The following is a 288,358-nucleotide window of genomic DNA, read 5'->3' on the forward strand; positions in this document are numbered from 1 at the left end:
GTTAGAATAAGACCTACAACAAAGTCAAAAACTGAGTTTAAAAAAAAATCACCAATGTAAATGTCTACAGAGAAATTTACATCAGTGGCATCTCAATGAGGCCTGGCTTATTACTATGAGATGTAAAAAGTTAAAAAGATGACTCCTGTAAAGCCCATCAGGGCTAGAAACAGGGGGGGGGGAGTGGTGTGGCGACCAGAAGCGTCACAAGGCAGGTGTCTTCCCCTATGGGGTTGGGATGTTGGATCAATAAATAAGTAAACAGATTGAATAGTCAGAAGAAAAACTCTATGAATGTATTACATGAACTAATTAAGTTGTGGTAAAACCAGATTACAAAAAGAAGATGCTGCTACCCACTTACATACAACAAAAATAAAATTTTACATCATGTTAACATAATTATAATCATTATAAAGAAAAAAATGTTCATTTCCACATCATTTATTTTTCATTGCCACTTAAAATATTCAGAAAAAAATAATAAGTATAGATTAAAAATAATATTGTTCAAAGAAAAACCTTAAGTCAATAAAATTCTTTTCATTGTAAAATTAATGTATATTTTTGTACTAAACAATGATAATTATAATTACGTCATAAAAAAACAACCCAAAAAAAAATCATACACACTTTGATGGAATCCTAAGAAAAAATGTTGCGACAATCGGTAAATGATCTGATGGACACAATCTATTAGGGATATTTCTTAAGTAATGTTCACACTCAAATACTGTTGGTAAACGTTTTCTACTGATTAGTTGTAGCTGATTGTGCCGATATGTTGGATCTGTTAACGGTCTAGAACATAAGAAAACAACAAAACTAAGAAAAATAAATTAAAATAAAATGAAACAGTTTAGATAACAAAATATTGAGGTTAGATAAATTAATTTTTTAACATTTTAGATGGTAAGATAATGATGGTAACGTGGGCTGATTAGTTTACCAATGTTATATGTAATTTGGAGGTTGTACAAAGAGAGGGCAGTATTGTTTAAATTATGATGAAAGCTTTAGGATTTAGTACCAAAAGGAAACCAGATTCCATCAATCAAAATGAACATTTTACAGAAATATGTCAACAGGGAAAAGTTTTCCCTGAAGGGAAAACTTATCTTGTTGAAATCTGAAAATCTTGTCTGTTAGTATCACTGATAAACATCACATTACTTTGCATCTGTTAATAAGAATATTACAACCCAATAAGATCAATTAAGAACAGGTAGTTATTTTTTGAGATTTAGATGTGCAAAGTAACAGTTTAAACTGTAATTAGCTGGCCTTAAACTGGGCAGCTCATAGGCATAAGAACATGAGAGATTAAGGGGCTTTACAGGATATGTTGCTGGCTTCAATGAGGGAAGATGTGGAGGTGGAGGAGATGGAACCTTTGATGTAAAGGAGCTGCTATGGGTGGGACAAAGGATGAGTCTTCATAAGAGTCCCAAGCCACATGAGATCCCAGTACAAGAGGATAGGGTCCTGGTGGCAGTCCTGCACATCATGAATGCTATTCTGATGAGTGTGTATATCCCTTCCTCATGAAGAAAGCTAGATTGGTGTTGTTGCGGAAGCCAGAAACAGTAGATGGTCCTAGATCATACCACCCAATAAGCCTTATGAATAATTTCTGTAAATTGTTAGAGAGGATAGTGGCAAGCCAAATCCTAGAAGATGTTCAGGCCAATGGAGGATTCCATGAAAATCAATATGGCTTCCAAAAGAAGAGGTCAAGAGGGTGGCTGGACTTTTAAGGCGGGTTTACGCCCATGTAGTGGCCTCCTTGTTACTTTACAGAGAGTCTCAGTATGGTGCAGGGCCATGGAGGATGAGGGGTGCAAGGGGTGCAATGACAAATTGGTCTAGGTGGTGGGGGCTTAAAACTCCATCTCAACTGATGCTATGTTGGCAATCGCTGGTGTGGTTCCTCTGCAGCAACTGGCGGGCCACAGAACAAGAGTATACAACGGGGAGGGGCAAAAAGGCTCTTTTGAAACAATGATGGATGAGTGGCAGATGAGGTGGGAAATATTACCAAAAGTCCAGTGGACTCTCTGATTGACTGGACAAGTTCGGCCATGGTTTGCAAGGAGGTTTGGTGAGCTGAGCTATTGGCTCATCCAATTTTGGACCGGCCACAGTACTTTCAGAATATATCCGTACGGGAAGCGGAGGGCTGATGACAAGGGATGCCCATACTGTGACAAGGTGAACACCCCTGAGCATGTGGTATTTCATTGTGTAAAGTGGACTGATGATCATAAGGGCATGTCAGTTATTGGTGAGTCCACTGAGGTGGGAAATGTCATCAATAAAGATGTTGCGGAGCAAGTGTCACTTCTCTAAGATAGCAACCTACATTACTGGGGTAGTTAAATGGAAGGACCGGAAAGCAAGGGGGGATAGGGGGCAGTCCTTTGTCTGGGCTTGCTCGGGTGGGTAGCAAAAGCAGGGGGGGACTCCCGTATCCCTGAGCTAAGAGACCCGGATCACTAGAAGCAAACTGATCAGGAAGACCAATAAGCTGTAGTAAAGTCCTGAGCTCAGGTGAAGAAACAGACCGGAGAGCTAGGTGGTGATGGACAGTCCCCTGCAGAGCTGTCATGCGTCCATGCTTGCGTGGATGGGCAATAGTGATGATGTACAGGGACTCTGGATCCCCTGAGCTCAACGGCACCTTCCGGGGCAGTGCAATGCTTAATTGCAGATCCGGCCTCAGGAGGGGAGTTGGTGAGATAGGTTTAGTTGGTTGGTAGGGTGCAGGCACACATACACACTTTTAATATCTTGCGAAACCTGTTCCAAATCCAACTCACCAAAAAAAAAAACACAAAAAAACTGTAATTAGCAAACAAACTGTAATTATATATAAAAAAAACTATAATTATCAATTTGATAATGCTACTAAATAATTATACTAAATTTGAATATATTACCCCCTAACTATCATTTGTTTATTATCTACCTTTGAACGTAGCATCAAAGATATTAAAACTTGAATGAAAAGTATTTAGTTATTATTTCTATTTTTTTAAATTTTACATGTGTATTTAAAAATCACATACTTTACTACTAACATACTTTAATATAACTACTACTTGATTGGTAGTTAACAGCTAATGATAGAATTGTGATGATGCTGAGATAGACAAGAAAAAAATATTCACCTATTAACTACAAAAATCTGAAATGGGACATCCGAAATGTCTTAAGAAGTTCACTTTCTGACAGGCCAACATAGTCATCAACTGAAATATATAAGCTGCATCATTTATGATTTAAAAAATATATAAAGTAATTTCAAAATCAAATCAGGGAGATGCTTCCACTGAAGAGAAGAAATCGTTTATTGGAATTTTATAATTGCTCAATAGATATTGCACAATCCTAAAAATATGAACAAATTAAAAAACTTCTACAGTTATATGTTATTTGTTGTTGAGCTTAATTTTACATCTCTTTCATTTTAAAATGGTTGATAATGGGAAAACTGTTTATAGAAATGGGTAAGAGCAATAAGAAAAGAATAGTTAATAGGCATTAATAGGGGATATGTTTAAAGAATATTTTTTGAAAATTTCACACAAGCATAAAACAGAGCAAGCTAACAGTTAAATTAAATCATTTTACTTGAATTTTCTTTCATTTCTCAAGACAAATTCAGTTAACAAAATGAAATTATTTAGGATTATTTAAAACAGTTTAGGAATAAAAAAAGCCCAACCTAAAATTTTAAATATATCATAATTCAGTTATTAAGGATCAAAATCATTGGTAAAATACAATGCAACATGCATGTTTTGTATTTAATGAAATGTTGATAAAACAAAGATAAATAAAAAAATATAAAAATAAAATTAACAACTCATGAAAGAATAGAAAAAGAAAGACTGACTCATGTAAATTACTAGATTTCTATGCTCACGCTTAACTATATTCTTTTATAAAAGAACCCAGAGATTGTAAAATATGAGGACATTTTAGAGAGGAAAAAAAACTAAAATTATGTAGAAAAAATAGCTATAAGTGTATGTTGACTGTTATGACTTGATTACAATCATTGAATATTAACTGAAAAGAATCGTAAGTCACTCATTAAGGTAACAAATCATTTTGAAAAGTAACAAGCATTTCATGCCAAGCCTACTACTAGGGAAGGGTGAATTGATTTCCTGCCTCGCCTTCTTCACAGATGAATACGAAGCTGTATATTGGTGTGCAGCCGCATATTAATCTGAAATACATTTGGCCCTGCGAGTGGAACCTTCATTCTGTTCACCATAGGGACTGGGATATATGAAGGATATTTTTACTCATAGAAAGCGATTCTGACAAGTGACTGTGTATTTAACCTGACGTATGTACAAAAAGAGTTAAATTCCATTTTAAAGAATTCTTCTACTTTGTTTTCAACCATAAAAAAGTAGGCTACTGAATATAAACACAGTCACTCATTCGTTCAGGATGATGAGTACTCAAGATGCCCAAGAACTAACTGAAAAAAATCATCACCAAAATTCGTAATACCGTATTAAATCATCACCAACTGAAGGTAAGTAAGCTTGCTGACATTGCAAACATCTCAACAGACGAAGTCCATTACATTTTACACAAAATTTTAGTTATGAAAAAGATTTCCACTCGGTGGGTGCCATGTTTGTTAACGGTAGACCAAAACTACATTTCACTTAACACTTCTTGGGAAAACGTATTTAATCATGATTCCGCTGAGACTTATTAGTTTTATTGCAATAAATGAAACATGGATTCACTATTACAAGGCAGAGATCAAACAACAGTCCAAACAGTGGGTGGGAACAAGTGAAAATGCATCAAAGAAAGCAAAAAAGTACCATCACAGCAAAAGTCATGGCTACAGTTTTTGGGATTCTTGTGGAGTAGTGCTCATATATCTGAAAAAAGGCAAGACCAACACTGAGGAGTATTATAATTCGCTACTGGACTGATTGGAGGGTACTATTCAGGCTAAACGCCCAGATCTGGCAAATTCTTTCTCTTGCCCAGACCTTTTATTGTGATAACGCTTGCATAACGTCTCAGGTTGTTGCTACAAAACTTCATGACCTACGCTTCAAAGTGCTTCTCCATGTCATATTTAGCTTCTAGTGATCACTTCCTCTTCTTAAACCTGAAGATACAGGTCACTGGATGAAGATACACTTCAAATGTTGACTATGTGGAAAAATAGAAAAAGATTTTCTGAATAATCTAGTGTTTTCTCTGTCAGGCCAAGAACATTTCAAATGGTCCTCGTAGGTCCAACGACCTACATACAACTGTCTAGCACTAGCGAGATTGTATAAAAGGTCTAATGTTCACTAAGTTCTTACTGTTTCATACAATTAATAAAAAAATAATGTAATAAATAATAGTTGATAAAAATAATACATACGTAAAAAACATATAATCAACAGTAATCCATTCATGATGTTTTGTAGTTGCCTCTGACATACTTTTATTATCCTCATGAAAATGCACAGTGTAAAAATCAAAATTGCGATTATAAAGTGTACCAGTTGAAAACCTGTCAAAAGAAAAAAAAAAGAATTATACCCCTGTAATCATATAAAGTTGTATATAACATCAAAAACTTAATTTTCATGATTCATATACACACACATAAAACTTAACACAAGCAGAATAACTCTTTTATATATATATATATATATATATATAAGTAAAAGAAAGAATGAAACACACAGATTTTAATAATGCCAGATAATGCCCTTTTCTGTGCTCAATACATAGCCATGAAAAAATAATTTGCTATTTGTTGGCAAAAAGTGGATGGAACATTGCTAAATACTAATGAACTTATTCTCTTAAAATAAGAGAGAATTTTATATAAATAGAGAAGGTAAGACAATGTAATTATCCATTCGAATGAATTATATTTAGGAAACCTAATAACAATTATTCAAAACTTGGATAATGGTAGTACCAAGCAGTATGAATTAACATATTTTAATTTAAAAAAACTAGTAAAATTTAATTTTCTACTAACAATATTTGTTGCATGCATACTGTCAAACCTGCCAATGTAAACTAATTAAAAATTACAACTAAAAATGTTAATGAAAAATGCATTTTCTAAAGTAAACATTGTGTTGACATGATCTCCCAACAATAAGCCTGGTGAATAAAAAAAGTAATTTCTTGTAAATATTTACTTACCGTGACAATGTTCACTTCTGAGTATTGCATTTGCTTTAAGTATACAGTTGGTTTAGAGACAGTAAACATATTTTAAGATAGAGTTCACTTGGAGAAGCATAATAAACATTTAAGTACTCAAAATGAATGCTCAACTGCATGTTGCCTTCATTTGTTTGTATTTTATTATGATGACTAATAGAATGGTGTAATCAAATGGACATGCATGCAACATATTATTTTAATTACTTAGTAGAGTTATATTACTTTGTTATATTATTTAGTAGAGTTAAGTACTTTTGTCATCTTCTGTGAAAAAAGTCATCGTGGCCAGTGAAGAAGGAAAATTAATCCCTGCAGATCAAATGTGTTTTATTGAAATTTTAAAAGATCATAGAATTTTATTAGATAATTTTATGTTGCCATATTAATTAATGTGAAAAAATTTGACATTCACACTACAGGTATAAACCAATTAAGCTAAATGATTGGAAGAAAGCACTGCTCGACTTGTTAAATGGGGAAATAATCCAATATTTTCAAAGTGGCTGGTGCAATAACAGTTAGCCTAAATAGCAGTGGATGAAGTTGTGAGACTGAATCGGTTGCTGCAGTTGATTATGAAGATCCTATTGATTCTACAAATTCCTTCAACAATGAAGAAATGCAGACAAAAAAGAAGAAAGCAAGAAAACATCATTTTGAGAGCAGAGACTACAAATCAGAATAAACATCAAAATTATCTCATCAGAACTGCAGCGACTAGTGTTAATAAGGCAGCACCAAATTTTTGCTGAACAGCAAAAATTAGTTAAAATGCAAATGGAAAAACAAGAATTTTATGAAAATACTTTTAATGAAAATACTAAATGAAATATATAAGGGAGAAAGAAATAAGATAAACGACATGATAAAATTATCACCGCTCCTAACACTTTCTCAAAATTACAAACTTACTTGAGTTTTGAATAAAATTAGGGAAAGGAAAGATCCTCATAAAATCCATTATCTCTTATTTTAAATCTTACACTTAAACTAGTTGCCTAAATCGCACAACTGTTAAAGTTGATGAATGGGGGTCCTTCAGCAGGTACGTGAAGTTAGCCCCCCTTTCCATGAAGCACTAATGAAACCATAATATAAAATTGTTATTGCTTCAGCTCGACAAGCTATTTGGTTTGGTTGGCTTGGCAAACCTCACGCTTGCTAAAGTCACCTGCTACTTGCCCCCATACTTATGCTATTTTTATGATTTCTTTTGTTTTTTACTTTTTACGTTCAAAAATTAGAACTAAAAAGTTTTACTTTTTAAAAATTAAAAGTTTTGTTTTTCAACATATTTATGAAGAAAGGAAGAAGGAAGGGATATTACAGATTCAAAAATCCTAGATGTCTAAGATATTTTTGTTCTCCCATAGTTATCTTTTATCTATAATTTTCATCAAATAAAATTATTTAGAGTCCACAGCATGGTTGTTATATTTATCTACATTTTTTTTTTTTGTATTTTTAAACTGTCATTTTAATATTTGCCAAATTATGCACAAATAAATATGCTGTGCAGCTTATTATTGTTATTGAGATACCTGTATACTTGTCAATAATGGGAACCTCATTTTTAATTGACCATATTCTTTTTGTAATTTCCTTGGAATGTAAAAATATTTAACTTTTCCTGTTGTCAACAATCAGTGTTGGTAAGTGTGTAAGGAGCCATGAAAATATACTATAATCACTACCATCTAGCAAATATAACCTGCTGTTAAAACACAGACACTTTTCTTTTATTTCACTTCATCCCACAATTCTGCCCTCAAGTACACTGCCATTGCACATCTATGCTAGTGAACCTTTTGTTCATATCACATGTTGCTTTTACATTTATACTAGCACGAAACCCTAAAATATATAAAACTAATACTATAAGTTTTTTTTTTGTAATAACAAGAATATTTTTTATAAAATAAAAATCATATAGATATAAAAGAAAAACTTACAAATCTGACATCTTTTCACATTGTGGGAAATCTTTTGGTACATTATGACGATCAGAATTATAAAGCTGCAAAAAGAGAAGAAAATGAAATAATCTTATAATTATAACTAAAATTAATGAATGAAAATTCTGTACACAAAAATCACACAAATATTTAACTTTATTTCCATTATAATCTCTCACTATTTAATGAAAAATTATATGATCAATTATTTTGTGAAATTATTATTATACATTGGATGCATATATATGTTCCGCTTCCTTTTTTAGATAAAATGTAATATATTCAAGTTTGACAACTAACCCCTTTGACAATAATGTTGATCTGATGTTAATTTTTAACTTAAAATTAAATTATACCAATAATATGTGAAAATTCAAAAGCACTTAATTAGAATAAACAATATCAATTCTAATCTAATTTGGGGTCAAATAAAGTAGACCACATAAAGCTGATTTTATATAACTTTCAAAATATGTACACCAACTTTGAGAATATATTTTCCTGGAGAATGGGCGATGGCTTGCCAGTAATTAATGAACTACATTAATCAGCAATATAATCAGTTAATTTATGTTTTATGAGGTTAAAACAAAAGCATTAAAAAATCTTTCTTTCCTAAGACAAATACACATATTTAGAAAATATACAAATTATATATATTAGTACATTTATATATAACTATATTTATTACATTAATTTTTCTTTCTATGTATGGATCAGATATGCATGACACTAAGTCTATTTAATATGGAATACATTCATAAATTAAAAAAAAATATCAAACATTTCTAAGCAATCATTTTTAATTGTATGTTTTATCTGAAAATGAGCTGTTATGTTTCCTTCAAAATTAGAAATCTGATAAAATACAGATTAAACTGTCACTGTCTTTGTATTCTAGTTCAAATTCTATATTGTTTTAAAGATAAGTTTATTTAGATTATTTCAATTTGAGAAAAGTTTACAACTTTTGTGGAAAATATAGTGCTGAAATTAACTGTCCTGTTGGATAAAAACTACAGCATAACATAATAAAAATAGACTATACATAACTGTTTTTTCTACTTGGGAACATTTCCTGCTAACTGTGAAATTATCATCCATTAGGTTTTGTGAGTATTAATTTGAATTAAATCAAAATATTACAGTGATATTTTTAAATTATTCACAATGAAAAATTGTTAGCTTATTCAGCTATTAAGATTATTGAGATTAAAGAGATGAAACTGAGTCTCTATCACAAAATGGAAAATATAAGATTGATGTATGAAATATCAACAGGGCAAATATGTGAAGACAAAGGTTTCTATCTTGGATTATTCCATGATAATTTTACACTCATTATTTGATATAATTAAAGTTTTAGTTTACATTTAAACTAAATAATAGATCCATTTTAAAAAAGTTATCATTTAAATAAAAGTAATTGCAGATAAATATGAAGACTACAGCATTATTAAACTAATATTTCGCATACTGAAAACACTAGGATAGATTACAGGTGAAGAAAACAAAGAACATCTTAACAGAAGGTTTACCACCTGATAAATTTTATTTCTGAAAAAGCAGGAGTATATGAGAGGCCAAATAAAATTATTCCTTTATTCAAATTGTTACACAATGCCTGCCTTCATCAATTATTTTGTTTCTGACTAGCAAGCAGACAAATAAGGAACTGTTTGGGTAAAGTTTTATTTTCTAAAAATTGTTTTCAGATATGAAATATTGATGTTACTCAAATTCTGTTTGTCTCTATAATTTTTTTTACATTTTATGAAAGATAAATCTGGCATAAGTTTTAAACTTTCCTCAACTGTTATCATTAACAGATTCATAACCTTTTACTTACTCTTCATGGAAGTAGATACACTAATAAGATTACTCTAATCAAATCATAACATGATTACAAATTGCAAAACTGGAATAAAAAGGAAACTTACACACTATAAATACATGAAACTTTGCGCAGATTGTATCACTTATTTTGCGGTATTGCCAAATTATGTAAAACAGTGAAACTGATCTTTATAGAAAATATTAACAAGCTACTTAATGTTTATGATGCCATTCACTCTCTATAAAAAAGGATAGTATGCGGGCTTGTTTGTTTGTTGCATGTGCTCACATTTTTATTTTAGCTGCTATTAGTACAGAGTGGACCAATGGTGGTGTGCCGAGCGACTGAGTGCAATGCACAAACAATTTCATAATTCTCAAAGGATTCATTTGTTTGAACAATTTATACTTACTGATAGAAACGATTTATCTAAAATTATATTTTTGTTTTAGAGATAAAAAAGGATAACACAATGGGTTAGAACTGTATTAAAAAATTGCTAAAAGTGTTCAGGATTTTCAAGCTTTCGTTGTACAGGTTTTTGTTATTATTAGTACACTAAATTCATGAACATTATTTAGTTAAAACTGCAAAAACATTCAACAAAATCATTATGTAATGAAACATAAAACCATGTAACATTTTCGCAGCAGGCTGTAGGCCCACCTTTTTCTAGTATGTTATAAATAACAGTACATAACATTTCTAAATGCAACTGAACTGGAACTAAAATTCAAAATTTTAATATTCATTCAAATTACTGTTTACGTTTAACCTTGATTAACCACTTGGTCTCAGCAAGCTGCTATTTAATCATATTTTATCTAAAAGTGACTTTACATCATCTCTTTATTGACTTACAAATGAACTGTTATTTACCCTATAACAAATATTATATAAAATTTTGTAAATAAAAAGTTAAAATAAAATATACACATATAGAATAGAACTATATAAGGCTACATACAATACTATGTAAAAAAATTAAGCATTATCCTTTTAAAAGTTAATAGCATGAAGAAAAAATAGACAAAAAAAGATGCATCGTTAATCAATAGTAACATTTCATATAATGCACCTATTTAGAAAAAAAGCACTAAAATACTTCAATTGTGGCTGTGTTCATCTCCCTTAATTTTATTTTATTTTTACAATAAGTATATGCTATAAAAAAAGTTAATGGAACAATTGACAAAACACGCCATAAATAGATTTAGCACTTTTGTTAATCTATTCTATTCTAGGAATAATAAAAACTGAGTAATCATAACTATTTTAAATGTTTTTTTCTGTTCTACTTGTTATATGTTGTCAGTCTGGTTAAGTTTGCCCATTAAAATGAAGTGATTATCAAATTAGATATATCTGCTCTAGTTTTAATAACTTACTAAGCGATCTGTAAGTTTTGTTTTATTTTAAATGCTACAGAATAGGTAAATTAATGGTCTTTTTAAAATTATATTTAGTTAGGTCTCAGTTAATAAGATTTTTAATATTACTCTCCGACAGAACATCCTGCTTTTAAATTGAAACTTGTCTGAACAGTGAGTGTAGTAAAACAATGAAAGAAATGGTAATAAGTGTCTAATCATTCACCAAGAAGGTCTAAGGCCTGAGACAGACCTGCCAAGGTATAGCAATTCAATTCAAGAAATATTAAGAACCATCAAAAAATAGCAGCAGTCTATCTTAGAAATGGCCTCTAAAGATCATAATATTGCACCCTTTTTTGATGTTGAACAAAATATGAAGAAGAGTATAACTGGATTTTGATTGAGTGATTTGCATGGCATTTCTCTCGCCACCACCCCATTCGGTCGGCCTAAAGCATAAGACTGAATGTCTGTGCCACAAACGGCTACTGAGCCTCGAATCAGTTTAGCGACCAGTGTCCTGAGCAAACTAAGCATGGTACTACACACCACTTGCTTCGTGTCCCACCGCTCACTTGTCATATTCTAAAATGGGTAGGCTCACCCCATCAACTACTAAAATATATATATAACATTCAATAAATTAAATTTATCTCATCAAGACAGCAATTCGCTGTCACGCCTAGGTCGCTGAATGCCAGCAAGTACCTGTCTGCCAATATTAAAGCGCTTGAAGCTTTGATTGGCTGATGGCCAGCTACAACTCAGGGGTAGCTTCCCACAGCAGCGAGGTAGGAGTCTTTCCCTTAAATAAACTACTGATGCCGGTTAAACAAAGCAACGACATCAAGGAACACCCACACAATCCAACAATGACTCGCCACTTATGAGCAGCCAATTTTCCCCTTGACCACTAAGTTCTAGGGTGGCCTGAGTTCTGGCCTCCCCACCCCCCAAGAGCTGGGCAGTCGAACATCATATGTTTGTTCCACTGGAGCTCCCTGCAGACGCACGGCTCATCATCTGCCAGGCAGAACCGAAACAAATATTGGTTCAAGTTTGCGTGGTTGGAGAACATCTCGGCACCCCGTTGCCCTTAAAAACGAGTGAGAGGCACACCATCCTCCCAAGCCCTGTATAAATCTAAACAAGGACCTTCCCTTAGTCATGGTGTGCCATTCTTGCTGCCATTCATCCATCGTGAGAGTATGACTGGAATCAAAGCTTGGGGAATTTCAAACAATGAGTACAGTATAAATTTCTACTTATAAAGATAAATGTACTGCCTTAGCAAAACTACTGCATTATTTTCTGCAGGATTTTAGAGAATTTTCTGCATGAATTTGATTTTAGATAAGTGAGAACAGTGTTATGAAAGACTAGGGTTCAGGTGGAAAAACTCCAATCAATCTATATTGGTAAAGAACACGATATATGAGAAAAACTGATAATTTATTCGCACAACTTAAAAAATGTAAGGATATAAATTGATTTGCATTTACATACTAACATTGTCATCACATTGTTTGGAAAAAAGGTGGAGAAAAGAAACTCATCCAAAATATGTTAATGAAGTGAAAGATCAACCCGAATACAACAAATTACTCAAATGGACAATTTGATCAAGCAATTATGTGATACGGACAATATAATGTAGCAATTATTTGAAGCGATAACCAAAAAAACTACTTCTCAACCTTGAGCCTAGTTCTGTAACTATTATCCATAATATACTGCACCATAATGTCCAGTCTGAAAAGCTCTCAATTCAAATGATACAAAGATAGAAATTTTACATTGGTTACATAAAAATAAAATTAAAAGTTTGATGTAAAATTACTGAAATCTCAACAGTATTTTTTTAAAAACTAGCAAACTAAAGCGTTTAGATTACATTATAAATGATATTAGAAAGGAGACCAGAAAGGAGAAAGGAAACCATAATTAAAATAAGATAACTGAAATCAAGCTTGCATATGATTTAAATTAAAGCACGGCGTAAAATACAAAAAATTGTATTAATTGCTTCTCAGGCAAACAGAAAATCCTTTTAGATAAACAGTACAGTATTAGGAGGGCAAATGCCATTGAAGTTGTTGGCCACTGTTCTTTGCTGACTAAACAAATTTTTTTATTTTTTTATTTTTACACAAGATAAATCTGATCCCAAATATAGTAGCAGAATATTTACAGTTAATCAGTCATTTTTAGAAAAAGAAAAAAATGCTCTATTATAACATTATGGTACATATTTTAAATTTTTACAAGTATTCATGATAGTAGTCATCAATAAATCAACTACATTTGAAGAAGAGATTGATAATTTTTTAGAAATGATTTTGTGAAGACACTAATTATAAAGGCTCTACTGATTACATTGAAAAAGAAGTTTAAAAAATTAATTTCTAGTGAAATAAAACATGAGAGAGCACAGGAAATTTGCTTATGGAAATGACATTGTAGATATGTAAATTAATCATTTAAGAAACATAATTTTATTAGAATATATCTAGATACTGAACACTGTTGAAACCAATATACACAATTTATAAAACAATCAAAAGACATGGACTGATGGATCCAAAGGTTTGAGAAGGAATGTTTAAAACGTAACATACTGATAACCATTACTAATGGAGGTAAACAAGGGTTTATTCTAGGGACTTGTGTGAGTTAGAAATCCACAACTAAATTGGGAGACTATCATAATGATGGGATCATCCAAAAAGTATATAATGGATAATACCCTTTATTGTAATAAACTATCAAAGAAACATTCAATCTAAATTCAGAAACAGGTTATGAAAGACCAGTTAAAAAACAGGGATATTGTATTGCACAAGACATCATTAAAACCTGACACAGATTTGTAAAACTATCTAAGCCTAAATACAAAAGTAGATCGTGTCATCACAAAATACTGTGCCTACTTAATATTGGTTTGGGCATGTTTAAGATTGTGTTAAAGTATAAATTCTTTTGGTGACAAACTGAACCAGTTAATTTTTATAATATGTAATAATAATAATTATTCATATAAAAATAATAATTTTATTTCAGGCATGTTAATTGATTTGGCTGAAGACAAAGATAGCAGTAATGAAAGTGTAAAATTGCAGTAATATAATTTTGGTTAACACTTACAGTAACCCTCTTTAACAAGTGATTTATTTAAAATTATTGACTACTAGATCTGATTAATAATATCAAAAAACTTAAAAAATACTTAATTCATAAAAACTCTCGAGTTCATTTCAATGTTTGTTTAGTTCAATGGTTGTAGTAATTTTTATAATATGAAATAATACAGACAAGCTCGGATTGAAAAAAGGTTAACTCTGAAAGTATTGTGATAATTTTTTATAATTGAAATTCTTTTGCAGGTGAACATACTTCTTTCTACTATTTATACTATCTCAATCATATATCTACACCTGTACCGAATTTCCTTTACTTGTTCGAAGTATGACCTTCAGCAAAATTCAATCCAACCATGCATGGTAAAATGAAAAAAAAAACAGTTTCTGAAATTCAGGTTTAGTTTAAGGTACCATTAAATTTATAAAATACAAAATGTGATTGAAACTTTTAGCAGCTAAAAACTAATTAAAAAATAATAATAAAGGCATACTATACTAAGAATACATACATGAAGAATACATACCCCAATAAGATAATCCTGTACTGAACTTTTTACTGTAGCAGAATTTAAACGAAGCTCATTTAACCCATAATGCATACAATTGTCAGTTACGCCTAGAGATGGAGGAAGTAAATATTTACCCATTGGTAGTCCGTAAGGAGGATAAGAACAAACCCCTTGATCAACTGTGGACTTCAACATCTTGCGATCTAACTTTTCATAATTAAGTTTCCCTAACAAAATTAACTCGTACACTGATGAATAAGGTTCTAAATTAAAATCACCAGTTAATATTACTGGATGATATCTATAACAGAACACAGAGAAAAAGTAAACATATTAGTATAAAAATATTTAAATGCTAATATTTCAGGTGAAATTAAAAGTATCATTTAAAAAGTTTTAAGTTGCCCTAAAATTGGCACATTTTTTTTTTTTTAAATTACAGTAGTTTACAAAAATATATTAATAAAAAATTTTAATTTTTTATAGCATCATTATTTCTAAACATCTTTCAATGTATGTATCTTTCATTTATATAGTGTAAAATGCACTCAACTACAAAACAGAATGGAACTTTTTACTGAACCAGGTAAATTTATCACTTTTTAACCACTACAGAACAATAGTGAAAAATTTAATTCTTAATCTTAAATAACAACTTAGATCAACTTTTCATAACTCCATTTGTTATAAATTGTTTTCAGTTATTCAATAAGCAATAAATAAAATAATCTTTACTAGTATCAGCGTGTGTTTATATAGTTTGTTATTATTTTATAACTTATTTGACCAACTGTACAGCTATATTTCATTTTTATTATTTTCTTTTTTTGTATTACAATTTATATGAGTGACAATCTATGAATATTATACAAATCTACGATGATAAATAGAGACCGGATTATATGCATTTGCATGTTAAGCCCACTTTCACTGGTTATTGCATATTTTCCTTAAAATCTAGTGATGATGTATATTTTCACTATATTTACTGTTTACGCCATTGGCGTAAAGTCATTTTATTCCAATGAATTCAAGGTTATGGTCGAGTCTTGTTATTTACAGGCTTGGTAATTTATTTTGTTTTTTTGTAAGGCTTATATCTACGTGTATTTTTAAATAGGTTATTTGGATTTATTTTTCGATATCAATTTCTCTCAGGCTCCAGCTTGTCTGACTATTGCATCATCGTATTGGTGTTAGCTTATTTATATCACGCATTATTTCATTGCTGTTTAGTCTTAATGTATATATTAGGCTTAGTGTTGTTTTATTCTCAACCAATTTCAATGTTGTCATAGTTCCTAGAAGTCTATTTCTCTTTGTCTGCCCTGATGTCATTTCTTCAACTTGCGTATTCAGAAATTATTTTTATCAGGCTTACGTAATTCTTTAGTGGACTGCTCGCTTAAAATTATTTTTTGTTATGTCTTCGTTCCCGAATTCCACACCGTTTCTCTAAACGTTCTCATACTAACACTAAGACACTACTCTTGTTGTCAACACACACACACTCTTCTGTCCATTGCTTTGTTCGCTTCCCCTACTTCTCACCACGCCAGCTTTATTCATTCTAATTCGGACTTTCACGTTGTGCAGATCCTAGCCCTCTTGGAGGGCCAGGCTTCGATGTTTTCTTTCTTTCACTTAATGTTAATACTTTCGTCGTCTTCGCACTTATAAACGATGCGGTATTCTTGTGTCGAAAATATTTTCTAATTCGACTCGTCAGTTTTTCGTGATTTTACACGAAGCTGGTAAGAAACGAGGCTGGATGAACACAGCGTTCATCCAGCCTCGTTTCTTCGTTAAGTTATTCTTCAAATTCTACATTACTTCTCTGTGGAAAGTGCTTCAATCATTACAAGCTGTCAATTCTGTCGATGCCGAATTTTCTCCAGCTTCTTATTACAATTTCAGCGAAGCAGAATTTCTTCAAACTCGTTGCTACACATTTCAGACGCCCAGTCTTGCTCAACCTCGAAGCCACATTCTCACCACTGTATTCCTGATACACCACGGCGGACTATGCCCAGGAATTTACTCTATGTATTCGTTTTACCTTCATTCATGAGTTCCTCTCTTACAAATATTTTGTGTGCTACAGGCAAGTTCAGTTTTTCATTACTTATTACATTAAACAGTTACGTTACCATTAAAATTTGTGGAACATTCAGTTCATCATACCTATGCCTTTCAAGTTTCAATTTCACTTAAGTACAGTCACGACAGGTTACTTACATAAGATTGTCATTGTTCAGCTGCAACCTATTTTACATGCTCAATTAATTTCAATGCGATTATATTGTAATTAACTCTTTATTTTTATGTTTACTTATCACAATTTGATTATTGTTATTAACTCTTTTTGTACTAGAATATCATTGTGGCCTTTTTTCTACACTAAACTAGAATTACATGTATTAATTATTTAATGTTAAGTTTGTTGATGTTCTTAATTCAGAAAAGACCAGTGCCAATTAAGATTTATTGTAATTCGTTAATGACATCAGTTAATGACATCAGTTAATGTCAGTAGTACAACTGTTTGCCAGTTACATTTTTCTATTGATATTTTATGTTTTTCTAAATTTACAATTAAAATTAAGGTGTTTCATGTTCCCTTGTTTTTCCGGCTTTGTCAAAAATGTATATTGTCAAAATCTGTATTTAAAAGTGTATATTCATGTATTTTTTTTTTTTTTCATTTAACATCATTGTTCAGATGCTGAATTCAGTTGATATTCTTATGTATCATCAAATTATGTTATTTTCATAATTTTCTTTTTAGTTTTAAGGTTATGACTTTTAACATAAGTTCATTTGTTCTTTCTCATTAAAGTCCAATTTCTTTTGGCAAATACGAGCTGTGTTTTTTGTTAACTTTATCCAACATTTACAATATTTTTCGGTAGGGTACCTACTAAAAGAAATGAAGTCTTACGTTGTAGCCGGCCAAACCTATTAGCCACACGGTTCTTACAGCACACTTAGCAGCTGCGCGTCTATTGTTTTGGTAGGATAATATTATTATGAGGCGAAGTAAAACACAAAATCACGTGAAACAAGGATGGATGATACGGTTCTGCATCTCGCATGCCTACTGCAGCATTCCTCTCACTAGGCATTTATATTACGAATTTTTAGTTGATGCGTTCATTGCATCAGTTTAGTTTTTTATTTTTTTGTGTAAAGTTTAATGTGTACCATGTCTCCCGAAAAAAAACAGTGTCTCTTCGTGGATAGCTGACCATCCTGGAATATTTACATACGACAAAAATGTTTTATATTGCCGAGTTTGTGAGAAAAGTATTTTGTGCACAAAAAAGTTTCAAATAGACCAGCATGTCAAGACAAGTCTTCATATTGTAGGATTGCAAAAGAAAGGCCCATGACAACTTGTAACAGCAGCAAGTAGCAGTGATTTCATTTCCAAAGGTAAACAAAAAAAACCACTTTAGCATGAATTTATTTGAAGCATTGCTTCAAATAAATTCACAAACTCCAAACAAACTCCAACTTCACAAACAAACAAATCCTACCTTTAAAGATTTTTTGCAAAAATAATGATTGAATCGAAATATTCCAGATGAATCAACATTGCGTAAAAATTACATACCAACAATTTACCTGCATGTTCTGGAAGAATACACAATGAACTCAAGAATAGCATTATCTGGATTTCAGCTGATGAAACTACCAACACTTGTGGCCGTTACAAATTGTGCATTTAATTGTTGGTGCATTAAAACTAGAGCCCTCTTCTTCCTATTTGGTGGCCTGCAAACACCTTTTAAAAGACAAATCATTCTACGATCACCAGATTCCTGAATGAGGGTATTAAAAAAATATTTCCTGAATCTTCTACAAATGAAAGACTGACTATTTACATTTCTCTCAGTTGCTGCTCCCTATATGATCAACACAGCCAAAACTCTCAAAGCATTTTATCCGAATTTGATTCACGTGACGTCCTTTGCTCACAGAGTACATCAACTCGTTGAATACATCGACTCGTACGATCCACATTTGGGAATGTAAACTGGTTTCATCAACAAACAATGTGTTTCTTAAGGCACCTGCTTGCAATAAGGCCTATAAAAAAAAAACTGCCAAATGTGCCTTTACCTCCTGAACCAGTGGTAACTCGATGGAAAACATGGATTGAAGCTATGCTGTTTTACAATGAACATTTCGAGGCTATCAAAGGTGTAGTAAACGACTTCGATAGTGCAGAAGCTATGGCAGTTTGTCAGTCCAAGGAAGCATTAAACGATTTTAGTATAAAAAAACGTAGCTGTGATTAGCACTTATTTTTCCCACATACCTGCAAGTATTAAAAAGCTTGAGACTCAAGATTTGGCAATGACTGAATTCAGTTAATGAATAAAATCCACCACATGAACTCTGCATTGCCAGAGGTATTCCTATGTAATCATAAAGAAAAATTTGAAAACATTTTGAACAATAACCCAGACTTTGAACCTTTGTATCAAATTGATAGTTTTATTAATGGGACGCGTGAACTTTTACCAGAAACAATAAGTGCTAACATAGCTCCCAAATTCAAATACTGCCCCGTTTCCTCAGTGGATGTGGAGTGATCCTTTTCCACTTTTAAAAATTTTTTGACTGATCGAAGACACAATCTTACTACCAAACATTTGGAACAATACCTGATTGTTTACGTTTATAAAAGTAACAAAATGTTAAATAATTGTTAGTTATCGAATTTATCGATGTTATTCAACTACTTACTAACTGTATGCTGATTTTGAAATAAAAAAAATAAAAATTACTATTTTTTTTTTTATTGTTAAAGTTGTACATTTTGACACTTTTTCATATTTGACATGCATATTTTAAGCATTTTATGTTGCATATAATCCAGTCTCTAATAATAAACATTAGATTAGCTTCAATACTAAGTTGTAGGATTTGAAGATTTTCAGAATATATTTTAGAACCTTTAGAATCTGTAATAGGTTCTATAATTCTAGTCCAGGATGTTTGTTAGACTAGAGCGTAAATGAAGATTCCTGTGTGCATTCTGATGGTTGTTCACATAAGGTGCAAGTATCAGCTACTACCCCGGATGGCATGCTGGCATGAAGCAACATTAAACAAAAACAAGAACAACAGTTAGTTGTAAAGAACATAGTGTCCAATGTAGAGAATGGATATGTGGTGTTCCACACTTCATAATGAAATTTCTCGTGAATGAACCATAACTGGGTGTAAAACCCAGTGAGATTTATTCGTGACTCCTTGCACAGAATAAAGATGAGACTCTTAGTTGTGTTAAAACATTTGAGTGGAGCAAATATATTAAAGAAGACCATACACATCAGCAATTGACGATTCCAGTTATAGTCTCAGTTTTTGGGGATAAAAATGGCATCATTCATGTCGATTTTCTACCCAATGCAGTTATTAGCAGTCAGTACTACTGCAAAGTTCTTTCGAGCAAACTTCTAGGAGGTTTATGAGGTCGGGAGAAATCCTATTCCATTAACTTTGTATGTAATATATCTTTCAAGTAACAGAGGGCTTCGCGTTTTACTTATTCATGTACATATAGTAATTATGTTAACGGTTTATAGGTCAGCTGGAGCCTTCAACACACTGCACAGTTCAGGATATGAGCAAGATGTTTTCCACAAGAAAATGTGACACTGTTTCTCAGGTGTTTCTTTCTTTGTATAAAGCAGAAGCATCACTTGTAGCATACATGTGAGCTGGTCAAAGCAAAATAATTGATTAGTTATGTGCTAACCTGATCTGAAGAATTGTGAATGGGATTGATGGTTGAAGGGGGAGTTGAACCTTGAAGAATCTTTTTGTTCAACTGGTTTCATTGTCCCTCTATGGATAGATCAATTCTTTTCACTAACAATTCCTTTTCTTTAAAATTTACCACCTTCCACCTCTATAGCATTCTAAGGGTATTAGCTAACGGCCTAATGGAAGACTACAATGCTATAAGAGTTTCTTAATATTAGTGTTAGGAATGTTTCTGCCACAGACCTGTCTAGAACTCCATTTCTATATCTGGTGACTGCATACTTAAACCTACCCTGAGACCGAGGTGTTCAAGTAGTACAACCTAATGCATATATACCTTTGGTCATCGATTCAAAGCCTGGTTTCATCAATCTGATTCTACATCACATGCAAAGTATACACTAAATGTTGTTGATCAAAAGTTAGAAAAAACTTAAATATTGTAATAATACACACATATATTTGAATATGAATATACAACTAAAAGAATGACCTCATTAAATATATTATAATACATAAAATACACTTACTTAAATTTAGAATTTGGGTTTTTAAATGCAAATCTTTCTATTTCAGCCAGTAAAATTTGTGTCTGAGCAAGTTTAATATCATGTCTACGAGGATTGTAAAGCAAATGTGTTGTAGCAACAACAATAGGATTGTTTGGAAATCCGACTGGATGAAACTTAGCAACAATTGCAATGTTATCACGATTTAATACATCTATGTTCGGTTGATAATACTCAACAGTGGCATAATCAACCAACACAAACTTCTCAGTTTTATAATATATTGCACAACCATCTCCTTTATCACCAGTTCTCTTTTTGTAAATGCCTTGGTAACCTAAAATATAAAGACAAGTACATAAATAACGAACAAAACATTTTAAAAAAATCACACAATGCAATTGTACAATGCTATCTTTGACACTAGAAAATAAAACTTAATGGTTTTTATTAATCTGCTCTGTAAGACTTAGTAAATAACATGCATCACAGGTAAAATAATAACAGATCACTTATACCTATGATGCAGAATTTAGTTTCAAATCATGTTAAAAGAACAGCTACTAGTAAAAGAAATAGCCATTTTGTCAATATACATTGTTCATTACGAAATACCAAAGGAATGATGGCCTGAACAAGATCAACTACCAAATTGTTAGTTTGTATTATCTTGAAATACAAACAAACAATAAATTTGTCATCAAAAGGGTAAAATCAGTTTATGCACCTTTCCATTTCTTCTGTACTGTACTATCTTTTAACCTCATCATAATTCCTTTCTGATAAAACTTCATTCATATTCATAAGCATGCTTCATTTTATACAAAAATAAATTATATTTAAAAAAAAAGATAATATAAATGATAAAAAGAAAACATTTACACCAACCTTTTTGTAAAAACTGGTCGAAAAACATCAATTTATGTCTATCTTCAACTTCTTGAAGGCACATAATCTAAAAGCAAAGCAAACAACTTCAAAATTATTACAACAAATTTATTTATAAAATACTAGGAAAAGTCTAATACTGTATGGTTAACTGAAATTCTGACAAATTAACAATAACATAAGAAAAATCATTGAAATAGCTATAAAAAAATATATAAAATTGTAAGGAATTTATAAAATTTATATTGCATGAGAACAGAAAATGAATACACATCTTGAGAGTAAATATGTCAACATACTTCAGCATATACTCCTATAGAGAACAATACAGTTAGTTTTGCTTATTGTGGAAGAGATTACTTTAAAATTTTAAATCATTTTGCGGTCAATAAATTCATTATAAAATGATAAATAATATTTGATGTTTCATTCTAATTATAATAAACTCACCGATTTATCTTTATTTAAAGAAAAATCCTAAACATGTGGTCATTATCACTCAAAAATAAAATAGGAAAAATTAACAATGTGTAAGACAATTTTAAAAAAATTAACTTAAGAAAAGGAAACAAGTGAAGTATAAATCACTTAATCTACTTCCAAAATTATGTTTTAAAACAAAATACATAATAAAAAAAAATTAAAAAGTGGAGTTACAAGGGAATACAATGAAATGGCTAAAAAGGAGGCAAATAAACATAAAATATAATAGTAAATAATAAATTAAAGTATAAGTACACTCTTGCTTGAGGTAACTTAACACTTTCATTAACTTAAACAAAAACAATGGATAAAAAGACCAAAAAAAGCAATGAAAGTTATTGCAAAAACAGGTATAAGAATTCTCTTAAAAAATAATGCAAAAAAAATTTATAGTTAAGTTACCACTTTACAGAATTATATCAGGGTTGCAGATGAAAAGTAGATGTTAAATGGTAAGATAGTAATTATATAATAGACACTGGACATGGAAGTAGAATGTTGATCTTCAAAAGAAAACTATCAGCAATCTATGAATTAAAAGCATATGCCTTATTCTAAGCCTAATTTTAACAATTTGCTCATATCTATTACTTCACATCAGGAAATACCAGAATAACACCACGTTTAACAAAACTGACTTTTTCAAACCGCAGCATACCATCAGAATGGCAGTATTTACTGATGAGCTTCTATGTCACATTTAGGAATCTGAAATAATAACTTTGGTAAAAAGTGGTAAAACTTTTACTGCAGAGGCAGAAATTCTGATCTTACATAAAAGTTTACAAAAATTCAGGGAGAATAACTACTAGAAATTCATTAAATTTTTGGCGAGTTCAAGACATCTTTGCATTCTTTACTTTGCAAGTAAAGAATTTCACAATAATCAAATACATGCATATTAGGAATTATAAAGAACATATTAGGATATAGTTAGAATTGTAGGAACATATTAAGAATTATATGATTGGCTGAACTTATTAGCGCTAACAAATTCTACAGTGTAATCACTTTTTTTGGGGGAAAAAAAAATCAATGTAATACAAAATAATAATTTTGAAATACTTTTAGGTAATATAATTTTGCATTTTCTCCAAATGATCTGAGAGTTAATAAATAGGAAAGGAATAGTCATTCTAGCTGATGGCTTAACCCTCTGGTTAAGTGCACTGCCAAACCAAATATTCATATATAAATCTGGATCCTGTTTGAAACATACGTTCAACTATAACAAGGACAACTGGTTTTTTAAAACAAGAGCTACAACAAGCAACTGGCTGAATTACTCTGGAGTAAATCTGAAGTAAAGTGTTATTCAACTCCTTGGATTTCCCTGGTATTGATGAGCAGTGGATGCTTAAAGAGGCTCTTATTTTCCAGTAATCTACACAGATCATGTCTACCTGGAAAGATATCTTATGTAAAATTTATCATAGTCTCCAGTAATTGTAAAACAGTATTCTTAATGAGTGGCTGTTGGAAGGAAGCACCTCCTTTTACTTGGGCTCTATCTTTCAGGTAATGTGAACTTTTCTAAGTACTTGGAAAGGATCTGACATCATTTGATGTACAGAGTTAGTTGGGCTAGTTCTTCGTAAGTACAGGATAAGCAATTAAAATTAAGCCGCTTAGACGCTTGTTCCTGTTCTCTTCTTATCAAACACGATGGGAATATACACTATAAGAAAAAAGGTAGAATTAGACAATAGCTACATCTCCAAAACAAAAAAATAAACAATGAAAATTTTATTACTTACATCAGCACCAATTTTAGTTAATTCTTTCATGAGTAGTGTACTTCTGTATGCCCAATTCAAATACATTGGATCATGATCTCTGTACAATCTCATGTTATCCTCAAGAAGGGCCTGTGATAATACATTGTAAGAAATAATTGTAAATCTGACTTGTTTCTCTTTTGCATCATATGGTTCTGGAAAAAAAAAACAAAAAAACCAAAATTCACTATGATCAAAAACTATTATAAAAAAATGTTAAGTGATATCAAATAATTTTTAAGATATTCTTAAATATAAAATACAATATGAGAAGATTAATTTTTTTCTTTTTTTTAAGTTAATCAAAGACAAGAATATCCTCTTATGGAAGTCTTGATAATGTTTTATATGAAGAAGATCCAAAAATAACAAGTATTAAAAAAATGTTTATTAGGCTTTGTATAAGATATGACTCTTAGTCTCTTTACAGTACTTTTTTAAACTTTATATACTTTCTCCAATGCTGGAAGCATTCTGGGCCTTCAATATTTGTATATTCTTCCAGTGTTTACTTTCTCACTTTCTTCACATCAGCAAATAATTTACTTGATAATGCCAAGGGGTCATGTAATATTACAAACAAATTGAATACTTTTATGTCTTAGAAAAACGTTTAACATGATGAAGTAATTCAGATAGTAATGAATGTAAAAGTTTGTAATTTCTATCTGAAATACAGTAGTTTTTGTTTACTTCAAAAAATTAAATTTTTTCTTAGCTGAATCTTGAAATGTTTAAAAATTATTACATTTTTTGGAATTTAAAAGTCAAGAGTACATTTATTTTTATTATTTTTAACATGTTTTATTTGTTTCCTATAATCAAATTAATTGATTACTTATTTATAAGAGTCATTTATAAAATATTAATTTTATTATCTATTCTACTCATGGGTATAAGGAAGGGATAGGTTTTTATTACAACAGAAAAATATACTTATAAATGATTAATACATACTGTTTACTTGAGACCCCTGATTTTTCCCTAATAAAATGAATGTGGGGGTTTTACTCAAATCACTAGAATCACATTTTATGTTGAATAAGATAAAAAGTACAATTAAAAAACCAGAGTCCAAAAACAATGAAAAAAAACAGAATGGGCTATAACCTGAAGGTTAGGTTTTTGTATTCTTTTTTTATTTGGTTTCAAGCCTTTAGATTCTACACTATCAAATGCGCATAAGAGACCTGAAAATAGTTTTATCACAAGCAATGAGTTTATAACTTATGTAGCATTATAACCTATCAATCAGTAAAAAAACAAGCTTATCTCAAAAAATCTCAAAGCTATTGTCTTCCTTACAAAACAAAACAGCAGATTTTTTTATTAGGTTATGTGAAACTAAGTTATGTTGTAAATATGTAATATGAATTAAAGCCCAGGTTGATTCCAAATTTGAATTGTTAATAAAAAAAAGAAGCTTAATTATAATGATTAGAACAAGAAAAAAAACAAATGCATATTTATACTTTATTCATAAGTGACAGGAGTTTAATTATCCCTCACCATTTTTAAGTCAATATATGCAATCTAATTTTACTAGTCAAAAAAGGGTGGATGGGTGAAATATTTAAACCTTATTGCTTAAACATGTCTGGATTACATGTATTGGTTGAACACTAATGTTTGGGTCAAAATTATTAAGTAATAATTCTAATTAAGTTATCAATTTAATAGAAATGTGAAATGATATTGTTAGCATTATGTTAATGTTAACATTATTGATGTTATTGTTAAATCATTAATGAAATTAATGATTTTTGCAAAAATGGAATATGACCTCAACCCATTAGAACAAATCAAATAACCAGAACTAATCAAATATCCAGAAGTAAAAAAAATCTACATGGATTAATAATTTCATGTTTATGTCTTCTATCTGATAAATACATTTAAAAAAATGTATAATATCAGATATAATCTGGATGATATTACACTAATTTTACACTGATTTATCTTACTTTTATTACACTGATTTTTACTAAATGCTTTATCAAATATATGGGTATAGTGATCCAATAAAATCCGTCAATTTGATTTTCAGAATTCAAACACATGAACCAAAAGGTTGTAGAGAAACCTTTTAAAAAATATTTTTATCTTATGACATATAAAACTTAAAATTTAACATTTAATTTAAGATTTTCAAACAGGGCACCATTCACAGGGCAAAATATAATTATAAATATTAAAAACAGCTTTTACCAATATAGTATATTATTTGATTTCCTCAAATAATATATTATCACATATATTGTTATATATTATATAATACAGAGTTATCATAAAAGAATGCTGCGGTTTCAGTAATTCATAGGAAGATTGTAGGGAAATTTCTAGATGTTATATTGGTATCCCTGAAAGCATCCAACCCAAAAGTTTGTTTATCAGCAGTTGTAACCACAACGTCAGTTCTTGTATTGTTGTTGCGATGAGTTTAGTGAGTTACTATGTTCTTGGATAAAGACAAAGCAAAGTGTGTTTTATTGATAGCTGAATTAAAATTCGTAATTTTAGTTTAACATGTGTTTCGACGTGAATTCGGAAGAGATCCACCACACAAAAATAACATAACACGTCGGTTCAAACGATTAGAAGAAACCAGATCGGTTAAGAAACAGAAATCAACCGGCAGACCAAGTATACCAGACGAAATGGTTGAACTAATTAGACGATCGGCAATTAGAAGTCCTGGGAAGCCCATCCCCCATCGAAGCGTCGAATTAGGTATTCCAAAATCAACAGTTCACAAAGTTTTACATAAAAAATTGAAATTACACGCTTATAAAATCCAGATACTGCAGGAATTGAACCCCGATGATGGTGTAAAACGTTACAATTTCGCTGTTGAAATGTTGGACAGAATAAGTGAAAACGAATCATTTTTAGACAATATAATTTTTACAGACGAAGCTACATTCCATGTGAATGGATGTGTTAACAGACACAATTCACAAATATGGGGCTCTGAAAACCCACATGGAATTATTGAGAAACAACGCGATTTGCCTAAAGTTAATGTTTGGTGTGGTGTGATGAAAAATCGTATAATAGGACCTTTCTTCTTTGCTGAAAAAACAATTAATGGAGTTGTGTATCTTGACATTATTGCTTTCCTCAGCTGGATGAACTCAAAAACATTCATCAACCTCATTTCCAACAAGATGGTGCTCCCCCGCACTTCAATGCATTGGTCACGGACGCTTTGAACGAAAAATTTGGAGATCGATGGATAGGCCGGCAAGGACCCATACTTTTGCCTCCAAGGAGTCCAGACCTGACACCTTGCGATTTTTTCTTGTGGGGGTACATCAAAAGCGTTACAAAAAATTCACGACCTAAACCACTTAAAAAACAGGATTAATGAAGCAATGACAACCATTAACGAGGAAATGTTAACTAATGTTTGGAGAGAAGTTGAGTATTGCTTGGACATTTGTCGAGTGACTAAGGGCACACATATTGAAATTTATTAATTATGTAAAAAAATGTTTGAGACGACAAATTTGAAAAATAAAAAACATAACTGTAAGTAATTCTGTTTTAATTTAAACCATGTTCAAAACCGCACCATTCTTTTATGATAACCCTGTATTATATTGTTATCACAGATGATTGTTATCTAACAATTGTGACTCTTACAAAATGAAATGAACGTACAACATTTTTATCTTATGACAATTAATTGTTAATTCTCTTATTTATCATGTGAATTTTATATTTTTTATACATTTTAATTCTAAATTATTATAAATTTCTCCTGAAGATGGCAGAATATTCGAAAACGTTAAAATTATTATAAATATAATAATTTAACATTTGTAAAACAAAGAAGCATACTTTTTTAAGGTCTTATTTAAAATTAGAAGCAACATTTATTGATTAAATATTATCTTATTTTTTCACTTCCTTTTATTTTTAACATAATTAATCATTCAAACATTTTAATACAGAAGACACTGCTATTTGTAATTACAGATAACAGTAACAATATGATGTTATATTGTTACTGTTATGTTTTCAAAGATCTGATTAGTGTATGCAAGTAGTCTAAAAATATTCTATTAACTGGAATCGTCATTTCAGCTAAGGTTATTTTGCTCCTAGTATAAACTTAGAAGGCGTAATTGTAGAAGAATGCTTGAAAGAAAATATCTAGCCCACAGACATAACTAAAGGTAGGTAGGTACTAAGACTAGATGGTAATAAGTGATCATGTAACTCTAGTGACTAAACTCAGTGAGGAAGACATTTGTGAAGAAATTAAAACTATGAATATAAGAAAACACCTATGGTATGCAGTAGGTTAACATATATGTTATGCGGTAGGTTAATATGTATGAGTTATACATTTTTGGCCATGTACTTTAATCTTTATTTATGATAAAAATTTTTATATTTATAATCTAGCACAATGATACATTTTAAAATTTTGTAGGTCTAATTTTAAAAATGCAGTGATGAGGCAAAATTAATAGATATCGGCTTCAATTTACAAAATAAAGAAGGAGATAATAGATAAAACTAAAGGAGATAATAGAAGAGTTAACAAATATTTATTAACTAATTCTGCTAACTGGATCAACATTTAATAATGTAAATAAGAAAGTATAAAAAAAAAAAATCAGAAAAAATATTTATTAAATATTTTGTCAGTAAGGATGCTATAAACAAGGTACAAATGATTGATTTGTGTAACTCAAGGCAAAGTATCTTAATATACAAAGTTATATCCTCTACTTCTTATGTTAAGATCTCTTCATTTTTTATCTTATTTTTTTCTATCTTCTTTCAATCTTTAAAAAACCAAATATAATAATTATTAATATATAGATATAAACACTCAATTTTAATGTACTTCAATTATGTAAATTGCTTTATTTATTGTCGACTAGTTAAAGGAAGACATCTGAGGAGCTAGGACAAACTAATAACAGAAAATATGAGTAAACATTTATATTGAGTAAAATGCATATTAAATTTTTATTTTGTATAAATGTATATACATTTACATAAAATCATATATGTATAAAATATTTATATATTATATTGTTTTTTTTTAAATCAGCATTTTTACCTTTGATAAAACCACAACCTTGTAAAGTGTACTCATATTGTCTTATTTCTTCAAATTTTTCATCCTCTAATTTCTCTGAAAAAAATGTAATAATAAAAATATTAAGCAAATTATATGATTTCTTTTAAATAAATTATTGTAAAAGAGAGGTGAATTTGTATTTTGCACTTATTTTGATATTATATTTCACAGACTGTAATCCCAAATACAGAATTTGGTAGTTCAGAACCGACAGACTGTTCTTGAGGTGATGCAATTTACTTTAACTCCAACAATTAAACAAACTTCTTAGAAGGCACTTGATAGGATTTGATTAAACTTAAATGAAGATGTTTAGAATTTATCTGTAATATTTACAAAAGATTCTTCTTTAATGACAATAGATTTATTGTAAGCTTTATTTTCAATATTCCAATGAAAATTACAAAATTATATAAAATAAATCTAAATCTCAGATGGAATTATGGCATAAATAAAAATTAGACAAGAATTACGGCATAAACAAGTAAAACAAACACAAAATTAAAAAAAAATTTTTTTATTGTTTGTGCTTTTTTTAAATGTTAGTCGGTCAAACACAAAGGTATGTACGCATCTCAACCGATGCAATTCCACTCAAGATGACAGTAAAAAGGAATTCAGCATAAGTTGCAGCTAACAAGATCTGAATTGATGAGTCTTGTGCAAAGAGAATAGTCATATTTTTAATGAAATCTTTTAAATTAAACAACATTCATCAAACAAATGAAAAGGAGGAAATATACTAGACAAACTTTCATATGATCACCTCTTTGTGATGAAGGCATAAATTACAAAATGCATCTACAAGGCTTGGCTTACAAATTTTACACATATATGCATAGCAAAGGAATGAAAAGAGATATTGCAATGAAATAAAAAATTAATAAAAGTACAATACCTTAGCTAAAAAATGCAGTATTTATTTTTTAATATAATCCCCATTTACACTGAGACTTTTCCCAACGTGTGACAACTTTTTGCATTCTGTCACTGAAAAATTCTGGCAGTCTTTCTCAGATTCAAGTGGCCATAGCTTCCTTCACCTCGTCATCGCTGGTGTAATGATTGTACATCTTTGAGATCCCTCTAGCGATGAAGGAAGAAGTGGAAGTCACACACAGTCAAATCCGGCAAGTATGGCAAATGTAGAATAGGCTCAAACTTCAGCTTGCGGAGAGCCATCAAAGAGTTTGCATGGTACCCATCATGCACAGATTTTACAGTAACCAACTACTCAATAATACTCGTTCTTTAGATTCGCCGGTCACTTTGAAGCAAATTGTCCTTCTCCTGTCGATGTTTTTCATCAGTCACAGAAACTGGTCATCTGCTGCGAGGTGCGTCCTCATTGTCCCTTACCTTTATTAGTTATGAAATTTCCATGCCCAACTATTACAATAATTCTGTCAACAAGGAACTGTTGACACTTCCTTCCGTTCCTCTAACATGTTTTCTTTTTAGTTACATTAATTTGAAACTGCATGTAAAATGACATACATACTGTACTACACATCAAGTAACTGTCACTACAAGTAACTGGGAGACTTAAAAATTAACTCCTACTTTAAAAATATGACATATATTAATTTGTAATATTTCAAGGAAAATTATAAGAGTAAATACTAGTTAACATGTAATATAATTTGTAGTTAACATGTTTTAATTTCAGTTAACACGAAAGTAAAGTAACGTAAAGTAAAGTAACTTCATACATACACTGTAAACAGGACTCTGAAGCATCACAGAATATGTTATAAGAGCTAATCAATTCCTTTACAGATTGATTATAAATATATAATTTAGGAAGGAACTACTATGGTCATTAGAAAAAAAAAATTAATGTTACCAACATAAAATGAAACTTGCCCAGTGATTTTTAATTTTAATCCAGCCATTATAATAGATTACTACTGTAAATAAAAATTTTTTTACAAGATTGTGTACATCAGCCATAAAAGAAATCTCAGATTATCATTACATAAATGAATAAGGTATGATCGTTATACGTTTTAAATATTAAAAAAAGGATACTCAGAATGCTCCTTTTTTACATTGGATATTTTAATCCAGTCCTATGTTTTAAGTTTAAGAACGTTTATGTTTTAAGAATGCCCAGCTTAAAGTTAATTAAATAAACTATAAGGTAGTTGCATATTACCAGCACCTATTCAGAGCAGTAGTAATAAATTATTTTACAAAAAGCTTAACTAGACTACATATCATACAAAATAAAACTTTATAACTATATTATGTGCAGAAGTGGATCCTGAGTAAAATGTTTTACACTTTTTCTTAGTTTAAATCTTGCTTAAATGGGAAACAGCACAGAATATATGAACAAAGGTTCAGACTATATTTGAAGTTTTTACTAGCAACAAGATATATTTAATATGTTCTTTTTTGTAGTAGTTAATTATTTTCTTTCACTCATTCTAGGCGAATAAAAGTTAAAAAGAGATAATGCTCCTACAACATAAATATTCTTTGTTAAAATATATTTCAATCATGATAAGATTAACCAATGATTTTCTTTTATGCAAGTTTCATTAAATTTAATTTTGATGTTATAAGATGAACACTGAATTAACAATAAAAATTATGTTAATGTCTTGTTTGTAACCACTTTCTATTCTAACCTATGAAAACCCATATTGTAATAAATATGGGCAAAAAATTTCAATTTTATATTCTTAGACTTTTATAAATATTAATCAAAATGTGTATGAGAGATTTTCATTAAGTAAAGTGGGCACTGACCCAAAGAATGCCCAACCTAATTTGACACGAATGAGAGTTTATTTGTACTACAAGTAAAAGCACGCATATGAAAGAATGTGATAATGGATAAGTTATCACAATACTGCAATTTTAATTTGCTAAGAAACATGGGTAGCAAGGGTATGTTTGATACCATAGACATTTTTACCTACCCTTAAAGAATAGGCTTTGCAAAAAAAAAAAAAATGGTTAATGTATAGCAATATATCCACATTTTACCAATATATATTTATTTATTCATTTAAAAAATAAAAATTTGTTAATTTAAGGCTCTAGAATGATTTCAAGCACAAGGGCGGTTTAAAAATTTTTATGACACTTATGTGTTTTTTTATTGGCAGTTGGAAGCAGCATATGTTTTTAAACTGAAGTACTTGAATTTCCTGATATGGGAATATCCAAAAAAAAGAAAGAGAATTATTTTCCATAGGCAGTGGGTTGGCCAGGACTTCCCTCTCCTGTTACGTACGTTTACTACACACTCTCCATGGTCAGTTGGGCCAGGTAGTAGCATTCATGAGAAACCTGTGGACAGAGTGTTTGTTTTCTTAAGCCCCTCCCACCGCTTACTGTGATTTTTCAATGGCAATATTTGCTTAAGGAGCAACATTCCAACATCAAATTCTGTTTCATGTTAAGGAAAACAGCAGCAGAAACAGTTTTAATGCTTCAGGAAGTTAATGGGAAAAAAGCTCTAATCCAGGCAAGCATTTACGAGTGGTTTGCCCAGTTAAGGATGAACCCCATTCAGGTTGCCCCTCAACAGAAGAAAACGTTCAAAAAGTGTGCGATGCCATAATTTTTTATCGTTGCAAAATAATCAATGAATTTAGGAAAATAACTGGAATTTCCTTGCATTCTTGCCAAAGAATCCTAACCGAAGATATCAATATGAGATGTATCACAGCAAAGTTTGTTCCACGACTGCTTTCAGACAACTAGAGGAAAAACCATCTTAAAGTGTGTCAGGAATTGAAAGAACAAGCACAAACTGACTTGAACTTTTATCATAAGTCATAACAGATGATATCTTAATGTTACATCTACGACCCTAAAACAAACCTACGACTGGCCCTAAATGAAACCATTGGAAGATACCTTCATTGCTTGTCCAGACCACAAAATCATGCAAAGTGAAATAATGTGAAGTCCATGATAGTTTGTTTTTTTGACATCAAAGGAGTTATTCATGTTGAATGTGTAACTCAGAACACTACAGTGAACCAACATTACTATCTGTAATTGCTGAAGTAACTGCATGAGACTGTGAGAAAAAATGACCTGGATTGTGGTGATCAGAAAACCAGCTGCTTCATCATGACAAAGCCTGCCTATACTGCGTTGAAAATTAACCAGTTCATGACAAAAAATTGCATGGCAACAGTTTCTTACCACCTTACTTGCCCGACCTAGTCCCCTGTGACTTCTTATTCCCAAGAATGAAGAAAAGCCTAAAAAGAAAACATTTTCAGGACATAGAGAGGAAAAAAACACTAGTCATTAACAGAATTACAGAAGAATATGAAAAATGTTTTTTAACAATGGAAAAATGAAAAACCACTGGGACAATTGCATATCATTTAATAGAAAGTATTTTGAAGAGAACTGATCTTTCAAGATGTTTTCTTAAATAAAAAAAAATTAAATAATTCTCATTCCTTGGGTACCCTGTAGCATATTAACTTTTATTAAATTGAAAAAAAAGTTAGTATGCAAGAGCAATATTGCTCATTAGGCCCAATAATGTGATTTAGCCTAATGAACTTAGTGCCTATGAGATAAGGGCAGGTTTTCTAAATGCTTTTAAAATATAATACAATTAGTCAGTACATAAATGAACACACAATTTACAACCAAAATAGGAAAAACAGTGATATCCCTTCTGCACCTAACAATTTATCTTAAACGTATTGAATTACTTAAGTAGTTTTTCAATAAAACTGTGGTTATTAAAATAACTTTGGTGACACTGATAGAAAACCAGACATCTGCAAGAGTGTTATCATTTTTGCTTTTCATCTAGGTCCTGGGTTTGAATCTCTGTCAAGCTTGACAACACTTTTCAAAACTACTGCACAAGCCATTTCCTGAAGTGAATTATTTATTAAAATAAAAATTAGTTAAGCTAAACAGAAAAAGAAAGATATTTATTATACTAAAAATAAGCAACATAAATATAAATAAATATAACATTTAGAGTATTTAAATATCACACAATTATTATTTTAAACAAAAGTAAACTAATACAGATAAACCACTAATACAGATATACAATTAAAAGACACATCAATGATATAAATGTTTTCTATAACACTACTTTTTTTTTAATGGTTATCAAATGAAAAGAAGTTGTACAAGCTAATGACTGTATGTAGTTTCAATGAAACTACTTCAGAAAAGGTTAGAAATAAATTGTTTACAGATCAAAATAAATTAAGATTAGGCTATAGCCAACAATATAATTTTTTTACAAGTAATTGCTCAAAAATTTGAAAAAGAAAATACTTAGATATTATTTACGTTTTATAATTTCAAGTTAAAGTTCACATTAAGAATCCCCAAGTTCATGTTAAACACCTCCACTAAGGCAAAAAAGAAAGAAAGAGCCTCCAATAACCATAAAAAGCAATATTGAATCATAATTTAAGTGTTACTTGTAACAGTCTGCCAACAATTAATTTAAAAAAATACTGGTAACATTAATAAATAAAAAATGATGTACGAGTATATTATACTCTTAGATTATTGAAACAAACCATTCGACAATTTTATAAGATAGGCTCTCTGTTTCCCAGTTTCTTAATTGTAACCAAACAGGCTACCTATCTGCACGGTACTATAATTATTACTATGTTAATACTTATCTCAATTCAGGTTATCATTTAACTACATGGATCAGTTACATCGCCTCAGTTTTTCTTTATTAGCCGTTTAGTGATCAGTTTGATTTGTGGTTTTAATAACACGGAAATGTTAAAACACTACATATAGATTAAAGAGATTATTTATTACAGATTTAAAATCTTCAATCTGTGAATTCAAACATACAAAATATTACCAAGAAACAGTTAAGACAAAAAAAACTTTAAAAAATGTAGTGTTCGATGTGCATATCTAGATGGAAGCCACAACTAAATTAATAAAGATGAGATTCTTTATTTCTCTATTTATTTATAGTAAATTATTTACAATAGAAAAATTAAGTGGCAATACATTAATAAATTAAATACTCTTAAAAAACTTTGTCTACAGGCTGTACCCAACACACCAGATTTAATCTCGGATCAATTATACATTCATTTAACTTCAGAAATAGATTTCTATGAAATATCCACAACGATAAAATTGTGAGTCATGAAATATCCACAACGATAAAATTTTGTCCTAGTTTACATATTACAGGGCTTAAATCCAAATATTATATTACTTTCAGATCCATATGAAATCATTACACTCAGTAGAAATTCAGATAGAATAGGTCACTAGAAATTTGTTTTTATTTTCAAGGATAAATAACCAAGGATTATTATAAAAAGAATAGATACAATTCCTAAGAAGATAATACAAGTTAATCTCCTAAGAAGACTTTGATTAGGTTATATTACAAAAAAATTAATTAATGAAAAAATACAAAAATAAAATAACTTTTTATTTAATACCAAAGATCAAATAACATTAAAGAAACCGTAAAAAGGCATGTTAAAAATCATATTGCAAATAATAAACTACAAAACATAACTTGAAAATAATACAGTAGGAATACTGCAACATTAATAAAGAATAAGAAATATATTAACAGAGTATCAAAATCCAACAAAAAAAAATTATAAAACAGTTAAAGAAAGATTGCTTACAGGGCATATTTTATGAATAGATATTTAACATGCATTTTTAATAAATATACAGTGTATAATAATACTGGAAAGGTGTTATATCATGTATGAAAATAGCCAATTTCTATCTAACCTTAATGACAAGCAATATTGTAGCGACAAAATTATATTCATAAACTAATTTACTAATTCTAAAACTGCTAGATTTCACGAAATAGTTTGGTAATCATTGGAATTTATGTCGATGCATTTAGGGAACCAATGGATGTTGATGCAGTGCTATTAATTGGAACAGAAGAGCCTATAATTTACAGATCCATCTAGTAAAGATTCTCACAAACAAAGAATGAAAATAAATATTCCTAACAAACTGTATTCATCTCAAAAGTGTAAAAACTGATGTCTTGGAACATCTGAATGTTACTAGTACAGTTCTTTTATCTTCTTGTGACAGGAAAAACAACAGACCTTAACATTATGTCTTTAAATACTCATCAATTTGTAATTTAATTATTTTTTTACACCATTGCTGTTATCAGCAACATGACATAGGCCTATTAATTACAAGTAATATAACTTTAATTATTATATATTTGATACGAAAACGTTTTTACTAAAAAATGAATATTTTGTACATAATGGAATTTTTTCATCATCAATTTACCTAAATAAAGAATAATAACACATATTATTCTTCTTTTTTGTTATTTATACACTTACTATTATTTTACACAACAAACATTAATTTATTGATATAATTTTGGGGATCAAAGATGAATAATGGCCTAGAAGTAAACAAGCGGTAAAAATACGCTCTTCAACAAATTCAAAAAGAAACGTAATCAGATCAGCGCCGACTAATCTGGGCGTTTTTCTGTTCATCAACGTAACATAAACGACAAAAATTGTAACCTAATCTACAATTATCACATAAAAAAAGTCACAAAACTATTTACCACTGCTACAAAATGACAAACTAAAATTACCTTGAAATATTACTAACACGTATTAACCGAACACCTGTTACTACACAATCATTTTAATGAAATGTATACTTTAAAAATAAAACTGTATACATATTTTAATCATAAACTAACCGATATCAATACCACGAACACAATTATAAACATTTTCATTTCTCCAGTACATAATACTACAACATAAACTTAAAATTCTTTTTTAAGTAACATATTTGGTCGTGTGTGTAATAATATTTTGTGTAAAATAGAAACAAAACAAAAAATACTACATGTTGAAGTATTAAATTTAACTACAGAGGAAAACAATCATTGTTAATCATTGGATGGATTGAATTACAATAAATTTAATTTACGATAACATTGTAGGTTAACAATGTTATTAAAGGAATTCAAACAGCTGACCGATACAGTTATACTTGAAATACCTCTCTTCTGATATGCATAAACCTGCAAAACTGATTCGTAAATTTACTTTACATTACCAGTTTTGGGGCGATTATTCCAGTTCGTATTTATTTTAGTAATAACAGGTAATAACCAAGGAATCAAAATTAAAATATTAATCAAAGCCGAATTACAATCCTTTTTCAATATGCAACAAACTACACCAAATCAAGCAGCGATTTTATACAGGCGGACTATAAATCACAGTTGCGTTAAGTTCAAGTTTTGTCAGCGAGAAAATAATCGACGGTAATTATTTATAAAAATAGGGATTTCACTTTATAACTTATAAAAGTTAGGGCCAATATTAATTTTGTAACAGTTATTTTGTTTTTTTGTAACTTGTAATTTGAACAAGTTCTTAGTCATCAACTTGTGGTTGGGGAAACTTAACTTTCAAATAATATTTTAATGAACGCTCAAAACACATTTTTCAATAAAATATGACATTTAAAAAACTAGTTTATACATAAATTTCTGTAAAATGAGTTTTACGTTAAAATTGCCCAATCACGACTATTTCTTATTTAAGTCAGTAATGAATGACAGTTTTTATAAGTAGGATATAAAAGTAATGTTACAGACAAGAAATATTGTAAAAAATTGATACAAATCAAAATTTATAATCGATTTCAAATACAAAATATGGTTATAAAAAGTATGCATATGATTTCGTTAACATCCGAAATCAAATACTTTCGATATTTAAGGCGCTGTCCGCGAGCATATTTTTATGTATTTTTCAATATCCAAGTTCTATTTCAAAATTGGGGTTAGAAAAAAATATTTTTTCTAATACTTAATTACGGAGCATTTACTAAGAAAAGTTCCAACTGAAATAGCTAAAATGGAACACCCAGTCAGCTTTGCGGTAAGTTTGAAGGAGTGAGCATAGTGGCCATGATGAACATAAAGTACCTTAAGAAAAAACTAATTTGATTCTTCGAAATATATACTGATCAAATAAAACGTTATCGATATTTGCACATAGGAAGTTTTCTTTATTAAATTCTAACAGGATAAGGAATCCCAATCTCATAAAAGATTCAGGAGCATATTCCCTTCATACAAATTAGTACCTATAGTCAGCCTATAAGAATATTTCTGCTAAAAAATTAGTAGAGTTTAGACAACATTTCCGCTAACTGGACAAAATAGCGGCCGTTCGAAGGTGGTTCAAAATCGGTTTACCTTGGTTTAGGCCAAGGTAAACTTCCCAGGCGAAAACGTTCTGAATAAAAGTTGAAGGCATTTGTAGTACCTACAAATTTAAGTCTTTAAACGTTCATTTCGTTTATTAGTTACTACCGAAAAACCGTTAAAAATGGCCATTTTTTTCAAAGCCAATATTTATTGCAAAAAACCTTTTTACTACGTTTATTGTTTTAAAAGTTAGCTCTTGGAATTCCGAATTCAATGAGTGGTAATATAAGAAAATTGGTTTATTCGTTGCTGAAATATTGTAATTTCTTTATAAAAAGACTCCTCATCAAACAGCTGTAATTATACTGGTTTTCAAAAACTTTTTCGTGTCCATTTCAAGGGCAATATATTTTTCAAGACTTCTACTTTCAAATGGTGGAAAGTTTAGACTTCAAAATTAATGTAAAACTGGTTTAAACTTCGAAAAATAAAGCGTGCTCCCGCGATAGTCGTGGTGGGGGAAGCGGTTCGCTCGCGAATAAAGCTGAATTCATAACTTCAAATCGGCGGAGTTGCGCGGATCTCCGCAAAAAATCGCTCCACTCCGCGAATTTAGAACGGATCGAGATTATTTCTTTGAACAAATTTTTAAAAAACTACCTTAAATATAATGAACTTTTTGAAAGAAAATTTATGAACGTGTATAATATTTTATTTGTGTATTTTCTTACATTACCACTCATTGAATTCGGTATTCCAAGTGCTAACTTTTAAAACAATAAAAACATTAAAAAGGCTATTTTTGCAATAAATATTGGCTTTGCGAAAAACGGCCATTTTTAACGGGTTTCGACTTTTTTACAGTAACTAATAAACGAAATTCAACGTTTAATTATAGGTACTGCAAATGCTTTCAACTTTTATTCAGAACGTTTTCGCCTAAGAAGTTTACCTTGGCCTACAAAACTGAAAAACCGATTTCACCACCTTCGAACGGCCGTTATTTTGTCTAGTTATCGAAAGTTTTGTACAGTCGCATATAAAACATATCCTAATTTACAACCCCATAGACTCTACTAATTTTCTTCAAAAATCGAACTTTTTTCCACTATTGACTGGACTACTACTGTAACAATAAGTAAGGGCACTACTTATTCATATATCTAGATATAAATTTTTTGGGTTAATTATTTACCTTTTATTCCACTGCTTTCATTTCCTCCGTACTATCTATATAAAAAATAAAGTTAAGGTAAAAATAATAAGCTCATTATCTGTAAATGATAAATGTACGAGGGCAGTTCGGAAGGTAACTTTAGTTTGCTCACTACGCGGGAAGGCCACTCCCGTTTTTGCACAGGCGTGCGCGGGAGGCCAGTCAGCATCCAGCCATGGCAGTAGCAAAGTCGTGTGATCGCTCGTTGATTTTCTGTGGGTTGTTAAAATGTACACTGCAATAGAAAACCCTGCGAAGTGTAAATTACGCGTTGTTATAACAATACTCATTGGAAAGTTTGCGCTGTGTATGAACCAAAGATTATGAGCGAAGGAGTTGTAGCGACTGGGTTCGTTCATTCAAAAGTGGACGAAGAAAGGAGTGGCCGTCCATCTGTGGTCAATCATGAACTGGTTCAAAAGATTGATGCCAAAGTGCGTGAAAATCGACGTTTTACCATCTCGGAGCTTTCCAATGAATTCCCGCAAATTTCCAGGACTGTTTTGTTCGAGGTAGTGACGGAAAAGTTAGACTACCGTAAGTAAGGAACCAAAGAGCGGTTGATTTTTTTGAAGCCGGAATTTCTAAATCAGTGACAAGGTACGATAGATGCCTAAATTTGAACGGTTGTTATGTTGAAAAGTATAGGAACGATGTATATAATAAAATATATTTACCTACAACTGTTTTATTTATAACCAAACTGAGGTTACTTTCCAAACAGCCTCGTATACCAATTACCTTTAATATATGTAACTGGTATTATTAAAAAAAAATATTGCAACTTCAAAATTTTTTAATTGTTAATGTAATAAGTTTCAAATAACTATTAGTTCAAACTAACCCTTTAAAGTTGAGGGTCTGACAGTTTCAAATCTTCAGCTTGTGGCTAGTTGCCTGTCACATTTTTCAACTGTTTCCAGTTAGGTTTTCACTAATTCAATAACACATTTCATCATCTAAAAAATACTTTTTTTAAAGTAGTGTTTTATTACTCTAACTGCAATTAATTTTTAAATATTTTAATTTACATGATCTCATATTATGATTATGTATATGATTACATATTAGATTATGAAAAAGAAATTTAATTAGAGTATTTCTGGTAATGATGATATATTGAAATACTGCTAAATTTACATTTGAATGAGACCTTCTCCCTCTAAGAATCATGAGACCTTGATGATGGTGAGGGGCTTGAGTGATCAGTGATACAGAGTAGCTGCAACCATATCAGAGAAGGTGCAACCATATCGAAGAGGTATCTTGAGAGTCAGACTAAGGAATGATTCTTGAAAGAAGGCAGCAGCTCTTTCAGTAGTTGTTACGGGCATAGGTCAGAAGGACTTGACGGCCATACCAACATCACTCAATCTTCTGAGTACTGCACAGCTGAAAGCAATGGAAAACTACAGCTTCTTTTTTTCCAAGAAAATATAACTCTGCATTTTCATGTAACAAACATAGAAGCATCTTCCTTGGTAAAATATTCCAGAGATAAACTAGTACCCCATTCGGATCTCCGGGTGGGGATTACTAAGGAAGAGGTACCCAGGAAATTAAAAAATAACATTATACAAGTCAAAGCATGGAATGTTAGAGGTGTAGAAAAAGTTGGTAGGTTAGAAAATTTAAAGAGGGAAATGGATAAGTTAAATGCAGATGTAGTAGGAATTAGCAAGGTTCAGTGGGAAGAGGAAACTTTTGATCAGGTGATTTTAGAATCACTCTGCTTAACTCGGCTTTGAATAAAGGGCATGCAGCAGTAGGTTTTGTAATGAACAAGAAAATAGGGAAGAGAGGAGAGTATTTCAAAATGCATAACGATAAAATCATTGTAATAAGGATAAAATCAAAACCTAATCCAACAACGATTGTTAACATCTATATGTCTACAAGTGCCCATGATGATGATGATGAGGTAGAATGTGTAAATGAAGGAATTTACAAAGTAATTAAACACATATTGGAATGCAACCATCAGAAAAGGCATGGAAGGAAACATTGTGGGTGAATGCAGGCTGGGCAAAGGGAATGAAAGAGGGGACCGACTTATAGAGTTTTGCAAAAAGTATAATTTAGAAACTGCTGGCATCCATTTTAGAAATAATAATAGAAGAATATAGACATGGAAAAAGCCAGGTGACACTGCAAGGTATCAGATGGATTATATCATGGTTAAGCAAAGATTTAGAAATCAACTCGTCGGCTGCAAAGCTTATTCTGGAGCAGATACTGATAGCAACCGTAATTTAGTGATAATGAAATGCAGCTTGGTGTTTAAAAACCTGAAGAAAAGGTGTAAGATGAATCAAGGGAATTTAGAGAAGCTTGAGGAAGAGGAGGTAAAGAAAATTTTTTACGAGGACATCGCAAGAGGTCTGAGTAAAAAGGATAGAAAATATAGAAGAATGGGAGAATGTTAAAAAGGAAATTCTTAAATCAGCAGAAGCAAACTTAGGCAGAACAAAGAGAACTGGTAGAAAACTGTGGATATCAGAGGGTATATTGCAGGTGATGGATGAATGTAGAAAATATAAAAATGCTAGTGATGAAGAAAACAAAAGTAACTATCGACAATTAAGAAATACTATAAACAGGATGTGCTGTGCAAATTAACAAAATAAGAATGGATTAAAGAAAAGTGTTCAGAAGTGGAAACAGAAATGATCATTGGTAAAATAGACGGAGCATACAGGAAAGTTAATGAAAATTTTGTGGTACATAGATTAAAATCTAATAATATTTTAAACAAAGATGGTACACAGGTTTATAATACAAAAGGAAAGGTTGATAGGTGGGTGGAATATATTGAAGAGTTATATGGAGGAAATGAATTAGAAACTGTTGTTATAGAGGAAGAAGAGGAACTCGAAGAGGATGAAAAGGGAGAAACAGTTCTAAGATCTGAATTTATGAGAACATTAAAAGATTTGAATGGCAGAAAGGTTCCTGGTCTAGGCAGAATACTTGCAGAACTACTGCACAGTGCAGGTGAGAAAGCGATAGATAGATTATACAAACTGGTGTGCAATATTTATAAAAAAGGGGAAGTTCCGTCAGACTTTAAAGAGTGTTATAGTCATGATACTAAAGAAAGCAGGAGCAGGGAAATATGAAGAAAACAGAAGAATTAGCTTAATTATTTGTGCATCAAAAATCTTAACTAGAATTCTGTACAGAAGAATTGAGAGTGGAAGAAGTGTTCCACTCTCCTCCAGAGTGTTAGCAGAAGACCAATTTGGTTTCAGGAAACATATAGAAGCAAGGGAAGCAATTTTGATGCTCAGATTAATAGTAGAAGGAAGATTAAAGAAAAACAAACCAAATAATTGGCATTTATAGACCTATAAAAAGCATTCGATAATGTAGACTGGAATAAAATCTTCAACATTTTAAAAAAATTAGGGTTCAAGTACAGAAATAAAAGAACAATTGCTAGCATTTACTGGAACCAAATAGCAACAGTATAATTGAAGGACATAAGAAAAAAGTCATAATAAAAAAGGGAGTCCAACAAGGATATTCCCTATACCTGTTACAATTTAATCTTTACATGGAACTAGTTGTGTAAAAACTCATTAATACAGTGATATTGTTAAAATCTGTACAAGAAATCTTAAGAAAATTGATGGAAACTTTTGTACCTCAGGTAATTTGTTTGCAACATAGTAGTCGTATGATCGGTCTTAGACTGAGGATGGTTGGACTACATGTAGGTTTCTTCAATTAGGTAGATTTCATAAGAAAACTACCTAATGCAATGGGTACCATAATTCGACTTCCGGAAAATTTTGACATATCTTCGCGTTTCACATCTCCCATACCCCAAAACCAATGTCAGTTCAAAATTTTATATATTTCACTTTCTTGTGGACACAATAACTACCATAATTTTGCGCCAATCACTTTCAAATTAATACATATTATGTAACGACACCCCAAAATCTCAGTCGAGTCCATCAATGGACAAAATCAAACCATGGGGGTAGAAATGGCGGGGGGGCTTTTTCGAAAAAACAAAATATCACTATAACTTTCTTATTAAGCAAAATATCGATTTCATTTAAGTTCCTACTAATCTTTGGACAAGGGCTTAAAAATTATCTAAATAAAGTTTTTTGATATCACCAACCATTGGCCCAGGGGGTGGAAAAAATGGGGTTTTGAAAAAAAAAAAAAAATCATACCTCCCTAATAATAGGCACAGTATCGAATCGGTTTAAAGTGGTAGTTAGTCCTCTAAACATTAAAACTTTTGTCTGAAATAATTTCTGATATGATAAGAAGATGGAACTTGTCATGCAACCATTGTCGTATTCAGTAAATTTGAAGTTTTTCTTAACTTTAAGATGGAAATCTTTTTTAACGCCTACTTAGCACTGGTGAAATCTACTTCCACCTTCCGATGTGCCAAAAGGGATTTTTTTTATTTACCAGAATGAGCAATATCCTATAAAAAATTACTAAAAATATAAATATCTTCATTAAATATATGTATATGTTCTTTGAGTATTTATATAGCTTTTTTCAAATTTTATTTTTATTTTATTCTGACTTATTTTCACTAAACCATTACTGCTTAATGTTTTTAAAAATTATGTTAAAATACATCATTTTAAAAACTTATGTATACTGATAAAAAAAAAACACCCATATATTTTTATAAGAATGGTTAATTATTACTTACCACATTTATTTTATTGCATACAAAATCAATAAATGGTATTTTATTAAATACAAAAATTTTAATAAGTCATAAATAAATGTTCAAATGATTACCCACTAATGAAATCCTTTCACATTATTTAGTTAGTCTACCAGCCTAATTTTTAACAATGCAGATTACTTGTAATTGCCAAAACCAAGATTCATATAAATTGTGTATATATGTTTTACAGTTAAGATTTCATATCATGAAAAATTTCATTGATGTGCATTCTTTATCTGCATACAAAATTCATACAAATTTTGTATATTTTTTTACAGTAATATTTCATGTCATGAAAAATTTCATCGACATGAATTCTTATGTGCATACACAGAATGTAGAACTGCAGGTGGAACTAAATGGTGCAATAAAAAAAAATACAACATGGTACAGCATGACAGCATGAGGTGAATTATTTGGCACAGTTTATTGGCATAATTCCATAAGAAACATAGATCCACTGGGCATAATTTTGGAATAAAGTTGTGAAGTTCTAATTTCCTAACTGTTCTAGCTAACTGTGACAAATAAATGGTAAATATATTTAAGGTTAGTTGAGAAAAATATAAGTGATTAAAAAAAATATGACAAACAAATAAATATAATTGTAAATAAATTTATTATTATACTAGGTATTCAATAATTTTTATGCTCTGGTGCATGAGGCTGAGATATCTGTTTATACCCTATTATTATTTTATTGGTGAAAAACTTTATATAGAGCTTTATAAGAGCTAATAAACCACACTAAAAGTAATATAATGCAAACTATATTTCACACCAATTTTAGGTGAAAAAAATGAAATAATTGTATAAATTAATTTTCCACTTACCAACAATTTATAAACTGCAAATCCTAGTACTTTTGGAGCTGTTACTCCATCTTCAGGGATTTTCAGGATGTTAATTTAAATTCAAATCAATAATTGATTTTAAATTAAACTGTTGTGTTTATAATAGTCAGTCATCAAAAATAAAATTAATTCATACTTCAATAATACAGTAACTTCATGTTTGTAAGATGTTAGTGACTATAATACAATATTATGTTTGCGATAATAGTCGCAAACATCTTACAAACATGACGTTACTGTACTATTGACATATGAATTAATTTTATTCTTGATAATTGACTATTATAAACATAACGGTTAAATTTAAAAATGATTATTGATCTGAATTTAAATTAACATCCCTGAAGATGGAGTAACAGCTCTGAAATTATTAGGATTTACACTTTTTAAATTGTTGGTAAGTGGAAATTTAATTTATACACTTTTATTAATACCAACAGTGCCAAATGATTAGTAAATTAAATCTAAAAATGAAATAGTTTGAATAAAAATAATTTGAAAGTTTAAAATTTGGTTAATAGTCTAGCCCTATCTGATCAAAAGAAACTTACTTTTATCCATTCTGAAGTAATTTTATCCAAAACACACTTATTTTTAAAGAAAAATAAAAAGGAATTTAATCAAGAAAGAAAATTACTTTGTTTTCTAACAAAAAAATTCAATCTCAAGTGCGTTATAAAGATCAAAAAATATTTGTAAATTTTTACAGAAACATTTTCCAGAATTTTAATCATGCTAGAAACAGACAAGTTTTATCTGGGTTCTACCTGGAGAGATAAAACAATAACTGGGTTGCAAACAGTTGCTAGTCTGATGTAAAAAAAAAAAGAAGTAAATAATATGTTATAATGTTTATTTAACTGTAATTCATTATACCATCACATAATACAAGTAAGGGTATTAACTAACAGAAAAAAAATTATTCTAAATATTAAATTTTAATTAATTTTCAATTATTTCTTTAAATTTCAACTTTTAAAGGTTAACACCAAATTAAAAACAAACTACTTACAAACTTACTAACTTTTAATTTGGGCCTTTTAATTTAATTTTTTAATTTTACAAGTTAAAATTTAAAGAACTAAAAAAGTATTTATTTTTTATTCCTTTTGTTAAAACAATTTTAATATTTATAAACTTTATTTCTTTAATGTTTTATTAAAAATTTGGATCGATCTAAAAAAAAAGCACTGCCTGTCTGAAAAACTACTCAAAGATAGCAAATGCAAGGAACTTAATAAACAAGAAAAGGAAGTTCATTGTCCCCTTCTTCGAACCTTCCTACTTCCATATCCTTTATCCATTCTTTCTTAGATAAATACCATAGTATGTTTCCCACCAAACATGTTTGATCAAGAATCTAGCAGGACAACCAGTTTCGCTGGGCTCAATAGGATGGGATTGTTCATATAGAGATTCAGAGATTAACAAATTACAGATACTCACTAACAATGTAATATGAAATTAATCAATCAACACAATGTTTTTTAACTCTTATGGACTATAACTAAAAGTTCTGGTACCATCTAATTATTAACCATGTAAAATTTCAGTATTCAACAAATTCAATAACAAAAAAGTAATTTAATGTGAGGTGTTGAATCCCAATCTACTAACTAGGGCTTAGAATTCAATTGGTAAACAAAATGGATAAAAATTCTCAAATTCTGCTCAACTGAAGGGGGAGGGAAAGAGAGATCAGTCAGTTCAAACCCCATTTTTACTCTGTAGGTTAAAATTTAAAACAATTTCTTAGGAGATCAGGATAATCAGGGACCACCATGCCAAATTTCCATTTCCAAGGGAAAAAGTTTATAAGAAACTGAATTAAACTTAAATTGCAATTGATTAGCAATTTTTTTCAAATTACAGTAATATTTGGAAAGCAAATGTATAACGTTACTAATAAAATGTAAAGTATTTTTTTTCCAAAATGGAGAGTTTCTGTATCTGATAGGGTCTACATATTATGTACAGTTTATCAATTTTAAGTTATAACAACTTTCTGCTTACAGTAAGTGTAAAATATATATTTGAATTAAAAATAAGAAAAATTGTATCTTAAAATCAATGTGTTATAATAAAAAATATCTAAATCAATATTAAATCTAAATCAATAAAATATACATATTATTATTTACCTTTTTTTAAATGTTTTTTAGCCGACCGACTCTTTAAATTGTTATGATTATCATGTTGTTTCATTAAATCAGAAGAATTAGAATGCAATTCACATCCAGAATTATCACTAATATTTGATTTGTTTACAAATGCGTTTTCTAAATTTAATTCAGATATATTTTTATTAATAGCATTTATAGAAGTATTTTCTTCATCGGTAACTTCATTTGAATTACTTTTTTCTTCTGACTTGTTTATAACTGAAGCATCTAACATAGTACAATCTTCTTCCAATTTAAAGTCATTTTGATTTTTTTTATCTAAATGAGATGGTAAAACAATTTTTTCATTAACTAAACATTCAACCGCATTTTCAATGCTTTCAATTGAAAAACAATTCTTGATTTTTGCAAAATTTAATGTACATTCATTTTTATGGTTATTACCTTCAATACACTTATCATTTTCACTACATACCGTATCATTATTACCATTATTAATATCATCATTACAATCAAAGTTATCACTTTTCATTAATGATTTTAATTCTTTTTTTAACATTTTTCTTTGTTTTTTTAAGATTTTTAGATCATCTGAGGAAATATTATCGTAATTACGAGTATTAATATTTGATAAACTTTTTTGTTTTTTAAATTTTTTTTCAAGATGTTTACTTATTTTATTCTTTTTATTTATAAAATTAGAATTTTCATTATAGTAATATTGTTTATCTTTAGTTTTATTTTTACTGTGCTTCTTTTTTTTTTTATTAACATTAGTATTTTGTTTTTTTAATGTTTTTGACATATTATGATTATCACACAATTCTGTACAACTATTACTCCTATTGGTAGCACATGATGAATACAACGTAACAATTTGATAATTATAATAATGAAATTGTAAATTGTTATTTTTAATATTTATATCAAATAAATGAATATATAATGGATTGTTATATATTTTAATTATATGTGCTGTATATAAACAGCACTTAATTCTTGTATATAATAAGCATTCATATTTTCTACTTTTTTTAAGTAAAGTATTTATTGTAAAATGTCTAAAATATTTTAACATTACAAAATAATACCTTTAAATAAAATGATTACACCATACACTCTTTTCATGGTGGTAAAAAGAGTATTATGTAATTAATATTAATAAAGACCTAATAATTATTTTTACTTTCATTATTTAAATGTAATATTTAAAACCAATAATGATAAATAATATTACTCTTTTGCAATTTATTTGTTTAATATCGTTTTAGAAATCAATACAACAAACGCATACACACACCTGCCTGTGTCAAATTATAATCATCAGGTAATTCTTGAAAATAGCTCAATTTAAAGATGAATGCAAGTAAAATACATAACCTGAAAAAAAATTAATAACAATAATGAGAATTAATTTTCAAAAAGTTAAAACAATTTTTAAATCCTGAAAGATTTGCATATATCATTATTGGATGTATAAGATCGATATGGGTTTTATGCATAATCTTTGTTTTTATCAATTTACAAAAACATTACACTTAAATGTTAAAACAATTCTTTTAAAAACTTATGTACTGCCAATGAAAAGGTACTTGGTATATGATTTATAGTGTAAATTTTACCTTCCCAGCAAAATTCAAAATAGTAACACCCTTAAAAAAAAAAACAAAAAAAAAATTTTAAACACAAGAAGTTTAACAAAGTTTAGAAAATTAGAAATCAACCCCAATAAATAAAAATTTGAATTACATATAAATATAGATTTTCTAAGAGGAATAAATCATTACAACCTCTCTCTTTCTTTTTCTGTTTAGCCTCTGGAACCACTGTAAGGTATTACTTCAGAGGAATATATGTATGAATGTAAATGAAGTGTAGTCTTGTACAGTCTCAGGTTAACCGTTCCTGAGATTGTGGTTAATTGAAACCCAACTACCAAAGAAAACCAGTATCCACAATCTAGTATTCAAATCTGCATAAAAGATAAAAGTAATCGTCATTACAACCTCTGGAATGTAATTAATTATATGAGACTATTTAACAACTATACAGCAATTAACAATGTATAAATTTTATATTTATTATTTAAGTTGTTTAAGAAGAAATACCCCAGGATAATATTATAAATTTTAAGTAAAAAAATGTTTAACACTTGTGATAATTTTCCATTTCTGATAATTATTGATATTAGATGATTGATTGTTGTGTAAGCTAAATCTAGATCAAACCCAAAATTCTTGTTTGCTGACATGTGTCTTATTTTTCCACTGTTTTAATGGCATTAAAATTTGACAAAATTAACAAAAATGTGAAGAGCTGCTCTTATCACAGTTTTTTAATTTTTAATTTTTGACTTTCTGTATAGTAGTTTTAAAAAATTGAACTTTAGTATGATATAATTACTTATAAAGTTATTTAAAATTCTAGTTTTTTAAGTTGATCGGTTTCACAGATTCATATTTTTTTTTTATAACCTTGTTGAATAAAATTACACCAAATCAGACAAATTTATTGAAGAAAATGATCTCTCCATTAAATAAAAATATTTAACCCCCAAAAACAAGAGGGCTGAATATAGCTCCTACTTAAAATATTAATTTTTTAAGATTGAAAACCTGACTAGAAGATATAAGAATTTTAAAAAAAAGGACATGGGACCAACAAATTTGTTTTTTAGTTTTTTTAAATTCTGATACTTCATCTGTTTTTGACGTATTGGTTGTGTTATTAAAAATCTTATATAATATAGCTGTCAAGGAAGGAGCTTAATGGCCCTAAGTTTATCCTAAAAATTTTGATTTTTAGTTTAGCAATTATATTCAAAATTGAGTATATAATTTTTATGATAAAAACACAATTTGTTTCAGAGGTCAACTGAAACCAACATTTTTTACTATGAATTTTCTTTTTTTTTCAATTTGCATATAATTTTTAAGGTAAAAAACCTAAAAAATAAATTGATCTAGAGTAAAATTCAGAACTAAATTTGTTTTATTGCATTTTTTAAAAAAATTACTCTAAATATTGCATAATCAAGTCATTGATATTCAAAAATCCTACAAAGTATTTGAAATAAAAATCATTCAGGGGCAAAGCTGAGAAAGTACACAACCCTTTCCATAACTTTACTTAAGTACGCTTAACTTTACTTTATTAAGTATGCAATACATAATGATATGTTTATATCAATTCAGTACAGCAATTTTATATAATTAAAACAAAATCCATCTGGATGATCTACATGGAAGGATAAACAGTTCCTATCACAATGCAGGAAAAAATTTGATAAACTAAGCTATCTGAATTGATACTAAGGTATCAATTTGGATACCTTAGTGCTACTGATTTAAAATATTAAACAAACTGTTTAATTTGTCACCTAAATACCACAAATAATTCTGAGCTGACTTGAATTTGGACTGTGGTACCATATAATAAACACAACCTATAAGTATGTGTCAAAAGGTTGGTAGCAGTTACCTACCAGAGATACTGGAACACTAGATAATATAAGAAATCTGGGAGAATTTGGTTTGTCCCAATGCAAAAAAGACTGTAAAGACAGTAAAGAATGATGTCCTTGCAGTGAATTTCTTAAAGAATTTTCCACTCTATCTTTAATATTGATTTTTATTGATTTTAGCTTTTTTTTTTTTTTTTTACTGATGATGCTTTTTTCAATCAACTTACCATCTTACACTACTTTCAAGTATAGTTTCATGAAGTATTGAAATATATTTTTTGTGTGAGTAGGATGAATGAAAACTTATTTAACAGCTAATTTGATTTTTTGCCTGGAATCCAGAAAAAATAAATATGTGTATTGTAAATAAAGAGAGCCACGATAGACCAAAGTAATAAGATGAATTGTATACACATTAGAAAGCTTTTTAACTGCGCCAACTGTGCAGAACCAGAGAAACAAGAACTAAAAACTTATCATGAACTCATACACAAATATACAAGCTTGTTTAGATCTATCACTGTATATCAAACCCTCTGGACTTACTCTGAAAGGAAATACGACAACTAGTCAATCAATTCAAGATGGCATTGCACAGTAAAGCTGCCATGGAAGAAACATATAACAGTAAGAAGCATGCACAATGGATTTCTTTATCTCTTTTGTTTTCTTTAAAAAATAAAATAAATATTTACCAACTGCTCTTTATTACATCATCCTTGTTCATTGACAGCTTTTAAATTCATTGTATTCCATTACTTGAAAGTGTGTTTTCATAACAAATATTCGTTCTACTTCATACACAAGTTTCTGCTATGAAATGGTCTTTGGACATTGGTCTCTGCAAGATCTTATTAGTGTAAATCTAGATTCCAGTAATTATTTTTATTAACAGGAGTGTATTGGATGTTCAGATGGTTAAATGAGAGCCTACCTATGCAGGCAGTTTGGAGTCTGGTCAAATCAGTTATATTTTAAACAACGGTTCCTCTACATTGTCTCTGATCATATACTGTTATATTTTTAAACATTTTAAGACACACTTAATAAATGAACAAGAAATGTAACTCCCAACAGCCCTAAACTGCTACATTAAAAATCTGAAAAATTTTGATCATACAAACCACATTCACTAATTATGAAATTTATGTAAAAAACTTAATATTCTTAACTTGTTCATTACAGCAGACTGGCAATCTTTAAATGGAATTTATCTTTCACACATTTGAAAGCTTTATGCACAATATGTTTCCACAACATAGCATTATAAAATGATGATGTAGTGGAAAACAAAGGAACAAGTACCAAAATAACACTAATAATAAGATAATACAGCTGTTTCAAGGCAGCTAACCTTGACATCAGACAAGCAGTAATGAAAAACTTCTCATATGTAAATTACACCCTAATTTTAATGGCTGTATTTATTTTAAAATATCTACTATATGTATATATCTTGCTCCTTAATATATAACTCCTTGAAACAAGATATCTGTCTGTTAATTTACACAGATTTTAGTCTTGATTGTTTTTAATAAATGATATGTCTCTATCAAATAATATGTATATAAAAAACAGAAAATGCTGGGTGATCCTAAAGCTTTATTGGGTACTACACTGGGAGTATGTATTGTTTATATGTATATATCCACTTCTGCAGTAATTCAGTTTAAATGAAGTCCTACCAGCTAAATGTATGAGGGACATTCAACAATTAACAAGACGAAGTTGGGTTGGGAGGTACTGTCACATTCTCCTTACAGCCCAGACCTCGTCATGTCCGATATTCATTTGTTCAGCTTGTTCAAAGACTTTTTACATGGCAAAAAGTTCAACAACAATGAAGCGGTCAAAAAGCTCTGCACAAATGGTTCAAACAGCAAGATAAAAACTTCTGTGATGCGGTAATCAGAAAGCTCACAGAACAGTGGGACAAGTGTTTAAATGATGCTGGCGACTATTTTGAAAAGTAGTGTAAGTTTCATTATTGAATAAATCATTTTTTCTTTAAATCAATTTGTCTCATTTATTGTTGAATGACCCTCATACATTCAAATGAAAAATGAATTTTTTTTTAAATATAATTTTGGAAAAACTAAAGTAAAAAGTGATTACCAACTGTAAGCTCCTGGATAATAACTGAAGTGGCTAATTACACTTAAAAAATAGCAAAGATAAAAAAATTTAGTTTAGCATTTATTTCATAATAATCTAAGCAATTCTACACTTTCCTCAGATTCATAATTAAATATGTTTAAATTTACAGGCTTATTCAACATTTATTCTAACCATTAATACTCCTTCTATATGATGCAAAGCTATTTATGAACTCTATTTCCTTAGGAGGTTGAAGATAAAAAGTTTGGTACTTCCAGATTGATCATTTTTGGAACTTTTGAATTCAGCACTTTGGAAGCGGCTTATATTTACATCCCCATTAGAATAATGATTATGAAACTTTGTTCTTTCGCCATTTCTTTTTGCAAAAATTTACTGACTATGCAAATTTTAAAGCTTACATTAAGAAATTAGAGTTCCTACCAAATCAGAGGCTTAACAAAAACTTGTCATTTTAGGATTCCTCTCATCTGGAGGTCCCCATTAAGTTTAAAGCAATATTTCAATCCTTTAACTCACTAGAAAGTACTAAAACGAAAAAGAAATACTAGAAGCATGAATAGTTGTCTTCCTATTTACATGTATACACTTAGAACAGGTAAAATTTTGTAAATGTAAAGTAAGTGTTTTCATAACAACCAATTAATCAAAACTGAATATAAAAATGTACGTACGAGGGATATCTCTAAAGTAAAGACCCCTGGGAAATTTCTCTCCTTAAGGTTGGCCAACCTGTGTCCTTCACGGCCACGCAAGCAATGTAAACACTGCATTGTTGTCTGTAAGTTGTCGCGTTGTAGTATCTTTGATTATGTGCGAGTTATTACGTTATAAAATGAATAGGAAAATCGATGTTGCCGTCGACTTTGAAATACTTGGAGTCATACGTTTTTTAAACCATCAAAATGGTAAGCCGGCTTAAATTCATATGCAGTTGGTTGCTATGTACGGTGATAATGTAATGAATGAAAGAAACGTCCAAAAATGGTGTGAAAGGTTTAGAAATAACAAAATTAATGTGCTTGAAGAAGAACGTTCGGGGAAGTTGTTGTTCGAGGACTTGTTGAAACGCGTCGACAATGAAATCAGAAAAGAACGTCGCTCAACAATTTCTGACCTGGCCCTTTTTTTCCTGATGTTTCAAGAGCTGTTATCGGTCGCATTATTCACGACTATTTAGGCTTCAGAAAGGTCTGTGCATTTGGGTGCCGCACGTCTTAACGGAATGTCAACAAAAAAAAAATCCGAAAGGGATCAGCTTTGGAATTTTTTATGCGCTACACAGAAAAAGATGATGAGTTCCTTAATTCAATTATTACCGGCGATGAAACATGGATTTCGTATTACACACCAGAGAGAAAACGGCACTCAAGTGAATAGCGTCATCCTCAATCACCAACAAAGGTCAAGCCACAGCCACTTGGACGCAAACTGAAGGACACAGTCTTTTGGGTTAGGTCTGGCATACTGCTGATCGATTTCATACCACGTGGAACGACTATAAATGCAGAAGCCTACTGCGAAACACTACGTAAGTTACAGCGTGCTAAAATCGGCGACGTGGACAGCTGACCGACGACGTCGTCCTGCTGCACGATAATGCAAGTCCACATGTTGCGGTCTGACACGTTATTCACTGAGACCATTTGGATGGGAAATTTACGATCACCCACTATACAGTCCGGATTTAGCTCCTTCTGATTACCATTTGTTTGGGAAATTGAAAGAATTTTTGAGCGGTAAGCAGTTTGCGAGTGACGATGAACTTAAAAATGCTGTAAATCAGTGGCTAAATGGACTGGCGGCAGAAGAATATGACGAGGGTATATTGAAGCTGGTGTACCGCTACGACAAATGTCTTAATTTATGTGGCGATTATATAGAGAAGTAGTATAAGGTATGTAGTTCATAAAGGTTTCAGAATAAACGTTTTTACAATGAAACTGTCTTTACTTTAGAGATAACCCTCTCTTATTTAGGCATAAGTTATGTTAGTCTATTTGAAAAGAATCACTAAGTAATCAATCACGCTCCTTGTATGCTGATGCTTCGCCTAGCTGCTGTCATAAATCACAAAACATATTTTTTATTATATACATGATTATTTTATTTTAATCTTCTAACATGAATTATTTATAAAAGAAATCTATCAGGCTCTGCAGTACAATTTAATGATGGTATTATGATTAGTTATATTTTTATTATATACTTCTACTTATTTTCAAATGTTTAAAACTACAATGATCAATACATATTATGATACTTTTAAACTACAATATTTTATATCTCCGGCTAGGAATATCATAATTGCTTTGAGTGTTATTTTCTGCCCTTCCTATTACTGTCACTAATATTCGTAATTGACGCCTTTCGGAGGGACCTCTATTCTCAAAACTACATTTACAACTGAGTCTTTGTAAGTTGGGATCGTCGAATAAAGAGCGATGTTAAGTCCCCCCCCCCCCCAAACCTGACTGTCATGGCCTCTTCTGCTTTGTAGATAAGACAGGACTAACAGGATAGGTTACTGAGGAAGAATGTGACCTTCAACTGTTGAATGATTGCAAAAGTATTTAGTCTGTGTGTGCATGCATAAGCATGTGTATAAATCAAAATAAATTACATTAAAAAACCAAATACATATTTACAAAGATAAAACCTGATAATGAAGAATTATATAAATAATATTTATGCAACTGTAATTAAAGATAACAGTCCTACTAATGAAATAATTAAAAGATAATGACATAATTGCATAATCAAACAATAAGCATGCACATTTATATTAAATAGTAGAGAAAACAAAAAAAAAAATATATATATATATATATATATACATTTTATATATATTTATATATAAATAAATTTCCTATATTTTTTGTGATGTCTTTAGCAGAACATATTTTTTTTAATTAAAAAAAAAAATCACGAATGATAACTAGTTTTGATACTAGTCCTATCATCAGCTTATGAAATGTATTTTTAAAAATCTGAAATACATTTATACCAATTATTAGTAGGTTTGAATCATTAAAAGATTAAAATTTATTAATTTAACATGTAAAAATCATGATTTTCAGATTAAGTTTATTTTATAAGACAACAGATTTGTTTCAATTTATCATTAATATAACTTAAACATGTGGTTAATAATTTATTCATCTTTTAATACAAAATATTTTTCTCAGCACATACTCCTGGTGCTTTTTATTAAGTAAAATTAGATATTTTACATAAATGTTTTATTTTCCCAAGCTTTGTTTTTTTTAAAATTAATTGTTGGTGTAACATATCTTTATATACCTTTTTATACTACATTTTCCAAGTAAATGGTTCTGTATTTCTTCAAATAGTATACTTGTATATTTTTTTTAAATTGTTAATTTTAAATGGTATGTATTATATCTATTTTTTTAAAAAATACTGTATTATAAATTAATTTGTATCAATAAAATTAAATAGTAAGTACGGTATGTATATTTTGTTTTTTCCCCAATTTTTAAATTTATAGTTACATTACTTTTCTTGTTAAAATCATTTTATTTGTTTTTCAGTTTGTATGAGACCATAACTTCATGTTATATATATAAATTATTTATTAAATTACTTTTAAAGTTTTATCACTTAAAATATACACGTTATTATTTAAAAGTAAAAGACGCAGGATTGCTGTGCGGATTGTTTTCTTCTAATATAAAAATATACCTCAAATTTTCCCTTTAAGCAATCCTTAAATGGGTAAAGCTGAATTAAGGATGGATTTCGTAATCTCCACATTTTTTAATCCAATTAACATAGAAGTTAGTAATTCAACTCTGAAAGATAGTTTTTGAAAAATTTGGCTTCTTTTCATCATCCTCAAAAGAACATCATGATTTCCCTAATTCCAGTAAATACTTTTAAATTGATAAAAACTCAAAATCTTGCAGATATTATACGAAATGGGAATTTTTTTAAAACAAATTTTATAAGGGTAGACTGAATAAAGAAAGTGTTTCATATTTATAATCCAAAGTGCTGGAAACGTTTAAACTGATAGTGGTATTTAGACGAGATACTACAAGCACACTGAAATAAAGCATGATTATTCCTACATGGAAAGGTAAGCAATAATTAGTTTGAATAGCAAGCAATAGGGAATTAAAAATGAATCCCTAACCTTAAAAATTCAGTACTTGCCAGAGGTATAAGAATGATATATAAGTCATTTGTTGCTTTGCAAAGTCTTACCAATATTCAATTTCTGCCCAGAATAGAAATATGCCATATCTATTCACATAAGAACTACTTTTAAGGTTACTAAGAAAGAAACTTTAGAATATATACTCATTTACAACTAGATACCTCAATAAACGAAAGATTTGGTAGTTTTAAAAAATAAACAACACTCAGTTTCACAGATTTATTTATTAATGTTATTATAAATGAATAAATAACTATTTATAATTTTAAAGCTTTCCAGTTAGTCACCTTCTTCTTCACTTTCAAATCCATTATCAGTCTTTGACCACTTCATTTTCTCTGTGGATATCATCTTCCATCCCACCCATATTATTTGGAACTGAAAACTTTTTAAACCTTTTAATCACTAGCTCTGAAAATATATTTTCCCATGCAATTTATACCCACTCACAAGACCAAGGAGAGAGATGGTCATTTAATTCATCCAGTAAATTTAAATGAATATAATTTTTTACCATCCAAAAGAATAAAATTATTTCAATCTGTCTTTAACACTCTTAGCGCCATGTGTATCAATCTGATACATTTTTAGCAATGTCAAAACGGCCACATGTATAATTTTGATGCACACGTAATGGTCTTGTTTGATGATAAAAATGTCTGGCCTGGGGTGAAGTTTTACTGATTTAGGCTAAACCCACCGGGTTGGTCTAGTGGTTAACACGTCTTCCCAAATCAGCTGATTTAGAAGTCGAGAGTTACAGCGTTAAAGTCCTAGTAAAGCCAGATATTTTTACATGGATTTCAATACTACATCGTGGATACCGGTGTTCTTTGGTGGTTGGGTTTCAATTAACCACACATCTCAGGAATGGTCGAACTGAGAATGTACAAGACTACACTATCAAGAACGAGCATAGATTTTACCTTTCACAAGCTTTTGGGTCTGTGAAACCAAACTAATTTCAACCATTTACCCATTTAAAATGGATGGGTGGATGGTATCCAGCCATAAATTTTTATTACATGAAACAATTATCCCTTTTGGAAAATTTTCTTTGGGAAAAATTTTCTGCTTGAAAACAGCAAAAGGTGTAAGTTTTGTTCCGTCTCCTAAAATGGCAAGCATAACTGTACAGCTTCATTTTCCATAACCACCAGTTTGAATAGAAATACTTCTTTCACCGATCAAATTTATAGTTGAATTCTGTAGCACTTCAAAGTATACAGGTATTTCATCAGCGTTACCTATTTATGATAGTTCAAAATTGAATTTTTTGCTCAAGCCAATAACATATCACTGAAATTCTATAAGTTTTTCTTCGTATGCATCTGGCAATCTTTGACAAACAGTGGTCCATCTTAGAGTCAAACCTGATCTACACATAAATTACATATCAATATTACCAGTTAAAGCTATTTTTTTCAACTTTAAAATGCCCACCTCTGTAGAAACTGTAGAATAATTTTCTCTTTTTTCTTTAACAAACAAAGATAGTTTTACACCCAACAGCTACAAGAAGAAGTGAAATACAACAATTTTCTATATAAAAAATAATAATCACTATAAAATGACATGTTGAGAGAAGAGTTACTCAAACCTTTCCTCAACATTCATTTCACCCAAAGGTATATCAATGATGAATTTTTGCAAGAGCATAGGGTGATAAGGTTCCTGATTTACCACTATAAACTGAATTTGATAAAATTAAAAAAAATACCGCTAATTAAAATGATGAAAAACAGGATGGTAATTTAACACCAATATGGATGGTAATTTGTGAATATGTGCTCAAATATTATGTTATCACATCTGAACCTAAATGATTCGATTCAGTGTTGTGATTGATATGGCATACTGAATGTAAGCTGTTAGTTCACATTTTTTCCACAAGTGAAATTTAATCAGTTACACTACAGATAGTTGTCAATCACAATGTTGTGCCAATCAAGTCCAGATAAGTAATTTGATTATGCAATACACCTGAGAGAAAGGATAATGGAGACCGACATTTACTCTTATTACATTAACTTGACCTACATTTACTCAGCCACAGGTTAGTCCTGTCAGGCACTGCACTGTAAATAAAAACCCTGGAAAGGCCCATTGGCAGACACATACTACGTTAACAGTACAAGAACCGATGACAATAATACAAACAGGTTTATAGAATTTCATTATATATCTACTGAGCATTTAGCCAGGAACTACAGAACATCACCAGGGAGGAAGGGTTGTTGCTTTATTCACAATGGAGCCACAAAATTAACCGCACCTAAATGATGCTTCAAAGGCCTTCACCAGGCAATGTACAACCATCCCACATGCAAATCTTCGGAGATTGTTTTATTTTTGCTCAGGATGAGCAGCAACACCATTACTGGGCAATGATTTTGCATTGGCTGATAAAAATATGTAACAAAACAAAATACTTTTACTCCAAATACTAGATAGCAATAGAAAAACAGATCATGTTTTCTTAAGAAAACCCCTCACAATTGTTTGGTATATGGAAGTAAACCTAAATATAATGGTTCCATATGATTTTCATTAAAAAGTAATTTTTCAAATATATTATGACAAATAAATTGTAAATTTATTTTATTTTTTAGTGGACTTATACTGACTCATCAGCAAATACTAGAAAATTGTCTTTATTTGAGACTAATAACTGTTTTAAACTGCTGAGTAAATTACCAAAGGAAAATTTGCTTTTTAAATATTTTTTTGGATCACAACCCACTCACAGATTTGGAAAAGTAATCAGAATTTATTAAGGAAAAAACATAAAATATACTGACTGTGTTATCAATTTAAACAGGTTATTTAGAGGCATCAAATATGATAGTAAGCAAATCTATACTAAACTAGTTAGTTACTGGAGAATACAAATTTCCACTACCAATTTTTAAATAATAATATATTATATGCATCATATCAGAAATGTGAAAGTATGGTACTTTATGGATAAAAAAAATTCCCCAGCAATCATCTGGATGCATAAAGGGAAAATGTGGTAAAACTTGATCAGAACAGCGACATCACAAAACTCACAATCAATTATAAAATAAAAAATGCATGTGATTAAAGTCTATATTGACTATTTAAAATATAAATGCATGAAATGATATAAAGGTAAATGAAGATATTAAGTATAAAAAAATAACATAATAAAAAATCAGAATTCAGAACCAGTTATCGAAAATTATTTAAAGTGCAATAAAAAGATAATGTGGTTAAACACTATCTTTTTATTGTACTTTAAATAAATTAGATTTTAAATGATTCAGTAATCTATTAAATGGGAATAGAAGCTTACTTGTAAGCTGAAGTATTGTTCTGGGTTATATGAAAATAGTTTTGTTAATTGATTTGGCAGAGATAAACATAGTTATTTTGAGAATAAGTGACTTTTCTTTTTATCTAAGATTGCATATTCATAAATATATCACTTGCAGAGTTAAATTTTTTAATTTCTAAATATTAGACTACATGATTCATATTTATGGATACCAATGATCTAACTATGAATTTTTGTTTCTTGAAAACTTGTTCTGACTTTTTGAAGGAGCCTTAAAAGTTGATATACTTCAGATGGGAATATACAAAAGCATACTAAACATTTAATAATAATGACAATCTTAATGTTTTATTAAGATGCTTCAAGCAAAACAAAATGGTTTGGTTTTGCTGTAAATGAAATCATTCTGAGAGAGTTTATCATCAAATAAACAGCCAGAAATGTTTGCTTTATGAGCAACAGAAATACTATTATTAACATCAAAGAGAATTCTATGCAAACAAGTCAGCAATGTTACATCTACTGGAAATGTACAACAAATAATTTTATCAGTTTTAAAGTTAGATGGTTACAATCTATCGTTAACAATTTTTAGAATGCTAGCATAGAATCTTTAGAATTTGAATTATATTCAAATATAGATGTAGTTGGGCCATTTATGGATTTGGTAACAATGAAGAGTTCATAATTTTGAGGCAGATCATTAATAAGGAATTAAGGGACTGAGGACAATTCCCTATGGGACTCAGCATTTTACATCTTTAAATGAGGCTCTACATTTTACAAGTAAAATTCTATGAAAATATGAAATTTAACTACTTGTTTGTAGTGAGGTATAACACTAACCAATTGTAAGAAACTCTTCTGGTACCATAGCTACTAAGTGTTTTACCAGTAAAGAATTGAAACTACATCTTATTTAGTTAGCTTATAGAGTTCAGTAGACAAAACTGCACGTATGAGTGTTAAGGCGGTCGACTCACAAGCATCTCCTGTAAATCGTGATGCATATAAAAAAAACTAAGCGACATTAAAATTCAGTAACCATGCGTATTATATTTTAAATTTAAATAAATTAAATCGTTTTATCTGAATTTTTTAAGAAATATGAAATTGTCGATTGCCCACTAACAGTAATATTTTACTAGTATCTTATATTAAATTTCTATGTTAATAAACAAATAATAAATTAAATTCAGTTTTCATCTTCTGATTGTGAGAAATCCATAGTGCTGTCAGTATTAAGTGATACAACAGGAGGCCCAATTTTGTTTTCTATTATATTATCCAATTCCCAATCATTTGGTTCAATAGTATCCAAATGTACATTTAAATAGTAATATTTCTGTTACATGTTTATATAAAGTTTTTTCATTCCTGCTCGCCTGTTTTATCAATGGCTTTTAAGCATAAATTTTTAACACCAGATATTTTAAAAGCAGTATTTTCTGGCGCTACGTAACTTTCCCAAATTAACTCAATTGGGTTGAGTACACAATGATAGGGAAGTAATTAAAAGCATGGTTTTGCCATTGAATCTTGTTAAATCATCAACTTTATACACAATAAAATTGCTTTTAAGAGGTGAAACCCTTTGCAATAATTTGACCTCAAGTTCATCTCTTCAAAAATCACTCCTTTTGAACTAAGCCATATTTTATATCATTCTTTTTCTAAGACATGGCTGGAATTCTTTCCTTTTTACATAAATAAGGGGCATTGTCTAAGACAATTAAATTATCTTCAAGAGGAGGTAACACATCACCAAACCATTTCTCAATAAATAAAATTCATGTACTTTTTTTTACGAATCGCATTTTTATCAAGATCATCAACTTTTCTTCAACTGATCAGCAGAGTTTTGTGTTTTTTAGGAAACCGTAATTCATTAGTAGATTCATACTTGCAAATCACATTTTACACTGAAGCAGCCCAACTTCCTCTTATGTTAGCAGTTTATTAACAAAATTGAACCCAATGCTGTTGGATTACTCTGTAATTCAGTTTTGTAAGCATTTAAAAGGATGAGTTTTTCCACATGACTTAAGGGTTTTTCCATGGCCTTTTTTTCAGAGGAGGTATTAGTAATCATGGACTATTAGCAGTTGCATTTGTACTTGACATGGTGTCAAAATAACGGTATAACCAAGTCATACAGACACAAATCTAGGAATAAACTATACTCATGTTCCAGTAAACTTAAAAAATTGCATTATATTAACTTTAAATAACATTAGAGTTTATAAATAAGTAACAGAAAGACAAAAATTGAACATGAAAACAAAACAGTGATCATATGAAAAGCTCAAGGGTTTTAGTATAACTGATATGACATAACATTATATAAACTTTTGATTATATTGACTACTGTAAGGCAAATATATATGACTATATGAGTAAAGATTATATATGTTGACTATATATGTCACCATATTTACATGTCATATATGACATATGTAAGATATATATATATATATATATATATATATATATCTTTTAAAAGATTGATTAAAATTATAGTGTTGTATATTGATATGGCTGTTGGCACTGATCTAAGGTACATGACTCAGCAGAAACATGAAATCGCTCACACAAAGGCAACGTTTATTTATTCTTCACTCTATAAGCTATCTGAATACAGTACAGACTGAATTCTTTACAGAGATTGCAAAAAAAAATTAAATATGACTTTTTTGTTATCAATGCTACTTAATATACTTTCTATAAACTGTGGAATGGCTGTATCAGGAGATAATTATTTTCTAAACCCATGTTGAAAGTTTGTAATATGCATTTCAAGAAACTTTACTTTTCATGATTTTTTCAAATACTTTACAAAATACAGACAATAATAAAATTATTTTAAACTTTCATAATAAAGTGCTTAATTTTTTTGGTTTACATGTAACTTTAGCATAAATTCCTTTTTAGTTTCTAAGTTATCAACAAATTATATTTTTTAAATTTCATGAAGATTCCTTTGCATTTTACAATTTCAATAAAATTCTTTTTTTTTTATAATTTAGCATTTTATAATTTCTTTAATAAACCATTTGTTTTATTTTTATGTTTAAACTGTTATTTATTTCTGACAATAAGATTCTGGGATATCTAAACTAATCCTATTAGCATTCTTTTATAAGAATAAAATAAAAGCATCACTGTCTCATTGCATGTTTTCATTAATAAATGATGCTACTGTAATTTAAGTTATGATCTGAAAGAATGTAAACTGCACAAAAGGACTGAAACCTATTATTAGGTAAATTTGTAAAAATATTGCCAATAATACAAGTGGCCAAAGTACTGGTAATTCTAGATGGCCAGAAGATATAAATATTTAGTCCTTCTTACTCAAATTCAAAAGTTCATTCATAAGACTAGCGCTGTCTAGAAACTTAACATTAAAATTTTAACTCACTTAATGACAATGAATTTATTAGAAATTGTAAAAACGTTTCTGATATTTTATTTGAAAGATTTTAAAAGAACCATCTATAAATTACCATGATGTTAGATTTGGACATTGATAGGCACAGAATTCATAATATATTTTTCTGGAAATATACTTTTGCAAACAGCTTTCATTGGCTTCTGTTGAAGATCATGTCAATGTCTTCAATTTGAAAGTTATTAACCTCTAATGATTAATTAATAATACATTACTTCATTGATTAGAATACAGATCTTGCTTTCTAAATTTAAATATATGTAAAACATGTAAAAGAGTAAATGTATGCTATCATGATGAAGTGAAGTACTTCATCATCAATATGAAATGAGTTTACCATTTCACGACTTTAGCAAGTTGTTTTTTAAAAGCAAATTTTCTAATGACAAACACATTTATATTCTGTAACATTACTTTTAATAAATCAGAAATGAAGATAAACTATTAACATTTTTAATAATAAACTGAACCAAATTTATATTTAATGAACTTTTCTACCTGTCTCGGAGTATATTTAAACTCTTGTAATCTTTCTTGGAAAACTTCAAACTTTTTAAATTAAGTATCAAATATGGTTGCAAGGGTGACTGAAAGTACCCTGATGCAAATAAAATGACTATACAGTATAAATTTGTATCGATCTATTGTAAAAAAAAACAGTATATAACTTATAGGAATCTTAAGTAAAATAAAAATGGCAGCTACACAATTTGAGATTTTTTTTAAGATTGATTAGCACTGAATCAAATGATTCGATTCTAATTATAATGATAGATTCTACTTAATTATATACAAAAGTCATTAGAAAAAATATTCAGGATCAAGACCATCCAATAAACCATAATTAACAAACTGATAATAAAATAATGAAACCTTAAGAATTTTTTCAGTCATAGCACAAGCTTTACATTACACTGCTGTAGATGAACCTGATATATGCATATCCTACAGGTACATGAAAAACCATAGTAGAAAGCTATAGAGAAACAAAAGTCTCTAAGCTATTATTTTCTTTATAAATACTAATTAAACATTCTGAATATGGCAGATTCAATTAATGCAAATTTGCTGCCAAGGGAAATAATATTAATAAAACATTGGGTACTGTTATTGTAATAATTATAGTTGAATGAAAATAGCTCAAAAACATTAATTTATTCTAAGATTTTCGTTTTGAGTGAAACTAACCATTTTGTGTTAGCAACATAAATAAAATAAATACAGCATAAAAGTTTAGTCCTATAATATTAAGCAAAATTTGATTAAAATCAACCTAATGGTTCATCATTTTGTGATCTAACTGTCTAAAATTCAACATCTACTGAAATTCTGAATAAGGCAAATTTTTAATATTTACAGTATGAGGAAATAGGCTAAACTGAAATATGCAAAGAATAACTAACTATTCCTTTAACTGTATTCCTATTCACTGAAGTCTTATTTAAAAGCCAGTTAATTGCATACACTTATCTATGTATTACTCTAGTTTCACCCATTTCGTCCAAGCAAATCTGCAATTTTAAAAATGCTTGACACACTATTCTACTATATAAAATAAGAAACCATATGTACAATATATGGTATCTTATAATATATAATCAATTATATTATATAATATAATTAACTGCTTAAGAGATTTTTTATTTAACGCTTCTATTCACTCTTATTACGCAATTATTTAAATATTAAAAATTAACGGGTTCTCGGTCACGAAATGGTCAATGAATTTCGTAAAATCTTCAACGAATTTAATAATATCGTTAATCCAATGTTTATTTTGTAGATACGAACGAAAACATACACAACGTAATAAAGCATGGTTCGACCTGTCTAGCACGATGCAGTACTTCTAACTGGATTCTATTACCCTACATAATAAACTCCACATAAAACTAAAAGAATTTCAACAGAAATTTAAATTAGTTTGATATGATTGATAACTTAACCTGAGGAACAAACATAACCATTCGCGATACTTACAAGAAAAAGGTCATTGATGACAATAATAAAGTTTTTTCGCATTTGTTAAACACTATTATCATATTCTACAACATTTGCCACTTTTAAACTAAACCTACATAGTTCATACTAATTAAATCCACAGACAATAAATGTTTATCAACTTTTTTTTTAATACCAGTTCATAACCTATGTAACCACTACGTAGAAACCAAAAACAGACACATATTCTATAATCAGCTGATCGTGATATTCTGTATCGTTATTAGGCATTTTACGTTGAGCAGCGACGCTATGAACGAAATTATTACGAACGTATTAATTACACAGCGGAAACAAACGAAAATTTATCGTTGTTTGAAGTATATACATTTGAACAAATAGATAAATGTTCCACGTTATGATGTGTAAATTAGTAATATAAAATGTCTAGATAAGAAATCAAACTAATTCTAATAGAGTAATTGTACTACAAGAATGTGTAGAACCATTTTAGTGCCCCGAGAGTAGTCGTCTCGGATCAGGCATGGCATCTTCATACGCCACAAGATTGCCATTTCAGCAAATCCTCTGAAGCAATACCTAACGGTGGTCCCACAGGCCACAAAAAAGAAGAGTACAATTTTTGTTGAGTCAAGACTTATGCTCCAGTTATGTACATGCTGTATTTATAATTAGTGCATTAACCACGGAATATCTCAGTTTTTGGGGTTATTTCGTTACAAACACATACTCTTAGAAGAGCTGTTAACCTTCGGTTATAATCGCAAATTTAAAATTCATATTATAACCAACAACGTATATTTATATTTTTTAAATCGTCGCTTGGCGGGTAAATTGTTCATTTTAGCTGAAACACATAATTTATTTGCTTAAAAATAATTTAAGAAAATTACAAATATTCTATTTAAAACAACACCTTACTAAGAACGTATTCGGCCATCCTCTAGCTATTAATTAATCAGGCAAAATAAAAATACGTAAACAACAAAAAAAAATATTTTTTATCATCTTTCTTCCTGAAGAAATAATGGAATTTCATTCATTTGTTATAAAAGAAAATTAAAATTGTTCATTACATACTGATGTTATATTTACATTTTTAATCTGCAAATAACAAAAACAAATAGTTTTACCATTAAAAACAGATTTCAAAATATCTTAAGAATAAAGTTAAAATAATAATGTTTTTATGTCATTTTTAATACCTCTGTGATATTGTTCTCTCTGTAGTATAAAAATATATTCACTATTGATAACAAATATTTCAAATGAACAATTTTACAAAAGATATGTTGTAACATGTTCAAGAGATGGTTTTGATAATTTATTTTTCAGCATATCCTAATAAGGAATATTAAATTTAACTGAAAGTTCCTGTTGTAGCTTGAATGTTTGCACATCCCTGTTGTTTTATCTCATAAAAAATCCCAAAAATTGATGAGATAAAATGTATTTCCTGTTAATGTAAGTATAATGTATTTTAATAATTAGGCTTGCAATAAAAATTAATTTTTATACCAGAAACAAAAGTTTACCTTTTACTTATTAACAAACATTATTTTATTCTTTTACAAGGAAGAAAATGAAATTGGTTCAAAATCTGACAATCTTATGCTTATTTTTTCTTGGAATATCAATTACAATGAAAAAATCTCTTCTGTAATGTATTTATTTTAATGAATGAGGTGTCACTGTGTTTAAAATAAAGTACTTAAGATTATACCACATAAAACATAAGTTTACTGAAATAATAGTAACCAAAGATTCAAAAATTTAAATTTTAAGTATTTTGAAAATATCAAAACATGATATTGAAGTTGTGTTACTCTGTACATATTTAAAGACCCAGTTGGAAATCTTCTGTATGGCTCATATGACAGAAAAAGGAGCTTCTGAGCACAGTCAACATTCTATATGGCCCATTCACCAAAATTTTAGATCAATGTTATATGGTATATGAAATTTATTTACAGGATACAATCACATCAACAAATTTTTGTTTGTATTATAATAAAAAAATTACTTCCATAAGAGTGGCCTCCCTTTACAAGATACATATGGGCAATACATATAAAGATTGGCAATAATACTATGTCATCAGGTGGTTGTAAAAGTTAATCAGCTGCTTCCATTTACTGAACAAAGTGCAAGGTATGTTAGAAGTTGATGTTATTCTAATGAGTTCAGTTTGAGATTTGATTTATGCAGTGTTAAGTTAAAATTATAAACAAGCAAGCATTCAGTTGAACAAAGACTAGCAGCAAGTGTTTGAATGTATGAGCATTCAACACTAATGAAAGCTATGAAAACATAACAGAAAGATTAGTTCAGCATTTTGGTAAGGAAGCTCCATCAATAGTAACACTGAAAACGGGAGAAAAAAGCCTTTTCCATCAGGGTAGTTCAAGATTTGAAAAGATCTTAACATCTTTCCAGTAGATTGAGTAGCTCTGATATTGTTGAAAATTCTGTTTACAATCCCTAAGTCAACCAGGAAAAGGTCTTCAAAGAAAAATATTCCCCTGTTCAACACTTCAGAAAATAATTAAAAAAGATCTTAGGTGCAAACCTTTTAAGCCTGCACAGCTTTTAAGCTTTCTGATTGGCACAAGGGTTTAAGTAAAACTTGTTGCAAAGTTTTTCCTAATGTTCAATCATGGAAACCAGATTTCTTCTCTAATTGGTTGTCTATCGAGTAGTATAGGTTGAAATGTCCGTTTTTTTATGTAAAGAAAATTCTCACTTTTGTGAAGAAATCACAGACTACCACCATACACAATGATATCTGAAACGCATCTAATAGGACTATATTTTTTGAAGGAAGTGTTTACACATTCTAAACCTTAACATGTTTGAAAATTATTTTATTTCTCAGCTTCGATTGACTGGTATGGAATTAACTACCATTTTACAAGCCAGAGCTCCACCTCGTTTTAGTCAGTTGGTATAATTTTAAACTTTTAAATGAACATTTTGAATAGCTGTGGATTGATAAGTAGGGCTTCAAAATTCAATTGCCACTTAGAAGTCCAAACTTAATAAACTGTTACAACTCCTTTTGGGGTACAATCACAGAAAAAAATATCTCATTGTGAATAAGGAATGTTGAGCTGAAAACTGTTGTCATAAATGTTTTAATATCTTTCTTTGATCCTTCAACAAGAAGACAATGTCTAACGTACTAGGCAAGTGATAAAACTGAGTGTCAACAATGGAGGAGGCACATACAGATACAATTCAAAATAGGTTTTACATGTAAAGGGACTTTTTGGCCACTCTGTACATTATAATTCCAGAAAAATATTCAACTGTACTAAACACTCAGCCAAATTCTACTTGAGGTAAATATTAATGATAAAATTTGTAAACTGCATATTATAATATATAATAATTAGAAACAATAATACATAAATAAAACATTAAAACTTTAATACAAGACTTATACACAATTTTAAAAATAATATAACAGGCAATACAAAGTGTATACATACAAATCATAAATATTTATATGTATATATATTTATAATATAATTGTTCTTAAATATTAATATAATACAATACACACTAAAACAAAAAATTAAAGCTAAATATTTAATGTACTACACAAATAAAATATTAAAAAATATGTATCATTTTTTCTATTTTAAGAATGATACTTTTTCTGATTAATAATAATTAAATATCTTTACACATGTATGTAACTTTATTTTATTTCTTCTGTAAATTACATAAATTAATTATTTAATAAAGTTTTAGGCACATTATATAATAAGTTATAAATATAATAACAGGGTGTTTTTTTTTTCCATTCTATTTGCATTATATGAACAGTACTAATATATAAAATATTCTACAAATTTCAATTTTATTTATAAAAATATTATTTCTTTATTACAAATATTACATTTAACTATTGAAAATTGATATTTTTAAGAAAAATTAAATCAATGTATACAGAACACCAGAAATAGTAAGAATATAAAAATCAATAGATTTTCTGGATAATTTCATTTCATAATCCCACCAGTTGTTCATATTCAGAAAGAGGAACAGTGATAATCCATTCATCATAATATTACATAGAATACAACCTGTTGATCCAGATTTTGTTAATTTGATTCTTTAAAAATTAAAACAAATGACATTTCATAGAATCGACTTTGACCACGAACTCATACTAAGAAATCAGGATTCATATTACTAAGTCCTAATGATTATTATTAGAGATTATATAATTTATTTTTATTTGTAAAATACAAAAATCAAAGCTCCAGTTCTTTTTTGTAACTACGATATACTACACAAAGGTGTTTTGGTTCTTTAATTAAGTAAATGCTAATGTTTATACTGGATGTCATATACAAAATGTTTGATTATTTTTCTAATATAGTTTGTTAATTTGTAAAACTTTAACAACTATAAATATCACTGAATGATGAAACAGATGAAAAACTTATAATTTAGTAATAATATTTTTCAATATATTAATTTACAAATAAATGAACTACAAATATAGTTACTTAAAAATGACACTTTTCAAAATTATTCTACTTTCCAATAATCACAGTTAATATGTTCTTCAAAACATCACAAAAAGGAAAATAAGAATTAAAAATATTTGTATAACTGAAATAATATAATAAATAATAAGTGTATAATAATAATAATAAGTATGCCACATAAAGATTAAACAATATACAGGTTTGCTATTCTTAATGAATAGCAAACCTGTAAGTATCAAATATAAAAATGCAAATTTTTTATTTATTATGAACATACATTTACTTATTATTTTTTATTTATAAAAATGCACATTTTTTATTTAATATTAAATGTCATGAAACAAAATGTAGTAAACCAGCGAAAAATTTACTACTACCAAATTAATATTGAAGACAGTTAAACATAAAGTAATCTCTTGATATGTTAAAATAACAATAAAAGCAAACTTGTTTACAAAATCATATTAACAATTCCTGGAAGATGTGAATTAAGTATCATAACTGTAACAGTTATAACCTGATACGAATCAAGTCATTCCAAAAAATGACAAAATCAAGCATCTACTATTATTATTACCTTCTTCAATAAGCTGATTATACTGTTGTATATCATCATGTCAAATGCCAAGCCTATGAGGCTTGGCATTTGACAATTATTACTACTGAGGTGTAATAATTCAGCCCTATAAGTGACAACTTTACTCTGTTCATCTAAGGGACTGGTGAATCAAAACTTAAGGAAACTCTTCTCAGAGAAAACATCTCTGACTGACTCTTCTTGTATTTCAGGTGCTTTACACAAGTTACAACCATAAAAAGACCTAGACAGAGCAGAGCAACAAATTAATGTAGCTCTTGTATTATGAAACAAAACATTAAGTACACTCAGCACGAAAAATTAGTAAAAAATATGCAAGACAATTAACATAGATTACAAGCTGTAGGCAAGTAATATGTAAAATATGAGTATTATTCAATTTCAGCTGTGTTTGCCTCAAAAAGTCAAATGTTGAAAGATATGACATTAAAGTATTTTTTTTTTTTTTTACATGTAAATTTAAATTCTTTGATATTCTAATATTAGAAGAATGTGATTATATATAATGCTGTTTGTTAGTAAGGTTTCTACGTTGTTGAAAAGTTTTAACTGCATTGTCTACTATAAACAAGAAATTTCTGTAGTGAAGATCTGTTTAAATTAAAACTCTCCATAACAATATTCATTAAACCTCTGCTTGCTATGAACAGTAAGGTATGATTAAGTTATGCCACTGGAATTTTTTTTTTAATCTGTAATTAATAAAAGTATAAATTAGATTATTTACTTTTCTGCATTTTCTTAAATGGTAAATAAATTTATAAGAAAGGTCATATATATCATCCCAAAGCCAAGGAGGAAGAGAAGAATATGGTTTAATGATATTTGTGAACAAGCAATTACGGATAGCAGAAGTAAAAGGTTGGTTTGGCTACAGAGTGTCAATGATGAGGACCGCCTTCAAAGCTATCAAGAGGAAAGGAAAAAAGCAAGAATAATAAGAGAACAAAAATGTATTTACCTCACGAATGTTATGGATGTGGCCGAGGAACATGCTAGACATCACCTTAAGCATTGTTATTGAAATTGAAAACACAAAAAAATTAATTATAAACACATTCTCAAAATCTGAAATTGTGACAGGGTGATGGAATTTCACCTATGATTTTTAACTTAGTATTGGAAAAGGTTTTAAGGGAATTTTGTTTGACAGTCATAGTTTCAGTTATACAGATTATGCTTATTTTATTGTCTAAGGTTGATTAAAATGTCTCTCTTGAGTTCAATGGCATATAATTTATTAAAATACAGATAAATGGCTGCATTCTTTTAGGATTTGAAAAAGTTATAACAAAATTAGTGCGACAAGGAAAACATTAGTGTGACTAAAAATATGTTTTTTGAATACCTTTATTTATTGTCTAAAATGGTTTTGCCAATTTAAAATAACAGATTAATAAACCTACTATGCAATTTATAAGGATAAATTATATAATAACAGTAAGTGATGGGATTTACTGTAAGTTCAACAAATGGTATTTATATACTAAATAATGGGTATCAGACCCATAATGGGTTCAATGGGTATTATATGCCAATCAAAGGAATAAAAGATTCTCTAAATGCTGGTGGTGTTGAATGCCGAACATCTGAACAGGGTATATCTTTTGTTCATTGACTTATAGTTTCATAACATTCATGTAATTATTAATAAGTACTATATAGTACAAATGGTTTGTAATTTACAACAGTGTTATAACCTTGAGTCACCAGCCATCTAGTACAGCACCACAGAATTTCTATTTTAAGTTTCTATTATTCCAGTAACTATAATAATAGTTTTAGTTTTCTATTTAGTCATGGTTGAATATGGTTTTATATAATATTGTTCAGAGAATAATCAAAATTTAAGTTATGTAATTGTGCTGTACCACTATTTTATAATATCAGAGTATTGTATACTGTCATGGCAAGAAAATACAAATAAAATATTAAATATTTTTGTTAAAATGTATCCTAAATGGAGAATAAATATAACATGACTTATTTTTGTAATATAAATAACACAAAAACTGCAAGAAAAATTAGCTTGAAATTTCTATGATAAATAAATGTTAATGTTTAACATAATTCAAGAAACGGAACTAAACATAAAAAATTTCATAAAAAATTGAATATGATTTTTTTTAAATAAATTCAATGCAATGATAAAACAATAACATAGGTTATTATTTAAATAATACAATGGAAGTTTTATTTACATAGGTATGAAGAGGTTGATAATCTTCTATAATTGTATAATGGCTACTATATATTACAGGAGAGTTAGTATATGATTGTACAAACATTCAATTTTTAACACATTTATTAGTTACTATTACTATTGGTAGTCTTTTTTAGGGTGTGTACATTTTTAATTTTACACATATGTTAAGGCCTGCAGGATTTTTGAACAGCATTCTATTTCAAATTGGATGACATAAAAAAATTTTTGAATGTTTTTTATAAAAAAGAAATAACTATAATGGAATAATTTCTTTCCAAAAAAGTTAATGTGTTTCAGTATTGCATCATTCAATCATGTTGACAGAACCAGCTGTTCAATCTGATTGGCAAATATGTAAAGAGTTTGCTACATAAATATTAACATAAACAATGTTCAAAGAATTATTTACAATTTAAATCTAAATGATCATTTTCACTGTTAAACAATAATAATCAGTAAGGTTTACATTTTTTCTTGTGTAAATGGTTTTTTAAGAATCTTTTTATCTTCAAAATTAGTTTTAATTTTCAGCAATGCATTCAGTATTCTGAAATTCAAGTCTTAACAATTCAATGTATCACAAAAATCAAACAGTTCAGTATCACAAAAATGCAAATCTCAAGTACTTTTAATATTAAATGGAAGATCAGCAATAATTTCCAATAAAAACACAAAAAATAATGCTAATTTAATTACACTAAAATTTATTTAAAAAAAATATAAATAAATAAAAATAACTTTATAACAAATCAATAATTATTAATTACTTTCACTAACATTATTGCTTAATAAAAAAAAAGAAAAAACAATTTACAAAAAACTTTATAAAATCATTTTTATAAACAGTTTACAAAAATGATAGAATGTTACAAAAATACAGTTACTAATAGACAAAAAAATTAATAATAGATAAAAAAATCTAATAGATAAAAAAGAAAATTATCACTTAAAAATAATACATGTTTTTTTTTTGGAATGTAAAATAAGTTAACAAAAATATCCAACTGATATAAATTGATTGATATCTTCAAAACATAATTTTAAAAAAATCAGTTTCCTTACAGCAGAGTTGTTACTTAACATAATATATAAAATTAGCAATACCATGGTCAAATTTTTCCAATTTTTCTAATATTTCATTCGTCAATGTTACCATAATTACACAATGTTACCATATCATTCATAAATGTTATCTTGTTGCCATAAATAATGAACAATAGTTTAATTTTGTAGATACAGTGACAAATTTCGAAATTCTACTCTAAATTTATCACGCTGTATAATTTTGTCTTTTTCTTTTTTATTAGTTCAATAAAATGAGATAAATTTAACATTCAATTTCTTTAAAAAGAAGAGAAACCCCTACTTTTTGTAGTTTATGTTTGATAAATTTCAGATGGTAAACATTACGTGGTTAAAATGAACTACCCCAATTTACCTCGATGGACGTTCAATTTCTTTTTAATACCCATTCTTTTGTTTTCTTAATTCCTTCATACCTATTAACAGTTCTGAGAATGCAGATCTAATCCAAGAAGGTATTCATGCTAAGGATGTTAAGACTTAAGAATCAATGGATCCTTGGTTTTAGACTAAGTCAAGGACCAGCTCAGTTTCCTACAGATTAGCGCTGGGTCTTTCAGTAATCAATAACATGGACATATCATGGTATTTCATTCATGTTTGTTAAATTCTAATAGAGATGCCACAGAAGAAATAATAAGATATAAAAGTGGAAGACAACTTTTAGAAAACTGGAAAAGCTACACCGAAGATTAATGTAAAAGAAAGCAGACTTATTAAGTCTAGAGGAACTGCAACGGTTGAAAATTGTAATTACAATTTATTTATTATTTTTTTTAATACAAAGAAAATATAATTCTAACCTAATACAGGAAGAAGCTATTCTTCATGTGTCTTTATTAATGGATCACTGTAAGTCTCCGCATAAATTAAACTTAATAAAATAAATAAAACTACTAAGAAAGTTTCATAATACAATTGTTCTGACCCAATGACAAATTGTTCTGGACAATTTTGAAATTTACTATTTGGCTTGTTCTGTTATCTACTGGTTATGGTTAAATTTACAATTGAAACAAGCATATCAATTTACAATCTTGATGATGACAACCACAACCTAAAAAATATTTTATAAATTTAGTTATTCATCTTTGAACAGATTTACATTCAAGTGGAAAAAATATAAAAATCAAAGTATTGTACAATTTAGTACAATGCACACAATTTAGTTTGCATCATGATAGAAAAAAATGTTATCACTAATTTTCATTAAGAATGGATAAGCTGTTCAGGATTTACACCGAACAAATACAGAGAGAATTAACAGATTTGTTTTTATTAATGAATATCTACAAATAAAACTGCTCAGTAATATTAATATACGGCTGATAAGATATTATCTTCTAGAGAGAGAAAATTACATTTTTATAATGTAATTTCATTTTATTATTCTTTTACACATCTAACAACTTCTGTATGAATCATCCTGAAGGAAAAATTAGTCACAGGTTAAAACATAAATATGAAAACAGATAAATGTTTATCAATTTAAATGTTCATATCTAAACTGACAGTTATAAACAAGCTGTACTATAAAATCTCAGAATGAGTTTGAATGCTATTCCTCATGACACATAGCAATTAGAGACTGAGAAAAAATAGCAAAGGAAAAATAATTTTAATAACAAATCTGGACTTTTTTTCTAGAAAATGTTAACAATGTAATTATTTTTTGGAAATATTCCAGAATAAAATGTTAACAATGTAATTATTTTTTGGAAATATTCCAGAATAAAATGAAAACAAAAATATCACAACAAAATTTTTTAATTGGATTGTAAAAAAATGTTAATGAGTTACCTATACTATATTAAAAATTAAAACAATATTTAACTAACATATACTTAAAATTAACTCAATTAACTCAATAAATATGTATAAAACAAAAAGTACACCATTCATATTAACATTTTACACAAAATAAAAAAAAATAATCTAAAATATAATACAAGTAATTCATATATATATATATATATATATATATATATATATATATATATATATATATATTAATATTTTAAAGCTATATACAAAATTTATATAAACTGTGAATATGTTAAGTATAATAACATGAAAATATTCAACATAATGGAATGTAAACAAAATAAATTAAAAAAATATCATATAACAGTAATATATTAATTATTTATTTAAATTAATTCATATACTACATACATTAAAAAAATAAAACAACAGATGCCTGAGATGTATCTATGTATTTAAATGTGTTTATGAATGTAACTACGATTAGACTTTAAAAAGATATAACAACTGGGCTGATGTGTTTTTTTAGAAATTTTATGAAAATTATAATACAACAGTACAAACTTATTAAGAATAACACAACTGTCCAAATTAACAGACAACTTTTTTTTTGAAAATTCATTACTAAGCTAAGGGAAGCTTTACTAAAATAAAGGTTTCAAATAATATTTAAGCCTTTAAAATCATGGTTCTGCAGTACGACAGCTTCTAAAGTAAATAATAAAATGGATAAGAGAAAAACAAATTTAAAAAAATGAATACATACAAAAAAAATGGAAAAATCTTTCTAATTGATAGCTTATTACTGATCACCTGATAAAGAGTAGTAACAATTCAGTTTTTCATGCAGAAAATTCTGAATCCAAATTTCAGCTGGCTTGACTTTTTCATTTGCTTTAAAATTCATCTTAGTTGATATTTTTTTTTGGAATGAGTTATTGGAACCATTATTTAATAGAAGGATTTAATAAATTACTTTCCACTAAGACAAATGAAAGCAATTTTTTTTTTTAAATCACATTCATAGAAACAAAAGGATCTAACTACTATTCTCAATAGTTTATTCCACAATATTTTAATATATTTTCTATCATTGTCCTAAAAAAACTGGTGACAATATACAAAAGTAAGATATCAACACTATAAATTATTAGTATCTTTTAAAAACATTTAATAAACAACTTTCATAAATGATTAACATAACTATTATGAAGAGGGATTGCATCGTAACTACTAAAAACAAAAATTATAACATTACAAAAAAACAAACTATAAATAAATAAATAAACATGAAATTAGGTTGTTGTTTAGTACCATACCTAACAACATAATACCTAAACTGATAAGACGCAAATCATTTCTGAAGATGGCAGATTTTCAACTTATCCCTATGCAAGATTTACTAGTAATTTGAGGATTAAGTGTCAATCTCCATGGTAAAGTGGTAGCGTCTCAGCTTTTCATTCATAGATCCCAAGTTCAAATCTTGGTCATTTTTCATACGCTAAAAAAAAGTCATGAAAAAAGATAGAAATCTGTTTTAACATCAATATTAAAGTTTTTTTTACTACTGTTTGAATTGAGTTTAAGACTTTGTTGAAGCAAAATGCAAATAATAAAAAATACAGAAAAATTAAAAATACTTAATTTGAAATTATTCTGAAATGAACAAATTTTAAAATAAAATCAAAAATTAGATTATAAGAAAAAAAAAGCTAATTGTAGATTCTCATAGATTCTGGATTAATTAATTTTACACCAGAAGGAAGTAGGATTTAGGATGAAATTCAGATAACCAATGAAAAAACATTTTCAAGTGCATCAAACTACTAAAAACTCAAAGGATAAAATCAATTACCTCTTTAATTACTCAAGTAACTACACCGTCATCAATTTTTTCCCACTGAGATGAGAGGTCAATTTTTTCTGATGTGAATAATTGTCAAGTCAACAGGGATTCAAATTTTCCAGAAGAAAATGGCAAAGAATGGTGAGCTTTCTATTATATTTTTATACAACAATTTGTCCATTAAAGACAGCTTGAAAAAAAATACCAAGTCGATAAATACAAATTTACAATCCACGTAAATATAAGCCTCCACCAAATACAGACTAGCATAATTATGTATAATTCAAGAGAATGATCGTAAGAGAAAGTTAACGGATTTTTATTTATATTTTCTGTTAAGAATCACAAATTCTATGCAGGTGCCTTTACCAAGAGAGTTGCAGGACAGCTATCAAGGAACTTCGAATACTCACAGTAGTATTATACACCAGCAATGTTATACTACGCATCAAATAAACAAAGTTTGAGATACCCATACCACAACACACACAACTCATCAAACTTTATGTGCTGCCATCACACCGCCTGACCCATACCACAACACACACAACTCATCAAACTTTGTGTGCTGCCATCACACCACCTGACCCTCTACTCCAGAAAGCTGATGTACAAAATAGTACTATATTTCAACAACCTGCTAGCTGACTTGAAGAAGGTGCCACTGAAGATATAAGAAGCTTCACTGATGGTTAAAGCAGAAACTCTTCTACACAGAGAGGGAGAATTGTAGAAGTGGCTTTTGAATCTTTTATATGTATTTATAGTTGTACAATTATAACTGTATATCTTTGAAGCCATTTCTGTACGTTATGTTTATAAAAAAAAAGAATCTTGAAATTATGTAATAAAATTATAACAATAAGACAGCGAGAAAGATTTTTTTTTAACTATTCACAAATATTTTTTTATAGGTGGAGAACAAAGGTTAATCAATTTATAAAATATACATACATACATATCTGCTAATTTGGACAATACTGGCCCCATAAATTTGAATAAATAAGGTTGTACTGCATATAAATTACGTATATAAAAATAATTAGGCTATTACATGTACTTCATAAATAAATTACAATAATTAAATATATATAAAATATTATTATAGTATAATTATATAATATATAGTGGAATGTTTCAAGTTAATATATTTCATTACTAACATGTATATAACAAGTTACATATATATATATATATATATTAGGGATGGGGATGACTCTATTGTCATATAATATTTGGTTTTTAAAAGTCAATTTTATTTGTGGTTTATATAAACATACCAATGTCGTGGAAAAATATTACTACTAATCACAATCATTACATTTAATATACTGGAAAATCATCAATGCTTTGAAAAGGTTATGCCTTTACAACTTATAACTGCAATTCCTTGACTCAATTCTAATTTTATTAATCGAATACCAATTTTTTATAAATAAAGAGAAATTATCAAAGGATGTTATTTGATTGATGGTGTATTAGTTACAGAAATGTGCTCGTCTGATGAGACGAGGGTACAAAAAGAATAGCTTTAAAAAATAGCTTCATTAAATTTCTATAGTGTTGGAGTAGTAGTAGGGAATTCTAAGTATACAAGGTTGGCAAAGATTAAAATATTATGGCTTTTCATTTTTCTTATGTACTGCTTACTGAGGTAAGGAGATGATTATTGGAAACATTTCTTGGTCGCTTTTCAAACTTTTGTTGTAATAAATTTCCCTTTGTAACACTCTTAATAGAGCTCCTGTTTGATTAATATCAGTTTTTTGAGTAAAATAATTATCTTCTTTTTTCTTCTCTGCCTTCAATGATTAAGTACCTTTTACTTGAAAGTACTTGAAAGAAGATTTAGCCAGGAATTCTTTATGTAAAAAAGTGACCCTGGACATAAAATAAATAAAAAAAAATTTATAATATTAAAAAGAGTTAACATCTTTTACTTATCACAATAAAAAAGTATTTATTATTTTTATAAAATAATACTCTTAAATATGATTCTAGATGGAGCATACATAGCATATTATTTTGCATCACAATTCAGGCGGTAGGTGTTTTAGTACATTTATATTACTGTTAAATATCTATACAATCGATTTATAATGAATGCTAAAATATATGTCTACACAAAACATAGAGCTTGGAATGTAATTTGGTTTTTACAGTAAGAAAAATTCAGCTACAGAAATGTAGAGGCAAATTTATGATACTTTTGAGCCAAATTTTATGAGTAACATAAACTGACACAATATATTTTGAATAGTCTGATTAAGATGACATAATTTTCTGGTATTATAAAGGATTTCCTTAAGCTTTAAATTACTGTCAGCCTAGATGAATATAGTAAAACTAACAATAGAAAGACACGGAATGACATCCAGGAGGAATGTTTTTGCACAATAATGTTTGATCTAGCAAAATATATAGGATGGTTCCAAGAGTTAAACAAATTTTATTGGCAAATTTTTATTTTCTCGGCCCTCACCCAGAAACAAGTGATTTTTCTGCACCCTAAAAAATGGATTCCTTACATTGTACAGGTGCTATAATTTACACCTATCTTCAAATCAAAGAATACTTTTATAATAAATAAATAAAAACTAACCTTTATTTTAAAACAAAATAGAAATACATAAAAATAACTCGATACTATAAATAAGGAATATTATTTTACATTATCATTATTGTACAAAAATGTGTAAATAATAATGAAGTTAACAAACAAAATCACTGGGAAAAAATAAAATTAAGTCTTATTATCAAAGCCTATAACAAAATGGTAACTTTGAGATTGCCCATGATACAAAACAATCTTAAATTTTTAACAATTAAGCATTGAAGCGAAAAAATAAAGTTTAACAAAAAATCAATTAGCAATTCTGCTTTTAATACCAAACAGGAAAACAACAATAAAAAATTGAGAAAATTTTCTTCTGTAAAACAATATTATTCAGAAAATTTTTTAAATAAAAAAAAACCTTACCCAAAAATTCAATAGAAAGTTTAAACAAATTTAACATACAATTCTATTAATTCAAAAAACTATAATCATTAAAAATAAAGACAAATTTGTTGCTAATTATTTTACTATAACAGAAATTTTCAGTTATTTTAAAGAATAGGAGAGCAAGCATATTTTATAAATAATTTTTGATAATGTGATTTAAATAAGTTGGTATCTGAGATAGTCTAACCGGCATTACAAATAAGGATAATAGTATTTAAAATAATAATTTTAATTGGAAAAAAAATGTATATATATATATATATATATATATATATATATATTAATATTCTAACATATTTAAGTAAAGAGAATCAAGAAAGAAGGCAATGAAAATTAAAGAATCAATTAAAAATGTATAAGTTTTAGAAATTTGAAATCAAGGTTAGTTTTGTGATAAACCAATTTTAATGTGTTGATTATAAACAAATATCATATTATATCCTAAATCTTCTACACTACATCCAAAAGAAAAACATTTCTACAACATTCCTCCTCATTTAAGATTTAATAGTTTGCATTTATTGCTATCACTTAAATCAACAAGAATTAGCTTTAAAAACTAAAGCAGGGTTTAATAATAACCACATTAAAAAACGATTCAACTGCCAAATTGTAAATTGTAATGCACATATTCTATATGCTTTTATAACATTAAGAAATAAAACTCTAAAAATGTTTAAATACATTTTTTTTAAAAATAATTTATATATATATCACTGTTAACATATTGTATAAGATGGACGAGTATAATTCATCTGACCATCTTTGCTTAGTTGAATAGCAGACGAATATATGTCCTTGTGTTTAAAATTCTTTATCTTTTGTTAGGACGACTCCAGTTCATGTTTTGTTAATCTACAATGTTCAGTGTTTCGTACTGAATTCATACGTCAAGCTGTTTTCACTACCTATTAGATAATATTTTTACTGTGTTTTAAGTGTGATGATATTTGTAAGGCACTGCGTAGTTGATATTTGTGAAGCAAGTTTGTTTATTTGATGGTCGTTGATTTATTTTCCAGGTTTATGCTATTGCCATAATTATTTTTGTTATTATTGTTTAAAAATTAGTAAAATGAGTGATATTTATGACCTTAAATTAGTGAAATTGGGGCACAATATCTTGGATAATAACGATGGTGATAATAATGATTCTGACAAAGAAATTGTGTTTACTGAACATGAATAAATTAGTGAATCATATTTTGAGAGTGGTTCTAATGGGGAACTAGATGATGATAGTAGGGATCCAATGTACAAAGATCCGGTACATTCTTCGGATGATGATTATTATGACCACCAATATTCAAAAATAAAAAAAGTTGTTTCTGTAAATGAACTTTCAGTAATTGGTATTGTTTCTAATGATTCTATTTCTAGGCCTACTAATTCTACTGTTACTCCTTTTAATTTTTCTTCTGCAATTCCTAACACTACTGCTGACAATTCTATTTGTATCGAATTAGATTTAAGTCTGCCTTCAACTTTATCAGCTCCTGTTATTGGGAATGTTACACCTAATATTACTGACACTTATGTTGACTACGATTTTCATAAACTGCTATCAAAGAGAAAAAAAATTTTACAAAAAAAACTCAAACCTTAAAATACAGATATAGCCTCCATTTCACCAAATAGGCATAAAATTACAAATCTCTCATCAACAGCTTTTCCTTCTATAAGTCTTTTCGTACAATTCCGATTACTTATACTGTCTGTACCTACTGCAGTGCCTACTCCTACTGGAACTACATCTGATAAAAGGAAAAGGAAGAAAAGAATACCAATGAAGAAGAGGAAGAAAATGAATGTTGAATTAGGTTGGACTTCTGATAATAACCCCACAATTTCCAGTGTTCTGAGAAAGTTGTGGAGTTATTGTACCTGTCGATAAAACATCAACACCATTTAATGTATTTTCTATATTTTTCCCTGAAAACTTTGTAAAACATATAAAAACAGAAACAAATTAGTATGCCAAGTCGATTATTGATAAATTACAAAGATCCAACCAATTAAAAAAAAATAGTGTTTGGGCCAGATGGACTACAGTCAAACTAGATGAAATTTATCTTTTTCTTCCTATCATCATTTCTATGTGCTTGGCCAGAAAGCCAAAGTTATTAGATTAATGGGCCACAGAACTTTTTATAAATACTCCATTTTCACCTTCTATTATGTCACATGATGATTTTATGGCCATATTACCAAATTTTCATATTAGCAACAACACAACTTTTGTTCCAAGAGGACAACCAAACCATGACCCTTTGCACAAACTCAGACCTTTTCTTGAACATCTAATTGCTAAATTTCTTGAATGTTTTTCACCTTTTCAAAACATAACTGTTGATGAGGGCACATATGGGGTTTTACAGGAAGAGTAATTTTCCAAGTATATTTAAAAGACAAGCCAGAAAAATATGGCATCAAACTCTTTCTGTTGTATGATTCTGCATTTGGTTATGTTCTTCGAATTAAAGTTTACTCCGGTAAAGGTTGCCAAGATAATTCTGCCCTTCCCCTTTTTCAAAGGTTATTAGGCTCTTACCTTAATAAAGGGCACACTGTTTATATGGACAGGTTTAATAGCTCCCCTACACTGTTTGTTTTTTTGCGGGAAAATGGGACAATGGTTGTTAGAACTTGTATCTCAAATAGAAAACAGTTGCCATGGGAAAATGAAATTATATTTTTCCTTATATTTGTAATGTAGACCTATTACAAACAATTGTAAATAAAAACAAATAAGTATGGGAGGAAATGGCAAGCTAATAGTACTCCAAACAATATTTTATATAAATGGCAGGACATCACAAGTCAGTGATCTGAAAGGATTATTAATTTCGAATATGGGCCAACATCCCTTACCTGATATAAAGACTATTTTTCTCTGAAGTGAGTCAGCAGAATTCTCTGTTTTTCACCGATGTATTTGGTAGAGACAAATATTTTTTACTGTTCTGAAATCTTCATTTTAGCAGTCAGGAAGGTCGAGATTCAAAAATAAAACCGATAATTGATTACATCAAACAGCGATGTCAATTATTCTATAAACCTAACTCTTATTTTTCCGTGGATGATAGCACTATTTTGTTTAAAGGAAGAGTTACCTTCAGAATTTACAATCCTAATAAACCCATGAAATTTGGTATGAAAAGTTATGTGGTATCTGATAGTTTGAACGGCTATAATTACAATTTCCAACCTTATTACAGTAAACAAGAAGACACTAATGCTAACCAAGAGTTGCTGAAAACCACCAAGGTAGTGACTAATCTTTGCGATTCCTTGATTATAGATGAGGCCAATCCCCCATGTGGCCACCATATATTTGTAGATCGGTATTATAATAGTCCACAGCTTGCAAACAAACTCCTGAAAAAAAAAAGTTCACAGGTACTGCAATGCTGAATAGGGTTGGACTACCAGCTTGATTATGTAAAAGATAGCTTCAAATTAAAAATTTGATGTTTTTGCCAATCTTTTCATATGCGTGATGAATGGCCTGTAGAGTGGGGTGCTATGACATGGGCATCCCACTCATATCATCTTCATCATGCACATGAAAAAATTAGCAAAAACATCACATTTTTAATTTGAAGCTATGACTTTCACATAAATTTACATATCACCATCAAAGCTTTTGTCAAATCCAATCTGAGATACCATCATAAAATTATTTTCTACTATTTACTGCATTAATATAAGACTGGTTTTTAAAAAGTTTTTTTATGTATTTTTTATTTTCTACTTTTTAGTCTTCATAAGTTCATACTTTACAGCTGCATTAGCGCACAGGTTTGAGTGATCTTTTGAAGTTTTCATGCCTCCAATTTCCAAGCTTTAAAGGTTCTTAAAATATCTGTAAATACTCATATAACTTAGACTGGAACAAGAGGAGAAAACATGTTTTTTGCATTTGATTCTTGGCATAATGATAGATATGCACTGAGCAATTTGTTTTTGGCTTCAGCACATCCTACTTGCATACATAGACTATGTCTGATGAATCATCAGATATAAATATCGAATGTAATGATTGTGTGAAGTATGAATTTTTGCCTCAGCCGTAGAAAAAATACCTCTGTTCAGTTTAATCAATTAAAACAACAATATCACATACATAGATAATTCCTGAGGCTTCCATTGGCTGCTCTGTCAGCAGTACCTCCATCTTCTCCAAGGTACTTGGTTTGTCTACCACCTTACTCAATGTGGCCTGAGGGAACAGAGATTCCATCTGTTTCTCTCCCTCAGTAGACACAACTTGCTTTCTTGCTAATTTTGGGTCTCTCTTTGCCTCCATCTTAAAAAGCATGTCAGCACTGCATTCTACATCAAAAAATGCTTCTTTTGGGACTAAAAAAAACAGGGGATAGAGAAAGTTGACATTTGTTTTTCAATGATAAATAAAAAAACTAGGTTAAGGGCTGTAGGATGTTTTTTGGGGATAAGGATCAAACCCCAATTTTTCGAAAAATTGAGAGGTCGGATTTGTGTGGGGTTGCAGTGGGGTGCCAGGTTAGAACAAGGGCCCAAAATGAATACAATACCATACAAATCCAATACTGGTAAAACCGTTCCAGAGATATAGCACGAAATGTATCACAAACAAGGATAATTCTTTAACTAAGAAAATATTAATATAAATACAGTTGCATAAATTCAAGGGGCATTTTTTTTTTACTTAGCAACTTAGGTGGACATCTTAGTGACTTGAAAATGTTGCTAAAATGTGTTGTCATCAGGAGCAAATCTGTATGCAAAATTTCAGAGTGATGGATAACCACTTTTTTGAAGTGCTTCAAAATTTGACTAATAGGTTCCATACCATCATATACATAGTCCAATAGTGAGTTAATATAAGAGTGATAATAAACAAAGAACAAAGTTTTTATAAAAACCTTGATCATTTCATTATTTATAAAGATAAATGAACAAAAATTGGTGTAACAACACCGCCTTTTAAGTTGTATGAATGGATTTATATAGCTAATTTTTTATGTGTTTTCTTCTATTGCAAAGTAAGCAATTTTAAAAAACTTTCGGCAAAAATGTAAGTAAACTTTTTTTTTGTAAATATATTCATTGCATGGTTCTAAAAAAATATTAATGTTATAAAATAGTTTAATGTAGACAAAACTAAAAAAAGATGATTTAATTTGGTTAAAAAAACAAAAAAGTGATGAATTAAAAAAAACCTGTACAAATTAGCTAAGAAAAAGACCTGGCACTTTAGTGTTACATTTCATTATATACCTGGCATTTTTTATGTATACTTGTAGAAAAGTAATGGGCACTTTTTGTGCATCTTCTTAAAAAATAATCTGGCAATGAAAGGGTTAAAGAATGGTTATATTTTATTTTCAAGTTGATTAATTGATATGATTTTCAAATAAATGATTATTTTTCGTTCAAAAAGCTCAGTTTTTTTTATAAATTACAACTGTCCTCCAAGGATCTTTTTAATCAAGAAATGTTTAATCTGCATAAGACAGAATATTTACTGTATCCTCTGAAAACTTATATTAAAGTGAATAATAAACTATGACTGTTAGCGACAGCTAATTAGAAAACTTTCATAGAATAATTTTTAAGTTGATTGTTACTTCAGTATTTTTTTGGACTATAAAATTATAAATTATTAAATAATTTAAAACAATGTAAGTAATTTAACAACGTTCCTTAAAATTAATAACAAAATAAATCTGTAATCTTTACTCACGGTATAAAATTGTAAAATAACAAATTACATTAGATTAAGCACAGCACTCAATAAGTAATGAACCTTATATAAATAAATTTGGTATTTTTATACCAAATTTAAACTAAGAATTAATATTCATCTAAAACTTTACCACAAAATTTTTAACTTTTAAAAATCAAACATGAATACCTTTCTTTAGCCGATTATTTTAACGTACTGTTTACTAAAATTAAGCTATACTACACATGTTTTCCCTAACAGTTGCTATGTCTTGAACCTTTCATTAATGGGACGAGTAAAGCAGGTGGCCCAGCTTGTCTTAAAAACGGATGCTGTAATAATTCTTGAGCACTCGCTCTCTGACCTGGATCTCTGACGAGTAAACGTTCAAGAAAACCTTGAAGTCGTGGAGACACCTGTTAACATACCAAAATAGAGATGTACAATTGTGCATTATTTCAGTTGCATGGATGCACATATTATGAATTAAGAATTATAAACATATCATCCATCATGCTCCTCATATAAAAATTAGATTTCTTACTGTACTATGTCCAAAGGAAAACAAGATAGTTTCCTTTCCCTAACTGTTTGTCATTTTGCAGACTGCAAATGTAGTTCTACCAACTGTTTACGCAGTCTTATTACTGTAGAAATTTGTCTTTATTTTATTTTAATCAAACAACTGGCAACAATAAAAAAAAAATCACAAGAGTATTCTAGACCGATCGAAATAACTTGTTTAGAGGAAAAAAATTGTTATGTGGACTTTTGTAAGTGGAAATGGTAAAGGGGCTTATAATAAATGTAAAAAAAATAAATGCGTGAGCAGTGATGGTGGAGGGTTGATTTGGGGGGTTGAAAACGGATAAAAAAGAATGGTATTATTGCGATTTCCAGCGAAAGTTGATATCAAAAAAAGTTCTGGTTACTTAAAACACAGAAAGGTATACTTTCACCAAGTTTCATAAAAATTAAATTATTTTCGTGAAATGGAAAAAAGATTTTTTTCATTTTCTCAGAAATTTTGAGGTTATGTTAAAAAGTGACCTCTACAAAAGTTGCAGATTTTTACATGATCTACAACATTTGTATTGGAAATGTTTTTTCAATCCCCCAAATCACCACTCCACCACCACCACTCACACATTTATTTTTTTTTTTGCGTTTATTATAAGCCTGTTTTTTACCATTTCCACTTATAAAAGTTCAGGTAACAATTTTTTTTCTCTAAGTGTAATTTGGATGGACTATTCATAACAAATTATGAAGCTGGTTTCTGAAATAAAACTTATTCTTTTCTACAATACTGATGTAAGCTCTAATCTAAAGAAAATTATAGGATATTATGGATAAGACATACCTATCTGTCTGTTTCCCAGTAATATGATTTCAACATTACTTAATTAAATTAAGAAATTAATTAAAAATTCGACGTTTAAATATATTTCATAACAGTAACACATTATTTTTTTTATGGTTGGTTTCAATATACTGACAGTTTGAAGAAAAAATTGAACTTTCATTAAAAGAAGTAAAATTTTTTCATGTTATGTTATGTACAACTGAGTTACATATAATATCAATTAAAATTGACAGAATTATTAGTAATAAATAAATCTTTATTCTGGTTGTCATATAAAAATGCATACATAAATCACATCAAAATAAGATAAAAGATAAATATAAAAACAAATTATAAGACATAGATGGGTATATATTATAAAATATAGAGTTCATATTAATTAATATTTAATACAAACACAAGAAATAATGATAAGGACATTATATAAAAGAAACGTTACTACATATAAATCCAATTAAGATGCTGCTATTGAAAATTATTTTGAACACATATTTATTTATACATTCTACAGGATGCGTGTAATTTTTGTGTAATAAATCATGTATTTTTCTTTTTAATGAGTACTGTTTAAAAAATGAACAGAATAAAATTGTTTCTGTACAATAAAATCTGTATTTTAAATAAACTGGTGGGAAGCTTTTTAAAATGATTTAGCAATTTATTAAAGATGGCAACAATAACATAATAAGTTTCTCTTTCATAAGTCAAAGTACTGTGTTGAGTTATACAGAGTGGCCAGGAAGTCACCATAACCCTAAAGTTAATGAAAAATATGAGTTAGGATATGTGTCTAGAACATATGGTACTTTTGTTGGGGGTCAGTTGGCAGCAGTTTTTTACGTCACGCACTCTGAGTAAAAGACAGTTGTGCTAAAATGGCTGACACAAGTAGTTACAGCATTGAGGAGCAGTTAGTGACAAATGTATGGGTTCATGAATAACAACATACAAATCAAACAATGAAGCTAATTAGTGATATGTTTCGGCAACACTTTAATAAGCTGCCATCACAAAAAGCAACAATGTTGGTTTGGAAAAAATATGCGTTTGAATTAGGCAGTGTAAAAGATAGGCTACGGAGTGGATCAAAGCTAATGTGGTTAGGAACATGTGCTGCTGTTGCAGTTTCCATTGAGAAATCCCCAATGAAATCAACTTGTAAACGATCAGCTGAACTTCATATAGTGGATGATAATGCAAGATTACATGAAAAAGGACTTGAAAGTTAGGCAATTTCATCCCACGGTCATCAATGAACTGTCAGATGTAGACATGGAATGTCACACTGCATCCTGACAGGCTTTATTACAAAACTTCCTTGCTGCAGTGCACCATGGAAAGATGATCATTGCAGCTTTTTTACTGATGAATATGCAATCTGCATACCAGAAATGTGTTATTTTGGGTGAAAGAATACAACCAGCAACATTAAGTTTACCTCTGAAGCACAGTGCAAAGGTTTCACTCATATTTAAAGTTAGATGGTCACAACCCATCCAGTCAATAATAATTTTTTGATCTGTTATCGTAAAATTCTCAATTTCTTTTAAATAATTATCTTAAGAAATAGAGATACAGCTGTGTCATCTGTGAAAAGGGTTACTATGAATAGCTCAAGATTTTTAAGATAGGTTATAATAAGCAATAAAAAAAGGGACCTGAGGCACTCCGTGTTCTACATCTTGAAGTTAGAACTAAACAGTAACAAAAATTTCAACTACTTCTTTAACATAGGTAAAATATGACTTTAACTAACTTTAAGCTTCTCTAATACAATAGCTACAAAGTCTTTTCATCAATAAATATGTGGAATTAAATTTATTGCTTTTTTAAATGAATCTAAAAAAATTGAAAACGAAATCTTTCTGTTATCTATGGAATTTAAAATATTTTCAACAAAAAAAACCAGATAAATTGCTGTTAGTAGATAATTTTTTTCCAAAAAAACATCCTAAAAGTTTGTTGAAATAGTATGTGTTTTAAGAAAAGTTAAAAGTCAGTTTTTCATTATTTTTTCAATTACTTTAGAAAATACAGAAAATAATGAAATCCGAACTTTTCTTAAAGAGGGGGAATAACATTAGAATTCTTAAGGAAGTTAAGGAATATTTTGTTGCTGAAAGATTCATTAGTTAAATTTGTAAAGGAAATTACAATAGTATCTACAGCATTTTTTTAAAAGTACTTGTAGGAATATCATCAATACCCAGAGAATACTTTACTTTTTATACTCAAATATAAGTTTTAACTTCCTGGGCATCAACAGAAGATAAAATAACTGATTAATCAAGAGCAATGCTTTGTGTTTTGCCCTGTTTGAAATGGATCAATATTATTGTTGTTTGAAATAGTAGAAAAGGAATTATTCCTCTGCTACTTGAATAGGGGAGGAAATGGAAGTTAAGTCGTTTTAATTTTTAGTGAAGTTATCTAACATGTTTTACTGCCCATATGGATTTACATTTACTGACTGAATTAGATATAAAATTAATTAATCTCAGTGATCTGTTAGAAAAAGGTACGATCACATCCTAGTGCTGCACAGGCAGCTAAACAAATAAATAAATAGGCACCTAAACAACCTCCACTGTATTCTTATGCTCACATAAAAAAATCACTTATTACTTATATGATAAAGTTCTGAATAAAATAAAATATCACTTATTTTCTCTTTGTTAATAATAAATTAAACAATTTTTTAGCAAAATTACAAAAGTTGCATTAATAGAATAAATCGGTGAAAAACAAGATACTTTTTTAACAACTTCAAAAAAGGTGGTTGCATTCAACCTGTATATATATATTTTTTTTACGTTTGTTCATGCGTAACTTTTTGCTATTAATCCGATTGAAATAAATCTTGTTGCAATCAACACAGTTGCTTTTTATGGTGGTACCATGATGTAGAAAAAAGTTTTTGGACATAAAGAATCAGTCTCAAAGTTATCAAAAAAATGTTTTTGCCATCTGCCAAATAGGTACGGAAAGAGGGAATCCTGATATTCTATGTATGCATCACATTAGCTGATGTTTTATGGTATTCTGTAGGGCAGGTAATATGAGTTTCTGCATAAAGATATGGAGCACCATTAATAAAATCATAAAAAATTGAGATATCTCATCTTAACTCTTTCAGACCCAATATATATTATATAGCATCTATAGGGACTTTGGGAATCTTATGATTCTATATATGTGCATCACATTACATGGTCTTTTGCAGTCTCTTGCAAAGTTAGATAACTAAATTTCTTCATAATACTTGCAACACTGTTGATATGTCATTTTTAATCAATGTATTGATGTCTTGAACAAAGAGTAGCACATTATTGAATATTGGTCAAGGTTTCTCAATCTTTCTGTATCAGCAAGTACTTTTTTACTGTATGGGCTATTCAGTACTTTATGTGGAGCTAAGACACTCGCAGCTAAACCTTATAAGCTGAAAACTAATGCCACAAGTATATTTCTGCTTCACACCAAGTAGGTTGAACAAAACACCAATGGCCTTTGACTGGAGGCAGCTGCATTATATCACCAAAAAGGAGCACATTAACTCCACCGAATAATTTATCGTTATTAATCAGACACAGATTTTTTTATTTAAAAAAAAAAAAATGGAACCAACATCAAAATGTGCTAAAACGTAAAAAATAATATCATTCTGATACATCGTCATTCAGGGAAAATTCAAGATCATTTGTAAACACTACTGATGCAGATGGAAAGATGAAGTTATTGTATGTCAAACAAAACGCAAGCGAACAATGACTAGACAATGATAAATCTAGGCAAGCTTTGACTGATTCTGATGACAGTGATTTTGAAAATGTGTGGAAGAAGTGGAAGGTACCTTCACATTTGACCATAATTTTAGTTTTGATGAAAGATTTTGCCCTAAAAACTGCCCTCCAACAGATGCTAAGCTGATTTCAAAGTTTATACTGATGATTTCAAAGTTTTTTACTGTTCCTTTGGTAAAATTATTGGAAAAAGAAACTAACAAATATGCCAGTAATACGGTAACATCAAAATGAAAGATTATCTCCTCCAATTCTGGTATATTTTTCAAAATATTTATAAATATTTATAATATTTTTATAAAAAGTTCATTAATGAATTGATTAATGAACTGTGAACCTCTATCACTGTGTTAGCTGGGTTTGAAGTGAATGATCCAAATAATCAAATGAATAATATTACAAAAATAATAGAATTAAATTTATGTTAAATAAAATAAAATAATATTAAAAAAAATTATGTTTAATAATGGGCTTCTCACGAGGACTACATGTGAGGCAGAGCGGTGAGATGATACGAGCACCTCATGTGAGGCTAGACCAATCACCATCAGCTGGTAACAAACAAGGTACCCCTGGGGGTGGTGTTTTGGGAGGTGCAATGGGGTGCTCTTATAATGTCTCTGGAAACAATCGTCCAGTTTTCAAAATTCAAACATGGTACTTATTAGGTTAAAGGCTAACTTTTGCACGCATCAGGTACACTCTCGATCTAACAGACCACGGTTAATCGGAAATGTTGTTATACCTTTACAACCAATCTTCTGATTTTTCAAAATTCAAATGGGGTATTTGCTAGTATAATACAAAATCACAATAAAACCAAACCAGAAAAAAATTAACTGGTATGCTCAGAAAGATCAAGTGGTTTGCGCTACACCAAGACCAGCTTGAGCCCAATGAGCTCCCATGAACGATTTTTGTAGAGTTTGATGACAGTATGATTAGAGATAATGCTGTCAGCATTGGATTGGGGATCAAGCTCCCTATTGTGGAATTTGACGCTTTAGGAAAATAAGATAAAGTGGAATGTCATGTGCTGTCACAAATATTGTACTGGACTGTAACAATCATAAACTACAAGGGACTACACTAAATAGAGCTGTCACAGATCTGAGCACTCACATCTTTGCCAAGGATCATAAAGCCTACATAGCATTGGGTCACAAGAGACAATTGGAAAGTTTGGCCATTAGGTGTTTGGATTCCAGAAAATTGCTGAATGATCCGCACAATAAAAAGTCTCTCAAGGAACTCAATCGATTGAAAAATCTATAAGTTTAGATTGGTATTTTTTTTTTGTCTTCAGTCATTTGACTGGTTTGATGCAGCTCTCCAAGATTCCCTATCTAGTGCTAGTCGTTTCATTTCAGTATACCCTCTACATCCTACATCCCTAACAATTTGTTTTACATATTCCAAACGTGGCCTGCCTACACAATTTTTTCCTTCTACCTGTCCTTCCAATATTAAAGCGACTATTCCAGGATGCCTTAGTATGTGGCCTATAAGTCTGTTTCTTCTTTTAACTATAATTTTCCAAATGCTTCTTTCTTCATCTATTTGTCGCAATACCTTTTCATTTGTCACTTTATCCACCCATCTGATTTTTAACATTCTCCTATAGCACCACATTTCAAAAGCTTCTAATTTTTTCTTCTCAGATACTCCGATTGTCCAAGTTTCACTTCCATATAAAGCGACACTCCAAACATATACTTTCAAAAATCTTTTCCTGACATTTAAATTAATTTTTGATGTAAACAAATTATATTTCTTACTGAAGGCTCATTTCGCTTGTGCTATTCAGCATTTTATATTGCTCCTGCTTCGTCCATCTTTAGTAATTCTACTTCCCAAATAACAAAATTCTTCTACCTCCATAATCTTTTCTCCTCCTATTTTCACATTCAGTGGTCCATCTTTGTTATTTCTACTACATTTCATTACTTTTGTTTTCTTCTTGTTTATTTTCATGCGATAGTTCTTGCGTAGGACTTCATCTATGCCGTTCATTGTTTCTTCTAAATCCTTTTTATTCTCGGCTAGAATTACTATATCATCAGCAAATCGTAGCATCTTTATCTTTTCACCTTGTACTGTTACTCCGAATCTAAATTGTTCTTTAACATCATTAGATCCATGTAAAGATTAAAAAGTAACGGAGATAGGGAACATCCTTGTCGGACTCCCTTTCTTATTACGGCTTCTTTCTTATGTTCTTCAATTATTACTGTTGCTGTTATTTGGTTCCTGTACATGTTAGCAATTGTTCTTCTATCTCTGTATCTGAACCCTAACTTTTTTAAAATGCTGAAAATTTTATTCCAGTCTACGTTATCGAATGCCTTTTCTAGGTCTATAAACGCCAAGTATGTTGGTTTGTTTTTCTTTAATCTTCCTTCTACTATTAATCTGAGGCCTAAAATTGCTAGATTGGTATATGCCAATTAAATAAATAAATTGAAATGTTTACAATTTCCTCATTTCGCTCAGTATGTTAAATATGTAATATCCATAAGTATTTGAATTATGAATTTTTCTTGATAGTCACTAAAAGTATTAAATAGTAAAAAAATTACAAAAATTAAAAAACACTACTGCTAAAAAATTTTAAAAAATAAACAACTAGAACTAAAAAAAAAAAAGAAAACCAAGGTATAGAAATGAAGGACTAAACATTGTTATATAGTATTTAATTAAATAAAATGATAGGTGACCAATCAACTTTTAGATAGTTTTAATTTGTTTAAATATATTTATCATGCTGTAGAAATAGCATTTAAAAGGTTTAAAAAACCTTTTCATGGCAAATTTCAAGGCCAAATTGCTATGGAATCGCTAGGGAAATCGCTATGGAGACAATGCTTTGTGTTTGGTGGGATCAGAAGGGTGTGATCTATTATGAGCTGTTAATACCTGGCAAAACCGTTAATACTGAACGCTACTTATCGATTTGAATCCAGCATTACGTGAAAAACAACCAGAATATCAAAAAAGGCAACAGAAAGTGATTTTGCTTCATGATAATACACCATTACACACAGAAAAACCAGTCAAGGAAATGACTGAGGTGTTCAGTTGGGAAATACATTCACATGCAGCTTACTCACCAGATTTGCCTCTATTCGACTGCTATTTATTTGCACTTGCTAAGCAGCGCTTCACTTCTTATAAAAATGTAGGAAAATGGTTTGCCTCAAAAGAGCAACAGTTTTTTTGGCGTGGCATTCATAAATTGTCAGAGAGATAGGAAAAATGTATAGCTATAGTGATGGACAATATTTCAAATAAAATATTTTTTTATAATTTTCATACAATAAACACGTATTTTGTATACAAAAATTCCAGTTTCATATTTGCATACCTGGTATAATAATTACTATCCAGAGAAACAGCAGGCATCTATTTCTACAAAATGAAAAATATATTTAAACAACTTAAAACCATCTGAGAGTTGATTGATCACCCATTATTTTTTTAGCAGTTGTTTTTTCTCTCATATGGTCAATAATAGTTTTACCAAAACCCAATTAAATTGGGTACAAATTGTGCCAAAGAAAATTTTAAATCAATGCAAGATACCAGTTTATTGTATCCATAGTTAAGGAAGTGGCAACATGTTGGTTTCAAGAACAGCAACGTGCAAAGTCTAGTGCAACATGTACTAGGCATATTGGAGGTGATGGTGATAACCATGGAGAAGCAAAATCAATAAGATTACCGGGAAAACAAGAAAAAACCTGTACTGTTTGTTCCAGTAAAGATAAAAGAAGATCAGGAGACTTTGTGCAAGATGTGGTGAAGGCTGCCATGGAGGATGTCACTAGTCAAGCATGTGTGCTAGTAGTAAACTAGAAAATGTGTAATAAATGTACATAAAACATTGACTTTTTTTAAAATAATGTACTAGCTCCCAGTCGCAGCTTTGCTCGCGCTATATGGTTACTTGCGTTTCCCGTGGTAGTCAATCTTTTTATTTTATATTTATTAGTCAAGTAACCGGAGGCAGGTGCAGTCAGTCACACAAATAGTAACGGTGGCATATCGCATTTCCCGTTGCTCAGTTGTTTCAGTCGAGCGGGATTGATCCGTGCGTATTCTGTCACTTTCTAAATGTATTTCCTGTTGCTCAGTTGTTTCAGTCAAACGGGATTGGGCTGTATGTATTCGGTCACTTTCCAATCTTGACTGTCTTTCGTCTTCAGTCTCCACCACACGAACAGTTTTCATCATACGTGCTTTTTTTTGTATTTCTCCCAATTGAAGAATGTCTTTTAGGCATGGTATGATGTTTTGAAAAAAGATCACAGAATTTAAAAGATTGCAGTTAAATACTTTACACACTTTAAATTAGTAACATACACATGATAAACAAAAGCAGCTATTTATTTATGTTTTTAAGCAGCTGTTAAAAATTGTAAATGAATGAATCGTAAAAATTACATATGCATGTGCACTAAATCAATTGAAACTTAGGAATAATTGTACGTTAAAACCTCAGCCCTTTTCAAAATTAATCAATTCAAAAAAATGTTAGCTAAAAATTAAATTTTTCTTGAAAATCAGTCATTTTGAAAATTAAATAAACTTTAAGGAAGAAATAAAGTGTTTTAATTTTGTTGTGAAATTTTGTTATGTCGGATGTCCAAAAAAATTAGCCTATGCTCACCGCAGGGCTTCAAAGTGTAGGTGTGCAAAATTTTAGACAAATCTGTCTGGTAGATCTCGAGTTAAGTTGGAACAGACAGACAAACAAACATTGATTTTTATATATATAGATAAATATAAACTGTTCTTTAACATTTATGCTGCTTTTATGAAAGGTTCTGCTAAAGTGATGAAAGTAGTTAATTTTATTATGCTTAATACTCGAAATTAGTGCAAGCTTCTATTTATAACATATGTAGTTGTCATAGTTATAAGCTACTAGTATAATACTTTAAGTTGATGGTTTCCTACAATTTAAGAAAATGTCTGGTCCTTAAAAGATTAAATAATCTAAAATTAACAACAGTAATGTTGAAAAAAGTTTTTAATTCAGTACAAAAAACTCAACTTTTGCAATTAAGTGATTTAAGATTCAACTTTTCAAAGAAAGATTTTTTTTTTGCGATAGTATAATTTAATATCAAAGAAAAGAATAAGTTTTAATATAAAATTACCTTTCATAAAACTCTATAAAAAGTAAAACAAATAAAATATAAGCTTTATAAAAAAAAAAGGTCAAAGCATCACTTAACTCCAGATTTTCTGAGAAAACTATAGAACTTGGCAGCAAGAACTGCATAAACTTGACCCACTATTTGGGAATAAAATTAAAGTATGTAAGTATGCAAGTACAGAGAATTTAAAATTCTCTACTCCTTTAAATAAAATTTTGGCATATGAGGCCCATAATGACCATATTTCCCCACCGCTCTTGACCAATTATAATCAAACTTAAATGTCATTAATGAATTATATAGAAGACATGTAGAAAATTGTTAAAATCAGTTCATTCAATCTAAAGATATCAAGAAAAACAATAACTGATGAAAGAGAGCCAAAACAATTGATAATTTTCCCCATCCCTGAATGAAACTGCCCAAATACATACTAATTAGGGGCATATAATGTAATTGAATCATCTAAATAGAACAAGAATATAAATTTGAATCCAAAAATCACAAAAAAATAAAAAGGTTTTTGTTGTGCTCCTACCTTTTTATCAGAATAAGACCAAATATTATCGCAAAGTATCTTAACTATCTAAGGGGCATAAAATCATGTGAAAAAATTTACTACCCTTTGAGTAAAATTTTGAAATATGGGATCAATAAAGGTCCGTATCTGCGTGGTCGCTTGCATCAATGCCCTATATCATCAAGGCAATTTTCATCCAAATTGGTCTCTCTGGTATAGACATCAAACAGAAAACAGGTCAACATACACATATATTTACATACATACGAGGTGTGATAAAAAAATAAGGTGAATAATTTTTTATTAAAAAAAGTAATAAGGTTACATAGAATTCGATTTAATCTCCTTCAAAGTACTGTCCTTGGCTAGCAATGCACTTATCCCAACGTTGACTCCATGACTGAAGGCATTTCTGGAAGGCGTCTTTCGGAAGGGCTTTCAGCTGCTCGGTCGTGGCCCTCTCAATGTCAGCAATGGTTTCAAAACGTTTTCCTTTAAGCACAGTTTTAATTTTTGGGGAGAGCCAAAAGTCGCATGGTGCTAAATCCGATGAGGAACACTTTTTTCGGCCAAAGACTCACGAATGAGAAGTATGGTGTGACACGGCGTGTTGTTATGGCGAAGAAGGAAGCCATTGGTCCATTTTTCTGGTCACTTTCTTCGTACGTCATTTTGCAAACGTTGCAATACACCCTTATAAAATTCAGAATTTACAGTTGTTCCCCTTGGAACGAACTCTGATCGCACTATGCCCTCATTATAAAAAAAAACAACGAGCATGACCTTGATGTTGTTGGATTTTTACGGCGTGCCTTTCTAGGGCGAGGAGATGAACTGGTTTTCCATTAGGAACTCTGCATTTTGGTCTCAGGGTCATAACCATAGACCCAACTTTCATCTCTAGTTACAATTTTGGCCATGAAGTCCGGATCTGCATGAAGACGACCCTTCAACTCGGTGCAAATTGACACATGATTTTCAAAATCCATGTTGCGCGACAGACACGATAAACACAATCTCACTCTAGCGGCTCTGGCAGTTGACTGGCAAGCTCGAACGTGTTACAACTTGTCCCTGCCTGTCTCAGTTGATCACGCTATTGGACAAATTACAGCATATGGATGTAGCGTCGGCAGTTGCCGCTATAAAAATTAATTCACCGTATTTTTTTATCACATCTCGTACATCCTTCCACAATTTTCTATGCTACAATTGTGTTTAGCAGTTAAAGGAAGTCATGAAATGTTCAAGACCTGTCAACCCCAACATGCAAAATTTGAACCAATAACAAACCTTCTCTTATACAGTGCAATTGTAGTTTTATATATATAATTATATAGCTAAGAAGTAAAAGGTAACTCTTAAAGGATAAACTTTTTCTTGTCATAAATATAATAGTAAGTATAGTACATAACTTACATTTAAACTTAGGTAAACCTAGCACTGGTGCAAACTAAGTGGAATAAAGATCATTATTATAAATAATTCTTTACTTTTAACATTCATTTTTTTCAACCCAAATTTAACAAGTCATACATCTAACAAGACAAATCATACATACTAGCTATTATATGGGATTTAATATTTTTACACTAAGGCATGGACTGAATATGCTTAACGAGTACAGAAAAAGAAAATGCATTAAGAATCTTTAATCGATATTAGTCAAACGGAATTTTAAATGTTTTTACAGCTTACATCAATATAACGCTAATTGCTAATTTTTTTATTTTAAATCATACCTTGTGAGTGTTCTTTAACTTTGGTGGAGGCATATCTCTTATACGTCTCATAGCTTGAAGTGGTGGTTCATTAAAGAAAGGAGGTTCGCCATCGACCATTTCAATGACCATAATACCTAAAGACCAAATATCAACCTCAGGACCATAAGGAAGACGTGATATAACTTCTGGTGACATCCAATATGGTGTTCCTACAAGTGATTTCCTTTTCGGTAATTCTTGAGAAACTTGAGCACAAAATCCAAAATCAGATAGCTTCACCTGAAAATTAAAATATTTGTTTTTAACAGAATTTAAAAAATAACCACAAGAGCTGATAAAAATGATATTACAATGAAGAAAGTAATAAAGTCCACATACATTGTGTAAAAACTAAATTGACTGAACAATCATGTAAAAAGCAGTATTGGTAATTTATGCCAGACTAAGATATAAGAAGGATTAATAACTGTCCTTACTAAAAACTTCACTGAAGCACACCAAACAGGATTATAATCCATTTAATAAAGATTTATACAAAACCACAGTCCTTAATATACAGTTAAAATGACCAGTAAGCAGCAGCCAGGTGCATCAAACAAATCAACTGAAAGAAAACCAGCAATTTATACTTCTCAATAAACTCTCATGTAAAACATTATTCACCAAATTTTTATAAATTTAATATTTAGATTACAGGTACAGGAGATACAGCTTTAGCATTAGGCACTGTAGACTCCGACACTAATTCACCACATAAGGCTAGGACAAGAGACCTCAAACCAGTGAATATAGAGCTTACGCTCAAGCCACTGACTAAGCTGAACTAAGGATCCAGTTACTCCATGGGTTACTGTTTCCTTGAACAGAAGGAAGAATATCAAGGATAAGAAAAAATAGGAAGGAAATGTTAGCCTATAAAAGAGGGTTTTGCAAACCTTGAAGATTAGTGTAAACTTAATAAGGTGGTTTTCAAAATGGTTTTAACACAATAAGTTGAAAAATAGCAAAATTTGCTAAAGTAACACCTATACAAAGAGGTACCACTATAACAAGGGATATACAAAGATAGACAAAACAGAAAAAGTGGCAGTAGAGCTTCAAACCTGTGATTTAAGAAGAGCAATTTAAGGAAATGGTTTAAAACAGGAGAGAAGAAAAAAATGAATTGCCCAAACACAGAAAACATGAGAAATGGTAATACGTAATGAAAATAATGTGTACTGTGCATGATGAATTTAATTCTAACCTGTATAATTTCATACAGCTACAAATACCAGTTTATTAATATGTACCAAGTATACAAACACAAACATACTATATTAATGGTTTTATTCAGTCCACAACACAAAAAAAAATATGAATTTATATTGCAACATAGAGAGGTTGGCAAAGAGATTTCTGAGTGAATGCCGAAAGTCTGTCAGACATTATATGCAAGTTCACCCATAAATAAAACTTGACAAATAAGAAATTGGTATGGAAAAAAATTTGCTTAGTCAATCGTACAAGGTATGACTGGGAGTTTTCAGGCTTCTAAGCAATACCGGCCTTAACTGACATTCGTTGAATGTTAAAGAACAATTTCAATTTCAAGCAGATCTCAGACATTCTGGAAAAAAATTTTGAATGATCTACAAGCAGCTAGTGAGTTTTGCAAAGCACAGTCAATACTGAATTTCAAACATGTGAGTAAACATATATTTAAAATGATAGAGCATTTAAGGATTATAAGGTTCCTCATGAACTTAATAAAAAAAAGAACAAATAAATAAAAATATATATACAGAAGCTTAATAAAAATAGTCCAAAATAGAAAAAAAAACTATTTGTAACATATTCTGAGAGAAGCTTAATTGCTAGAAGTATCAATAGAAGGTACAAAAGAGGATAGAAAGTGGTAAAAATGATAGTCAATTAAAAGGAAATGGTAGCAGAAACAGAAACTCAAAAGTTTCAAACAGAAATGATAACAGAAACTCAAAAGTTTCATTGAAGACATTTGCTAGGGACCTGCCTCAGGGAATATAATATGATTGATTCTCTACCCATCCCATTTAAAGTAAATTATAACCTAAATTAAAATGAGTCACATCAGATCACTAATAAGTAGGTAAACTTTGAATCTTTATATATATATATGTATTTAAGTACTATAATCCTTGTAAAATAGAACTGAATTTTTATATAAAGAATTAAACTTTTTTTAAAAATACAATATTAGTCTATGTACATGAACAAGAATGATTAATTTCTAAAAAATAAACAAAAATTAATACATACTCTTCCATCAGCAGCCAATAATATTGAATCACTTTTAATATCTCTATGTATAACACCCTGTGAATGCAGATATGCTAATGCTTTCAAACACTGTTTACAGACAGTAGCAATTTGTTCTTCATCCATTCTAGCATGAGTAACAATATCTGTTAATGCACCACCTTCTAAAAATTCCATCACTACCCACAATTCATCACCAACAAGAAAACTTTCATACATTTCAACGATATTTGGATGATGATAATCTCTCATAATGACAACCTGAAAGTATATGTAAAAAAATTAGAAAATATAGTGTTTAGAGTATTGCTAATCACTGCTTGATGAAATATTATTAGCAGGAAAGAACAACATTGTATTAATATATATAAAACATAATTAAAAATTTTACAACTAATTTACCTCATTAAATAACAATTCCCTCCTTTGCTGTTTTTTCAGATCCATTTTTTTAACAGCAACTTTTCTACCGGTTGTTTTCTCATTAGCTGTACATACAGTTCCAGTAGAACCTTCTCCTATTTTCATAAAATGTTCCAAATTCTCTCGAGGATCACCAGGACTTACAACTAATTGCAATGCTGCCCTGAACTGAAACAAAAATAAATAAAAAAAATACTAAGCAGTTTATGTCTTAAATAACTGAACTTTACTTTCATAATTTTACAAACAGTAATTTAATTTTATAAGGATATAGATGTATGGTTGCACATTTTTTTCTAATTTTATGTGGATTTTTCACTGAAGAAATTAAATTTTATTTATGCAGATGTGGCAAATAAGATTATAAAAATTTCCAACCACTTGCAAAACTCAAGAAACAAATTTTTTACTGTAAATTACTATCAATGTACAACTTAAATTAACATCCACCATCTTGATTTCACAGCAAGTCAGATACTTTAATATAGTAAGTTTTCCATGTACCACAATTTTTCCAATTCAGAGTGCAACTGAAATAGAATAAAAGACTATAAATTTTTATCAAATTTTCAACTGGAAACTTGTATTCAATATATTCTAATTTATAAATAATGCAATGTAATTTTTCAATCATTTACTGGCTAATGTAATATATATATATATATTGACAGCAAGCAAACAAAAATAAATCCACCATTTTTCAGTCTACATTTTGGCAGATGGCAAAAGGATTCAGAAATTACTAGCAAATATAGCAAAAAGATATTATGAGAAAACTGTTTAACAAATTATACATATAAATGTAATAGAATATGAATGTAATATAATAATGATAATGAATAATAATTATTTATTAACAAAAGTAACAGTAAAAGTAATTATATTTTTTATGTATTACTGATGAAAGGGAAACACAGAAGAATTACAGCTAAATTACTATCAGCTGGTCAATGATAAGGTAATTTCCAGTTAAATGGAAGTAATAAATTTAAGTTACATCAAAATTATTTTTGTTTCAATTTACTATATTTAAAATTGGGCAGACTAAGCAAAGCAAATGCACTAAAAATTATTACATTATTCCCTATTTATATTCACTTTAATAGACACTTTTTTTACATAAAAATTTATAACAAATAAAAATTTCTGAACAAAACATACTGTGATTACATCTGTTTTAACACATTTTAGAATTTCAAATCACGCGAATTGAAAGTAATCAAAGTGTGAGTATAGTGTAGTAGTGGAGAGTAGAGTGTTGAGTATACGAGGCACAACAATAAAGTAATGAGACTGATTTTTCTTTGCAAAATGTGGCAACCCTGCAGCTTGCGTAGGCACACCATCATTGACCTTGGTCTATAAGCTACTTCTAGTCCAAGCGGCACATTGATGCAACTGCTCAGTCGTGAGTTGTGCTGTAATAAGTGAACACGTGTTTGCGTCTTTCGTCACAGAAATGAAACCGCAAAATATTGCGCAACGGTATGCCATTTCTTTTTGCACTAAATTGGGTGAAAACGCTACAACTTATGGTAAGCTTCAGAAGGCTTTTGGAGAGGAGGTTATGTCAAGAGCTCAAGTTTTTCGGTGGCATAAAATTTTTAGTGAAGGCAGAATAAATGTTGAAGATGAAGACCGCACTGGACGACCATCAACTTCACGGACAGATGTCGACTTAACTAGGGTACGTGAAATCGTACGATCTGATCGAAGATTATCAGTGAAAATGATTGCAGAAGAACTCAACATCAATCGAGAAATGGTTCGTCTAATATTAACTGAAGGTCTTGGTATGAGAAAGATTTGTGCAAAAATGGTCCCCACAAATCTCACACAACAATAGCGAGAAACACGGAAAAATGTGGTAGCCGATCTGTTAGAGCAAACGGAAATCAATCCAGATTTGTTGAACCGTGTTATCACTGGTGATGAAGGTTGGTTTTTTCAATACGATCCAGAGACAAAACGCCACAGTTCGCAATGGTGCTCAAAGGGATCAGCCAGACCAAAAACAGCTCGCATGTCAAAGTCAAAAGTCAAAGTGAAATGCATGCTTGTGTGCTTCTTCGATTCCAAGGGAATTGTTCATAAAGAGTGGGTGCCTCCTGGACAAACAGTTAACAGATTTTAATACAAAGAAATTTTAGAAAGACTTCGTAAATGAGTTCTTCGTGTCCATGCCAACATTGCTGATAATTGGATTCTGCATCACGATAATGCGCCATCCCATACTGCTCTGTCAGTATAGCAATTTTTAACCTCAAAACAAATTTCAGTACTACCACAGCCACCTTATTCACCAGATATCACTCCGTGCGACTTTTTTCTATTTCCAAGAGTCAAAATGGCGGTCAAGGGACACCATTTTGAAACAACACAAGATGTCCAAAAAGCTGTGACGAGGGCCTTGGAGGATATTACAGAAGATGAGTTCCAGAAATGTTACCATCAATGGCAGAAGCGCTGGAATAAGTGTGTGCAATCAGAGGGGAACTACTTTGAAGGAGACAACACTAAACATGACTGAAACGGTAAGCAACATTTTTTTTTCACATCAGTCTCATTACTTTATTGTCGCACCTCGTATGTAGTGTAGTGGTGGAAACTTACTGTTTTTGCCAGGAAAATAGTATTTTCGTCTTTGAAAACAACAGTTTTGTTGTTGATATAATTAGACATTGCTGGAAATGTAAGGAAATCAACTATCTAAAAGTAATATTTATATATTGTATTGACTGTTTTATTAAACTGATCTAAAAACATTGTTTTTTTATTAATATCATATCACCATATACATCACGAAAGTGAACAGCACAATAAATCTAAAAACACTGTGTTTTACCCCTGACAATGCAGTTTTTTTGCATTACATAGGAATCACTTCAGAGCAAGATCTTAAACATGTTTTATATAGTTATAAGCTCCCAGAGAGTGCTGCAGTAGATGTGCATCTCTAAAACAACTGGGCCAATTTTGATACAGTTTTTTTGCATTATCTAGAATAGGTATCACCTCGGAGCAGGTTAACGAGGTTCACCTCAGATTAGTTTAACGGTTGTAAGCCACCACAGGGTGCTGCAGTAGATGTGTTTCTTCAAAATGGCTTTGTGGGTTTTTAAAATTTTTAATTTTATCACTTGTAGTTTAAAGAGTCCAAAAAAAACAATTAATTGTTTGTCCTGAATAACAACAAAAACAGAATGACATAAAAAAATGGTAAAGGTATTCCTCAAACAATCATTTGTTCCAAATCCAAAAAAAAAATTATATACAAAAAAGTGAATGCTATTTGCTACTTTCTAACTTCTCTAAAAAACAATTCTTACCTTCAAACATAGAGAAAAATTATTTAATAAACTAAGTGGTGCAAAAACTTGAAAAATTCACTCGCCATGGGGTTTGTTTTATTCTATGTTCATCTGTCGAAGATTGTCTTTTCTTTTTGTCTTCCATCTTAGCAAACATAATTGTTTTTCTTTCTTGGTTGTAAAAACCAAATACAGGCAATTCTACTTAAGTGTAATTTTTAGGGTCATAAATATCATTGTTGCAAATACTTTTTAAACTATTTTGCTATTTATTATTTAATAATTGAAACAAAATATAATAGAAAGATGGTTTAGAAGAAAAAAAACAAGAAATCTACTGATGAAGCGTTAAGAGCAACATCTATTTAGAGTAACATTATTTTTCTATTTATTATTTTGTAACTGAAACAGCTATGCTGCAAGAGAACTTTTATAATATTTTTCAACTTTTTACACCGTTAATTTATTAAATAATCTTTTCTCTGTGTTTGAAGGAAAGAATTGTGTTTTAGAGAAGTTTGAGTGTAGCAAACACTAAACACTTTCTTTGTATATCAATTTTTTTTAGGATTTGGGGCAAATAATCATTTTTTGAGAGATACCTTCACACTGTGTTTGTCAGAGGTCTGTATTATTCACCATTTTTTTTATTATTCTGTGTTTGTTTGTATTCAGGACAAACAATTGTTTTTTGGGCCTCTTTTCAACTTCAGGGGGTTATAAGGAGATTATAGGACTTACCCTTTTGAAAGATTTTGGCCAATATTTCAGCTTTCTAATAAAAAGAAGCCCTATTATAATTTTTAGGACCCAAATTAAGGAGTGAACTTGGTGGTAGTTTATTATGTAATTTGAGTTGGGAAATAAGATAAAACAGGTCCTAGAACTGTAACTCCAGTAGTTTTTAAGATATCGGATGTAAAACACAAAATTCAGTGTCGAAAACAAGTTTTTTTTAGGCTTATAGTACAATAGCTTTGTTAAATGACTAATAAATGTGGAAGATTTAACAACAAATCTTGTAGAGAATTTAATCCTGAGAAAATTAATGTTGATACAACCAATAAAAAGTAAATGAACACTTTTAAAAATTGTTTTTTATTAAAGCAAAATAGACAAATATACGGAAAAAAAAACAATACACAAAATAAAGCAAAACAATACCCCATACATACCTGCTCGTGTGTAATACGTTGTTGTTCATGATGTTGTTTGGCACCCGCAGCTGCAATCTGTTGTTGATTTTGGTTACTATTGTTACTATTAATATTATTATTACTGTTAACAGCAGTTGCAGCACCATTCATGTTACTACCTTGCTGCGGCTGCTGCTGTAGTTGCTGTTGTTGTTGCGGTGTTTTATTAACATTCTGATTCTGGTCAGGCATTCTAATTGGGGGACCGACACTACCGCCTCCACCATTTTCACCACTGTGATTTAACTAAATGTAACAAAAAGGCAAATAAAAATATGTTTACCTAATGAAGTAATACAAAATCAAAATTACCTAATAAACACAAAAAATTAAATTAAAATCTCATTCGAGTTAAATCTTCTTATATGGAATTGCAAATCTATTTTTACAACTTGTCCCCGAAGAAGCAGATACAAGTGAGCTTCTTTGGCTATAGAGGTAATTAAGAGAGTGCATCTAGCTAGAGAAGAAAGAGTGTACTTAACTGAATTAAAAACGTGCATTAATAAGAATTTTCTGGATTAAATTACCAAAAGGTTCTAACTCTAAAGGTTCTAAGTATTCACTGTGAAGATACTTGGAAAATAATTTATGCTCCCATTTTAATTTTTCACATACCATTGCTGTCGACCAAAAATAGTTCATAACAAAGCATAGGATTATGTAACATTACACAGAAAATTTGTTTTCAGTATTACAATTTAATTATTTTATGTTTATAGACATTTTTTGCTAATCCCACCAAAAGTCTATAAATCTGTAGTTTTTAACAAACAATAAGATATTCCTCTTGGGAAAGGCATATGCAGTATATATAGTAAGTGCAATGTTTCTGTTGTTCTGTGTTCCAAATTTTAACATTAGTCAGTTTACCATCATTAGTACGGAAACTCAATGTAAAATATAACACTTATTATTTGTAGTGTAAGTATGCGAGTCTTGTGTCTTAATTTTGACAAGGAAAATATGTATAAAAAAATTTTTGTATAATATTTCATGATTCTGAACCAATACATTTAACCGGTAATTATGATTATAATAATTTAAATACTTAAAAACAAACAAACTTCAGTCAAATGTTGTTTAATGCTGAAAAACCACTGCAACACAACTGAATTAATTTAAAAATAATAAGGATATACAAATCAGAGAATTAAGTTGTTGCTGTAAATCAACTTTTTTCTGTAAAAAATGTCTGAAAATCTTTTCAAAAACTTAATTCTTTTTTTATCTCACACTAACATGTGTGAGATAAAAAAATACTATGAACTAGAATATTAAAAATAGTCTTAAATTCAAATGAATTGGACAGCACTAGAATAATAAAGAACTTTCACTCCCCAATCTCTCAAACAAGTCATTCTAACAAGGGCAGATGGTCAGTTTGCCATAGTGCTTCTTTGATGTTTGATGTCCTTCGACATCAACACGAACCCAAGACCTCACAATCAAGAATTATTTGGTTCAAACCTCAAAGTCATTTTTTTTCATAATATGCAATAATGCAGTTAATTTTTTATTATATAGTTCTTATAAATAACAATAACAATTTTTTTTAAATCTCCAGATTTAAAAGAATCCGGAGAAAAATTGCATATCTTCACAATTACTATTTATTATTTTACTTGAATATAAAATAATTAATTGACTTCTTTTTTTTGGAAAATAAGAGACTAGGGGTCAAATGGGGAATGAAGGATTAACAAATAGACAACATTGAAAAAAAAATTAAATAAATAAATCTATTTTAATTTTCAGTACATCTGTAACAATTCGTAGGCAACACAGAAATTAAAAAAAAAAAACAAAAAAAAAAAAATTAAAATATAATTATTTTCAGATAGTAAACAGGCAAGCTAAAAATTAAACTAAATATACTTATTTTAATCTTTTTTCAAGTTTTATAAAACAAAATTTGATAATTAATAATTTTTATATTCAAATGAAACAGTAAACAGTAAAAAGAAATACGTGATTTTTTTCATATTCTTATAAATAATATATAATAAAAACTCTGTATAATAAAATAGATAGAAAAAGAAAGAAAAATGGGTGCACAACAATAAAATGAAGGAAATATGGAAAATAAAAAATAATGACATTGCCAAGGTCCCTAAAAGATTTCTTTGAAATAAAACAAAAATCATCTGCATTAGTGTAAATGTAAGAAAAAAGTTAAAAAAAATAATAACATGGAGCCTTGAACCTAAGACTCTATTATGAGACTAGAATCTTCGCTGCTCAATTGCTGTGTATGTAAATATACAAGTAAGCTACTTGACCTTCTATCACTCTTCAAAAGAGCTTCAATAAACTGTTGTAAGCTAACCAATTTTCATTCATTTTACCCTTTTTAATTGTGCTATTCATGCAGATGTTTCAGGTATAAAGTAATCATCAGATTGTAAAGAAATGCATAGTATTTCATTTTATTATATTAATGCATAATATTACTGCCAATCTCTGTGATAGAGCAGTAATGCTTCTGATTTTCAACTGGAAGGTTCTGAGTTAAAATCCAAGTTGGGCTTGGAATTTTTCACAAGCTACAGAATTAATTCATTTTTCATAAAAAAATACTACAGTAATTATAACTGATTATTAGCCTAATATTTCACGAATAAATAAATAAAGTACACTTATTAAAGAGAAAATTATGTAAGTATAATGTATATTGGTTTGTAATAAACAGATTAATACACAAGGAAAATACACATTAAAATATTACCTGCACACAAATTAATGTCCTGGATGCTGTAAAATAAATTTTAAAGTGAATAAAGATTGAACTCTTCTCTTCTAAGAAAAAACCCATACTTAAAAAGACAATCCATGTCTAATTCTGCTGGAATATTTCTAACAGAAAAACTCTTACGTTTTGAATAGTTGAGGATAAACAGGGGACCTTTAATTCCAGGATTATAATTTACTGCCAATTCAAGGTTATCCTAATTTAGATAATAATAAAGTTCTTTTAACTCAGTAAGGTTTATCAGGAACAACACTAAAACAAATGCAAAGTTAAAAGAAACCATGCAAAAGCCCTTAGAACTGAGGGAAATAAAATAAAATCTCTCAAACTTATCTACATGCAAGAAGGATTATTTTGTAAAACATAAGTCTAATGTAAATTATTCTGGAATAATTATTAAAGAAAATATAAATAAAATTAACATACTTTATTTATATTATGAGATGGTACTGTTTGGGTAGGAGTGCTTCCTTGTTGGGAATGAGGTCTTGGTGGTGGACCACCATGAGCAGCTGGACCCAGTGTAGAAGCTTGCTGAGAATGAGGTGGACGATAACCACCAACTGCATAACCTGCTGGCACTTCCAAACTACCACCGTGTGGTAAAACCTATTTCACAATAAAAATTAAATTCACTTTAATATTGTACAATAAGTTATAGATACAGAATTATAGATACACAACATCTTAATGTAGTAAAAGAATCTACTTTGACAAGGAAATACAACAACATCCTTATTCATAAACTGGTGTTCTGCCTGGAGGCAGATCTGTTACATCCCTATGTCTCTACCTATTCCTATCCCAAGCCTTTACCTTTGAACCTCGTAGTAACCAATCTTCACCTCATCTATTAATTTCATCCTTCTTTCCATTCTCATTCTACTGACCCTTTTGATGCAGATGTCAAGATTCCATTTCCTTTCCAAATGGGCCAACAGAATTCCTTTTCTTTTACATACTTCCTGCATAAGTGCTCTTTCTTCTTTAATACTGTTCAATACTAAATCATTCCTCACACTATTCAGTTTTCTTTCTTTCTCCATCCTTCTCCTTATCCAAATCTCAAAAGCCTTAATCCTTCTATTGTTGTTTTTATCTGTATTCCAGAAGATGATGATTTTAAACAATACCACTTTTCTTGTCAAGTTCTATTCTTTTTCTAGTTATAAACATTACTTGTCACACACCTAACTCTTGAATATTTTTCCAGAACCTCCTCCCCACCCCTGTCAGTAAATTGTACTGTTTTTAACTTTTCTTCTACCTTAAAAACAACTTACTTCTATTTCATAATGTTTGAAAAATTTTCAAGTAATATTTATGTAGCAAGAGAAAAAGTGACTTAGTTAAGATATACCTTAACGCTTAAACAAGATACAATTAATACTTAATAGACTAATCCAATTAGAAAAGATAAGTTTTCAACTCTTCATTAGACATATGCAGCACTAATGAAGTAGAATTAGAAATTTAACCTAATCATCAAAATCCTCTTTCAGCTTAGATAAACTTGTTAATATCTAATATATTGCATGCAAACTCAGTTTATGTTTGTCAGTATGATTTTATTCAATTAGAGAAATAAATTATTTTTGTTCTGTACCAATTTAAATGGGTTTTACTGTATATCATGCTTATTTCTAACAAATTATACACTCTGTAACTTTTTAAACTATTTTTCCAAGAATAATCTGTTCAAAAAGAAACAAAATCAATACACAGGATAAATAAAACTTAAGAGACTTAACTGAAGTACATTAAGCAGAAAACAGAAGCAAACTGAATGGATTGTCTTAGCTACAGATAATCAGAATATCAACCTCAGGACTTTTTTTTTAGTAATATTGCAATTATGTCTAGAATACAAAAATTACATGTTACACTCAATAAGTTAACATGACCTAGATGACACTTGACAGGGTATCTAAAGCAAATTTCTATAGTAAATCTTGAAGAAAAAAGCAACAAGTTTTAAATATCTAAAAGGAAGAAAACGGCAGATAAGAGACGTCGTATGCACCAAACAATCGAAAGATTAATGACTCAACAATCCAAACTAAACTAATGATGCTTCTTGTAATTTTACCTGTGGTGAAGGATTTCCATTTGGCATATGATGATTTTGATGATACATAGGTGGCCCTCTATAATCACTGCCATCAGGATTTTGTGGTGATTTACGCACATTGTCGTGGTGAGGCGGTCCTAAACCAGGGTTTACACCAGTTCCTATCCACTCAGTACCAGGTTTTACCTGTAAACCATTAAAGAAATAAAAACAAATCCAAAATAAACAAAAACTGAATCAGAACAATTTAGTGCAGGAAAGCTAGTTGGCTGGGATATATCATAAAAAGAGGAGGAGTGATTAAAACAGGTGCTAGAAGGTGCAAAGAGCGGAGAAAATATTAAAAATTATAGATTATCTAAAAGGGTTTCACATGCAACACCGACATGTTAGGTAAGTTTTTATATGTTCCGTGAAATTTGTATTTTGTTTATAACTTTTACAATTTACGCCATTCATTCTTATTGGATGATGTTTTTTGCATGGGTTGGATTTGTGTTTTGTGCTAATAATTTAGGGTGCAACTCTATGATTTTTTCAAAATTTAAGGATTTTTATTGGTGGCTAGCCTGTAGGCTATCCTAATCATTAGGTTAGTAAGTGGTTGTTTTGTTTAACCACCCTTACTGGGACTGGGCCTGTGCTGTATTATACTTTATTAATTTGTTTGTGTTGTTTTATTACTTATTTGTGTTGTTTTGTTCCTTTGTTTAATTTTTTTTTTCACATAACTGTTGCTAAGCAGACATCCTTTGTAGATTTGTTGCTAGCCTGTCATTGGCTCTTTGGTGGCTCTGGTTTTTTTATGTTTATTATACTTAATTGATTTATCAGTTGTTTTTTTTTTTTAAATTTTGAATACGAACAATTCATCTGACAGGGGTAAGACCAGGCAGGTAAAACCTTCTGGTGACATGGTATCCGAGGTTCAGCACAATGATTCTTCATCGTTGTCTGGTGATGAGGGTCTGAGGGCTAGACCGTCAGGGATCCATGCTTGTGGGAATAAGCGCTATGTGGTCCAAGATTTCCAGAGGGCTACTGGGATTGCTGGGAGCTACAGTCCTCTTTTAAGAGCGTTTGATGAACATTATGCGGCAGATTGCATGAGTTTGAGTTCTTTTTACTGGTCCAGTAGGCAAAGACTACCAAAGAGATGAAGGATGACTTTCAAGTTGTCCTGTGAGACAAGAGGCCAACCCTGAGGATTCAGAGTATCAGAGAGACTCAAAAGGGTTGGTCATTGCCGCAGACGACAAGAAAAATGTGAAGGTTATTTTGGACTTTCTAGAAGTTGGTACATCCGACCTGAGAGTTGCCCCAAAACAACCAAGGCGCCCTAGAATTATCTTATACGGTATCAATTGATGGCTATCTGAGGATGAGCTGCTGACTCTTTTGAGGCAGCTAAATACTCAGATGGATGAGGCAATTTTCTAGGCCGGATGTTGGTTGCTATTTAAATTGGGTAGGCACGAGGCAAAGGTTTATCATGGCATATTCGAGGTTACTCCTGAGATTCTTGATGGCTTCGTGAAACAAAGAAAATTCTTCATCGACTTTTCTTTGTGCAGAGTTAGAGAATACTCAGATGTCCAGCACTGCTTCAAGTGTTGCCAATATGGTTATATGGCCCCAAGAATTGTAAACAACTGGCAGTGGTCTGTGCACATTGTGGAGATGAAGGCATCAGCGTGAGGTATGCCCTAAGAGGTCTGAGGGTCCTATTTGCATTAATTGCAAGCGTTTCTGCAAGAACCATAAGCACTCTGTGAACAGCAAGGAGTGTCCATGTAATCAGAGAGCTGTCAACATGTACTATAATTTGATAGGTTTACATGATTAGTTTCGATCAGTTGAACACACTGGGTGCAACATTACATTGTTCAGGTAGAGCTTGGTGAGGTTGCTCTTCACAGGAATTTGGATGTTGTTTTATTGTAATATCCCTATATTGTTTCTGATGATCTGCCAGGTTTCTCTCATGGTTCTAATAGTATGTCTAATGTTCTTTGCAGAAGAGTGAGACTGTTTTTCTTTGACAGTTCTCATGTTGTCATTCGTTTAGATATTTCGAACTTGCATCTTTATGTTGCAAGTTCATATTTTCAGTACTGAGACCCTGCTGATCATCATCTTGAGGTCTGGTATAGGATCCTCAAATTCTCTGGTCCAAGTTCAATTTTCATTGGTGCGGAAATCAACACTTAGTCACATTTGTGGCACAGTGGTCTCACCAATGTTAGTAGCGAGTTGGTCGAGGGCATTATAGCCCAACATGGTATGCATGTTTTAATGAACCTGGCGAGTTCCCCACCTACGCAGGTATGATGGATGGGCGTCGATGGACTGGTGGAACAAACATTGATGTTACCGTTGGCAGGTATATTCCTGGCAATGTTTGCAACTGGAGGGTAGTTGATGATTGCTCAAGCGATCATACATTAATTATTTATGAGATCACTGGTGGTTTGCGTGATCGTTACTGATGTAATGTTCTGGATGAGCGGGGTCAGCTCCTGCAGAGGCATGTGGATTGGAAGAAGTTTGTCGATCTTTTATCAGCCATACTTCTTTGCGTTTTAGATCAGGGTCTCGACATGTCTGGCCTAGAGAACCTGGAAGAGAGGTTAACAGTGGTTTCTATGGATGCCGCTGAGTAATCAATTCCCTGCAGTTCTAGTTGAGAGAGGTTGGCTCCTTATACAGAGTTATTTAGTAAGAAGAAAGCTGTCTGTCATTTACGGAGAGCCTATAAATGAGAGGGTGATCCTGAGCGGCAGACAGTTCTTATTGGCGAGTACATGGATGGAAATCCAACTATTTTCATACAGTCTTGATGGCCAAGAGGGACTCGTGGCGTTCCTTTGCGGATGGCCAGGGAAACAAGGATTTGTGCGGAATTGTATATAGGGTTCTAAGACTTAAACGTAGAAAGGATGTTCTTCTGTCCACTCTCTCGATCTGGTCAGGTGTTGTTTCGGATATCTCTGGAATTTTATGCAGACTACTCAAAGATCTTCTCTCTGGTGATGTGAAGCTGGAGAGACCGCATACCATCTTCAGATATGACTTGAGGTTGCTCTGTTTCACTAGGATGCATTATCTGTGGAGATTGCTGACGCAGAGGTGCGTTGGGCTATCTGCAGCCTTGGTAGAGGTAAGGTGCCTGGCTTTGATGGACTTAGCTGAGCTTCTTGTTCGCTCAGTTGGAGTTAACGTGAGAATTATCACACACGTATTTTGGCGGAGAGTAGGTGAGTTCAAGAATTAATGTCAGGCCATCGAATAAAGTACATTTAGGTTCAAAAGTACCTAGGGGTGTATATTAATGAGAAGTTTCAATTCAAGAGGCACCTTCAATACATCGTAGAAAAAGCTTGTAGTGCCTATTTTTGGGATCTGATATGTGGTCAATCCAGATTGGAGTCTCAATTTTAGGACCCTAAGTATCCTGTACAAGGCTGTGTGAAGCAATTATGTTGTATGCTGCACCAGTTTGGGCAGATGAAAGTTACAGAGATATATTATTGACGACCAAACGACCACTACTGTTGGTGGTAACAGGTTGTTACCATACAGTTTCACGGGAGGTGGTCTTCGTGATTGTGAGAGTGAAACCGGTTGATATTCTAGCTCTTGAGAGACAGGAGCGATATGTTGCTAGGAAGTTGGGTGAGTTGACTTCCAAAAATATTCCGCAAATTGAGTAACATAGTTATGGTTTATGGCAGGCTAGATGGGATGACACTATTAATGGGCGATATATGGACAATCTCTTTTCAGAAATTAGAAGCTTGCAAAGCACCTCATGGGTTTCCCCTAACAAGTACATAACTCAATTTCTTACCGGTCACAGGGCCTTTAGGCGTACACTAGCTGGGTTTGGCCTGATGGATTCAGATCTGAAACTGCAGTGTGGGGTGCAGGACAATGCCGTCTGTGTGTTGTATGAGTGTGCCAAATATGATCTGGCGCACACCGCACTAATTTTCCGACAGGATACAGTCAGTGCAACGCTTGACATCAGTCGAAACTGAAAGGATCAGGCTGAATGGTCAATGGTTGGACTATTTGGTTAAGGAACGGATTGCAGTGGGAATCTAGAATGCTGCTTGGTCTTTTTCCTGCATACTTTGTTTTGTTACGATTTCTTATTAGTGTTATTTTTGTTTTGTTAGTGATATATCAATTATGGTTGTTTTGTTATTAGTTTTACCTTTGTATTTTTCCACGTTTGTATGGCATGTGAACTCACTTTGCCTTTCAGGTAGGTAGGTGATTCAGTTCCTTCGACAACTATAATTTGCTTGAGACTAGAAATGTGTTTTGTTATTTTTACTAATAGTTACACCAATGGAAATGTTGCTTGTGGCATTCACATTGGTGGCATCGAAGGTGACTGAGACCACCAATTCACATTGGTGGTCTTTTTTATACTTTGGAGTCATATGCCAAAGTATAAAAAAATGACCTCCAGTTAAGCCCATCAGGGCTAGGTACAGAAGGGGGTGGTTGGAGGGTGTATTCCCCTAGAGGATCAGGATTATCTAAAAAGAAATTTGATCAATGAAAAATCAAAAAGCATAGCTGGAAGTAGAAATGAATTGAAATGGTGATGTGGTACACTAATATCAGATAAAAATAATAATATTAAATAATGTTATATTCTAAAAATAATATGAACAAATTTTTATATATAAATTATATACTTACATAAGGCGGAACAGAACGATTGGCATTAGGATATTGAGGAAGATTTAATACTTCCCCTTCAGGCACAGCAGGTGGTATATTTGCTCCAGCTCTATAATCACGTCTCAACCGAGGAGGACTTGATGATCGCAATGAATTACTTCGAGCAACGTTGGAGGTTTTTGGGATTCCATTTAATTCACCCGTTCTAAATTTTGCGTCTCCTCTTACAATAGTCTAAAAAAAAAAAAAATTAAAATAATAATTACAAATTAAGTATTAGTCACTTAGAAAGAACATTAGCATAAAAAAAATTATATGTAAACTCTCCCTCTATGAATCGTGCATGAGACCTTGCCATTGGTGAATAAGCTTGAGTGCTCAGTGATACAGAGCAGCTGGACCAACGGTGCAACCATATCAGAGAGGTATCTGTTGAGAGCCAGACTAAGGAATGATTCCTGAAAGAGGGCAGCAGCTCTTTCAGTAGTTGTTAACGGCGTAGGTCAGGACAATTATACAAACTGGTGTGTGATATTTATGAAAAAGGGGAAGTTCCATCAGACTTCAAAAAGAGTGTTATAATCATGATACCACAGAAAGCATGAGCAGATAAATGTGAAGAATACAGAACAATTAGCTTAACTAGCCATGCATCAAAAATCTTAACTAGAATTCTGTACAGAAGAATTGAGAGGAGAGTGGAAGTGTTGAAAAGACCAATTTGGTTTCAGAAAAAGTATAGTGACAAGGGAAGCAATTTTAGGCCTCAGATTAATAATAGAAGGAAGTTTAAAGAAAAAAAAAACATACTTTGCATTTATAGACCTAGAAAAGGCATTCGATAATGTAGATTGGAATAAAATGTTCAGCATTTAAAAAAAATTAGTTTTGAAATAAACAAGAACAAAACAAAAGTAACGAAATGTAGTAGAAATAATGAAGATGGACCACTGAATTTGAAAACAGGAAGAGAAAAGATTATGGAGGTAGAAGAATTTTGTTATTTGGGAAGTAGAATTACTAAAGATGGACGAAGCAGTAGCGATACAAAATGCCGAATAGCAGAGGCAAAACAAGCTTTCAGTCAGAAATATAATTTGTTTACATCAAAAATTAATTTAAATGTCAGGAAAAGATTTTTGAAAATATATGTTTGGAGCGTCGGTTTATATGGAAGTGAAACTTGGACGATCTGAGTACCCGAGAAGAAAAGATCAGAAGCTTTTGAAATGTGGTGCTATAGGAGAATGTTAAAAATCAGATGGGTGGATAAAGTGACAAATGAAGAGTTGTTGCGGTAAATCTATGAAGAAAGAAGCATTTGGAAAAATATAGTTAAAAGAAGAGACAGACTTATAGGCCACATATTAAGGCATCCTGGAATAGTCGCTTTAATATTAGAGGGTCAGGTAGAAGGAAAACATTGTGAAGGCAGGCAGGCAACGTTTGGAATATGTAAAACAAATTGTTAGGGATGTAGGATGTAGGGGGTATACGGAAATGAAACGACTAGCACTAGATAGGGAATCTTGGAGAGCTGCATTAGACCAGTCAAATGACTGAAGACAAAAAAAAATATGTAAACTGATAATAATCTATCAAAACACAACGTAGCCCATATGTATTTGGTTTATGTTCCAAATATCTGTTTATTTTTTTTTTTTACTTTTTTTTTTCTTACTTCATAAAAAATTATTATTAAAAAATGAATGCACCATAATTTTTTAAAAATCTAGTTGCACTACTTATGAGCATAACAGTTTTTGTTTATCCTATTTTATTATTTAATCAAAATCAATACATAAATGTTAAACATAAGAATCCTGTGCAGGTAGGTAGATTTACTTCCATATAGATATGGTTTTATGCAATCTTTAAAAAAAAAAATTGTACCAAAAAGAATCATTTGGTACAAGCACAGCAATGAAATATTTATGAGATAAATGAGCCAGTTTAGGAAGTACATTATACATTTTCTGATAATGTATTCCTGGCTTTCAATTAGATTATATATATACCATTCACAAGCAAAATACGCTTGGAAATATCCTCTCCTCAAAAATAGTTACAAGAATGGTATTACATGCTGAAAAGAAACAGCAAAAGTGTTGGCCCTACAACAGTTTTTTTTTTTATCATCTTTTATGATCGCATAGGATCACTTTGGTCAGTCCATTATTCAAGTCTGTTTAAACAGACGTTTTGGGCATTGCAGTCCTCCCAGTGCTTTTTCATATGTTCTGATCTCCATGTCCTTTCTGGTGTTGAAAATGTTTGTGTTGTGAGTTTCTTTCTTGTGAGTGTGAAGCAACTGTTTTCATCCTTGATTTTTTCATTTAATTTTATCTTGTCTGTGGTGTTTTCTGGTATAAGGACAATTTCCTTTAGATCCTATCTTAATTCTCTGATTCATCTGCATCCTATCTTGGTGTTTTCGAGTCAAAATTGTATTGTACCAGCTGTTTCAGAAGTCTCAAACCTTGCATCCTCATGATGTGTCCAAAGAATCTTAGTCTCCTCTTAGGTATGGTATCAGTGATGGATTCTAACTCTTCGAACATGACTTTGTTGGGACAATACACCACTGCCCACCCATCTTTCTGGTACTTTTTGTTGATGCAGGTTCTTTCAATTTTCTGGAGTCTGTCAATTGTCCGTTCAGGTGGAAGAGTGTTTCTGCTGTGTATGTGGTTTCTGGTTTTATAACTGTGTTGCAGTCTTATTTTTTGTATTTATAGATAGACTTTTTTACTGTAGATGTACCAGGTTAATTTTTATACTTTAGCTAGTTTGTTTGTTCTTATTTTGGATTAAATCTTTTTCGTTCAGGTTGTTTGTTATTATTTCTCTGGGGTGTTTATATTGGGTTACTATTTTGACATCAATACCATTTATGTTGATTTTTTTAATTGTGTTGGTTTTTGGGGCATAACTTCTGTTTTTTCCAATGATACTTTAAGGCCAATTTTATTTGCAATGTTTTAAAGTTCTAATATCTGTGTTAGTAGCAGAGAAAGTCCATCACCTTAGCGGAGACCTGCTTTGATTACAAATGGTTCCAAGAATTCACCTCTGAATTTCACTTTTGACTCAGTGTTTAAGAGAGTCAATTTTATCATGTTTATTAATTTGGGATGGAGTCCAAAATATCTTACAATTTTTAGTAGGGATTCTCTGTGGATGCAATTGTATCCTTTCTTGAAACCCACAATCATTACTACTATTTCTTTGCTTCTTTCTCTGTTGTAATCCATTATTAGCTTGTGACTCATGGAATCTGGTCTGAACAGCTCCTCCAGGGTCTGAAACATCCCTGATAGTCTTCTAGTTCTTTCACAACATTGTTTATAGTGCATAATTTCAAATAATAATTTAAATTTAAAACTTCATAAATTTTATGGTAATCTCTTAATACAGCATCAACTTAATGTAAACCTGACAACAGAAAATAAATACATGTTCTACCCCGTGCACCTCTTTCTACTGAGAAAAAATAAATGTTTAATACTAAAAATCATTTCAGTAACAAAAACAGTACTAACTAAGCAAAAAAATATCATGAAGCATCACAAGATAATATCAAAATGGCAATTAACAATAAATTTTTAACACTTTCAGACCAATATCTGAAAATAGATCATGTAATTTAGTCTGAATATAAATCAGCCATCTCTAGTAAAATATGTTCTGAAATTCAGCAAGTGAATATTCACTGCTAGGCTATATCTAGAGTTGTAATAGTTCATTTAGAACAATTCTGTATGGTTTTCTACATTATCTAGTAAATATTTTTGAAAATAATTAAAAATGTTATTAAACCAGTGCTGTAGTTTTTGAGGTTGCAGGTTTGCATGTTCAAGTATTCTAATTAATATTTTCTGTGTACTTTTCCCTATGTTTATTGTCACTCAAATTTTATAAAAAGTGATGTAAATAAAGGATCGGAAAAAAATTTGTTTAATTTTAATGCAAAAGTAAAACAAGATTTTTTTTTTTATATTCCAAATGAAATTTATTAAAACAAATATGTGCAGTTTTAACTGACCACCTTTTGCCATTTTTGAGGTAAAAATCATAATTCCCTCATTGTAGAACTTCTGTGTTGCTGGACGAAAAACTGTGTTAAGTGATTTTTTTAGAGGCCTCTTTTGAAGCCAACATTATACCATTAGAAGAGTTCTGTAGAAACTGAAACAAATGGTAGTCTAGTCAGTTTAAATTTAAGATAGGTAAAATTTACCCTACGGAGAATGGTGTACTAATCATATTTCTTGTTCAAAATTTTTTGGACAACTCTAACCATCAAAATTACTGGGTGGGTAAATTAATTCCATTCAATCTACTAATTACGATGGTTTAACAGTTAATAAATTTATCTAATTATATTTTCATTTTCTTTGAAATGGTTACTGAATATTTCACTTTGTTACTTTTATTTTATCAATTGTTTCTGGTGTTTGCCATTTCTTTAGATTTAAATTCTTAATGTTACTTCAATTAAATAAATCTTTACAAAATATTAATTTGCTCCAAAGATACTGTATTTTGCAAAAGTAATACATAAAAAAAGCTTTCAAGCTGCATATAATCACAAGTTGACTATTAAAATGTTGACAAAGAATTTGATGTAGAATTAAAAAAAAAAACTGGGATTCCAGTACATTAACTAATACTTTAGTGATCTAGCAATAAAAGTAAAGCTAGAAGAAAACAATAAATTAATTTAAACTACCAAAGAGAAAATAATAATAAAATATGAATACATAAAAATAACTTACTTTTAAATCAAGAATTTCAGTCGGTGTTATCTCAGATGGATCAACCAATGGTAAAGGTCGATTGGTACTTTTAAGAATTTGATTATTACCGACAATACTAGCCCACTGTAATGGAAGACCAACATATTTCCCTTCTCTTTTATCAAAGCCAGTATGCACACGATGTTCAAAATTTGTAGGTGGTGAAATCTGGGGCTTCTTCTTTTTCTTTGTGAACATCCTGTAATCAATGATAATAATGGCAATAATAAAAATAAATTAAAACAAAAATGTTACACAGTTAAATAACATTTAATTATTACCATACACTACTGCTGTACTGATTATAGTTAATATAAATCAAAACCAAAGAGTAATAAAATTACTATTTTTTATGTGTCATAAATTAGTAATGTTTTGATAATAACTATGTCTATAAGTAATTAAATCAGTTATCAACATCTAATCAATCTAATACCACATTAAAATTACTATACACAGATATGGGGTTTAAAATAAATATCAACAAACATTCGAATAAAACTTAACAAACAAAAAGGGTAAACTAATTAATGCAATTTTAAACAAACAAATTAAAATGCATTTTGTTATATTTAACTTTCTAAGTAGCCAACATATTTATAGGAAAATATATCAACTTAATTATATTTACTGAGAATATAGGGACAGTAACAGATGACGAAAAAGTAGTAGATATATATTTAATGAAATGTGATATATAAAACAAGGGTTTCAAAATTAAATTGAAAAGAACTGATGATCAGGAAAGATGAGAATACGTCTATTATCAAAAGAGCAGATTACTATGCAAAACAGTTTGATATCAGACAAACAAACAGGAAAAACAAATAAAATAAAAACAAGAATGATAATTACAAAATGTAAACGCTAATGGTAATATAGAAAAAGCCTTACTATGAAACAAAATGATACTAGTTAAATTAATTTTACAAAATAATTCAATGAGTTGAATTTAATTAAGAGTAAACTGATTTACAAATGGATTACTTATTAAAAAAGATAAGGAAGTGAGAATATGAATAAGAAAAAGTTAAGAGAAAAATCTATACAAAAATAAGTAAACAACAACATCTAATGATCTCTGTGAGGAAAACTGACCTAATTCAGACAATCAAAAATAAGTATTGTGCAGCGATTTTTAACTTACAGTGCTTGAGCAGTAAAATAGTTTGTTCAAACTATAACTCATAAACTTAATTTTTTTTTTTTAAATAATCCACTTTTTGTTAGCCATCATATAGATTCAATACTGAAAATAAATTTACCCACAATTATATGATAAATTCAACTATTCCAGTTGGGGAGAAATTTCTCACATTACAAGTTTTGCCTACTATCCTCCTTATTTCAAAAAATATAAATTAATACAAATAGTGAAGGAAGTGAAAACAGGCAGAAAATTGTCAGATTAACTTATGCAATCCACTTAACTTAGCTGTATCTCAGCTCTTTAAAAAACAAATAGAACAAATGAGGCACCATATTAACAAAAGGATAAATATTTTATCTAATTAAAATAATATTTATGAAGCTACTACGATTTAATAATTTAAATGCTCGTCATTTTGAAATTTACAAACTTATTTTGCAGTAGATGTTGTTTAGTACATTTCATTAAAATATCTCAATCTGATCTGAAGTTATGAATTTTTATATATACATAAAAAAAATGGAAGAGGGTAATTTATTACTTAAAGTAACTACATGTAAAAAAAAAAATAAAATTTAAGTTCAATGAGAGAACTCTAAGGGCCACTCAAGGGCCCCAGATATCAAATTTTTTAAGTCCTCAAAAGACCCCCACAAAGTGGTTTTTACACAATCATTTAGAATGTGCTGCTTTGATTAATAAATTATAAAGTACTCACCTGAGATATATTTATGAGACTAAATTATTTATTTTAAAAACCACCAAGTGGTAATCTATTTAACATCATTTACCATTTAAATATCTTAATACATTTCTTTTGAATGTTTTGTAATTGAACAGATTCACTTTATTATATGTTTAAATGTTTTGACAATTGCTGGGCTCAAAAGTTAGGCAGCATTTTGCTCTTATTGATTAAAATAAAACACGCATTGACATACATCACAACTGACTCTCAATATAGAGTGATTCAGGAGGAAAGCGAAATAATTTGGGAACTGGATCTAGCTTGAAATAAGAAAAATGTTTATATAAATATATGTTCGAAAACAGTTTTTTATTGAGTTATGTTAACTGACAAATTATCCCTGGATTTCAGTTCCCCCAGAGAAATGAAGTCATACTGAAATTTTTGAAGTATGATAAAAGGGATAAACTTGATGGTTTTCTGTTTTTGACCTGTAATTCAAATAAAGAAAAAAAAAATTCAATGACAACAAACACATTTTTTTTTGTATGAAGTTAATAATTTTGTTAAATGATAAACTGATAAATTTTATTGTAAAAAAACTTGTAAAGAATCTATTTTTGAGAAATATGATTAATAAAGTCTGCTTTATAGCTTCAATGGTAAAAAAAAATTTTTTTATATTTAACTTACACGAATACAATTTTTAGGCTAAATTGCGATTTTATACGCAGTTTTAAAAATATCATCATAATACAGTACATTGAATTTTTTGTTGAAATTCCTACAAAATATCATTAAAAAAAATGGCCAAAAAAACTGACAAAGATTTGCCTAACTGAAGGCTTTGCTCTTGACAGGATAATACTATGGAGGAAAATTGAGTGGAACATGAATCTCCCTGCCTCCTTGACCAATTATAACGAAAATTAAATGGCGTCAATGATTTCATATTCAGAAGTTATCAAACAAAATTTCATAAAAATTGGTTAAACCAGCCCAGAAATATCAAGGAAAATTATAACTGATGAAAAAGTCAATTAATTTAATTTCCCTTACCCAAATTCAAGCAAATGAAATTGCTCAAATTTACTTACCCTTTCGGAAAAATTTTGAGATATGTGACCATAATACCCATAACTCCTAGACACCCTTGACTAAGATTAAATGCAATCAATAACATGTACACAGAAATCATTGTGCAGAATTTCATCCAAGTCAATCCATCCAGTTTGGAAATATTAAGCAAAAAATAAGAGGTCAACATACAAAAAAAAAAGAAAAGATTATAAAGATAATATGTATGCATTCTTCTGGAATTTTTCAACGCCAGAATTTTTTTTTTGTTGCCAGGTGACATGAAAAATTTCCCCGATATTAAATTTAACCCAATTAACAAAGTTTCCTTATACAGTATAACCAAATTGTCAGAAAAATTAAAAGCTTTGATATGAGTTTTGTAAACTAGTCACATTTAATTCTGGAAAGATGTTCATGTATACAAACTATATTGGTACATAGTACCAACATAGTTTAATACCAATATAGTTTAAGTCCTTGTTTTTCAAACAATAAAAAGTAAGGTGCAATAAAAGAACAACTGAATCAGTTATTGTTAAAATGGGGTATTTACTAAATAAATTTTTCACAAACAAAAAGAAAATTCCTAATTATTTATTTCTTTAATATGTTTTTACTTTTTACTCTAGACTGTTTTTATACTTATTTGTATTTTCATTATAAAATGTTTATTTAATAAACATGTCTTTGCGTCTTATAAACATGTATATTGCAGTAAAAGTAAAAATGGCTAAAAGTGACAGATCAGCCCTTTTAACAATAAAGATTCAATTATTCATTTTGCTTATTACTATTGTAATCGTAATGCTGTACAAGTTGTAATTCTAATAGATAGATAGATATTTATTAATATTCATAGGCAACTACAGAGAAAAAAAATCATTAATTATCAAAGAGGGATGAAAATGTTTAATAGGTTTTACCTTTGATATAACAAAGCTCAACTGTTACTCAAGGATTATTTAGAAGTTGACAAACATTACAAATTATTATATGGTTTAATACCTATATATGTATTTTACAGCTGTATATATTATATGCTTTAACGGGCGTTTTTAAAAAGTATGCAATCACTTTATTTGATGACGTGAATTTATTACAAAAATATTAACGTTGATAAAATACTTCAATACTAATATTCAAATTACCTTTAATAACTTTACAATAGATGTTCAAAATGATTTCCTATGATCCTGAAGCAGGTTTATGTATGTTTCATAACATTTGCAGCCACTTTTTGTAATGTTTGAAATCTCACTTTCAATACCACCCTTCCATTCGTGTACAAGGATTGTTTTTAAAAATACACTTTTTAAAAAACCCTACAGGAAAAAGTCTGCTGGTATAAGATCTGGGGATCTTAAGAGGTCACAACCCTTTTGATATCAAACAATGGCCAAAAACTTCCCATAAAATACCCAGCATTTCATTAGCAGCATGACGCATTAAGTTATCCTGCTGGAACCAACAATCTTGTTCATGTAAATTTAGAATGGCAATAAACTGTTTGATTAAATTGCAATAAACCACACCATCTACAGATTTAAAAAAAAATAAAGGCGATATCACACGATGCCAAGACATAGCACACCTAACACCAATTTTACGTCCATGTAATGGTCGTTCATGAAACATGTGAGGATTTTCAGCACTCTATATTCAACAGTTCTGGTGTTAATGTAGCCATCCAAGTGAAACCATGCCTTGTCGCTGAAAAACATGATCCAAAATATCAATATCATTGTCATCAACAAGAGAACGAAACAGACAATACCATAAATGTTTTTTTGTGGTCTACTTCTTTCAGATCTTGAATGATACAAATGCGATAACCATGCAGTAATTGCAAGTTTTAGCCTGAAAGCTGTAAACAGTAAAAGCCCAGTTTGTGAAGATAACTTTCTGAGCAATTTTCTGGGTGAGCGACTCAACGTTCTTTCATATCCTCCAGAACTTCTACCGTTAACAGTGATGGCTGACCTATGCTTTTCCGATCATGTACACTCCCAGTCCCATAAAATTTATTAATCAATTTATTGACTTATTAAGAACTGAAAAATCAGGAGATTTTATCCAAAACTCATCTTCCACTTGTTCATATGATTAATACGCATAATAAGTCAGTAATAAACACATGTCTGTCTTTGGAAAATGACACAGTTAACACGATAGACAAATCTATTCTAGCATAGCACTAGTGCATAAGGACACTTCAACTGTTGCAAGCTGGCTGACCTTCAGTACAGTGTTGCCAACTGACATGTAGGGAAAATTAAAATTTACCTATGCGTGACTTCTATCTTCTTAATATTAGGATTGTGTCCCTTTTGAAACACCTGTTTTAAGGAAGGGGTATATCCAAATAATCCTCAGTCTGTTCAATATCTTGATGTAATTATAATCAGAAAATTGAATTATTCTCAATGGTTAATAGAAAATAAAATTCTCTTTACAGAATTCTCTTAAGCCATGTTTTAAATAAGATGAACTTTAGGAGGGTGTTTCACTATCATGAACATATTTAAAGATTATGTAACATAATTATCATAAGTAACAAGTAAATATATTTTCAAAAAGTTTAAGCATCACCTAATGTTTAAAGTCTAGCAATCATTTAAATAAATTACTTCATGGCCAGTGGATTACCCAAAGTGGATCACATACAAAGTCATACGCCAGGTCATCTTAACATGAATCCTCTGATTTTTTTTTTGGTGGAGATATATGAAAGCAGTAGCCAAGTATTAGTGTTTTGCCTAAATCCCTAAGCTTTTAAGTGTAAAATACATATACTTTGCAAAAACACTGGTCTGGCTGGCACCTACACTCTAAACTACAAGCCATTGGGTATTGGCAAAAAATGTCTGATAGTTAACAATGAATATAGTATTCAGGCTAACATCAGGGTAAACTTATCTTTTATTTTACTTCTTATTTGGCTTAGAAATTGAAACAGAAACAACCAACCAAGAAAATTAAAAGTGTGCATGTATTAGCCAGTCTACCAATAAATTGCAAACTTAGGTTATCGTTAATATCACCCAATATATATTACAAATTTTATAACAATTTAATATATATTTTATAAATGTAATTTCGCAGGTGCACGCTAACGAAACATAACCTACACTTGCTAACCTTGACTAATTAACACAGTAATGTTTTGAGTACTTAAATCATAAATTCAGTAATTATTGCAATTATTCATTACTTAAGTAATCAAAACATTACTGTTAATTAGTAGAGGTTAGCAAGCGAAGCAAGTGTCATAACTTTTGGTTATGATTGTTGGGTTAATATGCAAGTACCTAATACTAGTTCTAAAGAAAGAATAACTTGCATCCTTTCTACATAGGAAAAAACTAAGTAAATAATAGTATATAAACAAAAATTAACTTCAAATTTTCATCCCAAATTAGTGTTAAAACATGCCAATAAGCCACCAAATTCTAAAGACACTTGCTACCCAGGCAGTAAAATCTCCTTTCATGGAAGAGATTTAATTCTTAAAAAATAGTAATATTGATAAGGAAATATATACTAATGTAGATTAAAAAAATAACTAGTCTGAATAAAAAGCACTATTTTGAAAACGTCAGGGCTGAATTTCTCAAAGTGAAAAAATGTAATATAATTTTAATAAAAATTGTTTGATAAGATCAAACTATGTTTGCTAATATTAATGGCTATGAGCAATTTTCAAAGAATCACAAAAGAAAATTATTTATTAAAAAACTATAGACAAGTTTTCTACATATACTACTGGTGCGCTAGTCCCACTGTTCACATCTCTTCTTTTGCTATGAAATAATTTAATGTGTAGATAACACCATTCAGTTGTGGACCAAACTTTATTGTACATATATATTACAATCCTAATAACCAAAATTCAGGCATATAATAACTACGACAGAGATTTTACACATAATCCATTCTACTTAAAATAATAGTTGACAGTTTCTGTATAATCAAATACAATTTTTCAAAAGTTGAGTATGTATTATAAGTAATCAAAAAATTCTGATGATTTGGTAATGAGGTGTTAATAATAAGAAAAAAAATACTGGCCACATGTAAATTTTTGATAATATAATCCAGAGAACAAATGTTTACAATTAGTACCACCACATTAAAGTAAATAGATTTATACAAAATTAAACAGAACAAAAAAAATTAATAATTACCAGTATTAAATAAACACAGTTAATAAAGGCTTGTTACATTTATGAGGAAATAAGACTTCAACAATATGTGCAGTGAATAACTAACTAAATGAAAAAGTTACATCATACTTTATTATTAGACTTTTTTTTAATAATGTACAAAAATTTGTTTAATTCTAAACACATAACATAGAGCCTTGTTACTCAATGAAGTTAATTACAACCTAGTTAAAAGACATATTTTTACTTTTTAAGAATTTTATTATTTAGCTATTTTTCTTTTCATGACAGGGTGATTTTTATTTTTTACTTGAACCATTTTATACTTTAAATAGCTGAAGATTGTAACAAAGTATGCAATTGTAGAACAAAAAAAATTAGCTTTGTTAACACAATTTATAATTTTAAAAACCATTATTTTAACTTTGAAAAAGATCATAATTTTTTAGGTAATATTTTTCACCCTTTAAATTTAAACAACATATATGTGCATACATATATTGTTAAAATACACCAATCAATTGAGAGGATAGTATTAAGACATAGTGTAGAATTTTTACAAGACTTGACACTATACATTAAACCTCAGTAGTAAACTGCGGTCATTCATCTTTATATTATTTATAATACTTATATTTTCAGCAGAACTAAAAGATCACATTTCAAAAAGTGTAATAAAGAAAAATAGAAGAAATTTTATTTATCTTTTGAATAAAATCAATATAATATTTATTAGTAGGTGGAATGGTAATGGGATTCTGACAGCCACCATAATCCCATGAACTTACTCAGCACAACTACAAAGATATATTAAATAAAAATAAAGCTGCTAAAGTAAAACAAAATAAAATTAGAATTTAAAATAAAAATTAAGCAGAATTTAGTTTAAAAAAATAATACTGACTTGTAATCAACTTTGTTTAACATGTTCATCAATAGCTGGGCGATTGCAAAATAACACCCAACGTTCCTTTCTGATTTGAAGAGTGGCACTAATATTTACTATCATAAAAGAAATTAGTTTCTTGGTGTAAGCAGGGGCACATCCATGGATAAAGAAGCAAAGTTACTGAAAGTAATTTTATTTGAAATGAAGGAACATTACTTAATAAAGTTTCAAGACTGAATAAGGTTATCAAGATGGTATGCTTCTTATAAAACCTACAATAAATTATTGTACTAATAATGTTACAGTACGCATATTGCTTTCAACCAGAGATAGGGAGGTTATTACAGTATATGTGTTTGGAGTCTTTTCATTACACATTTTTGCACATTACTGCAATATTGTGTATTATACATGATTACATTACATGAAACGTTAGTTGATTATTATTCATCCTACTTTTGTAATGCAGTACAATTTTTTTATTCTCTTCGAGTTTCCATTCACTCAGAAGGTTTAATGAATGAATTTGTAATTTCATCATGTACAATTCTCATACAATTGCTTATAAATGTAGAAATAAGTCCATTAATTAAATGTAGAATCATTTGAAAATTTTACAGAACACTTCTGAACTGATATCGCAATCAAAATATATTGACCTCTGTACACGATTACCAGAAACAACACTTCATACACTGATTTTCTCATTGTGAAGTAAACACTGAAACACCCACTTACGATTTTCAATCAACTAATATCTGGTGCTAGGATGCCCAGATAATAAAGGCATGTCTCATCTGACAAGGAATAGCATCAGGTCCATCTGTTCCATCAAGAATGTATTTGAGAAACCATTTGGAAGTTGCTGGATGATATAATTTAAATTATGAATAATCTTGTAGCAAGATGTGTATTTTACACAGTTTTTTGAATAACTTTCAGATAATTAGTTAACATACAGTTATATTAAATTATTAATGTCGAGTTAATAGTACAAAGTTTTGTACGAAGCTCGACTAATAAAATTTCACACATATATGTGTAGCACGGGAATGAAAAGAGAAATACCTTAGCTACAAAATGCAATATTTATTTTTCAATATAATCCCCGTTTACACTGACACACTTTTGCACTCAAGTTGCTGAAAAATCCTGGCAGTCTTTCTTGGATCCAAGTGACCACAGCTTCCTTCACTTCATCGATTACCTTTGAGATTCCTCTCGCACAGAGCCAAATCCAGCGAGTAAGGTGAATGCGGAATAGGCTCAAACTTCGGCTTGTGGAGAGCAACCCAATTGCTCGATAATATAGCCTCGATCTTTAGATACGCCTAACTGAATAGCAATGCATTGCTGGATGATTTGCCGATCACCTTGAAGCAAATCGTGCACCTCCTTTCAATGTTTCTTGCCAGTCACAGAAACTGGTCATCTGCTGCATGGTGCATCCTCAATTGTTGCTTTACCAGCTTAACATTTTCACAGTTCTCCTGTCAATGGTTTGACTATCATAAACCACTTTTAAATAATTAAAAATATACGTAGGATTTGCATTTTCTCCTGTTAAAAATTTGATCACTGCGCACTGTTTTAACCATGTTGACATATTGGCCATACTTCAATTTTAACTGAAAACAAACCGATAAACAGATTTCAATGCATTATTGCAGGTTTGTAGAGGGGGATTTTAGCTATTGTGTGCTGCCACGCCTGACTCTATAGCATCTTTTGTCTTGGTGTAACACAATAGTGTGCAAAATTTATCAGCCAAGCCTCATACTTAAGATATTTTCATAAAATTAATTTTATTGATTAAAATTTATAAATATAGCAGAGTGCAATTAAAACTGAATGTTTACATATTAGGAACATAAAAAATGAATATACTAATTAATTTTTGCAAATGACCAATAAATTTTCCTCCAATCAAAAGATTACTTAATTTGAAAAACCTACAATTGTATAGGAACTGATAAAAACATTATTTCAAAATATGTGGAATTCTGCTTCCTGAAGCTTAACTATTCAGAAAAGCTCCTTAATCAGTAATGTATTGATAATACTACTATTAATGGCATTAGTTGAGGTTAGCAAAAACTTAATACATGTGTTGTATTTGTTTAAATTTAATTTTACTCTTTTTCAAAAGGTTTTCAATTCAATTTCTATATAATTTTTATGTATGTTTAGATTTTCCACTTCTTCAAATAAATTACTTGTTAAAATTTATAAAGCTCAGTTGATGCCGACTGGGTAGGGATAGATAGCTGGACCAGTGATAATCCTCTGCTGTTTATTATGTCTTGTCACAGTATGTTATTCGCTAACTGCACTATTAACAAGACCAACACTACTCCAAATACTTCACGTCTGCTCTTCTATGTGTACAATCAATTTAAACTAAAACAAGTAATCCCAGTTTTGATTACATCAATAAAATAATGTTTTGTGGCAAATTTTTATTTTATAAAGCAAGTTCTTCTAGTGGTCCTGCAGATAAATTAAGCAATCTTTTTTTGAAAAAGTATGTTACCTATGTAAATGATTTAAAGATAATTTTTTATCTTCATCAGTAACATAATGATATTAAATAAAAAATCAGCTCAAAATCAAAAAAAAATTGGATTTTGGACTTTTTAACTGCAGTAATAAGGCCTCATTGAGAGCGTTTCAATTATATATCATAAGTAGTACTTATTCTGGAACCAATTTTCATTGGTTCCAGAATAAGCCAATTAATTGTAGCCAAATAAAATTTTAATTAATGAAATATTTGGATCTTACAAGGGGAAAACACATCTCAAGTTGGAATCAGATTTTATGTCTTTTTTTTTTTGTTTTATTAATAATTATTAACCTCTGATTGTAATAAAAAATAATTCAATAACAATAAAAAAAATATCAGAAGTTATGTATGTAATTTAATAGGCAAGGAAGTCATATGGTGCTCACATCAGAATTTTTTATTATTTGGAGCCAATTTCAAAAACTGAAATTCAATTAACCAAAATGTATTTTTTGTGGGCTTTTCATGCATTTTTGTTTAAACTAGTTTGAATTATTTTTTCTAGTTAAGTTTCTCTCATGTTCTTGTTACACAAAATTTGCAAGTATTGGTAAATGGCATTTGCATTAATGTGTTAGTAAATGGAAAATTTGCACATCTGGTACAGCTTTTCTTCAAGATATCTTCCCAAAGTTGATTCTTCAGAGCGTAGTGCAGGTATTATCACAAAAAAACATGCGACAACCTTTAACAAAACATATTAATAAACATCTGACCCTGTAGTATAAAAAATTAAACTACACTGAGTGCATTAAATACAACATTCATCTACAGATACAAAAATTAAAAATTAATACATGCACTACATACAACAGAATCAGATTTTACAAATTAATTTGCAAAACTTGAAAAGCATACAAAAAAATGACCACAATATGCAAAGTTTTCTACACAAAACACTCTTTACCAATACAACAGAACAATAAGAAATTGAAATTAGATGAAATAATATATGCAGATAACAAACAAAACATGCCCACAGATCCATGAGTAACTTAAGCTTAAGGCTAACTTACCAAAGAAATTTACATTAGTTTCTTTATTAAACAATCAACTAATTAAGGCATATCTATTATATAAATTAAAAAAAAAAATTAGTTATATTTAGGAAGGATTTATTATGTTTATGCTTAACAAGTTTGATAAAGTGAAAGGATTTTAATTACTCAGTATATTATTTTTCCATACAGTATTCTTAAATTTTTTATAGTTAAATTATTCTGGGAACATGAAATAAAATTACTGTTAAGCAAGTGTTGAAAAGATTTTTCAATTTGTAAGAACACTTATTATAAATTACCAATCAATGATTTTAAGACAATTTTTTATTTTTAACACGTGATACACGTAACCAATCTATTTTTTAATGCTGAAAACGAATCTTAAGTCAGAATTTTTCCATCACCCTATGTTTTTTAGAAATTCCAAATAAAAATTTTAAACTGTTAACATTATATGACACATATATTTATTTTACATTTATGTGCTCAGTATATATTTTTAATTTTATTTAATGGTTGTAAACCATGAAACATAAAACTTGTTTTAAAACTTAAAACAAAGTCATTAGAAAAACATGATATACCTCTCTAAGTGTACATGAACAAATTCATCATGTCACATACAATCAAGACAACATAAAGCATGTTGATTTTTTTAGCCTATGCTTTTAATGGTATCTCATTCGGTGTGTTAACTGTATTAAGCAAGTGAACAGTTAAGTGTGTTAATGATTTGGAGTTTTTGTTACTTGTATGGGGTGAATTCACTAAAAGATCACATAAGAAAAACATTACACCTTTAATTTTAAAAAAACTTAATTTATAAGTGTTTTTTTAATTTTTAGTTGTTTAATCACTGTAAAATCAGTGATTAGGATAGGATACGGCCTCCTTATGTAACATATAGTAACTGCGTGATAAATTAAAAAGGATAGCTACAAGACCTTGTCATTTGGAATTTCTATGGTTTGCCATGAACCACATAATAGGTTATTTCTATTTAACTAATGTCTGGAATTTCTAGGAAATCTTAAATACACTACTATATCCTTCCTTCATCGGCCACTGCAACTCAGAACTGTACCACACACAGTGGAATTCACTCAAGATTCCGAAGGTTCCTGAAAACTTGTTTTGTGAAAATAGTGATGAAGAGAGCATATGGAAAAGGAAAATCTTGATTCAAGCTTTGAATTAAATTACAATTCAGTGAGTCAGATCTTATACTACAAGTTGAGCTAAATCACTATAAGAGATTCAAACCTTTAGATTTTACATATACTATAATAATTATTTATATAAAAGCTTTTTATCAAAATATTATATCTTCTACTGAATACAAAAATTTTAAAGAACATGATATGTGAAACATATAAAATGTATTAAGATAGGGGTACATAATAATTATTACTAAAAAACTAGCAAAACAGAAAAATACATTTTTTTTTAAGTGTTCCATAAAAAAACAATTTTCACTATATTAGACTGAACATATATAATGCACTCTTAGAACACCACTGTGCATACTTTCTACTAAATTTGGTGGAATATTTTAATATGTGATACTACACTTTTTAGTTTACAACCTATTAATAAATAATAAACGCTCAAATTTAAGCATTAAAACCTGAATGCTGCCTTCATAGAAGTGCTTGACTTAAGTGAAGTTTGTGCCCCTAGCTCAGCGGAAGAAAGGTCACCACCAGACTAGTAGCCTTGTTAGAGATGGCCTGCGGCAAATTTCCTAGGAGATATATTAGAAAGGGGTGAACTCCCATCTATTGGTGGTTGTCAGAGATTGCCAAGATGGCCTGTCAAGCAAAATGACTAGGGCCCTGAGATATATGTATGGCCCAATACAAGAAGGCAAAGAAGGACCTTGCATCATGCATTCAAGAGGTGAAACTGAAAGCATGAAATGAGCTAATTGCAGAGGTAAATGCAGATCCTTGGAGCAGTCCATACACCATATTGGTGAAAAAGAGGAGAGACCCAGGGCATCCTGCTATGCAGATTGGATGCAACATTATTAATGTCCCTGAAGAAGGCACCAGGCCCAGACTAGTTGCCGAATTTAGTGATAAGGGTGGCGGTCCAAGCCGCTCCGGATGTATTCCTTGATGAATATAATGCTTGCTTTAAAGAGGGAATATTCCCCCACAGGTGGAGATGCCAGCAGCTGGTGTTAGTCCTCAAACCAGGGAGGGACCCACCAATACCCACATCGTACAAGCAGGTTGCAGTGAAAGCTGCGAGTAGGAGCTGAAGGGTGATGTGCGTGCTCATCACCCTTGACGTTAGAAATGCACTCAACTGCATTTCTCACATCGCAATAATGGGGTCGCTATTGGAGTGCATAATTCCACTGTACCTCCAACAGATGATCGAGTCATACGTAAATGGGCGTAGGCTTGTTTGCTGCCTGGAAGATAGAATAATAACTGAGTGTAATCTATACAAAGGAGTACTGCAGGGGTTGGTCCTTGGACTGACTCTCTGTGTGTTGTCTTACAACAGATTCTGCATCTTCCTTCCGCCAAAGGTGACCCTAGTGGGTTACACAGATGACCTCATTTTGGCTGTAAAAGCTTGCACAGTTCACGAGGCTATCGTTAAGATATGCAATGTTTATAAAGCCATCAAAGAGTGGGTGGCGGGGTGGGCCTCACACTTGTCCCTGATAAAACAGAGATGTTGGCAATTTCTTTTGCTACGAGATGCCTGAAGCTGAGACTCACCTTTGACGGAAAACTGATCGAAACCAGACCTGTTACTAAATTCAGGGTCTGGGTCGAAACAAGGCTACGGTTTGGAACACAGGACGTCAAGGCAGCTGCCAAAGCAGAGAAGGCAATGACATTGGTTGCCGGTCTCCTGCCCAACTGTGGTGGCCCGACCCAGTTGCAGAAGAGACTGCTGGAGGGAGGTGTGTATGCCACAATGTTGTGCAGGGCCAAATTGTGGGGGAGCATCACTAAATACATTAAATATTTAAGACAACTTGAGGCTTCACACAGGAGATGCTATCTATGGATAATCTGCACTTATCGTACAGTTCCTAAGGAGACAGTTGAGGTCTTGGCTGGTCTTTTACCTAGAGACCTGCTGATTGAGCAAAGGAAGAGACAACAACATTGGGACCTTTATCTCCTGCAAATAAGAGGAGAATTTCTGCTGATATAGAAGAGGAGTTGATAGGAATCTGGCAAAGCAAGAGGGGATGAAAGGGCAATGGACACACTGCATTACTGGAGATATTAGAAGCTGATACCAAAGGGCTCATGGCTTGCTGGGTTACTCTTTAATGCAGTTCCTAGCAGGCATGGAGGCTATAGAGCTTACTTGTACAGATTCTGTTTGGACCACTTAAACCTTCGTCCCACATGTGGTGAGGAGGAGACCTCTTTACATGTTTATTTTAGTTGTACACGATTTGAGAATGAATGCCAAGAGGTGCTGGAAGTCTTGGGCATAGAGGTCACGTTTAATTCAGAAGACGTTTAGAGAATTATGATGACAGGACCCCTAGAATAGAGGACGACTACATTAAGAAAGTGAATGATAAATTACATGCCTCTGAGGAAGCTCAACAGGAAATTTGACACCAGAGGGTGCCGGGCCAGACAGGCCCATAGCTGAGCATTTAGAGGCCCGCATAAGTCTTTGTGCAATGAGGTCGTGGGCACTCCACATACCAGCATCTGATGGCTGCATACATCCCCTGTCAGAGGTAATGCTCCAAGAATGGTTCCAGATTGGGGAAGAGAGAAGACAAAAGAGAAAAAAACGCAGTTAAAAAGTTAAAAATCGACATGCAGTCCAGTTGTTGAATATGAATGCCTAGCTCAACCACAAATTGTAAAGCTTACTGACACATATAATAATATACCATTTAATATTATATTACATTAATTAATAATTACATAAAATCTTCAGCCTTTATTTCTGAAATCAGTATTTGCATAAAATGCCAGGTTCAGGTACACTATTGTATATAAAAGGTATAAAAATTACTAATTCCATATTACAATAATCATTTAATACTGTATGAAAATATAAATAACTTTTATATATAATACAAGGTAATTAATTTCTCATTTACATCAATGAACTGGGAGTAGTTATATACAAATATTGTTATAAATCTGCTATATTATATATACATTTATACTAAGCCTACAAATATAAAAGTAGAAATATAGTTTAAAATAATAAAAAAAATAATTTTTATTTATTTTAGAATAAATTTAATAAACAAGAATGTAAACACACCAATCAGCAATAATGACACAAAATGAAAATGCTATTTAAATGTTATCTCAAGATTTTCTTAGGTTAATGACATTTATCACAAGATATATGTAATGTTATCTATGAAATGCATATTAATAAAAAATATGTATATTACGCAAGTCCACTTGCATGATAAAAGTAGAATCTGGTGTACGTACTTTTAAGTAAAATTGCCATACTTAACATTATAAAATTAAATCCACAGTTAATATCGCACACCTAAGAAATAACTCAACAAATTTAATTTCTGTATTATTTCATTATTATGTGCTAGATACAATGCTCTTTGTACCAGAAAAAACCATTAACAACAGCTGATTTGTTAGCCAGTATAACACGCATGTGTCGTCTCTTCTAACCTACTTAGCGCAAAGTCTCTGGACCAGAGACTTTGTGCTAATTTAGTATTATTTTGGATTAATATGATATTATTCAAAACATGAACAGTTTATTTGGTGTTATCATTCAGCCATTTTAAAATTATTCTGGTTAATAGTGTACTATTGGAACATTAACAGTATATGTTTTGTTGTCAATTAGATGTCACAATAATTATTTTTTAGGTTTTACATTATTAAACGAACATATATATTAAGTCGTCTCAAAAAAAATTATTATTATTATATTGTTTATTCAAAAAATGTCTAATGTTAAATTTTTTATTGTAGAAAATGAGTTCCTGAAATAAATAAATATTATTTCTGTATATCAAGCAACATTGCAGAGTATATTAATGTTTATAACATTAATAACCACAACACTATTGAAGATTTCACAAGTATTTCTAATATCAATGATCTGGTAGTTGAAAATGACTTGCAAAGTCAAAGTGATCCTGAAAATAATTCATATTCAACATGTGATGAAAATAAAGACCCAGATCATCATCATGTTCCTTACGCTCAAGTGGTAGTGGTAGTAGTGAATCTGCTAATGATGATGATAATATTGAATACAATGTGCTGACACATATCTACATCTCAGGCTAATCAGTTAAAGATAAATAATATTATAGTAAATGAAGCAGTTGCTGTCATTTTAAATTAAAAAAACCCACAAATTTTGAAAAAGAGAACATGAAAGCCGCCTGAAGAAAAAAATTCTTGCAAATGTCTTTGCAAAGAATCCAAATGGATTAAAATGAAGGCAAAATTTTTAAGAAACCATGGGGAAGAATATGTAACTGCTGGAAAAACAAAGAACATTATGCCAACAAAAAAATTTAATTATTGAAGAATTTAAGAGAAATGAAAGCTAAAATGCAGAGATTAAATAAATATGAAAGAATGTATTTTCAATCTGTATAATTTATCTGACATCAAGAGAATTTATTTACAAACATCTGCAAACTAAAATACAGATACACTAAAAATAATCAAAGAAATCTAAATCATGCATTTTATTTTACCATCGATGCCACCCATTCAACTACTGATAAGTTTTTAAATTATAAAAATGATCACCATGATCAATCAAAATTTACTGTTAACTTGGATAATTATTATTATTTCTGTTATAATGCTGAATAATTTCTGTTATACTACTGAATAAGTTTTTAAATTATAAAAATGATCACCATGATCAATCAAAATTTACTGTTAACTTGGATAATTATCATTATTTCTGTTATACATTTTTTTATTCCACTTTGTTTCAGGTGAAACGATCGCCAAGAACAGGGCCAATTTTTGTACCTGACCAATATACAGGTTTGGTTAAAATTATGTAAATTCTGAGGGACAAAAAGTGATGTTTGATGATATTCAGGTACCAACATTTGAGAAAAACAAATGTCATTGTTTTCATATAAAAGTTCTTTTGCTGACTGATATTCAAACAATTACTTTAGTACATAAGTCGCACAGAAAAAGCAAACAATTTCAGATGCCAACATTCATTGGTAAAGTTTATAAAACTCAGCTATAACGCTTGAGAAGGGATTTATCCGTAAATATTATAGCTCATTTTATAATTATTTTAATTTCAGAATTTTTGATTACCTTTTTATTATTGTTTGAATTTAACTAAATTTAATCTTGTGGAGTTTTGAAATTATTTTGTATTACATAGTAGAAAAATTTTCTTTTACATTTTATTGATTTCATTTTCAATAATTTCTGTATGTTAATAATTCATCTAAGAAATTTTAGAATTTTATGTTATTGTTTGTTTACCTTTTTATGTAGTTTGCATTTTCTAATTGAATTAATTTTTGGATTTTTCATACTTTCTACAAAGGATCATATTTTTTGTTTTTATTGTTTCAAAAGCATATTAAACATTTATATAAAGCATCATGCTGCACGATAATTATTAATTACAAGATTTATATTCATAGATTTTTTCTGAAATTTTTCGAATTAAAAAATGTTGAATAAAAATATTGTTATTTTTATAAAAATTAACCTTGTTCAACTGGTTATTATAAAGAGTAGTGGCTTTCAAAAAACGTTTTCTAGGAAACCTGCTTCAGCAGCAAGTAAAGTATATGCCAAATACATATTAGAATAATATATATATTCTTCAAAGAACAAGTAATTATAACAACTTATGAAAATGTGAGAATAAAGTAAATACAAATTAAACAAGTTATTGAGAATCAAATTTTAGTAGTTATATTTTTAAAAACAAAACCAGCCTTCTCTTGTTAAGATTGTGAGCAGCCTTGCCTTTAACAATTTATCTTAAGTTCCAGCCTTTATTACATTATTCATCACAAGACCTTGTGATGAACATGTGATAACTACAGTAACTATTTCACTTAAGACACTCACTCTGGTTACTATCAATAACACAGTAAAGTATTACATAAATAGTGTGGTAAGTAAACTTTTAAAATATTTTCATCATAAATGTGTAACATGTGGAATAAGGGGGAGAAGATTTACCCTTTGTAGCAAATACATTGGACAAATACTTTTGTTAATTCATTCAAAATTAATTCTAACTATGTCAAATAGATATGGAATCATTTTCATAATCTGCGGCTTAGACCAAATTTATAAACATCAAGACTCTTTTGCTCTCCTGAAAAATTCACTACTTTTGAGTTGTAATTGTTTTCTTAGGCATGTGCAATATGGTCTTAAGTCAATATTAGATGTGGTATTGTTAAAGCAATCTTGGTTTCAATTTCATACTGAGAAAAACTACTTTTTTTAAATTTTAATACGCAATTTAATTTGATTATATATATATATATATATATATATATATATATATATATATATATATATATATATATATATATATATATATATATATATATATATACTTCTAATAAATGGGTTCCTAATAATCTTATGATAAATCAAGAAGCTAAAAACTAAAGTAGATAAATTTTTGTTTCATTTTGATGCTCTCAAACTAAGATGATGGATGTTTGACAAATCTTCTTAATGAAAATAAACTATTGTAATAATATACTAAATTAGAAATTTGTATCAGAAACTATATATGAAAATCTTGTATTTATTTAACTTATTTTACAGAACAATTCATCAGCATTAACAAAGTTCATATAAAATTAATCTTCACCTTTTAATGCAGCAGCTCCTGATATAATTTCAATCAGTTCTCTAGTAATACTTGCCTGACGACCTCTATTAAATGTTAACCGTAACTTACCAATCATTTCACCTGCATTATTAGTTGCAGTATCCATAGCAGTCATACGAGCAGAATGTTCACTACAAGAACTTTCAACCATCGCATAAAACAGTAATGCTACTTTTGAAAACTGAACATACATATTCACATCATCTTCATCAACATCATCAAACGCTTGCATGTTTGGTGCACGTATAACCAATGCTGCACTTGGAATGAATAACTGTGCAGTTTCATACGAGATCATAGACTTAAAATTATTGTAAACAATTATCCAACATTTATCCATAAAGCCTGTGTTTCTTATTCCTAACCCTATCATGCATGCATCTAAAAAAGAAGGTGGTTTCTTTCCAATATCCTTGCACACCATAATGATTTTTTCTCGAAATTTATACTGTAGAACTGCTTTAACCTTTTCACCCACACAAACAACTTTTAAGTGATCTTTAGTACTGGCAGTTAAACTTCTTATAGTAAACTTGGCAACATTTGCATGACAAGAACCACACAGACCACGATCGGATGTGACTGCAAATATTAAAACTTCATCGTCATCTGGCGGTTCCACACCAGCTTTACTGAAAAATATTTTACCACCTAAACCAAATGGTCTAACAGATTTCAATAAACGTTCAGCCCTGGCATATTTTGCAACAGAAACCATTTTCATTGATTTTGTAATTTTTTGTATGCTTGTAACGGACTTTAAACGGTCAGATATAATTTTAAGCGTAGACATCGTTTGATAGCAGTAGTGATCTAAAAAATTTAATTACGTAGGTTAAATCCTTATTTTCAAATCAAAGAATCTTATGTACGAATAAATAACCCCACTTTGCGGAAGAAAACTCAGGATTGTAAAAGTTAAATAGTACGTCAACAAATCGTATAATGCAAAATAATCTCAGAGTAATCTTAGAAAATGAGACTTAACGAAAAATATTTCCAAAACAAGGCCAACAAACTTTACGACGACACTAGTGCGTAAACACTAAAGAGTCAGAACAAACACAATATTTTCGGATATTTGCACATTACAAAAACGATAACAAAAAAAATGACTTACTTACGTGCATTAATTAATTCAACAATATATCCGTTTACTTTTACATAACTGAATAAGAAATACGCCCACAACAATAACCAACCACCATGATTGCCATGGATACCATGCACTGGAGACATCTATAGATCAATGCCGTTATCAACATTGGAATTTATTCATTGCCATCTGCATAACCCATTAATGTCTTCCTTTTTCTTAAATATTTAAATATCACTTATACAGATTTTTAATTCATATAACTCTGGAATAATATGTAATTTTAAATGTAAATAGTAAAATACCACCCTATAGTTTTTCACAAAATATATGAAATACTCTATTATTTAAATACACATAATAAATATATTAATTTTCCTTTAAAATCTACTTCATCAAATCACAATTCATCAAACAAATTAGGTGATTTTAATGCAAAATATTTATAATAAAGACAATTATCCCTTCTTTACTTTTCTAAGTGTAATTACAGGCGTCTAATAAATTTACAGCAACTTATATCTGGGAGCAACAATACCCTGCTCTTTCACTTTTAACGTCAGGTTACAATTGTAGGAGGGTTAAGGAGTAATTTCTTTTACAGCGGCCTGAAAGTATATAGTTCTTCCCAGTGTATAATTAATCGTAGTACTTTCTCATATGATAGTTTCATAATCAATCATAGTGAAAATTATATTATACTTTATATAAAATTAATAAAAAAAAGTGCTTTATCAAATAGTATTCCAAAAAATAATTTAAATATCTATAAAAAGCGATAACCGCCGATATTCGAGTAATTAAAATTGACATCATCAGTTTGTTAATATCAGCATACACATGTGGAAATGTTTTCAATCCGCCCTGTATTGTTCCGGATTTATGCAGGCGATTAATTAGTGTTCTCTGGTGTAAGTGTCTGAGTAGTTATGTGTTGAATATTTTCACATATAACAATCTACTGCTCCCACCAGAGTGTATCCAGCTCAAAACGGGGTAGCTTTCAGAATTTAACTTCTTTCATGTTGTTAGCATAGTCCACAAGGAGAGGGGCGCTATGCAATAATACAGAATAACAAAAGGAAGAATAAAATATTTATTTTAAAAAACTAATCATGTAACAATGGTTGACTAGGATTAGATGCAAATTGTCTGATTGCAGCTTCAACTACCTGCTACTTGTTAGTGAAAATCCACTCTCTGTGAATGCTTAACATAGCTAACACATTTAACGTGTTTTCCAGTAATGGAGATTCTTAGCCATGTTTTAATTCGATGAAGAGAGCTAAATGAACACTTTAGTAGCCTACTTGTTGTGCAAGGTTGTGAAAGCAAATCAGCAAAGCCTTTATAATGGTCTGCAAACACTATTCGCTCTTTTTTAAAACCTCAGTTATGTCAGGGACTTCCTGCACATCATTCCTCATCTTGAAACACAATTCTTTTTATTCATCATTACCTTCTAACTTGTAGAAAGTTGCACAAGATGAAGTACTTTCCCTTCATTATTGCAGTGAAACACCTCTCATGTCACTCGGATGGAAATTAAATTTTCAATGAAAATGCAGGCGATTTGTTTGCAGAATATCTGACTTCTGAAGATAATATGATGGAATCCCCAAGGAAGGAATTCTTCCCAAATTCAGTTGCATTTTTGGTTGAATGATGGCTTCTAAACCTTCTGTTGGCCAGCAATGCAAGTGGCAGTTTTATCAACATTCAAATGCATTGCAATGTTGCCTACTTCTTTTAAAATGGCAGTTGTGATATTCTCCACATCTTCCCGACAAACTTGTAGTATGTCAAGAATAGTGTGAATGTTGTGTTGGTTGGATTTGACTATGTCAAGCATCTTCAACTGAAGTGCATTTGCTAGAAGTTCCAGAAAAGCAGACTACTTAGCAATTAATGCTACTGACCCAATAAATGAAGATCTGTACGCCGCTGCATGCATTTGAAAAGCACTTTTTCTTGTTGCTGCATTTCCCTCTTCAGCTAAGGTCTCCAGTGCATTAACAATATCAATGAAGTGATTCATACAACATGGATGATCTTGTACTTCTCAGACCACTTCATTTCACATGATTTAGTAATGCTAGCAATAAGCTTGCATCATAAAAACCCACTTACGAAAAAATGTGATTATCTTCTTAATAGTTCCAACGCAGTTTTGAATTTCTAGAATAATGTTTAAATCGTTCACGACAAGGTTAAGCTTGTGAGAAGAGCAATGGAAGTGAAGGCTTTTTTGTAAATTTATCTCAAGATTGCCTGCATATCTCCTTATTTCTCAGACATGATGGAACATCTGTTGAAGCCTAGCGCATACACTTATAAGAGTCTAGGTTTAAGTTTGTCACAAAATCTTCAATTGGCTTTAACAATACTCATGGATTTAAGTCCTTCACGCTTCACAATGCCTAAAGATTCTTCTATTTCATTAGCCTTTTCATCAAAGAGATGTAGTCCAATAGACAGCTGTTCTTTGCCAGAAATATCACACAAATACATAATATCAACCAAAATTCTGTAAACGTGTGCTTTTTTAACCCTTGTGACTATGTATTCGCTAATTGTAGTGCCACATAGATTAATATTTCATTTTAGATGATAGGTGATCAGTATGATGCGATTTTAGTCACACCCAAAATGGTATTTTAGTTGTGAGTCACCTGCTTCAGTGCATAAATTGCATAAGTTGATAAGAACGTCTTCATCCAGATTTTTGCCTCTGAGAGGTAAATCATATGTGCCGGAAAATATGAAGCAGGAAACACTGAGGACAATACTTTTTTGTATTAATTTTCATGAAAGACTGGTGAAGTTGGGTGTCCACTGGAATGCTCTCCATAAATGATTATGTAGATTCCATTGCATTCTGATGTTGTTGGAACTGTACATGTGCTTTACAATAATTCTTTACATCCTTGTACTTAGGGAAAGGTCTGATAGAAAAAGAACCCTATCCACCTCTGCTTGTTTTGACTGACGGCTGAAACAAAACACAATATTTACAGAAAACCCGTTTGAGTCGCTTTGAGTAAGCTAGCCATGATGAGTAGGAGTCTAATCCCTGCTGGTTGAATTCTCCTTGAGATGTTTGACATCTGGCACAAAATTTTAGTACTTTGAAGGTACCCATTCATTTTCCAAGTAATATTTTTTTGTATCAACCAGCATAGTACTTGCTAGGCTAACAAATTTTCCAATATTATCTTCATGATAACCATTGTCTTTAATTTCATTTTTACTGTGTTGCACATTGATTTTAACCACATTAGAAGGCCCTGTGATTGCAACGTTTGAACCAGTGGGTGGTTGTACTTTCTTGTCCTCATCCACATCGCTGTTGCTGGTATTTTTTTTTGTTTTAAATTCACTGCAAAAAAATAAATTTAATTTGACCATTCATTGATGTGGACATGGACATGACATCTTGTTGTATTGGTTTGTCAAGGAAGGACATTTTTGTTAAAATTAAGTTTTATATGGTATATTACTATATTGTTGACCTAATTAAAAATATAACATTATAACATTCAAAACTTATTTAAGAATCATTAACATAAAGTCCATAAGACATTTTTTTCAAAACGACTTTTTTGGACTCAGGGACCCCAAAATGGATATTTCCATATCGTAAATTTGTATCGTAAATTTGTATCAATTTATTAATCGTAAATTTGTAACAAGGTAGTTTAAATGTTTTCCGATAGTATAGTTTAGTGATAAATTCAAGATAAACTAGAAATGAGCCAATTTTACTGATATAAAAACCGAGCAACTGCCAAAAGCAATATTATTAATTAGGCCATGTTTTGAAATATTTTTAATTGTTCATCAAAAGTATTGATTGTTTAGAAGAACTTAACAAAGATTATAAACTTAATACAAAATTCTATTTTAGGTTGAAAGATCCATAAGAATCCCTAGACTTAACATTTGCAAGCATAGAAAGATAACAAAAAAATAAGATTAACAGATTTTAAGTTACATGTTTTTAAAGTAAGAGTCACACTTACATAAATTTATGGTATACATTGCAAGTTAAATAAAAGCATGTACCAAATGTCACAGTAGACTACTTACTGAAAATTTGTCTAAAATCCAGTCATTATAATAAGGTGGATGCCAGCTGGCTGGAATGAAAAAACAGACTTTACAGTCATAAAAAATTGCAGAGTATTCCCATTGTGTCATCAAATGAGATGAAAAAAAACTCTTCTATAAAAACTCTTTCTAGAAAACAATGTTGCCACAAGTAAAATGGCACCAGCGTGTAGCATCATCTTCTCACAGTTGGTGTATCTCTATTTTGTAATTAGTTTCTTTTAAAATGCTGTTTTTAAATCTTTCAAAAATTTATTTAAATATATTTTTAATTTTTTCCATCTTGAGGTTCAAGGGGGGCAGTTGCTCCTCCTTGCCCTCCTTTGGATATGCTCATGATTCTCACTGGGTATGAGACCGTTCCTGACTAGCAGGCGGTACGGTCTCCCCCATCCCAACCCTGTAGGGGGAAGACACCCACCTTGTGACTTACCGGTGACCACACCACCCCCTCTGTTCCAAGCCCTGAGGGGCTTTACCGGAGACCCTCTAAATGATTACATCTCACACTCATCAGCCAGCCTCAGTCGGGATGCCATCGATGTAAATGCCTCTGCAGACATTTGCATCAGAAATACATATTAAATTTCGCCTTCACGTAGGCCTCAAACGGACATCTTCACATCCAACCTAACATAATTCTCTCAAACTAACTAATCGAAACCGCGGACCCCTAGTACAGATTTGAAAACCGTTCGTGACTATGAATGCCTCAGAAAATGAACGAGTTTAAAATTAAAACAGTGCTACACTCATACCGATCAGAACTGTGTTTTATGCAACATAGAAATTCAGAGCTACACCCAAATAAGTCGACCAGTTTAGATTACCTAACAAGGAGAACGCAACCTCATTCCGGTTCGCGCAGGAGCTGGGAACAAACCCGCACCCCCACCCGGTCCCATCATGGTGTCTCGAGTGCAATTACCAAGTCACGATCAGGTCGCCACCGGCGAAAAAAAGCCCCACGTCCCCGGTCGCACGAGCTGCCATACCCCGGCAGCGACCCCCCCCCCCCCCCACCAACCAGCGGGAACCCCAAATCGAATCACAAACAATACCAATATAACCGTGGCACGATGCCAATATGCCTACCTCCAATCAATCCAATGCCTAAGCCGGAACCCTAGCCACCCCGGATCCTACCTCGATCAAACATCTGCAGACCTACACATTAAAGGGCGCGAAGAAAACCAGCCACTGTAGACCATTCCTCGCGGATCATCCAGTCGGTACGGAGATTCAGAAAGGAATGTATTCTCTCAAGTTCCCTAACAGCTCGTGAAAGTTCGACCTCGTATCGGGGACAGACGTAGAGGACATGGTCCACTGTATCATTAGTCCCGCAATCCGGGCATTGACTCAAATCCACCAAACGAAACCTAGCCAAACTCGCCCGGAGAGAAAATATGTGATATACCGATTGGGGGAGACCCATTTAACTGCACCTAAATTAAACACTATAGGGAATATACCATGTATGTAGCGACCTGTAGGAGATTCATCCCACCTGACCTGCTAAGACGCAAGGCTCCGGTCTTCAATCTCATGCTTTCGTTCTGACGTCAATAGGTTATTTACGTTGGAAATGTAGCATTCCTTACGCTCATTAGCCAAGATATCTATTGGTTTGAGTCCGGCTATAACACAGACTGCCTCCCGCGAGACTGTTCTGAAACCGCCTATAACAGCCAGCAAGAAAAGGGCCCGCAGCAAAATTTCCGCGCAACACCTAAAAGCCATGCGGTGAGCCCAGTCAGGCACAGCAAACAGCATAATAGCTTCGCTGACACCTTTGTAAAGGATACGCATGGTACGGTAATTCAACCCCCAATCTGGATGAATGACTCTACGGATTCCATAAAAGGCATCAGCGGCTACATTTTTTGCTACATACTGTAAATGTTCCTTGAACCGAAAATTCTCATCAAGGATAACACCCAGGTATTTTTGAGTCGTAACGTACCGAATAGGGAGATCAGCCATCCGAACCCGGATTCGTCGGGGAGCAGCCAATCGGCCCTTAAGCAACATCATTGTGGTTTTTCTCTGGCTGAAAATCATCTTATGTTGGAGACTCCACAGTCGGAGTGTCTCACAAGCACGAACAGCTCGGAATTCTACCTCGTTACGCGAATCCCCTTTAATTAGTAGCAGCGCGTCGTCAACATAAACGACGACACGAGAACCACATGGCAACCTTACACGCAACATCGAGCCGAATTCTATGATCCAAAGAAGGGGACTCAGAACACTGCCCTGAGAGCATCCTTTAGTTAAGGTCTTACGAACCTCCGAGCCGCCATCACGCAGGGAAACAGTCCGATGGCTGAAATAAGCTGAGCACTTCTAGTTCATTTCGTGTACACTTACGCTTCTGCATCTGAAACAGGGCAGAGGACCATCATAAGTTGTTAAATGCCCCGGATATGTCCAGAAAAATCCCTAATACATATTTACATGGACTGGAAGATTTACACGTCTTCCCCACGGATCCACTTCAATCTCATCGATTAATTTCCTCCAACAGCGTCTTTTGGAATCACTAATCCCACTAATCATGCGTGCTAACTACCTTTTCTTGGCCTTACACAAATCCATATACACAGCCCTAGCAGAGTCCAGATATATACGCGTCGCCAACTCGTTATACTTTCCTTCCTTTTCTGTGTAATATCCACCGTCCACCAGTAGACCGGTGGACAGCCCCTTCTGTTGCATCTACGGGGAAGCGTCTTATCGCATACCCGCTGTAACTCGACAACCAGGCATTTAGCTTTATACTCAGCAGTAATCGCTTCGTTTACAACCTCAAGATTTATATTCTCCGTAACGTGTCCCGGATCAAGATCCCGGATGCTTCAGCCTTGGTTGACACTGCCGTTCAGTGTTACAACCTCCGCTGTCATGGATATAACTATCGGCTGTGGGTCACTTGTGAGTACTCCTCCCACACGCTCCAGCCAGTAATTTTCTCTGCAAGGGCCGAGGTGGAAGATGAGACGTCATTTGGAGATCCATAATTCCCTTTTCTGAACGTATTAACCGTTCCAACATTCAGGGAAATCAAATCAATTTCCGTGATAACCTCTATTAGTAACCTATCCCGGGGATCCGTACGCACCGATCCCCAGGTCGTAGACCACGCGTTAAAATCGCCAGTTAATAGGGCCGGCCTACAGATCGATAGGTGCCTCGCAAGGTCCATCAGTGTCTCCTTGTATCTCCTAATATCAATATTGGGTGAAATATAACAGGTATAATAATAGATACCACAAATCTGCTCCCTTACGTAGCCCCTCTCTCGGAGTACTTCCCCGTATGCAAATAAGGTTCAGGGTCAGGTACGCTCCCTAGGCAAATAAGGTTCAGAAATGAGTGCTATATCACCACCCATCTCCGATCAGCACTGTCTTTGTAGACTCCTTTAGAGCATGCCAAACTATCTGTTTGATGCCCCTCCGCATCACAGGTCATACATTTGGTTGCACGCTTGCAGTCCACAACACGGTGGCCCTCACCCCCACAATTAAAACAGGCTGTTATCCTGTCTATACCTTTGCATGCTCTAGCCATATGCCCAGACTCGAGACATCTGAAACATCTCTAGAGGAGGTCAATGAGACCCCTGCATGACACAAGGCCGAATCTCACTTTCCCCTAGAAACAAGCCACTAAGGCCAGCAGTTTGCATGTAGCCAGCCATCTTACTGTCGCCAAAGCCTGCCCTCAAAGATATTTGTACACTATCAGGTAGATTGTGTCCATTCACCTCACTAAGTTCTTGTAGAACATCCCGCTTATTGATGTCAGACTCCAGGTCACGCATCCAGACGACCACCATCCTAGATCTAGTTTGCACTGTGTTCTCCTTCAGCGTTGATGTCAGGATCTGCTTAAACTCACCGGCCTTGTCCCCATCCTCCATCACCTTAATTTCCATTCCAGGATCGGACTTTCGTATGGATAAAATTTCTACAGAGGCAGGCACCTCGATTTCAAACCTTACAGATTTCAGGAGATCGGCGTACGTAGACGACGTTTTTAGCAACAGTGTCTCAGCTCTTCATTTCAGCCCGAGGAGAGTCCGCCCTGTAGTGCAACCAGATGAAACCTGCGAACAATCATCCTCCCCTCAGATTCTAAGATTTTACGTATATACACAACCGTACTCTGCCCGTACATCTCAACCTGGGTTGGTCCCAGGTTCCCACCACTTTTGCTCCTTATTTTTGCAAATACATCTACACGTGATTGGGGTAAAAAACCATTATACAGGAAAAAACATTTTTCAGATCAAAAACCCATTAAGTTTTCCTCATATAAAACACTTAAAAATTTCAGTATGAGCTCATTTTACCAGGAAAACTGAAGTCTGTGCAAAATTTTTTGATAGTCATAATTCTATAACAAAGCGTTTTTTGGACATATATTTGTACGAATGTTTTTCTTTATTTTAAGCTCTAGAACCAGTTTCCAAATTATTTCATCTCTTCTGAATCATGGTGTGTGTGAATAAAATTGATTTAATAAAGAATTTCTGTTTTATTTTTTTTCTTAATTATGAAATTTTAAATTAAGATGGATAAGCTCTTATCACATATATGCCTAATTTAATATCGGCGGTCGAAACGGTATAGCAACTCAGATGCAACGGACGCTCTGATACAAGCATCAAACCCACAACGCAGATGATTGCGCAGCTCTCCCACCATAGCGGCACTGCAGCCCCACCACTCTCAGGCTCCAATAAAAGAGCGTGTACGAGAGTGAATTTGCAATTTATCGTCGACCACCACCTGGAGAAGACCAAGAAGATGGTGGAAGAAGCCAGAAGTTCCCCGGCCGGCTCAACGTGGAACCTCCCGGCGGATGCCCACATCCCCGCAGGCCTGGCCGGGGATGCTAACTTCCCGCTCCAACACCAGCTCGCCGGGCTCAGCAGCAAGAGCCGGCTCAGCGTGGTATCTCTCGGGGAGAACGGCCGGCGAAGTACGACCGACGCCGACCCGACACTGCGGGCCACCACTGCCACGCTGTAGTGGGTACCCAACTGTCGCTAAGGGAAAGCCCGGTCGGACTTCAATGGACGAGCCGCAACTTCCCAATTTTGCCGGAGACCAGCTTCCAGAACCAACAGCTCTTCTCAGAGCTAACGCTAAAAACTCGCCCTTTTCAGGGCCACCATAAGGTTAGTAAGTGCCACGTTCCGTCAAAGCCATTCGGCGACAATATTTATATATTCCACTCCCCAAGAAAGTACATCAGTCTCGATCCAATGTCAACGTGATGGTCTCTATTTTTTTGATTTTAATGAAATTGTGAATTTTGAATTCTTGTCTCGTGGTGAAACAGTGAACCATGTGTACTATCAAGGTGTTTTACAATGGTTATGTGAAAAATTCCACAAAAAAGGGATCAGAGTTGTGACGAGACAATGAGTTGTGGTTTCTTCACCACGACAATGCACCCATACTCACCTTAGTCAAATCATCAGTTTTGAACGAAAAATCAGATGACTGTCCTCCCTCAGCCTCACTACTCACCACACCTGGCGATTTGTTTCTTATTTCTGAAATTAAAATCAGTGATGAAAGGACACTGTTTTGAGATTTTAAGTCATTAAACTTTATGCAAATTACTAGACCTTAAAGGCAATTTCAAATGAAGCTGTTCAGGACTGCTTCACTGGGAAAAGTGTGCGAATAGGAGGGGGCAGTCTGAACGGGACAAGGACCAATAATCTGTAAAGTTAATAATATAGATTAAAAAAATAAAGTTCAGTTATTTTCTGAACAGACCTCATACTCCTACTCCTTCTTTAGTAAGTATATTTTCTCCTTCTTTAAAACTTTAACCACTTCCAATGACAAATTTTTTAGTATACACTTCCTCCACTCATTCTATGTTACTGTTTTTATTTTGTCTATTCATAATCAGCTTTTCTTTCTATTCTAAATCATCTCCACATGAGTATTCATCTGCAATGTATTTCTCCTTTACTTTTTGTGTTACAATCCAATACTCGGTTTTCTGTGCAGCCTTCTCTATCCTTAATGAATCTAACTGTTTGTTAATTCCGCCGCTATTTCTATGGCATCTTCCATATTTAGCCAAAATTGATTTGCTATAGTGTTCTCTTCTGTATTTCTTCCTTACAATACTAGAGCTGATTTCTCTTCTATTACTTACTTAATATGTTTTCAGATTACATTTAGCTTTGTTCTTTAAACTGTTTTACAACATTACGGTGTTCTACTCTGTATTGTGCTATTTCTGCTAGCATAAGTATTACTATAAGGAATCAGCTTATGGCAAAGTAAAATAATAAAGAACAAAAATTAAAATAATATATTTCTTTATTTTCACACAATTTTATTGTAAATAAATACATCTTACAAACGTTGTATAAATCTATAATTAAGCATAACTTTGATAATTAGTTCAAACTTTATGACTATTCAAGTTTAAGAGATTATCATAATTAAAGTTTAATAATTAGCAAAAAAAGTATGAGAACAATCCATCTAACAAAACCCGTGTCCATCTGTGGATTTAATAATTCCTTAGAGACATATGTTACTTTCATCTTATATTGTTATGGTTTTGTTCTTTTTTAATTTAATTTAATCTATTAGTTCATTCTAGATTAATTAGAAACTAGACAAACCAACCCGTTTTAATGTAACCTGCAAGCTAATTTTATCTAAACAATAGTTTGATATTGTAAAATCCTTTATTTCTCTTTTTAAAAAAAAAATATACATACTCTCTTGCTTTCTTCTCTCTCCTCTCTCTCTTTATATAAATAATTTTTTTTTTTTAATGTAAAGTTTTCTCATTCACAATGGCTTTTAAATTAAAATTTATAAATATTAAAAAAAATATTTGTAATACTTAATACAAATAATGTTCAAAGTAATCTTTCTTTAAATACTAAACATGAATGTTCCTCTTGTGAAAAACACTACTGTTTTCACCTTTTATTTCTTACACAGATTTAAGAAACAAAACAAAATCCAATTAAGTTTACAGCGGTTTAATAAGTATCTTTGTTTGGAACATTTAAAACATGTTTTTAACAAAGAAGCTGTCTTTTTCTGGATGATGATGCTTTTTAATAATTTGCTTATCTTCTAATTTTAACAAATTTACTGAAAATGAAACTTAAAATTGATTCACTTCAATGCAATTTTTCTCTAGGAAATATGTTTACCAAGGCTCCATGATGGCAAAGAAAACAAAGATGCAACAACCTGTTTAAAACCTTTCTCCTACAGTGAAGAATAAGGGTGTTATAAAGGTGATACATTAATGGAAAATATTTTTTTTTTACATTTTCTTTGCATATTCAACATTTAAAATTTTAATAAATATGACTTCTGGAAACTTTTACCTGCCTTGATCTATGAATCTTACATACAATGATTGAATAGGCAATGATAGCTTGATCGCCAATGAACCAGTTATCTACTGCTTATTTAGTATGAATCCCATAATAATCTATATAAATAAAAATGAATGTTTGTTTGTACCAAACAAACAATGGCTCCTATACCATTCATCCGTATACGATGAGACTTTGGCGAGTTGTTGTGCGCATGCCTATAAAGTTCCTGAATTAGTTTGGACCAGCTACATTGCTCTGAGGGTCGAGATATTCTGAAAAATTGTATTTATGGTCTGATTTGGCTCATATTCAGAATATATATTAGTTAAGTGAAACAAAATATTTTAGCGAAAAATGGACCTACTAGGGTTGAGATATTTACCAAACAAACAGACTTTCTTCTTCTATATATATAAAAGACAATGTTCGCATCTGTGTCTGCAATAGACTAAAAACCTACTGGACCGATTTACACGCGGGTTCTGCAAAATGGTTCGTGTTGTCCAGAGAAGATTTAAAGCTATTGAAATTCTCAATCTGACCAGTACAAAGGAAAGTTAGGGATATTTTAAACAGACTACTGTGTTTAGATAGTACTTTGAATTAAACCTGATAGATAGGTAGTGCTATTTTGACAATTGGATATATTTACATTCTGACTTTTATAAAGTGAAAGGTTAAAGGATGTGGAAGTTCTGTAATGTTCAATTATTTAATGTTTTATCAAACTTTTAACTTTATTTAATATATATATATATATATACAGGCATATATATATAATAATAATGTTGGTATATATATATATATATATACTGGCATATATATATAATAATAATGTTGGTATATATATATATATATATACTCAAATCTAGCAATAGCGAAGTATTGCCAAGTCTGCCAGTGTTTGATAACGTTTTACTAATTCATATGAAAATTGGTTACTGGTTACTCTCTAATGGATACATGTCGAGTAGGTTTGTTGAGCCTGCGTGCAGTTATGTCTCCTGTTAAGAGTGTGTACCTAAAGCTCACTATAATCCTGGATCTCTAGACCAGGATGTTATTAATTAGAAACCTACAAGAGAATGGTGGTTAAGAGAAAAAAAGCACTAAAATATAACGGGTGTATCATGATCTTGAATTATCAATCTGTCCCAAAGATAATTAACTGGTGACCTTCTACACCATAAAGATATACAGTGTTCAATAGAGATGCTGTGAATAATCTTTTATGATAGAGATATATCTGCTTTATTTTGCAAGAGTACTTCAAAAGAACACACTAGTTTTCATGTATACCAAAGTACTCAAAACTGATAGTTTTGCTTTCAAGGACAAAACTGGTTTTTTTCTACAAAGATTTCCATGGCAGAGTGGAGGTGTTTCTGCCTTTCATCGGCAGATCCTGGGTTTGAATGCTGATGCAAGCTTCAAGCTTAAGTGGTGATAGAAAAAATGCTTCAATAAAGAAATGTTGTGGATTCAAAGAGCTCAGTTATTAAATGAACAATATAATAAAAATGAAATAAATAAAGCAATAGATGAAAAATCATAGACCCCTGTCAGGAACTGAAACTAAGACTTTCCGATCAGATGACAAGATGGAACCTGTACACTATTTGATCAGCAATTTTAATTTCTAGGCTTACAGATTTTTGTGTATCACCACAAAAAATTGCATCTATACAAAAAGAAAAAAAAAATCACTGAAATTCATGTTGTATAATTTTGGTGAAGTCAGTTTTAATAGAACATTTTTCATTAATGCAATTGCTTTTTAAACAAGACCTAGGAGATCAATCTGGGAGGGATGACTGATAATCAAATAAAGTAATTGTAGCTACAACCTAATTACACAGAGTTTTCACAAGAGAATTAAGCAGTAAGTAACAGCTGCTAGAGGACTAGCAGTTTCAAAGCAAGTTATTTATCAATTCAAAGCATGAATAAAATTAGAATGGAATTGAAAATTGCGATGCAAAGGGAACTGTTTTCCCATGAATCACCTTCTAGTATATATTTTTTTTAAAAATCAGTTTAATTGCTGATGTATGGTGGAGTGGTAGTATCCTGATTAAACATGGTAGTTTTCATACATTACAAAATTGCACTGTGGTAATTTATTGATAACTCACCGGGTTAGTCTAATGGTTAAACTCATCACCAAAAAATCAGCTGATTTTTGAAGTTGAGAGTTCTAAGTTTCAAGTTCTTTTATAGGCAATTGCTTTTATATGGATTTTAATACTAGACTGTGGATACCGGTGTTCTTTGGTGGTTGGGTTTCAATTAACCACATTGGGAAGACAATGGAAAATCACCCATAAAACATGCCAGAATTCCATTCAATGGAATCGCCAAGGGTCGAACATGACAATAGAAAAATTTGATTTTTTTCTTAATTTATTGTTATAGTATCACCAACTTAATAAACATTTTTTTAAGAAATCTACACTAAGGAGCAGTTGCTACCGTTTTTAACTTCATATAATATCATTTTAAAGAGAAAAAATAAATACTTTCAGAAAAATTACTAACTACAACAAAATTAACTAACAGTAATGAACAAAATCTCAAGATTATCACAAAGCATACACAGAAAAAAGTTTTATTAACGAAATTTAATAATGTTATCACATAATTTGTTTAATTATCCAGTAATATACTGTGCGACCACACTTGTTACTAAGGACAAATTATAATTCTAAATATTATCAGTTTTCAGCAAGGTGTGATAATTAGATAATCATTCATCAAATTGACTATCAATATCATTCTAATTTAATATTAGTACAATGACATCAAACTGAACAACATACATCTCTTATACTGCTGAATTAAAATATATGCAATGCTTGCTACAATTACATATATGAGGTGCTACCCAAAAGTTCAGGGAATTTGAATTTCGTGTGCAAACCATTGCTGGTACGAACTGCTGCCGCTACATGTGGCTAACAGTACTCTTTGTGAATCAGTGTTCCAACAGCTGTGACAGTTTGAGGCTGCATTATTGACTTTCGTGCGGTTGTGTTTTACTACTTCGGCGAAGTTCTAAATGGCAGATTTCAAAGAGCAAAGAACCTGCATCAAATTTTGCTTCATGCTTAAAAAAACTGGTGCAGAAACCCATCACATGCTTGTGGAAGCATTTGGTGACAATGCTATGAGTAAAAGTAAAACTTTTTTGTGGTACAAACGATTCAAAGCTGGATGAACGACAGTCGATGACGTTGAGCGTTCAGGAAGACGAACAAGCACAACACCAGAAAACATCTTGAAAGTGAGAGAAGCTATTGTTGTAGATCGTAGACAAACAATCCATGATGTTTGTGCAATTGTACAAATGTTATATGGGTCCGTGCAACACATCTTGTCAGACAATTTGAACATGAGAAGCATTGCTGCAAAATTCGTACCGAGACTGTTGAACAGTGACCAGAAACAAAATCATGTAGCTGTCTGTGGTGAATTGAAAAATTCAGCAAGAGATGACCCTAACTTCATCTCCAACATCATAACCGGTGATGAGACATGGGTGTATGGGTATAACCCTGAAACTAAGCAGTAATCTTCGCAGTGGAAGTCGCCAAGTTCACCGCGGCCAAAAAAAGTATGCCAAGTTCACAGCAACGAGAAGTCCATGATGATTGTTTTTTTTTTGACATCAAAGGCATTATCTATAATGATTTGTTCCTGTTGATCATACTGTGAATGGGATGTTCTATTGTGAAGTTTTGAAGCGGTTACGTGAAAACATTAGGCGCAAACGTTCAGATCTGTGGGGTAACAGCTGGGTTCTGCACCATGACAATGCGCCCGTGCACACATCGCTAGCCGTTTGGAATTTCTTGGCTTCCAAAAAGATGGTAGTGAGACCCCACCCACCCTATTCCCCTGATCTTGCCACTTTTTTCTCTTTCCAAAAATAAAATTTCAATTGAAAGGCAGTCGTTTTAACACAATTGAGGAGATTCAGGAAGAAACGCAGAACGTGGTTCCAACACTTACACCTGCAGCCGTCCAGGAATGCATGGAATCATGGGAAAAACTCTGGGATCACTGTATTAATGCCCAAGGGGATTACTTTGATGGAGACAGTGGAAATGAGAAGTTATGGTAAGCTATTTTATTTTTATGGTAAAATTTCCTGAACTTTTGGGTAGCACCTTGTACAACAAATATTAGAATAAATCTGTAGATTTATTATTGTCTCCAGACTGTAATTTTATATAACTCTTCACAATGATCAGATAATATATGATATTTCTTAATAAATGATTTCTTCAATAACAATTATAATCCCTTATATAAATTCAAAATGGCCTTTATTTTACTTTCCTACTACTCTCACTAAAAGTAAGATCCACAGATGTCACTTAAAAACTTATTAATCATTAACTTATTTGAATTATTTAAAAATCTCAAATTAATAAGATATTGATTGAAAGTGTAAAAAAAAAATTATATAGAATTCGTTAAAAGATAGTAAAACAAAATTTGTTGAAATGGATTTATTTCCGAAATCATTTATCATACGGATTATTATCACTGATTTTTACTAAAAAAAAATTTAATGTACACCAATATTCATAGATATATAATTTCTTATGTCATAGACTATTAGTTCAAGTAGAACCAAACCATTAACTTTTTCTTAGATCAGGTTGATACTTATAATTTGAAAAATAAATTATATATCTATCATATTCAGTGATTACATTCATAAAATTTCCCAATAATTTTCACACGTTACAGAGCTTTTATATAAATAATGGCCTATTGTAATAATTGATAAGTTGAAAATACCATAGATAAATCATATAAATGACTTTGGCATGTTAAGAAAATTATGGATGATTTAATAACTCATTAAATTTGTATACATATTGGCTTAAAAATTAGGAATATAATAATGTAGACCACGGTTTTTTTTTTGAGTCTATTAGGAATATACAATAATTCTAAGAACATAACTTGTTTGCTGACTAATACTTACTGCATATATGGAGTACATCAGATGTTTGTATGTCATTTCAATTCAAGGAAGACCAATATAAACAAGACTATTAAGACACTGCAATCAAGCAGTTGTAAATGATAGGATGATACTAGACATGTAATTAGAAAAAAAAGGGACAGGTATCTCAGGAGTAATAAAATCCCAAATGTGGCTTATTAGCCTACCCAAGCAAGTCTTCTTTCCTGAAATGAGTACAAAGCTATACATCCATTTACACGACGCCTACCAAAATGTGTGTAATACTCAAGAGAAAAAACTGTGACTGGTTTCTCTTGCTCATTATATTATACGCAAAACATTATTTTTAATCTTTTATAATTCCGGTAGAACCATCATAGTTATATTTAATAGGCGATATAGATCAGAAAAGGCCCATATTTTTACCCAGAGGAAATTTTAGCGAATTAAACGTATTTTTTATAGGTATAAAAATTATTCAGGTTTAAAATTTAAAATTCTTAGGAACGCTTTGAGATGACGCTATATTTTTTAATAATCTACTACGGTACTTTCAAATTATCTAAGCCTTTATGGCATTGTGTGTAAGTTTTTAACATTTCATTAACATAGTTGATAGGATTTTTTCATAGTATTAATAATACAAATAACTAACTTTTGCCGAATTCTAAATGTTACTGTACACAGATACGATATCACATGACTTGCTTAATTAAAAAAAAAAAATACGTACATTTAAGTGATTAAATTATACATATATATTTACGCCATTGAATAACAGTAAATATTACATAAATACAGTTATATCAGCCTACAGAATGAAACAATGTGCTTATGGCAAAGGGTACTATCAAAACTGTGATGATATTTTAGTTAATAATTAACAGTGTCTATTTATAATAAGGCCTAAAATACTCAAACAGTTAAGTAGAGAAACTAAAATCTAAAAGTTAAAAACTTTAAATTAAAACTTAAAAAAATATTTAAGTTAAAACTTAAATCTAGAAGTTAAATAGGGAAAGATGGTTGAAGGAAGAATACAATGATATTGAGGAAATAAAAAAAGAAAGGACAATATGATATAACGTATGTACACATGATAAATGGAAAGGAAATGGTAAAATGCTACACGAGGAAAAAGATGTAAGAGAATGAAATAAGGAATACAAGGAAGATCTGTATACGACAAGAGAGAAACCCAAGGAATTAATATTGAAATATGAAGTACAGTAAACAATTAAAGAAATGAATAACAAAAATGACTGGAATAGATGAACTTCCTAGGATTTTATAAATATTTAAAGGAAGAAGCAGTGAAAGTAATAGGTGAACTGTGTAAAAGGATAATATAAGAGAGTGGCTTAAAGACTGTGAAAACAGTAATAATACCGATTCTGAAGAAAACCAGAAAATGTACAGAACACAGAACAAGAGTTTAATAGCCTATGCTGCTAAACGTTAAGAATTCTAAACTGGATATCAGTAAGAATTATGGAAGGGAATGCAGGAGAGGAACAGTTTGGTTTTAGGAAAGTGAAATGAACCAGAGATGCCATTGGCACTACTAAGCATGGTTAGAGACAGATACTTAGAGAGAGGAAGAGGAATAAGTCTGTCACATAGATTAAAAGAAGGCATTTAAAAGTCAAGTGGAAGAAAATGATGGGGATTCTTAACCTTTTCTGATCATGTAGCCATTAAGCTATGTACGGCGTCAGTTTTAAAACGCTGTTATAAAATCATTTTATATGGTATCTAAGTTGGTTATTTTGATTTATATTCACAAAGGAATCAGTTTTATTACACAATTTGAACGAGGTTTATACGATGTAAAATGTTTTATTTAGACTAGAAAGAATATGACCATTTTTTCTCAGAAATGTGCTTGTATGTGTGTGTGTGTGTGTGACTTTTGTATTATAATTGCTATGAGGGTTACGGATTTATTTATTATTTACAAAAATAGCTTATTATATTAGCAACATATCACTATATTAAAACACATAATAAATTATGTTATACGGCACAAACAAAAAAAAACATTGTTGTGGTAATAAATATGTCACTTTTACTTGAGGTCTAAAATATCTTTTCTGACAAAAGATATCGGTAAATATGAAACACATAACGATTCGTAATGAATAACAATATACTGTAAAAATTGTTTTTTGTCAATCTGAATAGCCTTTTAAGTGGTGGGAAGTTTTATAAACGTAGTTTTCTGAATCTACTTTCACTTATACTAACATATGTGATTTATGACACAGGTTTTTCATATATTTTGCCCAATTTTCAACCGATTTGCTTGAAAGTATTATTTTTAAAATCAGCAAACTATGTTTCATAAAGACAAAAAAAAAAAAAAATTCACTAATAAAAACGCGGTAGAAATGCGCAAAAAAATCCTGCAATTAAATTATCGTAATTTCTGTACCGTTTCAATTTTTTTGTTGTTACAGGCATAAAAAATATCCAATCGTAACTATTTTTTTTTTGTGTCAGAATCTGTTAAATCTCTTTAATATACTGAAATTTTTTTCACAAGAGGGTAGCATAAGAATATGAAGGGAGGCAATCAGATACCAACATATTTTTACAGAGCGCTAATCAACCGCGGATCATTGTGATGGGAAAAGGTTAAAGAAAAAAAAAGTAGACTGTAAAGGCAGAAGGTTAATTACAGAACTAATTATACATGTGACAAACAGCAAGAACGAAGTAAATACACTAAGATTGTTAATAGCCCTAGAAGAAGAATGGAAAGAGAACAGAATGAAGATAAATAAGGAAAAACTAAATTAATGGAAGAGTGTGGATTAGACTTTTGTGCTATTATTATTGTTGGTGAATGCCAACAATGGTGAAAGTTAACTTATATTTTGTAAGAGGGTAGTTTGTGAAGTTTCGAGTTGAAATTGGGCATGGTTTTTATTTTAATATTAAAGGAGGTGCATGTTTAACATAATTACATTAAGATAATTAGAGTGTAATAAGTGAAATAATGCACTCTATTTTATAGAAACCGAAGAATAACTGCACAGATTTAAAGTAGTGGGCACTGATGACCAATGTCAAATGTAAGTGTTTATTATTTACCAACTGCAACCTTCTTACATAACAGACATAACTAACTTTATGCTATGACGACCAGTTGTGATTTTAACATTTTATAAATTTACACTTTACATAATTTAATAACTTTTCCCAAGGATGGTCAAATGACCAAAATTGGTAGAAAAGAGAATGTGGATAAATTGCTGATAAGGTTGAATTTTATTTATTTATATATAAGTACTTTATTATTTACTACGTTTACATAAATAAAAAGTAATCCAACTGTATTCAAATCTTGGTTATCAACTTTGAACGTGGATTTAAATTCAATAAAGGAATTATTAACTGAATTTTAAAACAAGATAAAAGCCAAAATACAGCAACAGAATGGAATAACAACAAACAATTTTAAAATTAATAATAAGACAGAAACTCAGGAAATAACAACTGAAGCTTTAGAATGAAAAGTAAGACAGATACATCGATCCATGGCCTAAAAGAAAATAAACTAACAAATGTAAAATTAGTACAAGATCATCTGTTGGGAAAAAAACTTGAAAATCAAAATTGTGAAAGATAGAGGAAATTAAATTTATGGAAGATAGAGGGAACATTATAAAATTAAGTAAGCTAAACGGGGACAAAATCAGATCCGTACTGATCATTCTCAACACTACGCATAAGAAAATTAAAAATTAAAAGAAATTAAAACAAATAAATGCACATATATGAAGATTTTTCAAGAAGTGTATTTGAAAACAAAAGAACTTGTTCAGTGAATTGGTTAAAGAAAGGAAAGAAGGCAAAGTTCGCCATTATTAGTTTTGAGAAATTATAAAACGCTCAAAAAAGACAATGGATAAGGTAAAACAGAAACAGACTATATTTTAGCAAAAAATAAAACAGTAATTACAAATATTGAAATCAGTTCAATACAATTTTAAATCATTCAGAGATCACAGACTAATTACAACTTACCTAAGACCATAGGTCTTATGGTAGAAATCTAGTGTTGTCTATCAATCTGTTACTCAAAACTACTTAACCGATTGAGCTGAAATTTATATCACCATTATTTATACAAGGGATCAATGCAGAGAAGCACAACTGATATGAAAAGGAAAAACAAAATTAATTGTTAAAAAATAAGGCAATACACTACAGCGGCAGATGTGGATAGAATAATTAAGAAATTGAAGAGGAAATGGGCTGGCTACCTGGCAAGGTTGGATGATTCCTATCATCCAACCTTGCCAGCGGATCAAACAAGTTACATTTAAGAAACCTTTCAATGATAAAAAGAAAAGAGGTAGAACAGTGGGAGGCTGTAGGAATACACTGGTATATAGGAGGCTTTAGATAGAGAAACATGGAATATTGGGGAAGAGGCCTGTACTCACAAATACGCTTGGTTTCAAATGATTCTTTGCTAGATGAAGTTTTAACAGGAAGTTTAAGTGCTCTATATGTTATATATATATATAAAATTATAAAACAGAAACCAAATAAAAGGCTTATTAATTTAAAGTAATGGAAGTAAACAACAAAGAGGATTTGTTGGAAAGGACTAGTGAAGGAAGAATAGAAAAAGTAAAAAAATTACAGATATTTGTGTACTATAGTGACAGAGGACTGGTAAAGTATAACATAAATAAAAGAAAGGAAGCCTTCAGTAAGAAGAGGGGATTACTAAGCAGTAAAAGTTTGGACTTAAGAGTTAAGGAAGAAATTAGCCAAATGCTTTGAAAGTGTCTTGTTTGGGAGTGAAGCATGGATGTTAAGGAAGATAGAGATACTAGATTGAAACTTTTGAGATATAGATATAGAGAAGGATCGAGAAGTTAAGATAGATGGATAAAGTGAGGAATGAGAAAGTAATGATCAGGATTAAAAAAGATAGAGCTCTATGTGGGAAATACATAAAAGAAAAGGAAACTGGTTAAAACATGTGGTTAGAGGTATGGAATTTTGAAAATTGCATCAAAAAGGATGAAAGGAAAGGAGAAGGAGAAAGAAAGTGAGAAAAAAGAAGAATGACGTTAGTAGATGAGGTGAAAATTGGACACTACAGGTTGACAAAGGAGACACCTTGGGACAGAAGTGGGTTGAGACAGTGGATTATGGCTAAGAGACCTGCCACTAGGGAGAATATTAGTTGATGATGATATGTATGGCCCATAGAAAAAAGAGATAATACAATCAGCTAAACATTAAAAATGAATGTTGATGTTTGAACATAAGGGTCTGGTAAAATAAGGGAAAAAATTATGGGTATCTTGTTCACATAATTGCACTTTCACCTTAACAAGCAACAATATTTGATAAAAATAAACATCAAAGAAAAGACTTAAGTAAGAAAAAAGTATATGCTGCATACATTTTTCTTATTTAGAAATTATATTTATTAAACAAAAATAATAATAATAATAATGCTGTAAAGAACATCGGTGCAGGCAGCAATAATACAAAATACAGGATACTTCTGTTCATTATTATCGAACAAGATGGTAAATTATCTCAATCTCCTAATAGACTTGTAATTTACAGACCCCTCCTTTCATGGCTACCTGGCAAGGTTGGATGATTCCTATCATCCAACCTTGCCAGCGAATTAAACAAGTTACATTTAAGAAACCTTTCAATGATAAAAAGAAAAGAGGTAGAACAGTGGGAGGCTGTAGGAATACACTGGCTTTAGATAGAGAAACATGGAATATTGGGAAAGAGGCCTGTACTCACAAATACGCTTGGTTTCAAATGATTCTTTGCTAAATGAAGTTTTAACATCATATTCTTAATCCATCATCTCTGAAACTGCCATAGAAGAAGCTGTGTGTGATCAAGTTGTACAGTTAAACAACAACAGTGGATTGTAAAGGAAATTTACAAAGCTCATAAAAATGCAATGAAAATGATCTTTTAACAGTTGCCAGCATTGTCATACTTACATATACAGATTTATGCAGCTTATCACAACAAAATTAACTTGCATTACCTTTAATATGGATACATCAATTCAAAGTACTTCTCACAATAACAAGTGAAGTATATCAATTCAGGTGAAACTCAAGACACTATAGGACAGTTGTGATACTAGAGGTACTGTACACATCAGACATTATCACAATTGGACATCAGACATCACAGAAACAGAAATAAAATAAAACGGAAAATAATTAGAAAATGTTTTGGAGCAGTACACAGAGCTAACATATGGATGAAGAAACCAAGCAGGGAATTATATGAACGTACAGACACACTCACAGGCATGATCAGAAAATGAAAACTAACATTCTATGGGCACATACAACAAATGAACAACAGATTCACAAAGATTTTTGATGTAGCGAATGGCTCAATCAAGAAAATCTGATGCCAATTGGCATCACAAAATAGAAGAGGACCTAACACAAGCAGGGATCAATAGGAAAATGATGTGAGAAAAAAGAAAAGTTGGAAACACAATTATGAATACTGTATTTAAAGTGAAAGAAAAGAAGAAAACAGGAACAAAGTGAAGTGTTTCATTTTACCCAATAGAAACAAGAACGCAGTCAAAGAATGAAGAGATTTTAGGAAGAGAAAAAGAAGGAGAAAACAACTTAGGATCGCATCATGAAATATTCAAGTTCAAACATTGTCCTTAAGGGCAAAAATGAATAATAATAATTTAAACATTCCTATATATTAATACAAGCATAATATGATTTTTCTATGTTCATAATTTCACAATCCAAAATTTAATTTTAATTACCATTTCCATCAATTAAGAAAAAACTGGATAAGAGTGTGAGCCAGAAACTTTTCAAATGGTAAGCAGGATTTAAATGAAAAGTTTTAAAAGATATAAGGGAAAGTATATGAAAATTATCATTTTGTAAAAATAATGTTGGAGAACAGGTTGTGTTACTGCAGTCATGCCTGTCAATGAGCGAGAGAAGAATGGTGAGAAATTTTGAAATAGTAAATATATGTAAGTAAACCTAGAGGCAAACTTAGTGAGATATGGATGGATATGGAAAAAGCAAAGGAAGAGCGGTGAAATTTTTAAGGGATTTGAGTCGCAATGAATTGGGAGAAATGAAAGTACAGGTCATCTGATTCATCTGTAAACCTAATAAATCAAAGATGGGGTGGGGGGGCACTGACAATATATTTAAATCTCATTATAATTACCAACATTATAAAATTAAAAATTTTTCTAAGTTATAAAAAAAATCAAACCTTAATCTTTTTGAAATCACTTATTTTTTCTGGATATTCTAGAATTTGTATTATACCATAATGCATTTTTTAATTATAATATATACAACAGTTAGCAAGTTAGCATACAGATAACATCATCAGAACAATATTTCATTTCGGGCAGGCCATCAATGAAGTGAGGAGGGATTTTACCCCCTTAAAAAATTTGGTTAAAAATACTGAAAAGCCAGAAAATATTTTTAATTGAAAATTAAGCTGAAAATCTTTATTTTAATAGTCCCAAATTATTAATATATAAATATTTTGAAAAAAAAATGGGATAATGAAATGTTTCACAGAGCTTCACATGTTCATTGCTTTCATCAATAAGGTCTACCAATATTAATATTATAAGCAAATAATTTCAGAAAAGTTGTAATATCTTACAGTTATATACAAATTATTTAAATTAAAAATTCAATATTTTTGTTATTTCCTAAATTATTTAATTTTAATTTAAGGAAACAGGTTACCTGTTGTTATACCTTGATCATTTTGAAACAAACCCAGTATTTTGTGTCTATTGCAATTAATTTATAGCTGCCAGTACTCTCTGTAAGCTTCATGGTACTACGGGTCAAACCTCCACTTATCCGATCCACCAGATGAAACGTCAATTGAATGTGAATTTCATGTAGAGATAAAGAGGAAATGAGGGGGTCCAATTACAAGAGATAAATTTTATAAAATCTTTAAAAAATAGAGGGATAATAAAGCCCCAAGGGGGTTGATGGAATAACAGTGAAACTAATTAAGTGTAGAGAAGAAAATGAAGTAAATATTGTTTAGACTGGTTCAAAATATCTATAGCCAGGGTAAAAATCCAGACGACTTCGAGAAAAGTATAAAAATTCCAATCAGTAAGGAAAGTAATGCAACTCAATCCAAACATTATTGACACTTTTTTTTTTGGGGGGGGGCGAAAAATGCCTGAGCGTTATCAACGCCCGGAATTTTTATTAGTAAAACGGTAAAATAACTCCAAAATAATAAAACTTATAAGGTGTAAAATTAATATTAATCATATAATAAACATTTATTAAAGCAAAAGTCAAAAAGGTGAAATAAAACTCAAAACTAATATCGCAGATGAAGTCTTTTAAATATAAAAGTTAAAATAATAGAATAAAGAAACTATATAAAACTTACCTAATTCCGATAAGTTGTGCAAGGCTCCCTTCTTGGATAATAAAATTAAAGACATAGAACCAAAAAAATCAAAATTGAAAGTAAAGGTTAAAAATTATCAGAAACTCTTTTAGCATAAAAATATAAATGATAATATTAAATTTTTTGCAGTAACCTGGTACTATGCAAAAACAGAAACATCTGGTCCAAAATATCCCTATTATTGTACAAGATATCACAAATGTTTCTAGGTAGATTAAACTTACGACATAACATCGCATAACATATGCAGTCCACGAGAATGTGGTGCACAGTGATGCGGGAGTTGCATCGTGTGCATAGGGGTGCGATTCCTCCCGACATTAGGTACTCATGTGTGATCCTCATATGTCCTATCTGTAACCAGCAGAGGACCACTTCCTCACGACAAGTTTTTATGCAAGAGAAGCCCCATGGCAACACTGAATCTTTAATCCGTCGGAGTTTATTATCGACGGTAGTCGCTCAGTCACTCTGCCACCTTGCTCTCAGTGACTGTTTTAAATGATTAATAAAATCAAAAGTAGTAACCTGGGTGGTGAAAGGAGGTTGAATACATGCTTCTTTGGCAGCATAATCTGCTTGTTCGTTACCTGGAATCCCTACGTGGCTAGGGACCCAGCAAAAATTTACTTCTGTGTTGCGATTACCTAACTCAGCGATTGCATTGTAAATTTCAATGACGACAGGATGTTTGGAATAAAAGTTTTCTAACACCTGGAGAGCACTACACGAGTCACTGCAAATAAAAATGTTTCTATATTTAGGGTTAACGATATTTAGAGCCTTATTTATAGTGAGCAGTTCAGCGGTGAACACACTCGTAATACCAGGTAGGCCAAACATATAAGTTCTTTCATCGACAACAAAAGCACAACCAACAGTATCATCTTGTTTCGATCCATCAGTGTATATCACCGCATCTGGGTTTGTCTTGGTGAGAATATACTGAAACATTTGCCAGAAAACAGTAGGTGGTGTAGAATGTTTATCGCATGTTGTAAGGTCAAATGTAAAATTTACAAGGTTTATTCTCCACGGAGGATATGAGCACGGACATGATGGAAAGAACGAGGGAGTGTCAACATTTATATGCTGCAGCAGACGTCGAGTACGGACACCCACAGGCGCAGTACAGCATGGACGGTCTTCATACTTTCTTAAATTAGGATTCCTAAGAACTGGGTCAAAAGCCAGGTGATTCGGCTGACCTTTGAGACGGGCAAAATAAGATAACAAAAGTTGGTCTCGTCTATCCCAAAGTGATGGCTCGCCACAGTCTACAAGTAAGCTTGCGATAGGGGTTGATCTAAATGCACCTGTGGCAAGCCGAAGAAAAGCATGATGTACACCATCCAGCATTTTAAGCACAGTTTGACGAGCTGAAAAGTAGGCGACACAACCATAATCTAAACAGGAACGACGAAGGGAATAATAAAAAAATAACATACATGACCAATCGGCTCACCAATTGGTGTTACTAAGGACCGGCATCATATCTAAAAGTTTGGAACATGTTGTCCTTAATTCCTTTATATGTTTGACCCAAGTAAGACGGCATCAAAAAGTAAACCTAGAAACTTGACGTAAGGAGAGATAGCAATAAGCTCTCTGTTCAGAAAACCCTACGGAATAGAAGGGTTTCGTAGCCAAGACTCTTAGCTTAACCATTCGTGCCTCAAAGATATTAACGATCATTCTACATAAAGAATTGAAAATATTATAACAGAAGACTAATTTAAATTTAAAAAAGGAAAAAATGTAAGGGAGGCAATTTTATGTCTAAAATTAATAATAGAATGGCAGAGGATATGGAAAAGTTATCTTTCTTTTGTTGTCAGTGAAAAAACTTACAATAATGCACTATGGAAGAAATAATTTGAGATACATAAGAAATTGGGAAAAAGTTACTGTGATTGTAAATTAATATCAGAACTTTACAGAAAGGAGAAATAAATAATCTTTGCTTTCTAGATTATGTTGCTGTGAAGAAAATGAACAAGACCTGAATAGTTTTTTTTTTTTTATATAACCCTTTCTACCCTGACCAGCAGGTTTGTGTGGGTTAGTAAAAATATTTACTCAAACACTAACTTTTAAATGGTCATGGTTCCGATCAGCTCACAATGATCTTGCAGGTTGTTTTTTCTATAACCAATGTGTCAATAGTTAACTAACTACTTGTCACTAGAGTACAGTATCTTAGTTTGTTGTCCAGTCAGAAGACACCTTGTTAACCCTCGAAGCATTAAGTGTCGATTAAATCAACAGGTATGTGGCCAATCAATTGAAACTGTTGATTTTGCCAACAGATGATCCTGCTCGTGTTTTGAATTAACAGGTTAGCCAATCTTCTTATGTTCTACTACTTTAAACACAAAATTCCCTTTACTCAGTTTCTCATATCATACTTTATTTCTGCTGCAAGCACTTTAGCTATTTTCTACAGCAATGAAAATCGAGGTAGCATTTGTGTGTTAACTATCATTGTTTACATTGCCATGTTATGTTTGCAGTTCGTTCTTGTGTTTATGTTTAAAATATATTGTTTACTGCTAGTTATAAGTAAGAATTTCTGATTAAAAAAATCTGATAAAAGCATATTATGTGATCCAAGCATTATAAACAAAACATTCATAAACCCTGCAGCAGTCACTAATAACCTGTAATCATCATGTGCTGTTTGATCATTATTTTAGTTGTGCTTATAAACAATTATTCTTACAAACTGGGCTTTTTGATTAGTAAATAGTGTTGTAATGATTATTTAGAGTTAGAGATTAGGAAGTACTGTGTAAATAATGAGACAGACCTGTTAAAATAAATTTTCTCAGTGAGAAGATGGAACTAGCCATTTTTGGCAAGTCTACTTACATTAAATGTTTTTTTATATTTTAATTTCTACTGTATGTAAAATAATAAAACAACAGTTTTTCTAAGAATAAAATGTTCTATTATATGTATATCTTTAAATAAGTGTAATTATTCACTTGTTTGAGAAACATGAGCAGTAAAGAAACAGATTTTCCTCTTCAAGTTTATATTCCTAATTTTTTATTTTACTAAATTATTACTTTACATTAATGATCAAAAATATTAACGTAGCAATATTCTTTGAGATTTTCTGTTTAATTTGGTATATAATAGGCCTGATTAGGGTAAACATTTTTAAAATGCCATAAGTTTAGGAAAAAGGCTATATATTGTGCAAAATTACTTGGCATTTTAGAAGTAATCACCGCTTGGAGAGTTAACAGCCCACGGTAAGTTACACAATTTAAAAATATTTAATATATTTTAAATGTTTATAATAATATTTTTGGTTTAAAAAACCTTACTTAAACTATCTAAAGTAATGTCTTGCATTTGGTGCTGGTTAGGGCTATATATTGTCATAGAAGTAGGGTTATCTTTACATCATACCTTTTGAGGTTAAAGCTGCAGATTACTCTTGTAAAGTTATTGGAAAGCATTAATTTGTATATACATAAACTTAATGAAAAAAATTCATAACTTAATTGACAATACTTTATAAATCGCTAAATAAATGTAATTATTTATTTATCTGAGAGGACATTAGTTTAGCCTATCTGTCAGAGTTACTATTCTAATGAAATTTCAGTTGTACCTAATAATTATGTCTTATTTATTTAATTGGCTTGCAGTGTATTTTATTGATACATTGAAATACTTATTCTCAACATGTTTTGAGAAATACATATGCAGTAATTTGGTAAAATTGATAGATAAGTTCAGAGTTAGGTAAATATTTTATTAGTTACGTTTTTGTGTGTAAAAATTATTTTTACATACAATAAAATATTCTTACTGGACTACAGAATGCAGTCTTTGTTTTGTCCAGATGGCTATTTCATTAGGTGTGATTTCAGAAGATGCACTTCTCCAAATACTGAAACACAGTTCAGATTTACGTGATTCATCTGATGATGAGGACATAGAGTGGGCTTTTATACCTCCTCCTCAGATTCAATGCGGTAGTGAAAGTTCAGATGATGAAGAAACAACAGATTAGGATCAGCAATTAACAACACCACATCCATCAATACTGCAACCTCTGCCACAGCAGCCATCACAACAATCACCAGCTTCAACAAGTTCAATTCATCCTCTTTGTAGGTTAATAGTGAAGCAGAAAGATTATACAGAAAAATTTCATCCTCAGGAAAATGCAGCAAATGAGGTAAGTTACATACTTTTATTTTTTTTTAAACAGTTAATCCAGTAAGCAGTCTTATAATTATGACTTCATTTCTTTTGTTTTAGAACTTTGACCCAATAGAAACACCACTACCTTACTGGAAAAAATATTTCTCTGATGAATTTTTGAACTGGCTGTAAAATACACAAACATGTATTCAATTGCAACTATGGGCAAATCCCTAGAAACTAATAGTGTGGAATTAAAAAAAATTATTTGGCATTAATCTAGTAATGGGTAAAACTGAATATCGAAAGCTAACAATGTATTGGCAGCGAGGCTATGCTTTGCCATTCATAGCTGAGAAGGTGTCACAGGATAGGTTTCTAGCTTTAAAAATGACTTTAAATTTTGTGGATAAGGTTAACGTTCCACAAGAGTTTGAAAAAAATAAATTATGCAAAGTTCAGCCTGTTATTGACACTGTCAGAAATTATGTTAATTTTTATTATTAATTGGCTTTTTGTGAGGATGTTATTTTACAATTAATTTTTTTATAAATTTGCATCTGTGTGAACTGAATTTTAATTTTTGATTTATGTTTTGTTCTGAAAGGTAATTTTTGTTAATTAAACTATTTTTTATCAATATTAATTTTTATACTAATATATTATTAAATATCCAGTAATATAATACTATTATAATTATTTTTGTCAACGATTAAGTAATTTTTACTTCAGTGTATGAAAGTTTTACAAATTAAAGTAAGGTATAATTTTTTTTATTTATTTTTTAACACATGCTCATTTTACTCAATATAACCCTGGTTAATTGAGTACAAAAATCATGCTGGTTAGAATTTTTCCTTGTTTTGTAGATAAAACCTAACCAGCATGATTGTGCTGGTCTCTTTTCATGAAAATAGATGGAAAAACTTTTTTTCTGTTATTCAGAGGTAGATGTAGGATAGAGAACATTAAAAAAGATGTGAAGAAATTACAAAAGGTTTTCAGAATGAAAAGGGATAAGATGAATAAACTACTGAATGAGAAATATAAAAATGAAGATAAATATTGTTAAAACAAAAGTAATGGCATATGGAAGAAATGATGTTCGAATCTAAAATACCTCTCTAAGAGGGTAGGCATTTCAGGGGTAAGCGAATTTACATATCTGGGAAGAAAAATTGCCAAAGATGGTAGGAATGAAGTAAATATAAGAAATGATAAACAGTTTAAATTGTACTTAATATGAGATTAATACTCTCATCTAATGTAATAAGTTTTTTAAAAGTTTCTTGTAGACTATTACTAATATCTCATTATGAGTATATTATAAAATATGAATTTTGTCTTAACTCTGCAGTTACTTTACATGAACATTAAACGTTATCTTATTCATTTGGTGTCACAATATGTGTGAATATGTTTTTATGTCTACATTAACATACATTATTGTTAAATAAATATAAAAAATAATTAATAATTACTAGAATTAATATACATGAATATTTTTTTAAAATAGACTAACAGTCTTTAATATCACAATCACTTGTCAACAATTATAATACAAACATATACTGCAAAATTTTTTAACATCTTTAATATTTAAATGAAGTAAAAAAGAACCCCAATAATTTAATGAAAAAGAGTTAAAATTATAAATCCTGTACTAGGGTAGAAATCTATCACATACAAAAAAAATATAAAGACGATCACATACTCTTATCAAATTATATTACACAATAATACTGTGTTGGCAATTATCTTCATAAATAATTCTATCAACATTGTGAGAATAGTTCACCTGTAATTCATATAATTTAGTTTTGAGAATATCCCTTTTGTTTTATAACTTACTCTTAATTTCCTTTATTTTCATATTAAAGTGGCTAATTGCCTATTTTCAATTATTTGTATTCATTTTGGTCTCAGAGCCACAAATTTATTGGAAGTTCTATTGTAAAATTTAATTAATATGTAATAAAAGATGCAATTTTTAATTTGTAAATAAAATATTAAATAAGGCTATGAGTTTGAAAACTGTCATTATAAGGTGTAGTATAAAGTTTTTAGTAGGATAATGTCTTGTTTTCTTGTTTTAAAAGGTACTTTTAATTATTTAGAAAAAAAATGATAATGTTTATGAGAAGCTGAATTTGGATTTGTTTTAATGTTACAATATTAACTACTAGAAGAAATTATCATTACAACAAAAAGAAAATGAAAACAAAACATGTTTTCAATTTTCACAAAATTTATTTTAAAAAATGACACTGTTTCAGTACACAGTACCTTCCTCAGATGTTACATAGAGTATACAAAAATTATCATCAGTCTGTTTTTATATTCTCTATGTTAACATCTGAGGAAAGTACTGTCTACCAAAGCAGCTGTCATTTTTTAAATAAATTTTGTGAAAATCAAAAAACATATTTTGTGTTCATTTTCTTTTTGTAATGATGGATTTTCATCAAGTAAAGGGGCTTAATCTATTAAATATTATCATTACAGGTATTTTATCATGCTGTGTAAAGCTCCTACACTCTTGTGGAAATTTTATATATAGAATCTGGAGACAGACATTTATTAAATATTTACTAAACTTTCTAGAAAAAAACATTGAATGAAAACATTAATTTTGTCAAAATCTGCACTATTATTTAGTTACTTTTTAAATTATAGTAATTTTAAGGAAAAAATTCTTCTGACACAGTAGAATGAAAAGTGCTACTATACTACACAAAGTATAATTTAGATACTATCTTCTGTACCTACTGTAATTTAACATTCTTTTTATGAGTCTCAAAAATGAAAAATAAGACACTTTATTCTTTTGTCAAATAATACATTGGTTTTAATATAAATACCATAAAAGTAAATAGCCATTTTCCATTTTTTAATAACTTAAGATTATTAATAAAACTAAATAGTCTAATGTTATTAATAAATAGTGTTTATTAATAATTTAATTAAAAAAATTAGTCATCATTTTAATGTAAAAACTATCCAATTAAAATTGAATCTGTAGTGTTTGTATATACAACTTCACTTAGCAAGGTTTTGAGGCAAAACCCTCTTTATCAAATACTTTTTTATAAATTCATTAACTAATGGCAAAAAAAAAATTATTATTATTTAATCAAATCAAGTACAATAAGTCTAAAACAAATAAGTAAATGACTAAAATAAATCAAAAAGGAAATTTTTAAGAATTATTTTTAATCTTGCCAAGTCATGTAAGGCAAAGTACAGTTTTGAAACTCACAGCTGCCTTTAAAGGTAAATATTAATTTTTACAATAAAAAATTAAATTAATAAATATACATAACATATTGTACGTAACAGTAATTTAAAAACAAACAATAAATTTAAAAAAATATACATATTTTTATTAGTTAATTGATAAGACATATTTTTTTAAAATAAATAAAATTGATATTTTATTACAGTATTTTTTTTTTTTAATATAACAATGGATAGATACTTTTTTTTGTGTAAACAAAATTACCTGGCTTAATTCTCAAGAACAGAATCCAGCCATTCATCAAGATCTTCATCAGGAACACTTACACTATTCTTAGTTGATTTATTTTCACGTTTTACAATTGTACTTGATTTTTTGGTATTATTCTTTACATCAGTACCTAAAAATCAAATCACACTCACATTATTAAATAAGAATTAACAAAAGGAGTTAACTTAACATTAAATTTCTGTAAACATTATAGCTGAAATAAATTATTAGTTAACAGTTGAAAAATTAAAAAGGAAGAAAATGAAGTGTTATTTACTTCATTTTCCCTTATTAGGAAATAGGGAGTATGACTTTTTTTTTAAAACTAAGTAAAACAAAAACAACCTTGAAAAAGCGCCACATCTCTGTAACTATCTCTGAACCTAATGAGTCACAATGAACACCAACCAATAAATGCTTATTTCTTTGTTCCAGGTTTTCTCAAGTCAGAACATTTAAAAATTTCCTGTTTACTTATATCATATGTCATCTACTGTTCTCTTTCCATCATCCTGTTTTCCAATTTACTCATCATAGTTTTAACTACCTTTAGAATCCTGACTGAGATGGTAAACAGTCCTCTGTGGCTTATCATCCCTTCTCTCCAGTAAAAACAGCAGCCACTTCTTTGTTGTTGCTCAGTGTGATGGCAGTCCCTTTTTAGCCAGTGGAATTGTTCAAGAACTCTATTTCATACCTAGGGAATTTAAAAAAAAGCCAAACTAGTAGTCACCTAATGGGTAAATCTAGGCTTCCTATTCTTCATAAAATCTAATCTACCTCTACCTTATTCTATCTCTACATCTATTTTTTTTATTTTTAAAGATTCTTTTTTTTGAAATTCATATTTTATTAATCTTTTAATCACTTATTCATTATACAGTTGGCTCTGAAGAGTTTGAAAGTTTCTGCAAAGCTTAGATATTAGAAAAGATTTATTAATAAATTTCACACTTTAACAGGTGCGTTTAATAATGAGCAAATTTAACAACTTTAAGTATTTATATTCATAATGTAACCTTAAAATCTAATTTATATATTTAATATTCTTTATGCTATCTAATTCAAAAATAGCTATAAATAACTTTTAAAGAACAATTACATGTTTAAAAAGAGTTAAATATGTAACGGTAATATGCGTAATACTTTTTGTTATTGTTTTTTCAAAAAGATAATCAGTAAACAAAATTCCTTTATTATCCCAAAAAACAGTTGCCAGCCGATGGATTATTATCACCTTCCCAGCCGATGGAACATTCTTCACCTTTTTTTGAGCAGGTTCACCCTTTGTAGTCAATTGTTTTGTCTGTTGTTTCGTCTCTGTAGTGTAGTGGTGGATCCACGTTTCATCTACAGTTATGTATTAATACAAAAAATCTGACTCATTTTGCTTAAACTGCTCCAGCAGGGCCTTGGAAATGTTCAATCGTATGCGTTTTTGGTCCAAAGTGAGCAAATGTGGCACCCAATGTGTAGATAGCTTACACATATCCAATTCTTCAGTTAATATTTGACAAACACCCATAGCCATACACGCCCGTAGCCTCTGCTATATCTCTAACCTTAATTCATCGGTTGTTCAGTACCATTTGATGAACTTTTTCAATGACATTCAAGATGGTTGCAATTTTTGGCCAAGCTGGTATGACCATGTTTAAATTCAGCTATCCGTCTTTTCACAGTGGCAAATGATGGGACAGAGTCCCTGTAAATAGTGTCCAACTCGCTTTTAATTTGAGTAGGAGTATTGCCTTTCAAATGCTAGTATTTAATCACAGCACAATATTCTATTTTTTCAATTTTCATAAAAACACTCGCAATGACTTACTCAAACAACAACTGAGCGTCCAAAATGGCTGAAATTTTAATGAGTATATCATATCCTCTTTAGAGTGTCTATCACATCCTCTTTAGTGCATATAACACATCCTCTTTATGGAGGATGTGCTTCACAAGCCAATGCAATTAGCAAATGTGAAATTAAATAAATATTTTGAGTACTTTAATTCTTTTATTAATGAATGCATTAACACTGACACATACTGAGAGAACATATAAGGTATATTATCCAACCTTAACTCCAAATTAACTGACTTATATCGTTAATCACAATCTGATTCATTTTTTAGGTGAGAATTAATTAACTTCTTCAGTCAATGTATCACATGCATATTTTCTTATCAGTTAAATGAATAAATGTTAGTATACTATATATAGTTTGTGTATATGAAAAAAACTGATTTTAACTGAGATTTGATCCCAGGATCTTCTGGAAGGTAAATTCAAATTACTTATTTCAATTCTAAATCACATTTATGCACAAACTTTATTTCACTGTTATACTGTTATCTTCATATAAAAATTATTGAAAAATTCATGAAAATTTAAATTATTTCTTTGAATGAAATGTATTCTTGCTACACACCACAGCAAATAAACCATGAAACATATCAGCAAAGAATAAATTGTCTTTTTAAAATAAAATCATAAAAAAAGACTTAACTTCATAAGATCTCATTAAGTTATCATTAAATAAGTAATTTGTAATTACTTATTACATGAAAATACAAAAATATACATAGATAGACTTACCTTTAAGTTTTTCTTGTAATATTAATAAATTAGAAGAACTACTTATAGATTTTTTACTGCATAACGGTGAAGAACTAGTCGGTTCTTTAAGTCCTAAAAGATAATCTAAATCATCTTCATCATCAGGAGTAGTGTTTTTACTAGTAATATCTAATTCAGTTTCATCTATTTTAATCGCTTCATCCTCTTTATCAATTTTTTTATTATTAGTGGTTACTTTTTTTTTATTAATAGTGTTACTAATTTTAATTAAATTACTTCCTAAAGAAATACCATCGATTTCATTACTTTTATCATCAGTATTAAGACTTAAGAGATCGATACTAGTTTCTGTTGTGTTTATATTTAAAATGTCTTTATTAGTCTTATCTTCTTTCTTTTCAGCATTATCAAAATTGTTATTATCAGAATTATTAGATTTATTCAAACCCTTCAAATCTAATTCAATTTCTTCATTACTAACACTCCATACACTTTCTGAGTGACTTTTATCGCTATTATATGAATATTCATTAAAATCCGAACTACTACTAAATTTTGAAGAATCATTTTTATCAACATTTAAGTCTTCATCAACAATAGAATGCTTTCTTAGTCCTGATAATGAACCAACAAACATATTACTGTTACTGGTGGTATTATTATTTTGATTATGTCTATCTCTGTTTCTAACTCTCTGACTTCGTGGTTCTAAACTAACATATTCTGGAGTTGTTTGTGACTGTGTCGATGAAGATACAGATATTGGTGACAAAGATGAAACATCATCACTTTGATTATTAACACCTGAGTTATGAATGGAAGATGAATCTGAAATATTAAATTTATCAACAAACTCATTATGTCTACTTTCATTTCCTTCAGCCTGATAAGTAAGATTTTCTAGTATTTTATTTTCACTTTCTTTAATTTTGTGTCTTTTATTAATACCATTAGTTTTAATTTCAGTTTTTTCTGGAGACATGTTGTCCTTATAACTATCGCTAATTTTATTAACTGTAGATTTGATTTTTTCTGACAGAATCATGACTGTATCACCAGTAATAAAATCGATGTCATCATTTTTATTTGGACTATTTAATGTTACTTTTTGTGTTTCATTACTTGAAATATCTTTTGTTTCTTTATAACTTACTTCATTATTTTCAGCTTCATTTTTCATTATTTGTATTTCTTTAGGCTGAAAAAATTTAGAAAGTATTAAAATATATATATATATATATGTAATAATTATAACTAAGCTTTCTTAGTATCTACAGACATATATAATTTATTTATAGGAATATATTAAAAGCCTTTTACATTACGTAAATTATAATATAAAAGATGGATAGTATAAAAAAAAAAAACAAGAATAAAGCTGTAGGAATTTATAACACACTGGCTAAATTATTACATCTGAGAGCAAGAATAAATGAGCTAGCTGTGAACATAGTATGGAAAATTTATAAGACTGGAGACACATTTTTTGAGTTCAATAAAAGGATTATTTTTAATGTTCTAAACAAAAGCAGAGACAGATATTCATGAGAACCACTCAGCTATAAATATAACATCTCAGGATTCCAAATCTGTCACTAGAATAACTTATAGAATAGAAAATTTTTTTTTTGTTCTGGGGTGCACAACAAAGAATCATTATTATCGCTCAGAAGCAATGCCTATATAACAAACTAGTTCAACAAAACTTACGCTACGTATCATGGACATACAAACCAAATAACAGTAATATAAAGTAAATAAAATTAACAATCAAAAAACACAATATCACAGGCAAAATAGTGAAAATTTAAAACACATCATAAAACACTAAAAATACATTAAAATAATTACTAAACATTCAAATACAGAAGGCCATGCTTCTGTATTCAAAACCAACAGAATTATCATATTTAGAGCTCTCTGTATAAACCGTAGCATCACAATTCATGCTATTTACAATATTATAAAATTTTTCTTGTATTGTAAGATAACCAGATTCATGTACTTTTTATGACAAAGACTAGAGCAATAATTTACAAGAGAAGGCCACCAAGGAAGTTAATAACATTGAGTAACAGTAAGAACTGAAGGTAATTGTATATTTAGAGAAAAAAAGAGGTGATGAGTTCTGTTGCCTAACAGGGCAGTAGATCTTGGTTGTTCCTAATATCGATTAAGAAGCAGGTTGAAAAATCTCGCGACTAAGGACAGATGATTTGGTTGTGCTTTAATGTGAGCTACATAGGAGCAGATCATTTGATTTCATCTATGCCAAAGACAGCTCACCACTGCCCACTAGAAGATTTACTGCGGGACTTGAACAAAATGCATCTTGACAAATGAATGATGGCCTATATTGAGTATTCTAAGAGCAGGGATTCATACAAATGAATAAACCACAGTCATAATCCAGGGCTGAACAGACCATAGCTTGGTAAAGTGTAACATGCATACTCAATCAGCCCTCCAAGGAGTATTAGATAGAATTCTTAACATGTCTAGTATTTTTAGACATTTTACCTTCAGCTTCTTTAATGTGTTACTTATGTCAATCGGTCAAACCACAATCCTAAAAATCTAACCTGAGTACATGGTTCAACTGGTTTACCATATAAGAACTACTTGAGGATCAACATGTTCTTTCAACCAGGAAAAGCAAATGAATTTCATTTTCTCCAGGGTAAAGATGCATCCAGTAATTTTACACCATGATTCTAAATGGGTTATTGTGTTTTGGAGCAGTCTCTGGGCAGTAGCTAGAATTCTAGATGCAACGTACATTAAAAATCATCTACAAATAACAAACCACAACGAGTTTTTTTACATAGTTTGTTATAGTATTTATGGTGATGGCAAACAAGTTAATACTTAGGACATTCCCCGGTCATATTCCATTTTCTAATGTGAAATTTTCAGATACCGTCATTCCAACTTGAACTTGAGAGAACAGACTACTGAGGAAACCCCTGATAAATGCCAGGAGATTCACTTGTACCACCCCATTCATGCAGTGTATTTAGGATTCCTCTCCTCCAAGCCGTATCATATGCCTTTTGCATATTAAAGATACAGCAAAGAGGTGTTGGAGAAGTAGGACTGTGTTTTGAATAACATCCAGGGCAAGTACAATAACAACAGATGACCTACCTTGGTGGAAACTGCATTGTTCAGTGGCAATTAGGGCTTTTCTCAAAAGGTACTACACTAGATGACTGTTTACTATTCGTTCCATCAACTTACACAGGATACTGGTCAAGGAGGTAGAACAATAACTTGAAGGGCATGATTTATATTTACCAGGTTTCAGTATTGAAAACACTAATGCTTCTGACTAAGAAGCTGGTAAAGCCTGATCAGAAAATATTTTATTTTAATATTAATGTGGATTCTGGTAGGTGAGATAACATAATAAACCTGATATTATCATTTCCAGGGGAAATGGTCACGGGAATTATTCAAGGCAAACCTCAGCACATCAAAAGAAAAAGGAATGTTTAATTAATTTCACAAGCTTTCAATAACAAACAGGACATTTTCTATCAGCAACTTATAGACAGTATGACAATGTAAGGGACACTGACATAAATAAATTTCCAAATATGTTTGCCACATCAATTGGCATGTGATAATTAGGATGCCATTGTTTTCCAGTTTGTCCTGATCCACAAAGAACAGAAAAAGATGTAGAAGGTGTGCTAGATGAAGATGCTATTTGGTTTCAGAAAAAGCAGGGCAATCATGAAAGTAATTTTAATTCTATTTAATTTTGGAAGGGAGGTTGAAGGAAAAATGTGTATCTATGTGGATGGGATTGGAAGAAAAAGTCACCATGCCGAGTTTTGAAGATTTTGAAACCTGATAATTCCAAGTTATTTACTAAAATTGATGACCAACACTCTGCATTTCTTGGTTTCATGACCCTCACAAAGTCCAAAAATAAAGTAAGAAGATGAATTACCATGCCAAAGATTCCCATTATTAAAGTAAATATACTGAATTTTTTTTAAGTCAATTTTAAGATCTCTGTACCATTATAAAAATATAAATAAATAACTTGATCCACCAAGTACAGAATAAAATTAAATTAGGTAGGATGACACTTACCTTATATCACATATACAAAAGAGTGCTTTTACGATTATCTCGCATCTTCAGTTGATACAATCTATTTATTGTTCATGTAAAATTATATATTATAAATGCACACCATTAACAAAATAAATTCTTGATAAACACAATAAAACAGAATTTGCTAAAACTATAAATTTTAAAATCAAAATTAAAAGTTATTTAAGTTAAAACTTCCATATATAAAAATATGTTGTCAAATAATAAAAATATTAATTAAAAGTTAAAATGATAAATATGTTAAAAAGAATGAATTTGTGTGTGTGATTTGGCTAGCTAATATTATATTACTGTGTAGGATTTTAAATAGATTACACTAACAATTAACAATATTTGATAAAATGCTGCTATCTATTGCAGCCTGTATAACCGTGTCATCCTCCTCATACTCTGTTCGTTGGTTGATCAAGCTCAATCCATATTTATATGTATATATATAAAATTTCTCTAAAATGTTTAAATCTCTATTATTATAATTCATATTATATTTTTTAATTTATAATACTTCCAAATTAGTGTAAATATCAGTTATTGAATTTTTATTATCAATAAGAAACATTAGAAAAACCCAATTTTCCATTTTTATAATATCTAAAATGTTCAGAAAATCTGGTTTTGAAAGATCTAGTGGTATTTCCTATATAAATATGGTCGCAGTTAATCAGATTAATAGTAGAAAGAAGATTAAAGAAAAACCAACCGCAATATTTGGCATTTATAGACCTAGAAAAGGCATTTGACAATTTAGGCCTCAGATTAATAGTAGAAGGAAGATTAAAGAAAAACAAACCAACATACTTGGCGTTTATAGACCCAGAAAAGGCATTTGATAACGTAGACTGGAATAAAATGTTCAGCATTTTAAAAAAATTAGGGTTCAAATACAGAGATAGAAGAACAATTGCTAATATGTACAGGAACCAAACAGCAACAGTAATAATTGAAGAACATATGAAAGAAGGCGTAATAAGAAAGGGAGTCTGACAAGGATGTTCCCTATCTCCGTTACTTTTTAATCTTTACATGGAACTAGCAGTTAATGATGTTAAAGAACAATTTAGATTCGGAGTAACAGTACAAGGTGAAAAGATAAAGATGCTACGATTTGCTGATGATATAGTAATTCTAGCCGAGAATAAAAAGGATTTAAAAGAAACAATGAACGGCATAGAGGAAGTCCTACGCAAGAACTATCGCATGAAAATAAACAAGAACAAAACAAAAATAATGAAATGTAGTAGAAATAACGAAGCTGGACCACTGAATGTAAAAATAAGAAGAGAAAAGATTATGGACGTAGAAGAATTTTGTTATTTGGGAAGTAGAATAACTAAAGATGGACGAACCAGCAGCGATATAAAATGCTGAATAGCACAAGCGAAACGAGCCTTCAGGCAGAAATATAATTTGTTTACATAAAAAATGAATTTAAATATCAGGAAAAGATTTTTGAAAGTATATGTTTGGAGTGTAGCTTTATATGGAAATGATACTTGGATGATCAGAGTAACTGAGGAGAAATGATTAGAAGCTTTTGAAATGTGGTGCTATATGAGAATGTAAAATGTAAAAATCAGATGGGTGGATAAAGTGACAAATGAAGAGCTGTTGCGGCAATTAGATGAATAAAGAAGCATTTGGAAAAATATAGTTAAAAGAAGAGACAGACTTATAGGCCACATATTAAGGCATCCTGGAATAGTCGCTTTAATATTGGAGGGACAAGTAGAAGGAAAAAATTGTGCAGGCAGGCAACATTTGGAGAATGTAAAACAAATTGTTAGGGATATAGGATGTAGGGGGTACACCGAAATGAAATGACTAGCACTAGATAAGGAATCTTGGAGAGCTGCATCAAACCAGTCAAATGACTGAAGACAAAAAAAACTGAAAATCTGAGGGTGATGAAGAAAAACTGATTTTAAGATTTTAAGATTCAGCATAAAAAATGCATTCTAATTCACTTATTATTATCTCAGTTCCAAATTATTATTTTTGTTCACCTGCGTAATGGGCAAAAATATTTTTTTAATCCTTCCTGAACAAACTGTTTACAACCAGAATGTCCCACAGCAAGTAGTTTTTTTTTTCAAGAACCTATTGTCAATTTTTTTCCATTAAAACTTTATTTTGGTTTAAAATGTTAAATTACAAACTCGATAAAGGTGTAGAATTTCTTCTGCCATCAATGGGGCATTATACTTTAACAACATCAAAATGTTTAGCACAACTGTGTAAAATATCCTAACTCACTTTTTTTTATTAAAAATTACCAGTCATAATAACTACTATATAACGCAGTATTATATTCTTACATAATATAAAATCATGCCGATAACAGACCGTTACTGTGAACAAAACATAATGATGATAGTCAGTGAGATTTAAGCGATAATTTGATGCTGAAAATGAATACACTGATATCTAGAATTGATACGATAGAACCAAATTTAGTCAGTAAATTTATATACACAAACATGTTAAATCTAACGCTGCTTTTTAAACGACTTGGTTGTGCTCTTATATTAAGGTATCTCTTGACGAGAAATGCTGATCTTATATATATGCATGTTTACACAGGTCAGGAAAGATAAAACTCAGTAAAATTTTTACAACACTAGCATGGATCTAAAATAAACCTAGAGTAAACTTCTACTTTCTAAAATCAAATAACTTCATTATGCTTCAAAAAACCAAATTATTGAAATCACACGCAGACCTTATTTCACCTTTAATCTTCTTCATATTTCTCAAAGAATTTATTTTTAAAATAGGATCTCTTCAATTCTGTTTTCAACTTTTTCTTCTTCTTTTTGTAATATCTAATCAAAAATAAGAAGACCAGTGTATCTAACTAACACTATTTTTCAGACAAGTATATCCTTTGTATTTGAAACAACCTTGACAAGGTTTAATTTTAAAATTATCCTTAGAAAAAAAAGAAATTAAATAATTTTTCTTTTTTTAGAAAACATTTCTTATCTCATGAAACTTAAAAATAAGTAAGTATTTATGTAAGTAATAAAATACTTACACTAAATGATTTTTCTGATAATCCTTGACGAATATGAAATGGAATACAAGAAATACCATTTTCAAGACATTTTAAATCGAGTGAAAATGGGCTATCGTAAGACTCAGCTTTCTTTAGCCATTCTCTTTCCTCTTTTAACATGAAATGATTTCCAACTAAGAAAAACAGTTTAAAATATTACTTAATCACTAGGAAATAAAATTAAATTGTTTATAATAATAAAAGCTATATATTTTAGTGCATCAATTGAATAATACCAATATTTTTTCCAATAATTTGATATTCATTAAATAAGTATATATTATATGAAAAGTTTTCTAATCCCTTTTTATAATTTATGATAGATGTTTGACAAATCTGTGAAATGTCAAGAGATGGCACTCACAGAACACTGTTGAGGTCACTTTTTCTTTCTCACATCATTGATTGTTCCACCTGGCATATCAGCATATGCCAAGTTTCAATCAGATACATTTATAATTCTGTTGGTTGTTTGAGACAATCAAGTATTGTGATTTGTGAAAAATGGAAGAAAGAGAATTTCATGTAATAATAAATATTAGTTATTGAAAGGCAAAACCGCATGCTAAAGCCAAGCCAGACAAGCATTACAGTGAATTAGCTCCATCAATTATAACGGTTTACAAGTAATTTGTTTATTTTCAGAATATTCATATGAGCACAAACAAAGCTGAAGATTTCAGATGGCCTACTGAGATTATAACTGCAGAGAATAATAAAATCCATAAATATGGTGAAAAGAATCGATAACCTGATGATGGAAGATGAAGACTGAAAGTACATGAGACTGCTACAAATAAAAGGCACTTCAAATGAATGTGTACATAATATGTTGCAAACAATTTTCATCATATGAAAAGTGTCTGCAAGGTGGATGCAGATTTGCTCACAACTGTTCAAAAGTGTGAACATGTAAACATTTCTAAGAATAGTTTGGGACTGTTTCAACGTAATCAAGTAGAATTTTTGTAATGTTTCATAAAAGTTGGATGAGAAATATGGATACATCACAACCGACCAAAACCCAAGGAACAGTCAAAACGGTGGACTGCAATTGTGAGCTTGCTCTAAAAAAGGAGAAAATTGTTCCAACAGGAAAGATAATGGCCACTTCTTTTGGGATGCACATAGTATAATCTTCATTGATTTTTTGGAGAAGTGTAAAATGATAACTGGGCTACACTATGTCAACGGGTTAATAAAGAAAAACATGACCACATTTGACAATAAAAAAGGTTCTTTCATGAAGACAATGCACCAAATCATTTTTCAGTAACTACAACTACAAAATTATATGAATTACATTATAACATTTTTCCAAATATGAAGAAGTGGCTTGCTGGAAAGAAATTATTCAAAATGATGAAGTACTGCTGAAACTTTGCCTTATTTTGAATAAATCATATCTGTATGAAAATAAATGAGAAATGTAATCCATCCTTAAAATATAAAGTTTACAACTGTAACAAGTACTAACATAGAACACAGGAAGCTTTTTTTTTAAAAAAAAAAAGGTAACTAAAAAGGGACCAAACTTAAGAATTAAAAAAAAAAACTTTTTTGAATTTTTTCTGATACTATATGTTTTACATGATATGGCCATTATTAAAAATTTTATATGAGGTAGCTATTGAACAAGGGGGTCAGTCAAATGAGAGCGAATTTATTATTTTTTTTATAACACTTATTCTAAGGCTTGTTTCACACACACATGGCGCCATTTACATGATATACATACAAGCATGCTCTTCCACGTTCATACTTGAATTAGTCACATTACTTGCATCTAGCACGAACATATTTAGAAATGATGTTTTTATAATCACTCTCCTTAAAAAAGGATGGTGTGTGGGTTGCTTGTTTTTGTATGGGCTCACGTTTTTATTTTAGCTGCTGTTGGTGCAGAGCGCATTGGTGGAGCGTTATTGGCGCACATCATGTAGTCCACTCTGTGCAAATAGCAGCACCTGAATTGGCAACTAACATAACCTCACACTAACACACACAATACTAAATGAAGAAGACAGCACCCCAAGCCAACTCCCTGTTATCAATACGCCTAGTGTTAAACATTATATTTTATTAAAATACTCATTTTTATTTCTGCTCACTCCTTCAGCCTATTTTAAATATAAAAACACCAAAATGTTCGAAAATATTCTCCAAGCACTAATATTTCTTTTCTTAAAATATTTCTGTTCAATACTTAATATTCTTACAAATATGAGGATACAAACGTGTCGAGGGTCCAAGGGGCAGAGCCCCCTGGCTAGATGGTCCGACAAGCAAAGAAAGCCCTTCCCGACTAGTCGGTGATTAAAAAACTGAAGCAGGAATAGGCTTTAATCAGCTGACCCAAAAAATATGTATAGAAAGGACTGTGAGGATTTTTTATGTATCTAAGAAATAATGGAGATAATGATTTTTTCACTTTTTTAGAATGATTGTATCAACTTTTGATCATTTACGTGAGCAACTGACGGATTCTCTTCAGCACAATAACACTTTGGTGTTGGACTTTTAAATTTTAAAAGTCCTTTGGACGGCTGCACACAGCTCTGGGCAGCTGTACTTGGCTCCCTACATGCTAAATGCAAAGCTTTACTTTATGCTGGCTCCCACTAGAATAATCATCTAGTATCAGCCATCAGAGACTCAACAGGTATTTAACAGTCATGTATAATTAATTTATAACAACGTTACATATATGATACATAAGTTTGAATATTATAATAAAAATAATTTGTGATATAATCAAAAAAAAGACTTTTATTTATTTAATGAGCCAGTGAATAAAATAATACTAAGAATAATTTAAACCCAACCAAGTTATTAAACAAAGATGGCAAATTATTCAACAGTATCATCATATTGTTTCCTAAAATATCTTAGATGTAAGCTCCTAATTTAAATATATAACGCAATGCCACATAACATACACAGTCCGCAAGGATGTAGTGTATTAGTTGGCAGTTGCAGTCAACAAAAATGGGAGCAACAGTCTGATTCATTAGGTGTCTATGAGAAAAATTAGTGTGCCCTATTTGTAAATGGCAAATAATAATTTCCTCTCTATGGTTATTCTGGATTGAAGAGCTCCTTGGCAGCACAGCATCCTTGATGTATTGGAATTTATTATCTACCATAGTAGTTCACTCACCTTGCACCTTTCTCAAAGAATGTGTTTAACAGAATTAATAAAATCGGTAGTAGTAATATAATGGGTGAAAGATGGTTGGCTACATTTGTCTGTAGCAGTGGAATCCGTACGCTTATTATCCAGGATTCTTCCCACATGGCTAGGGATTCAGCAACTGTGTTTTGTGATGGTTCAACTCAGCAATGAATTTGGTGACAATAGAATATTGGAATACAAATCTCGCAAAGCTTTAAATGCACTACATGAATCGCTACAAACAAGGGTTTGACGTGTTTGGGTTAATGATATTCAAAGCCTTATTGATGGCATACAGTTTATCATTGTACATAATTTAATCCCAGGTAGACTGAATACATAGGTTCTGTCATTTACAACAAAAACGCATCCAACGGTACCATTCTATTATGACCCATCTGTGTTACCACATCTGGCTTTGACTTCTCTTTAGCCTCCAGAACCACCATAAGGTGGTTCAAAGGATGACATTTATGAATGCAAATGAAGTGAGGTCTTGTACAGTCTCAGGTCGACCATTCCTGAGATGTGTCGTTAATTGAAACCCAACCACCAAAGAACACTGGTATATACGATCAAGTATAGTATTCAAATCCGTATAAAAGTTACTACTATGTACTGTCTTTACTAGGATTTGAATCTTAGAATTCTCGACTTCAAAATCGTCTGGCTTGTACATTTCTCTAGACAGAGGATATAAACAGGGATAGGGTGGGTAAATAGAAGGTGTCAAAATTTAAAAGATACATTAAATGCCAGTATGAACACCCACTGTGCTGTATAACGTGAACAGTTTTCATACTGTTATAAATGAGGGTTTGCGAGGACTACTTTAAAAACTGGGTGATTTGGTTGTCCTTTAGGACAGGCAGAGTAAGATTCTAGCAGTTGGTCCCATCTATCCCAGAGAGAAGGCTCATTGCAATCAACAAGCACACTTGCAACAGGGCTTGAACTAAAGGAACCTGTAGTTAGATGAAGATAAGCATGAGGTACAGCATCCAGCATCTTAAGCGCAGTTTGATGTGCTGAAGAATAGGCAATGTAACCATAATCCAAATGGGACTAAACTAAAAAATAGAAATGCAACATACAAAATCAGTCAGCTCCCCACTTGGCGTTGCTAAGGTCCCATGGCATATCTAGATTTTTAAACTGGCATATCTCATTTTGAACTGTTTTATATGTTTGTCACAAAAACCAAACCTAAAAACATTAGGAGAGGTAATCTCCAGTGAGGACTTTGGAATAAAAGGGTCTCATAGGCAAGAAAAAACTACACATTTTGTTTTCTCAGGTGAGAACAAGAAACCAGTGACTTTGGACCAAGCTTCAAGATGAGATATAGTATTCTGTAGTAGTCTCTCAGCTGTGGTTGTTGAACGGGTTGACATACATAGCAAAATCATCAACAAGTACAGAAAATTAAACAGATGGATGCAAACACTTAGTAATACTGTTGATTGCTGTAGTAAACAAGATGGCACTTAATACACTTCCTTGAGCCACTCCATTCTCCAAGGCGATGCAGAATGCATGAAAATAATCAGATTGCATCTCTGATGCTTATTTGTAGGTGGCAAAACTATAATGTCTTGCTTGGTATTGCCGCTAGAAGCATGTGACTATACTGTGGTAGGTCTGTTCATGTCCAAAATCCATAGAAGTATTCCTTGTTCTGATTCTCCATAAAAATAATTTGTTGCCCTCACAAAGGCCACAAATCCTTTATATATAGGACTAAAACAATAAACTATAGGACTTTCAACTTGCAATTGGAATTTAGGAAATAATAATCAGTTCTTAATCTTATCACATGAATGATAGCAAAATATAGGAAACCACAGGCCAAACAGTTGATAGCTGATGTTGCACACATTAAATTTGGGTGAGATAACTGCAATATAATCAAAAGAATATCGGTAACTGTGGTGTTGCAATCAGGATTTACTGGCTGATACATAATTCATTAAATGTCTACAAGATAGGAACATGTGACCTCATCAGTTAAATGTTATCACCCATATGTTGTTACTGTGACGGAGAAACTGTTGTTATTTAATATCTGCAATGTCATACTTGAGATAATAATTTGTATCTGTTTAAAACCCTTATGTAAAGAAATCTTACACATAAACTTGATAATGTATAATTTTAATAAAAGAAGAAAAAAACAGGAAATAAAAATTACCTAAAAAATTTGAAGTACTGGTACTAATTAATTCATTAAAATCAGCACCATCATCGTCCTCGTCGTTTGGATATTTTGGTATATCAAAATCTCTAGTCCAAGTACTGACAATACGACGTCTGGTAAATTTTTGATTTAAATTTGCAATTTCTTCTGTCTCTTTTTTGAGATTAGCAGGATTGATTTTTGGTGGCTCTGAGATCTCTGCAACAAACCATACACATTCATATGTATTAATAATATGAATTCATTAAAAAAAAGTCTTAATCTATTCAAAAAAAGCCATTTTACTCAGATAAATAAAGATTTGTAATAACTATAGCGATTACATTATCATCACTATTACTTATCATGTGTCTCAAATTCAAGACAAAAATGTTTGCTCCAAATGGATTTTGATGCTCGTGCATAACTGTAGCTATACATTTCTCTAGACAATGATAGGTGTTCAAATTAAATATAACGCCATGTTAAGTCATAGTAGATGAGAATAAAGTGCTTATATCACTAATATAAGTTGTTTATCCACCTATTTTTTTTAATTTTCTAAGAAGTAAACAATATTTTTGAAAGTAATGAAAAAAAAATCATTATTTTATTAATATTTAATTTTACTACTCATCACTACTACTAAACAAAATTATTTTTTTCATGCATCTGAATTTTGTTGACAATTTCTCCATTTCATACAATAAAATCTAAATTTTATTAATTATTTTTATTTCTTGATGTTATAAAATATATCTCAAATAACGTATAAGTACTGCAATTAACATTTTAAATACAATTATTTTTTCCAGTAACATTTTATTAAATTCAAATTTTATTGAATTTTCTTTTGATACTACATTTTTTAAGTAAGTATATCCAGTAACAACAAATGTGAAAATTCAATAAGGTTGTGGAATTCAAATGATGGCTGACTATTCAAGTACTCAATGAAAATGTGGTGAAATGACACAATACCTCTACCGCTTCCAGATTTGTTGGTGATGATGTAATACACATATAACTGTAGAAAAATCTCCACCACAAAAAAAGAATTGCATTCATCATCTAATACTCTCAGTGCCTTTTAACTTTGAATTTTTTTCAATTAAAATTCTGGCTGTAAGGAAGAACATTTGTGGCAATAAACAAGATACAAAATTACTAAACAGCATTCCACATAAATCTAAAAATGGAAAAAGGTATTGGGAATGGTACATAAACCATAATGAAAACCATTTCATGGGAAACATACCATAATTAAATTTAGTTATAAGTAAGTACAGAAAAGGGTTTTTAAGTAATTTTGGTCAATTTTTGAAAAGACATTTAAAAAATCTAATCAGAACTTCATCTTTGGCAAAAAAACATTTTGCTATGTTAATATCAAAATTATGCAATTTCACCAATAATTTGCTATTTTCTAAATATCTAACTTGAGTTCATTACTACACTTGCAGAGTTGCCTTCCTTTCCCACTGCTATGTTCACAATTCTGTAGTCTCAGGTATGTCTTGTTTCACTGATAATGAAGAGGTAGAGCAAGTTATATTCTATAACTTATATTACTATTAATTAAACTCAAAAAACAACAAAATAACCATATAACATAATAACAGAAGACCTAAAAAACTAATACCAAAAGTCGACTTTCGCAGGATCCCGCATCATCAGTCGGTACAAAATTCCAAAATTACATCAAATAAAAACAAAAAATAAATAAAAATTTAGAAAACATAATAAACATTAACAACTACAAAACTTGAACAACACAACTCAATGGTGACTGGAATGATAATAAATTTAACACAACAGACAACTATGTTTGCAAACATAGTTGCCAACTGCTATAATCAACTATGTCTTTAATTAAATCATCACTTCTAAAACGATCTGTTGATTAATCATTTCATACTTTTGTTTAAATTTATAAATACATTTTTCAAGCATACCCATTATTTTATTGTTGTTACAAATTTTTAAATTATTTTTATAATTAGTAATACTATGTTTACACAACAACAAATGGTCAGCCATATTAGACACATGTCTGTTTCCATTTCTGTAAGCATTTGTAATGTTCCATAAATTTTTTTTATAAGATCTGTTTGTTTTACCAATATAAATTTTATTACGTTCAATTACGTATTTTTATATCATTACATCAGCTATGGTAAAAATAAATGCATGTTAATGAACTTCAAAAAATATATACCTGCATTTATTGACCATATTTTGAAAGCAGGATCATCCTATCTTTATTACACCTTCAAAATCTAACCAGGGAATGATTATTTATTAGAATCCATGAGTTTTTCAAGAGAAATTTTTTTTTTTTTTTTTATGACAGGGGATTATAGTTTTTGCACATTATTACAACTATGAGATTATTACACTAATTATTTGACTAGAAAATATTGACTAACACTCAGTAGGTTAAGTTCTTAGTAGATATAAGTTTTGCTTTTTCTTCTTACACTGCTATAATACATCTGGCATAAATTGCACTTATTTTTAGTGTAAAGAAATAATTTCATATGCATTTTATTTATAGATTACACAACAAAACAATACTCATCAAAGCAAGTATTTATTAAAAAGATATGCTGAAAAGTAGTATATTATTGCTATATTTGGAAAAAATAATACTTATGGGAAAAACAAAAACATTGAATTACAATTATAACAATCAAACATATTTTACTAAACATAACAATTTTTAATTTAAAAAAATTTCTTTTACAAATAAGAAAAAAGAATCATTCAATTTTAAAGAATTATCAGTTGTAGATTTTTATGCTTCAAAAGAAAAAAACATCATATCAGCCAATTTTTATAGTTATATATTGTATTATAATACTGTGGCCAAGATAAAACAGACTGGACATGGCAGAGAAATAACCAAGAAACATTAGTATATTCGAGACAGCAAAAAGCAATAAACATTTCGAATGCCACACAGTGAGATGTGACACACATTGACCTTGGTGAGAGGGAGGTAACACGACCTACAGCTGTGAAGGAAACACAGTAAAGCCAACCACTTGGGCATGCACACAAATATACTGCTGATGAAGGATACCAGAATATTCATCGTCAAGGAATATTACGCAAAGGGCAGATCAATCAAGGAGTGCAAGAAAAATTCTATGCAGAGTTCAACAGTGATCCACCAAGACATCAAGATCCACCAAGTCATCCATACAAGAGCTCATAAAGAAATCTGAGCAAACTGGATCTTGCTTCATAAGAAGTATCAATACCCATCAGTGAAAACAACTGAGGCACAGAAGGAAGATATTCACCAGTAAACAACATGTCAGCACATCCTAAAGGACCTGAACCTGAAGCCATACAAGATCATGGTTTACAAGAGTTAAAGCCTACAGACCATGATAAATGTGTGACTATTGCAAGAAATTGAAAGTGGTTTATTTAATCCAAACCTCTACTTCATGACAGATGAAGCATAGTTCCACTTCAGTGGCTACATTAATTTGCAAAATTTGTGATGTTAGTCTGTCGAAAACCCACAACAAATATTCAAGCTACTTACAGTTACATTATAGCTATGATGTAAAGTTTGAAATGAGTCAGGAACGAGAATCATTGGGCCCATTTTCTATAGACACACAGTGAACTCAGTGCGTTACATTGCTGACATCTTCCAGCCCTTCATAGAGCAAATGACACCAGACAAATGATGGAGCATGAAGAACAATCCACGAACTCTTGACGCATTGCAACAGAACACACGCAAAAACATCACCAACATCCAATATGATGAGTTACAGCAAGTCATATTGAACATGATTCATCAGGCTAAACTGTGCCTGGACCATGGTGGTCAAAATTTCCAGCAGTACCTATAGAGTCGGAGGAACCCATGTAGTAAGTAGGTTATATCTTTTATTTACTTGTATAATGTTGCCTTACAGGTTCATGTGTTCTTTTTGAAAACATGGATGAGGCAAGTGCAGTTAACACACAATAAACCTGAACATATGATTTTATGGATAATCAACTCATCAGATGCAGGTATGTATTTTTCAGTGTAAGTTTTATGGGTGAATTTTAAATCTTTTAATTCCTTCCATGTACAAGCAAATGAAATACATAAAAATTCAAGAAATTCCAGGGTTGTTCAATAATTAGAAAAAAATGGCAACAGCTGATAAAATTGAAACTGTCTAAGTTCAAGTTGGCAAATTTTAAATCAGTCAGAACAAATGTTTTCATGGTGGCAGTTCAACAGATTTTCATTGTGGCAGAAGATTAATGTAAGCTTTGACAGACCCTTCGCAAAATCACATTATAAACTTATTCAGAAGGACAAATGCAACAAAATTTGGTTAATTTTGAAAATTTGTAATGTAAGGATCAGCACTGTCCGGCCACTCTATTATACATTATATGGTGAATTACCATGAAATGTGTTAGAGGTGGTTTTAAGATGGTAGACTCAAAATTACAAAAACACTCAAATTCACATTTGTACAAAATTTAAATAATGGTTTTTTAGATGAAGTTAATGCTTTTCTTGACTGCATAATATCTTGTGATGAAACTTATATTCATCATTTTGAGCTGAAATCCAAATGTCAGCATATGAAATGGAAACATACAAATTAGCCCACGAGGAAAAATTCAAAACATAGGCGTTTTGGAACTACAAAATCTCAATTTACTGTAATTATTTGAAAGGACAATATACAATCAACAGTGACATGCTAGAAAAGTGAAACCCATTAGAGGAAATGTTCTTGTTCTCTCTCAAAAGGCATAACACTTGTGTATGATAACACCACCATACTGCTAAAAAAAGATGGAAAACTATATTTAAAGGTTGGGTGGGGGGATATTGTCACATCCTCCTTAGTATTGATTTCGTACTATCAGTTTTTTTTTGTTGATCTTTTTAAAGGATTTACATAGAACTGTGTTTAACAACAATGAGCAGATCAAGAATGCAATACAGGAATAGCTCAAGACACCAAGGTTAACAGTTCATTACTAGTGGAAGCTCACAAAAAAGATGGGAAAAGTTCCTAAATGTAGCCAGGGATATTGTTGAAAGGTAATGTTAGTTTCATTGTCATTGAATACATAAATCAATTTTCTAGTCATTTGTCTCTTTAATTATTGAACGACCCTTGAATATAATTTGCGTGTTTATTATTTTTTGTTATGTTGTGAATTCACTGTTGACTTTTTTTAATGTAAAATCACTAAGTAGTATTGATTATAAACAATGTTTACTTTACAGGAGCCTATATAGAATTCTTAAAAATCATTGAACATTTTATAATTTGAAGTCCTTAGATATTTTAATTAAAGATATATAAATAAAATTGGTATCTACAACAATTAATATTTAAACTACTTGTTTATATAATATCTTATAGCAATGCATATTTTTTATATGAAAAATCAGACAGTGTAGGATGGGGTTGATGAGGTTGGATGGCGGGAGGGACACACCTCAAAAAAAAGTTATGTTTTAAAATGTTCTATGGTTAAAGAACTGAAAAGCTTTGCTGAAACAAAGTACATTAAATTATAAATAACTGAATTCATTAAAATGAAAGGCACCGTCTCTAGGCCTTTACTCTATAGGCTATAACTGTTTTTGCAGAGGGAATAACAGATTAATACAAAAACTGTATGCTCATATACTTTCATTGCTAAAAATTATAATTTAAATCATCAATTTTTATATAAAATAATATTTTATACTCTATTATTAGAAATGAACTAGCACTAATATGTATCTGCAGAGAATAATTAAAAAAATTGTTTTTATTTGTAACTGTAGTAAATTAGTTCTCAATGAACAACTCAGTATGTTAGTTCAGTTTTGTTTTTATTATTTTGGGAAGAAGTAATAATAGTAAAACATTGTATTATTTATGGTTAGGTGTTTGGGCAAATAATATTTTTGCTTATTTTTTTCTTGAAAAAAATAATAAAATAGAATTTCAGATAAATTACAAGGAAGAAGATACATTAAACGACTACTGAAATAAAATCACGAAGGAAATCAATCGAGAACTATTTTCCAATTATAAAAATAGATATCTAATTTGTTCATTAAACAATAGTTATCAATAAACAAGGTGGAACTGGTACAAGTAAAAATAAATATTAAAAAGAAACAAATGAACATTAAACATCCAAATTGACTTGTGCAAAAATGAAGCTTACCACATTAAAATATTTCAACAAAAACAACAAATAACATTATACAATAACAAAAAAATCACTTACCAGTTTTTTTAGAATTATCTGCTTTAGGTACAGATGACTCACCCTGACCGGATACAGATGGACCCTGACTGGGTCCAGACTTTATGTTTTCTTTACATTTTACTTCTTTTGATTTTTCATTATCATAATTTTTATTTTTCTGAAAATATTCCTTTTTCTTTTGGTTTCTCTTAAATTTGCTTTGACTAAATAAAAAAAAAACCAGGATATTCTTTATTAAAGCATATTTAAGAAATTCTATAAAATAAAAATAATTTTAGTTTTATTCTAGGTTTGATATGAAATGTAGGTACAAAACCACTTATATTTTATGGTGTATACCGATGCAGTATACAGATTAGATATCAATTGGTACTCCATGAATTTCAACGCAAATTCATTATAAGTTCACATCCATAGATGATTATCACATATATTCATAATATTGGTTGTGGTAATTCCTGGAGGCTAAACAGGAAAAAAAATTGGTTGTGGGACAGTCATGTATAACATGGAGAAAACTCATTCAGCATCTTCCAAGCTAACAAATAATATTTATACAAGAGGTTCAGGATAAGTCAGTAGTTATTATGCAATGTTTTCTAATTCAAACATTGCTAGTCTAGATCAGTGAAAACTTTTAATAAAATAGCCGGCTCCAGCCTACCTAGCTAAATGAGTATAACACAATCAGTGAAGTTAAAAGCAAGCAGTTGATTAAGAAATTCTCACACTTTTAAGAAAACAAAAAATTTAAGAAATCTACCCAATGATAGATTAAATGAGCTAACAATCAGTTTCAGAGTTATTTATCCTCAAACTTGTCTACACATAATATTTATTCAGCAAATATATACTCTTTAAAAATAATCCTTTATAAATGTATCAACAACATAATTTTTTTCTATAAAAATGATCTACCATACAGACCATATTTTTCACATATTCTAATATTATAAGTAACCAATTTTGGATTATATTTGTTTAAAGCTATTTCTTAGAATTTTTATTTTTCTACAAGATTTTGAAAATATGTATTATGCATTTACTATATGCAGTAATTTAATTTTGTAAAACATTTAAGCTACTACTTACTTTGCCTTTTTTGGATTATCCATTATCAGAATTTCAAAAATGTTTAATTCTTAAGTAATACACTGTGATTAATCTCAGCAAATAAACAGCACTTTTCTGTAACAATATGAAACAAACAGACAAGAACATTTTTAAAAATATTCTTTAGAATAAAATATATTATTACTAATCATAATTAGAAATGAAATGAAAAAACACAAAATTTGAACTACACACATATTGTGTAGATGGCAATGTAATTTAATTATAAAACTAGCTACTCAGTGGTCACAAATCCCCTTATCATCCTGCCATGGATTACCTAAATCCTTCCTCAAATATCACCAACAAATAGACTTAAAATAAAAATGGGATAAAATATTTGGGGAACATATTTATCATCATTTACTAATAAAGAAGCACTGAACATAGTTAACCTGTGCTTGTAAATATCATGACTGGATGAAGATAGTTTTTTATGGTACCCAACCAATAATATAAGCAAAAAATGGAGAACTCGTAACACAGAATAACAGATTTAATAATGAAAGCACTAACTTTCTGGTCTAATTCTACACAAACAACAAATCTTTTTCTCATGCAATAATTATAACAATTTTTTTTAAAAAGGTAATTTAGCATATCATTCTCTTTTACCCCTGATGATTTTTTCGACTAAAAATGCACAGAACAATTAAGAATAAATTGGATAATGAAAAGCTGTAACAACTAAAAGTAAAATAATTCTCTTATAAATGAAATTATGCATTACCAGTAAAATTAATAAATACAACTAAGCTCCATTATTTTCACACATGTTGCACCCACATACCCAACCCTGAACTATAACAGAAACAAGCGCAACGTAATCACCATAACCTCAAAAAACTGAGAACTGTTTCAAGAATCTACTGCTGTGTTGACCTACGGCATATTCGACAGAAATACTAACAACAGAAATAATAACTATTATAAAACTTCGTGTTATTCGTGTTATTTGTATTTCTAATAATAAATTTATTGCTGAAGTATTTTTACAGAAAAAAATACAATATATAATTGAAGTATAATTTACTGATATATATATATATATATGTATATAATTGATGTATCAGTGCAAAAACTAAAATACGAATTGAGTTAGCGAAAAGTCGCTAATTAATGTTAATAATGCTGTAAAAAATCTTCAACCTATCTATTATTCGACAACGTGAGAAACAATATAGCTGCCACTATATTTAGTTATTATATTCGGTTATTTTACTATTATTATTTAAATGAAGTTTAAGCTACTTTATCATGTAAACGGTACATGCACTAGCTAAATGCACATATCTCATGTCTTTGTTGGCAGATATATTTATTTTTTTATTAACGGCATACACCAATTCACAAAAATACAATACATATATATATATATATTGACCAGGATGATCATCAACTCAATCTAACAAAATAAAAAATAACAGTAAAAAAACTGCCATCATTAAGTAACAACTATAGGCCTATAACAAGACATAACGACTATAAGGCTATAACAATAATATAATCTTATTGGAGTTATCAATAACAAATTATCAGTAGATTTCCACAATTCAAAACAATAAAAGGAAGACATGTGATAATGGATGACTGAATGCAACAGTAATAATAAAAAAATAAGCAAACTACAACAAAACATGGATGAGATGCAATCAGTAACAACAATAAATTAGCTATAAATAAACAGATTCACAATGAAAACAGGGCATACATTAAAGATTTAAAGATTCTTTCCTGGTGATAGCCGCTATCATGAAAGAAGTCACTGAGCCAAGTTGCCGAGTCTGTGAAGTTGCGGAACAGTACTTTGCAACTAGTAACTAGTAGAACACACACGACGGCTGAACAGGGGTGATCAACGAGTCTTTCATGGAATTCTGGTATTAAGCAGCTCCAGCTGTTAGGACAGCCCACATCGCCGACCAGAACTCTATGGAAAAACATAAAATCATGCAACTGTTGACTCCTCAGCAATAGCTCCAACCCCATGATCTCCCCCACGGCACTCAGTGGCACGGACCGGTATTCAAAGCCAAATGCTACCCAACAACATGCAAAAATATTTCCTGAATTCTCTGGAGACTCCGGATTTGTCCAAGCCGATGAGACGACCAAACACTACGAAACTCCAAAACTGATCTGATAAGAGCAACATAAAGCATCCTCATCGCCTCCACACTCAGAACCCCTCTTGGAAGTTCTAATGAGAAGACCTAGAACTTGAGCAACCCTGTTAGTAATAGCATCGATGTGATCCTCGGAATTCACCCTTATATGGATCAAGAGAGGTCAGTTTACGCTTAGCAACAGTCTCATCCAGCACACACCAAGAGAGATTTAAAGAAGTTGAAACAGGTAATGAGGAGTAGGAGCATGGTCTTGAGCGTATACAGAGAAATGGTCGGCAAAAAGATTTCAGATTCCGGCAGGAGAAGTAAGTTTCTGCAGAACTTAAGGAATATTTTAAAAAAGCTCCAAAGATCTTTAAAAAGAAAAGAAGCTCCTAAGAGATCTGATGTTCACAGGGATAGTGCTATTAACATGGGAGATGTACTCACACTTAAGCTCAGTTCTATGAACACTGATCGCAGCCGGCAAAATCCAAAGTAATCATTGGAATCAAAGCAAGTTTTAGAAACCTCTTATTGACTGACAACTTTCTTCCTCACTTCCAAATGTCTAAGTTCAGCAGAGAACCAGCAAGGAAATCGAGGTTTACGGATTTTCTTCATAGGCGTGTACTTTAGTACAGTGCTGCGCAAAATATCCATTAAGCTAAAAATACAGTGTGTTAAGAATCTTGTCGACATCACAATCAGGTACAGAATGCAGAACACTGGACTGCGGTTAAGAAGATTACAGAAAATCGCAGGATAAGCAGGATCCAGAGCAGGTAATGCACAAAGAAGAGCTCCGAGCTGAATACCAAATCAAGAACATACGTTGGTTATTAATTTAAAATAGCTGAAAAGTAGAAGCCATTATCACTAATGACCTGCGATTTATTACTCATAGGAGTAGGTAAAAAAGGTAGGTCTTTTTTCACCAATTTGCCACAATACCTCTTAATTTGTCACTTTATCCAACCATATGATTTTTAATGTTCTCCTATAGCACCACATTTCAAGAGCTTCTAATATTTTCTTCTCAAGTACTCTGATCATCCAAGTTTCACTTCCATATAAAGCTACACTCCAAATATATAATTTCAAAAATTTTTTCGACATTTAAATTAATTTTGATGTAAGCAAATTAATTTCTGACTGAAAGCTTGTTTCGCCTGTGTTGTTCAGCATTTTTTATCGCTCCTGCTTCGTCCATCCTCTTCCCAAATCACAGAATTCTTCTACTTCCATAATCTTTTCTCTTCCTATTTTTATATTCAGTAGACCATCTACATTATTTATACTACATTTCATTACTTTCATTTTGTTCTTGTTATTTTCATGCAGTAGTTTTTGCGTAGGACTTCATCCATGCCATTCATTGTTTCTTCTAAATTTTTTTTTTTTACTCTGCTAGTATTACTACATCATCAGCAGATCGTAGCATCTTTATCTTTTCACTTTGTACTGTTACTCCAGATCTAAATTGTTCTTCAACATCATTAACTGCTAATTCTATGTAAAGATTAAAAAGTAATGGGGATAGGGAACATCCTTTTTGGACTTCCTTTTATTGTGTTTCTTTCTTATGTTCTTCAATTATTACTGTTGCTGTTTGGTTCCTGTAAATGTTAGCAATCGTTCTTCTATCTCTATATTTAAATCCTAATTTTTTTAATATGCTGAACTTTTTACTCCAGTCTACGTTACCGAATGCCTTTTCTAGGTCTATAAATGCCAAGTATGTTGGTTTATTTTTCTTTAATCTTCCTTCTACTGTTCTCTAAAATTACTTCCCTTGTCCCTATATTTGGAAACCAAGTTGGTCTTCTCCTAACACTTCTTCCACTCTCCTCTCAATTCTTCTGTACAAAATTCTAGTTAAGATTTTTGATGCAAGGCTAGTTAAGCTAATTGTTCTGTATTCTTCACATTTATTTGCTCCTGCTTTCTTTGGTATCATGGCAATAATACTCTCTAAAGTCTTGACAGAACTTCCCGTTTTTCATAAATATTACACACCAGTTTGTATAATCTATCAATCGCTTACTCACCTGCACTGCACAGTAATTCTGCAGGTATCCGTCCATCCCAGGAGCCTTTCTGCCATTCAAATCTTTTAATGCTCTATTAAATTCAGATCTCAGTATTTTATTTTCCTTTTCCTTTATAACAGCAGTTTTTAATTCATTTCCTCCATATAACTCTTCAGTATATTCCACCCACCTATTGACCTTTTCTTTCATATTATGAATCGATATACCATCTTTGTTTAAAAATTAGATTTTAATTTATGTACCACAAAATTCTCTTTAAATTTCTGTATACTCCTATTTTACCAATAATCATTTCTCTTTCCAGTTTTCTTTTGCTAATTTGCACTTCCTGTTTATATATTTCTATATTGTCAATAGTTCCTTTTACCTTCATCACTAGCATTCTTATACTTTGTATGTTCATCCATCAACTGCAATATATTCTCTGATATCCAAGGTTCAATTTTCTTCTATATTTTCTACCTTATTGTTTTTACTCAGACCTCTGGCGATATCCTCCTAAAAATCTTCTTTACCCCCTCTTCCTCAAGCTTTACTAAATTCAACTGATTCATCTAACACCTTTTCTTTAGGTTTTTAAACCTGCATCTAGATTTAATTTTCACTAAATTGTGGTTGCTAACAATGTCTGCTCCAGGATTGTAGTAAAAGAGTTTATTTCTAAATCTTTGTTTAACCATGATATAATCTATCTGATGATCTTGCAGTATCATCAGGCTTTGTCCGATGTATATATTCTTCTATTGTGATTTTTAAAGTGGGTGTTTGCAATTACTAAATTATACTTTGTGCAAAACTCAATATGTCGGTCCCTTCTTTCATTCCTTTAGCCCAGCCCGTATTCGCCCACAATATTTCCTTCCTTGCCTTTTCTGATGTTTGCATTCCAGTTTCCAACTGTTATTAAATTCTTATCCTCTTTTATGTTTAATTTCTTTGTATACACTCTACCTCATCAAAATCATATTTAATCTTTCCTTTCATTTACTAAAAGGTTTGTTTTTTCTTCAAGTCCACTATATAATTCCTTTTCAATGATAGGTTTCTGAAATCCAAAGCTGTGTAATCTGCATTAAGGGGAAAAGTACTTTTCTTCTAACCATTTTTTTCTATAATACTAGTTGATGTATTAAATGAAAACCAATCACCTTTTTTTACATTGATTAAAATTAAACTAATTTTTTGCTTATTTTTAGCTTTGTTACTGTTCTCTCTATTACCATTCATAATGTATGATAAACTTCTACAGAAGTCATACATTTCTAATTCTTTTCATAGCTGCCTTCTATTAACACTATTGAATGCTTTTTTAAATATATAACCTGTATATTCAAATTTATCTATATACACATTTTTTCTGTTTGCTCTTGTGAAAAAAAATTTCTGCTGACTCAATTGGGATAAAATCACACTGATAAATTTGTAGCAACTTTACATTTAGGATACTTGAAAATATCTTGAAAACCATACAAAGCAATATGACACCTATGATATTTACATTCCACCTTAACTGTTTTCTTGAAGGTAGGCCCTACATTCCAGTTGAGCGACATCAGTTTTTTTCCCTTTCTTATTCTTTTTAGCCTCCGGAACCACCATAAAAGATGATATGTACGACTGTAAATGAAGTGCAGTCTTGTACAGTCTCAGGTCAACCATTCCTGAGATGTGTGGTTAATTGAAACCCAATCACTAAAGAACACTGGTATCCATGATCTAGTATTCAAATGCATATAAAAGTTAACTACCTTTATAGGATTTGAACCTTAGAACTCTTGACCTTGGAATTAGCTGATTTGCGATGATGAGTTTACTACTAGATCAACTCAATGGGTCAGTTATTTTTACCAACTCACACCCACCAAACTATTATATTCTGCTGATGATTGGCAGTTTTTAATGAATAAATGAAGAGTCTCAAAATTTTATACTCCCATTTTGGCTGTGAACTATCTGGAAAGAGGAAATTATGCTTTTAAAAAATCACTATGCATGACAGAATGGATAAAAAAATTGAACAAAAAATCTGAATAACCGCCAGTATTATAATGTGAATACAGTACAGAAAGTAGTTTTTAGGTTCTCCGAGTTCATGCTACCTCATTCTAATATGGTATAACTTCAATTCTTTTGCAGCTTTATAATAAACACAAAAGCCCACTGTTGAATAAGTTCATAAGTGTCCTGTGTTGAATATTTTGCCTGATATAAAGTAAAATCAACAGATGGCAATATTATATTTACAATTAGTTATTACAAAATATTTATTTGGAATTACCCAATCTGCAAAATTAAGTCCTAAAACCATTCTGATGTTGACTGGTCATCAGAATGTACCTGACAAAAAGAACACATTGTACTGGTAAATATGAAATGTTTATTCTAATACCATAAGAATATTAATTCAGAAGGAGGGATGGCATAATAATGTAATCTATGTGTTTTGCCTTCACTTATATAAACCAAAAAATATTACCCTTTTGGCCAGAACCCTGTAAAAACATTAAGGTCCTTATAAAAAAATATATTGTCCAGTTATATCATCAGAGGTGCTACACACATGGAACTGGTCTTGAAATGTGAATAATAGAATACTTTTTACATATGGTGATTTTAGTTTTTTATTGCCTCTTCAGTATAAAACTTGAAAAGCAATAATTTTTTTATATCACATTACAACCTTTAATAGAAGTTGTCATTTTTATTTTCCACTTAACTATTCTTCTACATACCTTAATAATTTTGGTTCTCTGAATTTTAATCCTTGCTCATAATAGTAGTACAAAGAGATTTATTATCAACCTGCAGCTTATATGTTTTGCAATATGTTGAAAGCACACAATTAAAAACAAATAAAATATTACATTGCTTTATCAACCTACGTTGATAAACATTAATGTAACTATACATGTAGATCGTTACATAAAGGGAAGATAAGTATCATACATTACTCATCATAAAAAAAGTTAATACAAATTAGTTTACAGTAAAACAAAAAAACTATTAATCTAACAGATTTTCAGTGGAAATGTTTAAACTAATAAGATTTATCTTATTAATGCAACCAATAGATTTATCTTTTATATTAATCACAAATTTTGCATTGTTGAATATACTCATATTCATTATGCGCAATTGGAAAGTTTTAAGATTGGGCTTGTAATTTCAAAATGGCAGTACTTACAGGCTATTGTGATGGTATTCCTTCAAAGTGAATAGGCAGACTCCCAACAGTGTTTTCACTTTTGGAAGCATTCCTGGAAACTTTCTTTCTTAAAGGTGTTAAGAACTCTCTCAATGTTTCCTGGATGTCTTCAACCGAGTCAATCATTTTTATTTTAGCAGAAATTTCAGTTTGAGAAATAGATAGAAGTCAGCAGAGTCTAAATCAGAGGATTAGGGGGTTAGCAGAAGCACAGGAATTTGGAAAGAATTTCATTATCAAGAATGTATGAGGAGCTGGTATGTTGTCATGGTAGAGGACCCAATTCTTGTCTTGCAGAGTACAGGCATTTTCTTCTGCAGATTTTTGCACAAACGCTGATGGAGACTATTATAATATTCCTAGCTGACTGTCTGCTCCCCTAGGACAAATTCATGATGCACAATACCCATAGAATTGAAAAAAATCACCAGTCATCACATTAGACTGACTTTATCACGCTTTTTTTTTTGGTCATAGTGATGATACTGCTTTCATTTCTGGGTCATTAACCCATGATTTGTCACCTGTAATTATCCTATCAAACAAATCGGGATCAGTTTTGATCCGATTAATGTTTCTTGGGACACTTCAAGTTGACGTTGTTTCTGTTGGTCTGATAACAACTTCAGAATGAAGTCATTCGCAGACATTCAACACATATCCAAATCTTCAGTTAAAATTGACTGAACCACTTAGAAACTTAAATTCAGTTTATCAGCCATTTCCAAAATTGTAAGTCTATGATCTGTGTTATAATCGTGAACTTTCACAGTGTTTTCATTGGTTTTTGAAGTGGAAGGCCAGCTGGATCGGGAGATCATCTTTGACTTATTCACAGCCACCTCTGAATCTGTTAAACCAGATATAAACATTTTGACCTGCTTTTAAAAGTTCCTAAGTCTCTGAAAGTGATTTCCCAGTTTTAAAACAAAATTTGACACAAACTCGCTGTTTCATCCATTTTGCTAAATCAACAATTTTCCAAGAATCGAAAACACCTCTTCACTTACCAGGATGCCTCTCTCTATTGAACAAAGATATCGCGATGATCTTTTCAGTACATTTCAAGGACAAAACGAGCTTCCCCTTCCATTCCTATAGGCAAACCTACCACTTCCTATTGAACAGTGGCGGCAGCTGTCTTAAAACTTTATAATCACACCTCGTATATCAGCTGGTAGAATGCCACGTTTGACCAACTCAACATAATCAATGTATAGTACATGCTCATAATTTACTATATACCCAACCAACAGACACGTGGAATAAAATATGAACTAATATTAAAAATAAGTTTAGCAAGAGAAAATACAATACTAATTAATATTTTCTGAAAAAAATCACTAATTAGCTTTCTAATTTTTTCTAATTGATTGAAAAAATTCAATCAAGAGTAAACAGCAATAATTGTAAAAGATATTATACATTATATAATGAATGTATGTTAAACTACAGTTCAGATCCAAGGATTATAAGAACCAACTTTTACAAATCAGGAAAATAGAAAACAATACATACACAATAATTTATAAATAAACAAAAATTCTCCACTTAAAAATAATACTTTTTCTGAATCCATCAATGCATCTTTAACCGTAACATTTCTGAGTCTGCTTCTGAAATCATTAGTAGTAGTATTTTGCTTCATTCTGGCAAATATTGACAATTACAAACCTTTAATACCATCTTTATCATGGGAACAGGCAAAGTTTGCCCAAATACTGTTGTACTCTTGGATGCTTTTTCAGGCTAAAAATTATTGCACAATAAGGGTTTATTGTGCTATAGCATTGCTATTATAAGTATCCAGTTTTCTTTTCTGAACAGCACCTCAGAAATATTTAAGAAGTAAAGTGCAGTTTATAGCCTTCTTAGCATACTTATGAACAACAATGTCATAATTAAAAATTTGTCTGCAATGTAGATGTTGTCTGGGACTTAAATCTTTTTGTATGCAGTCTCGCAAATAGTAAAAACTCTAATATAGTTTTATGGTTTCTCCTTTTATACTCATGATGGACAATAAACTTGTACTAATAGAAAGAACATAAGCTGTATCACCTTTAAATCAATGTGAACCCAAACTTTCTTGAATTATAGATAATCAAGGGTCTTCCATTACAAAGATTGTGTTTTCTGGATATTACCAAGTTTCATGTTTCTGGAAACAGACCATGTTCCACTAATAAATATTGATTTCAAGAAATTTTTCTGATTGATATATTTTAGGAAATTAGTAGCAATCTGCTTTTGATTTTCCTTTTGCTCAGCATTTTGATACAAACTTGGCTACTATCCTCCTCACAAATGATTTCAGCAATCAATATTTTTTGAATCAATCTAAATGAGATTTTTTAATGTAATGCAAAGTTGCATGATTGTCAAATGATTCTCTATTTTCCACGATTTCGTTATTGCAGTTTGTTGAAAAAGCTATTTATCTCTTTCAATACTTGTTACATTCTCTAACAATCCTTTAAAACATTAACAAATTTGTGGAAATGACATGATTTCATTTCCCAAAGCTACTATTAATATTTGATAATTTCTAATATGGTCTACCAAACGTTTTCCAGAATTTGAAAAACACAAGTTTCAGATTTTCTTTCATAATGAAATTTAACAAGAGATAAAACAAACTAATGAATGTAACTATTTACAAAATTAAAACTGTTTTACTCAGAATAAAAATAGTTTGTTACACTTTTGATTGTTCATCATAAATTATAAAATGCAGCACAAAAAAGTATGAATTCAGTACTCTCAGGTATGAAAGTTGCAAAAAATAAATAAAAGTACACCACAGATCAATTATACAACTTGAGATCATGGAACAGGCAATTTCCTAAGTATCTCAAAACATGTAAGAAATTCAACACCAGTAATGAAGCTAAATAAACGTTCTATAAAGCTTTTCTGAAAGGCTATTTTCATATGTTTATAGAATGAGTCACTATTTAATGTTTTTAATTTTAATCACATTCATCAACAGATAAATACAAAAATCAATGGATTATCGTTTACAATTCAGTTAGAATATTTTTTCTCTTCTCATACTTTTTACTGATTTAAACTTTACTACATACTATTAATTAAGAAGCTCAAACCGAATAGAAAATGTACCAATTGCAAATGAAAAGATTTAAAGAGATCAATCAAATTTATTTATTAATAACATAAAATAACAATAAATAATTATTTTGTAATGCACTATCAAAAATATCACCAGATTTATGCCAATGTAATTTTTTACATATATTAAAATTTGTCTTAATCCTAATGTAAGCTATCTTTAGAGTTTAATTTCTTTACTGTTATAGTTATTGTTTTTTACAGATGTTACAATCCACTTCTTAGTAGTCTCAATAATTTCACCTGCGAGTTGGGAATAGAGCCTGATGAAATTAGCTGTAGCTTTCTTTGGTCATCTTTTGAAAAGCTTTGTTCACACAAACTATTCTGAGACTTTTGCATAACTTATGTTTTTGAAATAATTGATTAAATTTCATTAGTTATACCAAAGTTATGAGCTAAGGTCACTGATAGAATTTTTTTTATCAATATTTACATAACTATGTATAACTTTTTATAATCAAAAACCAAGTAGAGAATTACAAAATAAATGAAATGACACTTACCTTTTTTCTTTCCTTTATTCCAGTAGCACTTTTATGTGATCCGTCATCATCAATTATATATAAATTATATAAAATTACATCTCAAACACAACAATTTAAAAAATTTTTTTTATTTAGAACAAAAATTAAAAGATTAAAATTACTATAAAATATACAAAACTTGAAGTTAATTAAATAAAATAACTACATATATTTTTTTTTTACAATTACCTCTCCATGACAAGTTCGCTGCAAAGCAAAATAGGGTCGCATCAGGAGAGTTGTCCTTCTGACTAACAGGACTCCCCCACCTGCTATATGTCTGGCATGGCAGGTCAGCCCGCATCGTCTGGGCCGCTTTTTTTTCTGCATCCATTCTTCTCTGATATTTAGAAAAAACAGGGTCCAGCCTTCCAATTTTGTTTGCGGAGCCTTATTTGTATGCGTGGGTGTTCGCTGTTCTGTTTTATTCGACTTCGCAGCGGTTGTTCGTGCTTGTTAATGTTTGCTTTTGCTGATTCCTGTCTGTGTCTGTCAGCTGCATCAATCTCGGCTTTTTTCTTCTTTCTGTTTGTGGTCCTGTGTAATATAATGCTGTATTGTTAGCCAATTTTCCTTGTTCCTTACCAGGTTAGATATTATGTTTTGAGGCATCAAATGTCATATGTTCAAGGCGGTTCAAGGTTGCGTCCACCTTGCGCAGTCGAAGAATGTGTGCTCTGAGCTATCTAGCTCTCTACAGTACAGACAATTTGGGAATGGGCATCGTGTCATACGATGGAGATAGGTATTGAACTCTCCGTGTCCTGTCAGGAATTGTGTCATATAATACGACACTTTGCCGTATCGTCTGTCCAGCCACATGTCTAGTCGTGGTATCAGAGTATGTGTCCATGGTCCCTTTATCGATGTCGACCACTCCTCCTGTCATTCCTGTTCAAGTAATCTTTTAGCTGGCCAGGTTACATGGTATAAATTTTCTAATTATTTTATTTTTAAATTTAAATTCTTAATTGACGTCATATATAAAAATAGGTAAATATTTTATTTAATTGACTTCATATTTTGTATATATGATAATAATTTTAATCTTTTAATTTTTATTCTAAAAAAAAAATAAAAATTGTTATGTTTGATATGTAATTTTTATAATTTATATACAACTGATGATGTGGGATCCCATGAAAGTGCTATTGGGATAAAGAAAATAAAATAAAAAAAACTGTCATTTCATTTACTTTGTAATTCTGTACTTGGGTTGTTCAAGTTGGTTTTTGATTATAAAAAATACAATATATTGATACAGAAGAATATGGGTCTTATAAAGTATTGACTTTAGAAATATATATATATATATATATAAATTTAATCAAAAGCATTGATTTTAGAAAAATAATTTATATATAATTTTTCTAAAGTCAATCTTTTCAGGACCTGTATCCCTTGGACTAATATACATTGTGTATATAAAACAACTTGAACCACCTAAATACAGAAATTAAAGCGTAAATAAGATGACATTTACCTTATTTTTTCATAACGTTACAATTGCGTTTTTGTGGCAACTCACATCTTCAGTTGTAATTTTCATTTTTTCATTTTTACATCAAACTCGACATTTTAATGTCTTTATATAAATATATATAAAAATTTTTTTATAATATATGTAATTTCATTTTTCTGAAATTCAAACAAATTTGAAATATTGGAAATTAAGAAACATAATATAAATAATAATAATAATAAAAGTTTAGACATATATATATATAATAGAAATTCAACTTAACTTGGAGTAGAAGACACATGTATACATAAATCCAATTTGATTAATTTAGATCCATACAGTACTGTAACATTGGCTAATAAAGACAAATAATATATTTTATCCTATTTATTTATTTTAATTTTAATAATTCTGACGTCATATTTTATATATGTAATGTAATCAACTTCCATAATTTAATTTTTATATATTTTTTAAAAAAATCTTAAATTGTGATTTTTCAAAAAAAAAAAAAAAATATTGTTATATTTTAATTATTAATTTTCAATTTTAATTTGATAAAAAAATGAAATTACATATACTATCAAAAAATGTTTATACATATTTTAAATGTATTTGAGTTTAGTATGTAGTTTGATATATAAATTAAAAAACAAAAATTACAACTGAAGATGTGGATTGCCACGAAAGCGCTGTTGTAAAGTTATGAAAAAATAAGGTAAATGTTATCTTATTTACTTTTTAATTTCTGTACTTAGGTGGATCAAGTTGGATTACATATAAAATATATATTTTTTTTTGCAATGATTTTTTAATTAGATTATTACAAACATGTATAGGTTATGTAAATGATGTAAGCAAACAGATCTTTGGAATATTTCTAAATGATATTTGAAATTGTAGTCTATGTGATAGTGATGTACATGAGGCAATTATGTAAAAATAAAATTAGTTAAACAAAAGAAGAAATTCCAGTAACCATTGGAATTTGTGTTCTACATTAATAGTGTGAATAATTATGTGTATCAGTGTGCTTTCTAGCAGAAGAGCTATTTAAGAGGTATTTTTCACATAAAATATTAGTTACATAACAACAGATCGAAGACGAATGAGGCAGCAATGACAAAATGTTGCAAACAATGTGAGCTATAACGATTAACACAATGTCTATCACATTAGTCACAATCAAAATAATGCGAATTTAGAAATTTCAAAAAATCTAAATAAGGTTTACAGAACCAAATTTCATGAGTCTTATCAAGTATTCATGGCTTATTATGTAACAGCAATTCATTGATAAATTTACGGTGTAAATGAAATCAAACAATTTCTGTTAATGTGGCACATGCAGTTAGTAATAATCATAAATTTCAAGGAATAACTCACGATAAAACAACTGTGAATATTGATTAACAGGTTTCCAGAATGCCTAACTTGCATCCCTCTATCGAGGTTAAGATTTTAAAAGGCTGCTGTTGAAACCAATGTTCAAGTTTGTAATGTTATTGAAAATAAGCATAAATTTATCAATAGATTACATAAAGATGAGTTACAAGACTATTGAATATCATTAATTAAATCTGAATACTTTCATAACTTATAAAAAACATACAGTGAAGCAAATTTGAAAATTATTACATCTATTTATAATATAAGTAAATATATGAATATTTTTCATAAGTTTATTGTTAGTTAATTATTAATACATTATATTTATATTAAAATTTCAAAATTCGATGATTATTTCAACTCAAACTGAATACATAAATAGCAAATGAATTAGAATTACCTGCTTCAACTGCTTGTGTCTTTAGACACATCAGGCGACAAAGAACATTTTTGAAAAAATATTGGATATTTGCTTCAGTAAAATAATACATTAAACTCTTATGTATTCTTTAATACACATTCTTATTATTTTTCTTTAATAAAAACATAAATACTATATACAGTTGGGAAATTGACAAAATGAAACCACCAACAGTTTTTGAGCTGAAATCTTAAAAGTCAAATTTATGAACAGTTTTAAGATCAGCAAGAGTTAATAGAGAAGTAGCAGTTTCAGTTTACAAATGTAAAGATAAAGAAAAATTCTAATATCTAAAAAATTACATTGGTATAAATCTAATTAATTACTACATGGAAAAAAATAAAATCAAAAATTTAAGTAAATGAAGAAGAATGAGTGGATGGAGATGAAAATAACAAATGTAAATAATGTCAGAAATAAATAAATAATAAATTATTCGCAATAATAAACATTTTAACCTCTACAAATAACACAACATTTTTTAATAATAATTAGATATTTGTGGGTTAAAAAATGAATTGAAAATTACTGTTACATATATAGTATTAATAATTAAAAGAAAAATAGTATTTATAACAAAATTTAAATATCAATAAACTTAAAAATATACAGTATTATTTTATAGTCTAATTTATTACATTTAATAAATTTGTTTACTCTTAAATAAAAGAATGTATAATTATCTTAACGAAAGCACATAACATTTACTCTTAATTAGAACAAAGAGAATAAACAATTTTTCCTAAAAATATAACAGATTAAATGAAAAAAAAGTTTACTGGTATACAAGTAATTAAAAAATAAAGGTACTTCACATTATCTTAACTTCAATTATTAAAAAATAATAATAATACAAGTACCATACGTCTTGAGTTTATGAAAAAAATTCAGTCGAATTTTAATAACTTTAAAAGATACAAACTCTCATCAAATGACATGTCAAGAATAATTTATTCTCACTGTGATATCAATAACATGCTTCTCATAAAAAGTAGGGATGTATTTAATGTTAACAAAACATATGAAATATTTTTTATTTTGTATAATAAAATTATTCTGGAAGAATATTAGGGACTGATAAAAGAAATATACATAGAAAAGGACTTCATAATTTATTAGATCCTTTTTCTGTTCTTACTTTATTGGATTGTTTTTCTGAATTTCTTATCTATAATATGTATTAACAATCTACGCAACATCAGATAGCTATAAGAATATATAAGGAATGTAAACAAAGCAATAATCAGAATACATATTACAACATATAATAAAAACAAGTTTTTAAAACTGAACCAACACCAAAAAAACTTTGCTGTGAAAAGAAGAAAATAATTTTTCCAGTGACCTAAATACAATCTTTGAAACTTATTTTTGGAAGTTTGCGCCAAATTCATAGAAACTTTGTAATGTCATACCACTCATAACTACCTTTGTACTCTTTAATTGATTTAAAATTTATCACCGACTTCAGAAAATAAATTTCAAAGATTGTATTGTGAGTATCGTGTAAAAATAATTTTTTTCTTTTCAGTGCAATTTAAAAAAAAAATTTTTGTGAGTCAATTCACTTATTAAGACTTATCAATTATCTAAAAAAAAAAATCATCAAGATTGAAGCTTCTAATCAAATGTTAAGCCCAGACAAACATAGATGTGCGAGTTCCATGTGAAAGAGCACCCTGAAAATAGGTAAATCTAATCTTACCTTAATTTTTAAAATAATGTACTTGAGCTGTTTTTCTTTGTTATCAACAGATACATTACTTATACATTATACTTATCAATGATCAGTCTCATTGATCGACATGTACGCAATAAATATACAAAACTAAAAACTGTTAATGCTACCAGTATTGAACATCATTTAATATTTTTTATTGATTCTATTTCATAGTGGCTTTAGTCACAGTAAAATGGATAATTATTAGTGCTTATATATTTAATATAATTTAATAAGTTTTTTTAATATCAATAAGAATATTATGTCAATTAGTAAGTAACAATTTGCTGATCAACTTATATGCTATTTATGCTATTCTGGAGGTCTCTGAATTCATAGATCACTATATCAGAATGTTAGAATCTACCAAAAGAATGTTAGACAGGCAGAGTATTAAGGAGCTGTTAGCATTAAATAAAACTGGTTCAACCAAGGTTCATGCTATCAATCTCCTGCTCAGGAACCTAGCACTTAATCATCCGCTAAACTACAATCCAACACAAACATTTCAGTAAAATATAAGAAGAGATGAACAGTTGCTGCCAAGTAATGGCGAGCTTGGAATGGTGATGATTACAGTGTATAGCCTGATCATTCAAATCTCGCCATTATGTGGCAGCTACTCTACATACTTAGTCCTTAAGATTTTGTTAATAGTTTTGTTTTTATTTTAAAAAATTAACAATTTAAAGGGCATTATTTATATATCCTTGAAATGAAAATTATTTTCAAGAAATAATAACCTTTCACAAAAAAGAATTTGAAATTTGCTAGATACATTACTCATTTGTCTTCACTTCAGTGGTTGTATAATCTGGTTGTTTTGAATAGAAACCTATAATAAAGTAGATTTTGCAATTATTAACGCATTAACAGAAGTGTGTATAACCAGTAACTACAAACAGATTTTTTGAAGACTGCATCCCCATATTGTGACAAGAAAAATATCAATTAAATAATACAGCCATTATGAAATAGTAGGGCATGATCTAATAAAAACATAAATATCAAAGAGTGTTAATAAATTTATAGTACAGATATTGATCGTACATTAAAAGTTGTTAATTCTGCTTCGCAGCAGATTTGGATCACATTAAGTGGATCAAAGTCACTATAAAGATCCTGAAAGGTACTAAATTTTAAAAATTAATAAACACTCATGTAAAATAAACTTTAGATTCTAATTATGGCACACGATCTAGTTCTACGTGCATTTATATGTTCTCTTCCAAAATTAAGTTAATAAAATTCAACATTTTAAAATAAAATTAAGTGATATATAGATAATGTTAAAGTACCAGAATAAAATAAAAAAATACATGCTATTATAAATATAAATGTATGATAAAATTTTAAACAATTTTTTTCTTTATAAAATAAGACAGTGCACACACAGTTAAAAAAATAGCATCAAAATAAATTTTGATACATAAATGTAACTATTTAAGAGTAAAATAAGTAATTTGTGGTGTTATAAACTTATTTAATTCAAAGCCACATTTCCTAATAATTATAACAATTTATTGCTATTTTGTAAGTTAATGATAAATATGTATTAAGTGGTATGTATGAGTAAACATGTCGTGCAACAACTTTAATAACATTTAAATTAGTTAAACTAAATCTCTTGTAAATTAAAACTATTTCATTTTTAAAAATAAAATTAAATGTATTAAAATATTTAGAAATAAAAAATAAGTTTAGAAATTAAGAATTTTTTTTTAAATTTATTTGTTAATAGATCTTATATGATAGATTAAATACTATAAATGATTGTTCGCATTAATGCTTTTGTAATTATTTCATCATGTAATCAAACTTTTGTTAACTACAGAAATTATTATTCTTATTTTTTAAGTTATACATATTAAATTTATTCACTTTATTTATTCAATTTTTGATTACACTGCTTCACAGCCAATATTTAATATTATAATACTGAATTATAAACCTGGTTACCAGCACTAAGTAGCAAGTAGATTTTTAGTAAAGTTAACTACAGAAATGAATTTTGTGTTTTTAAATTAACTTTTACAATTAGGTTTTATTCTATGATGAATTTAGTAGAAGTTTCTTTTTTAATGTAAGATTTTACACGTTCAGTTTTATTTCTGCCATAAAACTACAAACACAATAAATACATCAACACATAATTAATTGACTTGTATGTCAGTGGACTGTTTGTCGATTTTGGAGAAATGAAATAATGATTATAGTATAGGATAATATGTCTGTGTAGTTTACTGAATCGCTATAAAATATTGTAGGATTAACAGTGAACTTTACAGAATAATTTTTACTGTTTTAGATTTTTATTTAAGTAAAATGCTTTTAAGGGTAAATATATATCAGAAGGTAACAAAAAAAATGTTAATTTCAAACTGCAAATAAAAAAAGAATAAATAAATCTGAATAAAGTTACGGGTAAATTGGAAAGAGTATATAAATTACAGATATTTCTCTCTTGCTCAAATGTAAAAAAACATGAAAAATGCAAAGATTTTTCCAGAACTGTTTTTACAACACGCTGTTTCGTACAGGCACAGACTTGATCAAGGGGAAAAGTTATTCATATAAAGTCATAGTCAGTAATTTAATATCTAGTGTTACTATTAATTTTTTTTCTACTTTTGGTAGTCTGAAGCGGTTGTTTTTTTAAAAAAACAAAATCGTACTTCCAAAGGATGGTAATACAACTTTATTATTATTATTGTTATATGTTAAGTTTCATGCAGTTTAAGTGTATATTCTATAAACTACGGAAAAACAAGGAAATTTAAAAAACATTACAAAAAAACTCTTATATTCTAAAACTAACCGTATCAAAACTGGTTTTACATTTTAAGTAAAACTTTTGTTTTAATGATTTTTGGGCATTTTCTTGTTTTCCAATTTATTTTGATAATCATTTAGCATAGTTCTTTTTTTCACTACAGACTATTGTAAAGAAAAATTTACAGCAAACAATAATCATAAAACATGTGATCCTTTGAGGAGTCAAATAAATTGTAAAACTGAGTAGATGCTACTTTGCTCTTGATAGTCATATCAAAATTGCTGGATAAATAATTAGCAATTCAGCAACAAAAATTTATTGTAGAATCAGGTTACAGCTGTAAGAGAATTAAATAATTTATAAAAAAAAAATAATATTAACAGACTTAATTTAACAACAGATGTCAAAACAACCTGGATTTGAAAATTAAAGGTAAATATTGAAGTATTTAATTTCATACTTTCTTGCACAAGGATTCAAGTTCATGTTGTGAATTCATTAAAAAAAAAAAAAAAGTAATTAGGGTCTTTTATGTAAATAGCAAAAAATGAGGTATAACAAATTATTTAAAAAAATTACACATCGCAACAATATTTCAGTCTTACATTCTTTTAAAAAAAAGGTAAAGGTGTTATTGTTTGATGCTATTACATTGAAAAAAATAATTACAAAACAAAGGTATCTAATAATAGTTTGGTAATATATATAATCATTATTTTCCAGTGATTTATCATTTCTTTTCTTCATAGCGAGTTTTAACATAATAGTATCAGATAAATAATCCATTTTCTTATATGAGGTCATGCAATGAGTCGTGAGGAACCACCTTTCTCAAGCCTGAAAGTAGATCTATATAAACTTAATCATCTAGAATTAAATACTGCTACAGGATGGTAAAGTCACTTCTGAATTATTAATTTATATAAAGGATGTTATTAGAATGGAGATATGTCAGAGGATGTAATGTATTACATTTTTGCTGGATAAATAAAATATAAAAAGAATGGTACACCCAGAAAATGAATCTCAATGTTGGCCAATCAACAGAAAAATGTTGTAAGAATACATGTGAAATGGAAATTAAAAAGCTTAGGTGTAGTTGGCTATAAAGCTATATTTGACATTCAAAACAGAACTGTCTATTGCTCTGAATTAAAAAAAAATTTAGACAAGAAATTCTGATAGTAAGGTACATTTTCAGATTTGAACCTACTACTGCAGTCAAAGAAAGTTAAGATATTCAGCATACTAGGAATAGAACAAATTAAGAATTTTTGGCTGGATCAATAGGTAATCATCGAAAAAGGTTGCAGCAATAAAAAAAATAATCTTATTTCCCTGTGTAATCGAGATAAAGTATTAATTGGAACTGCAAAATAATAGATATCAATATTTTTTAGACATTAACGGCCGTGCACAACACCTCTGTGCCACTGTCAGTCAGTGCACAATCTTTTAGCAATGGTGACAATTCAGCAGAAAGCGCAGAGTGTTTTGTGGTTAGTAGAGTTTAAATCAGTTAAAACTGTTCAATGGACTTCCCTGCGTGTTATGGCAATGATTCCTCTCATGCAAACAGCATTAGACAGAGGTATGAGCAGTTTAAGAAATGTGGCAACATGGAAGCAAAAAAGTCCCCCTGTCCAGCCCACAACGATTTACGAAGCAGTTGAGTGTATATGCCAAAGTTGTTTAAGAAGCCCTAAAAAATTAATTTCTCGGTAAAGTTTACAGTTAGGAATTCCAAAGATGACTATTCAAAATTTGTTGCACAAGCTTTATGCCTTCATGCTTACACAATTCAGATTAAAACTCCTAAATGTGTTGAATTATCAAGTAAAATGCATAATATTGACTGACATAAGATTTTTTTTTACGAATGAAGCAACTTTCTATGTCAGTGTTTATGTCAACTGGTGTAATTATAGGATATGGGGATCTCAGCAATCCAATGATCTTGAATCGTGTGATTGGCCCATTTTTTTTTCATGAGCCTATCACAGGGAATGTTTATTTAGACATGCTACAACTGTATGCTTTTTAGCAAGCTGACCAAATTGAACAAGAAGTAACCTTGCTGTAATGTTTCAACAAGATGGTGTGCCCCAAACTTTAGCCTAGGTGTTCAACACACACTCGATGAAAGATTCCCTAATCATTGGATTGATAGGACTGATCCTGTGCTTTAGCTGCAGAGAAGCTCCGATTTGACACCCCTAAACTTTCTTCTATGTGGATACTTTAAAAACATTGTCTACAGTGAAAAAAATCAGGAACACACATTTCAGACAACGGATCACCACAATTATGCCTGCAATGATCCAGCTGACCTGGGCAGAAGTTGATTATCGGCTGCATGTTTGCAGAGCAACCAATGGAGCTTATATTGAAATACCCTAAGGTATAAAAAAATCTATAAACATAACACACTTTCCGCAAAGATACACTTAAAAATAAACAAATAATTTTAATTTATTAAGAATTACTGTAATAAATTAAGAAGAGAATTGATTTACTTGGTTCATGGAATTAATACCACACTTTCTCCCATTGAATACTCACATCTTACGCACTGGCTGATTAAGTATGAAAATGGCTAGTGACAAACAAGCATTTCCAGATTTGCGATAAAGCTATGTGGATTTACACTTTGTGTGTGTAGATGAAATGCATGACCTTTTCAAAGAACGTGATTTTATTTTATCTTATCAATTTACAGTAGTATTAAAATTAGATCAATATCAACATTTTAACCTATGTCGTGCTTTATAAAATCCATTGATAACAAACCTATCATTTAAACAATCATTCCATGCTAATGGATTAACTGTTTTCAAAATGATTATGCTAAGTCAATGAATGATGAAAATGATTGCCAGTCAACTGCCTCAATGATATTGCATAGTTTTTTGTCAGTATACTATATTTTCAATCTCCCTAGTAAGATATTTTTTGATGTTTTGAGTTATTATAGTTCACAATTCTTTTTCATAAGTTCTATTGCATGAGTAGTTAACCTACATTTGAATTAATTAAATATCCTTTTCCCTCCTCTAAATAAAATATTGATGAACCAATATTTTTATCCAAAATATAACTCTTTCCTGCTGTGGGTTCTTGAATGTATTCAGTTTTTTTATTTAATATAATACAATTAGATTATCTTATTACTTTTAACAATTTAAAATGTGAAATGGTACACATCGTGTTGCTTGAATATTGTATCAGTGTTTATAGCATCTTGCAGAACGAAATAATGAAAACACCTTTCCTGTTTCATTAAAAAATACTATTTCAACATACTACGTCATCATGTTCAAAAATTTTTAGTCATCAAGCAATATTTTTTTATTAATAAATATAATTAAAAACCTATTAAAAATTATGCATTACGTGTTAAAATACGAATAAAACATAAGAAGACTGTGATTGAGAAGGAATAATGTATTTTCATTTATATGATTATGAGAAAATAAAAATAATATGTAAAAGTAAAGGGAATAATTAATAATACATTAGTATCACATAAAATATTCTGTTGTATAAAACCTTGTCAGATCTACTTTTATAGCATTTAACAAACATAGGTGATGTATGTCCCTAAATTTTAAATTAAAATAAATTAATAATTTTCAAATTTCACTTAATGGGACAAATCTTAACTGTTTTACTATATCTAGAAATTTATTTTTCACTATTAACACCCTTTGCCCTCTTTTGTCAAATACAGTTCGACGTTATAATTTACTGGTACCACTCCTTTATCTAATATAACTTGACAATGTAATTTACATGAAGCACTCCTTTGTTGAATATGGCTTGACATTTTTAAACTGCGGCTATGCACAGTGATTCAAAAACAAACTGATATCTGTTTGCAAGATTGTAAAACCCACAAAATTTCAATATTGATACAACTGAAAGCAAATACTTTTACATTTAATTGCATTCTCGATGTGAGGTTAAGTATTCCACTGAATTGGCATGGCATTTACCAGTCGTTCTAGTATTTGTTTAACTGATCCTGACATTGAAAATGAGTTTAACAATAACAGTGATGAAGATCCTGATTATATTTTGAAGAAAGTGATCAAGAAAATGCTATTTTGGACAATTATCATGAAAAATGTAGTGATGATGAAATAGATGAACCCAAAGGCCTATTCCTAACCTTGCGGTGTTTTTAAGTCGTGGAATGTTTCAAATGACAATAATTTTTCCAAATTTATATTAAATAATGCAAAAACAGGTTATAGACCGCCTCATGGGAATAAGACACCAACATTGGTTGAATTTTTTATGTTATTTTTTTCACGTTATTTGATCACATAACTTCTGAAACAAATCTGTATGTGAAGGAAAAAATTCAAAAAGTGACTCCACTTAGACAGCATTCAATCTGATCTAAATTCACTGATATTATAAATAAAGAAATGATTACTATGCATGATGTTTTAATGAATATGGTTCTGAAAAGGAAAAATGATTTGCAAAAGTTTTTTCATTTCAATGGCTTGACTCATTTGAAATTTTTTCTAATGTATTTTCTCGTACAAGATCTTTCCAAATTTTCTGGATTCTTACGTGTCACCATGTCTGATTCTTCAGTGGAAAATTTAGTATTAAATAAACAATTTAGATTAAGGTAAAGTAAAAGATATTTTAAATTACATAAAAACCAGATTTTTAGATTATTACTCATAAAGTCAATTTAATCTGCATATGAGTCATAACTAAGTTTCAAGGGATGTGTTTTTTAAAAAATGTATAATAAAGATAAACCTACTAAGTGGGGGACTTACAATCTGTGTTATGGCTCTGTAACAACAGATTTGTTAATGAGACCTGAATTTTCATTCACAGAACGGATTGTTCTCCAACCGATCACGAATGTGACTAATGTCATTAAAAAATCTGGTTATCATGGTATTCATTGGCAGATTTTATACTTCAGTAAATTTCATCAAGAATTAGCAATGAGAGCCCATTTAACTAGTACTGTTTCACCTCAAACAAGGAACGTCTAAAGAAGTAAAACAAATCTGAAAGGGAAACTTGCTGTATATGAATCTGTTGTTAACATTACGGATGATAAAGTAATGGTTCTTACATGGAGAGATAAGAAGTATACAATAATGTTAAGTACTTTTCATAATGCCAATACCACCACTGTACAAGAAAAAACTAATAAAGATATTGAAAAGCCGAAGGTAATTTTGGAGTATATATCGCATACGGGTGGGGTTGACAGGGCCGACCACTATATCTTAAGTTAAAGTTTTGCTGCAAAAAGTTTAAAATTGTGGCGGAAACTTTATTTTTGGTTGTTATAACATCTCACTAGTCAAGGGCAACAATCAATAACTCGTAAAAGGTATCAAAGAATGTTGATTACTGGTCCGATTAGTGACATCAGGAACATGAGAGGTCAACCTTCATCAAAAGATGATGAACGGTTGAATGGCAATCTTCATATTATAGATAAAATGTTTGATAACATCATTCAGTCAAAGAGAAGAGAGACTGTATTACGGTGTAAAACATGTACCAGAAAACTAACATTTAGAAATTTGTATCAAGAAATATAACAATGAAAAAAATTATCATAATTGATGTAAGTCATTTTTCAATTAAATGAAGTTTTTCTAAAAAAAGTTTCATTTTTTTGATGTTAGCTATTTTACCATATACATAGGGAACCAACCATAGATTTAATTAATAGCCGACAGGAAACTAAGTGATCAAAAAACTGGAGACCCAATGGCACTACTTGATTTCATAATTGGAGGGAAAGGGTTAATAATTCACAAAAACAAAAATGTTGAAGTAAAATAAAAATTTCAAAAATTTAACTCGTAATCTTTTTATATGATTAAAAAGGCATAAAATTGCAATAATTCATTTGTGAACTGAAATTTATGGGTGATAATCTCATAAAAAAATGTCTAGTCCCTAATAAATTCAATATTAAAAAATGATACAATAAGACAAATAACCTTACTATTTATCTAATCTGAAAATTTCTTCAGCATGCAGATAATAAAATAAAAATTATGGAACAAATAAATGTAGGTTTTGCATTGGTAAATATATAAATTACATACACTTTAAGGTTTATTTTCCAAACACATTTCATCAGTATTAAAAATAATAGATGCTAAAATTTTATACACTATAAATTATCTAACTGCATACCCCATTATTTATGCTGAATTTCTTTTGTTAAAATGATGTTAAAATATGAATTACTTTTACTTCTCCAGTACATTGTAACTATTTGGATAGAGTTTACAATTTACGAAATGTATTGTTTCAAATGAATTAAAAAAGTAGTTAAAATTAATACATAAATGAATCACTGCTTATATTACATATTCATAATATACATTAAATTTGTGTAAACATATATATATATATATTTTAAATCAATTCTTTTAAGAATAATACTCCTCTGTACTATATAAAAATATATATAGTTTTTTTTTAATATTAATATACAACATGAATACGCATAAAAATACCAGAAATTTCAAGTCATCAGAGATCTATTTAGCTATTTCTGAATATAAAGACTAACTTAATTTGACATATGTCAAACAAATTGCAATAAAAATCCTAGACACATGATTCATATTATACTCTAAAATAAGAATTGCATAAATGATTCAAAGTTTATGAATAAATAAATGAGCATTAGATTTTACCATAAACTAAAAAAAAAGATGATATATCATATCGAATTATTTATAAAGAATATAAAAGGTTGACAAATGTTATCCTCCTAATGATAATCTGTAGGCGAACAGAAATGTACACATGAAACTTAACCTCACAACTAATACACTACATACACTTGTGATAATTCTCACATTATGAATATAAAAATTGAATAAATAAAATGTTTTACATTTATGGGTTTAGAAATTTTGTAATTAAAAAATTTCAGAAAAAAATGCTTCCAGTAGGTATATTTAAGTAAATAATCTTACAAGATGTCCACAACAAATTTGTAATACTATCAGACTGAATTCGTTACTCTGAAACATGACAGATGTACTATAAAACTGGAAACTATTTACTCAAACACCTATTTGTTAGTTCATACATTGGGTTACAATAATAATGACACAATTAACTTTTAAAAGAGTATCATTTGGAGTAAAAAGGCTATATTAATAGTAAAGGCTAAATAATAGTTTTAATGATTTTTTTTCTGTATAGGTGACTTTTCTTTGTTTTTATTTAGTTGACAATGAATTTATAATTAATTCAAGGCTTACCAGAAATGTGAATGAGAAATAGAATACGAAGACACATTCTCTTACTTTTTTGATGTTGTTTCACAAAGATTTGTCAAGTTCCTAACTAATCTGTTAATAATACATCTATGTTATTCACTTTTCTGGAATATGGAAAATCTAATTACAATGCACAATTGGGATTATTCTTACTGAAAGTTTTTAAAATAAAAACATTGTTATTAAAATCAATTATTATAATTTAGATGAAGCACAAAATCTGTAAATAAAAATGTGACAACTGCTGCAGAGGAAAATATTGTTAATCAAATTATCAGATTTTTTACTATTGTGCTGTTACACATAAATCAACCATTTTTGTGAAATTTTCACAAAATCACTTTCTTGTGAAAGAGTGTAAACCACCTGATGTGGTTTGAAATATAATGTATCTGAAATAAAAATAGTGTATGTGTATTGAAATATAACACCTCTCGTGCATCACTCAAAACAATTTCTTGCATACCGTATCAAAATGAACATTATATGTTAATTTTTTAAAATAGCCATTACTAATTAAAATATTTGATTCTTTTAAATAAAGAGAAAACTGCTGGTCTTAAAATGTACAAATTAATGGTTTAGGCAGTTCATAGGATGAATTTTTGTAATCTTCTTTGGTTTTGGATGGCCATAGGTAATAGTTATAAGACTCAAACTTACCACCAAATATACAGCATGGCAATTATAGAAAAAAATAATGTAAGCTTTAGGCACTGTAATTCTCAATGATCTCATCTCACTAACAACACTAATATATTTCATGATTGCTTCCACATGCATGAAGCATCTATTTATTCTCTTCTATATCTATGCTACCAGTCACCCATAACTAAATAATGCAATTACAAGCCATTAATAATTATAAATGTAAATTATATTATTTTTTTTTAGTAAATTATTAAAGAAATCTTCCTCTATGAATCATAGACCTTGCCGATGTTGGTGCTCAGCGATACAGAGTAGCTGGATCGAAGGTGCAACCATATCGGAAAGGTATCTCTGTTGAGATCCAGACTAAGGAATGATTCCTGAAAGAGGGCAGAGGCTCTTTCAGGAGGACTTAACTGCCATATCAACATCACTCAATCATCTGAGTACTGCGCAGCTGAAAGTAATGGAAAACTATGGCTGGCTGTTTTTTATCAAAGAAAATGTAGCTCTCTGCATTTTTATATACAAAGATAGATGCGCCTCCCTTGGTAAAATATTCTGGTGGTAAACTAGACCCCGTTCAGATCTGGTGAGGGGGACTACTACGGAAAGAGTCGCTAGAAAATTAAAAAATAACATTCTATGAGTCAGAGCGTGGAATGTTAAAAAATTGTTTGGTTAAAATATTTAGAGGGAAATGGATAGGTTAAATGTAGATGTAGTAGGAATAAGCGAGGTTTGGTGGGAAGAGGAAAACTACTTTTGATCAGGTGATTTTAGAATAATTAACTCAGTATCAAATAAAGGACAGGCAGGAGTAGGTTTTGCAATGAACAAGAAGACAGGGAAGAGAGTTGAGTATTTCAAAAAGCTTAGCAACAGAATCATTGTGCCCCATGATGATGATGATGTAGTGTATATACAAAGAAACTAACAAAGCAATTAAAATGCAAAAAGGGGATGAAAATTTAATAATAGTTGGAGATTGGAATGCAAGCATTGAAAAAGGAAGGGAAAGAAATATTGTGGGTAAATACGGGCTGGGCAAAAGAAATAAAAGAGGGGACCGAGTCATTGAGTTTTGCATGAAGTATAATTTGGTAATTGCCAATACCCAGTTTAAAAATCTTAATAGAATATACACATGGGAAAAGCCTAGTGATACTACAAGGTATCAGATAGGTTATATCATGGTTAAACAAATATTTAGAAATAAACTCCTCAACTGCAAAGCATATCATCCTGGAGTAGACATTGATAGAAACATAATTTAGTGAAAACAAAATGTAGATTGGGGTTTAAAAACCTCAAGAAAAGGTGTCAAGATGAATCGGTGGAATTTAGAGAAGCTTGAGGAAGAGGAGGTAAAGAAGATTTTTGAGGAGGACATTGCAAGAAGTCTGAGAAAAACAATAAGGTAGAAAATACAGAAGAATGAACTTTGGACATCAGAGGATATATTGCAGCTGATGGATAAACGTAGAAAGTATAAGAATGCTAGTGATGAAGAAGGTAAAAGGAACTACAGACAATTAAGAATTACTATAGACAGAAAGTGCAAATTAGCGAAAGAATAGTGGATTAAAGAAAAGTGTTTAGAAGTGGAAAAAGAAATAACATTGGTAAAATAGACGGACCAAACAGGAAAGTCAAAGAGAATTTTGTGGTTCATATATTAAAACCTAATAATGTGTTAAATAATGATGGTACACAGATTCATAATAAGAAAGAAAAGGTCAATAGGTGGGTGTAACACATTGAAGAGTTATACGAAGGAAATTAATTAGAAACTGGTGTTATAAAGGAAGAAGGGGGATGAAAAGGGAAATAAAATACTGAGATCTGAATTAAATAGAGCATTAAAAGATTTGAAAGGCTCCTAGGATAGACGAGATACCTGAAGCAATTTTAGCGCTCAGATTAGTAGTAAAAGGAAGATTAAAGAAAAACAAACCAATGTAGTTGGCATTTATGGATTTAGAAAAGGCATTCGATAACGAGGGACTGGAATAAAATTTTTAGCATTTTAAAAAATTACACTTCAAGTATAGAGAAAGTAGAACAATTGATAATATTTACAAGAACAGTAATAATTGAAGAACATAAGAAAGAAGCCGTAATAAAAAAGGGAGTCCGACAAGGGTGTTTCCTATTTACGATAATTTTTAATCTTTACATAGAACTAGCAGTTAATGATATTAAAGAGCAATTTAGATCAGGAGTAACAGTACAGAGTGAAAAGATAAAGATGCTACGACTTGATGATGATATAGTAATTCTAGCTGAGAATAAAAAGAATTTAAAGGAACAATGAACGGCATGGATGAAGTTCTACGCAAGAACTATCACATGAAAATAAACAAGAACAAAACAAAAGTAATGAAATGTAGTAGAAATAATGAAGACGGACCACTGAATGTAAAAATAGGAAGAGAAAAGATTATGGACGTAGAAGAATTTTGTTATTTGGGAAGTAGAATTACTAAAGATGGACGAACCAACAGCGATATAAAATGCTGAATAGCACAAGCGAAACGAGCCTTCAGTCAGAAATATAATTTTCTTAAATCAAAATTAATCTAAATATAAGGAAAACATTTTTGAAAGTGTATTTGGAGTGTAGTTTTATATGGAAATGAAACTTGGATGATCAGAGTACCTGAGAAGAAAATATTAGAAGCTTTTGAAATGTGTGCTATAGGAGAACGTTAAAAATCAGATGAGTGACAAATGAAGACGTGTTGAAGCAAACTGATGAAGAATGAAGCGTTTGGAAAAATACAGTTAGAACAAGAGACAAACTTATAGGCCACATATTAAGGCATCCTGGAATAGTCGCTTAATATTGAAGGACAGGTAGATGCGAAAAATTGTGCAGGCAGGCAACATTTGGAAAAGGTTAAACAAATTGTTAAGGAAGTAGGTTAAACAAATTGTTAAGGAAGTAGGATAAACAGGGTATACCAAAATGAAACAACTGGCACTAGGCAAGGCATCTTGGAGACCTGCATCAAACCAGTCAAATGATAAAAGACAAAAAAAAAATTAAAGAAATCTATTATATGAAAAATTAAAAAAATAAACTTATCTTACCAGATAAGTTGATTTTGTTTTTAATCAATAATAATAAAATATATTACTATTTATCAGAATTACTTTAAAAAATTTGTGGGTTTTACACATGAATTGAGTGTTACTGAATGACTTGCAGACAATAAGCAAATCAATACAACTACATCAGACTCTATAACAACAATTGCATTTAATTCAATAATTGACAGTCATCTGCAATAACTCAATGAAGTATAAACAGTATGAACATCCATCACTTCTTGAGAGCCTTGTAAGTGTTAAGCAATTTATTTTTAAGAAAATTAACTATAATAATCAACCTTTTTCCTTCTTATTTGAATGTGTTGATATTGTATACAAGATATGTTGTAAACAATCACAACTATTTTTTTTTTTTACACGTAATGTTACCTTTATATTGTTTAGGGTATTTTCACTATTTATTTTATTAAATTTTTATTTAATAACAAGAAAAAACAATAACAGTTTCCAAAAAAATAATTTTAATGAAAAAATCCTTCACAGATTTGAAATGATTATAGTAAAGACAATTATATGGATGAGATTTTTGCAACAAATCAAATCAAAAGCATCAAACACTTTTCTAAAACAGAAAATATTAATATTTTAAACTGAACGTTACAAATTGAATATAGATTAAATAAATGATATTTAATCATAAAGTGAAAATGATATATAAAATTTAATGTTAATAAAATTGTTTAATCTTAGAAAATACACCTCTCCTTTATTCAAGTGTTATAATAGTTTACAAACGCCAGATGCTTCATGTTAAGATAACCAACCGACCTAATTTATTGTTAACAGCGAATTTAATAAGATATGCCTATTCTCTTTGTACCACAGCTGCATATTATTAACATGACTCTATCAGAACTATTCATCAGTTCCAAACAATTTACCACTGTAGGAACATTAACGTGAAATGAAAATATTAAGGAGTAATTGTTAATAACTTTTAAAGACTGAATTAAAATAATAAACAAACTATTTACTACTAGGTAATTTTTTTTCTCCAATATTTATATACATAATTAAAAATTATGAAGTACGTTAATATATGGACATAAAACATAAAAATATGACACCAAATAAATTTTTTTTTGAAATATCTTCCACATTTAAAAAAATGTCATGCCAAAAAAAAATTCCAATTGTCAATTTGTAGAATTGTCAAAAACATTGCTTTAATTTTATTTATTTTTTTTTTGTAATAACTATGTAGACTTGATTTTACTTAATTTTAAGACTATTAAACATTTTTTTGAAACAATTGCATTTGAATCCAGTATCAGTATAATTGACCAAATATAAACAGAGCTAAGGATAGATTCAAGAAATATAAATGACAAGCAGTTCAATAAAAATACACCTTTAACACATTATACAAACCTACATTATATTTAACTATATCTAACATATATTACACAATCTATATTACTTTTATCATTACGTTTGGGTTACATTTTTTCATTTATAGTCAATTCCTTGTTTATATCTGATCAATATACATACAATACTTATAAAAAAAATATATAAGCAGGGTTCATACAAGTTAAAAAAATCTCCTTCTATAAGCGATTTTGATAAAACATAAAAATAAGTAATTACTGCAAAGTGAAATTAAACATAAATCAGATCAAGGATATGGTTGATGGGAATATCAGATTTAAATTTAGGTTTGTTATGCATAGAGAAAAATTAAATTGGTAGAGTGTATTTCCCCTGAAAAAAATCTTAAGTTAATCTCAACACCTAATGATATCGCAACTTAATATCTGCTGGTCCATATAATACAGAAAGTATTGATGAAACTAAAAATATTTGGTAATTTGAAGTTCTGATGTAAGAATTATGATGAGCATGCAACAATTGAGACAAATTTCTATTGTTGATTGTTTAGAGAAAGAAAGAAAAAATCTGTTTCAATTTTTTATTACTTTTAAATTTGACATAATTACAAAAAAAGGTGAAATAAAAGAAACACTATCATTTACTAGGTCATGTATCAGCTAACACTATGAATTTTGATTTACAAATTTGAATAATTTTGACCTAGTAATAAATATAATAAATATGCAATAATAGTAGTTAACAAATTTTAAAAAAAAATCTTAGGAAAAAAAGTAATTCTGTATGAACCCTTAATTAGATAATTAAATAAGGAAAATAAATTAAACTCTTAAAACTAAAATTATTTTTAAAGAATTCACAAATTTTTACATTTAATATATATAATTACAATTTTTAATAAATACTCATAACAACGAATGCATCTTAATAAATGAGGCAAACTTATGAAGAATACATAATAAAAAGAAAATTAATTTGAAATAAACAAAATAATATGTTACAAAATAAGCCACTAAAATTATTATTTTTTAATAACAATAACAATAAAAAGACCAACAAAACAAAACTTATTATAAAATAAAAATTATTAACTCCTTACCATTTAACATTTTTTATTTTTTATTACAATTAGAAATATATATTTTTATAGATATGTATGTTATTTTCAGTAGCTGATATCACCAGTTGATTGAATTTTTTATCAACAATGCACTGTGGATTACAAAGAATAAAACATAACACATTACAAGCAATTTATTTTAAAAAACCCACAAGAAACACATACAGCCAGAATTCTATATTACTTTTCTCTAATGGTTTCAATCTTGTTAAAAAAAAAGAATCTGATATTCTAGTCTTTCTAGTCTATACATATTTTGTGGGATCCTTAATAGATGCTTCTACAATATTATGTAATTCAGAAACTAACATAACGCACATCATAGAATACTACAAACATTCAAGTGAGTAATGAAGAATTTACAGGATCAGAATAAAAAATAGTCTTGCCAATTCCATAATAACATATGTATGCAAGTTTTTGTACTTTGAAGAAAGTTCTCTACTAAGAACATAATTCACATCATAAGGAGATGATAGATTTTTTGTTAAATAGTAAAATTTTGATAACTTTAAGGAAAATTAAATAATTATAATTTATCTAAATAAAATATAACCAAACCATAATTGTATGTACAACCAAATTTTATGTAACATTTAAAAAACTCCTACTGCAAAATAAATTATAAAAATGTAAAGTATAATTTAAGAAAATATAATTCACACTTTGTAATAATCTTTTTTTTTGATTGTCAAACTAACTGTATACAATGAATGTATCAAAACTAAAGATCCACAATGTGTCAAGGATAAGAATTTCTGACAATTGGTACAACTACAACTATGCAAATAACACACACACACACACACACACACACACACATACTTGATTTTTTTATTTTTTACATTAACATTCAACATGATTACACGTACTCCAAAACAACATTTTAATATTGCACTAATAAATAATTGCCTACAGAAATTATATATTTTAAATACAATACCAAACAGGAATAAGTTTCAACTGAAAGAATAATTTCTTTTTCACTTCATTAAACAGTCTTACAATATATATATATATATATATATATATATATATATATATATATATATATATATATACACAAACATACGTGCACATATATACATATATATATATATATATATATATATATATATATATATATACACATATGTGCACACAGACACACAAACAATTTTTTATATCAATATAATATTGTATTATTATAATAATAATCAGTACTGAACAATTTAAAATTTAAAAATATATATATTTTGTTTTACTAATATAATTTATTATATTGTACTATATATATTAAAAACCATGTACTATGTATACGTGTATATATATATATTTTCATAAAATTGGTATTTATTTTCATTTTAAATAAACAAAAATCGTTTTTAAATTGACAATTTTTTTTCAAGCAATATAGAAATAAATAAAAATTATATTATTTATTATTCCTACTACATTAATATTTTTATTATATATTAATTTTTATATATATCACATGAAGAAATCATTCAAAATATTAATAAAATATCAATTTTTTATTTGTACTCTTTTGGCGTCATTATATTCATTTTATAGTTAACAACTATTTTTTCCCTAGTAGTATTTTATTGCGATATACTTATTTATATACATTTTGCAGGGCCTAATATAAAATCAGCTCTGTCATTTGATGTTAATGTATGCACATAACAAGCTATTTCATATTTATACATTAAAAAAATCATCAATAATCCATAATCCCAAAGACTAGTCATAAAATTATAATAAATATATTAGTTAACTTTTCAAAATTAAAGAAACAAAGTACTTAGACACTGAGTCTAATTGTTTGATAAATGTAAATTGCTGCATATATTTGTTCTTACTCTTTGCAATGAATCTAGGATGAAAAATGTAAATTTGCCTATTTACATTGGAAACATTTTTTTTTCAGTTGCAAAGAGATTTTTATTTTTTATAAAGACTATCGGACCTACCAACCTGTAATTGTTGTCTAAAATGCAAAGGTCCTTTAAATCAAAATAAATTTTTATTAACAGTGGTGCATAACACTTTCTAATTTTACAGGGAATTATATGATGTAAAATAACAGATTGTCATATTAAAAAAATTATCAATTAATCAAACAGCTGTATTATTCTAAAAATCAATTTATTAAAAAATCCTTTTGATAATATATCAACAAGAAATAGTTGCCAACATTACCCAGAACAAGAAAAAGGACTGCAGAACTGGCAATGATTAATGATTACTAATCTCACAGACAAAAACTGATAGAACAGCAGAGCAACTTCCATTATTATATTGGCAAAACTAATTAGTACATTAATACGGAACGACAAGTTATCACTTTTACTGGCCAATATATATTTTAAAGAACAATATAATCAAAAAGTTTTACTGTAATATATAAATAAATATTATAAAAGATACGGTTTTAAATATTAAAAACTCCAATTAATTAAATAAAAATACCACCCTTTGATAATGGACAATCGACTATGTAAATCATTAGAAAATATAATTTTACTTTATAAATTAATTTTAAACTGTAATTATTTAATGTATCTAAATGATAAACAGAAGGATAGAAATTGAAGACTTTTTTCATCATCACACTATTAGAAAATTATAAATAAAACTATAGCAAGGTTATTTTACTAAAATAAATAATAAAACTAATAATAAAAAGTGGCAATATCTTGTAACATATTAATACTACGTATTATTTTAGGAACAACAACAATAATAATAATATATAATTTACAATATACTGAAAAAGAAAAACTGTTCCATAACATTATATTTTGTTGTTATTTATTAAATGGTCAGCTGTCTGTCTTAAACATGTTTTATTTTTTCTAACTCTCTTTTTTGGTTGTATTAATAAATAAATAAATAAATAATTACCAAAAAATAAACATTTTTAGTTAGTAATTTATTAGTTCTAAATTAAATTACCAAAATAAAAAATTATAAAAAACAAAAACAAAGGAATTATATAATACAAATATTATTAACAATAATAATTATATTGTAATATAACAAGGTACCAGATAATAAATTTTCAAAATTTGTTATTGTAATAATAAAAAAATATAAATAAATATTGTTTTCCTCTGTTTAACAATAAACATAAAAACACAATTTTTTTATTGTTTCTTCTTGGTTATTATTATTATGATGGATGAAGAATGGAAGAAGTTCCTCATTTTGTTTTACGTGTTAAAAACAAGAACAGCGACCAACCTGTAAATATAAGGTACATTGTAAAAATTATAAAAATAGCCTTCTTTTTTCTAATTTAAATAAACGTACAAATTTTAATCGAAAAAAAGAAATATTTAGTTGTCAATTCATGTAGTGCTTTAATGTGTCATTATAAAATTTTAATTAGTTTTTTTTTTTTAAAAAGACTTAAAAACTTTAAAAAACATATTAGTAGACCAGTGCAAATAAATTTCAGCATTTTATCATTCCAAAGGTGAAAATATATTAAGAATTTTATTAATACACAGTTGTTAGTAATGATTCTTATAAAACTTCTTTGTAAATGTGGTTGCCAGGTGGTTCTACCTATACAGACTCCTTGAAATACGTGTACAAGTGATAAGCTATATACAACTGTCCATGATTAAATTCATGAAATGGCAAATGTAAATCAATGCTTTTTATAAGGTCTGTTCCAATGCTTTATTTATTGTCATAGCATTATCCATGGTAATTCAGGCAGAAAGGTTAGTATTTAGGAACTAGAGTTAGAGTTAGTATTTAGGATTCTAGAGCTTGAAGTAAGGAAAAAAGTACATAACAAACATTTCTGAAAATGCTTTGTTATTAAGTTACAGCTAGTGAAAAATTTCACCTGGATTCTAGTTATCCTGGTAAAATGAGAACATTGGAATTTATTAGTCATTTAACACCATAATTTTACTTTAAACTTAAAAAAAATATGTCTTGTTCATCAAATTTCTCTGTTTTATGTTGGATTCATGAAAACTACGGGATATAAAGTTCTGGGACTTATTTTATTCAGTTTCAGCTCAAGAAACAGTCAAGTTTATTCCTTAAATAGTGACTTAAAACTTTCAGTTTGACTTCATTTCAATGAGGGAACTGAAATACAGGTGAAATTATTTGCTATCTTGATAACAAAGTGTTTTAGAATATATATTGTATGGACCTTTTTCCTTACTTCAAGCTTTAGTTCCCAAATTACTTCCTTTCCTTCTGAATCACTCTATATAATAAATCAAACAGTTATACGGCTATTGGAAATAAGGTAGAAAAGAATCCTATTTAAAATAATTAAGATGAAATTTTGCATAGTAAATATATTTATAATGTTCTAGATGATTATCTACTGTTTATAATTATTAAATCAACCACTATCCCTAATGTTTATAAAAATTAGTCTAATCAGGATAATCAATAATGTGCTGTTTAAAAATTTTATCAGGCTTTTAAAAGAACTGTGAATATTCACTTCGCTTCTATAATCTAAAAAAGTTAACCATACATTAACAAGGTTATTGCTGTAATCCTCTAGGCTTACATTTTTTTCATTTGACCAATCTAACAAGGCAAAATTAAATGGTTAAGAAAACCCCAAGAAAAAGGCGAGTAACAGATTTGACTATAAGCTTCTTTCAATACATTTGATTATAATGAATGCTTTCTTATCAAAACAGATTTAATTTATTTTACATTTTAATTACTAGAGAGATTTTGGAAGAAACGGGTTTTGCATCAACGGGTTAGAATAAAAGCAAACAGAATTAGAAACAATTCTTTAAGACAAAACATTTTGCAGTTATCGCCATATGTTTCTTTTCTGATAATAGACTGATGACACGACCGGTTATATATAATACTGTAATACCGGTTATAAAATCCAGCGTTACATGGTTTAATGTAGGACACAACATAAAAGAGAAGTTAGCGTATTGACATTTCTGAGATGTGTGGTTAATTGAAACCAAACCACCAAATAACACCGGTAACCACGATCTAGTATTCAAATCCGTATTTGAATCGTAGAACTCTTGACGTTGAAATCAGCTGATTTGTGAAGACGTGTTCACCACAAGACCAACCCGGTGGGTTAAGTTAAACTTAACCTAAATGTTTTAAAGGTCACTATGTACTACACAGATAAAATATACAAAACAAAACTTGAAAAACTTTATAGATAAATAATTTTGTCTTTTAATTAAACCAAACTGAATAAAACTAAAAATAAAGCAATACATTTTAAATTGTTTAAAAAAATCCTTCTTCTCTATGACATTTGCACATCTGTTCTGATGCTGGATACCTTCCAGAGCTAAATGACCTGTACAGTCTCATGTTAGATAATATCTTATTAGTTTACTATGGTTTATAAACATTCTCACTTTTCGATAAATACCAAAGGAAGCGTGATGGTATTATTTGTAATTGGATGGGGGAAAAAAAGGATGCTGCTGTTGATTACAAAGCACTATCTGACTACAGTTTTGTTTTTGAACATATAATTAAAGGTAATAATCTTAATCTTATTTTTAAAAATATATATATAATTTCCAAAATCAATACCTTTGTGTCTTATTTTTTCTTAATTGGATTACGCTGCGGAGTGGATGGGCGACCAGAATTCATTCCACTGTATTGGTATTTGGCTTTCTTTTCTGAAGGTTTTAATATCTGAACATAAGAAAAAAGCCAATTTATAAGTATTTAATATATAGTATTTTTATATAATTAGATGCATGCAATCAGTTCACTAAGAAAAAAAAAGATATTTCTATTCTTACTGTTACCAAAGAAGTGGTAATTAAATAGAAAAGTTTTTACAAATAAAACTTGCTTACATTTGCCAGAATTTCCCATGAAGCTAAGAATTCTGGAACTGAGACAGTTGAAATGATTTACCTGATTTTTGGAAATAAAGCTTTGGACTGTATGTAATATTTTATACAAAAAGGTGTAAAATGTAACAATTTTTGATAATAAACAGTAGTGACCAACACTATTACCAAAAATTCTGAAGAACTGATTAACTATTTGTGAGGACTGTTGACTGACCAATAATAAATAACACAGTCATGTTAAGTTATAATTCAACAAGCAGTTTTAAGACATCTATATATGCATCATGAATACATGTAACTGTAATACATGTAACTACCAGACTCCTGACACACCCAATCAAAATTAGCCCTTTTTTTTGCACCAAGACTTCAGATTGCCATCTGATCTTAAATTCTTGGTGCATTGATTACAAGAGTGGGTTGTGATGCCACTCTTGTGTGCTTGCTGCAACACTGGATGCTGGACTATTTTAGTAAAAGTAAAATGGTATATAAAAATATATGAAATAAAAAATCTAAAAAACACACCAATGTAGCCTATTTTTAAGGGTACTTTAACTAATTGATCTATGATTAACATATTGCACTCATCAATCAACATATAAAACATTAAATATATGCTGATAATAAAATTAAATTTTATGGAAAAAGTAGAATATTTTTCTTAAATTGTAAGCAATCGTTACGTATACTTCAGTAAAATAAATAAAATTTTTATACAATTATTAACTATTTGTTAAAACTTAAAAAAGTACCTGAAAAGAACACATAAGTGTTTCATCTACTGACATCATGCCGCCTGCATTATCAAATTCACCACAATAATTGGGTGCAGAAAATAATGTTACCAACTGTCTTTTTGCAAAAAATTCATACCCATCTTCAACAACCTACAAGAAAAATAAATATTAAAAGAATATACTTTATTTACTGATTTCAGAATCTCATAAGAATTAAGAATCTAATAAATATATCTTTAGATCCTAACATAATATATCTTTACAATATTACTTTAGTACAATGAGCTGAACATTTAATACTAAAAGTTATATAATCTAAGCTATGAAAAAGAGAATGTTCCTATGTTAAAAGAATAGAAAATTCTTAATAGTAAATTTCTTTACAAAAAGAAGAGGTTTGACTGCTGTTACCAACATAAAATGTTTTTGATTGTAATTTTTTTTCTTTTACAATATCTATTGAGTAGTTATAAAAAAAGAAGTTTAATAAATAATTTATCACAGCTTTTGTCAGTTTTGAATGAAATTGAATGAATCTTTAAAAGGCCAGATTGAACAATCTGAGATCATGTATTTCATTTTTATACAGATATTTATATGTATTATATAGATAATTTTGCTTTCTGAATAATGAATTCACATACCACTGAAATGGAAAAGAGAAAATGTTGGACTTAATTCCCAATAATTGCTTACTTAAAAAAAAATGTATTTTCTTTTGTTTGTTATTTCATAATAAAGCATAGTGTAAGAGCTTTATCTAATTAAAAAATTAATTTAACAAGGAATATATCAAATTCAATGATGCAATTTTTCTTTTCTCCAACCAATTTTCCAGCTAATGGCAGGTCTGGATGTGTGTATACAGGCGACAAATGCAATTACTGTTACTGGCTCGCCAGGCCTGATGTAGCTACAGATGTAGTACAATGTAGGTATAAATGTACCAGTAAACAAGTAGTTTGGAACACTCAGGTTGACCACTCCTGAGACATGTGGTTATTTGAAACCCAATCATGAAAGAACATCGATATCCACAGTCTAGTATTCAAATCCATATAAAAGCAACTGGCTTTACAAGAACTTCAACCTTAGAACTTTCAACTGCAAAAAAGAGCTGATATTGTGGAGTTTAACCACTAGACCCGTGATGGCGAACCAATGACACATGAACTAATTTTGGGTGATATGCTTAGAGACAGACAAAAAATTGCATAATTCAAATATTTGTCTCTTGCAACGGCCAGAGTTGGGCATCACTCAAGTAATATGTGTTGTGTAGCAAAGATATATAGTTAAAACATTCAAGATACATTGTTCCAATATTGACATTAATATAAAAAGGTTAAGAATTGCACTATAAAAAGATTAATCTTTATTCATGGCATTTTATTTTTACTAGAGTGACAAAATGCCCAGTTCCGGAAATGGCCTTGTTATTGTTAACATGTGCCTCAGGTAAGCTTTGTGTGTGTTCGGGAGCATTCGGCAAACGGACGCACTTGATTGCCATGTTCATTAGGAGACAGGAGTGGGAGGGTTAGAATAAAAAGATATACAGTGCAACAGTGCTTGATGAGACATTCTGCGTGTCGCATAATTGATTTTAGCACCATATATTTGTTGATTATACATACTACTACCAGGAATCAGTGCAACAACACTGCAAGTTAGTAAGTAAGAAACCTACATACCTTTTATAAAAAATGTCATAATTTATTTATTTATTTTTGCAGCCTTGTGATTTTTCTTTAAAAACAGGCTCAAATTACCAATAAAGGCTGATTTTTTTTTTTACAGAATAAACTGATCAAAGTCAAACAATCTTTACTGATAACATGTATTAAAAATATTAATTATTGATAACATGTATAGGAAATGGTAAAAACTTAAAATACCATGAACTTATCAGAAAACTAGCTCAACCTAATCAATATAATTAGATTTGTTTGAAAAATTATTTTTCAGTAAAAGAAATTATATATGGAATGCTATTAAAAAAAACAAACCTGATGAGCTCTACATATCAAATCTAAATCATGTCTGTTAAGAAATCTACCAACAACATCTGCACCAAATGTAAATGACACACCACGATCATTTTCACCCCAACCTTGAACATCTTTATCAGGATCTGACCATAATAAATCACATAACAAACCTGGAATCAGAAATAAATAAATTATTTCTCAAAGTTTCATTATTACTTTAATTTTTATTTACTGCCTCCATCGTATAAAAATATTATACTTGAAGCTGTTTCAATCAAGTTAACTCCAGTATCATATTCCAAATGTACAATTAATTACATAGAATAACAAAAATGTTGGTTTATGTACCACACCAATAGAGAATATATTTCTAAACAAACTTACAGAATAAATAAAAAATGTTATTAAATTATCATTTGAAAAACAAATTTAAGTTGTGATAAATAGTTAAGTTTAATAATAAAAAAATTTAATTTTAATTAACATTTAATGGAAGTATATAGACACAAAATACATGGCAATTTAATGTGTAGAGACAGAAGACCACGTTTATAAAGGTAAAAATTAAAACAGGTGGCATAAATATTTAGAATTAGAAAAATGTAATACATCAAAAACATGAACAGAATAGAGTAAAAATCTGTAAAGAGGTACTATACTATCTTATTCTAAATAAGAATAAGATAGTATAAATATATTACACCATACATTCATAAAAATGATTGCGCTAATAGAGCAAGTAGGACGAAATAAATCTTCAAAGATCTTTTTTTACAAACAAAAATAACATCACACAGATGTGAGATCTACTGCACTGTGATTCATGTCTCCAAATTATAAACTTTAATTTTCGAAGATAATGAAATTAATTATTACAGGTGGAAGGTTCATTTCAAGCAAACAAATTCTATTTTAGAACAGAATTTGAAGATATACAAAAATATATCTAAAAAGATGAAAAATATATACTCTCTTCTCATGTAATTTTAGAACATATACTGAAGAAAGATTAAATCTGTAATATCATTAAAAAGCATTTTGTAAAACAGATTTCAATAAAATAAATAAATACATAGAATGAAAAACTATTTAAGATATTACAAGAATTCATATTACTATAAGAAGAGTAGAAAACAAAGAAACACAAACGGCACTCTGCACTGCCATTAGATATAAGCCTAGAATGTTGTGTAATACAAATGTACTGAATGTTGTGTACTTACTAATTTATACATTAAAGAAACTAAACAAACTTCAGTCAGGAGAATACTGTCACTGATGATATTGTTACTTTGGTCAGAGTCATCTGCCTTGTAATTATTTTTCAAATGCATTATTATATCTTTAAGGAAATCAGTTACAAAAATCTAAATCCATATTCTCTTAAAAGGTCGTAAAATGTACAAAGGGTAGCTAAAATGTAATACACACTGAAACATAATAGGAGAACAAAATATTACACTAAGTGATAAGTCTGCCATCTTGCAGCTTCATTCCTCCATTACTAATATTGCTGACCATGCCACTTTCATTTTCAATCAGTCACGATTGTTATGGAGTTGGAGTATGCTTGCTTATGTTTACATGTCTAAAGCAATGTGCAGTGATGAACATTTAACAGCAGAAAAAGTGAATGCTCCTGACATTTATTGCCGATTAAAAACAATTATGATGATGAAACTGCTAATTTTAGTACTGTGAGTAGGTGAGCCATAAAATTTTGAAGCTGGTAAAGAGAATACTGAGGATGAACCTAGCAGTAATTGACAAATTTCTGGGTCTGTAAAGCACCAAAAGGAGGTTAATTAATCCAAAATTACTATTGCATCACCATACAGATAGGCACATTGAAAGAACGAATAAGACCCCATTATTGAACAATTGAGCTACTGTAAAATCTGTTTGCAGTGGCACCACCACCAATCAAAAAAATTCAAAACAACCCTCTAAAAAAACTATTTTTTTTTTGGGGCACACAATGAAGAGGTTCATTACTAACACCATAAAGCAATGATTTTACAAAACGTAAACTAATTTGTAACACTTGTGCAAAGTATAATAAAAAGTATAAGAAAAAAAAAGAATTAAAAAATAAAATTAACAAAAACTGCGCAATAACAGAAAAAAATAATAAAAATTTAATCACAATATAAAATACTGAGAAAACATTATAAGTATTAGGTAATCAAAAATATATATGTCTAGCTTTACGAAAGAATAAGATATTCGATAACATCATCAGATTGTTTTCTAGAATAGTTCGGATTGTAGTTTCTTTAAATTTCACCTAATTCAAATCTCAGATGCAACACTGCATAACACACACAGTCCACAATGATGTGGTGTATCATTAGTTGGCAACTGTAGTGAATACAAACAGGTGCACTGTCTGATTTATTAGGTGTCCATGTGTAAGATTAGTATGCCCTATTTGCAAACGACAAATAATAACTCCTTTTGACTTGAAGAGCACAGTATCCTTAATGTATCTGAGTTTACTAACTACTGCAGTAGTCCAGTCTCCTTGCCACCACCTTCCTTGAAGAGTTTGTTTAACAGAATTAATAAAATCAGTAGAAGTAACATGAGTAGTGAACGTGTAACATTAATGTCTTTAACAGTGGAATCAGCACATTCATTACCTAGGATTCCCACATGGCTAGGGATCAAGCAGAAAACTCACTTGTGTGTAGCAACAATTTAACTCTGCGATTGCATTTAGTAATTTCTGTGACAGTAGGATGTCTAGAATACAAATTTTCTAAAGGTTGGAGTGCATTAAATGAATCACTACAAATAAGGATGTGAACGGGGCCATTGATAGTGAGCTGGGATTCTAAACACATGTAATCGGGCTTACTACCTAGAAGCTGGGACGACTGTAAATTCTGTGCAATATATAGAGATGTTAAAAATACAGGTGTGTGATGCATGGAGAAGTTGAATGTGTACTCAAGAATCAAGCACCCAATTTTCTGAGCCAATAATTCTGCAACACAATAATATTCAGCCATATACATGGTGTGTCCCCACTGATCCTATTGTGAAGTTAAAATTTGAACCAATTCAACATCATCCATAATTGCTTGATTTGGTGCCTTGCAATTTTCACTTCTTTCTGTAATTAAAGGGGAATATTAAGGGTATTCATTTCACCATGATGTACTGAAAATGATGTATTCACAAATGATGTACTGAAGGACACATTGAGTTACAGTTCAATGAAAGACCATCAACATTCTTCAGCGAAGGAATGAGAAAACTGGTTCACCATTGAGAGAAATGTGTAACTGATGTGTTAAAATGCTGACATGTTAAAATAAATATAAGTTTTTGTAGCAAATAAAACATAATTTTATGCCAGAGTTATTTCATTTGACTAAATTTTATGCCAGAGTTATTACATTTGACTATCTTTTTTCACTTGTGAGTTATGAATGACAATGCATTACATTTCAGCCACCTCTTTTTTTTGTTTGTTGATAGGTATACATGTATAACAGAATATATCAAAAAATCTATCACAAATTTCTGTTAAAAAAAATGTAATTTGAAATATTTATAACTTTTTTTTTTATTGCGGTTAACATTACTAAAAACAACGAAACAAATAATTGCTTCATTTTTCTTTTTTATAAATGTCTTTACATTAAAATAAAACCAATTTAGTAATTTAGCAAATAAAATTAGTTAAACTTTTATATATATATTATATATATATATATTCTACAGTCTTGTGCAAATTAATGTGAACAAGAGGTAATTTTTAGTTAGTTATGTTGTATCACTGACTCTCGATGTAATACAGCTGCTTCCCTCTATTTCAAATATTTTCTGAAAATATCTTGTTTGTTTTGAGAGGTTATGGTATTTCTTATTATTTTATTCTGATCTCTTCTAGTGTAAGTGATCTTATGATTTTGTTAATAAATTTAGAAAAGTAAATGTTAGATAGTAAATTAATTAGAAAGTAATTAAAAAAATAAATGTTAGTAAATTTAGAAAAGTAGCAATGTGGATTTAACTCCTAAGAAACGTAGCAAGATACTAACCCTCCATGAACAAACTCTTATGACTCAAAGATAGGTAGCAGCAGCGTGTAAGGTTTAGTCTAGGAGTCGTTAATAAAATATTTAGGCAAAATTTTGAGATTGGTACAATTTCACCCTAACAAAAATGTTGCTGTGGAATAAAATATAAAACCAAGTTAAAAGATGATGATATGGATGATAATATGAAATAAAATTAATTCTCAGAAAAATAGTTTTGAGTTACAAAAAGACTTAGAATCAGCTGGTGTGAAAATTTACAATTCTACTGTATGCAGAAGACTTCTGGAAAGAGGTCGCAAGGCACGAAGGCCTAAAAGAAAACAACTTCTTACAGTTGACATGAAGAAGAAAAGGCTTCTTTGGGCCAAAAAATACAAAAACTGTAGTGCTGGGACTTGGAGAAAAGTCCCTTTCTCTGACGAGAGTCACTTTCTAGTTCAGGGCATAATTGTGTCACATGTGTGAAGAAGTGATGAGTGTTTTACCAAAACACATCAAACAAGTTGTAAAGCATCCTTTAAAGATGTTTTGGAGATGCTTCAGCTACTTTGGACCTACTTTAGTATACATCTCTGGAATGATGAACAGTGAAAAGTACATCCCACTATTGGAAAATAGGGCTCTACCAGAACTTCAAAAACTTGCAGCTTTACTTGGAGTCGAAAACTCTGTTTTTCAACAAAATTTGGCCCCCTGCCACTCAACAAACAAAGTTAAGTTTTTTATGTCTCAAAAAGGGATGCAGTGTTTGGACTGGTCTGGAAATTCACCAGACATGAACCCAACTGAAAATTTGTGGGCAATTGTGAAGAAAAGACAGAGAAAAATGGACTGCACTACCAAAGACAAGATGATTTGAGCTGTGATAAAGGTGTGGTTTCACAATCAACAAATTAAAGAAATATGTAAAAAAAAAACTGAATACCTAAAAGAATTAAAATGGTTATTAAAGAGCAAGAACATATTAAATACTAAAAAAGTACGTTCTTTATATGTAATAAATTTGATTTTTGAAAATATACACTTATTCACATTAATTTCCACAAGACTACATATCTTATTTTCCAAAAATAATGATATTAATCCACTGTAATTTTCAAAAATTCAACCATAAACCTTTATTAAATCCAACTCCTAATTAAATTGATTTCATCAGAATTTTATTTCAACTGCTTTCTTTGTTCCTTTCCAATGCTTTTTAATGTGTTTTTTATACAAGTATATGAAACTTTCAGAAGAGGGAATGTTTACATTATAAGATATCTGGCAATAAATAATATATGATAAAAAAATAAAATTCACAGATTTATTTTTTGATTAACCTGTTTCGATTGAAAAAGTCAACCATTCATTCAGAATTTTTTTGCACATCCTATCACCACTTTATGAACATGCTATAATTTTTTTGATAAAACTGCTAGAAACACAAATCCAAATTCAACCAAATCTAAAAAAATAAAAACTCCTGCAAAAAGTAAATAAAAGTCACACTGTGAGAGAAAGTTAATAATTAATTATTCAGTCACATAGACAAATGTCAAATGTGTTCTGAGAAATGTTTAATATTAAAACATGTCTTTGGTCTAAAAAGAGAATATCTAATAAATATATTTTTATCTTACCGGTATCTGGTACATCAGTTGGTCTCATAATACGTCTTATTTGTTCCATTCCTTGTAAGTCTGGACTCAGCCCACCGTGGCAGCAGAATATTTTCTCATCAATAATTGCTGCTATCGGCAGACAATTGAAACAATCTGTGAAAGTCTTCCACAATTTAATGTTGAAACGACGTTTACCTAAACAATAGAAAAAAAATAAGTTAATATATGACTCTGAACATCAGTTTTAATGATTACTTCAGTTTTAAATAGTAGATCTTCTGAATTGATATGAAAAGCAAATGTAAATATGAATGTATTGATCATGGAAATACTGATGAAAACAATCTAAAAGTCACTGAAATAAGTTTTATTTTTCCGATGATGATGCAAATAAATTCAGAAAACGTTTTCATTATATAATTATATTCAAATACATAAACTGTAAAGAGTAAACAATCAACCATCATTTACAACAAAAACAAATTTCAATTATTAAATAGTTATAATTAATATATTTAAGAGGGACTTAATGAAGATGAAATACAAAACTTATTCTAAATAAAACCTTATAAAAAAAATACATAAATAAATTTATGAAACACAATAATTTTACTACACCACTGTTCTTTACTCAATGTTCTCTTTTGAAGTGTTACGACTTAAAATAAGTCATTTTGATGGTATGAAACATTCTTTTTTATATTTTATATCATTAGTCTGTTACAATGATATTTTACATAAAGTGTATTGTCATGTAAACCAATGCAGAAATAGCATGTTTTTTGTGTTGAACGTTTTACATATATAAGAGCTTTATTAAAGCAAGTTGGATGTAAGTACATATATCCTTACCGTCAGAAATACTTAGCTTTTAGAATTATTTACAGTTATTATTACACAATAAGTATATGTATGTGTATGTATATTTTTTTTTCAAAAAATAATTTAACCACCAACAAAACACTGTAACAGAAAATACTAAAAAATTTGGCAGTATGACAGTGGAGTTGTGTTGTTACAAATTTTATGGTTGTAGTGTTTTTGTTTTCTAAATTTTTAAGTTTTCATTTCTTTTTTGTTATTTGTTTGATGCAACATAGAATTGCGTACCGTTGATGTGGAATCCCGCAAAAGTCAACTACTGGTATTAGTTTTTTTCGGGTTTCTGTTACTATGTCTTGGTGATTAAGTTGTTACTTTTTGAATTTAATTAGCACAGTGGTAAATACGTAAATGAATTATTTGAATTTTCATTTAAAAAAAATATATATCAATATAAAGAAGTGTATATGTATATATACTTGTAACTTACGAATGAGTTTGATGGTGTCGGAGTTGCACGTGTAGTTTTACGACCTAGTAACTAATTTTATATTTTTTCATTTTTGAATTTATATTATCTTTAATTTTCATTTATCTACTCTGATGATTGTTCTACTAATTCAGACAATTTTTTTTACGGAAAGTAACAGTATTTTTTTAACAAGTATAGTATAATTGAATAAGTGTTTTATCAAATTTCCATATAATAAATTATTACTTGAAACTGCATTTTTCCTATAATATGGTTCTAGAATAAATATGGACAAGGCTCAATCCATTTGATGTGACAGATTTGAAGGGTGGTTGCTTGACCAATTCAAAAAAATTGAAACTTCCCCACTTGTCGCAGGACCTTAAAACTAAACCAGTTTACCCATTTTTGTTACAGTGCACGCACCTATTTTTATGATTGTAAGAGTTTATGGAAAAAAATCATAACTAAAAACCTAACCTATTCCCGTCCCGAAAGGATGAAACAAAAATTAATTTATATTCATACTTACTCAACGTAAAAGATTGGTCCAGTGGTTTATTTACCTATCTCTCTTCCTTCTATGAGAAAATTACCAATAAAGTTGAACATGAAAAAGGTGAAATTTCACTTCTGGTAATTTTTTCAAGATTTAGGGATGGCATACAGTTTGAATTATTTTTTTATATGCAGGTATGTTAGTAGTTTTACCATAAATAATACTAATGGTGATATACTATACTCCTAAATTTTTATGAATTTCTGAAAACTAATTTTTTTTTTTAAATATAAATTTTGGCTTCAAATAAACTCTGATGGCGCTGGTGATAAAAATCTCAATTTGCACAACTTAGTGTTTTTATAGGTGTTTAAGGTAGATAAAAAATTTTCTTGTGTATTGTACTAATAAAGGAGTTATAACCTCTCAAAAATCATGAAAAACCTGTCGCTAAATAAGTGCTCCAAAGGGGTTTCTTTTCTTCTTGTCACTTAAACATTTTTTTACTTATTACTATAGCTGAAATAGACTTGTCTGAACCATTCAACTGCAGGGTTCATGTTATAACAGGCGCTTGAAGTCATTTCCAGTCATCAGGAAAATTCATATTGCAACATGCTCATTTATGCTTGTTGCATCATTTAGCTTTGCAGTTACAGACTGGCCAGTGACCTGTTCACATCTTTACTGAGTGTCTCAAATTTCATCCTGCGTTTGGAAGTGTTTATTAAATAAACAAGTTTTACTTAATATTATATTTGCAAATTTTAAAACCAGCTACATTTTTACATTATTTTCAAGTAATTTCACATCAACATTATTCATTAAACAATGAAAGACAATGTTCCATAGGGAACTATGTGAATGAAGAGTATCATAAAAACAGTGAGTGGTACAATGCCAAAAGAACTCATTACAATTTGTGAATTTAGTGATGAAAACCAACAAGTTATTTTTTTACATGTTAATTCAGATGTCACCAATGTTTGTAAATATGAAAATGGTTTTTGTTCAAATTCAGTCACCTGCATGAAAAGTTCTGTTGCGACCCTTTGAGAACTCATAAAAAAACAGTTAAGAAAAACTTAAGACAAATAACATTAGAGCAAGCTCTTAAAGAACATATTTCTGCAAATTTAAATTTAGTTCCTGGAAAGTCTCTTTGTGTTAACTGTTAAAAAAGTTTTTTTTTTTCAGCAGATCAAAGAACTATATGAATACGAAGACAAAGAGCAATATATTGCCCCGCATCACAGTACTGAGTAATTGGATGCTACTTATAGCATCTTGGGTATATCACCTCCATAAAATACAGAAAGTTGATGTCAACTTTCTCAATTTTGATACAAGAAAGTTAACATTTATTGAACAAACTATAGTGACAAGTCATTTTCACACAATTTCAAGAGAATTATCAGAAGGGATATCACAGCTGTTGGTTAACCACACTAAATAATAGACTGGGGCATTGCTACAAAAAACAGGCTATTTCTTCATTGAAGAATAATTAAAATTTTGCTACAATTTATTTTTTCGTCGATAGTGTTTACAAAAATAAAAACAATATAAAAATAAAAATGAGTTCTTGAAAAAAGATGAAGGCTACTCATTGAAATCTCAGTTTGGGTAAGTTTTACAAGAATTTTTAAATCAAAATTGTATTAGGGTACTCATACTGGTTAACTTATCATTAAATTATGACTTAGCATTAATAATTTTAAAAATATTAAAAACGTCAACTTCAACAACATAAGGGCTACATATAAAAAATGTTAAGTGCATAGAAGACAATTATATTTAGTGAGTCAAAATGGTATCACCTTTAACAGGTTTTTCATAATTTTAGAGAGATTGTAACTTTTTTAGTACACTATACAAGAAACTATTTTATTTGCCATAAACAACTACAAAAACACAGCAAGTTATGCAAATTTGAGATTTTTATCCCCCATCAGAGTTATTTGAAGCTAAAATTTGAATTTTTTTTTAAAAAGTTAGTTTTCAAGAATTCATAAAAAATTATGGGTTAAGTATTTTATTTCATCATTAATTTTATTTGTGGTAAAATTACTAACATATACATATATATAAAAAAATAATTCAAACTGTGTATGTAATACCTGTCTCATGAAAAAAATATCAGAAGTGATATTTCACTACTTTTCATGTTCAACTTTACTGGTAATTTTCTCATAGAAAGAAGAAGAGAGATAGGTAAATAAACCAATATTTTACCTTGAGAAAATATGAATAAACTGCTTTTTGTTTCATCCTGCCAGGATCAAGTTTTTTAGTTATGATTTTTTTCGAAAACCCTTACAATCACAAAAATAGGTGTGCATAATGTAAAAAAAAAATGGCCGCCATAGGTAAACTGCTTAAAAAAAAATAGTTTTACTGTCCTGAAACATGTAGGAACAAGTGGGTAAGTTTTCCTTTTTTTTTTTAATTGGTTAAGCAACCAGCTTATGTTTTTTGGGACACTTCAAATGGATTGACCCACAATTGAAAAAGTGTGATCTATTTGCTTAAAAAAAAAAAAAAAAACATGTAAAAATGTACTATTTTAAATTCAAAACATGTATATTCTCACATTTATTTTAGTTTTATTATGAAGACAATCGATGCTGTTAAATTGCTGTGCAGTATTACAGCTATAACAATAGTGAAATTTTCAAGTGGAATCAATGACAAAGGAAAAAAGAAATGTATAAATATAACAACAATTTATTTTAAACATACCATTTATTTTTACATTAACAGGTTTAATTTTGTTAACGGTTCTTCAAAGGTCTCTTTTTATTTCATTTCAATAATTTTGGTACTTCTTTTTCTTAGTATAAAAACCTGTTTACTAACATGAACATCACTATTAAAATAATGGGGCTATATCAAAATTAATCACCAACATCTACACTAGAATGACAAACAAATACAACTTTATATAGACTTATCTGTTAATTAATCAACTATTATTATATTTAAAGTTGCATAATTTTTTCTTTTAATATCTATTTATATGATGCATCAAGAACCATAGACATTTATTTATAGTTTAAGTGATTTATGACTAATAGTGTAAAATTAATACATAAAAAAAAATATGCTTGAAAAATAATATGATAGGGAATAAGACAGCACTACCTGCAGTTTATATCACCTGAACAAAAACTTACGGAACAAAGCATTTAATTAAATACATAAAATAGAACTATTAACTCAAGTACAACCCCAGATAAAAACAGGGTTCTTTTTTTAACTATTTTCATTTGGCATATAATTATTTACCATAAATTAGAGAATATAACTGAAACTGGAATATAACTTCAATGAACAATTTTTTTTTAGCATAAAAAATAATGTAAATATACATAGTTATAAATTCAAGATAAAATTCATTAAAAAATAATTTTTAAAAAGCAATAATTCATTCAGTAATATAACAAAAATTTATGAAAACTATAAGAATAAAGGAGTAACTATCACCAAATACTGAATCTCAAAGAAAATGCAATTCAAATTTATCTATTTAAGGAATATAGCTATTTTTTTAATTATTTAAAAATTGACCCTTATTTATTGTAGGACCTAAGAATTAGTTAGCATCATAGAAAAATATCTGCTGCAAGAGAATTAATTTTTCATACAATTTCTAAATAGGTAGATTTTTTAAGATGTAATCCGAATAGAAATTAATTATGTGACCAAAGATATGATTTCTTTCCTTTTTAAAATGCATAGTGTTTTCATTTTTATAGTTAATTATAACCATTATTAGTTATCCGAAAATACTTAAATGGTATCTAATTCACAATTCACAAAGGTATACAGAAGCCTAAATTTCAATAAAATGGTACACTACCAGACTTCCGTTAAGTTTACATTTAATCACAATCATATTATGACATTTGGATCAGGTGTGGTGAAACAACAGTCTGGCCGATCACTATTGCCAGTTGATAGGGGTTCCCATGGAACGTAGCTGCAAGCTATATTATAGATCTAAGTTTTATTTGTAAGTTTTTCTACAAAACTAAAAAAGCTGTAGATTAAGATAACTTAAGTAATTCAAACTACCGATGTGGTAATACACTTTTTTTAGAAAGATATCACCTATACAAATGGGACATTCTTCTCAGTTAGGAGCCTACATGGAACAAATAATATAAATAAATATCTGTCTTTAAAATTTTAAAATATATTCAACAATATATGACAAAACTCATGAAGGTTTTAAAATCTTTTTTCTTATTATATATTCCTTTATATAAAACTAATTCATTAATGTGCTGTACTTTCACTTTCCTAACTATAGAGTTATACTATATATCTACAGGAATATTACATAAGAAAATTTTGAATGTTGGGTTTTTTGCAGATTTGGATGCAACACAACCCTCAAACCAAAAAAGCAATTTTAGCACTGAAAAATTCCAGAACAATGTATGACAGACTGGAAGGATCAATTTGAATGAAACTTGGCAGCATAATTTCTGATGCAGTTTAATTTTGATTACAATTGGCCAAAGGGGTAAAAAGATACACAGTTACCGCTGGTTCCTCACTACAAAACTTTACTCAAAGAGTAGAATAAGTTTATTAATATAATTCTTTACTTACATACTTAGGTACTTTAGTGACAGACTTAATTTTTTAAGTTTGCTTCACTTTACCAACTCTTTGCTGACTTTTATAAAGAGCTACATTTTTAATCAATTATTTTATTTGTTTAAATCAATTCCACCTGTGTTTCATAAAAAATTCTGTTTAGAATAATAAGTTTATATATGGTAATTTTATAATAATGATTTTATAACACTTTATATATGTTTACATCACATAAAATTATTCTAATTTCATAATATGAACATAGTCGGTAAATCAGTCGCAAAAACTGATGTGAGATGGCTGAAAACAGTATTGAGCAGTTCTATGGTACCACATCAGTTTAAAAACAACAATTGTGATAGAGGAGTGAACATTAGAAACGGAGCATGCTGAAGTGCATTTTTATCAACAAAAGGACTGGAAAAAATATTCATAAGGATGCAATATTTCTATTTATGTGAGAAGGATTTATCCCATAAAAGTCATGTACAACTGGTTGTTAAATTCCTATACAGATGCTAAAAAGTTTTTTATTGATCGTATTTGAACAGCCACCCTGTTCAAATTACAGTAGAATATGGCAGGTGATGGAGACTATTTGAATCGATAGACAATTGGTAGTAACAGCATAGTAACTTCTACATGGTATTCTAATGGGCAAGTTATCAAAAAAATTGTTTGACTTTTTAGAAACTGTGCTCATAATTGGTTCCCAGCGAGTTATCTAGACAATTACGATGGTAGCTGTCAACCATTACTGAGATAAACTAAATGATTGAGATTGTGCTATGCTTGCAAATATTGTTTACAAACTGATCAGGGGAAAGTCAAGCTTAAAAGAACTATTACTGGAAATGATCATGGATGGACCACTACCAACCCTTATCAAAATATGATTCAATGTAGTGGAAACATCCTTATTCATCCTTAAGTAATAAATTCAAGGTTATGACCTCAGTTGTTAATGATTTTCTTAAGAGTTTAGAAATTCTTGCTATAAACTAATTTCCAGAAATGAAGTAAAATGAATGATTTGTCATATTTTAAGTTCTGTTGATACTTTGGGCTACAATTTAAGACATTTACAATTTTAGCAGTTTGAATAATCAATCCTACTAACTGGTGAGGCATTTTTACATTATGTCAATGCTAGACTTGAAATGGCTTGATTAAGCAGAAGCCTGATGTTTCAGGGTGGTAACTCAGTTAAAATCTGCTCCAACTTACCTTGTCATTCATTTGATTTGCTAAAAATTCAACTGTACGGCAAAAGTTTTGCAAATGACAAACATATTGAACAATACAGCTGTGACTTAACATACCTTAACAGCATTTTTATGTTGCAGATTTTGAGGCAAAGATTAATGTTAAAAGATTAATTAATTTTCAAGTAATACTTTTAAAATTCAAATACGACCCATTTAATGGCTTTCTCTCATTATATGGCCATAATTTATTTTTTTTGGAACTATCAAGAATTCTCAATACTACTGCAACAACTTAATAACAAAACTTCACGTGAAGTTAACACCTTAATTTATAATATAACCAGAAAAATTTCATGTTCATTTTAAAAAAAATTAACTAAGTATAAGCAATGATCTAAATAAAATGTACTAACAAAATATAATGAACAAATGAAAACAAAGATAGTAAAATTAAATAATACACTCAATTTTAAGTTTATTTACTTCTTTAAGCGTTTCATCAAAACTTCACAATGCAATAGATGTAAATATGCTAAGTATGAACTAAGAAAGAACTCAACAAACATTAAAATAATCTACTTTTAATAAAAAGGTAAAACAACATATATTATAAAACATTATCATATTATAGAGGTTATACTCACACTCATCATAAAATCCATATATCCTGTTAATACTAGCACATTCATGGTTTCCACGAAGAAGAAAGAAATTCTCTGGGTATTTTATTTTATAGGCGAGAAGAAGACAAATTGTTTCTAAAGACTGTTTCCCTCGATCCACATAGTCTCCGAGGAACAAGTAATTCGCTTCTGGAGGAAATCCACCGTATTCAAATAATCGAAGCAAATCTGTGTACTGTCCATGGATATCACCTATAAATTAAAAAAAATTGCATTCAATAAAAAGGGATAAAAACATATCATAAATTTGATTAACAAAATGATCTGAATGTACAAATATTATGAACATATAATACAGTTCTAATTAAGGTACAGATGATCACTAAAAAGTAGTTTCAGTTAACAAAAAAAAGAAAAAAAAATTTTACTTTTTTCCTCAAATATATTAATCTTTTAAATAAATACAATTTGCCAAAATCTCTCCAAAACAAAATTATTACCTGTCATAAATCAAAATCAAAAATAATCATTAACAATGAAGTTTTATAAAACATTAGCCCCTTCAGCTTTGGCAGATGACTGTTTTAAAAGATGAACCTTCAGGCACAAACTGAATAACTTCACGATAAGAAATGACCTGAATGTCTCCCATTAAAGATAAAAAAAAAGGAAAAGATGGTGGTGCATGTACATGTGAAATATTAAAATTTCTAAAAAAGAGGTGAATAACTCATTGACTGTAATACTAGAGAAGGCAACAAAACAAAGATGGAGGGATTATTTCTATGAAAAATAGGTTAAACCCTATTCCATTTTAAGGACAAAAATCAGAAAAATTGGATTTTTAAGAAAAAATATAAAAATCAGAAAAATTGGATTTTTAAGAAAAAAGATAAATATAAGAAAAAGTGGATTTGATGATTCACTAGTCCTACTATTTTTCATACCGCTATTCACATTTCTCATATGTACACACACACACTTATACTATGTGTTATAAAATTTACAAATAACTACATTGTAAATTTTAAAAAGTTATTTTATTACAAATGTTACTATAACTTCATGTGATTCACATCATATCAACTTGTTTGATATGATTCATATATCAACTTAAGTCATTCATATCATTCAACTACAGTTTCAACTATGAATTAAGTCATTAATAGCAGTAATTATAGATATATAAATCTTAAATTATATGTTCAATGATAAGTTTGAATGGCTTGTACTGAATAGAGGAAGTCAATAAATGAGCAATAAATTGATATAAAAAAGATGGAAACAACAATATATTGCCCTGAGGTAGATATTCCCCACGTTCGGAACACAACATCTACGTTCCACGTCCAGGGCGGCAACAACTGTACTCAAGTACATTACATATAGCTGGCTAACGGGGTTCCGAGTGTTGTTTCTCGGATATGCTTTTTTTGGCCGATTTTCATCTATAGGCCGAATTACAGGACTGGAGTTTGCGGCCACCTGCAGATACGAAATTCTTAATGATTATGGAAATGGATTAATACCGCCTTTAGAGCTGGCGATGTGGCGGCCACGGTCAAAGTTATTTGCAGGTGTAACGCAGACCTTTTGTCGTCCACATGCCACCCGTGATTGCAAGCATGTAGTTAAGGTGCCCATGTTCGGAGCATGGGAGCCCTGAAAGCTTCGGTGTGTAAGGGCCTGGAGTCAGTGCAGACTGCGCATCCGCTCTCTGCCAGGACATATGCCGGTTCCACCAGAGTACTGGAACGGACCTCCAGGGTTGGTAGCCCTGGAGTGGGGGTGTACCCCGGCGGCTAGCCTTACTACAGAAGGGATTAATTGTTCATGGAAACTGAACAACTAAACGTGGCAGAGGGTTCACGTAAACACCCTCGTCTAGAACCGGCCGTTTCGCCTCAGGCAAAACACCGAAAGAGTGCGGAAACTAGAAGGATTGAGATTGAAGCTAGAAAGAGCTTGCAGAAAGCTTTTTTCAAGAGCAGCATTCCCAAACCAAAATACTTAGTTGTTACAAAAGAAGACGGTAATTTCTCGAAGGTGAGTCCATTCCTCATCGGTCGAGAAATAACAAAATGTGCGGGAGGCCCTGTTAAGGAAATTAGGAAAACTTTCACAGGACTTCATGTAGACACTAAATGATATAAATCATTTATATCATTTACAGTGTCATTTACAGTTGGAGCTCATGGATGTTTGAAAAACATCCATGAGCTCCAACGCTTGGTACATGATGTAGACCCGATTTGTATATGTCTGCAAGAAACGCATTTCCGCCGAAATGAAAATTTTAAATTAAAAGGATTCGATATATTTCGGCGAGATCAACCGCCAAATGTAAGAGTTAGAGGTGGAGTAGCTATATTAACATCGACTAGAGCTGCCACCGAAGTGGTTGTTCTAAATTCAAATCTACAAGCGGTCGCCGTTAGAATGAAGCTCTCTGCTTCAGGTCACTGTCTGCAGCATATACTTGCCGTATTTTGATTGGAATAAGGATGACATAGTAAGACTAATTTCCGAGCTTCCCCCACCTGTTTTACTGGTGGGTGACTTTAACGCTCATAATTCTCTTTGGGGATCGGATCGAGTAGATCCCCGTGGAAGAGAACTGGAAGGGTTCCTGATGAATTCAGAACTTATTATTTTAAACGACGGATCAGGAACTTTTTCAATACCAGAGATGGATCGACGTCCTGTATAGATCTTGCACTTATAAGCGGATCGATAGCACCGAGGTACAGCTTCCATGTCATAGACGATCTGCATGGAAGCGATCATTTCCCGGTGAAAATTGTAACTGATGTTACAAGAACAATATATCCCATCCCTAAAAGATGGTTATTTGAAAAGGGACGAGCTTCACAGCTAGAACGATACTCCTAGAAACAACTGGAGTTATCGGAGACGATCTCGACGCCATAACAAATGCAATAACTGAGTCGGCATCGAGATATATTCCCAAAACATCTGGGAAATTTACGAAGAAACCCGTTCCATGGTGGAACGATGAAATAAGTGAAGCTATAAAAAGAAAGAAAAGGGCGTATAACGCCTTTAAGAAGCGTCCTAGTATAGAAAATCTTGTTGCCTTTAAGAAATACAGGGCGTATGCAAAACGTCTTATGATAGACTCGAAAAAACGATCCTGGCAGCAATACGTGTCATCCATTGACAAAACTACTACTGCATCAGATGTTTGGAGGAAAGTGAAGGCGATTTGTGGGCGTAATGATTTTGCTCCCATAACTAGCCTTCAAGATGAAGATGAAATAAAAGACACTCATATGAAATTGCAGAGCTGTTATCCAATCACTTCGAAAAGGCCAGCAGAACGGCCAACTACGAAGAAGATTTTCGTACTAAACAACTTGAAGGTCTACTAAACTTCAGAACTGAGTATAATTACTCATATAATGTACCTTTTAAAATGGAAGAATTCGCGAAAGCGTTGGAAAAATCAGGTAACACAGCTGCTGATCCGGATGAAATCCACTATAATATGATCAGGCAGCTGAATACCACTGCAAAGCGTAGATTATTAGAACTTTATAATAAGATATGGCGGGATGGAACGTACCCGCAGCAGTGGGAAAAAGCTCATGTTGTTCCAGTACCAAAGAAAAATAAAAATTTAATAGACCCCAATAGCTATCGTCCTATTTCTTTGGCGTGTGCTATGGGAAAAATACTGGAAAAAATGATTAATAATCGACTCGTCTGGGTTTTGGAAAAAGAAAACCTGATATCACCGTATCAAGCAGGTTTTCGGCAATACCATTCTACCACTGATCAAATGATCAGCTTAGAGGACGTTATATATAACAGCTTCATTAAAAGGAAACACTGTGTCGGAGTCTTCTTTGATCTTAAGAAGGCTTTCGATATGACCTGACGTCATGGTATAATGCTCCAGATACATGAATGGGGCATTCGTGGCAATCTGCCTATACTGCTCAGCAACTATATGAATGACCGTACTTTCCAAGTACGAGTCAGTAGCGAATATTCATCTGTAAGAAATTTTGAAAATGGCATACCACAAGGTTCGCCGTTGAGCGGTACCTTGTTTACCATTGCCATTAATAAATTGATATTAGCCATTCCAGCAGAAATCAGCAAAAGCGTCTATGTTGATGATCTGGCAATTGTGTATGCCAGCAACAAGACTGCTATGGTGAGGTACAAATTGCAACGAGCGATCAATGCTCTAAATGAAGTTGCAAAGAATAACGGATTCCAATTCTCACCAGAAAAACCATGCTGTGTACACTTTTGTAGGAAGAGATTTCCTCATCAAAGTCCTGCATTGACAATTGATGATAATCAAATACAATATAAAGACAATGTAAGATATTTAGGGTTAGTATTGGATAAATCCCTTACATGGGGATTACATATACAGGACTTGAGTGATAGATGCAAAAGAGCCCTAAACATTATAAAATGTTTATCGAACTTAAATGGGGCTCAGACAAAGAGACATTATTGAGATTGTATACAGCATTGGTTCAGTCTAAACTAGACTACGGATGTATCGTATATTCATCCGCTAGAAAGTCGCATTTAAAAAAGTTAGACGTAGTTCATAATAGCGGAATAAGATACGCAACAGGCGCTTTCCGCACAAGTCCGGCAGTTAGTCTGATGTCTGAAGCCGGAATAATAATGGCACTACATTATAGAAGAGAGATCCTCTTATTAAGATATGCAGAAAATATATGGGCTTATCCTGCCCATATAAATAATAAACTTTTTAACAACCATCCTATGGCTGCATTATATGAACGTCGTGCTACCTATTCCAGACCAGCCGGAATTAGGTACCACGAATTAAGAAGTAAATATGAAATTGCCATTCCAGATACATTGGCAATTTCTACTAGAGAAATACCGCCATGGCTCTTGCCAGCGGTAAATACAAATTTGGATCTCTCTCAAGGAGAAATAAAAAAAAAACCAGCTGTGATCATCCAACAGGAATTTTTGGCAACCGTCAGTAGTTATGAAGAACATATTAGAATTTATACTGACGGTTCTAAAACCGAACATGGTGTTGGATGCTCAATATATGTAAATGAAGAAGCCCAGTTTTGGAAACTGCCAGATGTGGCCAGTGTCTACACGGCAGAACTCACTGCAATTCAGCAAGCTCTTCGCTACACTGAACACTATTGCGAAGAGAGAGTGCTAGCTAATATGTTCCGTTTCATTAAGTGCACTTGTCGCAATTCGGAACAAGAACATTAAGGATGTCCTAATTGCAAACATCCTGTCCATTTTATACGTTCTAAAACAACGAGGACAGCGATGCGTATTTGTATGGACTCCGGGGCATGCTGGTATTACAGGTAATGAAATCGCAGACGAAGCTGCCAGAAAGGCAACAGTCTGCGATGATTTGGATGCATTTCCTGTAAGAGTGGCAGATGTTAAAAACCGTCTAACAAACATAGTAAGAAATAAGTGGAACGCTGAATGGAGGAGTTTAAATACAAAATTAAACTCAGTAAAAACTTCTCCTTATAAATGGAAAAGCAACTTAAGTTGACTCGCCGTGAACAAGTAGCGGTGACCAGACTTAGAATCGGTCACACGCGATTAACAAATTTATATATGTTAACCGGCGAAGTGAGACCAATGTGCGGTGTTTGTAATAAAACACTGACAATCAAGCATCTAATAGAAGAGTGTACCATATATGAGGACCTCAGAAAGAGGTTCCGTCTTACAAATAATATTAGTGCTGATCTGGATAATGGAAATGAAGAAAATATAGTTGCATTTTTACATGCCAGTGGACTTCTTAAAAGTCTATAAAATGAATGTTTAAAGCTGTGACAAAAGAATCTCTAAGCGGTAGTTTTATATATACATATAAGGGAGTCTCAAAGCGTGGCACGTATAGTGACGGGAGATAGTCCTCTTGCCTAGGCCATTTTGGCTCACCTGCATTCAAGAGCAGTGAGTCGGGGTGTGTCCGATGATGGCATGGGGGACCCTCAAGGGTGGATTGAGGGCGCGAGGCTATGGGTGTACGCCATGCATGCCTATAGCCTGTTTATAAGAAGGATTCAACTGCCACGGCACCCTGGTGCGACTGATATACTGCTCAACGGCAGTTCTGGTCGCCCCGAGGGTGCTTAAACAAACTATAAATGAGACTCGTAGAAGAAAGAAAGAAAGATATGGTATTGATAAGCTGAAATTTTAATTTTATGGTCTTTTGAGAACCTATCTCAAATTTTAATATTGGGGCCCTTTACACCCCATAAGTGTTTGTGATTGTCCTTGTCTTTTATGTCTTAATGTTTATTGTGAAGTTTGTGTTTTTAAATAAAATGTAAGGGCCCTTTACACCCTTACATATGACGATCCTGATGGAGATAATAATTTCCTTTAAAGAATGTGACGAGGGCTAATGACCTTAGCAGTCGATGCCCGTAAAAATTCAGTTAAAAAAAAACAAAAAAAAAAACAACAATATAGTAAGATAAATGATAATTTAACCTGTATTGTAAAATCAAAAACTACAACCAATTAACAAAATCAATTCAACAATCAGCCTTTAGAAATGATTCAATCTCTGAAATCCTATGGCAGAACTTAATGGATTATCTGGCTATATGTGCGATCACAGTGTCTTGTTGAACTCTAGCATTATTAATTATGTGTTCGGTTAGCTCTCCCATGAACTGGTGAACGATTTCACAATAACATGAGCTGAATTTATTTTTTGTGAAGAATATCGGGTCAACTATTCTTCTCTAGGATATTGAACACAAACTGGCGCACAATATTCCTGTATACTTCACCATTTACTGTCTGTTCGAAGAATATGGGTCTGACTATACGATGACAAGATATCGCACACCACACACCAATTTTTTCAGGATACAAAGATTTGTCTTGTAAAGCGTTAGGATTTTCAACCGCCCAAATTCAACAGTTTTGACTGTTCACATAACCGTCGAGATGGATCCAAGCTTCATCACTAAAGAACACTATGTTTAAAAATTTGATTCCGTTACCATTTACAAGAGACCTAACCAAGCAATATTGCAATCGCTTGTTTAAATCTGGAGACAGAAGCTCTTGGACTAATCGTACACGATAAGGATACAATTTCAATTTTTTAGCAGCTTTCTGAACACTCGAACATATACCAGACCTTGCTCCATCTGACAACTTCCCATATCAGAACCATAAAAGGATTGTGAAAGAGAAAAAAAATTATAAATATTTACAGGGATCATAAATTTAAAAGTTTTGCGATTTAATTTTTTGTTCTAAAATGTCGTTTAAAATTTCCTCTTTCCAATGCTATTTGAATCATCTATATGTGTTGTATATAAAAGTTTTTATGGTTTTTTTTTGTCAACATGTTTTTTATTTTATCATAAAATGTTGACTTTCAGCTGTTTTTGTTTATTCTTTCTCTTAATTATTTTCATGTTTTACTGCTGTGTTTCTTTTTCAAGTTAGTAGCATTCCTTCTCACTATTTATAACATAACCTTATTGAGTTGAGTATAATATTCCGTTGTTGTAATCTTACTTGTTTATGTTTTTTTAGAAGTGTGTTGTAGATATTATTTATTATCAGAGTGGATTGGTATTATTATTATTATTATTATTATTATGTAAATAGTTGTATTTTTAATCTAAGTTGCATAGATCAAAACTTTGTTTTAAAAAATGAAAAAGTGTGTTCAATTACAAGACTCCAACAACCCAAAACATTTCTACTATTGTCTCTTTAGCAAACACTAAAATTTTGATGTCTGCAGAAAAATTACAAAATTCTTTTTATTGTTATGAATATGTATAACCTCCTGATAGGTATTATCAAGAATTTGTCTTAGGTTCTGTATGCAGAAATTGTGCAGGTCATCAATGAAGAATGCTGTACAAGAAGTGGTTAAAAATTTGATAGTAGAAATATTTGCTTTACAGTCGATGGGGCGTAACAAAAAGGACGGCATACCTCTCTCAATGGCGTAGTAACAGTAACATCTGTTGATCAGGCAGAGTGTTGGACATCAGTACTATCAAAACCGTGTTTGTGCCCAGAGAAATTAAAAAATGTACATATTGATTCCTGCAAAGCAAATTACTCTGGTATAAGCAGTAGAAGACAGCAGAAGGCGACAAGCGCGCTAGAGATATTTCCCCGCTCTGAGGAACTTTACAATGTGAATACATCAAGTACTTGGGTGATGGTGATTTTTCTGCCTTCCAAACAGTTGCTAATTCTTTTCCCTATGGTTCTGATATTACAGCTGAAAAACTAGTGTTGGGCATGTTCAAGAGTGAATGGGCACCTGATTAAGAGCATTAAAATCCCAACACAAAACCAAGAAAAAAAAACTTTTAATGATGGAAAGCCTACTGGTGGGATGAATAGACTTACAAGACCTGTAATATTAAAATTGCACTTATACTACGGCCCACCAATCAGGCGAAATACTGTTAGTGTTGCAGCTACGAGGTAGGCAATTTGGAATGAGTTTTATCATGTAAGTTCCAGTAACAAAAAATCCATGCATCAACTTTGCTCATCAACTTATGAGACATGGTGTAAGTACCAGGATGCTGGAAGGAATACAATACCTTATGACTATAATCAGCACTTCTGATTGAATAAAATAATCATAGATGAAAATAGGCCAATTTTCAAGGATTTATCCAATAGTGTGTGTTGCTGGAATAATGTTTTTCTGGGAAAACCCAAAATGTCAAAAGTTTGAACAATATGATTTGGTTGACAATACCCAAAGAACATTTGTTGGTATTAAAACTCTTCATTTTGGAATATACAATGCCATTTGCAAATTTAATGACGGCAATATAGCAAAAGTTTTGGCTTTAGACGAAATGAAGTTAGATCCAGGAAAATAAACACTTGATGCAATAAAAAAACTAGATGAGGAGCAAGTGAGATATAGTGAGCGAGACATCCAACAACTAGAGAAAAGATTAGGAAAAAATTCAGATTACTGAACTTCAGTAATTTAGAAAATGTAAACAATGAATTTTTGATAAAATCCCTTCTTGATTACAAAAAAAAGAGGTTAACCAAAAAGTAAATTCCAAACTGATATTAAAAAAGATTGAGAAAGTACTCTTATAAAATTTTAATTGCTGTTTAAAGTGAGCCTTACTCTATTTTTGTACATAGTTCCCTGCCATTATTGTGATACTTACCATAGCAGGGCACTAGACGTTTTACCACTTTGTCATAGAATGACAGTGAGTAAATTCATTAATACATGGCTAAGCAACATATGCAATGTATTAATGAATTATTTGACCTCATCATAGGCATAGTACAAATCTTAGTAGTAGAAATCACAATAGGTACCACTATTGATTGTACAACCCTGAGGCAAGAAATTGACAAGCAGAATTCTTTTTGTCACAAAAAAACTATGGACATCAATCATCTTCTGAATGGAAAATTCTCGGCTTGCTTTTTGTTTTACTGGGCAAGGAAGGGCATCACTCTTCCATAGATTTTTTGTTTGTTTCAAGCATTACATGCAATATCCATGCTAATCCCCAACGACTACAGTCATTACCTTGTTCTCTGATCCAAATCAAAAACTTCAACATGCTAACCAACTGTTTCATTTTGTGAGCATCTTAGGCATCATCCGACATGCACACAACTTCTGATAATTCAATTTCTCAGACATCACACAGAAGCAAATATGAAATTTCTGGAAAGTACAGAGAAAGAGATGTGATGGTGTGTTGTCAGTTTTTTTTAATTTTTAATCTTCTGATCAATTGCATCCATAAATTATTGGTAATCAAAGATGGTCACTTACACTGTTCATCATCATGCACATTACCACATCTAACTAAACGATCATACTCGCTATTTCCATAACATAGCAACCCTCACTGCATTTTCTTCATAAATGTTACACATCTGATAATGAATATTTTACTGGTTAATCATTCTTTGATTCAAGAAACGAATCAGAAACCAATATCACACAATGGATGTCTCAAATTTTTAAACATTATAAACATAATCATTTGAATATCAGAATAAGAATGGCATCAATCCCTTCTGAACGTACCAGGTGACTCAGCATAAATGCGAAGATTTATGATCTTGGTACTGCAGTGTAGTCTAAAAAGAAAAGCAACAAAATATTTAACTCGTGGAATACCGTCTTTCAATATTGTACTTGGTAATAAGTATGACTTTCAAGATGATAAAAGTTTTTCAATATAATTTATACCAAAGACAAGTATAAAATCCATTTACCAACAAGTGCTGGAAACCTCAAAAGCATTATTAGAAAAAAATAATAAACATAAGGTAAGAAGCATTATCAAATTCTGTACTCTTGGTGTAAATGGTTTTTACACTTCTGTTTTTGAGGTAATAGTACAGAGGGGAATATGGACAAACGTAAAAAAAAAGAACTGTTTTTTCTAAGATTTCAAGATATATATACATATATATATATATATACACACACACACACACACACACACACGAGGGTTATTTTTTTTCAAGGTCCGATAAGTCGCGAAATAAAGACCTGCGCAAAAATCAGATGAACCTTTGCGCATATGTGTTGCGCAGCATCTCTAGTATGGCCTTCAATCACGTCGCGTCACTTCGTTTAGTTCTGAACACGCAGCTAGCATGTAAACATGTCTACAACAATAGCACCTCCCGCCAAGTGTAAAGTGCGTGCAGTAATTAGATTTCTTCATGCTGAGGGGTGTAATGCAGCTGAAATTCATTGATGAATAAGTAATGTGTACGGTGAAACTTCAATGAGTCACAGCAAAGTGCCACAATGGTGCAGGAACTTTAATGCAGGACGTACAGATGTTCATGATGTAGGCGGTCAGGGAAGGAAGCAAGTGTCAACCAATGATCTCGTAGAGCGAGTGGATGAGGCAATTCGATAAAATCTTCGGTTCACAATTTCTGTATTAAGTGATAAAAATTTTTTATTTTCACTGCGGTTTTAATTTCGTGACCGATCGGACCTTGAAAAAAAATAACCCTCATATATATATATACACACATTAAGTTACAATTTTCTTTTTACAGTAACTTCTGTTTGTAAAAGGGCTGCACCATTTTGCAGTATAATTTAAAATAAATGACAGATTAGTTATAAATCGAACAAGTGATAACCTGTGCAATCCAAGTAAAATAGCATAAAATCTAAATTAAAATAGCAATTAATAATGATTACATTAAGGTATGAGTAATAAGACACTAAAAAATTAAAAGAACCAATAATTAATATTACACTGATAAAGAAAAATACATTTAGCAACATTAAAAATATAAGGCTACACTTTAATGCAATAATGATAAAAAATTAATCATGTACTAACAAATATTAAAATTTTCATGCAATAAATTCATTGGAAAATATAATCTACACGTTACAGGCACACTTATCCAATGTTTTAAATGTATTGAACTTGTGCACCATTTTAATAAAGGGTCTTTTATTTTCAGCACAAAATGTAAAATTGCAATAAAACTAAAAGTATGCGAAATATAACCAAAGATTTTTTGTATTTTGAAGCTTATAAAATTACATTATGTTAAAAATACAGTATCATTCATATATCCTCCAAGGGTTTGCTTGACATAGCAGTCAATAAAATTAGTCTATTTAGTCTATCAACAAAATTTTGCATGATTCTGCACAAATATTTGCTCTGAAGTCATTGATCATTAATGGCGTTAACGGTTTGTTGCTACAGATCTGAGACTTAATGTAACCCCAGAGAAAAGATTCTCAGGAAGTTAAATCACTGTTTATAAACAGTTTCAGCAGCTGAAACAAAATCCACCATTCTATTGAAACCACATCTCATTCAAATCAAAATTTTCCAAATTTGTCAATAAAAAATCACAAATCTTAGCTTGATAATGTTCACCATTTACTATATCAACATCTCGTAGCTCATTTTTGAAAAAAAACCCCTATGATGCCAACAGCCCATAATGCAACCAGATAGCATTTTTTTCAGATTTAATGGTTGGTGTTGAATAATTTGTGGGTTGGAATCAGCCCAAATATTGCTATTTTGCTTGTTTAACAAACCCACCAAGCCAAAACTAAGCCTCATCTGAAAAGATGATTTTTTTAAATGAAAATTTGGATCCACTTCGAGCTGCATAAATTTTTATGATCTGCAAATTGTTGAAACTTGTAGGAATTCCATTGTGATTTGACGTAAACTACTAAAAACAAATGATTGTGTCGCCACCACAATCAGTCAATTCTTTGCACTCAATTTTCTAAGTCCCTTCAAAAGACAATAAATACTTATTAATCAAGGATGACCAAGATTAAAGTTCTCTTTCTGTGATTTTTTGAAATCTTTTAATATTTTTGTCATATGAAATGCATTATATGAAAACACTCACAATAAAATGTTAAACAGACAAAAGTGATAAAATCACAGATTAAATCAATTTTTTTTAATTTAGACAAATAGATTTCATCAGACAAATAGATTTCTTTTTTTCGACTTTGCAAGTCAAATTAATAGTATTTGGAGAAACAAATGGAGGAAATTGACAATTTAATGTAAAATTAGCTTAACTGTTAATCTGGGTTAAAATGTCTTTATTTGTGTTCAGATGAATAATAAATTAAAAAAAAAAAAAGGTTAAGATTAATAGGAGTTTACTATTATAGAAAAACGAATCATAAAAATAAGAATATAAACAACAGATATATAAACAGGTAAGGCTAGCAAGCAATTACATTTTTTTTTTGAAAAGAATATTAGACTCTTTTAAGGGGTAAGAACTTTTAACATTAAATATATATTCTTATAAATGATTTTTATATTTTTATATAGAAACTTTGCACTCAAATAACACAAATAAATTAAACAATAAAAAATTAACTAATTTTAAATATTATTACAATAAGCATAGAGTTTAATAATTACAATCGTAATTGTACAGAAAACGACTGAAGAAATAAAATTGCATGAGAACTGGTAGAATCTTGGCTGTGTTTGAAGCCATTTTCTTAGAGGATACTTTTACTGCCTAATATAAGAATAAGGTACATTTCAGAGAAGTCTTTTACAACAAACTCTTTTTTTGTGATTTAAACTATAACAAAAAATATAGAGCATATGCCAAGAATCAACATCTAGGATATACCAAACAGCCAGCCATTATATAATTTTAGAAAATGTAGAAATTCCTTTAGTTTATTAACAGAAAGTACATAATATTATTTATACATGATTATGATTTTCAATTAAAATGTTAAAAATCATTCATTATTTAAATGAAACATCATGCAGGATTCCATAGCTAAAACCTGAAATTTTAATATTCTCTTTGATTCAACCAAAATACAATGTCTTTATTCAAACCAAGTGACTCTTGGATGGAGGGATAATAAATCTGTAAGAAAAGAAAATTACAGACATCTAACAGCAAGTATTAAAATATAATTAGTCAATCATCACAAAATATTCAATAAAAAAATAAGTAATCGATATGTTGTCTGCAATTTAACACTACTTTGCCAACAAACCCAAATGATTCATTGCATTAAATAAATTACTTTAAGTTATTATATTTCATAACAAATTACAGTTTAGCTATTATTAGATTTATTATAAGCAAGATATAAAAAAAGAAATTAGTAAGAAATACAAATACTTTTTTTTAATAAATATACTGTCTTGAAAGTTGGTTTTATACCCTTAATGATTTGGTTTTATACCAATGATCTGAAAGTGTTAAGTATCATTACAGAAGCGTATTAATCTGTTAAGTACTGCAATCAAGAACACTTCCTTTATTCTTCATATGATATCTATTAATATTAAATATTGATGAGCCAACCAGACGAGAATGCATTCCGTAATTAACATATTATATATCACCAAGTTCAAACTGATAATTATTTTTCTAAGAGATGAACTTAACACATAATCAATCAAATGAAAATTCACATAAAAAATCGTAAAAATAACTACTGACCACATATTTTTAATGGTGCTTCTAATTCCAATAATATGGGTTGCTGAAGGAAAATTTCACGTGACTTTAAGCAGAGCCCTCTCACCTCTGCTTCATTCATCATCACAGTCTTTCCTGGACGACATCCTCGGACTGTAAATAATAAAAACTTTAATATAAATGTTATATGACAAATATATATATAATTGAAAACACATATCAATTAAAAATTAAAATTTTACTGTTACTTTACTTTAAACTACTGGTGTCATTACATCTGCAAACGTTTATTATATGTTTGTATTACATTTAGGTGGTACTATAACGAAATGATTATAGCCAACCTGATGAAAATAAGTCATATTCAAAAATCAAAGAATCCATGTCTTCTACTAGGAGTAGAAAAAAGAGCCTACTTCATTAAGCCAAACGTACAACTGGATATAAGCTCATTAAAATATAAAAGGTAATCTATTCACCCAAGACATAATACCACAATAATGATCATCATTATTGTGCTTCTAACCAAATAGTGCTTCTTTTACTTCAGGTCCTTATGTATATAATGTAGCCCCATATGAGAGACCAGATACTGTAAAATAAAACAAATTAATGTAACCATTATATTGATAAATAATGAATTAAACATACTGCATCTACTTGTAAGGAGAATTGTGTGCCTTTTTTTACATTAGTTAACTTGCACTGTTAAATTATAAACATTCTATTTACTTAAAATATTAGTTTGAGTGATACTGTTTGCACTTTTACAAAAATGTTAAAGAAACCAACCTTCTTCTTCAGTGGTCAATAATGTGCAAATGATCATGCATTATACATGTTTCAAAGTGAATATTTAGTGCTTTAAATCAGAGAAAAAAAAATGTTCCTGCAAAAGCTTTAAATATGTCTATTAGCAAGTAAACAAATGTGTTTAAAATCTTTTAAAAAGAAAAGTGCATTTCATAAAATAACGGTAAAATCATATAATCTGCTAAATCCTTGGAATGGTAGCATCTCAGCCATTTACCTGAAAGGTTCTGGATTGAAAAATCTAGCTAGAAATTTCTAATGCAATACAACACTCCATTAATATTCCCATTAAAACCTTTGAAATTATGTAGAGAATTAATCATAATAAAAACTAAGATACCTAATTTAAGTAGTTTGCTGCAGGATGTAATTAAAAAATTTATTTGATTAATTCTACCTAATTAAGAATATTAATAAGTGTTTTGCTCATGTAATTTATGTTTTTCCTGACTGTGTAAGGAAGATTTCACAATTTTATACACATTCATAAATCTTTACAAACCAAAGTATGTTACATTTTCATGAATAACATAGTTCAAAAATAACTTATAACTATTTTTCACCATATTTGGTGAAAAATAGTTCACCATGATGCCAGGGTAGTATTATAAATGGGTAGGGAATAATTAAAAATTGAAATGTGAACAATTCTTTAATAAAATTTTAAATAGTGATCACACCATGGTGGTTTACAATGGTTTATTACTTTTAATATGGTATTAACTGATCACTGATAATAGTCGCAAGCATCTTACGAACATGACGTTACGGTCTTAGTGACAAACAATTTAATTTTACTTCTTGATGACTATTATGAACATAACAATTTTAATTTAAATACAATTATACATTTGAATTAACATCTTTTGAGTAATCCCTGATGATGGAGTAACGGCTCTGAAAATACTCATATATACTTTTAAAATTGTTGGTAAGTGGAACTTTATTTTATACAATTGTATTAATAACAATGATGCCAAATGCTTAGTAAATTAAATCATTACTATTAATTTTGAAAAAATACAGTAGATTCAAAAAACTTGTTCATTATCTAGAGAATTTAAAAATTAATTTTCTTTTATAACTGATATACGAGGGATATTCAGAAAGTAAGGAACGTTTCCACCTGACGCCACCAGGCGCACGCCAATCGCGTATATATTAGTGTGATCGTGCTCGGCACCTCAGTCAGCGTCCAGCCGTGACAACGGGAAAATCTCCGTACTGCCCGTTTTTTTTATATACAAATTTGAAATGTGTGCTGCAATCGAAAATCCCGCCAGTTGTGAGATGCGGTCTGCGTTTTTTGTTGGCAAAAAACTTAAAACCAATAGAAATTCATCAGGAACTGTGTTAAGTGTACGAGAACAAGGTAATGAGTGAAAGTTCTGTCAGGAGGTGGTGCATTCAGTTTAAAAATGGCCGAACAAACCGTTCACGATAAAGAGATGAGTGGACGTCCGATCATTGTGATTGACGATCTGGTCTCCAAAGTTGACGAAGATTCGTGAAAACCGCCGTTTCACAATAACTGAGCTTTCTCTATGTTTCCCACAAGTTTCACGGACTTTATTGTTTGAAATTGTTTCACAGAAGCTAGGCTACCACAAATTTTGTGCAAGATGGGTGCCAAAAATGCTTGCAGATGACCATAAAGAACAACGAATGAGGGCAGCTTTGACGTTTTTGGAGGCCTACCACAGTCATGGAGACGCACTACTGGATCGAATCGTAACAGGAGACGAAACCTGGGTGAAACATGTGAATTATGAGACAAAATTACAGTCCAGGGTTGGGGGCACACAAGTTCCCCTAAAAAACCAAGGAAATGTCTGCAAACTTTGTCGGCAAGGAAGATCATGGCAACAGTGTTCTGGGACAGGCAAGGTGTTCTTCTTATTGATTTTATCGAGCGTGGTGCAACAATAAACTCTGAGCTGTACTGCCAAACATTGCAAAACCTTAGGAGAGCTGTCCAAAACAAGCGCCCAGGAAAATTGTCATCCAAAATGTTGCTTTTGCATGACAATGCCCGACCTCACACAGCAAACCACATGCAAGAACTATTGAATTCGTTCAACTGGGAAGTTTTTCCTCATCACCCCTACAGTCTTGCTGCAAGTGATTTTCACTTGTTCCCGAAAATGAAGACATGGCTAGCAACACAGCGTTTTGACGACAATGAGGAGCTCCAAGTACGCGTCACTGAGTGGTTGAGATCACAGGCGGCAAAATGCTATGACACAGGAATTTCAAAGCTTGTCCACCGCTATGATAAGTGCCTGCATTTGTATGGCGATTATGTTGAAAAGTAGTCCCTCTTTCACATGTATATAATAAAAAGCTTTTTTTGTACTTGATTTTTTAAAATTCCAATAATGGAGGGGCAATTATGCTAGTTCAATGAAAAATATATAATATACAATAAATAAATAAAACATGACCTACAACCTTATCTTTACCGTAAAACTTTTACAGAATCAAGGTGCCATTCCATTCTTTCTACACGAGTCAGTATACCCAAAAATCATGCACGTTAATTATATATTAATATAAAGAACAGTTGGAAATTAAAAATGAAGACCTCTTCACATTAATTATGGTGTTCCACTCTTTTCATTATAATGGAAAGGCATCCAATTTTTTCCATTACCTGAGCATAAATGCAACTTTTAAACACGAAATTTGCAGTATAAAAATCTAACTAGTATTATTATATAAATCAAGGAGTATAAAAATAATGAACAACCGATTTTTCTAAGGAATAAAATTACAGAAAAAAATTAGAAATACTAAAACTTTACCAAACTTAAAACCAAAAGGAAAACTTACACAAATAAATTAATTATAAGGCAGGGTTTTATTAAATTTAAACTTAATCCGTTTTAACTAAAAACTGAAAAATTATCAGAATCAGGAAGGAAGTATTTGAAGAAGATATTCATCACCACAAGCGATAAATAAATCACACAGTTAAATGTCAAAATTCATTTAACTTATTCTTTTCACAACCTGGGCGGTAATAAGGAAAAAAAACTATTTTAATATTGTCTAAATGAAAAGCATATAAAACATGGTTCTTTAACAACATTCTCTCAGTCTTTTTTTAGTAGAACTGTCAGTTGACAGATACCAAGAACTGCATTCTACAAATGGTCTGTCCTGAGCTCTTTCTTTTAAATTATAGGATTCTTGACTCCCTTTCAAATTATCGTTTCTGCCCACTTCCTCTTCCCTCATACCTTAACCTTTCTTTCAAAAATCATATCATAGTATGTAGCCTATTCAATTAGCCTTTCTTCTTTGTAATTTCTTAATCATACTCCTAATTTCATTTGTATTTGTAAAGATCTGATCATCCGTTACACTCTCTCACCAGTTGATTCATATCATTTTCCTCCATGGCTACATTCCAAAACTTTCCAGATATTAAGTTTCTCTTTTCATTATTGTCCATATTCCTGTACCATACAATACCTCACTCCAAACAAAACATCCTTCTCAAATCAATAGGTATACTTTTTGTTGTAAGTAGATTTCTCACCTTATTGAAAGCCATTTTACCAATCGCAATTCTGCTTCTAATTTCCACTGTGCAACTTCCATCAAATGTTATTGTACTTCCAAATTATTTAAAACTACCAACCTGTTCAAACTGTATCCCCTTAATAGTAAACTTAGTAAAGTATTCCCCTGATATCTTCCATTACCTTGGATACTGAAAGTTTATTCTCATTCTACATTTTTCTCCTACACTGCTTGTTCTATCCACCAATTGTAGCTTCTCTTCAGTTGTAGCCATTACTTTTTCATCATCTGCGTATTTAATTGTCTTTATTTTTTCTCCCCCTATAGTAACATAAGCACCCTCCTCTAGGTCTTCCAAAGCTTCTTCAACTGGTTGTTCTCTGTAAATCTAAAAAAAAGTTTGGTGACATGCAGGATACCCTGCTTAACTCCTCTTCTCATCTTTATTGCTTCTGTTCCAACCTGTACCCTTTGTCCTACAAATAATTACTTAATAAATCTTTTACCCCTCCTACCCAATCCTACTTCCCTGAAGAGTTTCATTAGTATATCCCATTTAACCCAATCAAAGGCTTCTCCCAGTCAATGAAACATGTACAAAACTGTTAAAATTTATCATTCTCTCCATCAAAACTCTCATACAACCTATTACATTCCTACTCCCCTTTCCCTTTCTAAAGCCAAACTGCTTATTCTCCTACTTTTCCCTTGTTAATGCTCTCTATTATTCTTGTTAATGTTTTTGTGAATGGGATATTAGACATATAGGACTATAATACAATATTTGGCACTGTTCTTCTTTGGGCAGGGTATCCATACGTATTTTAATGAAATCTTCTGACCACTGACCAGTCTCATATATTTTATTTCTAAATTGTATCAATCTATCTATCACACTTACCCTTAGGGCTCTTAACACCTCTGCTGATAACTTTATCACAACCAGTAGGTTTCTTGCATCTTAACTTGTTGGTTGAATTTTTTTCTTTGGCTTTTAAAGGGCTCTGTTGTTTAAGTGATTTTCTTGAGAAAGGTGAAGAATAGGTTAAATTAAGAAAATGAAATTATCAATTTTTATATATCATATATAAAAAGGGTGTTACAAATGTAATTGTACATACAATACAAATTGTATTGTACAAAGCATACTTATAAAGAACAATGAAAAAAATTTGGATGTACACTAACATTGATGAAGATCACCACATTGATTCTCTGGTCAAGGATATTATCAGCTGCTGTTATATAATTGTCAAAAGTTTGCGTGGTTTGAGTTTTCTATCATATACAATAAAATGAAGTAAAAAAAAGAAAAATTAGTTGGAAGCTTTTGTATCAGTCAAATAATAATAAAAACTTGAATGTTCTAAGGAGAAGAAATGATTGTATACAGCATGTTATGGAAACCCAATTCTAATCATCATAGACAAAAAATAACACACTGAACACCTATAACATCAAGGTTCTGTCTGTGTTTGAACAGTCAAGGGTTCCATCATTTATCAAGAATTTTAACTGTCAACATGACTTTAATTAATCATTGATAATGCAGTGTTTGAAAAGAAATAAAACAGAAACAGGAAAAGCTCAATACACAATTCAGGATGATACACCAAGCGCATTCATTTCTAGGGACATTATTCTTATTTGAGCTTTTAATAAAACACTAAAGGCGAATCTTGTTCTTCATCTTCTACTCTCTCGATCTGCCTTACATACAATTGTCTTTTAAAAACTACAATTAACTTCGAAAAGATACCATTTGCAAACAAATTAAGTAATCATGGAAATTCAAACATGACTACTTTATAAACAATTTTTTTTTTGAAAAACAAGTTTTCAGAAACATTTTTTTTACAACCAATATTGATAAAAATTCATAATCCATGTATAGATCCACTGATGACTGCATACACAAATGTCATTAAAAGATATTAACGATCACTAAAATCTTATAGCATGAATCTGAATCTGTTACACGAGTAGAATTCTATGCATAATTAAAACAGCACCACAAACATAAGATCTTTTCATTATTACATTATGTTACAATTCAAATGAAATACATGAACAAATATTTAATTTTAATTCATTGATGAAATTTATTTTTCATAAATTTTCAAAAATACAATTAAATAATACAAAAAAACAACCAATAATATGAAAACATACTATGAAATTTACACAGATTCCTTATGGTCTATTTGAAAAAAAAATTACAATATTACTAAAACCAGATCTCAAAGATTTTGGTTCTTTTCAGTTAATTCACTACAACATAAAAGTATTATTACAACATATATTTACTCATACATATTATATTTATTATAATTAACTAAGTTTTGTATTATGTTAATACATAAGATTATTTAAGGTTTACATTGAAGTTAAAAAGTTAAGATTAGGTAACTAATGATTCTCAGTTATGAACTTCATACGACATCAACAAAAAAATTAACCTAAGCAAACATGATGGTCACTAACCTTGTCCACATTAAATAAACTAACTATATACAACTTATTAACAATGAAGGTGATATTTAAACTAAATACGGAATTATATTGAATTAAATAGTGATATTTAAAATGGTAGTAAATTAACAGAAAAGAACCAAGATTTTTATACTTATAAACTGTAAACAAGTATAACTAGCCTAAATTATCAAGCACTGCTTGTGGAATGTTATTTCATTTTTATTAACAATACAACTTTTTTTTTCATTTTCACTAACATTCACTATTTTATTACCGGTTTACATTTACAATTATTAAATAAAGAACCTTCATCACAATATTAATTTACTTCTTAATAAAACACAAATTGTCACTATTTAGAAGATGTGTCTTATGATATAAAAAAAAAGGCTTAATGCACTAAAACGTTACACAGCATAATCAATTATAAACACAAATCTATACAATCAGTTTATATTGACCAGGTGTAGAGGGAGAATGTTGCTGTTTTATAATGGAATGTTTTTCCTTTTAGGCACTACTAAGGTCTGTATCACAATAAATTTTCAATGAATTAACTGGATCTGAATTATGTTACAGGTGTACCATAAGTTGGCATAGGATCAGATAGAAGAAAAACTGGTAAAATGAAAGAACCAGCAACTGCAAAAACCAAATATCATAATACAACAAAATAATCTTGCTTACAAATGAACAATATAATAGTGTCTTCTGATGAATTTAAGTCCAAAATAAACTTTGTATATGATAAAATAAATTACAAATAGTTGCATAATGCATTAGGGTTAACTATTTGTCTTTTAAAACAACAGAGTCCAAATTTTCACTCAAAAATGTGGGTAGTCTAAATCATCAAACCCATACTGTACGATTGAGTATGTTTATTCATCATTATTTCAATAAGTTGCTTTAGTAAAATCCATGTATCCAATAAATTTATAATAGAAGAATATATCATTTACAAGGAAGAATGAGAGGTAAAGTGTGTTTTGATTTATACTTTTTAACAAATTCTTAATCTAATAATTTTTTGTAACTATATTTTCATCAGTAATCTTCTGATACAAATTTCTTTTATCTTCCATTAAGATTATTTTCAAATGAAAATTTCTTTGAATATAACTCAGTACCTGATAACCATTCAAGCAAATTTTTTCAAAGCTCCCTGGACCAACAATGTTAAATTTTACACAGTGCATTAAAATAAACTCAAAAAGTAAAATACCTAAGTAAATAGCATTAAATAAAAATGAAAATCCTGACATCAAATTAACAATTTTCAGATTATTTTTAAATTTCTAAATGAAAAATCAATTACAAAATAGAAAATTATTACATAGTTTTTTTTTTATTAAAAAAATTTTATACATTAAAAGAAAATTAAAATGAGGATTTAAAAAATAAAACTTTACAGTACGAAAAACTAAAAAAAAAATTAAGTAGAAACTTAATGGTGAATGATGAAGTAATGTTATCAGATTTTCTATTATTTTATCAAATGAAGTGCATAATTTAAGGGAAAAGTAAATAAAACAATAAAATTAACTATTTATTAGCCAAATAACATTAAAATTCGTTAACCTTGATCTAATGACAATGAACAAACTTGTCGTAGGCAAATAAACTGAAAACCGACTAACAATAACACAAAATAGTGAACGGTAGTAAAAAGATTTTCTTTTATTAACTGTATACAGAGAATAATGAGATAATCTATTTAAGGAACTTTGTAAACGACGCTACTCTTGAATCTACACAATGGATTGACATATCACATTAAATCATACGATGCAAACACTGGTATCAGTTAAAAATACTTCAATCAAAATAAATATAAACCAAATTTTGTTTTCAATTGGCATACGGCCTTGAAATAATGAACACATATGTGAATATATATTATTCAACATTAAGAACACTCTGATTTATGACATTGGTATCATTAAATGAATTAATAAAAACAATAAAATTTGTTACTTTATTGAAATAAAAATTGTAACTTTTTTTACATAAATACCTTCTAAAAGTCTCTGGATGAGATAGTCTACGTCTAACGGAACGTCTGCCATTTTTCCTCTCACTAATTCTGACGTCAACTTTAGAAATGTTAAGTATAACTATCGATATCAGAAATTAAACATAAATAATGTCAATTTTAAGATGTAATAAACAAATTAACTGTTCTTCTTTACTTCATTTATAACAAAACTCAAACATTTACAGAATATTAATAAATTACATAATATCAAAGCTTAATAAGCCGATTACAAAATAGTATACATAGATATTTTTTGTATCAATTAAAAAATAGTAATCAGACGAAAAAACACATTCAAGTTACGCTAGCCCACATTTTTAAACTATTTAAAGTAAGTAAAAATTGATATCACGCTGAAATTCATTTACGTAATGTTGGCATTACTACAGAATTATCGGAACCGCCATCACTTCGTCTGACTGAGAACCATCATTAGTGCGTTTAGGAAGTCTGTGAACAATAAACAAGTAACAGCCGGTTTGAGAGTAAATTTATTAATTAACCTAAAAAACGAAGTAACACACTATATAATGTAACTCAAATAAGGCCTAATAAAATTATATTATTAGCACCGAAAAATGTTCCAAAAATAGTAATTGAAAAAAAAACCAGTAATGCTTTTTTCAATAATGTGGTTGAAAAATGCGATCATTCGGTATTATTATAGTTTTTTTTATTTTTTTATGTACTAGAATAAAGGCAGGCATAAGGTCCGCCACAAAAATGTTACATGGTTTATGTTTCATTTAACATGATTTTGTTAAATGTTTTTGCAAATTGTAAATAAATAATGTTCATGAATTTAGCATACTAACAATAACAAAAACTTTTACAACAAAAAACTGAAAATTTTTAGCTGTGTCTTGAGTTGTGATTTTTTAGAAATAGAAACCCCCAATGTTTTCCTTTTTATCTCCAAAACACAAATATAATTTTAGATAAATATTTTTAACAAAAATTAAATGATAAAAACATTACAATACAAAAAAAAATCGAGATGAAAAATAATGAGTCAAATTTGATAGATTTTTTGATGATAATTGAATTGAATTCTTGGAGAAAACTTCAAATAATCATTGGATGATGAATGATAACTACAGAAAGGTACTTAGCTTATCTTTTGAAAAATCCCCACAATAAAGACTTTATGAATTGAATTCATTGCAGTAGAGGAATGTTCTCTGGATCATTGATAAAAGTTCAAATTGAAGAAGTATTATTGGATCATCTTCACTTTTTTACAAATTGTATCAGATAAAAAATCTTAACTTAAATTTGAGTAAAAAACTATAAAAAGACTTACCCTGGTATTGTAATGTTGATCCCTAAAAGCTGCTTTTTTGTACAGTATAAAATTAAATGAAACTAATAAATTATGCATACTTTTATTATTTATTGGTACATTTCTTTTGATACTCATAATTCTTAACTCTTTTACCTAGTCTTTGTTGTTCTTGTATTAAGTAGTGATACTCTTTATGATTTCATAGAAAATCAATTTTGTTAGTTGCGATGGATTTGGTCATTAAATGTCAACTTTACATTACTTTGAATGGCATCTGGTGTCCATTGTATCTTTTTTCAAAAGTGCAAGATATTTTTTTTTTGAACATGTAGAAAATGTGTAGTCAGAATAGTCCAATTTATGTATTCCCGGATCATTGTGTTTGGTGATTATATTCTGCAGGTAATGACTTGTTTTTTTTTGTTTTGAAGACCACACTGTATTCAAATTTTATTAATTTGTCAGCCATTTCCTCAATCTTTGTCTATAGTATCAATGCAATGTATTTTTTACTTTGTTTATCTAGGTTTTTATTATTATTCATTTATTCTTGGACTGAGTCAGTGAGAGTGCTGTTATATCTGTTTGTATGTGCTAGATATTTTAAAACGACTCACCAAGGTAGTCTAGTGGTAAACTTGTCATCACAAATCAGCTGATTTCAAAGTTGAATGTTCTAATGTTCAAATTCTAGAAAAGGCAGTTTTATATGTTTTTGAATACTAGATTGTGGTTACTGGTGTTCCTTGGTGGGGTGGGTTCCAGCTAACCACACATCTCGGGAATGGTCAACCTGAGACTTACAGGACTACACTTAATTTACATTCATACATATCATTCTCATTCATCCTCTAAAGTAATACCTTACAGTGGTTTCAGAGACTAAACAGAAAAAGAAAGAAAAAATATTTTCATTGATCGATCATACTTATAAAAGCAGGTAATTTATGTGAAGTTGGTTGGCTTGAGGTTTAAGGAGTTGGTTTTCTGTATATTTAAAAACTGTTTTTTGTTACTTTTTTGTGATGGTGAGGACAAGAAAATTTGTACATTGCTTTGTAATTGGTTGTAAAGTAAAAATATTGATATATTTTGTTTCTTTTTGTTATTTAAGTAAGGCTCAAAAAATTACTTGTGTGGTATCTGCAGTTCCACTATTTCTCATCTCCTCCTTAACATTAAACTTTATATATTTGTACTATTAAGATGCAGAAATAAAAAAACTATTTTTTCTTCATTGTCTAAATCTTATATTTTTATAAACAAGACTGTTTTCTTGAGGTTATATTTATCAACATACCCCCAAGAGACAAGAATATCTTTAATAAAGGAAGAATTCACTTTACACATTTTATCCAGATGTAGTATTGTTTATCTTTATTTACTATTTATGATGACTCAATTTATCACAAAAATTTGAGGGTTAATAAATTTTACATTCTCAAAAGACATATACTGTGTTTTCAAAAAGTTTGTTTAACCATCTTAACTTTTTAACAGTTGAGTAAGAAAAATTAAAATTTTTATAGCACTTACAAAGCCCTAACTATAATGTTAACAGACATCCAATTTTATGAGTTATTGAGAGGCTGCATGATTAAGGAAATAGAATATTTTAAATATAAAAACTAGGGTATGTATTACATTATGTTTTTTAAAAGCTTGTTTAAAGACAGAAAAATATGGTGTGAACCAGAACTTGATAAATTTATTTATTAAAAAATTACTATTTGTTAAAATTTGAACTTTATTCACTAAGATTATTTCATTGTGTAAAAAAATAAATTTACAGGTATAACATAAGCCAGCACATCTTGAAGAAGTGTCATAGGGTTGTCCCCAATCCTGCAATCCTGATGGTTGTATATCATGCTGCATAATGTTATAGGAGATTTGACAATGTCTTTACACTATTAGAAAAATATGGGCCAAAATTTAAGATTTACTCTAGGAAAATTAATACTATAGATTTATATTAAATTGCTTTATTCATTGATCTTTTTAAAAGAGTGATTTAAGATATAATTTTTAAAAAAATATTTTGTAGGGTTTTATCTTGTTATCAATATATCTTTAGACATTATTATTAGCGGCAGCTGATTATCAAATTATCCCAAACAATATGGGAAACCTCAGGTAATTATTATCTTATCCTTTTACTTATTTTGAAAGCTACATATTAAATAGTGTTCCTTCAAATTTGACCAGCCTGTATTTTTTAAAGGATCAATTTTTGAAGATCCACTTCACACCATTATTTCTTTGCCATTAAATAAGCTTTAAAAAATGTGCTAACTTTACATTTAAATTGTTTTAACTCCCTCTCTCTTGAATCCTAGCCCTGAAAAGCAGAAAAGTTGGATAAAAAAAGATAGTTATTATGGGCTAGTTAGTGCTATGAAAATTAAAGTTTTTCTCTTCAAGAGTTAGGAGGGTTTTGTGTGTGTGTTGTGTATTTTTTTTAATTAACTGACTTAGAAGATGAAATAATGTTCTGTTTTGTTTTAATACTTTGACAAAAAAGTTTTTAAAATCTGATAAAGTAATTACCACTATATAAGTACACATATAATACAAAAAAATAAAAACAGTAAGTGTAATTTTATATATATATATTTTAAGTATAAAATTAAGCAGTTAAATTTTTTCTATGGCTGCATTATAACATTTGAATTATGCAGCTGGAACCTATATCATAATGAGGGTCATTATGAAACAGATTTTGATTATGATACAGGTGTACAACCAATGAAAAGCCTACTCTTTTTAACCACTGACCAATCAGAAGTGGGTGTTGTTTAATGTATTAGCTGTATTTTACTTCGATTTTAATCCGATTTAGTTAATTTGAAAGTACACCGATAGGTAACTAAATTTCTATATTACATCTTATACTGTTTATCCTTTTGTTAATTATGACTGAGAGAGAAATGTCTTTAACAGCGATCTATATTAAAGAAAAGCCAGAATTTATGACTAATATCCTAAATTGTAGTTGTGGCAACCTATTACCACAGAAATGTATTGTTTAATGTATTTTTTGGGAAAAAAAAAAAAAAAAATATTCCATAAACAATGTATTCTATCATCGATTTAAATCAGTAATACCAATATTTTCTCAGCCACAGAAAAAGTATGGTATGCAACTTTCTGTAATGGCCATTAATGCACTCTAGTGAAGTTTATGATACTCGCCAAGGCTCGTGTCATAACATTAGTGCATTAATGGCTATTGTTATAGGCTCATTGCATAATGTACTTGAGAATTGCATCATGCTGTACTGAATAATAATAATAAATACTAAATATTTTTTTCATGTTGACTTATTCTTTAACATTTTTAAAGAAGTCATTGAAGTTGGTTAAAAGAATGACAGAAAATGTTTTACAGTAAGTTACTAAAAACATTCTCTTATAATTTTGATTCAATCCCTTATTACAAAAGTTAATAATTTAAAATTATTTATAAAGACAAAATGTTGTATTCAAAGATTTAAATATTAAAAGTGAAACTGGCACATAGATTTTAGATGCACATAGATTTTGATGGCATTGATTTTAGATGGCGAAGCAGATTTAGGTATCCATTAAAGTTAAATTTTAGTTTCCACTTTACTTCTGATTTAATTAATTAATCATTCACTTCAAACTACCTGATAAATTTATAATAAAACCATGATTATGAAAATACCCAGAAAAAAACATAAAAACATTTTAGTGGATTAAAAAAATACAAGTTTCATTTAAATTTCATAGTAAATATGATATAACAAATAAGAACATTAATGTACAAATATATATATTATGTGAAAGATAATGTAAATATAAATTTATATTTGGTATATATTTTTTTAGGGATTCTTGACAGATTTTTAGCATGGAATAAATGCATTGAAAACTGCATGGAAAAAAACATATGATAAGAAGCATGCTTTGATAATCTTGATTAAGAGATATTCAGATGATTTTTCTTTCAAAAACTGATTTAGAATTATAAAAGTATGACTATATTATGATCAGTAATTTTATGTAATAATTAAATTTTTTCAGCCATCATTACATTATTCTATTATACCTTCTATTATACATTAATAATATTGTAAATAACATACAATCAAAAGTATATTATTATTTGACATATCAAATTTTAAAATAATCTGGAAAGTGCTGAGACTCTAAGTACAAAATCTTTGTTACATTATTAGGCTTCTCTTCTTTTTTTATTTAATATTAATCAGTAAAAATTTCTATTAATGTACTTAACTTTCTTGTAAATTAAGTACATTAATAGTACATTTATATTTATTTTATTATCACAAATGTGATTGAATTATCATGAAAAACGGTAAATCATGATTATTACAACAACATATAATTTGCTTTCCAAGAAAAAATAAAAAGAAGTTTGTAATTCAGGAAAATTTCATTAAATCTTTGTTGAATATGAATCAAGTAAGAGTCATGTAGGCAGGCTTTTTAGGTAAACATAAGATTTTTTATTGTTAGGGATCTTTTAAATTGTCTTCTTTAAGATTTTTATGATTTTGATTTGGTGAATGAATGTATCATGTCCAACTTTACTGAACGTTCAAAATTTTTATATGAAATTTCAGCCACAACTGCAGTCCATAATCAAAATTCTAAATGTAATGTTCACATTGAAAACATAATTAAAATCTGTTTTAAAAAACCTGCAACAAGTGAGAATAAAATTATTAATAAGAGTAAAAAATTGTAGAGATAAAACATTAATAAACAAGTGTTTAATTAATGGTGGATTTTATTGAATAAACTAAAATGTATGTATCCTAAAATGGCATTACAATTACAATTACAATTACATGAAATAAAATTCATTTTCTAAAAAAAATTTTTCATTAACGTTATTTAATTTAAAAAATTTCCCGTTTCTTTGAATCAACCTGTATATAAGAAACAAAAAGGTAAAATCCGAAATATTCCTCATTGAAAATTAATTTTCAAATTTAATATACTATTCATCATTTCCCTTTACAATGTTCACCAACATCCTACATTTACTCCAAATCTGTAGCCATGTTTCTGACTCACTCTGTAAATAATACATATACATTTGAAAATATCAGCAAAAATTTTGAAATGTCTTTCATCAAGGATGAATTTGAAGGAAATGATAAAAGTAAGGTCAAGTAAATTAAATTACATTGTAATTTAAGTGGATGAATATATAAATATATTTTTTGATTTGTTAAATATGATCATTTAAACCTAAACAAGCTGTTCATTTGCTCAAGAATAAATTGAATGGAAATTATGTAGATTCTAATGTAAACATGGAGAAATTTTTGCATGTCTATTTTCTGAAATATTTGTCTCATGAATAAATAAATATTCTATTCTGAACAGTAACCAGCAATAGATTATATCAGGAATAGGTAGGTGAATCTTTCATAGATAAAAAATGGACCTGATCCAGAATTTGCTTTTGTCAGATCAAGGAAAACTGGAAAAAAACTTGATCATAGTAGCATCACAAAATAATTAATTATAAAATAAAAAATAAAAGTGGTTGAAGTCCATGTTAATAATTTAAATATAAATACATGAAATTGTAGTAAATTAAATATGTGAAGATACTAAATGAATAAAATAACAAAGTAAGCAATGATTGAGAAACATTAATGAAAATGATCTGAGCAAATACTTACATACAGATTACATATTTTTTTAATTAGATTATTTAAAAATCATTGACAAATATTTTTTGTGTAAAAGAAAGTCCTTTAATCTTATTAAAAAAAAATTGATTTTTTTGTGGGCGAAAAACATTTTATTGCATATACAATCACCAAAAATTGATGAAAAGATTTTTTTAATGTTCCATAATTTATGAAAAATAAAAATGGAAATTTTTGTAGTCTAGTTTTGTGTTGAATTATATGAAAATACATTTTTAAATTATAAATATCCAAACTATTGTTTGGACATTCATAAATATAAACATATAAATTTATTGAAAATTTTAATTTATTAAATATCAGGCAATTCATTTCTATGGGTACTAAAAATTGATCTGATAAACAATTTTTGTATCTTGAAGACTCATTCTAACTTTGAGGTCATCCCAAAAGATATTTTATTTCAGATGGCATAAGAAGGCTAGTTTTATTTTATTTCCCTAATGTGTATATTACAATCTGTTCAACTAGTGAATAATATGCAATAACCCCCCATGGCCCAATGAGATGAGGATAATAATGACATTTAAAGGAGATACATGGTACAAAATGTAGTCTTATACAGACTCAGGCCAACCCTTCCTGAGACGTGTGGTTAATTGAACCCCGACCACAAAAGTACACTAGTATCCACTGCCTAGTATTCAAATCTGTGTAAAAGCAACTAATTTTTACTAGGATTTGCTTCTCAGAACCTTTGAATTGGAAAGTCAGCTGTTAAATAACTGATTTGCGATGATGAGTTAACCACTAGGCCAGTGTGGTGGGCTACAAATGGCTAATTAGACATTTAATAATGGTTAGAAGCTTAGTATTTTTAAAGACACTTCAAAGCAAAACAGTATGGTGTGATTGTGTTTTAAAGTAAATCAATTTAATTGTCCTGAGAGGATTTTACATCTATTAAAATACCCAAAAGGTTTTAGTTACAAGCAACAGTAATACTGCTGTTTAATGGGAACTCGATTCATGTTATTAGAAACGTTGACCTGAGAAGCTTGGTGTGATCATTTTATCCACATTTAAATGAATAAAATTACAGATGTTAATTTTTTTTTGGATAAATAATATGGATAATAATTTATAATAATAATATGGTTTCTTACTTAAATTGGTTATAATTTACTCCCTTTTGTGATCTTGTTAGTCAGTTGCTCGGATTGATTTTTATTTATGTTTTCTCTGATTAATGGATGAAATATGTAATTGCTCAGTTTTTCAAATATATAAGTACTTGCATAAAAACACAATAAACTTTATTGAATAATAATTAAACTGGTCATGAAATTTAATTTTTTGTTTGTTAAATGAGAGTGAATGGCTGATTCTTATAGTATTTTTTATGCTGATTTCATATATATTAATAAATTTTTTCTACCGGGCTGATTTTTTAATTGAAATTTCTTTTGAAACAAAAAATCTATGGTGAACCGTAATATGACAATATATTACTTCATTTTGTGCCACCTAAAATTTATTTCTTTTGAATTTTCTGCTGTAATTTGCTGTATGTAGATCTCTCTTTAGATTCCAAAAGTAGTCAGCTAACATTTTTGGGTTCCATTTTTCCTGGTATCGTGTTTCCATCACAATACCTTGTGAAAGTGTTCTCTATGTTCATCACTGATAGCGCTGAGATCGTTAGGTAAAAATGTAAATGTAAGAAATAAATTTTGAGTACGTTACAACCAAATTCTTTGTGGTTGAAGGAGTTCTCACAAGTTCTCTGTAGTTACTGGCCTTATGGTTTCCAATGAAGTTGTTTACCACATTTTGAAATTATTTCCATGCAGCAACCTTCAAGTCATTCCAACATTGGATCACTCATTAGTTTCAATCACTCATTAGTTATCTTATTTGTGGTCCAAAAATATACCTTCGTTTATTTTACCTTTGCTTATATTAGGGAATTTAGTTTATAGAAACTGAAACCCTGCACCATTACGATCCACTCCTTTAACAAAATTTTTGAATTAACCTAATTTAATGTGTAGTGGTTGAAGATAAACTTTTTCTGGTTTTACTGTGCCTGGCTAACAGCATTCTTCTCTCCTACAGTCAGTACCTTTCTCTTTAGCCATTGCTTTTTATGTGATGGCTTTTCTTATTCCTGCTGTCCCTACTTGCATAAAAAGCAATAGACTTAGTATATCCAAGTTGCAGTCCAAGTAAAAGTGCTATTACTTTCAGATCTCTACAAATATTTCTCATACTGAATCCTGCTCAATACAAGTTTCATACTTTCATAAGATTCCATGTGAACAGCATATGCTAATGGTATTGATGGGTATTTATTTCCAATGTGAAGTAGAATAGCTTTCGGATTAAGCTTTGACAAGTTAATAAAAAGTCACCATTCATCAAGATGGTGCATATGTCCCAAAGCTTCCAGTAAAGAGTTACACATCATTATAGTATACTAAGTTTTTGTCTTGAGAGAAGAAATGTTCAAACTCTGACTGTGTCATGGAAAGCTCTTATTTTAGTTTTGGTTGTAAAAAATGCCATTCTTTCAGTCTTGATGCCAGTATTTCTGCTCAATTCTGTAATAAATTTAGATCACAAACCAGATCATTTAATTCTGACTGATTAATTAAATGGGGTTCATCAGTACATCTCTTTTCTAAAAAGTTTGGATCTCTTTCTTTATCACCTGATAAGAAACTTCAACATTACCTCCCCACAGATGTAGCAGAAATTGTTTGGATGATTAATGCAACTGTGAGGTATTGTTAATACATTGCAATAACTAATATTGTTTAAAAAGAAACTTTATAAACACACTAATTTAATGAACATACACTCACTTTACTGAACAACATATACCTGCAAATATGAATAGCAGCTACAAAACTGAATGTTAACAAATGAGAACTTGCACTTAAATGAGCATTAAAAATATTTCTCTAGCTGCAAATATTATATATATATATATATATATATATATATATATATATAAAAATTATTATAAATTTTTTTTGTTTAATAAATATAATAACGACAGAAATAACTAATGGGTGAATATGTTTATATTAAGATGAAAATAGTAAGAATGAGTTACACTCTTGTTCATTTTAATTAGTGTAAATAATAAACATGATTAATGTCTAACAAATCAATGCGACAAGTATTAAGGGGCTGTAATAAATAAACAAAAGCTTAGTTTATAAATAATATAATAAAATACATTCACAAAATGATATGCTTATGGAGTTCATTCTTGATATACCTGAAAATAAGAATGGTAGTTACAAAACAACTAAGCCTGGTAGAAGAATCCTGATTCATATTTGAAATCAGCATATAAGTTGCATATCAGTTATTTATATGCTCAGCATATCTGTTATTTATGAGCGTTTCATTTTTGTTTTTTGGGCAGAAGAAATGATATCTGCGAGACTCTTAGCGTACGGTTTACAATTTCATTGTAATTTTTTTGTATAAAAAATTACTATTCTTTCTACTAAAACTATATATATAAAACTTAAAAATACTTTATAAATTTAAAAAATATAATTAAGTATCGATTTAAAAAAAAGTAATAAAAAAAATAAATTATGTAATAAATAAATTATTTAAAAAACCTTATGTTCTGCTAAGCACATCAAATTATGATTTAATTATTTATTTTAATAAATATTAATATAATAAATAAATGATTTCACGTCAGTTAATTAGTATCAACTTTAGTATGTAAATGAAAAAAAAAGCTCAAATTGTGTGCGACTATGCTCACGTCCGGAAGAATACTTCATATAGGCGATGTATTAAGAAGTAGTTCTTGTGCACCTTAATAGGTGTCAGTACAGGTATCTATTATCACGAAATTCTAAAATTTTTATTTATCATAAATAAAATTCTATTGTAAATAATAACTTTTATGACTAAAATTATTATATCTGCATATAATTTAAATTTTTTAAAGTATCATTTAATAAAAAAGATAATGATGTTCATTTTCTTTTTCCTCATTTTTGTTTACGTTTTGATGGCTTAACAAGTAGTAAAAATCTCATATTTATGATTTTGACTCTGAAAAATATAAACTTAAAATTAATAAATTGTATGAGAACATTATTAAACCATGACAGTAGACATTTATTTAAAAACGTCAATACTGTTCATTATTGTTCATTTTTTCCTAGTTTTACCAACTTGTAAGTTGATTTATAATTTTTTACTACAGTTATTTACTTCCTTGTATTAACTAAAGGAAGTATTGTTATCGCGAAAAATTTCGGTTTTCAGGGTTCAACGGAAATATTCATTTAGATCAATCCTGAATCCATTTTGACTAATTTCGGCGTTACGTCTGTACGTACGTATGTGTTTTGCATAACTCAAAAACGAATACTCGTAAAATGTTGAATTTTTGTAACATCTACGTCCCCATTTGATTGCAATCGACTTGACCAAAAATGTACAAAAGGCCCAAAATCCAAAACATTTGGGTTTGTACTTTTTCTTAACTGCAGTAATAAGACCTCATTGAGATCTTTTCAATGATAAATCATAAATTGTACTCATTTTCATTGGTTTCAGATTTATAGCCAAATAAAGTTTTAATTAATGAAATATTTGGCCTTACAAGGGGAAGGCACATCGGTTCGAATCAGACTTCTCTTACTTTTTTTTTTTATTTTAAATATATTGATTTATTAACAATTATTAACCTCAGATTGTAAAAAAAGTTTTACAAAGGAATCAGAAATTAATAGAGAAATAAAATTGTATGTACTTTTAAAAATGTGTGTATGTAATTTAATAGGCATACAAGTAAGTCCATGTGGTTTCACATCATTTTTTTAATCTAAGTTTATCCCAGAGAACCCAAAATGGAACCCAAATGGAAGAAGAATCATAAACAAGACAAAAGTGAATAAGTAATTAGAATAGGTATGATTTATTCATGTAAAAGCACAGTATGTAACAAAAAACCTATACAATGGATAATTTAATATCCTTTTTGGGCAGTAGCACCCATCTGCCCACAAATCCTTGGGAGACTGGGGACATATTAAAGGATTTTAATAAATTAATTTACAAAAGTGATTATTTTGTATTTATAAATGATTTTACATGAAGCAGCTTAATAAATGTAACAAGAATTACATAAATCTATTTTTTAGTTTTTCTTTTAGGTTAGTTTATATTTGATTTAAAAGATATCAAAATATTATTTTAGGATGGGGCTTTTGTCAATATTTTTAACTGTGCCCTTGAGAAAGTAATACAAGAATGATGCAAACAAAGATTTCTGCTTAAAATTCACCAACCAATTACATCAGGGAGAAATAAGCTAGACTAAAATTTGCAGATGTCTTAACAATCTTAATTCGTGCCAACAGCAAAAAAACAGATCAAACTACTTAAAGAAATTGCAGAAAAAATTGGTTTAACAGAATAAATTACCTATACCAAACAAGTACCAAAATACACGGAAACTAAATATGGTAAAATCAAATGACTTGTATAATTAAAAATCATGGTGAAAAATTTGATTAACGGAATTGAGAAAATAGTTGCCAAAAAAGGAATCAACATATTGTCTCACCCATAACATTTATAACAAAAAAAATAATGAGAAAGATTCTAAGACCAAAATGTACTGGTGAACAGTACAGACTCAGAAGTAATCAGGATATTAAACAGCACACAAACATTTGCTTGAACATTAGGAAATGCAGATTAACATTTTATTGACTCATCAGAAGAATGAACCCATACAGACTCATGAAAATAGTAGAATTCTATGAAAACAGTAAAGCAAATACAGACATGATAAAATGGATTGGTGAAATCAAAAATGACATTTGAAACAGCATAACTATTGCACACAAAATTCAGAAATGGCAAGTTGACCAGCAGGATAGACCAAAGAAGAAGTCCAGAACAACCCGGTCCAGAGAGAGAGAGAAGAGGATCTCAGCAGAAGAATGAAAGAAATATGAGCAAAAAAGAATGCAAAGAAACGCCTCTTAGTTTATTTTGAAACCAAAAACAGAAGTACAGTTTAAAACAAAATTTATTAGAATGTGGTAGGTAATTGGTCTTATTTTTTTGGTCTTAGTTTTTAAAAAAACTACTACTTGGAGGTTTGATTCTCCTAAGTCATTGATGAAGACATGCAATTTAATTCCATCCAACAGTCTGTAGCTTCAATGATCTTCAGGAACTGATTTATTAAAGATTTAGTCATCATTTTATCTTTATCATATTACATTCACTTAAGGTAATCTGGAAAAGAGTATTTTGTAGAAATTTTTTATCTAAAAATTTTTGAATAGAATGTTTTTAGATATTTTTTTTACACATTATCTAAATTAGAAACTTTTTCAGAAACAAAATGTTTAAAGTGTTAAATTAGAAGTTTGTTAGAAAAAAAATTTCACGGCTTAAAAGTGATATACACATACATATATTTTTACATTCACAACCCTATCTTAATTCATAATGAAGTTGATTTTCATCCCCAGACATATACAGTATATAAAATAGAATTGTATCTTCACTCAGTTTCTCTTTGTTCTTCCCACCCTCCTTTAAACAATGCATGCAAGTAACAACAACAAGTGATAAAATCTCCCCATAGGTTTATGTTAGCAATTACAATTCTCCACCCTTATACAATTTTACTCCTTAGATCTCTCCCACTTCCTCTTCTTCATCTTGTGTAATGGTTCTACTTTCAAAACATTTCTTGTCTATCTTTTTGTTTTTTTTTTTTTTTTTACATTCTATTTCTATCATTTTCATTCTTTTATTAATCATTTAGTTCTTATCTTTCATAAATTTCTAATAAACAGTTTGTCAATTTTAACAATATTTAGTTTATTACAATTTCATTTTTTTATTCAGTAAAAAATCATTGTGAATACCCACAATTTATTGAGTCGTGATGGTTAAAACATCTTATAAAATAAGTAATTCATTGAATAGCATGAAAAATTATCAGACCAAACTGTTAAAATATAATCTTTTTATAATGATTCACTTTTTGAATATTGGATTGCTTCCAGAAGTCTATTGTCAGAATTATCCTGATGAAATTCTTTATAAAAGCAGATAAATAAAAATAAAAAAAAAAACAATCCATTTTATTTTTTTGATAACTGTAGCAGAAAATTCTGTTAAGACTAATTGTGGAATATCATCTTTTCTTTTTAATAAAATTCAATCAATAAAATGTAAAATTTATTGATTAAA

General features: G+C 30.0%; 6 protein-coding genes across 14 annotated transcripts; all 6 read right to left on the reverse strand.

Moving 5' to 3' along the window:
• Positions 1-266: 266 nt before the first annotated feature.
• On the reverse strand, positions 267-66,434 carry angel (protein). 4 transcript variants are annotated; one of them, XM_075376611.1, is made up of 11 exons: positions 66,155-66,434; positions 48,959-49,038; positions 47,677-47,976; positions 29,556-29,630; positions 24,455-24,630; positions 22,215-22,281; positions 21,348-21,663; positions 15,052-15,337; positions 8,175-8,239; positions 5,417-5,548; positions 267-801 (listed from the first exon to the last, which is right to left on the reverse strand). In XM_075376611.1, exons 1-11 carry the CDS (start codon positions 66,214-66,216, stop codon positions 624-626), a joined length of 1,737 nt encoding a protein of 578 aa, XP_075232726.1. In that variant the 5' UTR covers positions 66,217-66,434; the 3' UTR covers positions 267-623. The 4 variants fall into 4 exon arrangements, with proteins under 4 accessions (XP_075232726.1, XP_075232727.1, XP_075232725.1 ...); XM_075376612.1 differs by lacking the exon at positions 47,677-47,976 and having other exon boundaries at positions 66,155-66,422; XM_075376610.1 differs by lacking the exons at positions 48,959-49,038; positions 66,155-66,434 and having other exon boundaries at positions 47,677-48,927.
• A 12,787-nt stretch (positions 66,435-79,221) lies between these two features.
• mbt (serine/threonine-protein kinase PAK mbt) lies at positions 79,222-141,589 on the reverse strand. 4 transcript variants are annotated; one of them, XM_075376965.1, is made up of 12 exons: positions 141,470-141,589; positions 120,937-121,156; positions 116,177-116,392; positions 111,479-111,646; positions 109,816-109,998; positions 106,617-106,883; positions 102,110-102,298; positions 101,708-101,968; positions 99,446-99,706; positions 87,042-87,268; positions 84,386-84,520; positions 79,222-80,019 (listed from the first exon to the last, which is right to left on the reverse strand). In XM_075376965.1, the coding sequence occupies exons 2-10, from the start codon at positions 121,153-121,155 to the stop codon at positions 87,107-87,109; spliced, it is 1,926 nt and encodes a 641-aa protein (XP_075233080.1). In that variant the 5' UTR covers position 121,156; positions 141,470-141,589; the 3' UTR covers positions 79,222-80,019; positions 84,386-84,520; positions 87,042-87,106. The 4 variants fall into 4 exon arrangements, with proteins under 4 accessions (XP_075233080.1, XP_075233083.1, XP_075233082.1 ...); XM_075376968.1 differs by having other exon boundaries at positions 141,466-141,563; XM_075376967.1 differs by lacking the exon at positions 84,386-84,520 and having other exon boundaries at positions 79,223-80,019.
• LOC142331527 (ATP synthase subunit gamma, mitochondrial-like) lies at positions 140,263-141,425 on the reverse strand. Its single transcript, XM_075377505.1, has one exon. It carries the CDS (start codon positions 141,136-141,138, stop codon positions 140,314-140,316), a length of 825 nt encoding a protein of 274 aa, XP_075233620.1. The 5' UTR covers positions 141,139-141,425; the 3' UTR covers positions 140,263-140,313.
• A 25,096-nt stretch (positions 141,590-166,685) lies between the features above and the next one.
• LOC142331734 (uncharacterized) lies at positions 166,686-167,838 on the reverse strand. The gene has a single exon (XM_075377787.1). The coding sequence runs from the start codon at positions 167,835-167,837 to the stop codon at positions 166,854-166,856; it is 984 nt and encodes a 327-aa protein (XP_075233902.1). The 5' UTR covers position 167,838; the 3' UTR covers positions 166,686-166,853.
• Positions 167,839-170,502: 2,664 nt separating this feature from the next.
• Positions 170,503-197,405, reverse strand: LOC142331085 (uncharacterized). Of its 3 annotated transcripts, none has more exons than XM_075376753.1 (8): positions 197,267-197,405; positions 196,516-196,611; positions 195,442-195,626; positions 189,187-189,390; positions 183,800-183,954; positions 176,656-177,835; positions 174,058-174,193; positions 170,503-170,704 (listed from the first exon to the last, which is right to left on the reverse strand). In XM_075376753.1, the coding sequence occupies exons 2-7, from the start codon at positions 196,536-196,538 to the stop codon at positions 174,063-174,065; spliced, it is 1,878 nt and encodes a 625-aa protein (XP_075232868.1). In that variant the 5' UTR covers positions 196,539-196,611; positions 197,267-197,405; the 3' UTR covers positions 170,503-170,704; positions 174,058-174,062. The 3 variants fall into 3 exon arrangements, with proteins under 3 accessions (XP_075232868.1, XP_075232867.1, XP_075232866.1); XM_075376752.1 differs by having other exon boundaries at positions 170,503-170,741; XM_075376751.1 differs by lacking the exon at positions 170,503-170,704 and having other exon boundaries at positions 173,359-174,193.
• Positions 197,406-230,066: 32,661 nt separating this feature from the next.
• LOC142331030 (serine/threonine-protein phosphatase PP1-beta catalytic subunit) lies at positions 230,067-274,197 on the reverse strand. Its single transcript, XM_075376619.1, has 8 exons — positions 274,130-274,197; positions 265,318-265,449; positions 251,320-251,550; positions 243,085-243,261; positions 237,429-237,580; positions 235,435-235,569; positions 234,405-234,512; positions 230,067-232,076 (listed from the first exon to the last, which is right to left on the reverse strand). Exons 1-7 carry the CDS (start codon positions 274,179-274,181, stop codon positions 234,414-234,416), a joined length of 978 nt encoding a protein of 325 aa, XP_075232734.1. The 5' UTR covers positions 274,182-274,197; the 3' UTR covers positions 230,067-232,076; positions 234,405-234,413.
• Positions 274,198-288,358: the final 14,161 nt, after the last annotated feature.

This window comes from Lycorma delicatula, chromosome 10, assembly GCF_047948215.1.
Source record: "Lycorma delicatula isolate Av1 chromosome 10, ASM4794821v1, whole genome shotgun sequence".
In the NCBI taxonomy this organism is placed as follows: Eukaryota; Metazoa; Arthropoda; class Insecta; order Hemiptera; family Fulgoridae; genus Lycorma; species Lycorma delicatula.

Bases quoted from the DNA above. Each gene is read 5' to 3' on its own strand.
- angel (XM_075376610.1), bottom strand. From the start codon at position 48,736: ATGTTAAAATATTTTAGACATTTTACAATAAATACTTTACTTAAAAAA. The intron at 24,631-29,555 runs GTAAAAATGCTG...TTTTTTTTCCAG, and splicing joins AGGTTGTGGTTTTATCAAAG to AACCATATGATGCAAAAGAG. The intron at 5,549-8,174 runs GTAAGTTTTTCT...TTCTTTTGACAG, and splicing joins TGTGAAAAGATGTCAGATTT to GTTTTCAACTGGTACACTTT.
- mbt (XM_075376965.1), bottom strand. From the start codon at position 121,155: ATGTTCACAAAGAAAAAGAAGAAGCCCCAGATTTCACCACCTACAAAT. The intron at 99,707-101,707 runs GTATGTATTAAT...TTTAATTTTCAG, and splicing joins TATTGGCTGCTGATGGAAGA to GTGAAGCTATCTGATTTTGG. The intron at 87,269-99,445 runs GTATGATTTAAA...GTATGTTAACAG, and splicing joins AGTTAAAGAACACTCACAAG to GTGTCTCCACGACTTCAAGG.
- LOC142331527 (XM_075377505.1), bottom strand. From the start codon at position 141,138: ATGTCTACGCTTAAAATTATATCTGACCGTTTAAAGTCCGTTACAAGC.
- LOC142331734 (XM_075377787.1), bottom strand. From the start codon at position 167,837: ATGTTATTTTTTTATTATTCCCTTCGTCGTTCCTGTTTAGATTATGGT.
- LOC142331085 (XM_075376753.1), bottom strand. From the start codon at position 196,538: ATGGATAATCCAAAAAAGGCAAA. The intron at 195,627-196,515 runs GTAAGTAGTAGC...TTTTTTATTTAG, and splicing joins GATAATCCAAAAAAGGCAAA to TCAAAGCAAATTTAAGAGAA. The intron at 183,955-189,186 runs GTAATTTTTATT...TGTTTTTCTTAG, and splicing joins CAGTACTTCAAATTTTTTAG to TTGGAAATCATTTCATGTTA.
- LOC142331030 (XM_075376619.1), bottom strand. From the start codon at position 274,181: ATGGCAGACGTTCCGTTAGACGTAGACTATCTCATCCAGAGACTTTTA. The intron at 237,581-243,084 runs GTAAGATAAAAA...TTCTGATTCCAG, and splicing joins AACTGATGTACCAGATACCG to GTTTGTTATGTGATTTATTA. The intron at 235,570-237,428 runs GTTTGTTTTTTT...TTTTTCTTGTAG, and splicing joins TGATATGTAGAGCTCATCAG to GTTGTTGAAGATGGGTATGA.